Source organism: Chrysemys picta, chromosome 18 (genome assembly GCF_011386835.1).
Source record: "Chrysemys picta bellii isolate R12L10 chromosome 18, ASM1138683v2, whole genome shotgun sequence".
Classification (NCBI taxonomy): Eukaryota; Metazoa; Chordata; order Testudines; family Emydidae; genus Chrysemys; species Chrysemys picta.
In genome coordinates, this window is record NC_088808.1 from 25,358,370 (window position 1) to 25,602,162 (window position 243,793).

At 45.6% G+C, this 243,793-nt stretch overlaps 1 protein-coding gene and 1 long non-coding RNA gene across 2 annotated transcripts; one reads left to right on the forward strand and one right to left on the reverse strand.

The window, feature by feature from the left end:
* Positions 1-53,103: 53,103 nt before the first annotated feature.
* On the reverse strand, positions 53,104-90,419 carry LOC135976532 (uncharacterized). The gene is made up of 3 exons (XR_010593730.1): positions 90,193-90,419; positions 60,224-60,403; positions 53,104-53,557 (listed from the first exon to the last, which is right to left on the reverse strand). It is a non-coding gene; the product is annotated as an uncharacterized LOC135976532 (long non-coding RNA).
* Positions 90,420-90,434: 15 nt separating this feature from the next.
* Positions 90,435-221,801, forward strand: LMX1B (LIM homeobox transcription factor 1 beta). The gene is made up of 8 exons (XM_005279432.4): positions 90,435-91,063; positions 91,621-91,807; positions 202,831-203,063; positions 209,573-209,751; positions 210,431-210,508; positions 210,981-211,047; positions 213,462-213,623; positions 215,521-221,801. The coding sequence occupies exons 1-8, from the start codon at positions 90,925-90,927 to the stop codon at positions 215,676-215,678; spliced, it is 1,203 nt and encodes a 400-aa protein (XP_005279489.1). The 5' UTR covers positions 90,435-90,924; the 3' UTR covers positions 215,679-221,801.
* The last annotated feature ends 21,992 nt before the right edge of the window (positions 221,802-243,793 follow it).

The following is a 243,793-nucleotide window of genomic DNA, read 5'->3' on the forward strand; positions in this document are numbered from 1 at the left end:
AGAGGTAGCATTCATTATTGGTGCAGCTCTACAGGACAGTGGGGCATTTCTTTAGGTGCTTTACAGTTAATATTAAAAGAGTTTTAGATCCAAGATCTGACCAGTGTAAGCTGAGAAAAACTTGCCTGGTAAAGTTTGGTTCTTTATGCTCAAAATGTGACCAGATAAAGTTTAAGGGGAATATTCAAGGGGAAAGGGGTATGCGCAGAAGGCAAGTTTTACTACCCAGCTCTCCCTGCCCGCTCACTTTGGCTTTTCCTATTTGAAAGTTGCATAAGCCGCATCCGGCTGAACTAAGCTTGGCACAGGCACTGGGAAGGGGAGAGAGGCACCCGTTGGAAAGCTCCCACCCCCCCGAGGAATGGGGGCCAGCAGCCTAAGCAAAGCCCACAAGAAGGATTTAGCTGTGGATTCAGCAGTCCAGCATCTCTGTGACACTTCCCCTCCTGCCATGCATCACTTGGGTGTATAATCATGTGTGGATGTACTTTAGCATGGCTATATTTATAACAGCTGATAAGTAGTAACTGCTAGAAATAGGTCTGTGTGTGCGCCAGTGAGGAGGGGGCATGTTGTGATAAATTGACCCTAAGCTAAATTGTTTGTCTCTGATTTTAAAGAGTAAACGATTGGGTCTTGGGGCAGTGGTGCAATGGCTGTTTGTGTGTCACCATAACTTGGGGGGGGGTGTTAGTTTTGTAATTTTTTAAGGTGGCAATTTATTTACTTCACTGCTGCTTCCTAGAGGGCTTTCTGACATGCCCTTCGTTTTAATCCTAATCTGTGTCATTGACTAAATGTACCTAGAGACTCAGAACCAAACAGAACCTGAAATATCTGTCAGAGTTTTAAGAAGTGTCATTGTTTTTCTCGGTTTCCTCAGCCTCTGCCCCTTCTGGCTTCAGCCAGGTCTGGAAGCAGAAAAAGTGAAATACAGCTAGTGAGGCTCTTGTGAAATCTCACTGCATGGAAAGCAAGGCATACTGCAAAACCCCTGCAGCAGTCTGACCTTAAGAGCTACTGATCTACCCACCCATGGCTTTCCTAACATGCTTACCCCTGTGGTACCTTAGATCCAGCCTGGTTCATCTAACAGACTCAGGATACTTCACTTCAGGCAAACCTCCAGCTCGCTTGAGGTTCTCCATCACTAGTGCAGTGCTGCGCTGCAGATGGCTGGGGGTATAGGATCATCCCTGGTGCTAGGAGAGCCATTGTTAGCTCATCAGAAGAAAAACTGCAAAAGATTAAAAATAGACACTGAACAGAGATTCCCCTTCTCTCGGAGTGGGTCTGATGTTCAGTGCTCATAGCGTACAGCTCCTGGCACCACATGCATTGCCACAAATATCACTGAAGCTTTGGGGTTGCTTTGCTAAATCATTTGGCACTGAGACCTAACACACAGCTTTCCCTAGACAGCCTGGCTCCTTGGGATCTGGATAGCCAGTACTCCAGCTGGAACCCAACCCAGCCATAACTTCACAGTCCCTTCCTTTTGCAGGTTTAAATCAGACATGGGCCATTCCTGGGGCTGAGATGTGTGAGGGGAGGAGAGGATTTCATTGTCTTTCAGGAAGGATGGGTTTCTATGAGTTTTCTTTGTAAGTTGCCTGAGAAAACCATCCTGGGATGCATGAAAGCATTTGGGGCTTCTCATGTCAGTAGAAATCAGGAAGGGGATGATTCTATTCTATTCTAGAGAGATTCTGACACCTACAGTCTTGCAAATCTGCTTGATCTCCATGGCTCATGTTTGTGGATTGGATGCGGCTACAAATTTTGTATCCACGCAGGGCTCTACTTATGCCAGGCTCGTCACTGTAGTATCTGAGCACTCTGCAGTCATGCATGAAGTGATGGGACCAGCATGTGTGTTGTGTTTGGTCTCTCATCATCTCCCTGGGCGGGTAAGGGGGGGGGGGGGGAGTGTTTGCAGTAGAGAGTTTTGCTCAGGAATTATTTTATAATAATTTATACATGCATGTTGCTATGTGTTTGTGTTAGAGAAGGCAGGGCAAAGAACTGTGCCTTGCACTTGGTGTGAAAGGATATCTGCACTGTGTAAACACCACAGAGTGAGACAAATTGTGCTGGGTGCCCCGGGGGGGATAACGAGGAGTCACAGAGTGAAACTAAGCCAGGCAGATCCACAGGCATAGGGTCATAGGCCGGAAGGGACCTCACGAGGTATCTTGTCCAGTCCCCAGCGCTCCTGACAGGACTAAATATTCTCTGGACCATCCCTGGCAGGGGTTTGTCCAACCTGCTCCTAACAATCCCCAATGATGAAGATTCCACAACCATGGTTTTTGTAGAGGGAAATCATGCCTCACCAAACTACTAGAATTCTTTGAGGGGGTCAACAAGCATGTGGACAGGGGAGATCCAGTGGACGTAGTGTACTTAGATTTTCAGAAAGCCTTTGACAAGGTCCCTCACCAAAGGCTCTTAAGCAAAGTAAACTGTCATGGGATAAGAGGGAAGGTGCTCTTGTGGACTGGTAACTGGTTAAAAGATAGGCAACAAAGGGTAGCTATAAATGGTCAGTTTTCAGAATGAAGAGAGGTAAATAGTGGTGTCCCCAGGGGTCTGTACGGACCCAATCCTATTCAACATATTCATAAGTGATCCGGAAAAAGGGGTAAATAGTGAGGTGGCAAAATTTGCAGATGATACAAAATTACTAAAGATAGTTAAGACCCAGGCAGACTGCAAAGAGCTAAAAAAATCTCTCAAAACTGGGTGACTGGGCAACAAAATGGCAGATAAAATTCAATGTTGATAAATGAAATGAAAAGTAATGCACATTGGAAAATATAATCCATACTATACATATAGAATGATGGGGTCTAAATTAACCACTCAAGAAAGAGATTTTGGAGTCATCGTGGATAGTTCTCTGAAAAAATCCACTCAGTGTGCAGCGGCAGTCAAAAAAGTGAACAGAATGTTGGGAATAATTAAGAAAGGACAGAAAATATCATATTGCCTCTATATAAATCCATGGTACACCCACATCTTGAATACTGTGTGCAGATGTGGTTGCCCCATCTCAAAAAAGATATATTGGAATTGGAAAAGGTTCAGAAAAGGGCAACAAAAATGATTAGGGGTATGGAATGGCTTCCGTATGAGGAGAGATTAATAAGACTGGGATTTTTCAGCTTGGAAAAGAGATGACTAATGGGGGATATGATTGAGGTCTATGAAATCATGACTGGTATGAAGTAAATAAGGAAGTTATTTACTCCTCATAACAGAAGAACTAGGTGTCACCAAATGAAATTAATAGGCAGCTGGTTTAAAACAAACAAAAGAAAATATTTTTTCCACACAATGCACAGTCAACCTGTGGAACTCCTTGCCAGAGGATGTTGTGAAGTCCAAGACTATAATAGGGTTCAAAAAAGACTAGATAAGTTCATGGAGGATAGGTCCATCAATGGCTATTAGCCAGGATGGGCAGGGATGGTGTCCCTACCCTCTGTTTGCCAGAAGCTGGGATGGATCACTTGGTGATTTCCTGTTCTGTTCATTCCCTCTGGGGCACCTGGCATTGGCCACTGTCAGAAGACAGGATACTCAGGCTGGGGAAATGGTGGCCTAAGAACAGAGGTGAAAGTCCCATGGTTTGGGACTCTGTTAGAGACCAGTGTGTGTTGGCTGCTGGGTGGAATGGCTGAAGTAGCCGGCCTTTCCCATCTCTAGTGTCCAGAACGCTGAGTTTTCAAACACAAGCTCACTTGCTATTTACATTGAATATTTAAAGCTTCTCTTTCCATCCTAAAACTATAAAAATAAATGGCCCAATATATTCTGTGTTATAAAACCCGAACTGAACTGATCTGTGAGCAGGGCATCTTTTGCCTGGAACCTGGTTTTCTGAGGGCCCTTGAAAACAACAGCATTCGGAGTACACGAGGCCAGACTCGTAGTAGCCCAGGGGACGCTTGTAAGATGAGCACTAGGAGGAAAAGGCTGGCTTCCAAGAGAGGCTTGAACTAGTGTACTTCCCCTCATCTAGTGCCGAGTGGACACCTCACTCGGTGGGTTAATTACCACAGCATGAGCCTTGTTACTTAATTACTGTTACGTTTGTAGCATGTTTCCCAGCATGTTTGTCTGGCTTTGTATCTGAATTCTAGTCAGGTAGTTGGAGTTGGGAACTGGGACTCAGGACTCATGGGTTCTATTTTGACTGCAGATTTTCTGGGTGATCAGGACCAAACCACGTAACTCCTCTGGGCTTGCATTTTGCTCTCACTTAGTTCTCCCCTGTTAATTTCAGAAGAGTTAGGCCTGATTTTCACCTGGGCAAAAGAGCTCCAACTGTGGCCCTTTATGCAATAATAATAATACTGACCAGCAGCACCTCACAGAGGTGTTGTGATGAATGAGCAGTTTCTGTTAGCAAATCACTTTGAGATCCTCGAATGAAAGATGCTGTTGTTCTGCAAATGTTGTGCCATTAAAGGTAAAAAATTTAAAAACCGGAAATGCCGTGTTTTTTCCACCACTTACTGCTTATACATATTGGGGAAACTCCATGTCCTGTCATTGTAACTGTTCTCTCTATGCTTGACTGGGGAACGGACCTGGAAATGCATGGGCATGTGCAGCCCCCTCGGACATCCCTGGGAGTTACACGCACAACTGCCAGGCTAATTGGGCAGCTTGAGGGAACTGATGATGCTCAGCATTAGAGAGGAACCTGGCAGTGTCACAACTAAGGAGGGAGGCAAATTCATTTTCTCTAAAAATGTTGGGGGGGAGGGGGAATATGTAGCTAAATATTTTAGTTTAATTTTTAAAAGAATATACAAACATCTTTATCTTGAAATATCCTTGGCACAAAAAAGAAAACATTCGCTCTTATCAGCTTCTATCATTTAGCATTTTCTTACATATTTATATAACGTTCAGGGGAAAAAAACAGTTTTCTGGACATTAAATAAATGAAACGTGCACATAATTTTGTGGTGGGAGGGAGAGGGGGCATGAGTGCAAATGCAGAAACTATCAAAATATTATTCATACAATTAATGCATTATACAAAATTAAATTATTATTTTAATCTGGGGCTGCCAGCCAGCTAAGAGGCAGAAGACACCTCTGCTCTAGCCAAGGGTCTGGCACAAAGAAGTGTGTAGTGCACGTTGGGGTGGAAAGATGGCCTGTAGGTCCCCTGTGCCTTCTCCCAGTCCTGCATATGTTGTGTACAGGGCCAGCCCCCGGCCAGGTTAGAGCAGCCCTCAGGCTGATCTAGCTGAGACCAGCGGCTAACAGCCCCAAGGGGTTGGTGCCACATCGGAGCATCCTCCAGCCACGCCTGCTATGCTGGCCCCAGGGTGGGGGACGCCATAGGAGCCAGTGTATGGTTCTTTGCCACTGGAGGATCCCCGTTCCACTGAAGTGATCACCTCAGAACTGTATACACCAGCTGAAGGCCAGAATCTGCTAATATGGCACAAAGCAACCGTGGCCATCTCGCAGCATCTATCTCCAGAGCAACACTCATCTGAAGCTCACAGACAAGGAAAACAAGATACTTTACACATTCCCACTTGTCTCTCAGGTTCCAAAGCTCAGAATATACTGAAAACACATGGCAAAATATGGCTGTACCTCCCACGGGACTGTTCTGAGCTATACAAGGGGTATACTGTGACTAGCCTTCTCTAATGCAAACACAGACTTGGAAAGACTTCCTAATACAAAACATTAAAATACGCCTGATTTGGGAAGCTGTGGGTTGGCCTCCTCAATCCCAAAAGACAAGGCTGTTTGTAACCCAAGTCTGAGTGACGTCCGTTTGCAGACAAAAACAGAACCAATTTCCCATATGAAGACGCGTTCTCTCTTTTAGTAGTGTATCGATAAACTGCAGCACAATCAGTATAATTTCATACTGGCATGCGCCTTAGAACTGTGACTTGCTGCAAAACTCAAACTATGGATTCATTAAGAAGACACCACCCAGAATAAATCCAGAAGGATTAAAGTAGCAATTCTGCACTATTCTGTTAGAATGTACCATGCCACATATTGCATTTGGCTGTGTGCATGCTGGTTAGGTCACGGAAACCTTATAGTGCATGAAAGCATTTCAACTAACTGAAAACAACACTAGATACAGGCATATTTTTATATTCAAGGAACTATTTTGGAAAGTGGAATTTTGTGATTTAAAAAAAATTCAGGAGTCCATATATAGTTTTTGTCATAACACCAAAAGGGAGCTAGTGCAATCTTTGTCAAATTAGAAACAGGCTTGAGTATTAGTCTTTACGCTGATGGTACTCAGGTATTAATCCATTAAAGTAATCAAAAGAGCTTAAATAAGAATCTGAAGGCTGCAATATATATGTCACTGAACAAGCTGTAAAACTTCCTGAAAAGGTGATTTCAAAGCCATATTGCCCAAGGTTGGCAAATTGCATATTTAATTATTTTGTCAGTCCCTCTTTCTACTCTAATCTTTTGGTAAAATACCTTTAGACATATGAAATCAGTTAAGATAATTAGGGTATGATGGAATTAGGTGTTACTTGATTTTTAAGAAAGATACTATCCTCTGCCTTGGTATAAAATGTGTACAGAGCCCAAAAGCTAGCCTGTATTGTAATGTTTTCTTTTCTATAAAGATCAAAGGTCTTTAGCCCCTTTCAAGATGTCTGCAGAATTTGTTTCCTAATTATACCACATTTACTTACTTGTGTGCTGGGACATCACAGTTAACTCTTTGATTGTAAAGATGATATTGGACCTTCATCCAGATGACTGCTGGCCAGCAAAACCCTTGCATCTCTAAATTATTTTTTTAGATTACCCTGGCAACTCTAATTCTACTATTTTGACACGGTGTTTGCTTTATTTTTAATACCCAAATCCTCTCCAGAAACAATTTGTTTTTCCTCAATACGAGTTTATACTTTCATTACTACCTTTTACAAGTTTACATATTCTTCATGAACAAGAGTGAACCAATCAGGCTTTGATTTGCCCGGGAGTTGGAATTGTTCTGACCTGATTGTTATGCTCTTTCCATGAGGTGGTGCCTGAGTTTCTATAAAAGATTTGGAATTAGAATTTTTTGGCTCACTTCACTGACTTTATTTTTCCCCAGCAAGAGAGATATAAAAGTGTGACAGGCCACCCCAGCAATGTGAAAGCAGGCTGGACGGTTTGCAGTTTCTGTTGTGAAGTTACAAAAATCAATTTGATTAGAATAGCATGAAATCTATAAAATAAAAAGCTAAAACATTCATAGGAAAAGTCTAATATGAAACATTTTTAAACAATGTGTTTTATTTAGTTTTTATCCATTTCCTTTCTCATATTCTTTTGAACTTTTTTGAATCTTCTCATATGTTTCCTAATTACATTTGCCTTTATGATTCCCGTCTCAATATTTTTTCCCTTCTACTAAGAGTCTTTCAACATGAAACATAAAAACACCATGCCCAGCCTTTTTGAGAGAATATTTGGAAAAAGTCAATATAATTGAGAAATCACAAGTGCCCACAAAACAGTGGAAAACGAAGCTAATACGTAGATAAAATAAGTGAGTTTATTTAAGATTTTCTCCTTTCTGGCAGCTCCAGAAACCTGAAAGAGGCTGTTAATACCTTCTCTTTATTTCAAGATTCTCATTCCTACTATTTAACCTCTTTAAAACGCTACTGACTTAAACTGACAGGAAATACAAATTACTCTGTTTGGACCGGATCCTCCAGGCCCTAGAATTATTAACTGGTGTTAGCAGGCATTCGGCACATAGAGGACTGGCAGGATTGGTCCCTCCATGGAAAACAAAAATTGAATTAATGTTTCTTTTCCCCCCCTTTTCTCCCCTGGAGGGTGAGTACGCTTTGGCATAACAAACATTTCTCTTGGTAGCAGATAGAATGTGTTCCAGGCTGAATATTTTTCAGAAATCTTGAGAAAAATTACCTGCTGGCAAGGATAAGGCAGACCCTCCTTGCATCTAGTGAAGCAGCACTCCTAGGAGTCTGCACCACAAGATGTGACAGAAAACTGCGAATAATGGTAGCCCCTTATTACTATTGGCCAAGATTTCCAAAAGTGACTGGTGATTTTGGTGTCTACGCTGGCGCTCCGCACTTTGAGAGTCAGGCCCTTCTAAGGGGTCTGAAGTTGAGCACTGAAAATCACCAGTCATTTATATCTTGGCTTTTATTTAGACCACCCGACTCTCTTGCTAGGTAAAATTCAGCTCTGGTGGCATCTCCATGCAGGAATGGATATCTCGGGGACTGGGGTTTGTCCATTTGGGATCTTGAAGGATCCCGAAGCACTGACCGACTGTGCATTTGTACGTGCAGCCATTCCTTCCCCCACGGCCACCACTAACACATACTGTGCTGCACCATGCGGCAGGAGAGAAACTTTGTCTGCCTGTGGCACCTTGTCATTACCCAGGCCGTAAGCTCTTTGGTGCAGAAACTGTCTCTTTACTTCAGGTCTGTACAGTGTCTGGTGGAAAGGGGCCCTGACTGGGATCTGGAGACATGGCTGTTTTACACATTCATAATCCCGCGGCTATTGATCTGTTTTCCAAGAAAAATGCAACCTGCTACTGCTTACTGACAAGTTTAAAATAATCCCCACCCTTTCTCGTAGCCAGTCCTAATGGTGCATTCAGGATCTCACAGAGCTTCTCACCAACCAGATCTCATCCAATTTAGAGACAAACTAAAAATTGAATGGATTTTACTGAAATATCTGGGAAAGGCAAGAATATCTCCTGTCACTGTTTATATTCTCCAGCTTCCTTCTGAGAGGATGCCAGGGTGGACAAAAATCAAGGATTTTTTAAATTAAAAAACATTAAATTTTATAGTTTAAATTGTTTTTCTATTTAAATGATGTTTTCCTTTTTAAAAATAAAACTATTTAATAATAAGTTTGAAAGAATGACAACTAATATAAGGCCTAAACTTACAATAATCTATTAAAATAATTTAAATTATTTTTTAAAAACAATATCCAAGCAGTAGATGTTTGCTGCCCAAGTTTGAAAGAAACTCAGACCACTGAACTGCTGGAAATCCTTGAATAGGCATCTGGAACCAGAGTTTGTTCAAGAGTTAACCCAGCTTTTGAGAGCAGTAGTCAGAGATAATATTTTCATTTCAGTTTATTCAAGTAGTTCAGTTCAATGATTAGTTCATTCAGAGTTGAGAAACCGATAGGAATTTGAAAAAGCAAGAAAGCAGGTTTTCCTCTTCTAATCTATGAATAAAAACGAGGTGTGAGGATGAGATCTATTATTTCTAAAACTTTGAAGGATACAGTGACCAGAAACAATCACAATAATTCTCTAACTATATTTACATAGTTTACATTTACTTCCAATGTTAATAAGCTGGTTAATTTTAAATGCAAAATATATTTTGATAAATTTTCTTTTTTCCCTTATTATATCCAGCACATATAAGGAAGTTTTATTTAACCAATAAACAATTTTAGAATCCTGGTTTTTTGCTTTTTAATTAAATTTCAATTTCTATCTAAATGTAGCTTAACACAAATGATGAGTAAAATTAATCAGCGTCTAGTAAATAAGAAAAGCATTATTCACCATTTTCTAACATACTAAAAATGTAAAAATGAAGAATCTGAATCAATTTAAGTTATGGTACATAACTGCTTAAATAAACGTGCACTGGTATCACATACCCTCCCGGTTACCAAAGAGCAGTAGCAAATGTTGTGGAAAGGCTGTATCTAGTTGCTAAATAACCTGTTTTAATGGTTACCAAGCAATGAGAATCCACCTTTCTTTAGAAAAATAACTAAAAAGTACAAATGCAAAAGAAGATTAAAATCTATCATTTATATCAAGGTTTCCTGTTGCTGATTTAAATCACGATTAAAATTGGTGTTTTAAATCACCTTCAATCCACCCTGGAGGGATTCAACGCATTGCAACACACGTTGCTGCTTCCCTTGGTCTGGCTGAATCAGACCTTCCTAACTGACTGCATACTCGGTCTTCGTGAGGACATGGTACACGGTGACAGTGCTGATCAGTCACTTTCCCGTCACATCTTTCATCCCGCAGAACATCAGAGTCTTTTGCCCTGAAGTGATGTTTTCTCTCTACAATTTGTAGCGGCTTCTGACATTGACTCACATGCAAATAAATAAATCCAGGGGATTTCTAATGTCCTCCTCACACAACAGACTCAGGTGAAACCTCAAAATCAAAGGCCTCCACATAGCAACCGACATGGAGCTCTGGGTAAGAACCAGGGCTGAGCTGACTCTCCAGGGAGTTATCACATTACTGATGCTTAGAGCATCACATGACCGCAGCACTAGTGTCATTCCCCGCTGCTCATAGGGGCAGATGATTGCGCTTGGATATCCGCCAAGAATGTGTGTTGTTGTCTATCCTGTGATGCCTTGTAGCTAACTTGCCATGCAATGCTGTCCGCCTTCAGCTCCAGTTTTGTTGTTGGTGGTTTTTTGGTAGGGGCTGGGTGTTAAAGTTAGAGGGAGCAAGGAGAAGTGCATCTCACCTGCCTCTACTGAGACCACAGAGACATTTCCCCCGCCCCCCCGGCAGGAAGAAGCAGCTCCCCTTCCTTGTTGGCTGATGCAGTGAGAGTTCCCCTTCCTGTTTCAATCTATTTTGGCTCCTGGTAAAAGCCCAAGATTCATGTCCTGATTGGCCTGTGAGCGCTGGCCTGGGGCAGTATCCATCAGACATGGAGTCCTCCTTGAGAAGCGAGGACATCTGCTGTTTGTAATACTCTCTTTAGTCCAAGGCCCTCAGTGTAGCCTCATGCTATGTTCTCGTCCTTTTACTTCTCTGGTTTGAATGTTCCATGAAGACACAACTTCTAATTCCTTCCCACCCACTATCATCATTTTGTCTTTCCCCAGACCACTTCCACCTCCTCTTCGCCCCAAGCCCTTTATCAGCAGAGCTCAACTGCTGTCAAGGAGTTTCACGGCCCCCCAAAAATAATTATGGTGGGAGTGTCTACAACTGGATTGCCATGGCTGCATCCTGGGGTCACATCAATATGTGATGACATCACATGGTGGCATAATAATATCACCATATTCAGTGCATTCGCCATCATAAAGCAGTGAAAGGAGTGCTCTCTCTCTCTCTCTCTCTGGTTATTTTGGGTTCTGCTGCTCCACATCAATCCATCCTGACTGCTCATAGGGGGGGCGGGACTGGTGGCTGTTTTTGTTCTTCTGGATGTCAGGTGCCAGCAATTTAGTACATATACTTAATACTCACATGTACCAGGCAGTGGATCTAGCCCTCCTGTGACTGGTGCTCATAACACTCTGAGCCCTGATGGCACCAAATAGCTACACACAGCCAATTGCCCCTGCTTTACATTGTCCAACACACTTATCCCAAGCAGCCTTCTCCAGAACCTGATTCATTGTGTGTAGGTGACCCTTGAATTAGGAATTGCTTCCTGCTGTTCTGAACTTCAACTAACCATAAGAAGTCCCTATTGTCTGATCTCAAGCTATTGTAAAAAAACCAAATGTCTTCCACATTTCCCTTTATACGTGTGAATACCAATGTCCCAACTGCCTGGTGTCCTGCTGTTCCTTATAGTCACATCTCAGCGATTTGTTCCCTGGTCTGGTATTCTTCATCATCTCACGTAACTAGCATAGCACCTACTCCTACGCTGAACCTCTTCCTGCTCCTGGTGGCCTGTGCAACTTTTTCTGCTGGTCCTTTGGAGATGCCTTGCAAATGACAATGCATCTTAGTCTCATTCCAGGAGAGTGGAATGCCACAAGTGAGTAAAATTACCACAATCTCCCAGTCTCTTAGGCCCTGATTCAGCAAAGCACTTTAGCATGTGCCCAATTCCTTTTGCCTTCAACAGGATTAATCATGAGCGCAAGTAAAGCATGTGCTTAGGTGTATTGCTGGAATGGAGACTTAATTATCTTTACCCTAACAATTATTTTTCCATTCTTTGCCCAGCATTGAAGTTAACTATTGTTTCCCTTTCATTTTCTCTTTTACTCATTTCAATTGGTGTTTGCTTTAGGAATCCAGCATTCTTCTCCCTATTTTCCATCTTACCCTTGGCCTCAGCTCTTTGCACAGACACATAGTGGCTGGTGTTCAATCTTGTCTCTAACATTTGTTATTTATTCAGACAAGACTTCAAATTTGTCTTGTTTCATTATTCTCAGTTTGGGAGTGGTTTTCTCCATAGCACTGAATATATTTTTCCATTTAATCAGTGATTAATTATTCAGCTTCTGCTCTTCAGAAGCTCTGCGTCAGTTTGGTATGTCTGTTTGCTATTCTTCTTTTCTTTGCAAAGCTTTCGGTTTCAGCAATGTTGGCTTTTTAACTTCATGTTGCACTATCCCACATATTGGCCCAATTCAGTAGAGCATCAAAAGAACTCAAGTGTATCCTTAAAGTTAAACACGTGCCTAAATGCTTTCCTGAATCGAGGCCTTCTTCTGTCCAACCAAGACATGTCCATAAAAATTTCAAATGTAATTTTGATTAAGAAGCCTATGTCACTTTTCACGGAACAATCAGAACGTTCTACGGTCCTTGTTTTGTATATGGGTAAAAGTTTCAACAATGCCCTGCACACGTTCTGAAGAAACTGAGGTATGCAGGAGCCCAAGTCCCACTTGAGTCAAGGGGGTTTCCTAAGTCTCTTTTGAAAATGGGACTTGGGCTCCTGAGACTCAGTGCTTTTGAAAACATTTATCCGATGTCTTATTGAAGGACATGTCCAATTGCTTCATTTTTGTTTCATTTGCCTGCTTTTCACAAACTGTATTTGGTGCCGGATGCTAAATGGGGTGTTGATGGATTTTTGATGAAGGAATTTCATGTGGTCTCTTCTTGAAAAATTTCTGTGTGAGCTACCAAAAATCCCCAGGCTTATATCTGAATTCCATCTGTAACTCTACCCTTTTGTCCATAGTTTGTGTAGCCTAGTAAACAAATATTCATGGAGAAAAGAATGGGTCTTGACAATAGAACTGTCATTACAACTGCCTGTCCCCAACAGCTGGACTTTCATGTTCAGGTAAAATATATAGAATATTTAATTTTGCAGACTAACTTGTCTGCACTCAGGATTTCCTGGACAGCAATGGTTAATATTAACTAGCTAATCTTTAGAAACATTTCCCCCTGGAAACATCTCCCACTTTCCCATACCTAGTGGGCATAATTCTCTGCTTCTTGACATTGTTAACATTCCAGTAGCAGTAGATTGAGAAGACACCAGTAAAGGGATTGTGGAGCAACAATGAGAGAGTTTTAATATATGCACATAGAATTAATTCTGGTGCTAGGTTGGAATTCTACTGACATGCAGTGTTCTTATTCCTCCAATTACCATGATGAGCCAGAGAGTACCTCCTTTTAAAACACACTTTTGAGAGAAAACCATACAGAATCGTTCTTCTTTGTATAAATAATTACAAAACTTAGGTATATAGCAAAAACTTTTTCAAAATGAGGAAGTTTAAAAAGAAATCTACTGCCTTTAAAACTGTCATTTGTACTATTAGGCTCGTAATTATTTAAAGTAAACTTTAACATTTATGTCTATTAAATTTAACTTAATTGAATAAATGAATAGGAGACATTTAAGGTTAGGAAAAATAATTGTTTATAAAACATACATTAATTCCATGAACATTCTTAGAAGTTCACACTTTTTTTTTATTTTGTAATAAGGAGGAAAGAATCATGCATTTTTCCCCATGCTTTAAGGCATTTTATAATTGGAATTTATGCCATAACTTAGTTTGTACAGTTATAAGTATATTTAAAGATATGTTAAATTCATCAAGCATTCACTTGTTAAGCTGGTTAAATATAATTATAAATATTCAAGCATTTACCTTGTGACTAGGTGCAGCAGACACCCTTTAAGGTGAGACTCAATGATCTTCGTATGCTGAGCTGAGAAGAAGCCCATGGAGGATTAGGGTGTGTTAAGTCTCTCTTCAGACAGGTGCACAAACACTTCCCCCTTGTAGGTGCTACCTGCTCTTTACTGGACATTTATTACAAGTCAATGCAATTTCACAAAGCACCTGCATGCAATAAAAACCTATTACATGTGTGAGGCCTTAAGGAAATTAACAGTTCCTCCCTAGGGATGCATATTTTGTTAAGATGTTTATTACAGATGAAGTGGTCCTGGGGTAAAACATTAACAAGTTGTAGAGTGATAAAAGGAATTTTATCATTTCTCAGTGACATAAATAGGAAGAAACATTTAACTAAATCTATAAAATTCCTGTTTCCTAATGAATTTGCTTTAACTATTTATTAACTGGATCAACTGCCTGAGGCCACATTTGTTTGTTTGTTTTCAAAAAGCGAAATAATTCTATGACCAAAATCTGCTACCAGAAATAAATCAAGAAAGAACAGTTTGCACAGAGTAAGAAACATCAATAGTCTATTGTGAGATTAAGGAAAGCACAGCTCTAAAAGTCACTTTGCTGTTGTCATATTGACTTAAGCATTAGATGTAAATTTCACCTTCTGTATTAAATTATAATAATAATGTAATAATATACTGAGCTCTGAGCATCATATTTTGTGCCATAGTCCAGCAATTTATTTTTGGTTAGGATTACAAAAGCATATTATTTTTTTAACACCAGATTAACCAAGTTTGTCTGTGCTCCATTATTAGAGATGAAAGCATAGAGTACTGCCTTTGGACTAAGAATGCTGAATCTAATTGAATTATATGAATGTAGTTAAATGTCTACTTCAGAAAGGCTAGATTCACTTTCAAGATTAGTTACTTCAAGAGTTAATGGGCTATTTAAACAACATAGTCCAAGAGCCAAACACAGGTGGGCTGTGTTAATAACTTTATTTAAACCGCTTTTCCCCTTTGAGAGGCACAAGCCATCCATTAATGCATTCATTAGGGTTTATGGCATAGTTCTGCTTTTTTCCTAATGACACTATCCAGACTCAAACTTGCTCAACTAATTTAGCCCAGCTGCCCTTTGCCTCTCAGCAACAGGTCTCTTGTTCTTCAGTCATACATGCTAAAGTGTCACAGTGATTAGTTTTTGTTGCATTGCTACTCTTTGCAATATTGTTTTGTGTATTCTTTGCATCTGAGCCCATCTTTCCTTTGGGTATTTTCCATATGGCTCTGGGGAAATGCCCCACCGGGCAGCCATTGGAAAAGGCAGCACAGCGTAAGAGCTAAAACCAAATTCCCGACAGTGCTTGCATTCCGATTTGATTGAACATAACAGTTTATTACTTTCCTCTAACTAAAGAAGCTAACAAGATTTAATATCCAGTTCTGCTGCAAGTATTTGTAACAGTTCCTTGCTGTTGCCACACCTTCACCAGTTCCCTGACTTTTTAAAGTGTGCTAAACTGAGTCCAAAGATGTTTGTCCCCAATGACGTTAGCGTTGTAAAATATATAATTGGGGACTGAAGTGCTCACTTCCACCAGTAGCTAAAACACAGGTAACCTGTGTCTGTTTAGTAACTAATTCCCCAGGTACTAATGAACATCACAATGAATAAGAATGACCAATGTGTCACTCTCAGATTAACAGCCAGGAATTGCATGTACAGAGTATAGACTCAGCCCTGTCAGCTGCTGAAATTTGCTCAGTTTATTTGGGGACTTGTTATCAGGTTAGGGTTTGCAGGTCTAATATTCCTGGGATTTGGCTTTCAGGCAACTTGTCTCCAATCTGAAATAGCCTTAACTTGCTCAGACCTCAAGCAATGCTGCGACCTCCATTCTGTTTACTGCAGCTGCTGTTCCACTAAGAGCATATGCCCACTAGTGTGTATTAAAACCTGGCAGAGGTAACTGTCCCAGGGGATGGCATTGGGTGAATTCTGATTGGTGTTTGATAAAATATGTACGATGTTCCCCAAGTTGGCTCTAGTGTTCTTTTTCACCTGAATTTAGAAAGAGAAATCTAATAGTTGATACAAGTATGCAATACACTGTAGGTATAAAACATGGTCTTATTTCTATGGAGGTGAACGATATAAATAAAGAACCACTACTGCTCTACTCTGCCAAGGTCTCTCTATTGAGGCACTTCCGTTTCTAGTGTTAGATTGTAAACTCAGTGGGGCGGCAGATGTCATTTTATTAATCTGTAAAGCACCATGCGCCCACTGGTACTGTACAAGCAATAACAGTAATGGGTGCTGCCTATTGCATTGCTTTGGGAGAGACAGAAGTATCCCCTTCCGGCAGGTGTCATCTCGCTATTGCGCGCTGTCTCTGGCACCTCGGACGGAGACAGGGGCAGCGTGGCTTGTTAGTAGCATGGCAGTCCAGGCTTGGAGGTGACTGGGGTTCAACCAGCAAGACAAAAATTGTGCTGACTGGCTATGGGGAAATGGAAGGGGTGCAGTGTTTTCTTAGGGCCCATCTGGCATCTTTATGCTGCTGCTCCGAGCAGGGAGCCAATATTTGGAACCTGGCAGAGCTGTTTCCACTGGGATGGGGAATCGACAATACGAGTCAGGTCTGTTCGTGGTGTCACCTTGTTTATTTACAAGAAACGTACACCCAGTCCTGCTTCCCTGAACACACCGGAACAAACAGCGGGCAACTCCTTGCTCAGAAATCCCCGGGGCTGCCGTGCCAAAGAGCGCTGTGCCCAGGATGCATTCTCCCTCTGCTTCCTGTAAGGGTACTGCTCACACCCCTCACGGCTTCCTGCCTCCAACACACGCAGCAGCTTCTCAGTCCTCACAGCTCAGCTCTGATCTGCCATGAACAGTGCAGAGCCTTGGGCGTGGCCTCCATGGTCTGCAGTGGCCTTTGCTACGTACAGGGGCTAAATTGCTCCTTCCACTGGGCCTGAAAGAGTGCTTGGCCCCAGTGGCTGTAGCGAGGTCTGTGATTATCTTTGGACTCCCCCGAGGGCAGTCATCAGCACCTTTCTGTGTAACACTATAGTCTGTATATGCAGGACCAACCCTGATGATTGACTGCTGATGGAGAACTCTCGGTGCATAGCAGAACTCACTGGACTTCCTACACCAGCTGCCCCCAGTCTGCAGTGGAAGGGGTCATGCCCGGCATTCGGGGGCAGTCTGTGGGTGGAAAGAAGGCCTGATGGAGCCAAGCTCTGATATACCTGGTCCTCTACGGGCATAAAGTCCATCCTTTATATCCATGGCATAGACAAAAGCAGGGCCCTGTGGGGCCAGGCAGCTGCGGATCAGGGAGCCACAAACAGTTCCCTGTAGCCGCCACTTCCTACTACATCTCCATGCAGCTCAGGGCCAAAGAGATCTGTTAAAGTGTGAGTCCATGATGACTGGTGACTATGGAACAGTGGAACTTCATCCACCCTGCTCTCTGTATGTATCAGAGCCAGGGCTACTGACATCACTGATAAAGTAACTGGTTTGTTGGGGGAGGGTCTGCTTTTTATTGTTATTGGCCAAAACCACAATGGGGCAAGGATCCAGCTTCCATTCTCAGTCCTGCAGCTCCTGCCACTTTGGCAGAGGGGGGTGAATTCCGTTCTGCCTTGTGCATCGGTAACAGAATTGTTAATGATGCTGTGACTGTGTTCTCTATTGCTGGTGCTGCTGGAGCCAGAGCCAGGGTGAACTTGTAGAGACGGCAGGTAGAAAATCATGTGTTACTTGTCAATGGAGCAGATTTGATCTGGACAATAAACACAGAACCACTTTTCAGATTAGAACTGCCCTCTTGATGTGGAATAGTCTCCCAAAGGAAATGGGGGAATTTCACTACACAGGACACTGAAAAATAGACTGGCCAAAGCCCTGGACCTTTTGTGGGCAGGGGGACAGAGTGGGTGGAGTAGGTACAAATGGCTTAATGCTCTAACTTCCAGGCGGTGTCTTGTATATGCTGATGATGATTTGTACTGCAGCAGTGCCTAGGGGCCCGTGCCCGTTATGCTAGATGCTGTATTATACTAACTGAACTGCACTGGTGTTCGAGGAGCAGAGCCCCTGCCTTGCTGAGCTCACAGTCTTATGCAATATAAAACCCGCGTAACAACGGAGTGCATGGAAGGAGGAGTGTAACACTCAACCTCTCAGGGCTGCATGGGCCAGCCCTGTGCCCAACAGAGTGGTTCTAAAGCACGTGAACAAGTATTTCAAGACAGCTGGCGGGTTCCTGCGTGAGCTCTGGGGAGCTCAGGACCAGGGGCGGCTCTGTGTATTTTGCTGCCCCAAGCACGGCAGTCAGGCGGCTTTTGGTGGCATGCCTGCGGGAGGTCCGCTGGTAACGCGGATTCGGCGGCATGGCTGTGGGAGGTCTGACAGTCCCGCGCCTTCGACGTACCCGCCGCTGAATTGCCGCTGAAGCCGTGGGACCAGCGGACCTCCCGCAGGCATGCCGCCGAAGGCAGCCTGACTGCCGCCCTCACGGTGACTGGCACGCCGCCCCCCGTGGCTTGCGACCCCTGGCACGCGCTTGGTGCACTGGTGCCTGGAGCCGCCCCTGCTCGGGGCAGGGCTGCATAGGTGAGCAGGGTTGCAGGGATGTGAGGACAGGGCCTGTTCAGTTCTCTTGCATGTTCTGAGGGTGAGCACAGCCCCCTAGTGTCAGCACCGTGCTCAGACTCTGTGACCTCCCCTCCCAGTGGCAGGAGCTGCAGGCCTCATTCCATTCCCCCATCCTCCCCTCTCTGCCTGTGCCCCCCGCATGCACCACACGCAGTCAGAGCCACAACAATGGCTGTGACGCTGGGTTTGAACACTGCTGCATGGCTTCAGCTCCTTCTCCTGGAACAAGAAACGTTCCTTGGCAGCACTGAGCTGCAGTTTTGGCAGATTTTCTTTAAGCTTCTGCTCTGTGCCCCTCCCAGCTGAATGGGGGGCTCCAGGCCTGGCTGTTTGGTTGAACAGAAAAGCCTGAGGCAGTGAGGTGGGCTGGCCAGGACATTCCCCTTCTAGCTGACAGCTGGCTACAGAGCCCGTCTCTGGGATGATGGGAGTTGTCTGAGAGCCGGCAGCATGTGCACTGCAGATCCCTTGTCCCAGTGTGTCCAGCTCAGACAGGGGGTCATAAGGTTGTAGCCACAGAATGGGCCTGTGAGGGGGTGTCCACCCCACACTAGACTTGAAGGGGTTTAGGGGACCAGGTGGGCCAATTAACTCCAGAGGCTGCACCTGGAGGCGGAGCCAGGGAACAGGTATTAATGAAATGAGGCTCAGCAGGACTGGAACGGGAGGGGCCTGAAGACAGCCCAGGAGCTGAGAGCAGCTGTGGGCTGCAGGGAAGCAGTCTGCAGTCGCTCCCTGGGCTTTTGGAGGGAGTTTGGGCCGGCAAAGCCAGAGAAGGGAGAGCCGCAAGGTAGGAGAGGCTCAGGGGAAAGGCAGCAAGGGATGAAGTAGTGCAGCCTTTCGCTGCTGAGGAGAGGGCCCCTGGCTGGCACCTGGAGTAGAGGGGGGCTGGGGCCCCCTGCCAACTCTCCACTGTGGAAGTGGCACAGACGAGGCAGTGGAGAGCCAACTGCCTGGGACAGTTTGCCTTGAAGCTTTTGATCCCCAGGAAGGGAAGGACCATAGTGACCGGGCCAGAGGGCCGAGTCACGAACAGGCACTGCAGCTCCTGGAGCGAGAGGGGCCGCAGGGTGAGAGAGGAAGATGAGTGGAGAGACCCCCAGAGGAGGGTGCAGCACCTGGAGAGAGCTAATCCCAGAGCGCCCAGGAGGAAGCCCTTCTAGCGGTGAGTGGATCCTGTGACAGGGCCACAGAACTGAAGAAAGGAAACAGATGAGGATGGATTCCTCCAAGCGGCGCAGGCTGCGGGAGCCAGAGCTGCGGTAGGTCTGGCCATGGAGTCGGGGGTGCAAATGCCTGTGTCTCCGTGGGGAGGAGCAGCATAGGCATCCATTCACATCTGGCGTTACTGCCACTCATTCTAAAGGCCGGTGTGGGAAACGACGGCCCAAAGAGAGGAGTGCAGCCTCCTCCGAGCTCTTGGCTCGACCCACGCTGATCCCAGCCCCTCACAGAGTGAGGTTTCTACATGGCAGACAGAGGGACATGCAGCTGATGGAAGGGAGGTCTTTGCAGAGCCGGGAAAGGCAGAAAGTGTGACATGCGTTCGGAACAGGGTTGCCAAGTGTCCGGTTTTCGTCTGGAACACTTGGTCGAAAAGGGACCCTGGTGGCTTCAGTCAGCACCGCTGACCAGGCCATTAAAAGTCTGGTTGGCACGGGGCTGGTAGGCTCCCTACCCGGCTGCGTGAGGCTCCCTGGAAGTGGCAACATGTCTGGCTCCTAGGCACAGGGGTGGCCAGGGGAGCTCCGTGCGCTGCCCCCATCCCGATCGCCAGCTCCACAGCTCCCATTGGTCGGCAACCACGGCCAATGGGAGCTGCGGGGGCGGTGCCTGCAGGCGGGGACAGCACACAGAGCCTCCCACACCTCCATCTAAGAGCCGAGGGACATGTCATCACTTCAGGGAGCCACCTGAGGTAAGCGCCTTCCGGAGCCTGCTCCCAGCACCCCCTCCCACATCCCAACCCCCTGCCCCAGCCCAGAGCCCCTCCCGCACCCAAACTCCTTCCTGGAGCTTGTATCCCAGCACCCCCTCCCATCCTCCAACACCCTGCCCCAGCTCGGAACCCCCTCCTGCATCCTGAACCCCTCGACCCAGCCCTGAGTCCCCTCCTGCACCCCAAACATCATCCCTGGCCCCACCCCAGAGCCGGCACCCCCAGCCGGAGCCCTCGCCCCCTCCCACACCCCAACCCCCTGCTCCAGCCCAGTGAAAATGAATGAGTGAGTGTGGGGGAGAGCAAGTGATGGGGGGGGGAATGGAGTGAGTAGGGACGGGGCCTCAGAGAAGGGGCAGGGCTTCCGGGGCAGGGTCAGGGCAAGGGTGTTCGGTTTTGTGCGATTAGAAAGTTGGCAGCCCTAGTTCAGAAGTCCCATCAGGGTGCGCTCTTTTCTGGAAGATGGCAGGCACGAGGTTCCAGGCAGCCAGGGGCTGTCTGTTGTATTAAATGCAAAGTACATGACTCAGTGTCTTCCTTGCTCCTTGTCCATCTCAAGAGATGCAGAAATGTTTTACTGGGAAGTGGAGATGCTCCAGGACTGAAATACCACAACGAGCCTGGCAAGCTCCAGGTGTATGGGCAATCCAGTTCTTCTGGAACCCCCAAAATGCTGTGTATATGATGGGTGAGCGGGCGCGTGTGCATGCGTGTGTGGGAGAGAGAGATCCTTACCAACTTCTAATGATGCTCCCAATCCATTCATAAATGGCTTCCTAGCACACCTCACTTATCTGTGATCAGCAACATTACCTCCTCGCCGCTGCTGCTGTTCGCCAGTGAAATGGTCTGAAATGGCTCTAAGCTGCAAATAAATAGTCCCTACTGGTCTGTAGCAGACGTGCCTGCGTATCTCTTCGTACCAGGCATGGGACTGTGATATTGTCACCGCTGACTACGTTTCCCGTTTAAGCAGCGAAACACATGCCAGGAAGTAGGGGCCAGATTCTTACAGGTGTTTGGGTGCCAGTGAGATCTGCCTAGGCACCTGGCTCCCACTGAAATCCAGTGAGAAGGGGACCCCTCAGCCAGCCTGGCCCGCTCTTGCCTTATGCTCTCACTGCACACAGGCAGGCAGGAGGTGGGAACTGGCTCCTGCAGCAATGCTCATGCGAAGTGACTCTCGAGGACTGTCGGGTCCAGGGTGCAGGGGCCTGGCCACCGAAGATGCTCACAGCAAAGGCTGGTGACAATGAGCCTGTGACCAAAGCGACCCCACATCCGCCCTTCAGTCAGGGAGGATTTCCAGTTAGGCAGCACCGGTGTTCTAGGGGCGCCTTACCTCTCTAAAACTGTGTGCAACACGGAGGTCAGCTGTGGGCGGGGGGGCTGAAGATGCTGTGCCTAGGGGCATGTAAGGTGCAAATGCGGCCCTGCCTTCAGGCATCCTCCTTGGCTCTAATCCACACAGGGCTTTTCCACTGGCCCCTGAGCCCAAAGGCCATGCAGTGCAAGGACTACCCCAGGTGGCACGGTGGCTGCACAGCAGAAGCAGCACGGGAATGGAATGGACAAGCCCATGCATGTATTACCTTTGGCAAGTAATCAAAATGACCTAATTGGTAACACAGTATTTGCCTTTGAGTCCCTCCCGTTGCTGGTTCCTCAGCTAGTCCGTCCCATTTCTCCTCTGAGGCACCCTGCAGCCCAGCCCTGCAGCAGCTGGTCAGAGCTGTCATCTGCAGGCTCTTCCGCCCCTGTACAATGTGTCTGGCAGGGCTCTGCCCAGGTCACAAAGCCACTTCCACGACTGGCTGTCTGGGGGGCAGTCTCGGCCGGAAGGTGAGTGTGGGTGAATGTGCCCAGGAGAATGGCAGCCCACCCAGTCAGTGTGTGGGAAGCTCGTTTTGCCAGTACACCTGTCTTGTGGAGAGAAGGTCTCAGGACTGTTGTCTGTCTGGCACCTTTCCCCACCATTAACTCTCATACAAGAGAAGAGCGAAATTGGCTCTCCATTTGTCACTCCAGGGTGCTTTGTAAAGTACCCGTTGTGCTGTTTTACACCTGGACACTGGTGTAAAATAAAGCTCTGGATACATGCAGAATTGCACCTGAATGACTGAGGAGCAGAAGTCTCCTTGTGTCTCAGTGGGAGGTGTGCCCCTGAATCACACAGGTTCCTCTGAGAAACCCTCCCAGACACATCCTTATTCACAGCTCCTAGACACCTCTCGCTTCCCACCAGTTAGCCTGCACTGGTGGCAAGGGGGCCATCATGGAACCCTGCAAAACCCTAAAGCCATCCCATAAATTGTGTACTGATTCCTAACATGATATACTGTGACACTCTGGGCTGATAACACAGATCTTACAGTTCATTAGAGGATTTCTTCTGAGGCCATAAAAGCAATGGAGGGGAAAAGAGAGAGGCAGGGCTCAAACATGCATAAATCTCCCTAACTACTGCTCGTATATCACAACCTGTAAACCTGCTGGAGAAGGAGATTGTACCTTAAACCTCAACAGAATAAAACATTTTCCATACATCTTCATTTTTGGGTGGTCTTAATTTTGTCTTTGATTTATCATGATTTTGCTTCTAGTTTGGAAAATAATTCTGTGCTGCATACATCTTACTTATAATTACATCCCGTGTGCTGTCCTGCGGACCCGTATGTATATTAGTGTCCTTATGTCCTTACAGATTTTGAATTTTAAAAGGAAAAATATTGCATAAGCAGCTGTTCACTGCTCCCTTTAAATTCCTACAGTAAGGCTGGAGCTGCTGTTTTCTGCTCTAGTTTTTATTTGTTTGCACTATCACATCACATAAACTAAGATGCACAGTACTACAGTCATGTAATACAGTCTGAGACGAAAGGGTTTCAGGCATAAATAAATATATGTCCACTAGCAAAAACGAAAGTAATTCCACACATAATTAACTCCTCCAGATTCTCCGTCATAACTTAAGAAAAACGGTAATTGGCAGCCTTGCTGATGAAAATCATACTACAGGTGAAAGGATTCCTTTGTCTTCTACTCCGTAATGCTCTCCTTGCATTGTGAGAGCTGTGTGGGGATGTGCTAATGAAATTAAACGACTGTACTCCCATTTCTATGGTCCTGGCTTCTCAGCATGGGCTGGGACACAGCTGTGCGATTCAGGATCTCATTTTAAAGCAACCACTAGATGTCACAGAAGGCATGTGGCCAAACACTACTCTGCAAAGGACAAACACCCGTCACATTCAGAGGCAACATTCCACAGGCTAGGGAATAGCCAAGTCATGAGACTTTCTTCCTGTGCTTGTAGGGAAGGGGCTTCTTGGGTGGACTTTTCCTTACCGATCCCCACCCCTGAACCTGGCCCATGTGTGTGTAAAGGCATTTGTCACTTCCCCAAGCCAGTGACTGCACTATGGATGGGTTTGGTCACAGAAGGCAGCATGGTCCAGAGTGGTTAGAGATGGGAAGCGTGTTCTCTCCCTGGCTCCATGCACTGTGTGACCTTGTACAGAGTGGTAAGGAGATTTGTCCCTTACTCTCCCCATTAGGGTAGGTGGAGATAATAGAGTGGGTTGGAAAAGTGTCGTGAGGTTTTTTCCCCATGACTGAACGGCTTTAATATTTACTCCCCTTTGTTGGGATTCCGTGCACTACACAGCACTTTCACCCCAGGATCTCTAAGGATCATGCGTTAACAACATTATAATCACAAATAATCTGAATACATTTTCACCAACTGCTTCAGTCCAGGTGCTCTTCTCCGCTTCAGCTCCCCAGGAAATTCCATCCCTTTCCTGCCACTCCACAGCACCTGCTGATGTGATCAGTGATCGCTCTGACACAAGTGCCCCTGGGGTGATGGTGAACATTCTCTAGTGACAGCCCATGATAAGCCAGGAGGGTGTGCAGAGGTGCAGTCCCCTCGGAACTCTGCCCCAAGGCCCTGGGCAGTGCAAAGTGAGAGCAGCAACTCCGCACAGAGAGCCTGTGCACAAGCCCCGCCCCTACTCTCTAGCGATCCCTGTGGCCCCATGCGGCTGGCTCTGGGGACCCCAGTCACAGACACAAGAAGAAGAAAATGCACCGTCTGAGCCTGGTCCGTCCTTCGGTGGCACAACATCACCTAGCAGGGATCCCCCACCTGTGTGATTCTTGAGACTTCTCTGTCTCTGTCTCCAGCCTGGCTCCCCATTCAGCCAAGCTTTGGGCTCCTGCATAACGTACAAAGCCTGCCAGGCCCAAGAAAAGCCTCCTGAAAGAACAACATGGCTCGGTTCCTGCGTGTGGAACATGCCCCTCGAAAGAACCTCCACTTGGAGAGTGACTTCAATGGTTTTCCAACAGCTGCAGGCACGTATCTGAACACCTCTGGGTGATACTTTAGCAACAGGAGCCAGGAACTGGTGCTTTAGTTGTCATCTCAGCAAAAGACAACAATGAATAAGGCCAGTCCGGGCCCAGGCCGAGATGAGAGCAGATCCCCAGTGCTTTAGCATCCAGAGCTTCCTGTCCACGGTGCTATGAATAACTCCATTTAGTGCGAACACTTGGAAACATCCCCCCCTTTTTAAATCTTTGGTGTGAATTGCTTTATTACTTCAAGGGAGCTGGGAACTGAGAATCCTGCTGCTGATCCTGGCTCTGATGCAATTCACCTGAAAGCAATTGCACTACAAATCAGGTTTTGTCACACTGCCCAGGTAATGAGCTTAGCCACGGTCCGGCGAGAGACAGGGCAAGAGGCAGCCCTGTTTCTAGGGGTGGGAGACAATTTATAACTGTCCATGCTAGCTACGTCCTGGGTCTCTTTCTGAGAAAAGACTCGGGCTGCACCCAGGCTGACGACAGGCTCTGAACGGCAGGATAAAAGCACGACGGACGGTGTTAATAGCATCCCAAACAACTGCTGCTGACGCTGGGTTACAAGGGCAGCAACAGGAAAGACAAAAATATTATTCAAAAAGTAGGCGATTGTTTTAGCGCTGGCTACAGCGACAGAGCGGCTCTGCTCAGTAGCTACCATGCACCAGGGGGCTGGCAGGGTGGCCCTGTCGGGACTCCCACACTTCCTCTGTCTTCCATCGCTCAAGACCACAGGCGCCTCCCACCTCCTCCTGATGAGTCTGACCTGCGCAGCCCAATTTCCATCCTGTGCTATTTACAGACCGGCCTGTGAGACCTCGAAAGATGGGAATCACAAACAAACAAATATTGGTTTTACAATAGGGTTCCAGTGTGGTCTAAAGCAGAGAGCTGGGTGTCAGGACTCCTGGGTTCTGTTCCTGACGTAACCAGCTTTGTGAGTGTCTTGGGAGCCCCAGATGAAAGGGGATCAACAAGGTCAAACCATTGTTATTTATTTTAGTTATTTATTGATATTGTATCTGTTAGCATGTTATTGTTTGCTGTATCTATTAGCATCTCTGGGGACGTGTACTGAAGAAGCAACCACATTGGAATCGATATTGGTCCAAATGAGGTTAGTGCTATTGAATAGAACTAATACAAGAGGTGGAGGCTTGTAACCTGGGTCTGGAAATAGTCTGACTTTTCCATCACCCGCACATCTTGTCTAGTGCTCAGTCCTTATTAGACGAGCACACTCCTTATCAGTGAGTGGGCAGCATGTGACAGATGGAGTCTGGGGTGAGACTTGGAAGATTATCAGATGGGTTTGTGTCTTTTTAGCTACATTCTTGCAGAATGAAATTTCAGTGCAACACGTCTCAAGACAAATAGCTCATTATTCTGTCAAGCAGCCTTCCCGAAATCACGTGCAATGTTATCGGTGGTACTGGGGGAGGATGCTGTGCCTGCCTGCACATGTACATGCACCAGCCAGCCTCTGCCCGCACAGCCATGGTTTCATTAGCACGGCTACTCTACATTACTGCTGGCGTCCCCTCGGGGTTGGCTTGTTCTCAAGCGGAGCACACTTGTGGGCCGGAGGGTCCGTGGTGATTGGGGAGGGTTTCCAGCAGCGAGGGGATAGGGTTGGGGAAAGAGTCATTCCGTCAATACTTGGCTTCTGTTTCCTTGACCCTCGCATACACTCCTCTTGCTGCCTGCCTGCTGCAAGGCCTTACCCTCTCCACAGCTGAGAGCGGGGGCTGCTGGGGTACAGCTCCACTGGGGTGGGACATGCCCAACATCCAGTGGGGAAGTGGGAGGGGCGAAGAAGAGAGAGCCCCAGGGGAAGGCGGGGTGAACAGAAACTTGGAAGGAGGCTGACGGAGGGAGCAGGACCTTGTTTTATGTAAAATCACCTGCTGTGCTGAGCTTTCCCCATTATTAAGCCTAGAGCTTAATGCCACTGCATTCCCAGCCTGGCCGGCTAGCTGCTTAGGGCAGCCGGCCCAAATCTTTCTTTGCCCCTGACACCTCTGCTTCATTGCAAAGTAGTTTAAAGCTTAGCAGAGATTGCAGGGTACTCAGGGGTGGAGGTAAAATTAATGCTTGCGGGAGCCTCAATGAAATTAGCCCAAGCAAAGAAACAAAATGAATACAATAAATAAAGTGCACTTTGTCCCCTTTCCCGTCAGCTTTCGGGTAGCACTGGGCCTGTCGCTCTGCTCTCATCTCTGCCTAGCAAACAGAGAGAGCCCCTGTGCTGCACACAGCATTGTATCTGTAGCTGGCATTTTATACTGGTATGTTTGAATTGCAACTGACAATGTGTGCTGCAAACGGCGGCAGGGACAGGCTGCTCCTTTCCTTTCTTGCGTTGGGTATTTATTTCAGCACTAGCTGGTCAGACTGTTTTGACAGTATATTGCAGGAGGGCAGTGAGCGCTGTGCTCGCATCCCTCCATTCTGAAAACACAGAATTGGAAGCCCCAAAAATGAAAGTTAAAACTAACACAAAAATCCAGATCAAACGTAAGTTCAGAAAAAAATGGAAATCCCTCAAGCACGTCAGTCACAAAATGCATAAAGCCCCAGCGCACGGACAGCAAAACCCCCACCACACATTCTGCAGCACCGCTCACTGGAGCATGCGTTTCCAAACTTGCAATGTATGCAACCGAGGACTTAGACACTAACTCCCCCAGTGGCAGCCTTCTACATTCCTAAGGCATCAGACTGCTTGGGCCCCATGTCTGCTCCGTCATCGCTGGGTTCTGTGCAACCATCTTACAGAACCACCTGCTTCTGAGATGTGATTGGAGGTCAAACAGCTATCGACTGGTGTTTAGAAGTCGGTACAAATATTTGTAATGCCACCATCTGACACATTTCAAACTGACCCTGCCCTGTACATGCTCTGTATTAATTTTGGGAACATTTATTAAAATAAAAAGTATGTAATATTAAAGTGCTAGTCATTGCTCTAGGGCATCCCAGTAGGGTCTGATTCGAGGTTTTCCTATTTCCATACCAGAATAGGCAAGTTTTAGGCCTAAACTATTTTACCTCGGGATTGAATTCAAGTAATTTCTTTCCCTATTTCTGTTGCTTCTTCACCTGCAGATACTTGGCAGGGTTTATGCAGATGAATCAATGACACACCGTAATCATTAATACTCTTGATGCTAGTGTAGTGATTGGGCCTACGAATTTATCCCAATTATGAGCTCAACTGTGAAAAGTGAGTGAAAGTTCATCAAGTGTCACAATCTAGAACAACACATGGCGATGGGGAAACGTGCAAAAGCAAAAGAGAAACTAAATCAATCCAACCAAAAAGGCTTCTTGAGCTAACTCAAGGACAGTGATAGGATCATGCCTGGTAAACAAGAACAGTGTGGGACTGAAAATCAGTGAACCAAAACTGGGGTGTCAGAAATCAGGGAGGACAAAATAATGCGGGGATGGGCTCTCTTCTACCCATCACTCCCTTTTAGAGGTCGTAAAAAAAGAGACTTTGGAAGGAAACTCAGCAAAGGGGAAACGCTGGTTTCCGGAACGCTGGCTGAGTGAAAGATGGGAGAAGGGGAAGGCGTGAGCTTCACCAGAATGGCTGCCATCCCCACTGGTTCCTGGGAACTGAGAAACATCCTGACCAGACTGAACCAGAGAAAGGGACCCACTGGCTCCCATTAAATCCCAAACACCGACTGGGATTTGAGACTTTGTCACCCCACCCTCCTACTGTCTCCTTTTCCTTCCTCACCTTAATTTTTTGTTTTCCTATTCTCCCCTGTTGCCTTCTCTCTAAGAAAAGTCTGGTGCAGCCAGGCAAGACTGTATTTTGCAACACTGCTGTCAGCCTTGACCAGAAAGAGGCAGCTAAATGCAATGCCCAAATCAGCCCCACACTGGTACAAGTTTGCCAGGTCTCAGAGTGGCTGATAAGACTGTGTGCTGGGCCTGAGGTTGCAGATGAAAGTTAACATGAGAAACAGAAGCTGCATTTTCTCTTTGCTCGTCTTTTCTCTCCCCTTTTGTGTCTGTTTTATCTCCGTAAGAAATGGGATTGAACTTCAACAACAGCTCCAGCCCATCTCAACGCACTTCTTTGCTCTTCCCCAGGACAGATGTTACCATCTAAGAGACTGTCAGACTGGGGGGTTCTTTCTGAAAGCTTTCTCCAGCTGCAGGGACCCGGAAGATGGGCTATGGTTCAAATGAAAGCCTTGGTTCATACTTTACATTTCAAATGCTTTCACCTTTTTCTTTCCTGCCTTTTCTGTATCTTTAAGAAAAGGTTAAAAGGATTTTTAATGGTGTGTTTGCCATGGCACTAAGCAGGCTGAGGTCGCTAACTGCCACACCCTGGACGTGTTAACAGCTTGGACTATTTGGGCCCCCGGACCCCATCAACATTAATGCAAGAGAACCCATGCATCTGCAGAGCCCATCTGCCGAAGGGGCACTCCTTGGGCCTACAGCCATCTTCAATGTCCCCTGATCAACCAGGGCAGGATGTTGAAATTATAACAGCGTGTGACCCGGGAGCTTTCAGCTGCACCAACAATGAAAGAGTTAATGCAGTAGTTAAAAAGATTTTAACATGGGCCTGAACTGGGGACGACAATCCATTACTCATAACTCTTCAGAAACCTGTTGCCTAATTCTTTGCTCTCTCTCATGATTTACAGAACACTACAAAAAGTAGAAGAAACACTTTGCAGTTGGTTTTTTATTGCACTCTCCAAAGTGAAGAGTTATTATTCAGTGTTCACGCTGGACAAATGTGTTCCAGTGTTTTATGCGTCCTTTTCATCTGATCTGGCCCCATGTCTAGCCTGCCCTCCCACTCCAAGCAAGGAACTTAATGAGTTTCTAAAACTGTCTGCAGCTCAAGCAGCCCGACTGTTGCACCCTTGAGGAGATAAACACTATGAACCTATACAGGTAGAAGGAGCTGCTCTCCATCAAGCTAGCGCAGATTATGAGAGGGTTGGGGGGGGGCAGCCCTGTGCTGTTCCCAGCCGGTTGGTGGGCAGGTTTAGTCGCTATAGGAGGAGCAGGAGGCGCCTGGAACATGTCCAGCATGGTAGCCCTCATCTGTGTCACCATGTTATTGTTGCAATCAAAAATGTAGCAGAAGCTTGGCTCGTGCTGTTTTATTAAAGGAGGCCCACGCACGTGAGAGCTGCCATGCTGGACAGGCGCGTATGGGGCAGCCTCGGAAGGGCACCGTGACATGCCCATGACTCTATTTGATTTTTCCACAAGAGCTCCCGGCTCACTTCAGTGCAGCCTACATGGGCCAACTGCAGAATGTGGCAACTGGCAAGGCGGTTCCTTTTGAGCTGGAGCCAGATAATCCCCGGCTCACACCCCTCAGTGCTGGGGCACTGACGAATCCTCTCAGAATCCCACTTGGTTTGCTGTTCCAGGGAGTAGCTGAGGGTTTTTTTAGAATTCTTTTCTTGTGACTGGTTTCCTAATGAAGACGATTGCAGAGAAAGCGACTGCACCTGCAGGATCTCTCCTACCGTCCTGCCAGCTCCCCTCCCTGTGCCCCCCACCACCGAGGCTCTTTTAGGAGAAGGTATTTTCATAGCAAAGGGCTCATTTATGCAAATGAATAAAATCTGTGCAGTAAGTAATGTCCCGCCGGGCCCATGGACTTCAGTGGTGTCACCCCAGGGTGAGACTGCAGCAAGCCAGTGCTATACCAGGTCCAAGCGTTGTCCAGCGAGTCCCAAACTGCACCATGGCGCACCAGTGGTCGGTGAGCTACTTGTGGGTGGTTCCTGGAGACCTGGCTTCTCCTCTGCAGCTGCGTTTATACAGCAGAAATACGTAGCCATATTTCCTCCCATTGCTGTGCACACCAGCAACGGCTGTAGCTGCCACCGGGAACTGAGGCAATCAGACACTTAAGACAGGCTCCGTAATTTGAAAAGCTTTTGTGAGCCTCTGCTGTAGCTCGGTGGCACTGCTGGCAGAACCCCAACAAGAGCTAATTTTTCATTCTGGACAAGAGAGTTCTGAGGTACGAGCGAGTGCCCGAAGGAAGGCTAGTAAAGTACCCAGGCTTAGCAGCGGTGACGCGTGTATCTGCTGGGTGCAGCGTTAGCCGGTAGGGCAGGCAGCTCCTGCTCAGTGTTTGTCACAGATCAGAAACACTAGCCCTTTGACAGATGCCACGTAGATCTTCATTTCCAAATTCACCCATCTGAGAAACATCTGTGAACTTAGGCTGGCAAATCTCAAGGAATGCTCTGCCAAGTATTCCACTTCCTCTTTTATAGCTTTGTAATCCTTGCTTTGGATTCCTCATTGAAAAAGAAGAGAAGTGTGTGCAACTCTTCAGGAAAGCTGTGTAGATGCAGGAGGAGTTTTTGGAGAAAAGATTCATGGCATGAACAAAAAGCAGCCGTGCCTTTTACAGACAGGCCTCCGTGTTTTAAACAGTTATGAGCATCAGCAAGGAGGGGAAAGCAGATTAAAGAGTTGGAGGTTAAAGGGCTACGTCTTATTAGAAAAGACATAGGCTTCATGTTTTCTCTCTGCTCTTATAAAACAGGGGTTATCCGCTTACATCTCAACAAGGCTCACTCACGTGCAGACAAGTCACAGGGAAAGAAGCGCTTTTCTTAAAGCTGTTTGTATAACAGTCACTGTCGTTTGTCATAAACCACAAAAGGGTGCTCAGGGCTCAATGCAGAGAAGCATTTGACAGTTTGGAGACTTAACTATTCCATGTGTCTCCTTTGAAATTCCACAGGAAACAGGCTTTCTTGCAGGACTTTCAGAACTTCCCCATTTTCAGTGGTGACATAAATACCATGAAAATAGCTCTGGGGTGCTTTGGTGTTTCTGCTTCTGGCCCCAAACCCAGAGGATCATGGAAATTTAAACAGTTACCTTAAGTAGTGGAACCCAGGCCAGCTTGGCTTTTCCTTTTGTTCCTCACTTTAGCTGGCTCAATTTGCCCCTCCCTAATTGTAATACCCAAGAGAAGAACTTCTCGAAGTACAGCCCACAGTCCAGTGCTCAGAGACAGTTCTTTATTAGCTCCACACACGGACGATGGGGAGATCACCAAGCTGTCATCACTTCATCTGCACCCTCAGTAGATCCTGCTATTGGTATTTGGGGGCAAATCAGAATGTAAAATATGTGACAATTATTTCTGCTTTTAAAAAGCAAGAAAGAGTCCTGTGGCACCTTATAGACTAACAGATGTATTGAAGCATAAGCAGAAGCATGTCATGCGTTTGACAAAATGGGTATTCAGCCACGAAAGCTTATATTCCAATACAACTGTTTGTCTATAAGGTGCCACAGGATTCTTCCTTGCTTTTTACAGATCCAGACTAACACAGCTACCCCTCTGATACATTTCTGCTTTTGTTTGCTAGAGAGCAGAGGCAGAAGGTCAGGGTGATGGGGCAAGATGGAAGGAAAGGGCTGGTAGGGGCAGCTGTATCCGATATGCTGTGTTAGTTCTGTTCTAGGTATTGTTCCTATCATCTGACTCCAGCTCAGATGCTCCTCTCACCAGCGTCACACCACTTGAATCCCATTTCTTTCAGTGGCATTTACACCAGTACGAGGTTGGAATTGGACTCCCTGTAGGATAAATGTTTTAGAGGTGCACTCACCAATTCACCAGTGGGGGTATAATGCGCTTTTCGCTAGTTACCCTCCTTTTCCTTTTGTTGTTGTCTCCTTCTGGTTTCCTCCCATGACTAGGTCCCTGGTGCAATCTATCTTTAGGTTCCTAGCTTCCCCACTTGTAGTTTTCCAGCCTACAAGACAGGCCGCATAGTGGAAAATTGTTTTTCCCTGTGGCTTGGCAGAGAGAGATCAATGTTCTCCACAGTGAACATGGCATCTCAGGAGTTGCTGTTGGAAGTGCCAGCCAGTTCCCAAGTTGCGTATCTCATCTGGCAGAACAAGAAGATGGTACACACTGCGGGCACCAAACAGTGGCTGGCTTCAGGGCTGGGAATGGGGACACAGGGCTCTCTCCTGCAGTGACCGTGTAGTGTTCCATATTCATAAGTGATGCACATTCCTTTCCACTCCAGCAGGGAGCCAAACATGTCTGAATCCCATTGTGGGGCTGCTGGGAGCATTCAGAGTAAGAGAGCATTGGCATGTACTTTGGGTCTGATATGAATCTGCCAAGGTGCCATAGGCGAGGGAAGAGAAGATAGTAGGGAGCATGCTTGTCCCGCCATCCTTGAAACACTGAGGAGGGACATGGGCAGGAAACCCAGCACAAGGGAAACATAAAGGCAGGGCAATGAGACAGAAAAACAACATCCGATAATCAGCAATTAACCAAATAGGGTTATCCCCTTCCCCCTGCCTCCTCCTAATTTTAACAAACTTCCCTCCGTCAGCAAGGAATTATAACTCAGGGCAGGAATTCCAGCAACAGGAGAAGCAGCAATTCAGGGAAATGTCAAAATCTTTACTAATCCAATGACCTTTTTCAGACAGCGCCTGGATATTGCATAAAGCAACACTCACATCAGCTGGGGAATGCCTGCGTCCATGGCTCGTGGAGTCAGAGGTCTCTAGGCACGAAGGCTCTCAAGTTCTGACAAATTCTCTGTTATAAACTCCCCCTTGTCTCCAGGTTGCTGGGATCAATCCGGTTAGGCCGGCAAGGCCCTTGGAAGGAATACAGACTCAGTGAGTTGCCAAGTGTACAAACTGCACAGAGAGATTTGAAGGGAACAGAATAATCCAAATCACCAGGCTGACCTAACAGGGGTGGCCACAAGGTGGCCAATATGTGTGCGGAGCTTCCCACAATAGCAAGTGGTGAATAAGGATCACAGGGTAATGTTCACATGCAAAAGCAGCCTGCGTTTGCTGGGCGTTTGGCAGGAGCATTCTGGCTGTGATCCTTCCATTGAGCTGCTGTGCCAGGAGCCACACACTGACTGGAACCTGGATCTGGGCCACTAGCTCAGAGCCAGCAAGTCAACTGCTTTTCCAAAACTGAGTGCAGATGTGCTGCCACAGGCGTATTTAAACCAGCACCTCTTCAGGCAGAAGCGCAAGAGAGTAATGGGAACTTCACGTAGTTCACAGGAGTAGAGCTCCATCTCCTTCCCAGAATCATGGCAGTGTCTGTCTGCTTCCGCTCTGTCCGTCCTAGTCCCACTGCATTGCAATGTCACCGCATCAAACAATAGCCCCATGTCCTGACTAAAATGGCCAAGGGCCTGAGACACCCACAGTTACTAATGACAGTGCGCGTCCCTCCATGTCTGACCTGCTTTAACCCCTGGCACCAGGGATGTGGCAGAGACACTCCTTCTCGGCCACATCTATACTTGGCTACAGAATGACAGACCTTTTATGAAACAGCCCAGAGAGTCAAGACTAGAAAAGGCTGTCATACAAAATATTTCTGCTCAATGTTCCTGAATAGTAATACTAATTTTTATGACAATACAAGTCAATAGCTGATTATTCAGATAGTCAGTATCTACCGCTCAGGTCAGTATAAGATTTTTTACTGAATGCAATAAATCTTGATGTTCACCAACACGAGACCTCTACTATTTCATGCATTCTGAATGTCTTCATCAGAGATCTCTGGAGATCTGTTAATTATAGCCATTAATGTGAAGTGTGTCACAATTTTTTCATTTTGAAACAAAATGTTAAAGGGGAGGTGAAGTTGGGGATCCAGAAAGTTACAGCTTGTACATAAATTCTAGTTTCCATTGAATTCTGTTTGCCCAAGGCTGCCCATGCTTCCATATGCAATGGGCTTGGGAAACGCTGGTTCAGAAATCAGTGGACTTGATCCCTGAAAACTGAAGCCTCTGCTCATGAGTGTAACAATTCAGAGCTCAGTCCTACTAACCCTTAGTCATAGGAGTAATTCTGTTTCATGGGGAAGGAGCCCCATTACTGGACCAGGCTTACTCCCAAGAGTAAAGAGTTTTCAGGATCAGGCCCACAACACAAACTGGGAGGAGAATATTCCCCAGAAACAATTAACAACATTTTGTTTCAAGAGATGGGCTCTTCTCTCTGCCTCTGCACTACCCAGCCTTATGGCAAAGTCCTACAGAATTGAATACAGTTAGTGCTTTTCTGTAGTTTCTTTGAACAACCCTAACAAGGGTAGAGTTTCTTATCATATCCAATAGGGTGGTTTAAAACACCAATAGAAAATGTCTTTTCTAGTAAATTCCACGTGCCTTTCCAAGCTCTCGCGCCCTGATAAATTCCTGTTCTCCCCATTACTGCTACAGGATTGGTCCATAAAGGAGCTTTTCACTCAAAGAAACTGCTCCCTGACAGTGTCTGTTGCTATTCATTCACAAATCCCCAGCTCTCCCACCCATCCAGACCCTCCCCACCCAAATCACTGCCCTGGGCTGGGGCAGCCTCCATCTCAGTCACTGCCTGCACCCCGTTTCACACCATCTTCACTTGCCCTCCTGAGCACAGGCCCCAGTCACACCAGCTCCCTCACGTCACTCCCCAGCCTCGCCGCCACCTTCCTTCTACTTCAGCAAACATGTATGCCCCTGAGATGGAAAGTTGAAAACAGTCCAGTGCATACACAGGAGCCGGCGTGTGCCTGGAAAGTCACTGCTCAGCTAGAACTTACGTTAAAACTACCATAGAAGCAAAACCCCCACCCTTAGGCCTGGCCTACGCTACACATACGTATGTCAGCCTAATTATGTCAGCAGAGGCACTACAGCCTTGTCCCGCCAATGTATGTGCCCTACTACACCGACATAATAACTCCACCTTCACGAGAGGTGTAGGGCTTATGTGGGTGTCGTTAGGGCGACGCGGGGTCTGTGTAGACACGGGGTTACTTACATCGGCTGTTGGCTGTATTGTAAGTTTCAGGGCTCCATGCTGGGCTGTGAAATAGACAAAAAACTCGGGCAGCTAGCACCAGGCTACCCCCAGGCTCCCCACTCCCAGCCGAGCTGCGCCCACCCGGCTCCCCACGCAGGAAGCTGAGAGCCAGGGGGGCAGCTGGGCTCCCGGAGGGGAGCTCCGCGGAGCAGAGAGCCCGCGCTCTCAGCCCCCCACACTGTCCCACTTCAGTCGGTGGAAGTGCTCCTGGGGAGGACGTGCACCACCAACAGAAGGAGGGGAGTGGAGTGGGGACATCAGCCACCGCAGTAATTACCTAACATAGGTCAACTTAAATCCGTAGTGTAGACATGCCCTGCGATAACAGAGTGAGCAGCACCTGCACAGTGCTTGGGGGGCAGCAGCAGCAGCAATCCTGTGCCCTTTCCTGGGTGCCAGGAGCAGCCCTGGGCAATGGGTGCGGATCGGATCAGGGCTGTCAGCAAACTGAATTTACGGGCGCTGGTGTGGCTGAGACAGAGCAAAGGAGCCTTCCGGCCTTCGGGGCAGCCTGGCAGGCAGAGCGCAGCGCTCGGGTGGCAGAGCCCAGTGCGAATGCCTGGAGAGCCCAGCTGTGAGGGGCCTGCGCCCCTCCTTGTTCTGCAGGCTGGCCTTGTGGAGTGGCGTGGCTGTAACGAAACACACTGCAGATCCCAACCGCCAGCAGCGCGCTGCTGCAGCTGCCACAGGGTTAGTCACTGCTGCAAACACAGCCTGAGGCTGCCGGAGAGGGACCCGTGGGCGTGAGGGTGCAGTGTTGAGAGCACAAAGCCAGAGAGCCGTCTGGAAGGACATGGGACAACTGGGCATCTCACCCAGGGCGTAGGAGTTTATAAAACGGGTGAGTCAGAGCTGAGGGGTGGAGCATCTCCCCTATGGGCCCAAGCACCCTAGGGAAATCAGGAATAATGGGTTAGAGTTGCTGTTTCGCTCTCTTCTGGGGTTATTTTCATTGGGATTCCTCTGTGTGTTTGAGATCTGAGATCCAGGCTGCAAGTGAGACTGAGGCCAAAGGGGCAGAGAAGAGACCAGCCCCAAGACTGGAGAATCACCCTGGTGTGATAAAAAGTTCCTTCTCACCCCTACCTGATTTAGGTGCCTAAATGGGAACCGAGCTCTGCCCATTATTGCAAATAAAAAGGGGTTGAAGTCACTTTGGGGCCATCTGCTGGGCTGCAGCTCTAACTGCACCGAGAGCCTGACACGGCCTCACAGAGCAGGAGGGGCTGCACAGCTGACGTCAACATTAACTTCTCATGGGTATGGGGATTGTATAATAGACAAAAATACATCAGAACCAGAGAGTAAATGGGTGAGAAGCAGGTGGACAGGTTATTTAATCCCCCCAAAAAGCGAGACACAGAGCCTGATTCTCCACTTTCTTTCCCGGTGCAAAGCCACAGTCATTCCATTGAAGTGTAAAACTGGCATAAGTGAGGGGCTAATGAGGCCCACCGGGCAGGCACCAGACTCCGGCAAGCTTCTGCTGGCGTGTGTTGTGTTACCAAGCTAGCTGTGGCTGCGGCAGTAACGGCGGCGTGACTGTGGGACACCTGATGGCAGGCTGGGGTGGAGATCCGTGGCCTCAGAGTGTGTGTGGATCTGGGTGAAAAACACACCTGAAAAGTGGCGCTTAATTCTGGGTGAGGCAGATTTTGGGAGCCCAACTTGCGACACCTTGGGCTTGATTTTCAGAAATGCTGAGGCCTGCGTCTTTTCCATCGGCACCGAGCAGTCTGGGTGCTTGGCCCTTCTGAAACTAAAGCCCACCTACCCCAAGTCAGGAGGTGCTTCTGGGACTGTTTGTCCCTCACTGTTAAGAGAATAAGAGGGAGAAAGCTTGGCTCACCTAGGTCCCAATCCTTCGAGCTGGTCTGCGTGGCCAGGCTGAGCCCCCTGCAGCCCCAGGGTCCTCCCCACTGAACCAAGACTTTCTAACATGATTTTTGTACTTTGTGTGGTTTGAGTGTCTTGGAGCATCGGAGCATGAGAGCGAGAGAGAGAGCCCTCGTGTCACATGGCTGTCCCACTGCTCTAGCAATGTGAATGCTGGCACACTTCTGTCTCCCTCGTGCTCATGTCCCTGTTCTCCTTTTCCTTCCTTTGTTCAGATGATGGGTGGATTCTCCTATTCCAGCTGCACTTGGTTTTTTTGTGCTGTCTCCACCCCATTGGAGTTGTGAGTTTCTATCCTACTTAGACCACAGGGCCCCTTCTCACTTGGGAGATCTGAGTTTGGATTGATCATAGGGACAGGGCAGAGTCTATGGATTTTCCACATACAATCTGCAGCAGTAACTCGGGGTGGGGAGGGGTTGGTTTATTTTGGAGGAGGGTAATTTTATTTTTTAGTCTAAAACAAGCCTTTAGAGGAATATTAATAGCCTACAGGCTACCACAATTTTCCCATTTGTGCAAGCAAAAGCATATTGATGGAGATGTGCACAGACACCCCCAGGCCCCTGGGGTTAGAAATCTTTCACAGGAAATTGTTGTTTTCAGACAGTTGAAAGCAGATCTCTTCTATTTTTAAGCAAGTGCAAGGGGAAAAATAGGAGCTGCTCAGGTGTGTTAATATCATTACCTCGGGCTCAGTCTCTGTCTTGGTGGAGCTTTCAATAGCCTAGTCGGAAAGAAAGACTTTATAAAAGACTCAGGAAAGCTGTTTTTAACAAAAAAATCTCCCTTGAAAATAAACCCCAGTAGGTTAATCACACAGTGAGGCTTTCAATTATTTTCGGCAGCCAAAGGTGAGGACATAAAAGAATTCAGCAGTGACACAATTGAAGGCTATGGTCGGGTCCAAAAAGTCCTCATTTTCAGAGACAGCAGCTGCACCTTGGTAATGAGTCCCAGAATGGAGCCATACATGTCTGTGGTTTGGACTTCGGTGTGTTTCGGTGCTGCTAAACTGTAGTCAGCCATCGAGCCAGCCTGGTCCAATCAGCCTGCTAACAGCAATAGCCAGCGTTCCCTTCCTCACTCTCCAGGCTGGGGAGCCTTTCCCCTTGGCTACATCGCCAGAACACGGAGGGAAACCTCACCTAATCTCCTTGACCACATCTGTGCGTCTACTGTGTGTTCTTTTTTTCTTCCTGCCAACAAGGAAGGCAGTGTGTTTTCTTAACATTGGAGGGCATGATTTATAAACAACCATTAATGCTCCTTTTAACCTCTTTTTTCATTGTTTAAATTTCAAATTTTTTGGATGCAAACTCTTTAAATCAGTTCAATATGCTCTGAAGGGCTATGCTAGAATTCAGCCTGAATTACTTCCAAATGGAAACACTTAGAATGCGCACACACACGCACACACACACAGAGCACTTCAGTCATTTCAACGGACTCTCCGCTGTGCATATAGCTTTAAATAATTGAAGTGTTTCCAATATTTATAGATGCTTCTATTTGGTGGTGATTTGGAGTTATGGACATGTTTAGGTCAACTTTCAAATATAGGGTTATTGTGCAGCACATTTTATAAGGGATTCACTCTGGATTTAACTGGAGTTCTTGTGAAGCCATGCACAACTTTTGGAATGGAATTGAAAGCCAGGTTTGGTGAACCTGTTCTCAGTGTTGACAGAACCTGGGCCGCTGGAAGGTTTTGGATGGAAACTCACTGGTTTCACCTGATCCTCACTTTGAGTTTGGAGACTTATTTTAATTTGAAGCTCCAGCCCAAATTCAGAGAGTTCTGAACCCAACCCAAGGTTTGTACAAACTCTCCAGACTGGAAGCACAGAGTATTGGTCCCTGTGGAAGGTGGCAGATAGATTGAAACTAGTCAGAGCAAGAGTATGTTGCATTTTAAGAGGCCCTAACTACTCCTCCTTGAAGTACTTGTGATCTCTCAACGGCTCTGTCCTGCCTGTGCTCCCCCTGGTTTTGCTTCCATATTAAATCACAACATGGCGGTGACATATTGCTTCGGTGTCACATGGCCGCTCAGTGCAGGCTTCAGCTCTGCTTGCAAATGAGAAAAAATCATCAGAAGATAATGGAAAATTTACACCTAAACACTGTAACTGCAAGATTTGCCCTCATGAAGTTTTACTGAAGTGAATGCCTTTTAATCCATCTAATATAAAATTCCATAGGTGTGATTTTTACAGTTGAAAAACTACTGATGTAAGAGAAACAAGGTTTCTTATACAATAGCTGCTTTCTCATGCAATAAATGTGGCTGTCTAGAGCTTTCTTGGCAGAATAGGAGTTTGCTTTCCTTCTGGCCAGCCAGAACTTGGGCTAGATTATTTGGAAGATGCTTGGCTCTCTTTCCCCTTGTCCCTGCAGGGGAGCCTCCCACTCATTTCCAGGGAGAATGACCCTCTTTGTAGGCATGTGAAAAATCTGCTAACTCACTAAGCAACTGCCACCGTTACTGATGAATGACCCACAACATGTAGCCAACGAACCAGCCTATGTCTAAGGAGAGCTGGAGATTCTTTGGGCAGGATGAAAGACTATCCTGCGGTGATGGGTGTGGGATTGACTAGACAGAACAGGAGGGCCCTTCCATCCGTAATAGCTATGCACCCTTCAGTGACATTCTTATACGTGGTCTGTACTGCAGACTGTAAAATCCGGTGCTCAAATAGGTGCAGGGTGAAGGGATGGTAGGCCCCAGACACAGGATCAATAGGCACCCCAAAAGGAATCATGAGTACCGATGACTTTGCTGCTTGTAATCAACTTTTTCCCCTTTTCCTACCAGGAAGAGTGAATGTGTGGGTCTGGCATCCAGAACTCTGATGCCCATTTTGAGCAGTGGGGTTTGAAGTGACGTCTGGCATAACCCCCTATATCAGGCAGGTACTTATACACACACACACACACACACACACACATGTACACACACATTTGTACCAGATGAAAAAAAGTGGTTGAAAGTGACTTTACGTCTTTATTTTTCCCCACTGGAAGAGTGTGACTTTTCCCCACTTTTCCACTGGGCAAAAAGGGGAAGAAAGTTTAAAAATGAGGGGGGGGGAACCTCTGAAAAATTAAAAACAAAAAAGTTTAAAACAATATATTTTCCAAACAATACTAAAATTTCCATTTCATTTAAAAAAACTTCTTTGCACTTTTTTCATCAAAAAATGAAAAAAATTTCAACAAAACAAACAGTTTGTTAAAAACATATTGAAAGAAAACAAATTATCAAACAAAATAAAACACAAAACTACAACTTTTGACCAGCTCTGCCTAACAGATAAGATCAAAGACAGCTGGAAATTGAAACTAGACAAATTCGAACGGGAATAAGGTGCACATTTTAGCAGTGAGGTCAATTAACCATTAGAACAGATTACTGAGGGATGTGATAAATTCTCCATCTCTTGGAATCAATAAATCAAGATCTTTTAAAAATATATGCTGTAGTACAACCACAAGCTATTGAGCTCAATGCAGGGATCAGTCAGAAAAATTCTATGGCCTGTGATATACAAGAGGTCAGACTAGATGATCAAAACAGTCCCTTCTGGCCTTGAAATCTATTAACCTGCACATTTCCATTGTCTTTCTTTTCATTTTTTTCTGCACATTCAAATTTCAACACAAGGAGTTGATTTTGTTATAAAAATGGTGAATTCCTACCTTGGAGTAGTTTCACAAAACATCTTACAAAGCAGTGTGTGTGTGTGTGTGTGTGTGTGTGTGTGTGTGTGTGTGTGTGTGTGTGAGTGTGAGTGTGTGTGATTTTATTACATTTCTCTCTCTCTCTAGTTGTATTTTATCTTTGCTAGTGTGAAGCTGCCGTTGGTAATGGAAATGGTCAGATTTGGTCCTGGGTCAGATTGGGAATGCTGGTGGAAAACATCAGTTTTCAGATCCAAATCCTCACCAAGCAAAAATTCGTGGTTTCACCCAGCACTAATGACAGAGCAGCTGTAGCAGCAAAGGGGAGTCTGGGATGAATAGAAGAACCATTCAGCTTTTCAATTGTAGTTTTAGCAACAATGACCCTTCTGTTCTTATTTATGTGTCAGGTAGTGGCTGGCTAAAATATTAAGTGCCCTCTGCTTCACCTGGACCCTTAGCACCTTTCACGCCTTTCTTTCTTTTCTTTTAACCAACATAGACCTGCAAATGGTTTGTTATTTAATATACAAGACAGACGGAAAAACAACTGCAGCAAGCCCCTTCTTCTCTGAATTGTAACCGATGTATTTAAACATTTGGTTAAGTAATTTCCAAAAAAATTCACCATCTTCTAAAAACAAATATGTACATCCATGCCATTCCCTTTAAAATTATATGATTTCAGTTCCTACCTGTATTTTAATGATGTATTTAGGATTTGGATGTGCTACCTAAAATCCACCAATTCAGAATCAAATAATTAAAAATATTAAAACTCTAGTGCCCCTGAATCCATGCGTTTGGATTCCCAGTCAAAAACTTGACATGAAATGTAACAATGCAACAATCTAAGCAAACAGTATCTCATACTTGACACTGTCAAAAACATTATTTTCTCCAGTAACTTAAGTGTGTGTGTTGTATACCAGCGGTATGTAAAATATGTTTCACCTTTTCTGATTGTGTTTACTAGATATTCTTTCTGATTCTTTTATTTCCCCCCAAAAAGGAAGCTGCGGTTTAGTAGTACAAACATTGTGAGCACGCAAAAGAAATGCCAAAAACATTTAAAACACATGTATGATCCAATGTTAGTTTAGGCTCAATTTGAAACATGTCAATATGCTGCTCAGGGCAGTATTTTACGTCTACTTCTAACCTTCTGCAGTTTTAGTCTTGCACACTAAATTTAATAAAAACCTCATGAAGTTCTCACACTCTGCATTTCCCAAATGCCAAGGAAAAGTGACTTGCAGTCAATCATAGTCAAAAAAGAGGTGTACAGTTCCAGCTTTGCAGATCATCTTATTTCAAACCCAGAGCCCTGCGTTGATACTGGGAAAGGGCATTTCACATGCAAGACAATTACATTGCTTCAGAGCATGAGGACAAGTTTAGTGGGGGCACCTTTGGATTCCATTTTCCTATGGCAAACGAAAAGATTTGCTAAAGCGTCTACTGGAGAGGAGCAAGACCATTCCGACAGCTAGTGTAACACTCGTTTTCCAAAACTACGTTGTAACTGGCATGGGGCATTTCATACCTATGACAGGATGGCCATAGCCCTGAAATGTAACCCTCTAGCAGAGCGTCATGTGGCTGTGAATTGGCCTCTGTGAAATAGAACTGCTGTTCACTGGTTAAACTGCCTCCACATCTTATCTGCTCGTAATAAATATGTAGATAGTGCTGTCCTGTAAGCATGGTGGTGCAGCCATGTCGTCCATCTCTCCCTGGCAGCTGCCATCTGGAGCCATGCCTTAGAGGAAGGGATTCCATTGGCCCATGCCGAAGCTTTGAGCGTTGATAAATTTCTATTTGTTTTACACATTCGTATATTTAAATAAATAAATAAATGCTGTTGCTTTGGTATGACAAAGGCCCATTTGGCTAAAAGCAAAGCTGGAGAAAATGAGCAGATCCCAATTCTGGACAATGTTGCTGGTTTTGAAGCTTGGAAATTCAGTGTTGTCAGTTCTTGTGATATTTTATATTTTTTCTAGAGGCCCCAGCTCCTGGAGTCACGTGAACACCAAAGACTATCAGCTTTCATTTGACAAAGGGTAAATGTCTTGCAGCAATGGCAGGCCTGGCATTCACACATCACCCCCTCGGACCCCAGCATCCCAAAGCAAGTGCACGCCAGTTTCCTGATGGTCAGCTCCTCCCAGCCTCTAGATGGGAACCTGAGTGTGTCAAGGAAGGGGCAGCCCCCAGGGCCGGCTCCAGGCACCAGCCTGGCAAGCAGGTGCTTGGGGCGGCCGCTCCGGAGAGGGGCGGCACGTCCAGGTATTCGGCGGCAATTCGGCGGATGGTCCCTCACTCCCGCTGGGAGCAAAGGACCTCCCGCCGAATTGCCGCCGCAGATCGCGATCGCGGCTTTTTTTTTTTTTTTTTTTTTGGCTGCTTGGGGCGGCCAAAACCATGGAGCCGGCCCTGGCAGCCCCTCAAGTGACCTCCCACTCTGTGTGGGAGAGCCGCTGGCCTGGGGAGGTGGTGCTTTAGGGGGAAGGGGGGAAGAAGTTTCAGGCAAGGAGACCGAAGGGGCTGGAGGGGAGAATGAGCAGGATTTGACCTTATACACAAGCTTACAATGGAAAAAAATATTGGCCTTAAATTTCATGACAATTTTCTTTTCATACTATTGCAGCACGTTGCATCATGCCATACAGCAAGGGCTATTTGATCAGATTTAAAATATGCTTAACACCACCCCCATAAAGCCTACATTCAGGCAACACAGGTTTTGGCCAGCAGTGTTGGACTCAACCCTTTTAGTCTGCGATGTGAAAACTGGCTGTTGTTTTAACACTACGTAATATTTATTCAAAATGCATTCGTTGTCCAATTGTGAGAGCATTGACAAATATGCTGCATGAAAACATCCAGTTTAAACACCCATTAAAAGCATCATAAGGAATAATAACAACTTCTGGCTGGACATAAGAAGATGCATGCCGCAGAAGATTCATGTAGAAAAAGTATGCACATGTAAATCATCAACAGCAGACTCATGCCCAAAACACTGTCTCCTGCTCCAGCAGGTAGTTCATTAAGATATCCTGGGGTTTGGGCACAACTTCTTCCGTCCTCTTGTGTCCCTGGGGAATCTGCAAACTACCCAAGCAGCAAAGGACACTGAGGAAGAATGCCATGATCTAACATACAGACTAGACATATTGAGGAAAGTACAGAGGAAAGAGAAGCTGGATTGCCCAGAGCTCTGTGTGTGTGTGTGTGTGTGTGTGTGTGTGGCTATACTAACCTAGTGCAAAGCACTCGGCCTCACATTCTACTTCTACTTCTGGGACCCCCCCTTCAGAGCCCCAGACTAGGAACCTCACAAGGCCTGGGCTGGTTTAGACACAGTCTGGGGAGGCCAGGATGCAGAACTCAATCAAACTTACTGATGGTGCTTCTCGTTTTTCGTATGTTGTGATCCTAATCTTTTGAAAAGAAGGATGTAGCAAGACCAGAGCTTCAGGATTCATAGGGCAGGGCAACGGATGAAAGAAAACCGAACCCAAACCTACCTCTGGAAAGCAAACCAGAATCTTTTTTTTTTTTTTTAAGTTTGAGAGTATTTGCTAGAGTTGCATTGACACAGAGCCCTCCTTTGGATTCTGTGCTGTGGAAGCCTGGCACCTCCTGCAGGGGCCGCTGCCTGCCCACTCTCTCAGCCTGTGTAGACAGAGTTGGCACAGACGGCAGCAGAGTGTGCCACCTGCCTCTCAATTACAGCCTTTCCTGGGGGACTGGCCAGTCTATTTGTTGTGAGTGTGACTGTGTCGAGCCAGCCGGACTGCATTTTCCTACAACTTCATCACCTCAGTCTCCTCCCCCCTGGGCTGACGTTCACAGAGAGAGGAACATCCTGCATTTGGTCAGAAATTGCTAAATACTGAAATATCCCTGGGCGCTGTTCATGGCACATTGCCAGCCTGGCCAAATTAGTCTCAGCTACGATCTCATGATCTCTGGGGAACAGTCTGTACCTTCTGCGCCTTTATCCAGACCAAATTGGCCGTCCTCATGAGGTTCGTGCTTGACTAAGTTATAAGTAACCAAACAGCAGAGATTCATACACAGGACCCCAGCTAAGCCTGCTTTCTTTCCTAAAGCCTGTTCTGTACGACAGAAACATTTAAAAATAATCTAATTATCATGCAAAATAATTCAACCTTCTCCCTCTCTTGCTCTGCATGTTAAATAATTCCTGTATGGCTCAGTTCTAGGGCCCTGACATTAAAGAGTGCAGTACCTTGCTTCATGACTAGCCTTACAGAAAACAGCTCAGTGTGAGTATGGGGGTGGAATTGGGCACATGATATTTATCCATTTCACCTTTTCTTTCTGGTGCCCTTGGTGTCACATGAATGTTCTCTCTGTAGATATGGAACTATTAGTTAGTTAATGGGGAAAATGGGAGGAGATGGCACTCAAGAATATGTAGCTTAGGTCCTGAGTTTTGTAGGACCAAGACACCTTGTTGCTATATGCACGGCACATGGCTTCCTCCACATCAGCCCTTAACACCGGGCATAGCCACGTTCAGTTGGGACAAATGAGCTTCTACTGAGCTGTTCAGGTACCTTGCCAGCATCTAGGTAATGTCTTATGACAAACGCACACAGGTCAAGGCTCAGGTGCAAGAAGGGGGCTGAAGACTTTGGTTGATGCAGATTCCAAGTTAATTCACAAAGTTCTAAGAAATATGAAGATTCCCCCTCTCCACCCCCTACCCCACCCCAAGAACAGTTTTCAGTGCTTTGACATTTCCCTGCCCCATGGCTAAGGCTGGGGCTTGAGTCTCCCCTTAAGGCCCCTTTATGTTACTCTGGCAGTGTCAAAAGGTCTTAAGATGGGTGGAAGCAGCCCCCTGAGAGCAGCTGCTCTACAAAGTGGTCTCCTCAGCCAGTGCAGAGCTGAGGTCAGGGCTCCATGCTGACCCTGCCCCCAGCCCCTGCTGTAGGGATGGATGCGGGTATGGCTGGAGAGCTCTGCACTCCTGCTATTCTCTGTTTCCTAGGGCCTGGCTGCAGGGTCCCAGGATGCCGAAGTGCCACATGCCACATTTAGCAGAGTAACCGGGAGGCAGGTGCTGTGGGCATCTCACAGTCTTTGCTTTCATGACAAGAAAAATGAGTATCCCTTTTTTTCCCCTTTTTTTGCCATGTTGCACAGCCAGGACATTTGTGTCATTTCATCGATTGTCTACATGGTGGAAATGCCCAGAGAGGAAAATAAATGGCTTTAAAGGTGCATGATGTCTTGGAAGTGTGCAGCGTGCTTTGGTCTCTGGGGAGTAACTTGCTTTCCCACTTTGAACCAGCACTTCTGATAGATTCCTGTATGTCTCCAAGCTATTTGCTCATCATTTACAGCACCCACTTCAAGCCTGAAATGAGGTTACTAATGTTTTCTAATATTTTTTATTAACCGCCTCCGCCATCTTGTAATTTAAAGCACCTGTCTATTTAAATTCTCCTTCTGACCTACTAAATAACCCTGCATGATACATACAATGAAACTAATGGCTTTTGGATGGTGTTGTTGAAAACTGACTTATGAAAAATGAGTTGAATGAGCCATACTGCAGGAAATCCTTTTCAGACCCATTGGAACATGGAGCTGGGACAGCGTTCTGCTTCCACACAGAGGACTGAATTCTGAAACAATTATCACTCACTTTGCACTTAAAAAATGAGGAACTTCTTGTGATTTTTCAGCATCATTGGGGCCACCATGGACCCCCTTCCTGGCATTCTGTGAATAACGGCAGGGGCTTTGCATTCCACAGGTGCACAGGGAGGCTAAAAGCACTTGCCCCGAGTACAGAGTTATGTGAAGAGACTTTCCACCACTCTGGGCATCACTTACTCTTATTCTTACAAAAATATTCGGCTCCGTTTCTCTGAGGATGAATGGTTAGATTTTTCCAGCAGAAGCAGCTTTGCATTTTTGCCTTAATTATTCCTTTACTTCCTCCGAGCCTGAACATACATGTCTGGAAAGGTAACAAGGGGACCCAGCAAATGTGGGTGGGAGGGGAAGCAATTACACATATCTGTGGTTTTGCAGCATATTTTGCAAAGGAGTCTCTGGTGGATACCTAAGGCAGAGAAAACCCATTGGGACTTGCCTCCAAACCCCATTAAAGACTATTCAAGTGATTTAATTATAAACCACTTAAGGCGACTCAGCCAATCAAATGAGACAAGGACTGTGTATGTGAATCTATACAGTGATACTTGCTGCGTGAATAGCATGTATCTAGATGCAGAGACCGTAGAAACCACCAGCATCAGGGGTTCTCAAACTTCACTGCACCCCGACCCCTTTCTGACAACAAAAATTACTTCACGACCCCCCCAGAGGGGGGACCGAAGCCTGAGCCTGCCCAAGCCGCCCTGCCCCGGGTGTGGGGGCCAACGCCTGAGCCCCATGCTCTGGGCAGGGGGTCAAAGCTGAAGCTCAAGGGCTTCAGCCCCAGGCAGGGGGCTTGCAACCTGAACCCTCGGGTTTGGCTTCAGCCCCATGCGGTAGAGCTCAGGCTTCAGCCCCAGGCCCCAACAAGTCTAAGGCAGCCCTGGCGACCCATTCAAAGGGGGTTGGGACCCACTTTGGGGTCCCAAGCCACAGTTTGAGAACCCCTGGATCAGACCAATGGTCCAAACTAGGCCGGTCTCTCAACTTTCTTTCTATATGAGATAAAGACTGAGCCGTCTATCCAGAGCAGTCCGGATAACATTGATACTGAGAATTGTCTGCAGCATGTCAATTGTTCAGAGCACTCGGCTAAATCAGTCACCTTCACAGCGCCCAGAGCCATTGTGTCAGAGCAGGAGTTCCTGGCTCCTAGTCCCAGGGCTAGTTCATTTCAACATGCTGCCACACAAGAGACAGAAGCCATGGAAACAACCCTCTCCACTCCCGCTGTGTGTTACCAAGCCCTGTGAGTGTTAACACTGCTGCAGCGACTCCCAGGGCAGGCCAAGGACTGCAAACAGGGCTTGCAGCACAGCACAGCAGGCTGGGCTAGTGGTGACAGCATTGCCTGTGAGCAGTGAAAGAGGCAGAGTTCCTACTTACAGCTGGACAGGAGTCCTCACAATCAAAGAAAAATTAGCAAATATCTTGTAACCAAGTTGCGGTAACCCCGGACTTCACAGCTGTCATTATGCTGCAGTCCCAGTGCACCTGGAATTCCCCAGTGACCGCAGAGAGCACGCTGCGCCTGCCACTCAAAAGGCACAAGCCTCAGCAGTAGCTGGTCATAGTACAGGTCACATGACACACCATAGAGCAATTCTGATTTTAGTCAGTAGGTAGCAGTGACGTGTGCTCATGCATCCAAAACTAACCAATTTATCCCATTTTCTGTTACTTCAGCATTATATAAACAATAGGGCTGGTAGAATTTTTTGTGCAGAAAGTTTTCCTGTAAAAATATACAGTTTGTGTTGAAACCAAACTTTTTTGAGGGAAAAATGTCAATTCTGATTAGATTCTTTTTGTCTCATTTTAACTTTGTGTCATTTCAGTTCAAAACTTCCTGTGGGAAAACTAAATTTTTCAAATGAAAAATTTCTAACAATTTTTTTTTGGTCAGAATTTCCCTCAAAAAAAAACAAAAACTTGGTTTTCCACCCAACTACTAGTAATAATTGATGCTTTTGAGCTAGGACAGCCCAGAAAAGCTTAACAAGTGGGGGTTTCAAAAGCAGGGCCGGCTCCAGGGTTTTGGCCGCCCCAAGCAGCCACACACACAAAAAAAAAAAAAAAAAAAAGCCGCGATCGCGATCTGCGGCGGCAATTCGGCAGGAGGTCCTTCGCTCCGAGCAGGAGTGAGGGACTGTCAGCCGAATTGCCGCCGAATACCTGGACGTGCCGCCCCCTGTCCGGAGCGGCCGCCCCAAGCACCAGCTTGCCAAGCTGGTGCCTGGAGCCGGCCCTGTTCAAAAGTGCCTGAGAGACTTAGGCCTGGTCTACACTAACCCCCCAATTGGAACTAAGGTACGCAACTTCAGCTACCTGAATAATATAGCTGAAGTCGACCTACCTTAGTTCGAACTTACCGCAGTCCAGACGCAGCAGGCAGGCTCCCCCGTCGACTCCGCATACTCCTCGCGCCGAGCAGGATTACCGGAGTCGACGGGGAGCACTTCTGGGTTCAATTTATCGCGTCCAGACAAGACGCGATAAATCAAACCCAGAAGTTCGATTGCCTGCCACCGAACCAGCACATAAGTATAGACAAGCCCTTAGAAGCACAAGTCTGATTCTCTTAGTTTATTCTTTCATGGGAAACATTTCACAATTATTTACAAAGTTCAATACCTGTCAGAACGTTTTATTTGAAAACAATTATCATGTGTCATATGTTGCACCAGGTCATCTAAACCACGGATAGTAGCTACCACATACATATCCACGTCAGAAATACAAGAGGGCAATTTTGCAGCAGAAGCTCAGTAAGGCAAAGAGTGGGAAGGGTTGGTGGGACTTTCAGACATTTGTGTTCTCTACAGTGGGATGTGGGAGGAACTAACAATCCATTTCTTCAAATGCTGAGGAGATTTAGTAAGAGAAGGCCCTGGAATCCTGCCCTCCCTCTTCTTTCACCTCACCAGTCAGAGTGAATTTAATTTTCCTGCTTGGTCACTTGTTTTTGACACCATCTACCCCCCTCGCCACCCCACCACTATCCACTCTTCCCTCTGAGGCTCTCCAAGAAACCCTCTTCCCGTTTTAATTACCGCAACAGCAGCAGGCCCAGCAGCATGACAGAGCCAGTTGATTTCCCAGAGCCCTGTCCATACTTCCCTCTGCCAAGCCCTTTACTTTCAAAACCAGGGGCACCTCTCGGGGGAGGGCATGAGGAGCCATCGTCACCCTGCCCAAGGACTCTCATGGTTCTATGTTCTTCTTACCTTCAGCTCAGCAGCCACGTCTCCCACACCATGACATCTCTCCACAAAGCCACACCCCCTCTGAAAGCTGTGCAGGGATGAGCACGCTCGAGGGCAATGGGTGACCAATCCCTAGGCTGCCCCAAAGAATAGCAATTCAACCTCAAAGAGACCCTCAGCCTAGCCAGACAAAAACATGATATTAATGATGGTCAGCTGATGAACAGAGATGCGCTTCATTTCTGATTCCCACTCCCATAGCAATCAGCTGGGCCACTGAGGTTATAACACAAGCCTTGAATGGCATTGCTAAGGCGAAAACAGGCAGCAAGTCGAGCAGGGGCAGGGATTTGAGGGGGTTGGTGTCTGCGTAAAGGTGGAGAGAATTGTGTAAAAACTAAAGAATCTGCTACTTCAATGGTGCTCATTTGAGAAAGCAATGGGGGAGGGGCGCTGAGAGGGAGCCCTGAGCCCTGGGGAAGGTGCAGGGTTTGATTTGTACTGAAAGAGGTGCCGGGGCTCAAGCAACATTTTTACTCTCATAAGCGGTACGGCAAGCCCAGCTCTGAACTGTCAGGCCCAGCGGTGCCGGGGCTCTGAACCGACAGGCCCGGAGGTGCCGGGCTTTGAACTGCCAGGGCCGGAGGTGCCAGGGCTTGGAACTGCCAGGCCTGGAGGTGCCGGGCTCTGAATTGCCGGTGCCTGGCTCTGAACCGCCAGGGCCGGAGGTGCCGGGCTCTGAACTGCCAGGCCCAGACGTGCCGAACTGCTGAGCCCAGAGGTGCCGAACTGCCAATCCCAGAGGTGCCAGGCTCAGCCCTGGCAAAAGCCTGGCACAAACTAAGCCCTGGGAGGGTGACAGAATCTCCACTTGAAAGGACAATGCCCTGTTTGCTCAGCACAGCAGTCTGAATATCGCAGGGCCAGCTGCATCCCCCACCTTGTATAAACTGTGAAATGTATTTGCAAGTAAAGGTTTTCATTCAGACTGATGCTTTCACGCCTACTGCTAGCAACTGCCAACTCACAGGAAGATGCCCTCCTTTGTGTCCCCAGCAGTGCAGGAGCCCAGCGGAAGTGGCTGTAAATGCCATCTCTAGCCTGCTTCAGTGCTGTGCATTACGAGATACACCGTACAGACATCCAAATTGTTTTGAACCAAGCCCTGTGTTTCTTGTTGCATCGTATGATGCCAGGGTCAAATCTGTGCAGTATGCCTATGCCATGGATTGTGTACATACAGCAGGTTTGGTAATGGTGTATCCTATGGAATAATCTGTAATGATGCATCATTGTGGGTAGCAGATAGTATCCTTTACCCTTGGATTAGCCCCCGCAGTTTGCTCAGGGACAGGATCTGGCAGAGAGTCAGAATCTAATACCAGTACAAGGTCTGCAACAGCTCGGGAAAGTAAGACTTAGCCAACCAGTTTGAAATGGTGGAAGGGGTGAGATAATAGATATATAAACAGGATTTAGTGTCTAAAATTCCAGTATTACCTATAGTTATAGGTCTATCAGAGTTTATTTTATATACTGTGCTTAGAGCTCTGTAGCATTATTGCACCGCCATTCCTTTTTATGAATAATTATTGTATTAAATGTAACATTAAATATACAGAAATAGTGAATCGAGTATTATAGGCATTAAGCTGAGTATGTGCAATGCACTGAACAACGGCGTGTGCAATACATTGTCTAAGAAAATAAATAGCAAATGAGGGGCTCGGGGTGAAATCATAAAATGCAAAGGAATACAAAATATTTAATACAGACAAGTAGAATAAATCCCCATAGTCGAAAATGGAGCATACAGCCAGCAAGGAATACATGGGACAGGGCTTGATAAAGTTTTCTTAAGTTTTAAATTAGATCTTTGAATTCCTGAACGCACAATTCCTGAAGCAGCAGACCCATGACATATCTGACAAGCCCGGGGTTTCCCAGGTCAGCGATGCTTTCCATTCTTTGGGAATTAGAGATGGGCCCATCCAAATACCTCCAAGAGTTGATAGAGTGTAGACTGCGACCTAGACTCTAATGAAGCCTAATGGATGTAGGGTGACCAGATCACCAAAGACAAATATCGGGACGCGGGGGGGGTGACGTGGGGGGGGGCGTGGCGGGGGGCGGGGCCAAAAAAAAAAAAAAAAAAAACTTCCTCCGCAAGTGCTGGAGGGAGGCCCGGGAGACTCAGGGGAAGCGCGGGGCCGGGGTGAGTAAGAGTCCGGCCTGGTCCCGAGCAGGCAGGACTCAGTCGGGTGGTAAGGAGAGGAGGGGGGCGGCCCGCGGGGCCAGGCGGCAGCTGTTGTTGTCCCCCCGGGCAGCGGGACTCGGGAGCAGCCGCTGCTGCAGCTCCCACTGCCGCGGGGGAGGAAGCGGCCATGGCGCTCGGCGGCTGCAGCTCTGGCGCCCCCGAACCCCCCGAGCCGGGGCCTGCTGCGGGGACCCAGCAGCGCGTACGCTGCGCCCAGCCCCTGGCCAGCGTCTGGGCTGCCCAGCTGGTGCTATCCCGCGGCGGCCCCGGAGTGGGGGCAGCAGGCCCCAGCCCCCCCGTCCCGCAGGGGAACGAACGGGGCTGGGCTGCCGATGCCTCCGCCCCGGGGCCACCGCGCGATAGCACCAGCTGGGCAGCCCAGACGTGCCTAGCCAGGGGCTGGGCCCAGCGTACGCGCTGCTGCAGGCCCCGGCTCGGGGGGTTCGGGGGCGCCAGAGCCGCCGAGCGCCATGGCCGCTTCCTCCCCCGTCGCCTGGCCCCGCGGGTCGCCCCCCTCCTCTCCCAACCACCCGAGTCCTGCCTGCACTGGGCCAGGCCGGACTGTTACTCACCCCGGCCCCGCGCTTCCCCTGCGTCTCCCGGGCCTCCCTCCAGCGCTTGCGGAGGGAGGGGGAATGGTGAGCCCGGGGAAGAGGCGGGGATTCGGGGAGGGAGCCAATCGGGGGAGGAGGGGGCGGAGTCGGGGCAGGGGGGGGGGCGCGAGCACTTCCGGGCTCGAGGCTCGGGGCATTTCCTTGTTTGTCCGGTTGTCCCGACCACATGTCGGTCGGGACGCGGGACAAACAAGGAAATATCGGGACGGTCCCGATAAAATCGGGACGTCTGGTCACCCTAAATGGATGCCTTTGTTCCCTCTGGTTTGTACGAGACCAGCTGCTCCAAGTGGCCTTGGATTCTAGAGAAGTTTAACAGTTTCTGTCCTGTGATCTCCAGCAAAGACAAGCATCTTGGGCAGCTCTGGTGGGCCATATGTTGTGTTCACATGGTGCCGGAGGTACTGCTGGCCTGCAGGGGGGTGGGGGGGAGAGGAGTACATCCACACATCAATAAAGAGATCAAAAAGCAACTGCAATTCAGCATTATGCATGAAAAGACACCTCTTTTGATTGGCAATCAGGCCTTTGCTAACTGTGCAAATGGGAAAGGCCTGCCTTAAGGCTCTGAGATATGTCACATATCCAGAGAGAGGAAGGAAAAAATAGTTGAAGAGTCAGGTAAGGATGCATGCTCAGTATTGGAGGCTGCAGATTAAAAAAGCAACTAGTAGCAAAGCAAAATGACTGACACCACTTAAAAGGGCAAGAGAAGTGGAATGGCTAGACACATCATACTCTAAATAAGAAACACATGGGAAATGTTGATCAGAGAATGCTGGCACACAGCTGAGGTCTCTGAAAAAGAAAAAAAAAAGAGGAAACAGAAAACAAGATGGGAAGATAACATTTCAAAGCAAGCATTAAATGGGTAGCAGTTCCAGCTAATAGAGACCTGTCACAGTTTTTCCCAGTAGCACATAGAGAATTGCTGATGATCATTAACACCTTTTGCTGGGGATCCCAGGACAGAAACCTTTAATCCCCTCCAGAATTTATTATCAGCAAATGCAATTCTATGAATTTCTATTTCTCTCCAGAAATTGTTCTATAAAGTTAGTAAAAACAAGTGAAGCCTTAACTGCAACAACAACAAAAAACTATTATTAATTATTTAGATTTTTAAATAATAAATACTTGGGATTTAATAATATGATATTCATTAAAGCAGCCACCAGAACCACAGGGACCTCAAGTACATCAGCTTCCTTCTTATCTGTTTCTCTGGTTTTTTTCCCCACACCACCTTTGCTTCCTATGAGTAGCAGCCACCATGGACCTTTGGCACAACAGTCAGCAATGAGGAATGAGGACTGAGACCCAGTTCCTGGCTCCCCAGTCTGCTGTGCAATTTCTTAGAAAATCTCTCTTTAAAACGCAAATTCTTTTTAACAATGAAGGTGGATGCAGTTTTTTTCAGCAACATGGTGCCTCATTCCTGCCTGTCGCTCTCTGTAGAGCTCTGCTGAACATGCTGCATTGTCTCCATTGTCTCTGGAGTGAAGCTGGGTGCCACTGCAGGGATCTGTTTTCATTGGGCTGGAATGTCAGCGCACCTGCTACAGAGAAGAAAACCCTGGAGTTCATTGGCTGCAAGGGCAGATTTGTACAGTGCCCTCGATCAGCCTTCAACTACCTGAAGGGGGGTTCCAAAGAGGATGGATCTAGACTGTTCTCAGTGGTGGCAGATGACAGAACAAGGAGCAATGGTCTCAAGTTGCAGTGGGGGAGGTTTAGGTTGGCTATTAGGAAAAACTATTTCACTAGGAGGGTGGTGAAGCACTGGAATGGGTTACCTAGGGAGGTGGTGGAATCTCCTTCCTTAGAGGTTTTTAAGGTCAGGCTTGACAAAGCCCTGGCTGGGATGATTTAGTTGGGGATTGGTCTGGCTTTGAGCAGGGGATAGGACTAGATGACCTCCTGAGGTCCCTTCCAACCCTGATATTCTATGATTCTATGATTACTCCTCAGGTGTGTTGGTTCTTCACGTCTGCCTATTTGGTGAAAATGAGCAGCAGCATCCGTTCTATCCGAGAGCACGGTCTGGGCCAGATGCTCAGCACATCTCAGGGATGGGGCAACACATGATGCTTTCAAGGGGAGCAGGAGCAGGTGCCAGCTTTATGCCACCTGGCATATACTTCAAAGGCCATTTAAGCCAATTTTCTACCCTGTTGGCACTGCCAGAGCAAGGCCAAAGACATGGAAGAGAGACCAGAATGTGGCCCACAATCTTTCCAGCAGGTTCTCTGCCTCCACACTTCCTGTTTGACTTGAGAACTCAGTTCCCTACATCCTTTGAGGTTCTGCAGTCACTAGCCCCAAAGAGGGTGTAAAAGGCTTTGACACCTGTGCCTACTCATCGCAGGTTCTGGAAGTCTCTCACTGCTCTTGCCAGCTCTGCTCTGCCTCCCCAGATCCTGCAGGAAATGGTCACCAAGTGAACAGTGTGTGTGTCAGCTGAACTGAAATTTGGTTTGGGTTTTGCAAAACTTTAGAGGCTGTGACTTGGTTTCATAACATGAGAGGTGGAATTTGGAGGTAGGGTTCTTGTGTAGACCTGCCACTTTTGGCCTTTGCTTTCGGTACGTACAAAACAGAGACAGGACCAACAAGCAATCAAGGCTCCAGACACCAACCAGTGGGAGACGTGGTTCAGTTGCTCCTGATGGCGTTGTGTGTGAAGTGGTGTGCAACACCAGGGGCCGACACAGACTCTCCCCGCGGAGCTGGAATATGTAGCCCCAGGAGTTGCAGCGCTGCAGGGAGCTAGCTCGGAACAGCAGCGTGTGTTTGCTCCAGCCACTCGCTAAGAGGCCCCTTTGTACGGCAGGCGTCTCACTGGGAGAGAAGAGCAGCAGGTACAATAATAGGTGGCTGTAGACAGGCCACGGTCATAGGAATCCGAGACATCATCTCAACAGGGCCACCCGGGGGAGGGGGGGCAAGTGGGGCAATTTGCCCCGGGCCCCACAGGGGCCCCCACAAGAATATAGTATTCTATAGTATTGCAACTTTTTTTTATGGAAGGGGCCCCCAAAATTGCTTTGCCCCAGACCCCCTGAATCCTCTGGGCAGCCCTGCATCTCAATGAGACGTTGGCCATGAATGGGACATTCCTATCATGGAGACATTAGAAACCAGGTGCATTTCTTTCTGGTATCAGGTGATGGCTGCTGCCCATGGCTCCCATCTGGGAGGGCAAACATCAGGCCTGGTCTCCCCTGGGCCTGCTCCATATTGGGCCTGCTGCTGACATCCATGTATAGCAGGAGATGCGCCATTGAAGCCACCAAGTCACACAGGGAGCGTGAGAGGAGAGTTGGGCTCCTTGTCTCTGGCACCCCAGCACCACTCTCGCCTGGAGAGATCTGCTGGCCCAGGAGTCTGGCAATGGCTCTATTAACTCAGAGCGGGTTTTCTCCTAGGGCTCTGGAAGCTCTAAAACCAGCATCATAACTGCTGTGTGGAGGAAAAGTCACAAATCTGAACCCCTGCACTAGCGAGATGAAAATGACTACAGTGGGTACGATTAAAAAGGAAACATTGACTGCAGAACAGCATGAGCCCCCCGCTGCACTCTGCATTCCAAATGCAGGAAATGTCACTGCGAAGTCAGTACCATGGGGCAGGGCTCATTCACTTGCTTAATGGCACTCCCTGTACCTCAAATTCTGTAAATTAATTATTCATGACTTATACAATGCTTTACAGTGAGACGTGGCTGCATTCTAAATGTAAAAGCAATCCACCTACATTTTTTAATCAGTCTTTGTTATGAATGGCGGATGCTTGAAGCTGAAGCAAAAATCATCATCAGCAGCTATATTTATTGGCTAAAATATTGCTGTATCCAAGCTTAAGAAATATCAAACACATCTGCCAGCGGCTAGAATGATAAGAAAGGAGAAATCTAACCAGTGGAAAATACATCATGTTTACCACAAGTTTAAAACAAAGAATCAGCAGCCATGACAGGATTAAATCGAGGACACCATTATTCCATTAAATGATCTTTAGATGAATGCTGTGTCTCTGAGGAGGGTATAAGACAAAATGGAAGGCTTGCTGTGTGGATGCTTTTCTTCCCGTGCACGTCAATTTGTTGCCTCTGTTATTCGATAGCAGTGTATAAATCTTACTCATTTCATTCCAGATAAAGGGAGACAACATCATAGGACCTGTGTATCTTTGCATGGGATATTGAGAACTGGACTCCTCATTTTCTGTAAATAAATGGTCAAATAGACAGGAATCTTCTCAAGCTTCAGGACTGGGAGAATATTTTAATGCATGTTCCAATCGGACAAGTGTGAGAGAGAGCCCACATGAGCCTTCCGCCTGCTCGGCAGCTTGTAACTAGGGTGGGGCTGGGAGAAGATGATTTGGGGCCAGGTGCTGCCATCTTTATTCATCCTGAGAACAACATCGCCCCATGAGTAGCCCAACGTGGGGGCAGGGAGGGGGCAGAATACATAATGTGAGTAAGGGAGACACAATTGGGCCCTTTACATTTTGGAAATTAAAAGCATTCTAGGCTATTTGTTACAGACTTACAAGCACTAACTCATGAATTGGGACACCAACAGGGCCGGCTCCAGGCACCAGCTTGGCAAGCAGGTGCTTGGGGCGGCCGCTCCGGAGAGGGGCGGCAGGTCCAGCTATTCAGCGGCAATTCGGCGGATGGTCCCTCACTCCCGCTCAGAGCGAAGGACCTCCCGCCGAATTGCCGCCACAGATCACGATCGCGGCTTTTTTTTTTTTTTGTGGCTGCTTGGGGCGGCCAAATCCCTGGATCTGGCCCTGGACACCAAGGTGATTTCCCGCAGCTATTTAAGTTTAGGAAGATAAAATTTCGGCTAACTTGTTCACTTGATTGGTGAGCACTAACTCTGGAATCCCATTTCACCCCCAGATAGCTGGGGATTAGGAAGTGCTCTCACTCCCACTTCACCCGAGGGTGAACAGGCGCAGCGCCGTCCTACAGCGTTGGAACAGCTGTTTTGAGGTAATTTCAACATATCTTATGCTTCGAACTCAACAAGCCAAACCCCCCATAAAGCAGACAGCAAGCACGTTAGTCTCTTTATTTCCTATCACAGCTATTTATGTGACATATTATAAAAGCCAATTTGTTAACCTTACTCGGTACTGGGTTTGCATTGGTTAAAGACTGTCTTTCTGTGAACCGTGTGCCTAAAGGGAACATTGAATAAAAAAAAGTGTTTAAAAAAAGTGTATGAATGATAGAAAAATCCCATTTTACAACCGGAAGGTTGCAGATTATTATCTGGGTCTGTTTTCACTTGATTTCTCACACTGCAGATTTACTTGGTTACAATGAAATATTGGGGTAAAATAGTTCTGGGGTGGGTATGTGTAAAGTGTTGATAGATTTTACAAGTCACAGACCCATTTTCATACACACAGGGAATTTTAATATCTATTGATGTTTCAATGTTACATTTAACTATATAATAAATGTAGCCAAAGCCAAATTCCAACGCCTTCCGTGAAGCAAACTATGAAGCAGAGAGCAATGTGAGTAGTGAACCCAATTGGATAAAATCAGAAACAACCCAAAATTTCACACACAATTTGAATAAAAATAAACGTTTGTGGAGGTTAGAAAGTTCTTCATTCCCACGAGCCTGAGCACATCCTGGTGTCAGACAGAACCAGCAGCTCCAATGCCGTGAGGACAACTGCTCTTGTGCTATTTCTGAGAGGACTGAACCCAGGAAGTGGTGGGAATCTAAAGACAGGGCCTGTTCCCAGGAGAGTTCTAGCCTCGTTTCTACAGGGGTATATGTTTAGATAAGCTTTGGATGAGCATCTGTATTTTGATACGTGCAGATATGGATCTTTATAGATAGCTGTTAGAGTGAAAGCTGGTAGCAACCTCTTACAGAACACTTTCCATTATAAAAGATTATTACAACCTTTATTTGAGAAGCTCTAAGCTTGGCCTTGGCAGGAAGTAATTTTGCTGTACAGTTGTCCAGTGGTATGCAATACAACAGCAACGTTCCTCTCAAGCTCTCTTCTTCATATTTCAGGACATCTTGAATCTGTCTCTTGTAGTTACCTCCCTATATTAGGTCATTTGAGATCTAGGACCTGATTCTCCACTGTCTCACACCTGGTTTGAGCATTTGCATCAGTGCATAGTGAATGCAAAATGCTCGCATTCTGGACTGACACTCACTGTGCTGTTCTGGCAGGTTTTAAACTCATTGTGCTCAGGTGTAAATGAGGACAAAGGTGCGAGACCAGCCCTTAGTTCTAAGTAGTTGCCTGTGGCTGTGAAGATGGGATTGTGAAGAGATCACAAGTCAGGGAGTTACTATTCACTCAAAAAGCTACAACCCAGTGAAATTACCTGGATAGTTTTGCAGATTTCAAACATCAAAGACTTTTATTCTTTTCTATCTCTCTAGGTATTTATTTGGCCTCCCTCTCCACAAGAGCTGAGCACCTCACAATCACTAATGGATTTTGCTGGGTTTGTCTTGTTTCCTGCACCCCAAAGAAGTTCTGCCCAGAGATTAAACGTCTCCTTTCTGGGAAACGGTTTGGTCAGTATAAAAGCATTTTAAAACCTGCATTTTTATGAAGTTTTTATTAGTTGCAGAGCCTGAGAGATGGGCACTAAATAGAATATTGGTCAACAAAGGTATCTATTTAAAAAAAACAGGTTGACTCTGATTAAATGCAAATACTGAATTGAGCTTCATTTCCTCCTGAATCCAAGGTGTCCTTCCCCAAGGCAATACCTTCAGGACTGACCCCTCAGCTTCCCTCCCATCCTATTTAACAACAAGACCTGACTAGGAGACAGAAGGGGAAAACTCGCCTTCTAGGGTGATAAACAAGCCTCTGTGCTCGTATTCCCTATAAACACTATTTCAGCTGATCTCCCCAATGCTGTTCATACACTGAGAGAGAGAAATAAACAGCCAGGCACAGAAACAGACTTTTGCCAACTGCAAAGAGATTAAATTGGCAGAAAAAGAAATTATATTTTCCAGTTTCACAGCAGGTTTTACCAACAATGGAAACTATGAAAATTACTCACTCGGAAATGTCTAACGCTTTTTTTCTGGAATGTGCCCATTGTCCAAGGTACAAGCAGAGATGCCGAATGGTGTCAGTGCTCTGGGCATACATGGCCTGGGGAGCAGTGTCTTCCACCCAGTTCCCTCTCTGTTTGGAGAGTGGCACTTTGCACAGAACCATAGTGTAGACAATGTATAAACTGTTGAGAAAGAAGAAAATCACTTTGGGCTGAGAGCTTTGTCTGAACTTTGTCCTTTTCTCAAGCAAAGGAAAATATTATTTCACCCTTTAAAGAACCACACATAATAAGAGGCGAAATGTCAAGACCAATGTTGATATAAACCCCCAAGGAAAACAAACATCCATGTGGCTTCTCCAAAAGGTCTCACTCCTCACCCCTCTTCCCTAGTTTAAACAGATTTAGTAAGTGAGGAGGAATGGGAGGGAGGGGGGCTTCTCCAGGGGTCAATTCTAAAGGTCCTCTGTAAAGGCCCAATCTGGTACATAGTCTTCAAGAGGATGCTCAGCACCTAGCAGGATTGATCCTTCTGGGGTGGCAAAACCTCAGACTTTCATGATGAAAGCTCTGTGAATAAGATGCAGGCATCTTGGCCTCACATGACAGACGTTTACAGGCCCCTGTTTTCCAGGGTCATGTCATATTGTATCCCTACACCAGAGGTTTACACAAAATGCCACGTACTGCTCACACTTCGGAGAGGATTTCACTTGCCTGACTGCAGTAAAATGGCTTAAAACAGTACATGTGAGAACCATGTGGTCAGAAGAGCAGAAAGACACATTGAAAATGGAGATGTTATATTGTCTTTCTTACGGTATTTGTGGGTCTTTGGAAGAGTTGCATGGGGTATAGTCACACAAGACTTGGTAACTCCCCCATTGTCTTTCATATGAGGCATACAGCTAAATCCTAGGCAACTCTGAAGAGATGGGGTGATGCATTTTTATGTAACAATGTACCTGTGTTAAGTGGCTGTGTATACTATTCGTATGCCAACAAAAACAAGAAACATATACCCAAGGTCTGGCTGGATCTGGAATAGTTAGCATGTGCCTCTATCCGCCGCCAAGAGGAGACTAGCCCACAACCGGTGCTGTCTGCACAGTACCCTTTGGGGCAGGGCGAGGGCTGGCAGCAGCACAGTCCAGTCTCTCCCTGGGGGTGAGAACAGCAGTTGTGCCTGGCAATGCCTAGAACCCGGCCACTTCCCACCCGCGCACATCCACACTGGGGACAGGCACAGCCAGCTATACTGCCCCTGTTCTGTGTCTCGGCCCTTCCTTATTTTCCTCTCCTCCTTCCCCCAGAGCTCTGTGCCCCTTGTGTTGAGTGACTGGGTTGGCTGTGCTTTGTGCCCCTTGTGTTGAGTGACTGGGTTGGCTGTGCTTTGTGCCCCTTGTGTTGAGTGACTGGGTTGGCTGTGCTTTGTGCCCCTTGTGTTGAGTGACTGGGTTGGCTGTGCTTTGGACCACTGGTCAGACTGCGAAGTGTATGGTGGGCTTTAAATGCCATTCATTTCATTCTTGGTGGTGGAGCTGATCCGGGGGCACCCAGAACTCTTTAGCAGTCGGCCCTGAAAAATAAAAGCCCTGATTACTCTGATTTCACTAGACAGCACAGATACAACAATTTCCACCTACAGCAACAATAATCACCACATTATGCAGCACAAAAGTACAAAAATGAATAATTAAAAAATACAGGCTGGCTCTGGGAGAGACCCTGTTATTATGTGCATCAGAAACAGGATAAATCACAAGTAATTCAGAAGCCACATTCCCAGGTTCACTCATAACCATCTTGGTATTTGGAGTCCCATTGGGAGCCATAAACGACATAGAGTCCACATTATAAAAATAAACATGAAGTTAAGTGGCAAGGATTCATTTACACCCAAAGGGGAAACACTTCACTGTTTACAGTATTGGTTTAATACAAACATAGCAAGTTTCACCTTCAAATACATCCCCAATTCTAGGGGAAGGGGATGCTTGGGGAAGAGGGTACTGGGTAACCCTACTTATTGTCAAAGCTGCAAGTCCCACTAAAGAGCATGTTGTCCTAGACAAGGTCCTGACATGCTTGAGCTCTGGAAGAGCCATGACAAATCCCTTAAATTTAGTCTCCAAAAATCATGAGATTTTAAACAGTAAAATTTGTGGTCTTTTTATTTGTCTTCTGCGTTTTGAGCCCTTGGGGTATCATATGTTCACGCTTTTCTCTGAAAGCATAAGAGCTAGAAACTTGCTTTCTTAAAACAATGAAAGCTGAGATTCTCACATCATCACCTGCCTCCAGGAGCTGGGCCTTTTAGTAAAGCCCCAAGTATCAGGAGATTGGTGATCAAATCTCAAGGCCTGGCAAGGCGGCCCCAGTGAGTCAGAAAGAGGAAGGGCTGAATAAAGACGGAGCAAGGACTTCAGCCTCAGGCATTGTCATTTTGCCTTTTACCTTATATTTGACTTTCTCCTTTTCCCTTAGCGAAAATAAAACCAGAATGTCTCGAAGAATCCCAGATCAACAGTCAAAGTGATGATTCCAAAAGAGGTATTATTAAATATTGCTAGTCAAAATGCACAATTATTAACAATGTGATTCATTTGGGGCGGGGAAGAGTGAATAGACCTTGGTTGCAAAATTGGATTCTTAGCAAAATGCAGGGCAGGCTCAGGGGTGATTGGCTGGGATCAGAGTCCCAGCACTCATGAAAACAAAACTGAGTGCAGCACTTTATTCACCCCGAGACAGCGCCAACATGCCTTTCTCCGACGAAACACCCACTGACTTCAATCTCTTCAACTCAATGGGAGTTTTGCCTGAATGAGGGCTACAAGATTCATCCCCTGTACGTGCTCTCAAGTATCCCTGTCTAAATCAAAATCTTAACTGCATCTTTATTCTGATCACAGGCTCCGTTTCAGTTAGTTCTCTAAACAAATGTTATTTGGACATGTGGTGTCATGGGAGGATATTGCAATGGCTCCAAAATGCTTTTCACCAATAAGAAACTAGCATTTCACTGAATCATGCTATCCTGTAATTCAGTTTGTTCTCAGGAAGCAAAAACTCCATGGGGGAACATGCCCAGGCAATGGTATGCATTGTTTTAACCTGTGGAAAACAGGTTAAAATTAAAATCAGTGGCACTTCCAGCATCTCTGGCATGAATCTTTAATTGTGTATAATCACAGTGCAATCTGTTGTAATATCAATAGATGGAGCTAGGTGAGAAAGGAAAGGTATGGAGGGAATCGTTTCTCCCATGGCACAGATTTAACTCTTGATTTGACCTGATTAAGGACAGATCCCCGATTTAGCTCCTGAGGCTTTGAAAATAACAGAAGGAAATAGCAATATGCAGCCCTGCTGGAATTGGACCCAGTGGGAAAACAATGACAGTTGATCTCATGGAAAAGTCAAGAGTTGGAGCCAGTTCAGACTTCAGAGCAAACTAGGAGCACAGGGATTGGGTGCAGGGGAGGGGAAGTCTGACCAGGGAGGTTGGGAAGACAGCTACAGGGAGAGAAGGCTTCAACACTGAACCTTCAACCCCCTCCCCCGCACCCCAGGATGATTCCCAAAGGGACGTGGTTTTGTCCTTGGCAGTGCAATAAGGATGTTCCCTTTGATATGACAGCCCGGTGCAATGCACCAGGGACTGGTGAGATTGGTGCCATCACTCATGATCAAAATGCATCACTGGTGATAATGCCAACCTGGTGGTTGCAACAGCACATTCACGGAGGGTGAAATTCACCCCTACTCAAAGGACCGGCAGAGGCCGCCTAAGTATCATCTAAGCTCTACGGCTTAATATGCAAACTTTGCTAAGTATCTATCCATACCTTACAAACTGAGGATGATGGGCACTAAAGCAGCAATGATAACAAATAATTAATTGATAATAATTAGTTGCTTATTTATTTATTTGTGGAGAAATGACAGTTTGCTCAGCACCGCACAAAACATGTGCTATTGTTTATTATTTGTATTACAGTTGTGCCTAGGAGCCCTAGCTGTGGACAAAGCCCCAGTGTGCTAGGCGCTGTACAAACACAGAACCAAAAGACAGCCCGGACCCAAAGAGTTTACATTCTAAGTACATTTTCTGTCCCAAAGACCCTACAATCTTGGGACCTTATCCTGAAAATATTGACTCTGCTCACATGGGTACGGTTGTTCACATGCATACATGTTTGCAGGATTGGACACGTATACAATTTCTGTGCATAGCATTTAACAGGCAGATAGATAGATAGATAGATAGATAGATAGATAGATAGATAGATGGGGTGTATGGGGATAGATAGATAGATAGATGGGGTGTATGGGGATAGATAGATAGGTTTATGCTATATTGTGTGATGTCTAGTAACCTGATCCAGCCAGGGGTCTGTAATGTAATTACAAGTAACTGTGATGGCTCTGGTGCTATTGTTTATTATTTGTATTACAGTTGTGCCTAGGAGCCCTAGCTGTGGACAAAGCCCCAGTGTGCTAGGCGCTGTACAAACACAGAACCAAAAGACAGCCCGGACCCAAAGAGTTTACATTCTAAGTACATGGGTTTACCCTTTTTTGCTATTTCTCTCTGTTTCAGTATCATGGCCCAGTTTAGTAGGGTTATGGAGGGGAAACAAATATACTTGACAGCAAAATCAGGGAGTAAGTCCCTGTTTCTCCATCTCATACAATCCAATGTTATCTCACCTTTCACTTACTGATCTATGCTGACTACACAGCAGACCTCAAAAGCTCTGGAGAGTCAGGCCAGGTGAGTACGAGGGTGATGGAGCAAAAGCTCCTGTTTTCTTTGCTGGCCTAAGTGAGAGGAATTTGTGCCAGATTCCTCTCTTTGAGTCATAAGTGAGCAATTCCAAACCAGCAAGGCGGGGGGGTGGGGAGGAGTGCTGTGTTACTGGAGGTGCCATACTTAAGATGAGAAATAAAACCAAGGTCCTGACTACTGATGAGCATGATAAAGACGCTATGCCAGTTTTTGCATAATAGCAGAGTGATACGATCTAAGTTAGAATGATAACAGTCAGCCAAGATAACACTCTACCTAAATTCTCCTTCCAGTTTCAATTCCATACAACATTCTTCATTTCATGCCCTAAATTGCTTTGTATTGTAGTTATAAGCTATTGAACAGTTGCTGTAATACCCCAGAAGTGCTGCATTTCAGTGGTGGGTGAAGAGCTTTGGGGTCTCTTGCAATCAGGGCCGCCCAGAGGATTCAGGGGGCCTGGGGCCTTCGGTGGCGGGGGTCCTTCCGCTCTGGGTCTTCTGAGCACTTCGGCAGCGGGTCCGGGAGCGAGTGAAGGACCTGCCGTCGAACTGCCGCCAAAGACCAGGAGCGGAAGAAGCCCTTGCCGCCGAATTGCTGCCAAAGACCCGGAGCGGAAGAAGCTCCGGGTCTTTGGCAGTGGGTCCTTCACTCGCTCTGGGTGTGTTCGGCGGCACTGAAGGACCTGCCAAAAACTCTCTTGGGAGCCCCTGAAAACTCTTGTTGGGGCCCCTGTGGGGCCCGGAGCCTGGAGGCCCCCCCCCATCTGGGCGGCCCTGTTTGCAATGAAAGGTATTAGAGAAAGGTGAGATTATTTTTGTTGTTTTATTATTGGGATCAGAAATGCAAACTCTCACAGAAATCTCTATGCATATACAAGAAAATAACCTGACATGATCCCAAGCTTCTTCTTCTGTGTGTTTGTTTTGGGTCTGTGACACACATGAAACACCTCAGTGTCACTCCCCGGCGCTTGGACTTTTGAGAGCAAAGTTGTGGAGCTTGGGAGTTCTGTCGCCCAAGTTCCACACAAGACACTTATGCCACTGGGGTACCAGCAATGGTTCAAAGCAATTATGAAAGAAATCCAAAAGATCTAACCTAATGCATCATCTAATTAATGAAGTGTTAAAACAGAAATTAGGGGTCATATTCTTCAATCAGTTACACACATAAAGGGCTTTCAAGGCTGTGTGGAGAGCAGAATTTGACTCTTTAAGAGTTTCCCATTCTTTGCAGATTAATTTAAATGGGGTGGCAGCATGGATTGCTTCACAGCAGAATAACTGAGCAAATGCAGCTCATTATTTTGGTTTCACTCCAGTCTTGTCAGTTTCCTCTCTGCTGGAAGTAGGAGTTCTTTACTGGGACTAATGTTGTGATGTAAAAAGAGTAAGAAATATCTGGTCACACAAATATGCAAAAATCTGGGATGTATTTCAGTTCTCTAAAAATATCCAGAGGGCAAATAACAAAAGGACAGAGAGCTTCCAGTTTTCAAAAAACAAACAAACAAACAAACAAACAAAACACATTTTTTCACAATCTATAACTACAAACCAGTTATGCCTTCAACTCTAAAATGTAGCATTCAATAAAAACCCCTGGCAAACAAAATAGTAATTTACAGTTGTAGTTATCTAAATGTTCTATACTTAACATTTTAAATACTAAATTCTCATAAACACTGTTGTCAGGTTGATTTGATTCCAACTCTATTGTTATTATTATTTCTCAACATAAATTTGACTTTTAAATTTATTCCCTTTGTTATTTGGTTGTTTAATTTAGTTTTGATTTGTTTTAAAAGATAAACAGAAAAGGCACATTCATTCTATCCAGCAGGCTTTGGCCAAAACAAATGCACATCAAATACGCTATTTAAACAGAAACACTCATAAAGTTTTAACATTCACCAAATAATTACAGGACAGGGCTAAAGTCCAACTCTGTCTGGAGTCCAAAGGTTTGACGTATATTTAAGATAGAGATCAAATAGAATGTGCATTGGCATCTAATATCACCAAGTCTCCTACCCTCAGTGATGCATCTACTTTTTCAAGGCCAATAAATTTTAATGCACTTGTGGATTTATATCCAAATCACATAAAATGCTCTGCCATAGTCTATTCTAAATGTTCTAATACAGGTTTTATGATCAAAATTTGGTCTCTTTGTTCTTCCAACATACATTTTAACACAAGGGCAAAGTAACTAAATGAATTAAGATGCATTTTTAAACATAATTGTAGCTTTCTGTCAAATATAGAAGAAATTTTCTCTCTCATTATTTGTAAATGGATTCTGCTCCTTTAATTAAATCTGCCCAAAGGTTATGGCAAGCAGTTTAGATCCCAGATTTGATCTGTCTGTAAAGAGCTCTAATCTGAGTCTGAATGGTGTCTGGATTTCAGCTCTCTATCTGTGTCTTCATTATTTAACACCCATTTCCCATTGGTTAGGTGGTCTTGGAGTCCAGCAGTGACGCAACTGATGTCTTTTCACACATTTTCTCATCTCTACCAATCAGATGTGGTGCTTTTCTCCCATGAGAACTTTAGTCCTACAGGCTGTTTAGCAACATTCAATGCAGATGGAAGATTAGCAGACTAAGAGACAGGGCGCCCATCTTGGCACTCAGAGCCTCTGTGGCCCTGGATGAGTGACTTGTCCCCCTATCTCTGCCTCACTGTCCATGGGCTTATACTTGGCTTCCTGCCTCATAGCAGCATTATGAAGGCTAGTGTAGTTTGGGTTAGTCCATGGCATTTGGCCATACACCTGAGCACTGGGTGGTAAGGCCTGCATCAGACCAGGGAGAGCTCAAGGATGAGACTACGCCTCCGGATTACAGGGGATTGGCTGGTCCTGCTCCCGTCTCTGTGCCCTGCCAGCTCTAGGGGCTGGTGTGAGAGAGGGCAGGCAGCTTGCATCCTCTGAGGGTGCCCTGAGGGAATAGCCCAGGCACTTCCCATGTGCAATTGTCCCTGGCCCTTAGAGGAGAGTCTGCAAGTGGAGCTGGGGGGGAAGTCTCTGCCTACCTGCACTAGAGCCAGTACCAACTTGGCCCTTAATATTTGCATTTGAGACATGCTCTGAGAGGGCTAATCATTAATGACAGCCCTGCCTGGCTTGGGTGCTGGTGGGGGGTTCTTCAGGTCTGGAGACTTCAGCAGGGTCCATGTTTTGTTTTTGTTCTGTACAGCACCATGCGCACACTTAGTGCTCAGCACAGAAGGGCAGGGGGATGTCTCCTAGGCCAGCCACCCAGCCCAGACCAATAGTTAGTTTCATAGATTCATAGCTTCCAGGGCCAGACGGGACCATTGTGATAATCTAGTGTGACCTCCTGTAGAACACAGGCTGGAGAACTGCTCAAGAACCATTCCCAGAGCAGAGCTTTCAGAAAAATATCCCATCTTCATTTAAAAACTGAATCCACCACAACCCTTGGTAAATTATTCCAGTGGTTAATTACTCTGTGTCAAAAATGTATCCCTTATTTCCAGTCTGAATCTATCCAGCTTCCTCTTCCCGCCATTGGATGGAGTTATACCTTCCTCTGCTAGACTGAATGGCCCATTATTAAACATTTGTTCCCCATATAGATACTTATAGCCTGTAATCAAGTCACCCCTTAACCTTCTCTTTGGTAAAATAAATAGATTGTACTCTTTGAGTCTACAAGACATCTTTTCTAATTCTTTAATCATTCTTATGTCTCTTCTCTGAACCCTCTCCAATTTAAAAACATCCCTCTTGAATTGTGGACCAGCAGCTGTTGTGCCAATGCCAAACACAGAGGTAAAACAACCTCTCTATTCCTACTTGAGATTCCCCTGTTCAGGCATCCCAGGATCACATTAGCTCTTTTGGCCACAGTGTCACCTGGGGAGCTCATGTTCAGCAGATTATCCGAGACCCCCAAATCTTTTTTGCAAAGTCCTTGCTTCCCAGGAGAGAGTCCCCCTCCTCTAAGCATAGCCTACATTCTTTGTTCCCAGATGTATACATCTACATTTAGCCATATTAAAATGCATATTGTTTGTTTGTGACCAGTTTGCCAAATGATACAACTGCTCTGAATCAATGACCTGTCCTTTTCATTATTTACCACTCTCCCAATTTCTGTGTTATTTGCTTTGATTTTATGTTTTTTTTCCAGGTCATTGATAAAGATGTTAAATAGTGTAGAGCCAAGAACAATTCCCTGTAGGACCCGATTGGAAACAGAGCTGCACGATGAAGATTTCCCATTTACAGTTACATTACAGTTAGCCAGTTTTTAATCCATTTAATATGTGATATGTACATTTTTATATCTCTAGTTTTTAATCAAAATTTCATGTTGTACCAAGTCAAACACTTTTCAGAAGCTTAAATATATTACGTCAACACTATTAACTTTATCAGCCAAACTTGTAATCTCATTAAAAAAGATATCAAGTTAGTTTGACAGGATCTATTTTCCACTGCCCCATATTTATTTGTATTAATTACAGTACCCTCCTCTAGTTCATTAGTAATCAAGGCCTGTGTCAGTTACTCCGTTATCTTACTCAAGATTGATGTCAGGCTGAAAGGCCTATAATTACCCAGGTCAGACCCATTTACCCTTTTAAAAACTGGCACAACTTTAGCTTTCTTCCAGTCTTCTAGAACTTCCCCAGTGCTCCAAGACTTACTGAAAATCATTATTAATGGTTCATGTAACTCCTCAGGCAGCTCATTTAAAACTCTTGGATGCAAGTTATCTGGATCTGTTTATTTTTAAATTTCTGTCTTTAGTAGCTTCTGTTTAATATCTTTCAGAGATACTGGTGGAAAGAGTATTATCATCACCATGTAATGAGACTATATCATCTGTTTTTCCCCAAATATAGAACAGAAATATTTATTGAACATCTCTGCCTTTTCTGCATTATTATTGACAATTCTACCATTTCCATCTAGTAATGAATCCACACCATTGTTGGGATTCTTATTCTTCCTGATACATTAAAAAAACTCCTTCTAACTATTCCTTTATATGCTGGCCAGCCATTTTTATATACATATATATAAGGTCTGTCAATTAATCACAGTTAACTCAAAAAAATTAATTGCAATTAAAAAAATTAATCGTGATTAATCGCAGTTTTAATCACACTGTTAAACAATAGAACACCAATTTAAATTTATTAGATATTTTGGATGTTTTTCTACCATTTCATATATATTGTATTCTGTGCTGTAATTGAAATCAAAGTATATATTATTTTTGATTACAAATATTTGCATTGTAAAAATGATAAACAAAATAAATAGTACTTTTCAATTCACCTCATACAAGTACGGTAGTGCAATCTCTTTGTCGTAAAAGTGCAACTTACAAATGTAGATTTTTTTTGTTACATAACTGCACTCAAAAACAAAACAATGTAAAACTTCAGAGCTTACAAGTCCACTCAGTCCTACTTCTTGTTCAGCCATTCGCTAAGACAAACAAGTTTGTTTACATTTATAGGAGATAATGCTGCCCTCTTCTTATTTACAATGTCACCAGACAGTGAGAACAGGGCAACAGGCATTTGCATGGCACTTTTGTAGCTGGCATTGCAAGGTATTTACGTGCCAGATATGCTAAACATTCATATGCCCCTTCATGCTTCGGCCACCATTCCAGAGGACATGCTTCCATGCTGATGACACTTGTTTAAAAAAAAGAATGTGTTAATTACATTAGTGACTGAACGCCTTGGGGGGAAATTGTATGTCCCCTGCTCTGCTTTACCCACTGTCTGCCATATATTTCATGTTAGAGCAGTCTCGGATGATGACTCAGTACATGTTGTTCATTATAAGAACACTTTCACAAAATGCAAAGAAGGTACCAATATGAGACTTCTAAAGCTAGCTACAGCACTCAACCCAAGGTTTAAGAATCTGAAGTGCCTTTCAAAATCTGAGACGGACAAGGTGTGGAGAATGCTTCCAGAAGTCTTAAAAGAGCAACATTCAGATGCGGCAACTACAGAACCCGAACCACCAAAAAAGAAAATCAACCTTCTGCTGGTGGCATGTGACTCAGATAATGAAAATGAACATGCGTCAGTCCACACTGCTTTGGATTGTTATTGAGCAGAACCCATCATCAGCATGGAAGCATGTCCTCTGGAATGGTGGCTGAAGCATGAAGGGGCATACGAATGTTTAGCATATCTGGCACGTAAATATCTTGCAATGCCAGCTACAACAGTGCCATGCGAATGCCTGTTCTCACGTTCAGGTGACATTGTAAACAAGAAGCAGGCAGCATTATCTCCTGAAAATGTAAACAAATTTGTTTGTCTGAGTGGTTGGCTGAACAAGAAGTAGGACTGAGTGGACTTGTAGGCTCTAAAATTGTACATTGTTTTATTTTTGAATGCAGGTGGGTTTTTTTACATAATTCTACCTTTGTAAGTTCAACTTTCATGATAAAGAGATTACACGAATTAAAAAAATACTATTTATTTTGTTTTTTTACAGTGCAAATACTTGTAATCAAATAGAATACAAAGTGTACAGTGCTCACTTTATATTTATGTGTTGTAATTGAAATCAATATAGTTGAAAATGTAGAAAACATCCAAAAATATTGAAATAAATGATATTTTATTATTAACAGTGTGATTCATCACCATTAATTTGTGAGAGAGAGAAAGAGAGAGACCGACCGACCATCACTTCCTCTGTATGCCAGGTTGGTTTGTTTAACCAGCACAGCCTTCGTCCTCTTCTTACTGGCGGCTGGACAAGGTCAGGTCATTGACCAGTGTGAGGCTGGAACAGCACTACAATGCCAGGTCTCCACCTCCAGTAATATCAGTTACCAAGTTACCAACTTCTACAACTTCATCACGAATCTCATGATAGTTTGGTGTTTTCCTTAACGCTCCAGCTCCTGAAGGCACATTAAGGCCTGAAAATATCAACTTTCAGTTTTTAATAGGAAAGACTTTTCTAGGCCTCCTGGTTACAGAGAAAAGCTCAAACACATGACCTGAGTGCACCCTCAACACCTCAAAAATCAGAAGAAAATGACAAAGAATCCCAAATTTATTGTTAAGCATTCATGATTTTTTAGCCAATCTCATGATATTTTGGGGGAAGACTCATTAATATTTAACACTTGGAGTTGGCAGTAGAGAATTTAATAGAACTTTTTCCATTTCAATCAAAGCAGGCTTTGCCTTTTAAGTGTTCCCGTCTCCACCTGCTGGCAAAGTGAAGCTAATCTATTGGCCTTGGCTGGAATAGGAGAATTTAGTGAAACCAAGTTCCCTCTGGGGTATTTTTCCTCCAAATTCAGGGCCCGCCCTTGTGTTACGTGCACACTCTATATCCCCACTAGGCACTCTGGGTGCACAGGGAATGCAGCATTGCACCCAGCAATGTATTTATTGGCAGATGCTCCCTTTTAAAATGGTTTATTTTTACCATACTGAAATCACTGTAGTAATACAGCCTTTTTTTAAAAAAAATTGACTCCTCTATCATTTTAAAATATATAAACAACTTTTAAATTGTTTTCCCTGGGCACTGGCAGGATTAGAACTGCAATTCCAAAGGTGAAAGGCCTGTAATTAATCCAGTGTGCCAATCAAATCCCATCAGTTAAACATATTTCATTAATATTTGTTTTTGTAATGTTAAGCCACATTATAAACATTTTAATAGTTCACATCTGTCTCTCATTGAACAATTGTAATTGAAATTAAAACTCTAGTTTTTCCAAGGTAATTGTATTTTAGAAATGCATATTCTTGCCAGAGGATGAACAACATTTTCAGCCGTATAGCCCTAAAACTGCAGAAGACTCCTCTTAACCAGAAATTAAAACAGCACCTCGTGTCCTGCCCCTGATGGGAGAGAGTCAAACACTGTTCTGAGACTCCCCTTGGGACTGAGGATGAGAGATTCTGAATGTAAAATTACAAGGAGAGGCATAGAGTGTTTGTCTGTCTGTTCTAAGGTAATGAATCCATATGAATTGTACATTATTTATATTGCTTGCAAATGTTCAGAAACTCTTTTGATTTTTCCTTAAATCAACAGTGGCTATCGTGACAAGGGGGATGCTGCAGGATTTAACAAGGTAGTATGACAGTTGTGCAACATTTTCCTTTTTTCACTTTGAAATGTAAATATACAAAATTTGACAGAGGTTTCTTCAGAGCTGTATCCTTTCCTAATTTTAACAGCTACATTTTGATATTTTGTTGGTAAAATATTTCAATAATTAAGCACCATCTTTTCTAAGCCTTTTAGGTAACAGCCACTGCTTGCCAAAAAGGCCAAGAGAAAGAATTCCAACACCAACACAAAAAAGAACTAAAAATCAGGTTCTATCCAATGTCCAAATGTAGCTAGAACTCAAATCACAGAGACTTTGGCTTTCCAGGTGCCAGCTATGAAGCTCCTTCACACTAGTCCTATTGGGTTTTGGCTAGAAATAACTAAACCCTAATATATACATGGTCATAAATTCTGTGTGACCCATAATCCTATTTACTCTACTGCTTTCACTGCTCTAGACAATAGATTAGGAGATCCCCCTTGAACACATTTCAGCACCCTTCAAGGTAAACTTCTGGAATCCTGTCATGTGAGGAAAAAACAAATCACTGTAAACACATAAACATAACCAGTCTTACTCTACATTGCTGTCGTGAATATACTTATTTATAGAGCTCCGTAAATACACAGGATGTTTTTATGTGTTTTCAACACACATAAAGACCAAGTCCCTGCTTTGGGCCAACACATACAGCAAAGAGTGGAGGTGTCATCTGTTCCGAAGTCACTCTAGAAAGGGGCTGGAAAGAGGAGAGAGGGCTTATGAACATGCTTAGTGAGGCTGCTCCAAGCATAGAGACTGTGCTGAAAGGTGATGCAGAGCTGCAGCTGGGAGGAGCCCAAAGAAGCAGCACAAGGAGGCAGGGGAAAGCAGTGCTCTTCGAAAGTGATATAAATGTGTGAAAGCCCATCGAGCTGGGGGTTTTACTTTGACTTTCAAAAAGAGCATTATCTATTAATTGAAGCTGTTTCAAAGATTCCAAAGCCAGAAGAAAATAAAAACAGCCACACTGGGTCTGACCGATGGTCCATCCTGTCTCCAACAGTGGCCAGTACCAGATGCTTCAGAGAAAGTGAACAGAACAGAATAGTAGGGTAGTTTCAAGTGACCAATCCCGTTATCCAGCCCAGCTTCCAGCAGTTGACGGTTTAGGCACACCAAGAACATGGGGTTGCATCCCTGATCATCTGGCTAATAGCCATTGATGGACCTATCCTCCAGAAGGGACCAGTCTGACAATCTTGTCTGAACTCCTATATAACAAAGGCCACAGATATTTCCACAATAATCCCTAGAGCAGACCCTTTAGAAAAGCATCCACTCGATCTAAAAATTGTCAGTGATGGAGAATCCACCATGACTGCTGGTAAATTGCTCCAATGGTTAATTATCCTCACTGTCACAGAGTTATGCCCTATTTCCAGTCTGAATCTGTCTAGCTTCAACTTCCAGCTATTGGATTATGTAATACCTTTTGCTGCTAGATTGAAGAGCCCATTATTAAATATTTACAGGGCCCAGGAGCATGGAAGTATTTCTAGCTACCTGAGAAGGTGCCAAGTTTGGTAAAGTATATTACTGGGAAGACTAGATGGGGATTGGTGGATCATCAACCATCTGGCCCTGATTTGGGAAAATACTTCGGCATGGGCTTAAGTGCTTCTCTATTAGCAAATCATTTAAACATAGGCTTAAGTGATTTGCTGAACAAGGATGCTTTCCTGAATGGATGAATTTAAGAGAACAGCTCTATGAAGGAAGAAACTCTGCCCCATATGCAATAACTGAATTCGCTGGAAAACTAGACTCCCTGGAAGTGCAGGTTGACATCAGGTGATCTATTACAGCCAAAATCAGTATTGGAAATGCCCATACTTATGAATTTACGGTTAAGACCTGATAGAGCTGATTTTTAAAAGGCAGATTCTGCTTGTGCAACCCAGTTGCATGAAGATTTTTACTTTCTCATTTGTGTATATAGGTGACAGCAAACTTGTCCAAATGTGCAGGAAAAGTCTATCATCTGTGCAGAAAAGTGAAATTTTTGTCACCTATGCTTGCAGGTGATATTGCTCACAAGATGATGTGTAACTGGCTGTTCGGAGAGCCCATCAAAAATTTCTAGAAAAGCCCCTGTAGTCTGTCTGACGTTTTCAATGCCCTTACCCACAGAATGGTTTCATGCACCACAAAGGTGCTAAATGGGACTGCTGATTCAATTGTGCAACATTTATCAAATGGCCTCAATTTTTATAGTAGATTCCACTCCCCACCCCACCCCCATTTTCTAGACACATTAAGGTAAACATTGCAGGAAATGTCCCCGGAAAGACTGTGCCTAAGTACCATGAGAAAGTGGTTTAAAGTAGAAAAGACCAGACAGGCTCTAACACCATCTTTTGCTGCCCCCCCCCCCCGCCCCATGCCCAGTTATTGCAAATGTTATGGTTTTCTATGGAGACCCAGTATGTACCACAGCTTCAATGAGGGACTGAGTGTGAATGTCACAGCTTTAGAGAGCACACAGCAGAGCGCAGACATGATTTCATTCAGATCAAAGGGAGGTGCTGAAATAATTAGAGATGAGTCAAACTAATTTGAGTTAAAAAGAGTCAGCTAGGTTAATCTGTCATTGTCCAAATGAGGCTGACACTGAAAGCATTATTGTTCCTGATAACCTTTGAGCCCCTGAGCTCAGAATTCTTTCCGGAAGAGGCCTTTAGCCAGGACTGCTCAGGAACCAGGCCCCCACAGCAGTATTTACATACATTTACTTCTCTACAAAGGTGACTAGAAACAGCCTTGGACATATTGATGGTGAAGGAGAGTGACTGAGTTCTCTACTCAGGGCTAGTGGTTGTCTACAGTGGGATAGGACCATGTTGCAACACCAAATAATTAGGAGCACTCTGGCCAAATAAAGTGTGGATCTGGTGTTCACGGATCAAACCCTTATGCCCCATAAAGAACTCCTGGGGTTGAGTCTGGTCTTGCCAGCATCCAGCAGGCAAGATAAAACACTGACACATGAGAAGGCAGAGGAAAAGAAAAGCTGCCAGAACAAAACACATTTTCTTTCTATTATGGCCAGAGGCTTCGTGCTCATCTTTCCAGCGCTGGGCTGGCACCAGGTGAGATCAGGCCATGGTGTTGGATCACATCATAGGAGGATCCTCCATGGCAAACTGTCAGGCAGTCTCTGTGTTAGGAAATTTGCAAATGAAACCTATGATCAAAATGGAACTGACCCTGGGGGAGGGAGAGGACTGTGAAGGGGCCAAGGGCAGGAGGGGGTGAAATAAGCCCTCACCAGCACAAGATGTCCCTGAGGCCTTTGACAGGCCAAAGTTTCAGTCCTCCTGTTTCCTTTTCTTTCAGACTCTTTAGCCCTGTTTTGCTTGAACATGATGTTACCTTCTGTGCTGCACGTGTGCACCTCTAGGCCGCCTGTGCTTAGTCCTGAAGCAAATACTTCCACTTCTGCATTCTTTAATGACAGCGCAATAAGGACTAATGCAAAGCAGAACGGAGCTGCTCTGCTCGGCAGGTTCGCAGCTCGCTCTCACGTGTATAATTATATCGAGACTCCTGATATTTCTGGCCAAGGTTTCCCCCATTCTATATGATCGTTTCTCATTTGCATGCAGGATCAGCGAGCGCCTGGGCAGGACAGAACCATTCTCCACTCCCAGGCTCAGCGCCAGGTTACTGTCCCCTGCACCTAGTGCCCCTGTCACAGCGCCTGCCCCGGGCAGCCCGCTCAAGCCTGGCTCCTAGCCGGGGTCGCTCCGTGGTCAGCGGCAGGAGCCGAGGCCTGGGAGCGGCTGCAGTTACCCCAGTGCAGCCCAGGTCCGTCTCACTGATGGCAGCCGAGTTCGGCCAGGGGGGAGCGGGCGGGAGCATGCAGGGCCCGACTCCCGAGGCAGCTGGACAGGCTCTGGCTCTGGCCGGGCAGTATCGGGCTGGGGGACCTGGACAGGGGCCTGGGGGGAGCAGCTCTGCCCCTGAGCTCCTGGCAGCCTTTGCTCTGCAGCTCTCGCCGCCCCCGGGAAGCTGAGGTGCCCTGGCACCGGGTGAGGACCGAGGCGCAGCCCGGCTAGCCCAGGGCCATGCAGAGCAGGGACTCGCCCACAGCCCCATGGGCCATCCCGCGTCGGTGGGAGGCCCGAGAGGCCGCCCGCGGCTGGAGCCAGGCCCGGGAGAGGGGAAAGCCCCCTGCGCCCCTGCAGCGAGGAGCCTGGCTCCAGTGACCCCCGGCCCGACACCCCACGGGCTGCGCCCCAGCCGGGACCGCTCCCTGGCCAACCAGGCCGGCTAGACTGTTTCCCCACCCGCGATGGCGAGAGGCCGCTGTGCGCCCTGCCCCGGGCAGCCCCCTCGCGTATCCAGCCCCGGCCAGCGGCCGCCGGGGAGAGGCGCAGAGCCCGTCCGGGGCGTGGGATGGGCAGGGCGCGGCGAGCTCCCCAGCCCGCTGGGCTCCCCGTCCTCCAACGCAGAGACCCCCGGCGTCCCGAGCGGGGCAGGCCCTGATCGCCCGCTGGAAACGAGCCTGTCCGAGCAGCCGGGGAGGGGCAGGCGGCGGCCAGCTCGAGCCGGGGCTGGGCGGGACCGCGCTCCCGCCTGCAGAGGCGCGGGGAGGCGTGAGACGCCGCCCGGAGAGCGCGGAGCTCGCCCGGCGCTCGCCCGGCAGCCCGTGGGCTCGGGTCCCCGCCGAGGCTCGGACCACGCCGGCTGCTCTGTTCGTGGTAAAACGCGATTGCAAAGCCGGAGACAAGGCCAGTCCCGCCGCTCAGCGAGGTGTCCTCGGCAGGTAGCCACGGCAAAGGAGGTGCGAACCCGTCCGGTCGATAGAAACCCAACCAAACCGTCTGGGCCCCGGACCGGGCTCGCCTGGCGGAGGGTTTGCTCAGTTCCGACAGTGAACTGCAGCCCCCGAAGGGAAGGGTGCGGAGGTCGGTGTTTCAATGCGGCCCGCCCTGTAAAGCGGCGCCCGCTGACTTGTGTTTTACAGAAACAATTTATCGGGAGCGGGATTTAAATTAGCAAATCTAAAGGGATCAGGAAACCCCTTAGACTGGAGCCTTTGAACCCGGGACACCCCAGGCCCGCTGCCCCGAGACGCTGGGGGCACCCACCGGCCTGGCTGCGGCTGCCCCGGGCTGGGTGTGAAACAGGACAAACACGTCGGTGCTGCTCACAGCCACTGCCCCTGACGGCGCGGAGGGGATCGAGACAATCATTAAGAAAAAGTTCGTGCTCCCCTCTCCAGGCTGGGATAAGGAACCCTCCAGATTTAAAGCACCGGGGCCGGGGGGCTTATTTTAAAACCAGCCGCAAAAAAAGCCTGGGAAAAAAACATTCGTTTGCTTGTGAAGGTATTTCGCTTTATTCGCGCCCATATCGCGTTTATTCTGCGGCTTCTATTAACATTAACCAAACCAGCCCCGCGATGTAACTTTCTCACTCTCCTGCAGAAGGAAAACTAAACAAGGAGGCGCTTTTTGAACTCCCGAGAGGAACCGGGCCCTTTCTAAAAACTCCGAGCCACGGCCGTGTTGGGGGTCAGTATTTTACACCGCAGGAGCAGACACACACACACGATCGCTGGGATTTGATAGCCTGGTTGTAGCCCCAAAACCAGCCGGCTTGCAGTTTGACGCTCCGTTTCTAGGCTATGGAGGTTCTGCTAATAGCGATATTTCCGCTTGTAACAAACATCTAAAGGAACAATAACGATAAATAAATAAGAATGAACCCGCCGGACTGAGACATCAACAAACCGACAATCCCCCCGCGCGGATCACCCCTTGCTGTTGCATTTCTGCCTAAAAGCGAACCCGAACTGCAGGGGCCAGTGGTTTTCTTTTAACTGGCGGAAGGAAATTGGGGTAAATGTTTTTTCCTCTGAATTACAGCAGGCCCGACCTGCGGAGAGCCGCCCCAAGAGTTAGCCCCAAACACCAACACGCGCAAGATTTGGCTCCTTAAGGTGCGATTCGAATTGTTCTGTTTTGTTTTAATGCCTTTTCCTTTCGTCTAACTATGAACGAAGCGCCGCTTTGGGGCGGCCATTGGTAGGCCAAACCCGGCTAAGCAGCCGACTCCGATCACGGCCGTAAGGCTGTAAGAACTGATCATTTCTCAGCCAAACGAATAGTTTGGCCCTGCAAGGGCGGGCTTTTGCTCCTGGTCTTTGCGCGCTGCACGCGACTTTTCTCTTGTTTGCGCTGGCCCAGCCCGGACTCCTTGTGCCCCGGTTTGCTCCGGTTCGCTCGCCCCTGCCCCAGACACTCTTTAGGGAAAGGGGAGCCGCCTGGCAGGTCCCCGTCACTGCGGCTGGGCAGAGACACCCCCCGCCTCCTCCCCCAGTGTCCAGTCTGCTCAGCCCCGACCGCGGCGTCTTCGGGCGGCGTGTGCCCCCAGCCCTGTTCTCCGGCCAGGCTCGGGCCTTGCCCGGCCTAAGCGCGGGATTGCTTCAGCAGGTGCGGTGCCCGTGGCACGGCTCCGCTCGCGTTTGGAAATGAGGCCGAAGAACCGAGCCAGCCAGGCCTCTCCCTCCCGGCGCTGCCCGGCGGCCCATGGCCCGAGCTGGAAATGCAGCGGGGCGCCGGGCCAGGACGCGCGTGTGCCGGTAACTCGGGTATCGTCACATCGCGCTGGCCGGTTCTCCCGGGCCGCCTCGGGCAGGGCCTGGCCACCACACACCGGTTCCTGCTCCATCACCCTCTCCGCGTCGCCGCTGGCCTGCGGATCTCCCTGCCGGGCGCTTGCTGGGTGACCCGTGGTCGTGCCCCGGGAGGCCCTGCCGGTTCCGTACCGCGCTGCGCTCCAGGCTACCCGGGCTCGCCACTGAGCAAACCTCGCCCAGAGAAAAACGCGCCATGAAGGCCGTTTAAAAGCGTTGCACAAACCAAGTAAACCTCCCAACAGCTCCGCTCTGGGAGGCTGGGCTGAGGCCGAGCGCGGAGCTCTGCACATTTGTTTGCTAATTATTGTCCTCGACTCTGCGCGTCCCGAAGGCCGGCTCGGGTAAGTAGGGCCCGCCGGCTCGAGGGAAGCGTTCGCCGACGGACTAGTCGTAGGGATCAGGGTGCCCGGCCGGTCGGCTCTGGCAGGGCGGAGGCCAGCAGGGTTTCTGCGATTCCAGCTCCTGGTGCGAGTTTGCAAGGAGCTAAACGCGCCGAGGGCCGCGCAGGATTGTTTTCTTAACTCGCCTGTTGCACGTTAGATTCGAAGCGAACTTTTTTTTTTCTTACCTCCGAGGCTTGAAAATAAAATAAAAATGAAGTAAAATAATGATCAGGAAACCTAAAAATCTCTCTCCCGATAAAATAATTTATTCGCGTGCATAGTTCTGCGCCTCTGCTGACAACTGACCTTGGGCCAGTGGTGAAATTAACTGCAATCGGCTGCAGTGGTCTGTGTGCTGTGGTGTCTCACGTGTAAACGAAAACAAAATGCAACAATTGTTTTTCTTAAAATCGGGGCTAAACTCGAAACGATTTTTCTTCGTGCCGGCTGCACGGGGCCAGCCCAGGGGGCAGGAAGAGAATTCAACGACCGAAAAGTCACCCGAGGCGCACAGCAGACACGCCTCTGCTCCAGGACAGTCCGGATCTCTAGCAAGGGGGAAATGTTTCGTTTACATTTCAGTTGCCAGGTTTGGTGAGAATACTCGATTAGTGCCGGTTAGTGCTTGTCTGCATCACGGCAGTGCCGAAACGTGCGCACGGTCACTGCTCTGACAAATAGCAACGGAGTTCCAGCGCCTCTGCGTCCGAGAGATACTTCGTGCAGAAAGTGACCGATCGAGATTAAATGTGGTGCAAAGGGGGAGTCTCCAGCTTTGTGTCACGCGTGAAATGAGCTCGGCGGAGTGCGCAGCCTGTGCTGCTGTGGGAGACGGGTTACGCTGGGCCGCCAGGTCTTATCCACGGGGCTCCACGGCCCACATCCCCATCCGCTCCCGTTTCCTTCATCCCTGCACCCCTCTCCTCCCTCCCCATCCCCCTTCCTCCATCCCTGCACACCCCCTTCCTCCTCCCTACCCCACCGCCGTCCCCATCCCCCTTCCTTCATCCCTGCACACCCCCTTCCTCCTCCCTACCCCACCGCCATCCCTCCCCATCCTTCATCCCTACACCCCCTCCTCCCTACCCCACCGCCATCCCTCCCCATCCCCCTTCCTCCATCCCTGCACACACCCCTCCTCCTCCCTACCCCACCGCCGTCCCCATCCCCCTTCCTTCATCCCTGCACACCCCCTTCCTCCTCCCTACCCCACCGCTATCCCTCCCCATCCTTCATCCCTACACCCCCTCCTCCCTACCCCACCGCCATCCCTCCCCATCCCCCTTCCTCCATCCCTGCACACACCCCTCCTCCTCCCTACCCCACCGCCATCCCCCTTCCTCCATCCCTGCACACCCCCTTCCTCCTCCCTACCCCACCGCCATCCCTCCCCATCCTTCATCCCTACCCCACCGCCATCCCTCCCCATGCCCCTTCTTCCATCCCTGCACACCCCCCTCTTCCTCCCTACCCCACCGCCATCCCCCTCTCCTTCCTTCATCCCTACACCTCCCTACCCCACCGCCATCCCTCCCCATCCCCCTTCCTCCATCCCTGCACACACCCCTCCTCCTCCCTACCCCACCGCCATCCCCCTCTCCTTCCTTCATCCCTACACCCCCTCCTCCCTACCCCACCGCCATCCCCCTCCCTTCATCCCTACACTCCCTCCCCCACCGCCATCCCCTCCCCATCCCCCTTCCTTCATCCCTACACTCCCTCCCCCACCGCCATCCCTCCCCATCCCCCTTCCTCCGGGGCCCCACTTCAGCCACCTGCACTGCCCCAGCGGTGCCCGGTGGGGCCGGATGTCCGGGGCGAAGGCAAAGGGGTGGGACTGGCTGAGCTAAGGCCCTAGCTAGAGCCGCGTGGCCAGAACCAGGGGCGGGTGGGCGCTGGGCATCTGCTGCCGAGGGTTCCGGGCTCGGCGCTTTGCCTTCTGCCCTAATCTAACCAGCGCAGCCTTTATATCCGGCTGTTGCACATGGTTGCTGAGCCCCAGAGGAGGGTCCAGAGGAAGAAAGAGGCCTTTTTCCTGCAGCCAATGTCCTAGCTCAGTGGCGCTCAACCTCGCCCCACTACTGCCCTTTCCGGGCTCTGGTTTGTCTTGCAGACTCCAGGTTTCACCTCACTTGAAAACGACTTGCTTCCAAAATCAGACAAAACCATTCGGAAGTGTCACTGCCGCACCGGTCTGGGGAAATTGCTGACTCGTTTTGTCTGTGTGAAATTGTAGTTTGTCCTGACTTCGCTAGCGCTCTTATGTAGCCCGCTGTAAAACGAGGCAAATCCCTAGAGGCGATGATGTATCCCCGGAAGACCTCTGCGTGCCCCTGGTTGAGAACCACTGTTCTCGCCTGTCCTTCCCTCGATTCATTAATTCGTCTGGAGGCAGAGCTGGGCAGAGGAGCCAGGTGAGGTAAAGCGGAATGAGGTAAAATTACCTCAATGGTTGAGAGACAGAAAACAAAGCGTAGGAATAAAGGATCGATCTCATCATGGCAAAAGGCGAGCAGCTCTGGGGTCTGGCACTTCCCTACTGGACCCTGCCTTGCTTCACAGCTTTCCCGGGTGTCTGGGAAAGAGGGTGAATAGTGAGGGGGCAACACCTGCAGCTGTCACAGAATGTCCCTTTCGCGGAGCTCTCGCCCTGGTGCGATTCACGATGGCGGGCGGGATTCGGAGCGGACACGCGCAGCGCAAGGCCCCCACTGGACAGATGAATTTGAATGAATCCTACAAGGTTTCTGTGAACTCGCTCCGGAGAAGCCCCTGGATGTCGCGGGGGAAAGCGCAACGCCAACAGCAGCTCACTGGACAGCGGGGGCCAGAACAAAGGTTAGGGTGTAAAAGGGGTGAGACAGGAAAGCAGCACTGAACACACGACAACAGCATTGTACGAGTCAATGGTATTTCGCACCCCCCTCCCCCGGGATGTTGTGAGCAGTTATGGCTACGCCCTCTCAATACACAGAGCAGAAACAGGAGGGTTGCCGGGATTGGGAACAAACACGCCCTGGTGCAGACCTGGGTTAGAAATTCATTAGGGGACACTGGAAAAAATAGGACTGACTAGAGAGGGGAGAGCTAAGCGGGGAAACCAAACATGATCTCGAAAAGGTCAGGGCTCTGCTGTCCTTTCTCATCACACAAGAACAAGGGGGACAGCCAATGAAAATAAGAAGGGATATTTTAAAAACTGATTAAAGGAAGGGCTTTTTGAAACAACGCACACTTCGTTAGCCAGTGGAACTCCTTGCCACCACAAGCCACTGAAGCCCAGGCTTTAGAAGGATTTAGCAGAGAATTCGTTTATAGCCCCTACATGTTTTATCCCATCGAATATAACAGGTTCTCCTTAGCCGCGTACGTGACTGTCGTGCTTAGGGCAAAAGGCGTCGCAGCCTGGGCCTAGGGAGGAACTAGGGGCAGGCGATTCATTATCTGCTCTCGAAGGGGTCCTGGCCGCTGGCGGAGGTGGGATTTGGCCAGCAGAGCAGCGGGTCCCTGTTTTCCTAGTGGAGCTCGGTTGTGAGGCGTGCGCCCCTCTGGCGATGCCCAGCCCACAAGTGCGGCAGGTCACTGGTGTCCGGCTGCCCCTGGGGAGGTGGCGGGGCCAAGCCGCGCCCCGCCGCGCCCTCTGTGCGCACCGGCCTTGCGGCGCTCGGCGGAGCGATGGGGGGTGATCCCAGCCCAAACGGGCGGCGCCCCGCTGCCCTGCGGCTCCCCGGCGCGGTCCGGGTGCCTGCCGGGCGCTGGCCCGAAAGCAGCTCCTCTCCGGGGAGGCGATGCTGCGCTCAGGAGAATCAGCAGCTCTAACAAGCAAACGGCGCGGCGCAGCTTGTGCCTTTAATGCCAGCAATGGAGTCGTTCCTCCCGCCCCCCGGACAGCGACACAGCCCGGCGCAGCCGGGGCGCCCGGGAGTCACTCGGCGCCGCCCCGGGGTTTCTGGCGCTCCCCCGGGAAGCTCCGACGGGCCTGGCGAGGCTGCGTTCCTGCCCTGGAGCGGCTGCGGTCCCGCGGGAAGCGCGCACAGAGATAGCATCGCTGCGGTGTGTCAACGCGCCCCCGCCTTAATTAAAACACTGTCTGTCGAGCGCTCGCCCGCGCGGCCTGGTTTCATGCGGCAGTGCCCGGCCTTGGCCTCGGCGTGTCCCTTGGGCCCGCTTCTCTTCCCGTTCAAACCAGTGGGAGTTTCGCCATTAGCTTTAGGCCTGATCCCAGCCAAGACTTCGCTGGTCTTTGAACTAGTTCCTCTGGTGGGGGAGGATTGGCATGTAGCGTGCCAGCTCCTCTGGCATGGATCTGGTCCTTGACTGGCACTGGCAGACTTCCCCTCCCCTGCAGAGCCATGGCCAGGGGCCAGGGCTGGAATTATCCAGTAACGGACCAGGAGTGTTTGTAGCCTGGTTGTGAGCTCCTGGTCACGCTGCCTCCCCAGGAAACCAGCACCGCTGGGATGCGAACGATGTCCCGTCCGAGGGGGGCAGATCCTCTGGCGGTATAAGCTGGTGGAGCGCCATAGCCTACTGAGAGGATTCAAGGGTTTGGCTGCTGGCTCTCTGCATAGGGAGAGTTTCCTGGGGCCTAGCCTGGCGCCTCCCTCGCGCCTGACCCCAACTTCAGCAAGCTCTGCCTGAGAAAGGCCCGGGGGTTCGCCTGCCCTCGATATAATACCAGGTGTCTTGTAACTCCCGGGGAAGGGGGTGCCTGATGGGGTGCCCGGGCTGCACCTCAGGGGCTGCCCTGTGCCCTTTGGCCTGGCCAGGACCCACTGGGCCAGCGCACGGAGGGTGGGGCAGTCCTGGTCAGACCTGGTGCTGGCAGAGAGGCAGGACGGGCAGGAGGGAGCAGGACAGAATCATAGAATATCAGGGTTGGAAGGGACCTCAGGAGGTCATCTAGTCCAACCCCCTGCTCAAAGCAGGACCAATCCCCAACTAAATCATCCCAGCCAGGGCTTTGTCAAGCCGGGCCTTAAAAACCTCTAAGGAAGGAGATTCCACCACCTCCCTCGGTAACCCACTGCAGTGCTTCACCACCGTCCTAGGGAAATAAAACAAGGAAGAATGGTTTTAAGCTGTAGTGGGGAAGGTTTAGGTTGGATACTAGGAAACACTGTCCTCTGCTCCCCTAGGACCCATCACATGGCCGCTCCATCCCCCAACTCGCAGGAGCCGGGGCCGGTGGGGTTTGCGGCTACCGGGCGGGGATTGCGGGGCAGGCGCCAGGGGCGGCTCCGGCCCCCAGCCCCTCTAATTAGCCAAACGCCGTGTCCCCGGAGACAGGGGCCGCTGCCAACCCCTGCCCTCGGCTCTAACCCTGCGCGGTGTCCGGGCCCGGGCCCGGGCTCGCTGCGAACGGGCGCTGCTCGGCCGGACCCAGGCCCTCGTTTTGTTCACAACCATCATTTGCGTAGAGGAGCGAGTGACTCTAGGGCTCGGGCATTGGTAACGGCAGCTTCGCGGCTTGTTTACACGTGTCCCTCAGTCGGAGGGAAACCGGGGCCGGCGGATTATTCGTTGCCAATGACGGAGCTCGTTTCGGGTCAGAATTTACCGCAGCAGATTTTAATTGGTAGGAAACGTAACCCTGAAGATCCCTATTTACTCGGCAAACCGTTTCACACCTTTCAGCTACGGCTGTCCCGGCCCGGCGAGGTGTGAGTGGGCACCTATGGCCCATGGCCCGGTTTCTTCTGCTTGATTGGGTGACAGCTGTTTTCTCTGTGCTCGTTTGTAAAATGTAGTCGTCTGTGGCCTGAGCACTGTGTCGTGCAGCAGTGGGCTCGGTTCCGCCTGGGTAGGGGCAGTGTCGGAGAGCCGGGCGGTGAGAATTAGTCACCGCAAGGTGCACGAAAGGGAGCTGGAAGGAAGGTTGCAGCCTGGGAGAAGATCGCGGGATTGGGGCTGTCGAGGCGCTGCTGGGCTTTACAGCGCCGGGGAAATTTGGAGCAATGTCCAGTGAAAAGGGAATGAAAATATCCCCAAGCGCCATTGTTAACAGGAGCTGGGGGAGGGTCCGACTCACGTCTGGGGAGTGAAGGGAGCTTGTCTCTGGTCTCTCATGGGACTTGTCCGCTTGCACGGGGCCGGGTGGCCTCCCAGGAGAAATGCTCCGCAGTCCGCAGGGTGCAGAGCGGAGCAGGGGCGGACACAGAGGTTTGGATCAGGGCCCCCGTCAGAAAGCCCGGGGGAGCCGTAGCAACACCTGGTCTGGTGCCGGGTCAGAGGCTTTCTCGGTTTCCTCAAAAATCCCCTTTTCTTAAGGGTTTCATAACTCAAGGAGGAGGGACAGCCCCGTCGGTCGGGTCCCGGGCACTGGCGGGAGGGATTTCCGACGTGTCTGCCGGAGTGCTAGACGGAGTCTTACCGCGTTTACACGTAGGCGGCTGGCCGCCAGGGCTCCGGCAGTTCGCTTTGTGTGAGGGTTTTCCCAGGCAGCGCCGCTCCCGGTTCCCTGTCACTGTTCCGTGTGAATTACTGAAGCGTCTGCGGGGAGAAAGTGGGAGCCCAAACTCTGTATCTTCCTTTCTCCAGCGCAGACAATGGGGTGTGGACGCCGAGCAAAGGGGGGAGCTGGGGTGGGTCCACGGGGCTGACACGAACCCTCGCAATCCGTATCGGGTCGGGCTGCGCGAGCAGCGGTCTCGGCCAGGGGACAGCAAGGAGCACTGAAGGAAGCTATTGGACAGGGAAATGAAATAGGACGAAAAGTTAAAGTAACTGGACGGGTCCGATGGAGCCGGACAGCGCCGACGTGCGCTGCCCGGCCCCAGGCCCTGGGGGGCGGAGGCGGGAGGAGCTCGGCCCAGCGGAGCCCCTGGTTCTGCCCAGTTCAGGACGGAGCCGTGGCGTTGCTAATGCTGCAGTTAGTGCCCTGGCGAGCTCGGTCTCTGCTCCCTTCGGCACTTGCCTCTGCCTCGGAAAGGCCGGAAGGACCTGCAGCGCCGCAGCAGCACCTAACGACAGCCGGTTAAATCAGCCCGCGGCTGCCCACCCCGCCCGCCAGGCTCCGAGTGGAAATGCGGAGTCACCCCAGATACCAGCGAGCCCGGCCCCAGAACCAGGTGAAGGCTCCACAGCCAGGCCTATCCCGCAGCCGGCCAGCAGAGGGCAGAGTGCACACAAGTCAGACCACACCGGGGCCCAGAGAGTTAGACAACTACAATGGCAACAACCAGAGCGGAGACTAATGGCGCACACACACACACACACACACAGCAGAGACTACCAACACACACACACACACACACACACACACACACAGCAGATACTAATAACACACACATACATACACACGCACACACAGCAGAGACTAATAACACACACACACACACACAGAAGAGACTAATGGCACACACACACAGCAGATACTAATGGCACACACACACACACAGCAGTGACTAATAACACACACACACACACACACACACAGCAGGAAGCTCATAGTAGACCCAAAGCAAGAAACTAATGGCACAAACAGAGAGGTGGAAGCTAATGTACACAGAGAGAGAGCGAGAGCAGGAAGCTAATGTGTACACACACACACACACACAGCAGGAGGCTCATGGCGTATACACAACACACAGAGATGTAAGAGGCTAATGGCGCACCCACACCTCACACAGACACACGCGTGCAGAAGGCTCATGGCGCACCCACCTATGCACAAGTTTCACTCGCCACGAAGGCTCCCGCGGCACAGGCCGGGTCGGTAACACGGGCCCAGCCCAGTCTCACTCTTTCTTGTCTTAGCGGCCTCGGGAATGATGCTCCGAATTGTGTATTTCTCGCCCAACTCCCAGCAGAGCGGCGAGCCCTGCCCGGTCCCTACACACAGCGGCTTGGGCCAGGCTTCCTTTGGTTTTAGTTCGATGATGGATTTTTGTGTTTTAATGGTTTGATTTTAGTTACAGACTTTGAATAAACCGCCTTCGAATCCAGGCGGGCGGCCGAGCAGAACACGGCCTGTGTAATACTCACACGCGGGGAGACGGTAACAATTACAGAATTTGGTCTGATTTCTGTCGGAAAAGTGACCCTGACCGGAGCCGGAATTAACTGGACGGCTGCGAGCCGGACCGGGGAGGTTCCCCTTTCCCTCTGACCTCTCCCGCCGCCCAGTTGGGGAGTTTTAATTCGAAGTTAGGGGAACTCCTGAGTGAGGCGAGACCGGCTTTAGTTTTCCTCGCCATTGTAGGAGATAATTGTGGCTGGAGTCGGGCGAGCAGCCCCCGGCAGGATGGGAACCGTAAACAATTAATGCCAACGAGAGGCTCTTTCTGCGCGGCCGGGCTCTGAAATCCAAGCAGCGTCCAGAGTTAAATAACCCAGGATTAGCTGCAGCGGGTTTCAGCGTTAAATTGTCCAAGCCAAAACCCAACGAGCCTGTTCCCAAACCCCAAAGACTGAGCTAAACCATAATCGTGCATTCCGGCGCGAAACCGGGGTGCGAAGGGCTTTGCCTGCAGAGCCCCAAACGGAGCAGCCAGTGGCCGCCCTTAACACTTGTCCTGCTCACTAAATACCGGCATGTTGGGAACCCGACAGACCAGCGCTCGGCTCCTTCCCTCGCCGCCACCGCCACCCCCAGCACGGGAACAAACCCATCGAATTCTCGCCGCCGGGCCCGGCTGGGCCCGGCTCGCACCGGGGAGGGGAGGGGGTCGCTTGCCGCGCAAAGCAAGGGGGGCTGGGGCGGCAGCCGACCCTGACACCCGCACGACGCCGCAGCATTATTTTGTCTTGTATTGTTTGCGCGTTTCCCGTTCAAACAGTGGCCACACGCCCGTGATTCAGAGCAGCCCGGTGTCCAGCCGGGCCCGGCGCAGCACGGGCCGCGCTCCCTGGTGCCGACGCTGCCCCGGGGAGCCGGCACTGCGGGGCCGTGCGGCCGCGATCGGCCATTCCCAACGGGAGGAAATAAAGACCCGAAAATATCCGCCGGCCGCGCCAAGCACGGCTCGCGGGGAAGGTGTAAGCGCGCCCGAATCGCCCCCTGGATTCGCCGGGCTCCCCGGCGGGGAAGGGCCGCAGGGAACTAACGCCTCTCCCCTGCCCTAGTGACTCCGCTCCCCACGAACGCGCAGGGCACCCCGCAGCTCCCCGGCCCCGAGGTGACTAGCTCCGCCTGCGGCCCGTCGCCAGGCCCTCGGGCCTCCTGCCCCGGCCCAGCTGCATTAGCCCGGGACCCTGAATCCCTCTGAAGCCAGGCAGCGCAGGGCCGAGCCTCAGCCGGTGCCGGCTGGGCTAAGGCCACGGGAGGGGCGCAGAGCCCTGGTCCCCAGCAGCCCAGCCCAGCGCTCCGTCGGCTGCAGAGGGACGCACTCGGGTTCCTCTCCAAAGGTGGCCCAGGCGAGCAGGAGCCCGGCTCGCCGCGCAGGCCAGGCCATGCGGGATCTGCTGGCATTTCAGCTGGCAGCCCGGGCCGGGGGACGCAGGTTCCCGGGCACGGGGCTCTGGGGTCGATCGGGGTCAGCCCGGCGTCCGACTTTGGCGCGGGGAGAGCCGCGCGGGAGCTGTGTCTGTGTCTCCTGCCAGGCCCCCAGCCCGGCTCTGCCCGCAGCCAGCCGCGCAGCCACCGCTCCTAAGCGGGCTGCCGTCCGGGTTGCGCTCCGGCAGGGTCCGCGGGGAGGTGAGGCTCTCTGCCAGCGCCTCTCGGCCGGGCCCGTCGCCAAGGGACCGCGGCTCAGGTGCCAGGACAGTGCAGGGAGCAGCCAGCGCCAGCCCGCGCGGCTCTGATGGGGGCAGGCCCCGCTGTTAACACCTCCCCAGCCAGCGTCCCCCCCCAGGCACAGCTGCTCCCCACACGCGTGCCAGCCCCGGGGGAGAGCCGGGGGCGTGGGCCCCTGGCCGGGCTGCGGAGGGCTGAGACAGGCCCGGGGTCCCGGACACGAGTGGGGGGAGAGGCTCCTGCAGCCGGTGCCTCTGGGACACGCGCGCTCGGGCTGCCCGTGGGGCAAACCCAAGCACAGTCACAAGCCGCGAGGCGCAGCTACATACCCCAGGACAGGCGGGAGAGCCCGGGGCGCGCTGCCCGCGCGGGGCCGCTAACTCGAGTGGGACGCTCCAGGCAGCTCTGGTCACTCTGCCCCCGGGGGGGTGGGAAGTCGCAGGGCCACTATCCCCGGCCGAGGCGCTCCCGAGAGCGCAGTCCCGGAGTGACGCGGCCCCGGACCTAGCCACCCCGAGCCCGCGCACCTGGGCGCCCGCGGGGGGCTGCGGGGGCTCGCTCCCAGACGGCACTATTTGACGTCGAGGAGACGGATCACCTCGGCGCAGCGATATCAGGAGCGCCAATGGAGTTCAAATGTCAGCAAGTTTGAGGAGGGGTGAGGCGGCTGCACGGGTGGGTGTGTTCCTCCGCCGCAGCCCCGCTCTAAACGGAGCGGCTCCTCGGGACGCGGCTGGGCACAGTGACTGGGGAGCGCCCGGGGAGCCCGGCCGCCTCTGCCCTGGATCTCCCGCGGCGCCCGCCGGCCCCTGCCCCGGGGAGGGCCCCGCCCCGGCCCGCCGGCAGGTGACCCCCGGCCGCCGGCTGGAGCAGGACCTGACCCGATGGGCAGCAGCCTCCGCTCCGGCCCTTGCCCCGCGTCTCCGCCCGGGAACGCGCCGCGTGTCCCCCAGACCAACCTGCGCGGCTCCCGCCTCCCCGCTGCAGCGTGTCCCGCACCCCGGCCCGCCCCGGCGCTCCGCGCGCCCGGCCCCGCCGCCTGACGCCTGCCCGGGCCGCCCATGGATGTCGCCGCCGGCCCCGAGTCCCTGGAACGCTGCTTCGGCCGGGGCCCGCCGGACCGCGCCGAGATGCTGGACGGCATCAAAATGGAAGATCACCCGCTGCGCTCGGGCGCTGCCACCTTGGGCGTGTTGCTGGGTGAGTCGGGCTGTGCCCAGAGCCGGGCGCCCTGCCGGGCTGCCCGCCGCCGGAGCCGGGCTGGAGACGCAGCTGCGGGGCGCTGGGAACAGCCTCTCCCCCCGCACGGGCGGGCGCGGGGCTTCACTCGCTGGCTGTGGCGGGAGGCTAGTTTGTAAATGACCGAAAACAAATTATTGCTTCAAAGCGAATGCGGAGCGGAGCGCGGATTGCCGGGCCCTGCCGCCCGGGGGCTGCGACTCGCCGCACGCACTTTGCAGGCTGTGCGGTGACCCCGCGTTATGTGTTTGCAACTTCCCGGGGCGGGTTTGGGTGGAGAAGCGAGCAGGGAAGCGGGGCCGCGAGCCGAGCCTGCCCGGCGCAAACGAAATCGCGTCGATTTAAGTTCGCTTCGCGCTGCTGTTTCAGGGGAGCTGGTCCTGGGGAAGGGGGGATCCCGGACCCACGGGCCGAGCTGCGGCAGCGCCCCGCTTGGCAGAGCCCGTGCTGGGGCGCAGCTGGGGCGTTTCGGGGGCCATCTCCGCATGCCGCTCACATCCCTCTTTGCTGTTTCCTAGGGTCAGAGTGTCAGAACCAGGCGGTTTGCGAGGGCTGCCAGCGGCCGATCTCAGACCGTTTTCTGATGAGAGTGAACGAATCTTCCTGGCACGAAGAGTGTTTGCAGTGTGCAGTGTGTCAACAAGCCCTCACCACCAGCTGCTACTTCCGGGATCGAAAACTGTACTGCAAACAGGACTACCAACAGTAAGGCACCCTTCTCCCTTGCCCCGCACGCCTGCCGCCCGGGTCCCGTGCTCGCCGGGCCATATGCGCCTGCCGGGCCTTGCACTGGGCAGAGGGGACGGAACAGGCTGCCCAGGGTCCCCGGGAGCCTCTCACCGAGTTCTGCCGCCTTGTTGGGAAACGCCAAAAAGTTTTCAAACGAAAACCAGAAAAAGCCTCTAATGGTGCGGTGATCCGAGAGCGCCCAGCCACGGACCGCGCGCCCGGACCCCAGAGCGATTGGTTACGGGTTCAAATGGCCAGGCTAGAAATGGGGGTTACGAGCCACGGATAAGAAGTTAAATAGTCCGCTGCCATTTAGCAACGGGAGTTTGTATCGGGTGGTTTTACAAATGTTAAATAACACCTCGGTTGGTGTCCGAGTGACAAGGGGGTTATTTAGCAAGCGCCCCAGCTAAATTCGAGCTCAACTCGTTTGAAATTTGTGCCGGTAATTCGTAGCGTTTTTATTGAAATGCGCCGCGGGTAAATAATTCTAGGATTTAAAACAGAAATGCCCTTTCAGTAGAACATTTCCCGCACGGCAGTTTTAGGTATTTGGAAGAATTTAATCTTGGTTCTAAAATCAGTTTGTTCCAAACATTATTAACAAAACTCGAAATCAATCGGACCACGGGCCGCTGAAGTTGGGAAGGTGCAAAACGCCCGGGAGAGCCCGGGGCACGGGGCTTGCTCTGGGAGCGGTGTCATCTCGGGGAGGCGTTTAACAAACGGGATTTGTAGTTGGATTTTTAACGCAGGAATTAAACCCGAGTACTCGGGCTGTTGGGTGAAGTTAGTTGGATTTTTAACTGGCCTTTTGTTGCGAGATAACGAAAAATCGTTCCTGAGAAACCGTGCGAAGTATCAGCAGCCCCGTGTTGTCATTAGAGAAAAACAAGCAAACTCCGGGGAAGGCTGCATGGGCAGAGCCGGCGCTGAGTGCTGGGGGCCGCCGAGCGAGCCCGTCGGTGCAGCGAGACCCCAGCGTGTTTGCTCACCTGGCTAAAGGGACAGAAAGCGGCTGGTCTCCAGCCCTGCCTCCCTGGACGTTACCGGGGGAATCGTCCCGGTGCCCCCGGCCGCCCAGCACAACCCCCCGAGGCACCGCAGCGACGGATCGGTCAAACACACAGACCCCAGGGCAGGTTCCTGCCAAGCTCCCACCTGCTGCGCTCCGCCCGGTCCGGGGCCGGTCCCCGCTAGCGCGGGAATGAGCAGGGGACGGGCCGGTGTTCACGGCCCCCAGCTCGACCCGACTCCTGCCCGGGCTCGGTAGGCCTGGCTCCCGCCTGCCGGCCGGGGCTTCGCCCCTCTGGGCCGGGCCACGGAGCGGGCGGGCGGGCTGCAGGGTCCCCCGGGGACAGCGCTAGGCCCCAGGCCGACCCTTCGTAGCGCCCGGTGCGGCGGCTCAACCCGGGCGCAGCTGGGCCGGGCTCGGGTCACTGCCGCTGTCTGGGCGCTCGCTCGCCCCGCAGCGTGTGGGCCCTGCCCGCGGGGCGGTCCTGCCAGCCTCCCGCAAAGGCCGCCGCCGAGCCCCCGATGTGCTGCGGACAGGGCACAGGGGGACTCGGCCCCTCGGAGCCAGTCCCGGCCGCCCCAGCCGCCTCCGTGCACCCGCTCCCGCCTCCCGAGAGACTTGACTTTATTGATACTTTTATTCCCCAAATGTCGGGCTTTGTATGAACCCGCCCGTTCCAGCAGCGATGCCCTTCTGCCACGCAGAGCTCCTGCCCCGCTTAGCTGTTTGGCCGCCCCTGCAAAAGCCCACTTCATGCTTGTCACTAAAATTTAGGGTCCTTTTTGTGTCGGGAGGGGGGTGAACATGGGCACTTCAATCACTAGGACATAATATGGCTCTGCTAGAAGTCTGGCAACAAACAAAGAACAACAACTATTGGTTTGCATCAACTTTTGTCAGGCATTCAGCAGGCTTCCAGAAAGGGCCTGAAGTGGCTTAGTGGCAACAATGTGCATTTCATAGCTACAGCATGAAAATCCATCTCCATGGAAACGAGTAGTAAATGCTAACATGCCATGCTGAGTATAAATATTGTTGGGTTCTAACTCTTGTAGGAATGGCCTAGAGAGATGTCCCCCTAGTTAGGAGTTACAATAGAATGTGTAATTTCATACTGCAGCCTTAACCGATGTGTTATTAAAGAAGCTTCAACAGACCCAGATACTGCTATATGAAAAACCATAGTTGCCTACGCGTTTTCTTACTGAACTGCACGGATTCGTTTTGGGGGTTTTGGTTTTAACAAGTATTAATATTTTCACATATTCCCGTTTGTAACAGTTACAGAGAATTTAGTTTTAATAGGTATGTCAGATCCATGAAACATCTGACTGTATAAATAAACAAGATACTTCTCAAGATTTTTTTTAAATTAAGAAACGCTCCATTGCATACCCACACAAAATTCTTTGAAATGTAAAAGTGTTAGGAACAGCATGCAGGAGATGATTCCCTTTGCAGTCTGTAAAATAACAGAGTTTCGCAAAAAGACAATATCTTAGAAAACAAAACAATGGACTGTCCCTTTGTGAAAAAAATTCTTTGTTAGAATAGAAATAAATCCTCTTTAGAATTTTAGATATTATCAAAGGCTTCTAATTGTATAGGGGGAAATGGGGTGTCCAGGCTGACTAGCAATAAAAAGATATCAACATGTTAGCCTTTGTTGAATCACAGCACCTAGTGTGACATTACATGGTAACCTGCTGTGTGTGCCCCCAAGGACTGACAGCAGAAGTAGTTAATAGTAAAGAGAGGTGGGGGAAGACATGGTAAATCAAAATTATTTTCCCCTGAAATTGTATTAAATTTGAAAGATAAAGCATGTGAAACTAAACTGATATTGTTTCCATTCTTCCTCTGGCAGCTGTGTTTTAGGCTATTGGAAATCTTCTCTTATTAGTAATTCTTGTTAATTAAAGTATAAAAATAACTACACACTCCTCCTTAGTCATGTGGTGTGTGTACAAGTTTTATCAGCAAGAGTGTAGAGGGTTGCGTTGCCCATATGTAGTGAAGCTGTGAGTGAGTTGTACCGTCATCTCAAATGCAAACTGCTACAAACCTTTACATCCCGCCAGAACGTGTCATGATGTATATGCACATGTTATTAAGAGATGCTTTTTTAAAAAAAAAATTACAGCTTGAGGGATATGAAGAATAGTATCAGTAAAGTCAGATGTTTGTGTTACCTTAAATCCCATGTACATACATGGCTCAGAGAAAAAAAGAGAGACTTCCAAAATTTTCTTAATCACTAAAAGTTACTGAAAATAGCTTTTCTGTATGTAGTAATGTAATTGAAAGACCAGATTTCTCCAGAACTCCCAGGACTATAATCAAGTGCTATGTGTATCTTTGGAAAACTCGGGTCTCTTCTTTCCAAAGAAAGCAAGCTTCTGCAGGGTCAGATATCAGACCTTAAACCTTCCACAGGGTCAGGAATTATTATTGCCTGTCCTCTGTAATTTGGGGTTTGTGGGGGAAAGGAGAAAACATTTTTTTTTTTGGTGGGTTGATTTTCTCTTTTTAAAATAAAAATGGTGTCTGTTTGCAGCTGTACTTGGATTTGAAATGTTAGAATAAATACTGAGGGAGATGGATTAGTGGCCAGGGTGCAGAATGAAGTGGTCAAAGGTGCATGATAAATGCAATGTATTACATGAATATCTCCACTACATCACCGGGCTGCATGTCTGTGACTTTGTGTATTTCAGCATCTTGGTCATATGTTCAATTCTATAAATATTTACACGAAGTGGATAGTACAGACTGATCTTTTGATTTTGACATTAAATATTTAGTAGCTTTTGCAAAAATGTTACATTACTGCTGGGGCAGGAGTGCATTTGATTGCAAGTAGTTTAAGTGAAGACAACGCAGTGCTACAGCAGACACTGAGAGCAGGATCTTGCTAGCCTAACTCAAGCAAAAATGTAGACTTCAATGTGAGCTTTGCCAAAATAAGAGTGACAGGATTGGGCCCAAAGGTGATACTTTGAACTTGGAAAAAATTAGTTATCTTGCTGACATAAAGAAACCCACTGAATGAAAACTTATCAATAATAAAAAACCAAAAACAATGTTTCAGCTTTTGCAGCAGTAAAATCTAGTGCAGGTTATTTGCTCTATTGAAATTACTAATTGTGGTATTTACAGCAGTGTTTTCTGCTACAAAAACATTGGTAATTATAAACAGCATAATGTTTTCCCATTTATGCTCTCCTCCCGTCATTTAATTGTGGTTATATTTTTCTGCTTTGCTGTGATCTAAGTGTTCGGGGTTACATAAATGTTGTCTTATTTCTTGCTGCTTGGTAATGTTCTGTAATTGTACATCCAGTTTTAATCTTTTAAGGTATGGTGGTTGATTTAGCTTAGTTGCTATATATATTCTTTGTAGAATAATGCTTACTCTGATTGTAGCTTTGGAAATAAAGGTAGTGAAGGAATTCATTTAGTCAAGGAATACAGTTGTAAACGGAATTCAGACATAAGAGCAGCCAAACAGCCACATTAGTTAATATTCCATATTTTTCACTAATTGGTTTTGCATTTTGTTTAGGGAAAGAAAGGGAAATATTTAGATTTTTATCAAAAGTACCAAGACATATCAGGCATTGTATTAGCATTCTTATTCAGTCCCGGAAAAGAAACATTGCCGCCTATTTCTGGCATGTATTGATGCTGTTCTAAATCTCTGGGCCTTTCTTTGTCAGTGATTATGCTGATTTTTTTTTTATGTGAAATCAACAAGGGTCAGTGCATGACTAAGAGGCAAAAGAAGTGCAATGGGCTACACTAAATTTTAGCCATTCCGGATTCTGCAAATTCTCTCCGGTGAGTGAGACAGTCAAACTGGTATTTTCTAGTTAAAATATTTTTTAAATTGAAAGCAAAGTAAAGTAGCAAATGTTTCCCATTTTTGAAAATGTTGTTTTATTTTCCAGAGAAAACGTGTATCCTGAGAGCAGTTTGTGATATGTAGACAAAATTCAGGGCACAAGAGGTGACTTGGGCTCTCTGATTCAGCTACACGTAGTAGGGATCCTAACCATTTACTAACAGAAAGGTTCTGTTTGTTTTCAGTTTCACATTCTTTTAATCGGTGCACTCATCAGTACAGATTTTTCAGAATCTGAACAAGCTAAAATTGGGCAGAGCAATGCCATCCCAGTCTATTTCATTTACCTCTTCTGGTAGATTGGCACTACTCCTTGTTAGGTTGTTGTTAAGAAACAGCATAAATGCTGATCAAAGCTCAGAGATCAGGAGCAGTATATGCATATGTCCAGAATATCAGATAATGATTAATTTATGGCATCCATTAAAATGCTAAAAAAGTGTTTTAAATGCTTTGGTACTTTTGCTGAAAATCTAAACATTCCTGTATATCAGATCAATCAGTCACATTAAACATGTTTTGCAAAACTAGTTTTTAATAATACCTCTAAACAATTCCACTCCTAAAGCTGCATGAAACAAAGGCACTAGGCATCCGGAGCTTTTAGGAAATGTTACTGTTATTTCTCCCAATGACGTCACCTGAATAGCCAGAGACCAGGCAGAAAAACCTCAACTTGCTGCTGTGTCAGCAGGAATTCATCCCCATGTAACATGTATAAAAGGTTACAGAGAAGATAATTCCACAGGCTCTGAGAAAGCATGGTACCGGCAGAGCCAACAAGGAGACTAAGTTTTGGTTTAGAGGATATTTTTAGTAAATGTTCTCACAGAAATGGATTTCAACAGGATTTATTAATCTGAGTGGACAATTCTGTTTTTTAAAATATTAATTGAAACTTTTCTGGAGTTTTAAATTAATAATAACAACATAATTATACTCACTTATGGTAGAAAATATTAAGGAAGACCTTTATATAATGTGGGTTATGTACAATTATATGAATTAGGAGTAATTGATAATTTCTAAGGTTTAACTGTTAATTATATAAAGAAGAGTAACCAATACATAGGACATCCATTGTGAAAATATTCTTTGAAATATATTGTTGATATGGATAGTTCATACTCTGTTAAGAGAGCAGGTGATTTTTATTTTTATTTTTTTGGGGGGCCCAAAATTTGAAACAGGTCAAAAATATACATGACATTATTTCAACAATAAATAACATATCATGGTCATGGTAAAATATATGAATACTATTGTATTTTCTCAGATTAACTATGTTATTGGTTTATTTCCATTCCAACTGTGTGACCCGTCCATATTCATCTCTACATTGATCAGCATATAACGATTTATGAAGCTTAAAATGCTTGCTGCCATGGGGACTTGAAATATAGAGGGATAGTTAATAATAATTAAATACTTCTAAATATAGCAGGGGTGAAATGTCCATGAGCAAAATATTTTTTACATTCTACAATTATGATTCAAATTTAAGTGAAGAGTAATTTTCTTTACAAGATATGGTTTTATGAATTTTTGTCTAGGAAGTGTTCGCTTTTCATTGCTTACCGTACCTCATCTCATAACAAGGTGAAGCAAAATATTAGTGTACTTAATATTTGCCCTTCTATTTGAATGAAGTATACAGTATGTTCATTCTGAGCTTAAGCCTGCATTCCTGGCACACTTACCGTGCTTGCAGTGGGAATTTTGAGTATACAAGGAATGAGGATTGGGCCCTCAGTAGGTGTAATGAAATATGGATATATAAATATAAACATTCTCCCTCTCTCTGTGTAATGTGTATAAATGTGCATAGACCCTCTCCCCCCCCCCCCCCCCCCACACACACACAGATATACACCTCTGCTGATTTGCCAAAGAAAGTAATTTTGGGAACCAGTAAAATATTCTTTTATTCTTTAGCATTATCATGCTAAAGGGCAGGCAAGTAGATTTTGCGTCTCAAAATCTTATGGTGTTCAGTTTTCATGACCGTTTTGCAGGGCTTGTAAATGTCTGTATAGCTATCAATAATTTTTCATAATTTTATTAGTGAGTGATTTTGTGCTACTTGGCCTGAATTAGATCATTGTGTAGAGGAAGTAAAGTCACAAGTGGGCTGTCGATTTTAACCCCTAATGAATGACAATAAAAAGCATATAACATTGGCTTCCACTATATAGTTATACCAAACCAAAAGGGGTGTCTGCAAAATAACTACAGATAAACTGTTTCATATACTTACATTTTCCTCCTCTGATTTGTGTGATATATCATGCTATTTATTAAGTAGTATAAAATAAAAAACAGTGAGCAATGAATTATGCGGTAATTTCTAGTAAAAAACAAACCATGTATTTCTTTTGAATGGTGAGGTATAAAGGTTTTCTTGGCATGTTTTTGAGATGACTGCTATACTCTCAAAGCAAAGTTTGACTCCTAATGAAATGACGGTCTCTTCTTCCCTACGAAATATAAAAAGAAGCACACGTTTATTCTGACACAAAGGAAAAGGTTAGTTATGCATAGTGTGAAACCTGACAGCTGAGTTAGCTAGAGGCCGAAGTTGTTTGGGATTTATACTGGTGTAACAGAAAGCAGAAACTACCCTATCTCTGTAGCTGACTTGAAATATCCTAGTTAGCTGCCTACTTATTATAAAATCTTTGTAGGACAGGACTCTGAAACTCTACAATGCTGGTATCAGATGCCTAAACCTATTACTTAAAATGCATTTTTTTAAAAAAGGATAGTATGAGACTCTTATGGGAGCCAGAAGTGGTCTCTGAATTAAGACCTTTTAAAAAATGTAACAGTGAACCATGTAGAAATTGGCTCCCAACAACAGGCGTTATGGCAGCATTGGTAACATTTGGGAAATGAACTCAGGTTTTTCTCTGTGAGAAATTGGGTAAAAATACATTTGACTTGCAACTATCAATATAAGGTAAAGGGTGAGAGAGCACATACTAGGTCTCTGAGCTGAGGGAGCAGAACATAGGAGATAAGAAGGCAGATCACTTAGGTCAGAACTAGCTGACTTTTGGTTTTCAGTAAAAATCTCTGTAGTGTTTCTATTCTGTGTACGAATAGGCAAAATTCTGCTTGCCTTATTCAGGCACATTGTCTCATAATTTCTAGATGCTTCTTTAAATTCAGGATCGGTTTGAGGCAGAAACTTGATAGTATGTTTAGTTTAAAGCTAGCAACCTTGGTTTTGGTTTTTTGTTCCTGGAATTATTTTGGCTAGACTGATATTTCTCAAATGCAATATAGGGTCTGGTTTTGGGGTGTTTTTGGTTTGATTGGCTTTGGTTTGGGTATGTCTGAAATTGCTTAGAGCATTGCACCTTGCCCTGTTGGTGTGACTTAACGCAGTCAAGGAGATTTGGCCCAAGCATTGGCATCAGGAGGTCTTACGATGAGTAAAGATAATTTATGATTGTAAAAATGATGGTGGCAGGGGAATGAGGATGTTTGCTCTCTGGAAGAAATGAACAGGCTGTTTTCAAAACAGATTTGCAAAATAAACACCACTTGCTACTGAATATATTTATATTTTGAAAAATTATTTTTTCTTTTATACAGATACAAAGAAAATTTTGCTTTTTACCTGAGTTACTGTACTTGCAAAACACCTTGTAATTAGAAGGTATTATTTATAGCAAGTTATGCAGTTTAATATACAGTATGTAGATGTAACCCATCTTATAATAAAATATAGTTCATATAGTATGATACTTGCAATATCTTTTCAAGAGATAAAAGATTATTTCCCAAAGAGCTAAGGGTGTATTAGAACAGCCTTGCAAAATTGTAATGGAAATTTACCAACCTCAGTTCAAAACCTACTTGCTTCCCTTTTATCATGATGACTGACAAAATTTAGAGTATGTTACTTACCCATCAAAAATAGCTATTTGCCGTGGGCAAGTGAGTAGACGTTTGCAAGGCTGTATTACAGAAAATTGTTAATATAATTATTCCTAGATTGTTACTTTGTTAGTGTGATTCATTCTTGAACTTGTACAGCGATCTGAGAACAGAACTTGCTGATGGCTAAAAAATAATTTAAGAAAGTAGCAAAACTGAATACCTTAGTTCTTAGGGACTTTTTATAATGCTTTACACTCTGGCATTTCTATCAGAAGCTTCATATATTTATGAAGAATATTTTCTCATCATCAAGGTTATTATACACCCTTTTCCCCCTCACCTAGACAATATCTTTTCCTACAGATTTTGAGACGAAATTGCATGCATGGAACTCCCATAGACTTCAACAGGAGCCATTCGTGTGTATCAAAGGGCAGAATCTGGCTCTTGATTTTACTGTAACAAATGTATTATTTATAATGTACTAGAGCACACATGTACTCTCTGTTAGAGCTAATGGAATTTATATGCATATGTTGAGGACCAGATCCGTCTTGTAAATGACTTCAGTTAAGAAGTTTGCTTGATTAAAGCAAATTGTATGTGTCCTTTAGTATAATCAGGAGCATCACTTACTTTGGATAAGAAAATCTTTCTATAATTGATTCTCTTGATAATGTCTTTGCAATTGTTACATTTGTGGTCGGGATAGTAAATATGCAAATCGGAGGCTGCATCAGGAAACAATAATATTCTTTTAAAGCTTCTCCTACCAGATCTAGAAGTTGCTAATTTATTTTTTCAGACTGACAGAAAACTTTCCTTGTGTTTCTGTTTACTTGCAGCTTGAATACAAATGCACTCCTACTATTTCTGAAGATCAGTGACAAAATATGATTCTTGTGAGTCATATATGGCTGTGAATCGCAACCAGTAATGATAAGGAAGCTGTGACCGGGGATAGCATGTCATTGAAGTAACAAAAGTGTGTCAATGAGAAACATTTGTTCTTTCAGGGCTTGATCCTTCAATGAGAGTTGAGGGTGCTCAGTACCTCCAAGTCAATGGGAGCTGAGGGCACGGAGCCCTTTGCAGGGCTGAGCCCTAAGGCTGCAGCATTGTACCTGCCAAAATTCATTACTGAGAGAAAGGTTATAGTTCTCATTAACGTCCACCCCACAACACAGTTGTTTCCAACCCGCGGGACCCTATCTCTTGACATAATGGCTTGCCTACAGCTAACATTTTATACCACTTGGTACTTTCTATTCCTGCAGCTCCCCGTGGGAGCATAATTTAGCAGATTTTCTGATTCAAACTTTTCCTCAGTGTGTCACAATTTCAATCCATTTCCGGAGAGTTTTTCTGTTTGCTGGAGTTTCCTTTTGGTATTATGTATGTATGATAAGTAATGCATCCTACACCACACAAAGACATAGATTTCTTAGCAAATCAAAATAAAGTACTGTAGGAAATTATGAAATTACAGTGAGTAGCAAAAAAAAAAGAGAGAGAGAAAGAAATGAATACAGAATAGTGAAACTGTTTTGACTCCCACTTTGGGGCAACTCCCAAACTTTGTTATAATGAAGTACAACCATTTCTGATACATACCAGTGTCCCGAGCGACATCCACAAATACTCAAGCTCTTCTGCATACATTTAAATGTAGTAAGTGATCTGTGGTAATCCGTCATTAATTCAGCAGCCGTACCACATTTTGATTGTATGCCCTCAAATCCATGCTGGATCTAGATGGATTCGTGGGGACCCACGGGCATAGGCATAGGGCTTTTGATTTCTATTACTAACGTGTTCATTTGGGGTTATAGCCATCATCTGCTGATTTTTCAGAAATTCTCAGAAGTAATTTTTCTGTTGGCATCATGAGTATTCAGGGCTGCCCAGAGGATTCAGGGGCCTGGGGCAAAGCAATTTCGGGGGGCCCTTCCATAAAAAAAAGTTGCAATACTATAGAATACTATATTCTCATGGGGGCCCCTGCGGGGCCCAGGGCCTGGGGCAAATTGCCCCCCCCACCCCCGGGCGGACCTGTGAGTATTGCATTTGCATCTCTGCATGTGAGAAAACATTTGGTTTTCAGAGATGGTAATAATCATGCAGTGTATAGTCTGTCTGTGCTGGTTTGCACATACAAATGGGCTTGCAATCAAATATCTATTTGCAATCATTTTAGAGAGCAGTCTTCAGGTTGTTGGTGTGCGTTCTGAGCTGTGCGTTCCCCCTGAGGTTAGTGGCACATTCCGTATATGGTAATCATCAGCATATGAAAACACTGGCTGTTTAGAGCCATTTGTGCTACCAGTTCATTGGGCCAAGTTAGGGTCTGACTGAGCCTGTAAATCCTTATTCACATGACTCCTGTGAGTAGTGCCGCTGAAGCCAGTTTCTCTGGTATGCAGTGGCTTGCAGTATCATGCAAGGTCTATTTACATACAGGATATAAATGCCTAGAGAGAAGTGAGTGGGGCTGCTAGGGGCATAAAGGATTGGATTCTTTGTAAGGTAAAACACCTGATATTAATTACAACTTTAACCTTGTGAGCCATGCTCTGCCCTCCGCGTTGGCACAGAGCTTCCTCAGAAGACAAGAGAAGTTCCCCATGGGGAGTATGATCCTGCGGGCTGCTCTGCTTGTGTTGAAGACAATGGAAGTTTTGCCATTGACTTCAATAGGGAAAACAGGATCAGGCCCCATATGGGTATGCGAATACTAGCAATTTAGGCTGTAAAGCTTCTTTTTTCATTCCTATTGTTTCTCATTTTGTCTGCCTGTAGTTTGCTTCCAAACAGTGTTATCTGCTGTGTGCCCAGGCTCATGGCTAAAGCACAGGGAGGGGGGATCAGGAAACATGGATCTGTCCCCAGCTCTGCCACTGACTGTATGGCCCTGAGCAAGACACTTCATCTCGGTGTGCCTAGTTCTGTGGAGATACAGTGGGAATGCGGATCATTGGGACCCATCTCACAGTGGGGTTCACTGAGTCTTAGTTTGTTAATGTTTCTAAAACATTACAGTCGCCCTGATGGTGAGCACCAGATAAAACCTAGAGAGAGAGAGATGAAGCCCTCTGGGTGCAAGTTCCCTCTGCGCACAGGGTCAGCACAAAGCCAGTGCCCCACTTAACTCCCACTTAAGCCATGATAAGTGAGACTTAAGTATTGCATTGGTCTTGTGTTGGTTCACTTTGGAGATCTTTTGCTAGAAGGCTCTATAGAAACACAAGGTGCATATTATGATGATGCTGATGATTATTATACATCAGATTCTCTTAATTTTATTTAACAATGTCCCTTTAGGTCCCAGATGATCAGCACTCAAGAAAATAAATGCTGCTTGCTTTTTGTCAATGATTTATTTTTGATTTTCAGATTTTAGTTTTCCAGGTGTGTAGTTTCTAACAGTGGTGAAAGATGATTAAGGCTCAATAAAAGCCAATCAACCAACACAACAGAACAGAACAAACAAAGCAAATAACTATACCCCAAACACCTGAAAAGGGGGAAGTGCCAGAGATTCCAGGAAATCCACTGAGGACTTTGCTGTCGATTCTACAGGGAAGATGCTTAGATTCTGCTGTGCTGGGTGGCAGTATGAAACCCTGACAGCTAGGGGGATGGCACGAACAGCATGGATGGGCTGATATTGTAGGTGCACATCTAAAGGAAAGAAAGGTTGGGCCTAATTCTCCTCTCTCGCCACTGTACAATGCCAGTGACTGCAATGGCGTTTCAGTGGTATAAATTGCTCCATTGTGGGCTTGGTTTTCACTGTGCCCAGGTTGGCAGGGTCCAGTTAGACTGGCAGGATTCTCAGCCTTCTGCAGGGAAGCAACTTTAACTTACGCCACTGAGGTAGTGTCCCGCGGGAGCTTGACGCCGGGGAGAACTGGGTATGACGGACCCTCGCTCCTCCGGGCCCTTTCCCTCCTTGAGGCCAGAAGAGGGGTTCAGGCTCCTTGGCCAGCTTTACCCAGCAGGGCCCTGGCTGCTGCCCCTTCACCTGCAGCGAGAACTCAGTGGACTGGAGACTCCAGTCCTACAGCTCCACGTCCCCGCTTAGAACAAGCCTGTTGCTGAGTAGATGGCAAACAATGACGAAATGTGGGTGGCACGAGCCGAATCCATTGCTGCGTTATCGGTAAAGCCAAGCTCCTGTCTATTTGGATCTCTGGGACGAGGCAGAAACAGTTGCCCTGGGTTTTATTTTCATAAAGTGTGTTTCTCCCTGAGGTCTAGAAAGGAACTGCCTCTGTATTACTAGGTATCGCTTTGCCCCCAGGGGCTGGTTCTTTCTTTTTCTTCTAAAGATTCACTTTCTTCTAATCCAAACACTTGGAGGTATTGTAATGTCTGGAGACCGTCTTGCTTTTATTTATACACATATATAAGAAATGACTTAGCTGATGATTTCATTTATCACCATTTGCCTGGGCTGTAAGAGAAGTGCCCACACATTTTCCTTTGAAAATTACAAATGTGTGACAGTAACAGTGTTATGGCCACATGCTCTCCAACCATGAGTATTTATTTTTGCATTTATGTGACCATGGGTATTTGCACCGTTTTTACAATGTCCTACATCTGCATCTCAGTTGGTGAGTGTCTGGTCTTGCATGGATGCAGCAGTGCCGTGGTGTTGGACATGGAAGCTGGGATGAGCTGGGATTAGTGCCAGTTATGAAATGATGCAAAGTTAGAAATAAAATTAAACTTTTTTTCTGAGAGAAAATTGGCTAGAGAGAGGTGCACAGACAGAGAACTTGAAGTGCTCTGCTGATATCATTACTTACTCCTCATGTAGACCATTTATGTAAATCTGCAAGCCCCTGTGTTTGTGGCAGGTAACAATTAGTGCTGTCAGCTCATGTGCCAAGGATTTATGCATCGTATGTGATACATGTAGAGATAAATGTAATTATTTCATTGGTAATAATAGGAAACTCCCCTTATGGAATGACTTAAAGAACTGTTAAGGACAGTGAGTCTCTAATCATTATGCCATGCCTGGCTCCTTGTTGCAGACCCATACCCTACTGTGCCATGCAAGAGCTACAAGAGGGTTATCGTTTGGGGGGCAGGAACACAACATTACGGTTGCACAGTTACGACTGAGTCATGCAGTGAGGGGTGATGGTGAAATGGATTTGGCTGCTGGCCAGGGACCTCTTAACTCCTGAATGGATATTGTGGGATCCTAGGGAAATCCCACAGAACTTGATGCATATTCCTCCCATGTCAGCATGGTCCCATAAGAGTCCATCATCTGTGACTGGGCCAGTTCCCCAGGGGATTTTGGGCGTGTGGAGTAAATTAACATTGATGTAGCCCACATTAATTTACTTGGGAAAGTCCCCAGAGATTCCAGGGGGATGTCCTGGAGAGTAGACTTTACCCATTTCTGCCTTCTCCCAGCCCAGCTATCTCCCTCCAGACTGATAAAGGGGGTCAGCAGGATTAGTGCGTGGTGCGAGTCTGTCTCAAGCAGCGATCTGCCCCTGTAGATTGTAGCCCAAATGAGCGGGGTTTCTGCTGCATTCATTCCCTCTGAAGGAAATACCAGGGCGATGGAGTGCATAGACATTTAAGAAAATACTTCATGTATCTAGTCTGATGACACTTACTAGTATTTAGCTGCTGAACTCACTGAGCTGCTATTTACTTTACAACCTAGCTGTAAGACAAGCCCAAAGTCAGCAAATTCTCTTTATTTCATACCCATCTTAAGAATCCTGGTTGTTGAGGGTAATTGAAGCCTGCTACATTTGTGGCTTTCTCTCCCCCCCCCCCCCAAACTTAAAAAATCAGCTCATATTTTGGCATTGGTTTGTCAGAGTGCACAGCGGATACATTCAATGACATGAGCTACAACATGCAATTTGTTGGATGCCACAATTAAACCTCAGGTTTTTTCACTCAGCCATTTAAAAGCCAGTTGCAAGTTGTCACTCAAGCAAGAATACATATAAACAAGGGCAATGCATAGCCCCAATTCCTAACAATGTGATTTTCATCACCCTACCCGTCTTTGGGGAGTCTTCAGCTTCCATCTGGAAGTTCCTTCAACCCTTTCCAGCTACAGCTCTTGAAATAACTAGAACAGAGAGAAAACCAAAATGACATTGAGTTTATTGCCATTTCAGAGAGAAAAAAGTGTTTGAAAAAGTTGATTCAGGAAGCCAGGGGAAGTTAAGTGGGAGACATTTGCCATTTCATCAGTTGGTTGGTGATAGCCATTCATGTCATAAATGGCTTGTGTCATTTGATGCCAAAAATAACACAATTTTCCTCCCCAAAGGCCTATAGGGTTTTTTGGCAATAAATGTTTATTTGTTAATAATATACTTTAAACAGCCCTGTCTTGACCTCAAGTCTCCAAAAGAATCTATCTTCTCTCAGAAAAATCCTACAAAGTTTGTGTAATTTTTCTGGGAATGTGTAATTGATGGGGCAGTGAAGGGTAGTGTGTTTGCTTTAACTACTGCAGCTGCGTGGATTAACTGTTTATAAGGGCCTACTGTGCTTTGAATGGCTACTTTCTTAGATTTCAAACGCTGGTTGACAGCACTTCCTAATGGTTTCATGGATTTGCTTAGGTTTGAACAGTAAAAATAAATTTCTGTATTAGGTCTTCCATTGTTCTTTCCTCCTCGCTCCTGCACTGAGATCCTTTAAACGTTGATTTACAGTAATGACATTTCATTGATTAGCGTGCTAAGTGCAGCAACTTGAATGGAGGATGGACAATATAATCACTTTAAATAGCTGATTTGGATCTCTCTCCTAAAAACCCTTGTCCCAAATCTTACATGGATTTCAGTGGGAATTTTGAGTGTGCAGGGAACAGTCTGTTTTCAAATGGTTTTCAACCTACTTTTTCAATTTACTAATTGAAAACTGTAATCTAACACAAAACTACAGATTTGAAACCTTTTTCTGCTGACTTTGTGCCATTAGAGTGTTGCCAAAAAAATCAGATATTGTGCAAAGATACACAAGAGATGGAAGAGAAGAAAAGTACTTTTATAATTAAAGTAACATCATTGGTATTTTTCTCTAGAAGAAGTGCAGAAATAATATTTAATTTGAAATATATTACAATGCCTTAAAGTTGCCTTTGAGTTAGATTTCTTCTGTTTTGGCATTGATGGAATGTTAGTGAATGTGATTAGCAATCTAAAGATTTCTTCCCCTCCAGTTTATTGGCTACTAGTGGCTTGGTTAATGTTACGTGATAATTTTCAGCAGTTTTGTTCTAACATCAGCCAGCCTGCTCCTCCCATTTGTGTTAAAAAGCAAAGAACTAAGACATTTGCTGGAAATTTTTGTTAGTCCTTAAAACAATCAGGGAAAGGACAGTACAAGATTCTATAATGCAAACTGCAGCTTTTTGAATAAATGATGTAGGATTTTTTTTAATCTGTGAGCATATGTGAATTCATTTGAGAATTGAACTAACTTCTCAAGCCATTTCAGATTATTATTTTATACTCCAGGAGAAAGTTCAGTCAATCGTGCATTTAGGTAAAATGAGACTGTTGTATGTATGAAATGAATGGAATTCACTTTCTCTTTAGCCCTTCACATATGAAATGTTTAAATTATCTGGATAATTTGCATACTTGTGCAACTCCCTTAAAAAATCATTCTCTTTCAATAACAATAATAGTGTATTGAGAATATCAGTCTGCATGTAATTAATCAGGACTTTTCTATGATCTCACTTTTTATTTCAGGAACCATAATTTCTAGTTTGGGCCCTGATCCTGCAAACACTTCTGCATGTGCTTAACTTTACTCCTGTGAGAAGGTCCCTTCAATGGGACTGTTTGCATGGGTAATGTTACTCACATGTACAAGTGGTTACAGGACTGAGTGCAAATGCCAGTCTACCTTCCAGAGAAATTTTCTGCAATAATCGGAGCATTTGTAACCTGTATGACTCTTCTCTGCAAGATTAGTTTGAGTGATGAAGGCTTAACTTTTCTATACATCCATTTTAGTTTCCTAGAGACCCCTCTTGCTTTTCAGTTTAGGGGAGGATGAATCAGTCCAGTTAATATAAGAATACAAACTTCATCCTGATATTGAAAATCTTCAGATAAGTTTCAAAATGATTTGAAATCTTCATGCATTTCTGCACTTTCTGATTCCCATTGAAAGATCGATCCGGAGGAAATAGATCAGCATATTGAGGTCCGCTAATAATATTGGCCTGATCCTGTATAGGGCTGAGGGCCCCCAGTTCCTGTTAACATCACAGAATTGGAGGTTATTCAGCATCTCACAGGGCCCAACCCTGTCTGCTGCTGTCCCTTGTATTGGCCTTGCTAATGTTTAACTATCAGCTGAGAAAGTTACAAAGACAGCTGCACACAGCATACCATGGTGTAACACAGGCACACAGCACACAACATAACAGTGTAGCTCTGTGTGCACGCACACTACAATCAGTTCTTACTAAACACATTTACATTTTGTGCACCATATAACTCATGAACCCAGTAGGTGCAGAGACATGGGGGACAGAGAAGATGGCCACTGGAGCTGGGCTCAAATGGACTCTCTGAATGTGGGTTTGCTACTGGCCCCAGGCAGCTGTGGCACCAAGCTAACACCAGGGACTTGGGAAGGGAGTGTCCTAGGCATTATCTGGGGTAGTATGGGCAGCTCTCCCCCAACAGCCAGCAGCATATCCCTGCCCAAGATAACAGTCCCATGTGGGGGCGGGAGGTTGTCCAGGAGAAGCAATACTGGAACCGGACCCTTTACATCATGACTGTGTGTGTGCCTGTAGGGACTGGGGTGGAACACGCTGCCTGCTCCCGCTTCCCTCAGCAGACTCCACGTGTCTCATCCCTCAGGCTTCCTCCCAGGCCTGGGAGATCTCCCCGCGGTAAGAGCTGCAATGCTCACACTCTGTCTTTGATGACACGAGAGCTGCGTCTTCACTGTAACCCTTCCCTACCCCCGCCCAGGATCCATTTACTAGGCCCCTGAGACACACAGAGGGTCTGATCTTCCTCTGACTCCCACTTGTGAACCCCGCTCGACCCCAGGAGAGTTACTCCTGATTTGCGCGAGAGGCTCTGCTGGCGTTTCTGCTGATTCACAGCAGGGCGTGAGAGTGGCAAAGCTGGACCGAAGTATCTGCTGCCCTTTTGTGAAGCAGAAAAGTACCTGAAAGTAGCTGACAGCAAAGTAGTCAAATGTGAAAGGTTAATATTGGATTGATCCTTTAGCAGGAAATTAAAACTCGTCCTTCTGCTCATTGTTTAGACGCTTCCATTTCTTCCTTCGCTGGTCTTGCTGTTGAACCCCCTGGCATAGCACCCAACTTCCTCCTCTGCAGAACCCTTCACACCCACAATAGGGACTGGGCTTTATGCTATTTCCTGGTGTGAAAAGGGGCCTCAGCGTGGATATTTATCAGCTAGTTTGTATCTTTGTGCCGGCTGCACTCTTGTAATAGCCAACATTAACCAAGTTAAATGGCCACGTGAACAGGAGGAAGAGAGGAAAAGCAAAGGGGCAATTAAATGTAACTTTTCATCATGAAAAGGATTTCGCTGGTTTATCTTCTAATAAGATTATGTCACTAACACAAGTACCTAGAAAACCCTTGATTGACAGGCTCCTGTACTTTTATCAGGCAGTGTGACACTAAACCTCAGGGCCTTTTGTTCGATAGAGTGAGCTAACGGAAACTTGCCATCCTAATCCCCTTATTCATGTCAAGCACAGAAAAGAAGTCCTGCTCAGATGGCACCTTACAACAGAGTCACCTCCACCCCCTAGTAGCTGGATGAACATGGGACATCTTCTGCTTTGTGCAGTATTTGTGCCCTGTTGTCTGGTGTATGCACATTCCTGATCATTGTATGCTGTAATTTCCACATCCCTTTGATGTATCTTATTTTGTGTCCCTGGGAAATAACTTGTATTGACTATGATGTTCAAGCCAGTGGGAGTTGTACAGTTACTGCAGCGCATATCCCAGAATGGTGTGGAAGTATCAATTTATTCATTTCTTAAAGTTTTCTTTCTTTAGAGAAAACAGGCTTTAAAAACAGAGGCTTCCCTCTGTTCCATGCATGTTAGAACCATGTAGCGAGAGGCTGCATTGTACTGCCTTAAATCCCCCATCCAGAAAAGGATTCCATGAGTGGAAATCAGAGCAAATGATCTTTTCAGCAGCATAGACTCCGAGAGAATTGCAGAACGTTACTGTTGTTTACAGTAATTATTAATGGGTTTATCATTTAAAAATCTCAGTGCAGAGTTTATCACTTAACGCTAAAAGAGCAGATACCTATAGAATTTACTCCGAGTGTCATGGAAGTCAACAATTCATCCCAATAGTTGGTATTATAGTTTCATAGCTCCAGTCTTTTCTCAGTAGAGGGAATTCCTTTGTGCGTATCCCTGTGGTAACCTATTTCAACTAGCGGTTCCCTGTGGTGCTTTATTTACTTGTCCAACTGTTTGGAAGTCTGTTAGTCTAAAGATCAGATGCACTGAAACAAATCTTATTACTTTAACCAGCCCTGCAAATTCTTCTTTCTCCATTTTTATTGACTTCTCTTCAGCTAGAACTAATACACATGCAGCAGGTGGGCGAATATGTCTCTCAAAGTTTAGCCTCTCAGATTTAACGTGAGCAACTATAAATCTTTTTGTTTTTCTTGGAAAATGTGGGAAACCACAGGTATTTGAAAAGTTGCTTCTCAGTAGGTTTGCATAATTTATGCTGGTTGTCCTGGGCTGCTTTTTTTTTTTTTTTTTTTGTTAAGGAAATCAGGAAAATATTAAAAATTCTGCATTTGGGAGGATTTACTTATTTAATTTTTCCTTTTTGTTTTAAATTTTTTAAGTGATAATCGGAAAGGGAGGGAGCTTTGAGGTTTGGATTTTTTTCTGTTTCTTTCAATCCAGCATCCTCCCCGTACAAACAGAGGCTGAAATTTAATAAAAAGAATTTGCTAAAAGCACTAACCAACACTCCTGCTTTGGAGGGTGCTTTTATTTTCTGCTCTTTGGTTTTAGGCCAACTCCTGTTAATTTTTAGGAAGAAAAATCAGTTGGCAATCAGTATTTAAGAAACTGTTTGATTATGAAAGATGTTTGGAAATCTGTAAATGACAAAGAAACCATCAGATTTTGTAGCAAAGTCCCAGGATAATACAAGGTAAGGGCTGTAATCAATATTCTGCCATGTCAGAGATTTAAAAAAACAGCAAGAGGCTGTGAATATTTCAGCAAAAATTCACTCTGGACAACAATCAGAGAAACACTGTTAGTCCCATTAATCTGTGGGGTTTAACATTTGAAACTTCTGGGCTCTATACCATTCCCCTTCATGCCTAAAAGGCAGTAACTCATTTTTAAAAAGGACCACAAGCAGGATGTCACATAGTAAAAACTAACAGGTCTGTTTTATTAGAAACTAGATGATGCAGTATGTTCTGCATCTATCAAAGGCAACCAAACCTTATACTCAGGGGAATGTCATGAACCTTTACACAGCAGCATGTCAGATACTCTTGACATGTTCTGCCCCTCTCTGAACAAGAGGGTCAATAAACAAGAGAAACAACAATCCACTTACAGTGAACTTGGTGTGGTGTCTTCTGCTTTCGGAGTACTTGATACTAACTTGTACTTCTTGAAAGAAAAATAACCTTTGGCTGGACCAAAAAAAAAAAAAAAAAACGTTGGGGATTAAATTTCAGAGCCTCCCAGCCTCTGTCCCAACCCCCCACCAAAAGTTGAAATGATTTGTGTTCAAGGGTCTGTGACCCACGGAGGCATCTAGCAACAGAGAAAGGAAACATTTGGAGTTCAGAGGGACAGTGGGTATAGATGACCAGCGTAAGACAATGCAGATGTTTCAGATCATGAGTTCTCTGGCAATGACAGGAAAATGCCCTCCAAAGACCTGCTGAGTTGGCTCTCATCTTGGTTGGGTGGTTTTGTTTTGGTAAGTCTCCCCCCTCCCCCCTCCTTAAATATAGTGATACCAGGTCCTGGTTTTTAAGTTTTTAGGATTTATCAGGAGGAATCCATCTTATTTGCTGGATTTGAGAAGTAAAGTGAGCTTTTAAAATCCTCTTGCCATGTCTCCTATGAAATACACCCAACTGGTGGCTGTAATGATGTAGATGGGCTGATCCTGTTTCCACTGGAGTCAATGGCAAAACTCCCATTGTGTGTGCCTGATCCTGCCTCATAGTTCAGCCGGGGGCATTGCTGCTAGAAGGTTCTAATCTAGCCCCGTTTAAAAAGGATGGGGCACTGTTCCTAGCATGGAGGGGGACCCAGTGGAAAGAAGTGTCTTTCTGCCTGTATTTGAGATAAAACTGCCATTTAGAAAATGCTTCTCAGGTTTGAAATTTTTTTCTTCTTCCTCATGATGAAATGGAAACCATGCCAATGAAATGTCCCAGGGAAAGAGGGTAACAATTGCTACTCTGCAGTGAAAGAGCCCAGCTAATGTTTTACAAATACATTCATAACACAAGGCTATTTTTATTTACTTTATTTATGGGATCTCCTTTATTGCAGCCCTCTGTCCAGCTTTGGGGGAGAGGACAGGCGGGTACAACATGGTCATCTGCAAAGTTCTTTCACCTTGCTGGCAAAACTCCAATCAGCAAGGTCACAGGCCAGTTTGGCACGCCAGGGCTCCAGCGGGAGTGTGAGGAGCCAGTGAGGGTGTGAACTGCAGCTCAACTTTCAGAAAGCTGAATTGTTCCAGGTAAAAGTCTCTCCACATGCAGTGCTTCATCGAAGTCCGTGAGGGTCTGCTTGTGACCTGGCTCCAGGATCCGCCCCAGGAGAAATAGGAGGTTGCCCTGTTATTTGTAGGCCGTGTTTGGGTGGGGGACAAGGCAGAGGAGCATCCTTTTCCTCTTTCAGCTGGCAGCCGTGAGAGGGGAGGGTAGAACTGACAGCTGTGCGCTCACCCTGCACGGGCAATGCTCCTGGCCGGAACAGAGGAGCCTGTCTGTCTTTCCCTCCCTAGCCCGGTGACCAAGTTTACAAACCTTTATACCTAAGAGAGAACAAAAGAAACAAGACCCCTGATTCCCCAGAGAAACTGATCCATATTATTCAAAACTCATTGGGCCTTGCCATGCTTTCCCCTGCCCTCATAGTCTGTCACATTATGAAGCACATGGTGCATTTGAGATGTAAACTCCTCAGTACAACCCCCCTAATAACTAGGCTGTCCTGCAATAAAAACAAGTGCTAACCCACCAAACCCCCAGATCCCTAGTGGTTTGTTCCTGGGTTTTCACACCAAATGGCATGTTTGACTTTTGCAGCCCTGCAACTGCTATATTGGCAATAATCTAGTCCTGCCACAATGCTCCGCTTTGCCAATGTTTAATTCACGTTGGGGGCTCTCTCTCTGAAATGATCCCTGCTTTGACGCTGTGATCGGTATTCATATGAGGGAGGTAGACCCTCACTTGTAGCAACTGAGATGTGTTGAGCAAAACAATCAGCTAGAACAAAGAGCCGTTTGTTCCACAGCGAATTCTGCCATTTCCACAGCAGAAATTGCCAGGCGTTTCCCAGCACCAGCCAAGCCTCCAGGGCACAACCCTACAGGAAAGATGAGGTTCTTTAGCCACTGGGCGCATTGGAGATGGTGCGCAGCGTTTGACAGCAGCTGTGACACCCTCCCGGCTGCCATGCTGGTGGGGTGCTAGGCTGATCTAGTTCTTGTGCTGAGAGCAAAGCTTGCTGTTGTTCCAATCACAGGGTGCGAGGGCCCCCCCTTCACCTACACAGGCCTGAGCACGGCCTTGATTTATTTCAGTGGGGGTGGAGAGGGTTTGCTCAGCTCTAGCCATGACCACTCACGTGACCAGTTTGGAAAAACACTTCCTCTTCCACCTCCCATCCTTTCCCTTTTGTCTGTTAGACAGAGAGAGAAACTGCATTTGTAAAGCGGATGGATTCCAGTGCAAGGAAAGGAGGCCATTGGGAGAAAGGGTGTGAGAGACCGCGCAGTATCCTAAACAGCGGAGCTGTTAAATACATGGGACAGCTCTGCATGCCACACTAGCCCCTCACCGGGTCTGGTGCTAAAGAAGCACCTGCTTTGTGCTCCTCTGTTTGGCAAGTGTGGAAACCGCATTCAGAACCAAAGTAATAAATCTTGGTGGGGTTGGAAAGCTCTGGGGGGGGGGGCACCTCTCCCCGGTTTGGGCCTGGGCTACAGCCGCTGACAAAGCCCCCACAGACAAGATTTTAAAAACGGACAGCAAAGCGGCACAGGCTGCCGATGGGATGAACAGGAAAGCAAATTCAGATCCTGAATTTATCTAGGTTAAATCTTAAGACCAATAATGGTGCATATTATAGGGCAGGGGTTGGCAACCTTTCAGAAGTGGTGTGCCGAGTCTTCATTTTTCACTCTGAGTTAAGGTTTCACTTGCCAGTCATACATTTTAATGTTTTTAGAATGTCTCTTTCTATAAGTTTATAATATATAACTAAACTATTGTTGTATGTAAAGTAAATAAAGTTTTTAAAACGTTTAAGAAGCGTCATTTAAAATTAAATTAAAATGCAGAGCCCCCCCAGACCGGTGGCCAGGACCCGGGCAGTGTGAGTGCCACTAAAAATCAGCTCGCGTGCCGCAGGTTGCCTACCCCGTTATAGGGTCTCTTTTAGTGATGTGGGTGGGAATTGGGTATCGGTTATTCCCTTCTCCTGCGCATGAGCCAGCAACGCCGCCATCCCCTCTCAGAGCTCCAGGGCATTCTGCCAGGCTCAGAGTTGGTGGTGGAAGAATCGTTTTGTGATGAAGCAGTTACAGCTGACACCCAGGAGCCAGGCATCTCACAAGAGCAACCTGCCTCATTGCATTAGCCACCGTCATCGTTCTTGTCAGTTGCGTGAGCTCCTTCTCCAGAAGACTAGCACCTCCGTGCTCTCAGCAAGGGAGTTCCAAGGCACAGGACCAGCAGAGGTGGGCTTAGCAGCTTACATGGCTGGTCAGCCCAGCACCTTGCCCAGGCAGCATGTTACAACATTTCATAATTTGACATTATTTCAGTCGGGTTTCCCTGAATGCTAGGAGGAAAAGTCCCCAGCCATCTGCAGAGTGACCGGGTGAGGTGACAGGCTAGGTTGTGCCGCTGGAATTGGATTTTGCAGGACTGCAGAATTCAGGAGGAGCAGGCCTGTCCCGTGCAGCTCTGAGACTCGCCCCTGAGCTGGGCAGAGGGGGGAATGATTGGTTCCAGGGACTGTAAATGCCAGCCCGGCTCTTCCCTGCAGCTCACTGGAAAGGCAAGGGTGTCTCAGTTCCTGAGTGAGTTGCACAATTATAAAATAAGGGGCTGTGTAATTACAGCAGCCAGCTCGCTCCTCTTGCTGTGCAAACATCGCACTTCAGAGTAATACACCTCAGGTGACACCCGGGGCCAGATCCTGCCCTTGGTTGTGCTTTGCAGCCCCACTCACTCCACTAAGGGCACGGTGTGGCCAGTAGCCTTCTCACATACAGCATTTGCTCTTTGGGTGCAACCTTTTCTGAATGCCACTTCTGCCCCGCCAAGAGTGGCATCAAGCAGTCCTCCAGCCTGGCATTTCTGCACCGTTGAATTTAATTTGGTTGTCTCCCACCATCTCTTCCCAGAGTCTTGCAGAGAAGCGTTAGAATCTTCTAACAGTGACAAATGTCGTCTTTTTTAAAAATAAGAACAGGAGTACTTGTGGCACCTTAGAGACTAACAAATTTATTAGAGCATAAGCTTTCGTGGGCTAAAGCCCACTTCTTCGGATGCTGTAGTCCACGAAAGCTTATGCTCTAATAAATTTGTTAGTCTCTAAGGTGCCACAAGTTCTCCTGTTCTTCTTTTTGCGGATACAGACTAACACGGCTGCTACTCTGAAACCTTTTTTAAAAATGTGTCAATTTACAAACTGCTTGTCCAATTAGCTTCCCGTTTTGATAGAAAATTTCTCCTTCCCTCCCTTGTGATCAAGTTATTCTCTGAGCTCTGGCTCTGCTAGGAAAAGGGCTAGAAAATCGCTTTTCAACCCTCCACTGATGGGGTGCCCAGCTTTTAAGCCCATAATTGCTAATGAGCTATTCTGATATTACTATTTAAAATGCTAACTTTTGACGTGAGCTTTGGCCCTGTGTACTAGCTTTAAACTAGATGAGTCCCGTAAGCTTTCTCTCTCACTTTACAGCTTTCATTGGTTGGTTGGTTTGTTTTAATACCAGAAAGAGTCAAAAAAAAGTTAGAAGACCATGTGGTTTCTGGTGAACACCTCTATCTTTAAGACGTCATAATTAAGAAAACCTATGTCTGATTTACTTCTATTTTGGTAAATAATTCTACCTCCACCTCCGATTTTGTCTGTCGTTGTTAGAACCCAACATGGGGCTCACAATGGTAACTGAGCTGTGGCCAGACATCAATCAGCCTCTGGATAGTTATGGTTGGAAGGAAGAGCATTCAAAAGAAACAAGCTGGGTAACTCTATGCTGGAAGATTTGCTTTAACCTTTTTAAAGCAAAGTTTTTCAATGACAATTATGTTTAGAAACAAATGATCCCAGTTTTCCATTTCTGGGCTGTTCTGTTTGACGCCAAGCTGCAGTCTGGGTTCCCTGGGTACGGTCCGTGCAATGTTCCACTGGGACTCTGAGACCTGAGGGAAACGAACTCGCTACTTCTAAAATGCTGCTGAGTTAGCAGCAACGCTCCTACATGGCCTCCGAGTACCATCTCTGGCAATCAGCTGATTCTTTAGGTTGTATGCAAATTAAAAACGCATCTGCCTTCCATATGTCCCAGATACACTGCTTACATGTGTTTTTTGGATGTATTATCTTAATCATACTTATTGGCCAATCCAAAAAAAATTGGAAGTTTAAAATGTTTTCAGATTCATAATAATATAAAACTAACAGCTACAAAGCAAATGAGCCATGTGCCTCAGTCCAGTTGTAGTGTGCAATTATGATGTGCATTTAGCGGTTCTATTTCTCAAATGGAGTGAAATCTGTAGACAACAACTCCTATCTCCGGTATTTTTCTCTAACAGAGATCTAAAGAAAAATTAATTACACTTCTTTGACTGATTGTTATTCTGCTGAAGTATGGTTCTAATCCTTATTAACATTCTCTAAAGTCATGCATGAAATATGACTTTTGCACCACACTCTGTGGCATATGTTTTCTCTTTCCAGTGTATTTTTCAAACTATCTTCAACCCTCACTGCTGTTCATTATTTTAAGATAGGTTTAAAGTTTGCCACAGTCTCAAAACTGATCCAGTGCAGAGCATTGCAAGGAAAAAAATGACACATCATTCTGGTCATGAACACAAATTGCTTCTGATTATTTAGCTTTGAATGTTCTCCCCATACTGTTTTTATTAAAAGTCCCAGTATATTTACTCTTGATAGTGTCTTCAATTAAGTTAAAAAGGGTCCCTTTTCTATAGCAGTATGTAAAGAAAATAGTTGTTACAACCACAAAATTACCGTAAAAACCTGGTTCTAGTAAAATACTACTTCAGTTCAACAACCACAGCACGAAGTTTGCTGTTTTCTTGTAAACTTTCCAACCCTTAGATAAACAGACTCGGTATCTTCACAAAGGAAGAAGCATCCTCTCTTTGTCTGAGGATGGTTTTACAGCCCTCTGCAAAATACAAGCTCCCTTAACAAGAAATTCCGTTTTTAAACCTTGTTAATTATGATCTGAAATTTAATTTCTTGACCCTTTGGTTGCACTGAACTTCACTGCATGAAAAATGTTGATAACAAATTGATAAGTATCTTTGGGAGAGCTCTTCAGTTCTGAACGTTTGCTTCCTTATGAGCATAGTTAATTGAAATTTGCAATACTCGGAAGGAAAGTCATTAAAGGATACTGTGACTTCAGCGAACAGATTGGCGGGAATGTTTTAATTTTCCTTTTAAGGACGAATCCTGTAGGAAATGCTGTGAGTTTACAAGTTTTGGAAGTTTCTCTTCTGCTCTTTTCAAAATAACTAATTCCTCTTTTGAAAATATTGTCTACAGAAGGTGTGATGTCAGAGGTTTGTATAGTACAAGGGCATGACTGGATCTAACGTGTCTGGAATTCAGGAGATTCCAACTTTCCACAAATTACTTAAACTCCTTGGGGAAAGCCCACAAGCTCCTCAGTCATTTTCCAGTTCAAAGAGGTTTTTACCTGATGCTTAGGAGTCAAAATGCTGACCAGGGTTGTTTTTTGGCTACTATATTTCTTTGTAGGAGTCTTTGTTTCCATCAGTCCGTGAGCTCAGAAACAGCAACCACAAGGAAGGCACTTGCAGAAACAGAATGGTAAAAATCAAAGAAAGAAGCAGGGCCATGGACCAGGCTTGTCGAAAAACAAGTTAATCCCCTTTTTTAAAAAATCATAAAACCAGGCAGGATACTAATATATTTGTAACGCTGTAGCCATTCTTCAGCTAGCAGCAATTACAAAGTGTCCCTGAATGAATATTTCACATGGCAGAAGCTATAAAGCTGTTTGTACTTTGAAGGCAATGGGGTATGGAGTGAAGGACTGTTTGAAACATGTCACTTTGAACTGCGATTGAGGGTCCCATGGAGTTGACCACCTCCATCTCCTCCCATGTTCCCTCAGAAATCTGGTTCCAGTCTGCAAGCCCTGGAGCCAGTTTGAGAGTCTGGTCGAGTGGCCCCACTGTGAGATGTCAGGCTGATAAGTGAAAGTAGAGACTTACTAGTGAAGATCAAGAGTTAACTGCTTGAACTGAATCTCTTAATATGTGGCAGTAGTTCAGTATGATAACAAAGGGGGTTTCCTGCCTGGAGAGACAGATGCTGCCTTTTCAGAGAGCTGCCTTACATTTGAAGTCCCAGCATATGCTCTAATGAAGGCCATTCTGAGGCTTCAGTAGATTGAATCGCAGAGAAATTCAGAGGGGCAAAAAAACCCAAGTTGCATTTGCAGGATCTTTATGAACTAATGTTTTATGTAACCCACAAATAGCAAAGCTATCAGTGAGAGAGGGAAGTTTTATAGCACTCTTTCTGTTCCGAATCAGAGCAGTCTTGTGGTTTAAGGTTTAGTAAAATTCCTTGCAAGATGACCAGATAGGTAACGATCCTGGCAGAGCTGAGAAGGGGACATTGTGGAAATACTGTAATTGTTCATGGAAAATATTTAGACTTCACTACTGTCTGAAAGCTTTGATGATGTTATTGCTATTAGCATGTGTATATGGGTATAGTGCTAGGTACTGTACCAATGTAGAGAAAATGAGGGACTCTCTGCTCCAAATAATTTGTGTATTTACCTTCAGATTATTGAGAGTTTTGATGTGAACTAATGGACATAATTCTCTGCAATGTTGCCCCTTCTCTGTGTGTGTGTGTCTCTGTCTCTCTCTGTTCCTCTGGAAAAGAAGGCAACTTTGGAATGAGAGAGAGAGACCAAGCAATCAAGGTGTTCAGACAACACAGTGATGGGAAAAGAGTAAAACTGTACACTGCATGTTCTGAGCAGAGAAGACGGGGGAGTGGAAAACATTTCTCATGGCTTTTCACTTTAATTGTGTTTTCATGATGCTTTTGCATTTTCTTGCTCTAGACGTCCAGTGGTTTTACTAGAACAAGCACTTGCAAAAGGCAATTTTTAAATTTTAATCCTAGAATATTAATCAAAAGCAAATGACAAATTGTGCATTCAGGTCTCATCATTTCAGTTCCAGCTGTGCTGGTTAGTGACACAAGTTATTCAATCAGGGAATGGACACAGTGCTTTGTCACTCTCGTAGTTGTGAGTTAGAATAAACGAATATTTACAGGGAGATGCTGGGGAGTAATTCTGATAGGGAAACAGATTTTATGAAGACATTTGTGACTAATTTAAATAATAAATTGAGAACCCATGACCAGCTCCTGGGCACTTTGTAACAGAAGGGGAGATGAAATTTGTCAAATAAATGATTTGTCTTGAGTGATGTGCTCAGTGACAGGCTTGACGAGAGCAGAGTGCACATTTCTCAGTTGGTTTTAATTTGGGTGCCAACAGTAGGTAGCAGTGCTATGCTGGCAGGCAGTTAAAAGCTAATATATGGAGATATACCTATCTCATAGAACTGGAAGGTCATGGAGTCCAGTCCCCTGCCTTCACAAGCAGGACACAGTGATTTTGCCCCAGGTGGCCCCCTCAAGGATTGAGCTCACAACCCTGGGTTTAGCAGGCTAATGCTCAAACCACTGAGCTATTCCTCCCCCCTTATGTGGATTGGAATAAATTAGAGCTTAAAATGCCAGGTTTTTCCTAAGTAACGGCTTAAAAATATTTTGCTTCTTGTTTTGAATTTGGGTCACCTAATGCTGGGAGTTTATACAGGTTAGATTCATACTTTTAAATTTCATGGCCAAATTTTTCTCTGACATCTCCAGTAATTCCACTGAAGCCATGTAAAGCCCATGTAAAGTTTGTGCAGCTTTATCTAACCTAGGCCTTTCAGAAGGAAGCTGCTAGAAGAGCGTGAACTCTTCAAACTCATGATAAAAGTGGTGTTATTAAGGATAAATACAGAGCAGCATTTAATAACTATAATTAACATATGCAGTTGTTTTAAAGGAATAGGAACAGGCAGTGTGTCCCATTTTGAGGGAAAAAAAGAGCTTTTAACTTGATTTATCTGAAGAACTTTGTCCTGTACGTTTACTTATTTGAAAGGGGGAATTCAAAACCTCAGGGCCATTTCATGCTCGGGCTGAACACGACATCAGAACAGGCCTGATGCATGCAGCCAGTACATGTTGCTAAGTGTCCTGTTATGAGTAATGGAGCTAAACTGTCATGTGAGCTATGAGCTCGGGCTGTGGGCTGTGTCCATGCATCCATCCATCTTTCCCGAGAGAGGAAGACCGGGACAGAGATGTGCTCATTGATCTGTCTGTTTCACAGACTTTCACCTTCCTGTAGTGCAAATTCCAGGCTGCTTTTCTGTGACAGACAGAAATGCTGACACATCAGTATTGTTGTTTTAATCAGGTATTAATGATAAAATATTTTATTCTGGATAATGGGATTTGTCATCATACCGTGATGAAGTGAAAGTAAATGCTGTTGCTTCTGAAAGTGAAACTCATTTCTAGTAACTCCAGCCAGGTATTTGACTCTCCTAGTTTGTACTTACTGGTCTGTCTTTGGTATTCTGTACAGCAAGAGGACTGTACTGCTGCCTGGTACTCGGCCTCCAGAGCTCTTCACACCTTGGGCACGAGCATCTGTATAGGAGGCATTTAGCCAAATGTACCATTTAGTGCAGGCTTCAAATAATGGGAAAACATCCTTATGATCTCGTACAGTGCCAGCACACGTCACATGCATCTGCACGGTCTGTAGAAGGGCATGAGGAAGCTGGAGCATATCCTCACTGTGGCATCCTGAAAGAGCCCTGCAAGATGGCTGGTCCTAATGCAGTTGCTCCTTCTGTTTTGCCAGGAGAAAACACCGCTTTGACACGCTGCTGGGCGTGTGCCAAGTGATGGACAAGCTCTAGAGAGCCATCAGGCTGAGGAGAAAACCCAGTCCCCTGCCCCAGGAAACGGGACCGAGGTGCTGGATGTCACTTGCGGTTACAATGTACTCAGTTGCTCTGGAGCATTGAACAGGGAATCCTGCAAACCAATCAATATTGGCATTGTGTGTCCTGTGGCCATCTGATCCTTTGCCCTAAGAGTTTCTTTGGCACTATTAGAAAATTGTAAGGGGATGTCATGTATTAGTGGAGAGATCTTTGGTGGTACAGTTTTGCTACCTCATCTTTCCGTTCAGCAATCTGCAAACCCTGCTGAAGGAGAAGCATCCCTTCCTATCCCTTCAGTTGATAGGTTGTGGCAGAGAGTGGCTCACACAAGCTCTGAAAGGTGAGTGCACCAAAAAGAACTCGTTGCAGTGCAGTTTATAGTGACGTTGACTGCTGGACAGATAGAATGTGCTGTGTGTTTGTGTCAGTCATTTCATGCTCTTGGGTCTGTTAAGCACACAGAATAGGAAAGTATCCAATGAGATAATCCATCCCTTACCTGTTCTGGTTTTATAGCAGTGAGAGGAGAATCAGGCCTTTACACTTTTAGGATTAAGTCATCCTCAGATAGCAACTGGACTCCACCGAAATCTTTTCGAAGCCATGGCCATGTGATACAATGCAAAGACTGCAGGAAAAATGCAATCTTCAAAGATCCCTATCTTCGTTCTTTCTAATGCAGCAGTGTCCCCATAGCACTAGGTACATTGCATCAAACAGGCATGAATTTCAGGAAGACTTGCTGTCTATCTGCAGTCCTTACATGGCATGTTACCTGGGTCTCTGGGCACCTCACAACACCCTGCTGAGGTAAGGCAGTGCTGTTATCCCTGCTGGGCGATGCGGATCTGAGGCACAGAGAGGTTAACCAAGGTCACGCAGGGAGTGTGTGGCAGAGCAGGGAATTGAATCCAGGGCTCCTAAGCCCTAAGCTGGTCTCTTAACCACTGGACCATCCCTCTCTTCCTGCTTCCACTTAGCCAGGGGGGATGAAGACAAGCCCTTTCCTTCCCCCTCCTCTCCAATGCTCTTGCTCCTCACATCCTCCAGCAGCCCAGCCAAGCTTAGCTTCATGCCAGCTGCAAATCCCTCTGCAGGCTCCACAAATAAGGTTGCTTCGTGCACACTTTGTTCAGGGAGCCTCTCTGCTACGTGCAGCTGCTGGGAACACAAAGGAACCTCTGGGTCTTGGTTTACCAGCAGCGCTTGCTGGGTCTAAAGACGGTTATCTTCTGACACATGAGCCTTCAGGTGCCCACCAAGAGGCCCCTGGCAAGGGCAGCCCCAAGAGGAAAGAGATTTCATCATTCTGCGTCAAATGCATGGGTGCTGAGATAGAGACCCTAGGAACAGGCTCTGCAGGAGGAAGTGGAAGCCTCATTCTTGTGTGTCTGCCTCACATCTTCTCCATAACAGAGCTGTCTGCTGTGTTGTATCTCGCACACTGAAATACTTCTGCCTGCCCTCTACTGAAGGTACAGGAAAGCCACCTGACTCATTAAGAGGGGGAGATATCTGGGGCGGAAAGAGAGCAAAACCAGACGTGGCTTAGGCTATGCAGAACCAAATGGTTGGAGTTCGTTGCAAACCCAGGGTTTGGTTTTTGGCCCGTCTCTAATCTCAGGCTGGTGCACTCAGAGATGCAGAGAGCAGAACTTGGGAGCAGAAGAGGATGCAGAAGCTTTCTTCTCCTGCAGTCAGTTCCCAGTAGCATGGCAGCTGAGCTGTTAATTCCTGGGCAGGCCCTGCAGGAACAGGTCGGGGATGTCTCTGAGCAGGGGGAGTGTGTTGAGGACTTCATACTGTCATCATTTCATAGTCTGGTTCTTGGTTTACATTTAATAGCAAATGTATTTACAGCTTAACTGCCCATGCTGCGAAGTGTGTTTGAGCCTGACTTGGCCCAACTTCTGTGAGCATCACCCCGGGCATAAGGCAGGTGCAACCACTGTTCTCCCAAGGGCCCTGGGACCGGCCAGCACAGCTCCCAGTGGCATAGCAGGGTTGCTTGGGGATATGCTGAGCCAGTGACTCCCTGGACACTGACACTGGCAGGACTTTTGTGGAGTCCTTGTGGCAAATTAAAGCTTCCTCCTGCAGCAGAAACACCATCTGTGCTTCCCTTTGGTAACTCTGCACTGGGCACTGCAGCCTCCAGCAGCGGTAGGAAGGGGAGTGCATTTTGCTTGAGCACGTGCATGTATGTGTGCATGCGCACACACACACACACACACACACACACACATGTGTGCATGCGCACACACACACACACACAGAGTGGGGGATGAATACCTCTGAGAAGATAGAACTTAGTTACCTAAAAGCGAGGCTCTGCTTAACTTGCGATATTGTGGATTCTGTAGTATTCGGCTTCCACCACAATTTTGACAGTAGAAGCCCTGGCTGCCCTGGAAGCTGAGAGTCAGAGTCCCCGATCTCGGCCCTGGGCTCTCTGCTCTCTGCCCCAGGTGGCTGACAGCGGAAAATCGCAGAAAAGTATTAATGGGCTTTATTCCCGTGAAGAATAAGATCCGTTATTACTTCTCTACAATTTTCCATGGCTTGTCCACAACTCAGCCACAATTTTTTGACAATCATCCCACAATTCAAGCAGGACCTTACCTATAAGGGAAAAGTTCCAGACTGAGTGTGCTGAGCGTCACCCCTTGCAGCTGTTTATGTTGCCGTGTCCTGCTTCTTTTCATGACCCATCTCTGCTGGGGCTGGATCGTCTGTAAGAGAGAGAGAAGACTCCTTTAAAGCCCAGCCAACACCCAGCACACTGTCCTCAGGGCAAGTTGGCACCTGATCCTTGTCCTGAGTCAGCATTTCCCTGGGAAGGCTTCCATGGGCACAGTGTCTGACAGGTGTTGCCAGTGTGCTGCATGGGGATGAAAGGAACCGTGTACACGGGTGTGAACCTGCAGGGCTGAGTGCAGAGGGATGCTGGCCTGGGTTCGCGCACTCCGAGCGCTTGGCCATAGAGGCTGAACGTCAGGCAGTTCATGACAATCTCTCTCTTGCCTACAGAAACTGTTGAGCGAATTCGTATCACTGCTTTTACGTTCTGGCATGTCCAGAGCACACGAGGCACTGCCCTGACCCATGGAAGGAGGTCACAGCTGAGAAGACAAGAGCATGCAGAAAGGGAGACAATCCCAATAGCTACACTTATATAACCGTGTGTGCTTTTGAATATTCATTTAGACATCTGCTGCCTTTGTGATGCCCTGGCTGCACACGCCCTGTCCTGGTGTAAGTTAAAGTGGTGCAGCCCTCGCTAGTGTGGACGCAGTTATTCCTGTATAAAGATGTTCACACCAGTTTAGCTCACTACTGTTCGGGAAGGGGAATAAATTGTACGAGTATAAAGCTCTTTTATAGAGATGTAACTGTACCCGCATTAACCATTGTACCAATAGAATCCTACTGGTATAAAATCATACCCTAACCCAGGGGCTCTCACAACACAACTCTTGCTGGTGGCTGCTCTGCCAAAGTTTCCTAAAATACTTAATTAACTTTAGGAAAAACAAATAAATAGGCGTGTATACACCTCCAAATCACTGTAATTGATTTATGGAGGGTTTTTTTTTTTCAGACTCAATAATAAAAATAATTTACAGTTGTATTTTAGTGACCCTGGCTCCCACTGCCCCCCAGCCCCACCCTATAGCCAGGCTCCCTTCCATGGCCTCGCAGTCCAGGCTCACCCCACTCCTTGCCTCTTGACCATGGAGCCCAGTAAGGCTGGCCCTGCTGAAGCCCAGAGCCAGAGTCCCACAGCTGGAGATGGGAGGAGGCAGCTGGAGCCCTGCCAGCCGGGGGGCTGAAACCCAGAGCCCGGAGCCCTGCAGCTGAAGCTGGGAGGGGTGGGGTGGAGGGCTGAAGCACACCGCCGGCGAACCAGGGGGGAGCGGGGCAGAAGCCTGCCCCTGGAGCCCCTGGGTGCAGTAGGGAGGGGCTGCTGCTTTGCCACCTCCCCCATCTCTGCACAAGAGGCTGTCGTGGCTGCCGGAAAAACCCCTGGTGGCTGCATGTGGCCACGGTGGCAGCATTTGAGAAACACTGCCCTACCCAACATAGTTATACCAGTCCCTGTGTGAGAACAGCCCCACCTGTCTGTCCCGGACAGCATAGATAGCCAGGAACACACTGTACAGGCTGCATCCAGCCTTTACAAATGGTTCTCAGGTTGGCATTTGTGCATGGTTAGAATAGGCTCCCGTTTGAACGGGATTCTCCCCCCTTTCTAAATCTCCGTCCCTTTTTCAGACTTGCTCCTGGACTCTTGTGCCATCTGCACAGAGTTTGAGGGGGTGATGCACATTTCTCATGCCACTACAGTTCTGGTTAAATGGTGTAAAAAATCTAAGATACTGTATGCAAGTTCTCAGGTTGGGGGCACTAAAGTACAAATTCAGACTGCTCTGGTATCAAAATCATTAGCAAAATGCAAAGTTGTGACTCAGCCTAATGTAATCTCACTATTCATTGCCCGGTCAGTGGAGTGTTTTACCAGAGGGTAGCATAAGCATCTTTTAAACTAAGTATTCATTCAAGGTGGAAATAAACTGAACTGAAAATGACTGAGGAGTGAGCAATGAGCAGTCCCCATAGGCCGGATCACAGTAGGAGAAAACACTTAAAGTTTCTTTAGTGCTTGCAGGTTCAAAAGTCATGGCTGGATTCAATTAGCCTGGGAGAGTCTCCGTGATAAACAATTCCTGTGGTCTTGAAGCAAAGGGGCTAGCTGCATGCAGCCGCTCTAACTACTTGGGCTCACCCTTTTCCCTTTGCGTTGGGAGGAACTGTCTCTCTGAGTGAAGGCTCGCCACAGTGTGTACACGAACTCTGCCGAGTGAAAGGAAAATACAAATAGATATTCTTTCTGGTTAATGCATTTTTGGTTAGAAAATTCCCCAGAGCATCAGTTTAAAATAGACATGATGTTAGTGCAATTCCTTATTTTCTTTGATAAGGAACTGGAACATGTGGGTCTGTGTGTGCCTGTATCTGTGTGGTTGTGTGTGCAGCCTTGTGGATAATGTGCACGTGGGGGTGAGGATGGGTGTTGCCGAAGGACCTGGCCTACCCACAGCCAGCGCAGAACCAGACAGGTGAAAGGCTATTGGCTGCCACATTTTGTGTGGTGCCCTCCCTTGGGCATACCATCCTCTGGAATCCTACTTCCAAGAATGCTGCCACAATCCATCACCATGGTTCAGTTCGGTAATAACCACCCGAGTCCAAGAGAGGAGGAAGGACCCAGGCTATGTGTGTGAAATGGAGGCCCATTCTCCGCTCCCTGAGCACCCCCATGTTTCGCTGTTTCTCCCACTGACAAAGCGCATTGTCTCAGTACTCCTGAGAAAGGTGCAGAAGCCCCAGGGTGGATCATTTTGTAGTGCTTTCAGTTTGTCAATCAGACCCTGTTTTGGTAAGAAAAATGCCTTTTTATGCTACACCTTTTGCATGTAGATAGTGACTATAAAAGGTGGCATTTCAAAGCCTGAGGACACCATGAGTGATATTTAAGAGGATTCCTCTTCTTAAATGATGTGGGGCCAGCACCTCACCTACCTGATAGCTGCCCTGTGTGTTACTCCAGGCTTCAGGATTGGTCTCAGAGCTGCTTCTTTCCAGGCCAGCTGGGCCCATGGTAACTTGATGAACCTTTAGCCTTTGTGTTTGCATTTTATTTTCACATGGGTCAGTGCATTCAGAAAATAATTTTCCCAATATCAGCTATCCCACTAGCATTTCTTCATCCAGCAAGTTCTAAAAGAAACTCCCCCATTCGGAGCCCCCGCAAACAATCATTTCTTGTGATGAACATGTTTTGCTGGCATTAATTCACCTTTGCAGCTTTGTAGTTTTAAATGCTCTAAATGAAATCTTAATAGTGAAGTCCAACAAACGACTCCTATTACACATCCAGCTATCTAGTTGGCTATAAAACGTGTCTAGAAATCCAACTGTTTTGCATGTAGAGTCATAAGTCGTGAAGGTTGTTGAAATATCTCATCTTCAGGATCTCAGTTATCCTTCTGCATGCTTATCTAATGCTGAAGATTTATGTTCACATGCTTAGGGATAGGTTGCAGAGTATCTGTACAGTAATTGTAGAACACCAGATGCTTCCAGTATATACAACTCTTTTATTTATAGCAAAACTTATTAACACTGATAAGCTTCCTTTTGCAGCACATAAAGGAAATACTAACATCTCCCCAGAATGTGTCCAGCTCAATGGAGCCCACTCAAACAAATGTGAGTGAAAGATATGAAGCTTTGAGAAATATGTTTTCTATGCAACAAAACAAACTGTGTAGGAGAGTTCAGTGAACCCTCTTAGATCATGTATAGTATTGTACCTCTAGCATATGAAAAGTTATTTTTATCATGAGAGTTTCCATACAGGCCCTGATTTAACTCTTTACGGTGAAGTTCATTTTAATGCATGTCTCTGTGAGTACTCAAACCCCACTTAACACAGAGATGTAGGCCCTGCAGAAATCTTGCATTTTGAGGGGAAAGCAGATGTGGCGCTCTCCAGGCACAAATTTGCAAGGCCCCATCATCTACTTCAGCTTATGAAACCTTTTCATAAATACATCTCCGTACCGGCACCAGCAGTGGCTAGTGACTAATCAGAATCTAGAATTTCCAAATGCCATTTTTTGATGTTGCTGCAGTTAACAAAGCAGGGGCTACACGTACATGTGAGGAGGTGCATGAGGAACCACTAATCTGTCATTGAAATGTCGACTCTTCAAATAATTGTGGCTGTGCCATCCGCTGGTCGGGAGCAGCAAAAGAAGGTTGGGCAGCTTCATTCAAAATGTTTGTTCAGCAGACTTTGTCCTTCTCCCTCCACCTTCTGTGGCAGCCTCAGTGACACGCCTGCATGTGCCGTCTTTGCCAAAGCTAATGCTCCCCTGCATGTGGATCTGGCAATGTGACCCGCACCTTGTCATACTTATTGCTTAGATATGTTACTGTAATGAAGCAGTCTCTAGAACAACAGCACTTGGATGGATTGCTAACGATTATACACGCTCAGGAGGAACTGTTATAATAACATACAGTCATTTACAATGGAAACATCACACGTCTGACGTCAGTGGTTAATTGATTATTAAACCAACAAACCCTGAAACAAATCAACCTTGAAAAATAAACAGTAAATGTAAATCAATACACTTAAAAACAGAACAAGAACCCTGCCCCAGGCAGAATTTTGACTGCCCAAAAGGAGACGAGTCAGAGACTCCATGAGATCTGCTAGCGACTTCGCTATCATCGTGGAGTTTCCATGGAAGCTAGCGATGAGCAGCGGTCGAAAACCCATAGATAGATTATAGTAATTTTTCCATCAGCGTGCCCGTATTTCTTCTGTTAGCTCTTAATTTTTGAGAGGAAATGAGCAACATGCAAATATATCTATATTGAGCAGGCACCTAAAGTGTCCTGCATTTTCCAATTGATACAGTATTTTTCACTTCTGTCCTTCTAAAGGGCTGCTATGTTTCACCCCAGAGATAGCTGAATTTCAGGGGTGATCCTCACATATATTCTAGTGTCTTTAATTATCTTTCATCTCAAAGAATCCCAAACTGCCTTATAAACAATGAATATTGTGTATTATTATTTCATTGATTTATTACTGTGCCCATGATCTGTCGCAGCCATCTCAATCAACACATCTACCAGAGACAGCATCGCTCCTACATATATCGGTGTCTAGCACAGTAACCCAGATGCACTCCTTGGGCATTGGGCTCTCAGACTAGCTTAGACAGGCTAAGTTGTTACAAAGGACTGCTAGAGTTGTGTTATTCATACTCTTGATGATCACGAAGGGTTTCTAACAAATAATTACCTCTAAAAATAATATTTACAATTAAGAATTCTGCCTTGGCATTAGAAATCTAACCATTTTGATTCATTCTCCCTCGTTGTTTTCCATAAAGCACTGGCACTGGGGTTATCTAAAGGAAAACTGGAGCTCAATGTTGACCTCTTTAAATATTTGTCTTGCACTTCTCCTTTTAGAATGTGTCGCCTTCCTTAGCGATCCCAGATAACACTGAACTGCAGTGGTTGGTGACACTGGATCTTTGTTGGTGTGAGAACCAGATAACCCTACAGAGCAAACACAATGGTAGTTCAGTAAAAGCAAAGAGCCTTTATTCAGTGCAGTTCTGAGCAGCATGTCTTGCATGGAACCATTTAGGAACTTTTCTGTGGAAACAAACTTGCATACATTTTATAGTTCAGCACAATTCCTAAAGTGCTGGAGGGGTTCAGCCGTAGTCATGGAGAAAAGAACACCTGTTCTCTCCCTGCTAGTCAATGCTGGGATAGACATCAGCATCAGATAACCTGCTATAATCAATGGCTGTCTTGTGCCATTTGTGTCCAGTATGTTAAGGGAAGGAAGGACCTCTTCTGTGCCACAATCCATCATCACTTGAGCAGCCAGGCATTCTGTACAGGAGCCTTTTCCCATAGATCTACTTTATGAAGCAAGAGAACATGCACACAAAGATGTTGGCCCTGTTTCTGCTCTCAATGAAACATGCACAATCCATATGTGTCCAGAGCAGAATTCACTCACAGCTTCTGCTTCCTCTTGAAAGAAATTTGCATTTCAAGATGGGCCTCTCTCCAGCTCAACTTCTGATCTGCAGTGAAGTCAGAATTCCAGGCTGTTTCTATGGCAGTGACTGTGATGTCATAGATGCAGAATAATGACTTCACTACAACAGCAGGTGGGTTGGCAGGGGAAGAACTCTGGGCTAACCTGGAAGCGTTATGACAACAAGCAGCGTATGAAAAATTGTTCAATGTAGGACTTGGCTTCTGTGTACAGAGGGCAAAGGCCTTGCAGCTGTGGCACTGACCTGGAACTCAGGATACCTGGATTCTAGTCCCACCTCTGCCACAGAAGCCCAGTCTGACCTTGGGCAAAGCACTTACTCTCTTCCCTCCTCTCCTGGACCAGTGGCAGCCACTCCTAAAGAGTCAAATTGTGCTCCATGCCATATGCAGCTCTTCCCTGCAGGGTAACACCTCATCTCTAGGATGCAGCTGAGCTCAGTTCATGGGGAGAACAGAGGCTGGGTTTGAGCAGTGCCACAGGAACGGCCTCATTTGCACTGGCCTGGAAGGGGCTGATCATCACAGAAGGAAACGAGATCTGCAGTTGTAGCCAGCAAAAAATTGGCCAAAAATCAACAGAAGCATGAAATCATAAATGAGGTTTATTTTGGCATTATCGGGCCTGTCTTCATCGCACTGGTTCTGGTTACAGCAGCAGTTCTCAACCAGGAGTCCAAGGCCCCCTGCGGGGCTGCGTGCAGATTTCAAGGGGTCTGCCATGCAGGGCTGGCATTAGACTCCCTGGGGCCCAGGACAGAAAGCGAAGCCCCACCATCGGGGCTGAAGCCAAAGCCTGAGCAATTTAGCTTCACGGAGCCCCCTGTGGTGTGGGGTCCAGGGCAATTGCCCCGCTTGCTACTTCCTAACGCCTACCCTGGCTTTGATATGCAGAAATCCAGTTGTTGTGGCACAGGGAGGCTGTGGTATTTTGATAGCCTAGTGGGGGGGTTCAGAAAGAAAAAGGTTGAGAACCCCTGGATTACAGGATCCATTTGCGAGCCTAGATTTAGTTTTTCTCAGTGTGATTTTAAGAGAATTCCTTCTTCTGCTAAACACTAAGTAATATTTATCTGTGCCCGTGCTCGGAAGGGCAGGGAAGCAGAGCATGCCAGAGAGGAGGAACTATTGCCTTATTACAGGAACTAGCTCTGTGTGAACCCAGCAGCCATGAGGTGGCAGAGTGGGTTTAAACTCAGCTGTTTTGGAATCACCACTGACTAATGTTTGAAACCTCAGTGTTCACTTTTACCTGATGTTCAGTTTATCTCCGCTTCACTTGCTTTTTAAACCTGACATTCTTTGCTGTTTTCAGCTTTATATACTTCCCTTGGCCACCCAAACTGTAACCCACTTTGACTGTTTCAAATATTTCCCCCTTAACTTCCATCTGCACAGGTGAAAGATGAATTTGGCTGTTTAAAGCACATTCAGCAATATCTTACACTAGAGATTCCCTGAGCTGATGACAAGGACATTGATTTTAAGGAACCATGGAGCAAATCCATTTCCAATGTAACTGCTAGTGACTTAGTGGTGCATACTCGGGCTGAACTTGGCTCGTGTTTTTTCCTAAAAGCTCTAGCAGCTGCATTGATGGTGCAAAGGACAGCACAGATCGCTGTTTCCACCAATATAGGTTGTTGGCTCAGTCTTCCTGAAACAATGTAATGTAAACTCTTACCAGTAGGGCCAGCTCCAGGCACCAGCCTGGCAAGCAGGTGCTTGGGGCGGCCGATCCGGAGAGGGGCGGCATGGCCAGGTATTGGGCGGCAATTCGGCGGATGGTCCCTCACTCCCGCTTAGAGCGAAGGACCTCCCGCCGAATTGCGGCCGCAGATCCTGATCGCGGTTTTTTTTGGGGGGGCTGCTTGGGGCAGCCCCTACTTACAAAAAGAGCTGATTAGGGAAAAGCATAACACTGGTGCTTTATGTTCTCCCCATCCAGCATTCACACACTCACAATTCACAGTGAAAATAAAGCCTGAACTGTGATATATTTATTCAGATTCAAAAGTTTAAAATAAAACCACAACCTTGTAACTAAGCAAACAAATTCAGATCAATGTTCTTTGTGGCATAAGGACTGATTCTGTACTTCTTCCTCACGCTAAACTTCCATTGACTTGAGTCTGCAGAACTCCAAAGGGAACTTTGTCTAAAATCAGGCCCAAAACACAAGCAATGAAAAAAAATCACTGGGCTTAATTTTGTGATCTTCAATCAAGCAAGATTTCCACTGACTTCAGTGCAAGTGCTATTCAGTTAAGACCCACACAGAATTCAGCCCACTTACAGGAATCTGACTTGCAATGTACAGATGAGAGTCTACAATGAAGTTATTGTATGTTGTGGATTGTGCAAGCCCTGTATTTAAGATGACTTGGCGTGTCAGTGTTGAGTTGTGGTGAGTCCTTAAATCATATGTATATGTGATACAAGGACTAGTACCGGGGGCTTTGTTGATATGATTATAGCATGCTGCTCTGCTCACTTAGTTCATTTCACATCTGCCTCCGGAGCAACCTCAGGAGGAGTTTCCTTTGATTATTTTCCCTCACAACAGCCAACACAGTTTAAATAAAACAGGCTATGCATAATTAAAGGTGTCATTGCTTTCTCACTCAAAATAGTAGAAGGGCAGTGGACATAATTTCCTACTTAGCACTTAAAGGCTGCTCTTATTAACTATTACTATGATTAGTGTTTACTAACCTCATTTTCATACTGGCATGCTGTCTGCAAGCCCTAAAGCCATTCTGTGTCTAATGTAACGCACGCAGCACAGCAGGGTATGCACCAGGTCTAAAGAGAGGGTGTAGACGGCATACAGAAATGCATGGGGTGCAATAGGGATGCACAGTGCCTAAAGAGGCTATATAGAAATACAGGAGGAGGTTCCTCTGACCCCGGGACAGTTCTAGGAGAGACATGCAGGGAAGCTAAGCCCATCTCGCTGCCCAGCGTGTGCAGCCTCCCGCATCGTTCCCCATCCAGGTTTTCCCAGGTTGGGCCATTCACCTGCTTGAAACTCTTTAAACGCAAGAGTAACGGAAAGCATCTGGAGTGATTTCCTCCTTTCAAGAGAGCGCTTTGGACCCAGTGCATTGTGGGCATTGTGCTGTCATCACACCCCAACACAATCATGTTGGAACCATGCTCATGTGGTGGACAGCTGTGGTTCCTGGACAATGCACTGGTTCCAGGGTAGGAGGTGCCCACATTCAGAGCTAGCCTTGTATCTCCTTCCACAGGGGGAGAGGTTGTTAGCACTGCCCCCAACCCTGGCTTGCATGCTGCACAAGTCTGGTGTGTGCTTATTTCATTAGCATAACAGAATCTGCACCTCCTGGTTTATTCCCCTGAGAACTGGAGGCATGAATATAGAGATCACGCCCTGCTACTGACCGTACTTTTGCCATTAAAGAGTGAAATCATGAAGAATCCTATGTCCGGGCTTGTGCTGATTCCAGAGAGAAGCAGCAGATACAGTCTGATGTCAGGCAGCCACACGCCCCGTCACAGACTCCAGGCCCTGGCAGCAGCAGATGTTTGCACTGTAACCCTGAGATTACTCAGTGTCAGGCCCCAAATGATCAGCTCATCCACGGTCAATTTAGAAAGTTAAAAGATCTGACAATGACAGGGTTCGTCCTCTCACTATTCATAGGAATTAGCACCAAACTGCCAATGAAGCAGTGGACTGCTAGGGCTTGTCTGAACCTAGCCGGACAAGGCAGGCATTGAGTGGAGATTACTGATTGTATCCCTCCTGTGGTCTTGCCACCCTTAAAATAAAAATAAATTAATGGAGATATCCTATCTCCTAGAGCTGGAAGGGACCTTGAAAGGTCATTGAGTCCAGCCCCCTGCCTTCACTCTTAGGACCAAGTACTGATTTTGCCCCAGATCCCTAAGTGGCCCCCTCAAAGATTGAACTCACAACCCTGGGTTTAGCAGGCCAATGCTCAAACCACTGAGCTATCCCTCCCCCCTTATCCCAGCCTCCTAGCACCTTGCTCTGCCCTTTTGTCTCTCTTCCAACTTTTGCATCCTACATAATGCTAGACGGGGAGCAGTCTGGTTGGGCAGGGCCTGTCTGCAGAACTCAACACAACGGAGGCTAATAATAATTGCCCCTGGTGTATGGTCATTTGTACACATGCTCATCTGTTGAAATAGTTCAGCTGTCACAGGGAAATAGACACCCATACTGGCAGCATGTGCCCCGATGGGTGGAGCTACCTCTCACCATCAAATCTTTAAAAAACCCACCTCGCTAATAACAAACCAGCAGGTAATACCCCTGGTTGGCCAGACTTAGCTGGCTGTACCAGATTCCAGGCCGGGTCAGAACATTTCCCTCAAAACATGAAGGAGAAGAAATTCACAGAAATGCTTGCTCCAGATCTACCCTCCATATCCCTGCTCACTCGTCCCCAGGAGAGTCACGCTGTCTTGTCCGCTGTGTAGGTGCAGATGGCATCAGATGGCAGAGATGGCAGTTCTGTCCCATCCCTCACCCTTCTTTCATAGTGGGCTCTGACCTGACGTCCCCTCCTTTTGACAGTTGCTGAGTGGCCCCTGTGTGAATTGACTGGGGTGGGTCTCAGTTGATGCTATCTGGCCACCTTTGGGGCAGTCTCAGCAGAGGCTGTTTTGGCTGCGGAAACTGAACTTCCCTGTTAGTGGTAGAGCTGGTCTCCAGGGCCAAGCTGGGGCACTTGGACAGGGAGGGGACGATGCAGAGAAGAGCCTCGGCTATATCTGGTCTGATGGCTTTCAGGCCCTCACCTTTCTCAAAGGCTAAATTCTTTCAAGACATTCTTATGCAGAGTCTCTGCTGGCTCTGCGATTGCTCTGGAGTAGAGTGGCATTGGGAGGCTTTTCAGTCCTCAACACCCGATGTGAAAACAGAACCGGAACCAGAGCGAACAGGAGTCTTGGGGCCTTTGAGTAGCTGTGAAATGAGGCAGGTTGAAATGGTGAACAAATGAGAGGGCAGCCACTTAGCATCACATTTCTAACTTTGTCCAACCCAAATTAAAAGGAAAGCAGCAAACCTTGGCTGCCACTAAGTCACAACCTCGGCTCATTCCATGGGCTGTTAAATATCGGATAAACCTCTGGTTAACTTTAGCCAGGGCCAGTGACAAGGGGCTTATTGCCATTGTAAATTGTAGGTAACAGTTTAATAGTTGTAATACCTGGAATGCTCGTTTTAATCGTGTCTGGGGTGGTGCAGAGCAGGAAAAGCATCTGGATCTGCAGTGGCTGAAGTAGAAAGTTGTTTTTCTGTTTACCATATGCCCCTTTGCCTGTCAGAATGCTGTCCGAGTGTGTTGCGTGTGCACGCTGTGTATGTGCCGTTAGTGGGTGAGTGTGCAGTCTGGGTGTGAACGTGGCTTGTTAAGGTTACATGGAGCTGTTCACCAGAGATTCAGAACCCGTCTTGTTCTCGCTGGGAAAGCTCCACATGGCTTGGGAGGTTCCAGAATCCCATTGCTACTGAGCTAGGGGCTGGCTTCCGACATGGAACTCAGGCCAGGCCAGCTGTGTCTAACTGCTGCAGCCTAACATGTGTCGAGCCGATGTGTGTGTAACTTACCCCTGCTCACGGTCTGAGAGCCGCCAGGTCAGACTCCTACTTGGGGTGTAAGTAGGTCTAGGAGTGGCTAAGGGTCTGTCTGCGCTGCGGTGAAAAACCCTTGGCTGGCCCATGCCAGCTGACTCGGGCTGCGGGGCTGTTTAACTGTGGTGTGACCATTCAGGCTCTGGCTCTAGGACCCTGCAAGGTGGGAGGGTCCCAGAACATCAACCCCGCAGTTCAACAGCTCCCTAGCCCGAGCTCTCGAGTCTGAGTCGGCCGGCATGGCCAGCTGCGGGTGTCTCGCTGCAGTATGGTAAGGGAGTGTGGATGTGGCTGCCCTGTCTCTGAGTTTGCTTCTCATTCTGGGGGTGGGGGGGGCCTTACGCAAAAAGCACTTTTTAGAGGCAGGAAACGTTCCCGTTAACCTGTGAATAATGGCCAGGTAATAAATGGGGCTTTGCAGAGCTCAGCATGGCAGGTCTGTTGTTTCTCTCTGTGAGACCAGCCCTGGGATGGATGGGGAGGGGAAGGGAGAAGGGGAGTGGATTTCGTATCCTGAGTGAGAAGAGAAACTAGGGGCTTTCCGCCACTGGGCTGGGCTATGCCTTAGTCTCTGTCCTGAGCATGTGGCGCTGCATTCCCCCGGGGTAGTCCTGTGCTGCCTCGAGCCTCACACACCCTGAAGCACCATGTCTGCCCTGCGTCCCTCTGGCTGTGGGGTGTGAGTGGAGGAGTGAGTTATTGCAGGTCTGGAGACGGGGCAGCTCACTATTACTCTGTCCCTGGCCGTCGCTGCCCCTTTCCAGTTCTCTAATCCCATTCCCTGCCCACCTCCCGTGCGCGCACACCCACAACACAGAGCTCCGAGCGTACCAGAAACGTACAAAATGGGGCAAAGAAAAAACAGTCCATTCTTGACGTTGTAACAAAGGGCACCTACAGTTTTTACAAATAATTTGCCTCTTGATTTCCCACCCCAGTTCCCCGGGGTCTCCTCTCTGCCTGCAGCTTTCCAAGGGTGCACTGTCCCATCCGCCATGTGGATGTTCTTGTGCCTCCAACAGCCTGTTGTGTTTTAGGATCAGGAAGCTCAAACCTGGATTCTCTGCCCCATTTCTTAGGTAATGAAGCTGTCTGTGTGCATAACCCGCTGGCAGGGCTGAACGTGCATGGCAGGATGCTGGTAGGTGTGCATTGTTCGTTAAGATGGAAGATGGAAGCTAAGACTCATTTCTGGTATTTACCCAGAGGAGGAGGCCAAAGTGTTTGATGTTTTGGGATGCAGGAGACTATGCACCCAGGGGCCATTCCTTACTGCATAACCCATCCTTTGGGGGGGGAGGGGAACCAATACATTCATTTAAAGAAGAAAACCCAGAACCAAGTTCAGAGTCCAACGCCACGTGAAATGCTTCACAAGCCTGTCGATAGTCCACCTGGAAACTGGATGTTTTGGAAGGAGAAGTGGCAGTGGATGTTTTGCTGCATACGGCAGCTCTTTTTAAGATTTAGCAAAAGAAGTCTCCTTGCTCTGTTCAGTTTGATCCCAGCCAGTCACCAGGGTTCAGTTTGGCAGGTTGTCTCCTCCCTGCATCAAAGGGAATGGGAGTATAAATGCTTGTGATAACAAGAAAGTGTTCACTCTCTTGGCCAATGTACAGTAGGGAAAAAAAGACCATGAGTGATCTCACCCTCTGCTGGGGTCTGGAGAGCTCAATCCAGGCTCCAGACTTGCCATTTATTCGGGCTAAAAAATAACTATTTTCTTCTCATTATAAAGTTGGGTTCCGTTCCAGTTAGACTTCCAGACAAAGGGGCAGAGGTGAGCAGTTGTTTCTTTTAAGTACTGGCTCTTGCACAATGATTTCACTTCATTGTAATGTTACAGGATAAAAACTACAGTCACCCAAAGGTAGTGAGGCACCGCTCCTGGAGCCCTCTCTGTCCTCTCCCAGTGTGGTGCGTCAAGACCCGCGATCGTAGGACATTCAATACTTCTGCCAGTCAGCCCAGCCACAGGTTCTTTCCAACTAAGCAGTGCTGGGGGATTAAGTTAATTCAGTGACAAGCAGTGTCAGGGGCTCTCTCTAACCTAGCAGAACCATCCCCCACATTCCCGAACATGGTTACTGCGCCTAAACTGCATCAAGCCCTACAGTTGTGCTGAAACTCCCATGAAGTAGAACTGACTCATAAGAAAAAGATTCCTGGCCTCTGTAAATAGGAACTGATTTTCTCAGCAGCTCTGATTTGTGGTGTTGAACACACGTTCAGTGGCACACCATTTATATCCACAGATACCTGCACAATTGCTTGTGAAGAGCAGCAGGGTGTGAAGCCTACGCTCAGTGTGCAGCCACCCTGCTTTGTGCTACCCCAGCTCTCCAGCTCACAAAAGAAAAAATAACTGAGATTTGTCTTGTCGTGAGCTGACAGTATAGCCAAGTGATTGCCAGTCCAATTTGGCAGTTTTTAATCATTTTATCTCTGTTCTCTGCTCTCCGGGGAGACAGTCAGTGTTTAGCAGTCTGCTCAGAAAGACCTTGGGGCTAGTTTCAGCGGCAGTGGCTCAGAGCTCCGATTATTAGCTCTGCTCTTAGGAGCACACTCAGATCTTTCCCAAGGGAGTGGTGTGAAAAATTAACACAGGCTTAGAGCAGCAGTGCAGCAGCAAGCTATGTAACTGTAATTACTCCATTGATATTCCTCACACAATAACACTGTCATCAGTCATTTACATACACTTTTTCTCCATGAAGAGGGAATGGCTGCTTATAACCCTATTGGGTGCTTCCCGAGCATGCATTATACATTGTGTTTGCTCTAATTTCAGACTCAGGCCTCTAGGAACAGGGAAGGGAGATGTGCAAAGACTTTTGTTTCTTCCAGAGTAGCAATAAGTATGATGCTCTCTCCAGAAGGGGCACATGAGCAGGCTAGAGAGTGCTGATGAGCTGACAGAGGAGGAGTTTCTCTGATTTAAAATGTTCATTGTAACTTTAAAAGAGATGTCATTATGTTTATAAATAAATGTATCTGGTTATCGAAACCTTATTTGCAGACTTGATTCCTTGTGCTTTGCAAGGCCTTATCCATTAATGGTAAATACAATTAGCAGAGTATTCTCCTGATTGCAGTAATGAGGACACAGTAGGGTCATTTGCTTTTGTGACAAGGAGCTGCTTTCCAAAATTCCTGTTTTAAAGCACTGAAAATAAAGGCTCAGACTCGTCCTTTGTGTATCTAACTGCACGGATTTTTCTGGATGCTCAGGCACTCAGCCTGTCACCGGATTGAGTCACTTTTGAACTAAGGAAGTGCCTGCTGCCTTCTTCAGACAGCCCTTCTAACACCACTCCTTCCCCAGGAACAATCATCTGCTAAGTCAAAGGCCTTCTCTCTTCCTGACAGCGGAGAGCCATGGGCAGGAGAAAGAGAGGAGGTTTATAAAATTCCCATTTAGCACTTTCCTCTGAGCCTCCCAAAGACTCCTGTCTCCTCTAGGTCTGTAAACGATGTAGGACGGGGACTGTCTCTCTTTTTAAGCATCGATGTGCAATCCCCCATCCACCCAGAAGCCACATTCTGATCACAATATGCAGCTTTTCAGTGCGGTTTCCAAAATCAGCACACAGCGTGCATACACAACGATGAGCAGTTCAACTAGTTTAACATCGCTAGTCCCTTTCCTTCATCAGTAGTATGTGCTGTTACATACCTCCTGTCATCTCACTGAGGCAGAAGAATGGCCCTATGAGATTCTGTAGTGCTGAAAATTCAACCAAGTGGGGCCTGGTTAGGGAAGGAGAAGTGCACATCCTCACAGGCGAAGAGTTAAACTTCACTGGAAATCATACTTTAATTATCTAATTAAAGACTTTGGAGTCACATATTCCTGGGGCCAAGGCTAATACCACATGCAGAACAATAATAATCCTGTTTGAGCTCCAGCATGTTTATTGATGAAGTTCGTACCTGACAGGCGGTGGCCATCTCCTGCCTTTGCTCCTCTGCCACTCTGCACTACACAGGCCTGCAGGGCAAAGCATCATTTATTGCTGTCACAGTAGAAATTCTAAGCACTGCAGCAGGAAGCATCTAGTGGGGGCGGGGGGTGCATGATAGTCAAATTTCAGTTGCTGAATATTTAATGAAGCCTGCCGTGTTTATTTGGTTAGCCTGTCGATTTTTATCGTTCTGTCAATAGCTTCTCATATGTGGCATGGTGATGATCTTTAGCAGCCTGTCCCCTGGGAACCCAAGCGCTAAATGCAATTATGGATTTTATACTGCAATGTGTTTGATATTTCCACTGATCTAATTTGCAGTCTGGTAGTTTATTGTTTGGCATTTTAATGGTGTTCAAATGCTATGGAAAATTTGATTTCTCTTTATAATTCTCCCTAACATCATTAATGCTGGTAGCAGAATGGCATATATTTTAGAAGGCCAAATGTATAGGAAAATCATTTTTTAATATGAACCAAAATACCTTGAATTTTAACTAACAGGAAGTTTGTGTTCTTTTTTTAATACTTCCCCTTTGTCGTTTTCCATTAAACATTAAAATTACTGTTGGGGAAATGGTAACACAAATCCTGGATCTTGCCAAACCAAATGCAAACAAAATATTTCTTCTGCTGTATAGAATACCAAGACTCCAGGGATTCAAAACTGGGGTCATGTATAAGAAAAGTCTTATTTGCCTTTTCTTCCCCATTCTGTTGCAGGCCACTGTTACTTGATAATTACTTCAATGTATATTTTCTTCTGTGACATTATTGGCAGAGATCCTGAGCAGCCACCTCACCAGATCATCCATTACTCTTTGGAAAAAATACATTTCTGCAGAATATTTAGGTTTTCAGTGTTGGCACAGACAGCAGACACATGGGGGTTCCACAGGACTGGCTCGGATAATTAAGCATGGGTGTTATTTTACACATCTACACCACTTTTATTGTGCAGTAACTCCTGGGTTACAGGAGTCCTCTGCAAAGGTAAAATAAATCCTTTAATTAACCACCTAGTCAGAAACAATTTAACTTCCTCAATCTATCTCTTAACTACATTAGCCCCAGATTTATGTAGAACAGCATTGTGTAATCATGATCTATTTACATTAAGGAGAATATGCCCTTCATTAACATGAGTGTACTGAGACAAGGAAACACAAGTCTGTTTTATTGGGTATCATCCATGGCTTTTAATGTTTTTATTGAATGTCTCCTGAATGTATCCTCCTGGTAAGCAATGCAGGAGATTGCCAACAGAACGGCAATTTCACAAATACAGGTAGCTTCAAATTTCCCTATTCATTGCTTCCCCCTAAGCAGTGATATTTTAATGACAACAGCGTTAAACAGAAACCTTACCCTCACTGAAGCCCAGTAAAAGTCAAACTCTGTAATGACATGTTGGCAAGCAAAGATTCCACTTCTTTGAATGCTGAAGAATTTGTTTCCATCTTTCAACAGAGGTGTGAACACAGGGCCAGTCAGTGTAATAAATCTTACAAAATGCCAGAAATGGTGCGCATTCTTCGTGGTTTATGTGTTCAGGAACCTTAAATAGGTTCAAGAGGGTTTCCTTGTCTAATGTAACCAAGTAGAAAAGCTGACAAAAATAAGAAGTCATAAAGGAAATGACAATAGGTGCTAAAATCCCCAGTGGATGAATAAGAAACAATAGAGCAGTAGACTTGGTGCTTCAGCTCTACCTTCAACAGTTACACTCCTTGTCTTTACAATTAGTTTTCTGGACACACACGCATTCTGCACATTCTCAAAGCATCTCCAGTGTCTAATGTGATGCTCCAAACCTCCTAGAACCAGGGCCGGCGCAACCCATTAGGCAACCTAGGTGGTCGCCTAGGGCACTACAATTTGGGGGGCGGCGACCGCGGCGGTATTTCGGCGGCGGGACCTTCCGCTGCCTAGGGCGGCAGAAAAGCTGGCGGCACTCCTGCCTAGAACAGCAACAAACACGGCCTGTGCTTATCTGGGCATCACAAACTTTTATACTGCTCCAGGACAAAATAAGAAAGTGTTGCTCAAAAAGATCCTCCCTGACTTGGCAGATGGAGAGCACGGTGATGAAAGTCTGGGGGGTAATATTGTAACTACTGCATGGCATTTCTGTCCATGGAGCCAGTGCCTTATCAATTCTCTCTTCATCTCTGTTTAATATTCCGGTATATAAACATTCTGTTCAAATACTCCCCGGCTGGGGCTCAGTCTGACAGGCTCTTAGGAAGGCTGCAGGCCTGGTAAGATACGCCTCCAGAAATCAGTGAGCTAGGCAGGAAATCCAGTGGGGTGAAAGTCACCCTTGTGCAGAGGGCTTACGGGGGATGTAATGGGCAAGAGGCTTCATGCTTTGCGCGGAGGTGACTTTCCCCTTTGGAAAACAGGCTCTCAGAAGGGTTCTGTCAGTCCTGAAAATAGGAGGGAACAGGTTGTCTCTTGGCATCTCTGCTTTGGTCCCAGCTGGAACCTGGAAGAGAAGCACCAAGCAAAATGTGTTATTTAAAGGACCAATCAGATTTATTTGACCCTTGAAGAAGTCCCATTCGCTTTGAGTTTGGCTGCAAAGTTCCTGATTGTTCCTATTTTATCTGTTCTGATCCACTCAGCCCCTACTCCCTAGCTCATGAGGGAAGCTCACGTAGCAACTGTTATCTGGCTGCTTTAGGGCCTGATTTAAAGCTCATCAATGAGAACAGCCTGCCCCTTTGTCCGTTTGTGTCATGGCTGCAGTGTTAGCTGCCTTCCTTGGATCCTCCACAGGCAAACCTGCAGCTGAAGGCAACCAACCTCAGTCGTGCTCAGCAGGCCTTGGGGGGTGTTCGGGTGGGGTGAGGACTTGCACGTCGGCCCTGTGTTTGGATCCTGTTTGATTACTACTAGCAGATCCAAGCAGATCCATGTGTTGTCTGGAACTAGATCAGATCCCAAAGTGACCTTCTCGTTTCACAGGATTTCTCTGACTTTAAAATGCTCTACGAGACCTCGGCTCACATTTAGTCAGGAAGCAGGTGTAGCTGCCATCGGGCTGGGTCACAGCCTAGATCTCCACTGAACTGAGAGCCTGCAGTCTGTAGTTCAGCCCAAAATAACCTTTTCCACTGAGTTCAGTACTGAACATAGGAGATTATAACAAACACCCATCATAGTATTGTGTTCCCAACGCTACTGCAGTCATGAGACACTTTCCTGCGTTGAAAGTACTGCAGCATTAGTGGTGGTGTGCCCAGCACTGTCGGCAGGAGAGCTATCGCCACTCGTGGAGGTGGTTTTATGATGTTGACAGGAGAGCTCTCTCCCATCGGCATAGAGCGGCTACATGAGCGATCTTACAGCGGCGCAGCTGCATCGGTACAGCCGTGCCACTGTAAGCTCGCCTGAGTCAATTTAAACTTCAGGGTCTCACAGATTCCCCTGCCATCCAGCAGAAATATCACAAATCGGGGGAGAATTAAGCCCTACCCTATGAGGAAGCCAGACACACACTTCTTTGCTGATATGTGGGTTTGCAGGAGTTAAGGCAAACACCCTTTGTAAAAACTTTCCCGAAACCTAGTTAGCAGGCATTAAGGAAGCCACCAAGTTCTAGAGGGAAGCAGGCTAATAACATAAGGTCTGAACCTCCTAGTGATCTGTTAGCAGATGATAGATGAATGTGCATCTCACTCAGCAGTGCCACCAGCCTTGCTCCATTCTTGAATATCTGTTAAGGTGTTAAGTGGACGACCGCAATCAGCAGTGAAATAAGATCTGTGTAATCTGATGTTCCACTTAGAAAAGAAAACAAAATTCCTACCACCTAATATGAGACTACACCAGTCCCCACAAGAAGTGCTTTCAAGGAGCACTAGGTGTGTGATAAAATCTTGACAGCTCATTATCATTTATAATTTAGAGATGGGTGTCGAGCGGGAACCACAAACAGCCTGCAACAGCATTTCCAGGGACTTTTATTTGTGGTTGTTCCCAGTGAATAGACTCAAATAATAATGATAATAGTGACAATTAATAATGCCAAGCTCTGATATGCTGCTTTGCATTCATTGCAGTTTGTTCTTGCGCTCAGATCTTCACTTACTGGTGAGGAGAGCCTGCCTGCAAACACTCCACCGATCTCTGGTTCTGTGCATCGGGGAAATGGTTTTGGTGAATTCAGTGTAGTACGAAGCTATTCTGTGTGAGAATGAGTAGGGGAGAATTTGGTCTCTACAGTCCCCGGGGCTGCAGAATGTTGTGGGGACCCTGATGGAAGCAAGCAATGGCGTGACCATTAGAGGACGTGCCCATCTAAATGAACAGCTGGGACAGGCCAACCCAGAAATAGCATTGCACATTGCTGCCTTTTCACCTGTCCCCATCTGATTGCGTTCATCCAGGTCGATGGGAGTACAGAGGCTTAGCAAGTTGTAACAGAATGCACTGCACGGTTTGAAGAGAAGGCAGAAGTCAGCACTATAATCTAGGGTTTCCAGTGCTGGATGTAGAGGGCCAGGAACGCAGAGCTGGGGGATTAATGACGTATCTGGATGAACTAGAAATGCTTTTACAGCTCAACCCTGACATTAAAGGGCCAGCTGGCATCTGATTGCATTGGGACAGCAGGATTTGGCCCCTCTGATTTTGTTGGCCCTGTTTCCATTAAGCTGGTGTTTTCATCACGTCTTCACGTAGGGCAGGGGAGTACAGCCCTTTGCTAGCATTGTAGGCGGTCAGCATTTTCTTAGCTCATAACCCAACTCCTCTGCCTCCCCCTAGCACCAGAGCAGTGACTAAATCTGTCCCCATCTTGCTCATTCCTCAGATTAACACTTTTATGCAGGGTCAGCAGTTCAAGGAATTATGAATCATCCCGGGCAGGAAGTGGCACCAGTTACCAAGTCCCTGCTACATGGCTCCACCCCACAGTCACCACACGCTGCTCTGGAAGCCTCTTACCCAGAGGCTGACTTGTCCCCTGTCTCTGTGGTATCTGAGCATCTGGAGAAAGCTAGTAGATGTCCCCTCTGAGCCACCCGGGAGCAAGGAGGTATTGTCACCCCGGTATCGATGGAGATCTGTGGCACAGACAGGGGAAATGATTGGCCTATGGTCACATGAGAAGTCTGTGACAGAAATGAGAACTGAACTGAGTTGCTGTGAGCCTTAGCATCGGACAATACATGCATGTACAGCCCCCATGAACTGCTGGGACAGGAGCATTGAGAGCAGATACATTCCCAGGAGTAAGGCTGCCTCATTTCACACATCTAACACAAAGGGGGGGACCAGGGACCGAGAACCATTGTTGTCTGCCTCTTTCGTTCACAAGGAATAAATTTTGTGGCTATGCCTGCAGGATGAGCCAGGCTCCAGAAAGGGTCCTTCTCTCTGTCTAGATCAGGGGTAGGCAACCTATGGCACGCGTGCCGAAGGCGGCACGTGAGCTGATTTTCAGTGGCACTCACACTGCCCGTGTTCTGGCCACCGGTATGGGGTGCTCTGCATTTTAATTTAATTTTAAATGAAGCTTCTTAAACATTTTAAAAACCTTATTTACTTTACATACAACAATAATTTAGTTATATATTATATACTTATAGAAAGAGACCTTCTAAAAACGTTAAAATGTATTACTGGAACGCGAAACCTTAACTTAGAGTGAAGAAATGAAGACTCGGCACACCACTTCTGAAAGGTTGCCGACTCCTGGTCTAGATCCTTGCCAGTGTGCTGTGTGGGGAATGGGGAAATCCCTCCCTGACGCCAGATCCAGTGAGATGAATCAGAATAATCACAAATCCAGAGTCCCTCCATAGGCCAAGCTAGGGCTGAAGTCTGCCTGAGTCCGATCAGCCCGGGGACCCCTTTGGCACCACAGACAAAGGGTATTTTTATGAAAAGTTCATTTAGTTTGATCTATGAAATTGAATGTAATAGCCAAGAAAAAAATATTCCAGTGACAAATGTATCACAATCATTATTAATAAAAGCCAGGACATTTTGACACTCTCTATAACAAATGTGAGCTTGCTTTGTTCCAGACTCTCCTTAAAATAGTTGGGTTTTTACTCTCCCAGCATGGGCTCACTGTGATTTTAGGATTATAATTGTAAATATGAAGGAGAGATTGCCAGGAAAGAATTCCATACAGCAATTTCTAAAGCCCTGCGTACAGTCTCGCTGAACCAGGCGTCTAAGCCAAAGAATGCCACTTGTACCAACCAGCAAAAACTCATACACTGATGATAATAGTGCCTGGTTCCTGCAGACAGAGGCTTTGGAGATAAAAGAGCCCAATGATCACACAATCCTGCTGTCCTGGCTCCAGGCTGCAGCTGTGACTGCAAATACCCAGAAATGGCTTCACTACTGCTTTCACACCAAACGCAGGAGGCTGTTCTCTACAGCGCTCTTGCCTGCCTTGTCCCACAAGGCACAATGTCCTCCCCTCAAACAGCCACGCCGCCAGCCCTCAGTCCCGCACCAGGAGCAGCACCTGGGAGAAGAGGAGCTGGCTGAAGCAGAACCCAGGTGAGGCTGAGGTATTGCCAGCAGGAAGGGAGTCCACTTCCCAGAACTTGTCTCCTGCATGGCATGCCCTGCAATCCTGGGAATCCATAGGGAAGGCCCAGGTTTACTGGGTTCTGCCTCACCTGGGGGGCGGGATGAACTAGATGACCTCTCCAGGTCCCTTCCAGCCTGTAATACATGTGGGCCAGATTCTCCTTTACACCAGGGTCAATAAAAAGTGACTCCGATGAAGGCAGGGGTGCTCCTCCACGTTTATGCTTGCAGGAGAGATGAGGATCTGGCCAGTTGTGTCAAATTCTTCGGTACAGTACAGATCAATCGCATTTCCCACACTCCCCAGTGCTGCCAGCTGACATTACATTGTTCAATGCGGTCACGTGGGCCTGAGGTGAATTGTTTTGTACAAGACACCAATGCTACTTCATAGGAACGATTTGGTTCTCTTCCAGGCTCTTACAGACGTGGCCATTTCTACACCCGTTGTGCAATGATAGAGGATAGCAATTAGAGCAAGGGAGGACAAGAATCAAAGATGAAATTCCCTGTGGCAGAACTTTCCCTATCTGAGTGCATGGCCCTCAAGCTGTACGGCTCCTACCAGCGTGGGCACTGCCAGCAACTCACCCTTCCTTTGGTGTAACACAGTGAAATTTGGGGATCTAAATGAAGTTGAAAATACTGATTATGATACACAGATAAAGCGCCATGTTCTAACAGGCAGTTTGGGATTGTAACGTTATGAAACTGCTCTGGAATCAGCTTGCTGGTTATTAGCATATGACCAAATAACTGAAGTATGAAAAAAAATAGTCTGATAGATATTTTCAGCAGTTGCCCATATTTCTGCTTTCATCTTTTATTTTTTTAGCTAGCGAGAACAATAGCTATCTGTCTTTCTATCTAAGAAATAGATATATACAGCTTAGATAGGACATACTGATGATTTATAAAGTCCTGTTCAACTTTGCATAGAATGGATCGTGAGATAATTTTCAAAACACAAATGAATGGTTTTTTAGTCAGAAAGATGTGAGGATCCCACCGCAGCCTTGCTTGGTGGTGCCGGGGGGGTAGCAGAGTTTGCTCTGTTGGGACCCTGTGGCATAGAGATGACTGTGATTCAAGTCTTGCGCCCCGGTGATGCAGAAGAGAAAGTTTGATCCATCGGCAGCACAGTGATCAACAAAGATTCATATTCTTTTGTCATAAGTACGTAGAAACAGCAACCTGAATCCCTGGTGCAGTGCTCCAGCCAATGTACCATAGCTAGGAAGGGACACCTCTTTTGTCATATTAGCAAGTTTACATTGGGTCATTGGGCTTTATTTTATTAGCAGTCTCCTTCCCTAATATGATACTGAAAAGCATGGCTGAAAAGAGTCTATGTTCCCTTTCAGGTAGCATCATACAATTTACTGTGCAAGTGCTTAATGCACTAGAAAATTGCCGATGGAGTAAAACAGAGCCCCTGGAAAAATTAGCTGAAGCCTGTTATACCTTTCTGGGTCCTTTTTGACCCTGTTCACAGGAGCAGAACTTCTTAGATAGCAACAGGACAGCGTGATCAGAGAGGGAGGCTTGTCTGGATTTGTACCACAGAGGCCCCCTTTTTTGCCATGACCCTTTGTGGTGAGAGAGGAGCCCAAAAAAACTTTTTCAAGCCACCTCTGGGCCTTGGTCCCTGGGCAAAAGGCTGTTTCAGGGGAATCCTCTCCCTTGTGAGAATCTAAGGCCCCAAAATATCAGTGTCCCCTAGCAGATGTGCGGATACCCCAGGTCTGTGGTAGCTCCCAGAGATCTGGGCTCCGAGGGCGGAACCCATCACTACTTTTAACTACACTCCAACCGTCCACAGCGCAACTGGGCACTCTGGAGTTTTCAGGCTCAAACACACGTGGTTTCCAGATGGGGCCGAACATGGCTCAAAGGAAAGATCAAGACATTTGGAAAAGGAATATGGTGCCGTTTGTAATTAAGCAGAAATACACAGTTGTGTCAGCAGGTTGCTGGCCCTCGTATAGCTTGGCGAAGGACTCTGAATGTGAATTAAATGGAGATAAATTCTTCCTGTGCATAGAACCCTCTGAAATTATGACATGAAACCTGAAAAACCTGCTGATGTGGAGTCTGCAAATGCAATGTTTGCCAAACTGCAAACTGAAAATGATATAAAACCTTCTGCAGTTTAGTGGAGAGAAAAATTATTGACAATAGGTCCCCACGCTGGTGTGGCTAATTAGTTGAGATTGATGAGTATGTGCAATTGTGAAGCTACTGGACTACAGCTTCAAGTGGCGTGTCAGGCAATAAAAAAATGACATTATGAAAATAGCAGGGTTGGGACACTGTGTACTTAAAAGAAAAAACAATACATAGCCAAAAATGTGTTCCTTAAATGCCCACTAGCCACTAATGGTACAGGCTGGGGACTCTGTATAAGAAGAATCACTTGAGGAAATCTTCTTAAGGTACTTCGTATTGGAAAAGGAAAGTTCACCGAGACATGCCAGCCCTTGTCAGCAGGCTGGGCGTGATAGCCATAGACACTTAGATGCCACGGTGATTAGATAGATAAACTGTACAAGCGTGAATACATGGCTAAACGCAGGGAATCGTTAGGAGATTTCCAGGCAAGCTGGTAGCTGAGAGACAGTAGCTTTTATAGAGAGGTGAGTCTGATTCTCATGCCTGTTGTGGCAGTGCAAAGGGGCCTTTGCGTGAGGGTAAAGCACATTTAAGTCTAGTGTGGCCCTTTTGCGCTGGATCCCTTGGCCAGCGTGGGGCCAAGGGGCTTTAGTGTAACTGAGAGTTTGGGCTCCACCAGAGCGAGGGGAAGCCTGTTCTTGTGCTGAAAGGCCCCAGCCCCACTCCAGTTTCTCTGCAGCCTGTGAATCTCCCTAATTTCGGGCCTAGCCAGCAGAAATATTGGAATTCTTTAGTGCTGGATGAGTGAGTCCAAGTGATTCATTTCTTCACTCCAAAGCATAATTCTAAGCAGCTTCTTTTTAACTGAGGATCAAAGTCCCCAAATGAAAATGTGGGGAACTCGATACTTCTCCACAAGCCTGATAGTCATGGACAATATACATTTGTAACTGAAACCTTTTGGGGTTTGCGTAATACAATCTCCTTTCTGTAACCCCCACCCTTTTCTCAGTCCTCATGACCCTGCTGCAGCTAAGGGACCGGACAGTAGAAAAACATGTCAAGCATGAAAAGCAGCAACTTGAGGGCAAACATGACCCCTCAACTGCTAGTTACAGAACTTCTGAAAGTACGTCAAGCAAGCAGAGTCAGCTAAAAAGGGAGGCCAGGGACACCTCATGTTGTGCAAGATGGGAGGTTAGGGCTTTGCTCTTTAGAACTAAAGTGTTTTGTTTTAATCATGGGGAGAGCTGCTGGCTCGACACTGTGTGAAATGGATTTAGAAATCCTGAGGAAGGAGGAATTTCTCAAAACAGTAAGGAAAACAAAAGTCAGCAACAGGGAAGAACTGGACAGCATTTTTACAACAGGAAATGTGGAGGATCCTGAAAAGAGAAAATTAATTACACTGGGAGTTTGATCCTGTTAGCTGTTATTGTTGACACCTCATCATTTCTAAACGGAGATGCCGCTAAAGCAATTGTTTCACTTGACATTGCTTTGGGTCATCTTTGTCTTACAAAGAGCAAATACAGCATCAAACAAGCACTTAAGCCAGTATAACAAAAATGGAGCATTTCACGAGCAAACTGTTCACTTTGGGAATCTACATAATCAGCCGCAATATGTCTTCTGCGTAGAATGTGTGCTTTGATTGCACCAAATATTTTGCTGTATTTTACTTTTGAAGGTAGAATAAAGGTTTTGTTTTGTGCACTGGAAAATGCTAGCTATACCTATTTTAAACACAAGTGTAATGTTTTATAGCCCATAGAGGGATAATTACAAAGTACAGAATCACAGATTTCATAGCAGATTTTCCCAGGGGTACAGTTAGGAAAACAGTATGTGTCATGTAGCCAATTTAGATAATGATTCTGATAAAGATAAACTGAATTGTTTATTATAAGTAATTGGGTCTACAAAGGCCTAAATGACACAGATGAGTGCACTGACTTAGAAACACAGGAAACAATATTCAGCCTCTGACTGTATGTGCTAGCTTGTCTTTGCAAACACTAATGCTTCCCTCAGAGTTCAGTACATGGAGTGCATTTGACATGTTATTAATGCCAAATTTAGCCTTTTTAATGCTGTAAGAGTCTCAGGAACATCTGTGATTAAAAACAATGCGAAGGTTTTTCATTGCTGAGATTCCAAGGTGATGACTTTTGTGAGTTTCCATGCAGGAAAAGAATCATTCTTATGTGAGCAATCAACTGATCAGGAACAAAGTGTCTCATTCACAGGTCTGGCAGCTGAGCAGGAGGAGACACCTGAAAGCCAGAAAATGCAGAAGAAAAAAACACCAGCCATTTTTACTACTAAGGAAGTCCTAGGGCACATTCATAGCTGAACCATAAAGAAACTGGCTTGTAAATACAGCGTCACTTTACCACAGGCATGAGATTACTTGTTGAGTAGATTATCTCTCTTGAGATAAAACAAAATCCTTCAGACTCGAGTGGAGTATCTTGTCTAGCCTATTAGTATATGACAAGATGCAGTTTGGGCCTAGTAAGCCTCTATCAATCACAAGATGAAGTAAAGCCCTAATTATCATTTAATTGCTGCCTTCAGCTTGAGCTGCCCTTCTTCACAGCTCTCTGCATCCATTTGAGATTAGGTTGCACTAAAATGAGAACCTTAAAGGGCCAGGCAAAGGTGTGAAATTCCCTGGGTAACTAAATTAATGACAGTGTGTTCTTGCTGCTGGGGAGTTTTCTGTTCTCTATGAAGACAGAATGAGTGAGGGCAAAGGGAAATAACGGGGAATTGGTAACAATAGCTCTTAGCCATTTGTTCACTAAAAAGAATGACACAGAACATGCTGCTTTGGTCAAACTCGAGGGGAACAAAGAAAATACAACTCGTCTACATTTGATTTTATGCTAATATTTGTGGGTTATTTTGTTTAATAAGAAAATGCTGTAATACTTACCCAGCATAAGCAGATTACTAAAATAACTTTTATTAACCATATTTGTCTTTTCTTTGTTATTTTTCTGGGACATTTTGACACCATGTGGGTTTGGGTTTTTTAACATAGCTCCGTGTTTATATTTAATTCTAGACATTCGATGTGCCAGGTGTATTTTTTTAAGCAAATTGCAGCAGCAGAACTCTTTTTGTCATTATGAATTTCTATCTAGGCAACAACACTGACATTGATCCTTGAGATGCCTTTCTATACTGTATAACTTCCAAATATCAAATCCATTATCTGGGATAATTATTGGCCATTGGCACCTGATGTGGAGAGTTTTATTAATAGAGCCTAGATATTGTGGCGATCGGTACTTCAGAAATGCACAGCTAACTTAAGAGGGACTGCTTGTCTTCCCTATTTTAAAGAATAGATAAATAAAATGAGTCTCTTGGTTTTTAAAAGTGAGCCCCTGAAAACTTGTATTGGCTGGAGTAGAGGCACAGTTTGTACTGGCCACTTAACCATCTTCAGATAAAGAACAAAATTACCACCATCATTTTACCAGTCTGCCTGGCAGACAAATGCTCTTCTCCTTCATGCTGTAGATATTACAGCACGTGTACACAGTGCCATATAATGGGTGAAATGTGCCAATCTCTAACAGGTCCATGTCCCAGGGGGAGATACAATACAGCAGGAAACCTGTATTGAAGAGAGTGGAACTCAAAGGGTTAAATATTGAACTGTTAATAAGATTTGTTGGTAGGCTCTATAAAGGCAAAGTTAAAAAAGGTCTGTTGAATTATCTAGTATCAAATCTTATCCAATCATATTTAAAATAAAAACATGATCCTGATACGTTCTAGTGTCACTTCCTAACAGTAACATTTTAGCCAATGCAATGTACATACATTTAGCCATCTAGAGTTGAGGGGTTCACAGCCATCCACAGCCCGTCTGAACCCCCACCCCACCCCTGTTGTTCCATGATGTGTATGTCCTTACGAGCCTATTGGTGCTGCTCTTTAATTAGGGATCATAGACAGAACTCTGTTGACTCCTGGAGAGAGGCAGAAACTAGGACTCGAGGTCTCCCCAAGATCAGTGCCAAACTATAGCATGCAGGGCATTTCTTTTCTCTCCACGTTTTAGTTAGGAGGCATTTTCAGATGAGCACAATCTAACAGCAATGAGGTCATTGTGCAAGGTCTGTGCGGGACAGCAGTAAATATGAGTAAAAATCAGCAGTGTCCTATACAACAAAGGACAGGGAAGAACAATGTCTTGACTGCTATCTAAGTAGCCGTGTAAACTCCGGTACAGCAGTTATAGATTGGGAAATGGTTGTTTTCCCAATAACTAGCTTTGGATTCTACATTAACATGCACACTGATCAAATACCTCTCCTAGAATCCACGGCAGGCCACATATTTTAAGCATTAGGAAACCTGGATACCAGGCAGATGAATTCACACATGACAGTCTGTGCCGGAGATCAGGTAGCCCCATGGTTGGAGCATATGCACAGGGAACCTAACTAGCAAATATTACAGATGTTCTGAGGGTAAAATTGCTGCACTTTCCAAGGAGTGTGGTGTTAAAGCAAGGTGACTGGCTTGATCTCGTTTAAAAAATAGCAAAGCAGGAAAAGGAAGCTTCCCTTTAGAAACAAAACACGCTTGGAGTTCGACAAGTGCAGAGAGCTGTGGTGATGGCTGGAGTCTCCCTGACACGAGGTAACAAAGAAAGAATCCTCATCAGTTTTATCTGGACGTACATTTTATAATCCAGTTAGGGGGAAGCTAACTGTTAAAGGCAAGAAAGTGCACATCGCAGTTCTTGCTATCTGCCAGAATCTTCAGGAAAGACTTTGATTTTTGGAATGTTTTAACTCAACAAAGCACCTGGCGAATGGATCTTTTAACATATTTCACAAATACCGAGAGTGCTTCTGTGCTGAGACCCTGTATAGCAGGATTTCAGCCAACAACAATTTGTACAACCAAGTTATAAATCTTTGAAAATACAGGTTCACAATAGGCGAGCTGATGCTGGTTTAACCCTAGCCCTGCAGAGTCATATTAGACTGTTTGCTTAGTTCTACAGTAACTGATCTAAAACTGTGATACATTTATTTCTCCATAGCTATTGCTATGCAATATTTGCTTACAAATTATAGCACGTTCCATCATAGGATCTAAAGGATTTGACCAATAGTAGCATATCAAGCACATCTGCATACCCCTGCACATGTTCAGGTAAAATATTATTTATTCCCATTTTACAGGTGGAGAAACAGAAGCACAGAGAAGTTGAGAGACTGCCCCAGAGGAGTGGCAGTTCTGGTAGGAGAATGCAGGTCTCCTGACTCCCAGTTCTGTGCTTAGACCCTCCTTATCCTAAAGGTGTTCTGGGGAAGCACAAACTGTCTGGAAACTCAGAGTGCAGGGAGTTTTCAGGAAACCCCAGTGTCTGCAAATGCAGTATTGACAGGCATATGAGTTCAAAAATCATGAGTTATGCTCCTAAAAATCATGAGATTGATCATTGTTTTTAAATATAATGATGTTTAAGGCAATGTGGATTCTTTTTAGTTGCCTTCTGGTCTCTGAACTTTAGGCTGTACACATGTCATGTGTTCAGGCTTTTCTCTGTACCCATGAGGACAAACATTTACTTTAAAAAAAAATAAATCCTGTGGTTCTTGTGCAGTCCGTGGACTCCAGCAGCAAGGAATTTCAGAAAAATGCCAAATATCACAATGATGAAATCGTGAGAGATGCCTACGTTGAAATGCCCAGGAAGTTTGAGAGGCTCAAACAAAAACAAATTCAGAAAGTGGCTGAAGAACAGGACATTTCAGAGGAATTTCTGCAAACGGTCAGGATGAAAAGCGTCCTCTTCCCACCTAACAGATCTCTCTATCGTCTCCATGATGGGGTGCGCAAGGGAAGCTAATCAGAGTATCACCACTCGGGGACAAACATGGCTACAACAATACTGCAAATGACTATGGAAGATAGGGGGAGGGATAGCTCAGTGGTTTGAGCATTGGCCTGCTAAACCTATGGTTGTGAGTTCAGTCCTTGAGGGGGCCACTTGGGGCAAAATCAGTACTTGGTCCTGCTAGTGAAGGCAGGGGGCTGGACTCAATGACCTTTCAAGGTCCCTTCCAGTTCTAGGAGATGGGATATCTCCATTAATTATATACCTCATTTTGCCATTTAAAATGGAAACTTCACAATAGGATGGGACCAACATGGCTACAACAACTCTGCAGGAAACACATTATTACTTACCTTCTAATTGGTCATGTAGGATTCTGCTTGCTCCAAATTCTCCTTGAACCTAATGATCAGGTGGCAGATTTTCATACATCACCTGCAGATTGTGTGCTGCTTTACAACGTATTACTGTGCTCTGATGATCAGTACATTGGCAGTGTCACCCGAGGTTGGCAAGAATCAAAATCTCTACAATGTGTTTATGGTTTTAAGGCTTCCGACTACAGCTGTAATTCACTGCAGAAAATTTTAATCCAAATTAACTAAGTGTTACCCCAACAAAGCTTCAGACCTTGCATCCACTGACCATTGTGAACTGTGAAGGCCTATGGGCAGCCCAGTGCCTGCCCACCTGGTGGAGTGACCCCCCTGCCATTTCCACAAGCCCTATTCAGCCTCCTCCTACCAGGAGTTGGGCTGTCCACCTCGCATACTGGAACCATTAACCCCCTTAACTCTCAAGCCCAGCCTGGCACTGTGGGACACTGGGACAAGACACCCACCATCCTTTTACAAGGATCCTCCGCACCCAACAATGAAACAAACAAGCCCTTCCTAAACTGCCTGTCCTCTGGTTCAAGACTCCATAACAGCCAATACCGGTGCCCTTGGTCATTAGCAACAGCGCAGCATCTGGGGTGCCTTCTGTAGCCCTGCCTACAAATCTCATGTGGGACCCAGGGAAAGGAGAACTGCCCTGGCAGCTTGGCCAGAGTTCCTTCCCTGCTTTGATGTGGTGATTGGCCTAGTACTGTGCATGCCAGTATGCTCCACCAGGCTTTCCCGCTGCCCTGGCTTCTCCAGAACACAGGGACTGCAAATATAGCCAGAGCCTGTGAGGGCCGAGCCCAAGGGGGTCTGCATGGGAAAGAGCCCCAAGGAAGGGAGGTGTCCTTCCTCCCTGACCATCCCCCCATTCATGGGCCAATCCTCCAGTGGGCTGGGGTGGTTTAAATCCATGAGTTGTGAGTTACTCCAAGCCGCCGGATCCTCTGCTTGCTCGAAGGCAGTGACCCACCAAGGACTGGGATGGGAGGCAGTGAAGGAGGGAGCACATCACTCCAGTGCCCCTGTGTTTGCCTCTGGGGCATTGGGAATCTAGAACTAGTGAAATCAAAGCCATGAGCCTGTGTGTGCCCGTCTCCCTACGACACCCAGCTCTCACTGTCATTCACCAGGAACTGCTGACCACTTGGCTGGCTCAAGCAATTCAGTGCAGCAATGAAACAGTCACTGTGAGCATGTCCTTAAATTAGGATGGAAAATTAACCAGTGTGAATACATGTGCAGCAGATAATGCTGAGCTCTGTTACACAAGCCATTGCACTGGAAGCTGGCAGCTGGATGAGAACTCGCACCGGGTAAATGAGCTCTCTTCACAGCGTCAGGCTTAGCTCAATGGGTCATGATTTCTCTTGATCTCATGTGGTCTTCTGCAAAGTAACTTCAGTCCTGGCCGCACTAGCTTTGACCCTCCTGGGTTTCATTGCTAAATATGCCTTCACTCTGATGTGATGGGCTGGGGGCCATCCAGGTGCCGCAGGCAGAGGTACAGTATTAGCCAGCACAAGGGCTCAGCAAGAGCACCCTACCAGAGAGAATGTTTTGGGAGGAGAGGCCCAAAAGGTCCTCATGAAGAGGGCTATTTGTCTCTTCAGTGGGAGCACGTCTGAAAGACTTCTGTAGGCCTTGGGACATGCCCAGGTTTTGGCTGGGCAGATGGGAGGGATGTTGGGGTCTTGGAGACAAAGTTTCACAGATTTTACAGTAGAAAGCTGTTTTATTAAAATGGTGAATTGTTACCCACTATATTTACAAATGATTGTTAATGCCTCCTTCTCCACCCCCGCAAATCCTCCCGTTTGTGTGCAGGAAAACCTGTGACATTTTGCATGTGGGCTAGCATTATGACTGTTTTGTTGTGTTCGTATTGAGCTACTGTCCCAGGGCCTCACTTCGAGTCAAGGCCCCGTTGTGCTAGGCCCTGTACAAACACACTGGAAGGCTGACTTCAGTGGGACTCGCAGGGGTCTGCGCGTGCTGAATCAGGGCTAATTTAGCACCTAATGGGCTAATTTGAGAGGGGGAGAGTCTTTTCCTTTCATAAACTCATAACCATCCCCTTCTGCATATGCTCCAGAAATCAACCTGAGTTCCCCAAGGTCAAAAGAATTCAGACAAAACCCGAATTGCTGATTTACAAAACAGAAGCTAATTTTTCAGAGTGAAAATTCTGTACCAAATATTTACTGGCATTGAAGGGACCATTAATAGGGGCGGGGGGGGAGACAGGGCGTGACCTTAATACTGCAAATAGCAAGCTTCCAAGACAAGAGTATAGCAATTCTTAAAGAATTTGAGTAGCACATTGTTCTTTATTATGAATATATATTGGGTGTCATACGCCCTTATTATTAATTCACAAGATTTTTTTATCTTTAAAAAAGCCATTTCATTTTAATAACCCATGTTACTGTTCCATTCAAGGAAAACCTTAAAGTAGATTGAAAAACAACAAAGAAAGAAAGTGCTAAGATACTGGTACATCAGAGATACAGTTCTGGGGTAAAGCAGCGGTTGTGGCATATACACACAAGCTGTAATCACCAGTGATACATAGGATGGTTTAGGGGATAGTATTTGAAGGAGAATTCATTATAACAACACCTATTAAAATAAAAAAGGCGCTATGCCAAGTACTTCTGCATTTCAGATGTAGCGTTCTAGGTCATGAAGCCTGAGAACCCCTGGGGAAAAGAACAAGCAGTAGCAAAGCAGGACTGTTCAAGTCAGGGACTCACAAGCCAAAATCTACACTCAGGTATGCACATGTAGTTCCTGACTCTCATGGGTGCCAGATATGCTTTTGTGAGGGCAGAATTAGATGAGAGAGGGGGTGGCTTTGTTTTTTGTGTGCTGTTCTTGAGTAAAGAAGATTTATTTGCTACTCCTGGCATTTGCCATCCGCATCCCAACCCCCAAGGTGTGGTGACTCAGTGGTTCAGGCACTCAGCTGCAATCTTGAAAGTCATGGGCTTGAGTCTTGCTTGATCTCATACTGAAAGGCCACTTCTACTTCACCCAGATGCAAAACAGGAAGTAGATCCATTGGGTCAGGGCTGTTAAAGGCGGACAGATGCAATGCTGGCTACGTCACTTCCTCGTGTACTGTTGCCTCTGAAACTGACGTGCCATAACAGTACCAATCTGATGAGCCATTGGTTCAGGGGAACTTTGACTTTGAATGATTCTTGCAACCCCAGCAGATGAGATCGGAAGAGTTGGGATCACTTATTTTTTAGGAATTCTGATGGAAATTTTTCGTAACTCACAGAGTTCTTTCATTTCATTGGGGATTACGTCTTTCACTCCGAGCCTGATTTGCTTCCAACAACAGCAATAATTGCCCATACTTTTACTCAAAAAATAATAAATAGACCATAATGGTGAGTAGAGAGTTTACATTCCCAATGGAAAGAATACATCTGTTAAGATGAGTTTCATTAAAACGTTAACTGAAACAGACGGGTGAATTTTAAAATTGATTCCATCTTTACCCAGCATATTCAGAGCTCAATTGAAGACTGCCGTTATGAAGCATTCTTTATTTAAGATAAACAAAAAACATGGTATAAAGGAGGCCTTCTCTCCCTCCCTCCCTCTCTCTCTTTCTCTCTCTCTCTCTCTGGGTCAGTATCTCAACCTCTTGATTAGATTTGGGATCTACTAATTAGATATAATTCATTATCTGCAAAAATGAGATCAGAAATCAAGAGCTGCTTTTCAAAATAAGGCGATCTTTCCCCTCATCCATCATGGCTATAAGTAACCAATTTAAAGTCAGACGAATGCATAACCAGCATTATTACCTTGTCATAACTAGTTAGGGAGAAAGACCTGGAATAAGCTGGCATTATAAATGGTTTTTATCACATTATTTTGCAGTTATTTGTCAGCCACTTTGCTTAAGATAAATGCAGAACAAATAATCAAATTATAAAACTAAATAATGGAAAAGATTTTGTGTTAATTGCAAAAGCAAGTCTCCATATTATAGAGCAGTGTTTACAGATTTTCTTTTTTTGAAAATATTTTCAGATATTGGATTCAAAGAACTTGTAGGGCAGGATATAAGAAATTGGGACCCAATCCTCCTGCAGCCTTTACTCACAAAAGTACACCCATTGCAGCCCATGGAAGCTATTCATGTGATTAAGGACCACTTACTTACACAAGTAACAGTTGAAAGATTGGTCTTTAAATCACCATAACTTTTTTAATCCTACTTTTTTGTTTTGCATCTTGTTTTTATATGTGGTTTTCATTAGCTGTGAGTTCTAATTACAGTAAATAATAGTTAATTTCTCCATTAAAACATGTAGAAATGATTTAAAAGTCTTAGCCAGCTGTGCTGGGTATCAATCTGATATATGCTGTAACTGGTGGAAGGAAAATTTACAGTACAGGGTAGGAAATAGAACTTTCTTTGATTTCAGAATGTTCATCCATCCACGGCTGATTTCCCTGGTGTGGATATGTACTCCAAAAGTTGGATTCACATGCTGTCCCAGCTTGGATATGGGGAAGTACACAATTGAAATTAAACAGTGGCCAGGAGTTGAGTATGGGTTCAGCGTCATGGAATTATTGTCATTAATAGCTATGTCTGTACTCGCTTTTTTTTTTTTTTTTTTTTTTTTAATTTCTTACCAGTAATAGCAGCAGTGAAAGCACTCCAGTACACAACATGATAGTAGTTTAATGCCCTGGGTGAAATCCTAACTCCTGTGAAGTCAATGGGACCTTTGCTGATGACTTTATTGTGGCCTGGAGTTCGTGATACGTTACATAGACCTTCTCTGAGTGTGGAAACTGTAAGGGTCAGATTCTGCTTCCAGTGACACCAGCATGAATCTGGAATAACTCCCTCAGAGTTAATCTTAATTAACACTGTGAGTTACTGCAGATTTACAGCAGTCACTGAGAACTGAATGAAGCCATGAATTCTTAAACTCTATTTTATTTAACATTTGTAACCACTCTTAATAACTTCCCCAGAAACTCCAAAACATCCCAAAGCAGGAGCCCAACCTTTCAGGGGATTGGACCCAAAGAGAGTGAGGCCTTTGTCTCCAGAAATTATTGTTATGTTTTGTTAGAAAAAACTAAGTATAGCTCTGGCTACAAATGTTTTTTTAATTAAAATATATAGTTCTGATGAAGAAAAGTACCTTTTCTGGCATATAAGAAAGAAAAAGTCATTTGACCATGCTGCAATAGTGGATTGCACACACAAATTGGAATGTTTGCTGAGGAGATTAATTACTATTCAAAATTCCAGATTTTAAAAAAATTATGGATGGGGGGAGGAGGATTCTGCGTTGGCCATGACAGTTAGACCAATGTGATTTCAGCTGCTGGAGTGTAGCAAGTGGGAAATCATTATCATATTATTTGCTTTACACCAAACTCTCCTCCAAAAATACATTTTTACACATTTGAATGACCTTCCCTGGTTCTGCTTTAATTTGACATTGCCTTGAGTGACATGTAGGTGCACCCTTTCATGGAGAAAAATCATTTAAAAGTTCCTCAGCTGAGACTCTCTGTTGTTTTGTTTTTCATTAAGCTGCAGCTGATTAAAAGTGTAAACACAGTTGCCGTTTAAAGTGTAGTGGAGCAAGATTCAAAGCAATTGCAGAGGACAAGCCATTATGACTTGCACATTTCTTCCCTCAAAGCCTGAATTATTGCTTGCCAGGGCAGGGAGGTTTTTTCTAGCTTTTCAAACCTAAATGAAAATTTCATGTCTTTTGTCAGCAAGCGACTGCCACCAGCTCGCTTGTAGAGAAGGTTGTTGTATTTTTAAGTGCTGCAGTGGGGTGGAAGTCTGGAAATGGACAAAGGCAGTGATTCCAATCAAACTCTTACTTTACGATGCTGTTTTAGCATTTGCGCCCTTGATGCTGTTGTTGGATTAACTTTGTGTTTCAAAACAAATCATTTTTGAAAGACAAAAAAAAAAAGTTTCCACTGAATTTTGCATTCAGGATTCGTTTAAAGGGTTTATCAAATACCAGGTTCGAAACAAACTTTCTCTTTCCTTGTTAATACAGTTTAGGTGGCTGAAGAGTGAAAAGGCTTGACAAACTGTTAGCATTAATATACTGAGCGTAATGAACACCAACCATACAGCACATGGTGCTTGTCTGCTTATTGGTGAATTTAACTCACTTTAATTGCAGTGTTTCTTACGTGATGGAAATGTTGCCCTCAGAGGAACCGTTTGGGTGAGGAATAATGTATTTGTGTAAAATAATAAAAAAACCAGACTAGCAGATAATCTGCTGTAGTAAATTATGGTTTAATAATTATTATCTAGATGGTGTTTGGCTTAGGGTTAAAGCAGAGGCACTTCTGGAAAATAGGATAAAAGCTTGCCTGAAGCACAGCCGTCGGGACTCTCTTTTGCAAGTGATACTGGTGGCAAGACATTCACTAGAGCACCTGGGAATAAATTGAGTCTGCTGGGAGGAGAAAGTATCCGCCCTAAGGGCATGTCAATGAAATAGAAGGTGACAATAAGCCTGAGGCCTGTTTTGACCATATCACATGGGTCTCTTGATTCTATTGAAGGTACAACCTGCCCTCTTAGCAAATCTGACACCTGGGAGGTTTTCTATGCAAGTGGGAGGTGTAAGACCTTTCCCCTCTAGCACAGAGCTGGTGCCGTAGGCAGTGGGACACTGGTGGTGTTAGGACCTCCCTTATGTCTATCGTTTGTACTCTGAACATTGAATATCATCCTCATTATTCATCCTAGCACACTAGAAACAGCTGGTCTTCAAGGGAAATTACCTAATGAATCAACAATAAGGCTATTGTGTAGGCGTGACATTTCTGATAATAAATTAATGCTTTCAAGAGATTGACCACACTTGTCTGGGTCTGTAAGTTACAAATTCAGCTGCAGCTCCCTGTGCTGTTTTACATAACTGAGAACTGAAAACCTTGGAGTTTCACAGAAAATAGTCCCCCCAATTTCTAAATCTACATCACAGAAATTCCCTCTTCTTTTACTAGGAATAATCCAGGCTAGGTATTTCTGACTGGGGCTTGGAAATGATTTTCATTTGCTTTTGTTTGAATCAATAGTCTTTGTTGTGTCATATTTATCTTTGAATTAAATGTGGAATTTAAATATTTTTATATTGGAAAATGTAAACAGGCTATAAATGCAAGGGTTACATTTTTATTTCATTTAAATGAATTATGCATTTTTATATTTCATGTATGCCTTCACTTGAAGGATTAATTTTTCAGAAACATTTTCATGGCATGGAAAAACAACTAGATAATCTATTCCTAACTTTCCAAAATTATCTGGACATGCCTTATTTATTTAAAAATGCTTGGCCCATGTGAAATATGCTTCCAAGATTTTTATTTTAAAACATGCTTCTCTTTGCATTTGCAGGTGTTACTTGCCTTTTGCTGTGTGCACATGGACATATATGGTTAGTTAGCAGTTCAAAAAAGTGACTCTTTGCTTCCTCTGAACTGAATGCAAATGATAGTGAAATACAGGCATAATATCTGCTGCAAATGCTGTGTTTTATCTCTATGGAATTCTGTGGAACCAGTTCCTTAAGTTTTAATACTATGAGTCTTTTCATAACCATCCAACAAGTAAAAAGGACAGCATTTTTGTTTTTTGCCAGATTTCTTGGGGCAAAATGCATACTTGCAGGATATGAATAAAGTAGGCTAAGGTAATCCAAGCTGGGAAGGAAGTCTGTATTCTTATGCAAGTAGTCGTGGAAGTTAAAAATGAGATCTAAGGCAGAGAATACATGTTTGAGCAAGTATTTTGAATATAAAGAACAGCTACTATAATAATATTTGTTTCTTTTCTTCTGCTAATGGTTCCTTCATTATATAAATGTCTAGAGGATGTTGCTCCTCTGCCTGCTGATAGAGATCGTGTTCTCAGGGGCTGCAATGTATCACGTTAAGAGTCTATATTAGATGGTTCACACCACCAAACCAGCATCAGCAGAGATGATTTTTGTTTGAACAATTCACCTGCTGCCTTAGTTTGATTGGTTGCAGTGCCGGCTCTGAGCAGTGTCTCGGGCTGTGGAAAGCAGTGTGGTTTTGAGAAGCCAGGAGCTGTTTTCTCCAGCCCCCAAGCAGTCCAGAATTACCCGCAGAAAGGTGATTGGCTGTCAAACAAGGTAGCCATGCAGGCTGCATCTGGCCCTTTCAGCCTGGGACCAAGGAACCAGTTTGGATACAGTAAGAACCACCCTGAACTACTTCTGAGTGCCCAAAGCTCGGTCTCATTTCAGTAACATTTTCAGGCACGTGTGTGCGCACACGCACACACACTGACATTAGGAACTGGAAGTGGAACCACCAAACAGCTATAAAAGAAGCTGTCCGTGTGGTATTTTTGACCAAAGTATTAGCAACCCCACAACAAGCCTGTTCTTGCAAAAGTCCCCCCGCCTCCCCCCCCCAAGCTGTAGCTGGGTTTGAATGAGCTTTGGAGACGCGTCTGGCAGGAGTGTTGTCTAGTGGTTACAAGCAGGAGGAGAAGGTGGGAGATCTGGACTTTGTTCCCAGCTTTCCCATTGGTTCTGTGACCTTGAGCAGGTCACATTTTCACTAACTTTTGGCCCCTCGCTTTTATTGGTGCCAGGGCCGGCTCCAGGCACCAGCTTGTCAAGCAAGTGCTTGGGGCGGCCAAAACCCTGGAGCTGGCCCTGATTGGTGCATGACTTGAGACACCTGGGACTTGATTTGGAGAAGTGCTGAGCGTCCAGCCATCAGAGCTGAGCACAGCAACACTGGAAACCAGGCCCCAGGCGTCCCCAGAATGGAGGCACCCAGAATTAGTGGACACTTGAAAATTTTAGGCCTTTACTTCTCTGTGCTGTAGTTTCTAAATCTGTAAAATGGGACGAATTATTGACTCACCTCACAGGAGTGTTGTGAGCTGAATCAACAGTGCTGTGAGATCTTCCCATGGAAAAGGGTTAAACAGGACAAGGTATAATTGTTACAACATCAGACCCTTCTGCAAACTTCGAGAACATAAATTTCCAAACCTTTGGCAGTCTGCATCTCTAGGGGGAAAGGGGTTATTTGTTGGTTTTGTCTAGTGATATGTTTGTTTTTATAAAGTCAGTTGGTTTTTCGCCTTCCTCTGCAGCGTGGGGCACGGGTCACTTGCTGGAGGATTCTCTGCACCTTGAGGTCTTTAAACCACGATATGAGGACTTCAGTAACTCAGACATAGGTCAGGGGTTTGTTACAGGAGTGGGTGGGTGAGATTCTGTGGCCTGCGTTGTGCAGGAGGTCAGACTAGATGATCATAATGGTCCCTTCTGACCTTAAAGTCTATGAGTCTATGAGACAGAAGGGGAATCCTGCTGGCAGGAAAGAAACTGTCGCTTGGTGTCAGAGAACTTTTCGATTACCACCCAGCATCTCAGTGAGAACTGAGTGAAAAACAGCCTCCCCTGCTGGACAGTGTCCTGGGCCAGGCTTATCTGGGGCATGGCATAGAGACAGTATTGGTCAGTCTGGTGGTTGGCCTCCTCCTGCCCATAGACAAGGAGCTGTCCAGCCGTTCTTGTTCTGCTGGCCTCTCTGAAGCATGGGATTCCGCTGATCAGCCTCCAAGAGGCTGCTGGGCTCAGCAGGTGTTAACACCCTGGAATGGCCCAGCCCCTCCACTCAGACTCCGCCCTGAGGGTGGTGATGGGCCCCTCACCCTGGCCTGTCCTATGCCAAGGCTCGGTCCCCGCCCCCCCCCCCCCCCCCCATGTTGTTCAGGGTCTGTAGGAAGCATCTGGAGTGCTGGTGATCAGCACAGGCTGCATGGCCAGCAGTGTGGAGAGGATGTTAAGGGCTCCACATCTCCCTTGCATACGGTGCAAACACCAGGTTCTGCTCAGAGAGGGGCTGTGTGCCAGGGAATACCCGGAGGAGAGGCCAGATTGATCATGTAGGCTGAGGGAAACCTTCCTATGGGTTGAGTCAAAACCTCGTTCAGGCTGATATGTGAACTTGCCCTTCGGTGCTTACTTTGTGCCAGGCTGAGCCGCAGCACCGCTGGGCTGGCTGCCTCAGTTATGAACGTAAAAAAACTGCTTGAGCGCCAGCCCCTCTTTCCTTACAGATGAAGCCCTGGCCTCACCTAGAACCAGGCCTAGCCCAGCCTGCCTCGGCCCTAGCACACGTGGGTCGGGGGTTCAGCTGGGTAGTGTGTGACGGGTCTGGGGGAGGTTGGGATGGGGGAGAGAACAGACAAGCATGGAGCAAGAGGCTGAGGCCAAAAGCAACAAGGCCAAGGAGCAGCCTGTGCGCACAGTGACCCTGGCAAGCACTAGAGAGGGAGATGTGGGTCTATGTTCTTGGCTCCTCTGGTGTCTGAAGCAGGGCGTGAGCCCTACAGAAGGAAGTGCTGGAACGCAGGGCCGTGGGAGGTCCCAGGAGGGAGCAGAGGGGAGCAGCAGGGCAGTGGGGGAAGCTGGGGGGAAGATAAGGGCAGTGGCCGAGCTGGGCAAGGCTCTAGGAAGCAGGGGGCAACTCCCACCAGAGCCATCCCATCCCTGCCTCCCCCTATCCATGCCCAGCTCCCGCTTCCCACAGGGGGCTCAGCTGTCCAGGCAGCCCCACTACCCAGCTCCTGACATCACCTGACTCCAGCTCCACCCTGGGTTTCAGGTGGTTCCACCCCTCCTGCCCCCCCTTCCCTACCTGGTCCCAACTGCAGCTTCCCCAGCTCCCTCCATGCTCCCCTGCCGCTGAGCACCCTGGCACCAGCACCTGCTGGCTCAGGGGACAATACATCCAGGGAGGAAAGAGCTGCCTGACCCAGGACTGGTGCCATTCTGTTGCCCCCAAAAGTGCTGGAACGGCATTCCCGAGCGTTCCCGCATGACCTGAGCGCCAGTTTGGAGAAGCAGGACTTTGTACATTCCTTGTAAAGAAGCAAGATTGCATCAATGAGAAAACCAGACTCCATCAATTTCTTCTTCCAGCCAGAACATCCCAAGGGCCCTGAAATTTGACTAGCTGCTCGGGTCGAAAAGAGGCAACAATACATTACATTGATTGTTCTTTCTATCTGTATGTATGGCTATGGGAGTCCCGGTGCCCTAGATCACAGCTGTGAGAGGAGGGAAACTACCTTCACAGGTTTCCAGGGAGAAAATAATACGTTTTGGCCAGAGCAAAAAGCCATGTTTGTTTGCACGGTGCGTAAGAACTACTCCCTGCATGGAGGCTGTGAGGGGATAGCACAGGGAGCTGAATTCACATCCAGAGCCTTTCATCGGGGTTTACCGGTTTGCATGCTGTGGGGTGAGCAAAAGCTGCTCCTGCTGTGTGTCATGCTGCATACAGAATGAGCTGCTGATCTGCCCAGAGCTCCTTGTCACTCCGTGGCCCGCGTCTGGCACCCTCAGCAGGGAGACTCAGCGCTGAGCGGGTGGCTGGAGCTCCACACCCCCTCGCTGGTGGGGGAGTGTCCTGGCAGGACAGGGTGGGAGATCATAGCAGACGCTTGCTCAGCCTGCCCCGATCAGCAGTGGGCATTGGTTCCCAGGCTGGCTGGCTGCAACGTCTGGGCAATTCATTGTCCCTGCAAAACAAGTTGGATTGGCTGGGTGCTTCTGAGCAGTCAGGGGAGCCTGCTGCCATCCTTCGTCTTCTCTCTTCAGGACCTTGCTAGGGGACAGGAGGCTCTGTGTATCTCTACACTTCACCTGGCTAAAGAAGGAGCCCAGAGCGGGTGAGACGCCTTTAGCTGTATTCTTCCTCAAGCACGGTTAGCCTGTGCCGGTGTGGAGCCTTCCCATCCAACACTCCCCAAAATCCCACTTGCCAGCAAATTAGATCATTAATTATAAATTCCACTATCAGCCCTGTGGGACTAATCATCCGTTCTGTAAACAAAGGCACAACAGTGCGAGAAAAACTCCAGGAGCCTTTATGGAGTGCTGTGACCTTTGAATGTAGAAGATATTGGTATTAATTGGTTGGTTAGTTGTTGAGTGTGCAGATGGTGACTGCTCAGCTCACTGCCTGAGCAGCTGGTAACTCATAGGTACATCCTGTTTATAAAGCAGTATCTGAAACCTGGGCCCGGTAACTCCTAGGCCAAAGGTGGAGGTGTTCACAAGAGAGAATCCTGTCGCCTTTAAAGCATGGTCTGTGGTTATTCCTGACATAACTGTAACGGCCCATGTCCTCATACCCCCATCCCTGCACCCCCTTGATCATCAATCCCTCTGCTCCGCCAGCTCCCCAATTACATGTCAAGAGCCGCACTGCATCCCCTACTCCGAAACCCTGGGTAGCTCCCTGTTGCTCCTTGGCCTTAGCAGGAGGCCTCGTCCCCACTCCCCTGATCTGAACACTTCAAATGCATTTAATACCTGGCGCTGGGTGCACGGCCAGAGGAGGGGTTAGGAGCAGTAGCGGCTTGTTTATTTTGAACATAGAGATGAAGCTAATTAGAGGGGGAGGGGTTTATAATTACCAGAGCACAGATTTGCATAATCATTTTGATTATTGAAAACAGCCATATAGTGATTTTCCCAATACCTGCCTTCCGATTGGCTAATAATGGCCCTTAAGCCAATCAGAGCACAGGGATTTGCATGTACTCAGAGAGCCTAGAATGGAATGATAGCTGAACTGCCTCCTGGTGGTCCCTGGCTGAAGTGGCGCCGTTCCAGTATAATTCGTTATAATTTAATGAATTATAAATGAAATGAAATTTTCTTGTCCTGCTTTCAACTTTTTCTCCAGATTCATAGAGAGACGTGGTGGGGGAGGGAATATCTTTTACTGGACCAAATTCTGTTGGAGAGAGACCAGTTTTGGCGCTTACACCGAGCTCTTCCTCAGGACCCGACACTGCACACATCTCCCGATTCCTGTTTCTGGGCTCCCAGCCTGGGAGGCCAAAGCTCTTTCCTGTGTCCGGTAACAGAGATTCAGGTGAAATAAACCAAGATTTTCTAACTCTGTGTCACGCTGTCATTTCACCCTCCCAGGCTGATTCCCTGATAAAGAGGTGATGTGTTTGGGAGCATAGAGAAGCAGCAGCAGTTCCGTCTCCAAAGTCCGGCTTCAAGGCATAAGGTCTATTGAGTTTCCATGGTGATGGCCACAAATTCCTCACCAGCTCTTCAAAGTGAAAAACATATTTGTTTTGCTAGCGCAACTTTGTAGCACAAAAGCTTTCTCGCTTTCTCTTTTTTTTTTTCTTTTTTCTACATAACACCTGCTAATCTGCACTTGGTCCCTTTGAAGCCCCCTGCTGATCAGAAATTCAAATACTTTTTGCATGCTAATCTCCCTAGTAATCTGAAGTCTTTGCGTCTTTCATGTTCTGTCCATTAAAAACAGTTTTCTTTATCAGTCACCAGAGAAGGTGGCCCTGTTTGCTCTCCATGAGAGGATGAGCTGATGGGGAAATTGCACCGTCGACTGCTTGGGCACTCAGCTCTCAAGCTGTAGTACGGACTGGCCAAAGCTATCCACGCAAAGTGTTTTAACCATTTGCTCAGGCACCGCAAGAGGATTTAATCTTACAGCAAAAAGCGTCTTGCTTTCATTAGCTCCTTCGGGAACTTATCGCTCTGTGCATGGCTGCTCATTGCTTGTACAGATCGTGTGCACAGCATTACACGCTCAGGCTGAGCTGGGAACACAATGCCTCAGCCTCAGCACGTCACATTCTGTTTTATTGTTTTACATTTCTACTCAACCTGAAACAAGTGTGGCTGAGAAAGCCAATGAATGACTGTTTGCTACAGTCCTTTTCTGGCTGCCTGCTGGATAACGGTGCTAGGAATGTGGGCTGGCTTTGACGTGCTCGGTGCTAAGCACCCATAACTCACTGCTGTCGAGGGCACTCAGCACTGAAGAAGACTGGCCCTGTATGTTTCAGAGGCACTGAAACTCCATTGCAGCGCACACACACGCATCAGTCCAGAAACCCGAACATTCGGGGCAAACCCGGCCTGCAATTACTCATGAGAGTTCCTTTCCCAAATAAATGGCAAGACAGGTCAGTACGTTATGGTGGCTTCCTACCTTACCATGAGCCCTACAGGAAGTATAGCTACCGCAGGAGGGACCCCTTCTGTCATCAGGTAGAGCTGTGCAGTCAGCCTCTGGAGCACAAGGTATGGCAGAGAGGTAACTGCAGACAGCTCTGGGGTGGGGCACAGCAGTTGTTTAACACTCTGCACCCAGACCAGCAAGCAAGTGAGAAAATCCGACAGAGCCTCTTGTCCAGGTCTTCTCATATGTGTCTTGGCTGCTGTGCTTCCCTTGCGCAGCCATGGATCTACCAACCCTGTTCCACCCTCCCCTGGGCTTGCTGTCTTTATTCATCCCAAGGGGGTAACCAAACCCTGCCTTGCCAGTGCAGCTGTACCGGGCTGTCTCTGCCAGGACCATGGATGAAGAGGGCAAGATTCGCTCTAGGCAAGGAAGAGCAACGTAACCAGCTGAAAACTCAGGATTATTGTAGGAAGGCAGTGTATAGCCTTCTGGTTTGGAATTTGGCCAGGGTCATTGGAGTGGCCGGATATTTTCTCTGATGCAGCCAGTCACTTATTGCCAAGGTCTGCTGAGCTATCTGAACTAAGAGTGGAGATTCCCATTTTATTTATCACTGCAGCTGAATAACCATTTCCTTTTATTGTAACTGAAGCCCTCGACGCTGAACCAGTTCCTGCTACGTCTCAGCTCTGAGGGAAGCCTAGCGATGAATCTTCCCCCGCTGCTCGGATGTGTACGTGCTCCATTGCTGCACAACAGCCGTTCATGCAGACGGCATCTCTGGCCTTTACTCGTTCCTTCCGCGTGTTCTGCAGCCATCCTCGTTCACCTTCAGCAGACGCGGGCTATCCTCTTCCATTGCACTAGCCCAGGCCAGAAATCCAGTGGTAAAGTCTTGATGTGTTAATTTAAGAAAAAAACAATCCACTCCATGTTTTCTGTCTAACCCCATTTCTATTTAAGATGTTTTCCTCTCCGAATGACTACAGCTGCATGATAATAGTATAACGTTCATGCCTGGCTTTCCTTGTCTTTTGACCCATAATATGCCACCCATTTTAAAGCTGAACTCCCCAGGTGAATACAATGGGAGCTCTCTAAAAAAAGCAATGGCCTTTGATTTTTCTCTATTTACAGCCAATTAAGGCCCGAGCCTGTGAGGTAATTAGCGACCCCCATTCCCTTTTGGTCCCGGTTGGAGTTGAGGTTGCTCACAGGATCGGGCCCGTGCCCTGGCCCATTCTTGAGTATGAGCCGTAAGGCCAAACTCGCCTCGCTTTTTTTATTCAGACTCATTTTGAGCAGCGGCTCAGACTGGAGATTTGCAGAGTAAATAGTCTCAACAATAATCTCAGCCTGATTCCAACTAATTAAATCCTGTACAAACATCCCTCTCTGGGCCAATATAGTGAAAGACAACGAAAACACAGAAACCAGACAGAGCTTTCCTCCAGATTTTGCCCGGCCCTTTAATCCTGTATCTTTTGAAAGATAGTAACGTCCTTAAGATGAGGGGGTCAGCCTTCTTGCCCTCAGCATCAAGCAGTGGAATTTTTCAATAATGAACAGCTGGGTCACCAGCGACACAAAAGCTGCTGTAATATCCTGTAGGCTTACAGGGCACAACAGAAATCCCAAAGCAAATCATGATGTACACAGAATGGGACCATCCTTTTCTATTAAGGAGGCCACTTCAAACCAGCCTCAACTCCACCTTTTCTCCAGCTTTTCGGAGGTGGGATTATCCCCTGCGTATATTTAATCACACATTGGGGGATGGATTTGATTGCCTTTTTAGAGCTGGAGTAAGTTAAAGAACCTAGCCTGGCGCACAGAGAAGAAGAGGCATTCTTAGCTGAGAGATATTTACAAACAAACATTTAGATCAGGAGGCGTTTTAACATTGCTGCAGATACTGAACATAGGCTCTATGCAGTCAAGTGAAATGCATAGGGTTATAGCTTTATAAACTGTAGGTCCAGACAGAGCAAGTGCCGGGATATTTTTTAAGCTTTTAGCCTTTTTCTTTCTTTTTGTTTTCCATGGAATAGATGACATTCTTCAGGAGAAGACGGATGAATTGCCCTAAATGCCCATTAAGGCAAAAAAGTAAATCAGGGTAACAAAACAAAAAACTAACAAATGATAAAAACGTTTTTATGTATTACAAAAGTCAATGTACGATGTACGTGAGATAAGTTAGAGATTCCTGATTAAAAGCAGTTTGTGTCAAGGAAGTTACCACTTGCAACATGGAGAACATCTGACAGTGATTAAATGGAGCTAGCTATTAGATTTTTCCTAAAGAAACAATAGTTAAACATATCTCCACAAGTATGAAACACTTTATGTACTGTATCTGGTACACCTCATTTAAATTGACTTAGATGGAACAGACACACTAAGCCTAACTAGTAGGTTATTAAGAATATAAACCTGGTGCCCAAGAATTTACAATCAGTTATATGGGAGGTATCCTGACTTTCCTCCTTTTCCCAGTGCTTTCATTTACTAAGCATGTGCTGTAAAGATGTCACATTTGCAGCAGGGGACAAGTTTCGGATGTTTCTTACAAACAGTTTTAAGTTACATTGCTGTGGCAAATGTCTCTGTCGGTAAATACAGCATACACACAGCACTGGAGCCTCTAGAGAATAGTTTGGGAAAGTACAGATACATGTATGCTTTAGATAGAACCATCTTCATTTATTTATAGACTTTAATACATTTTGATAGAAAAAAATTAACAGAAAAGTTGTTTTCTACAAGATGATGAACAGTTTAAAAAGTTTTCAGCTCTGCTAAACCACTTAAAGGTTTGGAAAAATATGTCTTAAATTAAACATATCATACTTTTAATACTAGTGGTTAGCAAAGAAGATTTGGAAATTCATCCAGCTTGAAGTATACAGTAGTTGCAAATCAATGAAGTGTTGCAACTAATAATCATCATTTAATATGGGTCCCCTGAAAGTATCTTTTAATGTCATTGGCTTACAGATCAAGAAACATGTTTAGACAGTTGTTACAGAGCTCTATTTACACTGGCATGCCCTAATTCACATAAAGAGCAAGGAAAGAACAGGCGAGTCAGAAAATCTTCAGCATTTCAATATGATTTTAATTATGATTTTTCCTGTTATTTTGTGAGATGAGTGGGCAGAATTTCTAATGCTCCACTGCTTTTAGCTCAGTCAATATGACATTTTTGGAATGCACAAATCATACAGTTGTGTCTATATCATTTTGCACATACTAGTCACATGTAAAGGTTTCTAAAAGGATGCCACTTCCATTAAAAACTGAGGGAGACCCATTTTCTAGTCTGCCTCTTGCATCATTACATCCATCACCAGGTCTCTGCAGTGGTCAACGGAAGATTCACTCAGGGTTATTCCAAAGGTTCCAAATGAGAAATGTGCTGAGGGCCTGCTGCTAGTAGGTGGGAGCTTACGCAATCAGTGTCCCAAGGGATTTGGACACTCCATGTATTGTATTCATATAACAGCATTATGAAATTAAAAAAAAATGAGAATGAACTATTCATGCAAAGCTCTTCTCCCTTTTATGTAACTCGCTGACAGACACAAAATTAACTTGAAAATGTTACTTAGAAAAACAGCAAGAAAGAAATATGTTGCAGGGAAAAGACTTGAGAGCAGGGGAAAGATTTTGCTACTCTTTTGTCCTGTTCAGCTGTGCAGAATTATTTGCTAGGTTAAAAACTATGAGCTGGGTTGCTTCCAAGTAGAAGCCTGCATCATACACAAAACTCGCCAGAATTTGTTCTTTTTATGGGAATCATAGATTCAGTGGAGTCAAGTGAAGGGACTCGTGAGGGTCACTTAGAGAAGCCACTGCGTCATGGGTATGTATCATGGGGTGATACTTAATGGGTGTTCTATATGAAAGGACAGCTTGAAAGGTAGTTGTTTTCTCATGGCTGGCTTTGTTTGGAGGAAGGAGCTCTTGGTTAAGAGTCACCTCTTGGCAAAGCTTCAAGCCGTAATCATTCCAATTAGGTGATAGTTTTGAATGACCTGCTCTGTGAAATGTCAAACACTGAAACGTGGTTAGGGGCCAAGGGAACCAAAGTGCTGAGCCATGCTGCCCTCGGATCCATGGAAGAACTGGGCATTTTTATCCTCTCTGGAAGATTGTGATGAAAGCCTGATTATTTAGCACAGCGTTTGTTGGCTCTCAGCTTAGCCTGCTTTGGGCAGCTTCCAGGGTGGCCTGGTTGAGGGTCAGAGTGAGAGGTGCCGCTAGCCATTGGCATAGCTGTGTGAGGACATTAACCAAGCAGCTACCTGCTGGACTGTTGGTTTACCCGTGAGCGCTACATGTTTTTTCAAACATAAAAGTCACAGTCATGTCTTCCCACTCTTGGTTTCACATGCTAGGCACTTGGCTGGTGTTGTTATTCATTGTTATTATGGCTGTGCCTAGGGATGAACCCAGATCAAGCCCTGTTGTACTAGTCACTGTATAAACACAGCATGGTGGGCAATCTCTGCCCGGAAGAGGTTACAGTCTAAATAGAAAGGACAGATGAAGGGTTGGGGAAACAAACAAGCAGAGTGAGCAGCGTGATGTCAGCAAATGTCACATTAATTCCGCTCTGTGTGTGTGTATTAGCTGAGAAAAACTAAACAGAAAGAGAAGGGATGACAGCGGGAGCACTGAAGGAAGGGAGTTGGGAGACAGGGCAGGGGAGGATAGAAGAGGGCATGAGGAGTAGGTGTGGAGTGGGATGTGTCTTCTGCACAGTGCTAATCAGGAAGAAATTTAAAAAAAATACACCCATGCCCTTGCATCTCTCTAGAATTTGGCATATAATCCATCTGTATGGAGACAACAGAGAAATGGCTTCTGTTAGCTTTTAGAAGCCAGAAATTGTTTGGATTCATGGCAAAGTCATAACTATTAATATAGCCACACTCGCTGGCAATGGAGTCATGGGCAAGTGCTCAGTAAAACCCATCCAATTCCAGCCCTTGGGGCCCAATCTCACTCTCATTGAAGGCTGTTGGCAGAAAGTCATGTAATACTGGAAGTTTCATACCAGTGCGTTAGGCCTGCTGTGGGATCAGGTAAAATGATCGTGACTGGAGTTAGACCATTGGTTTTTACACACCCTTGTTGTAAAAAGGAAACTGCAGCTCCCATGTGGGGAAAATTACACTCCTGTATGGCGTAAACAATACACACCTTTGACGTCATAGAGAGGAGCTCAAAAAAGTGTGATGTGGGGTTTTTCTCCGCATTGGCTGCTGGAGTGTGTCCATGTGAACACGGGTGTAGATGTATGTGTAAAGTGCACAATCAAACACTCCATGGAAAAACACAGCCCACAGCCCCGTTGATAACCTGATATGTGACTTCTTTTTATCCCCCCTTATTCATTTACCCTTTCTGGATGGGCTAAGTCCTTGCCTCATCCTCACTCAGAGATGTGAGCTGATGATGTTCAAACTCACTCACTTTGCGGAGTTTGGCACTACTGGTGATTCTATGACAGTAATGCCACATAAACTCATCTAAACATCCTCCCTGGACTTGCAAATCTCTAGGGTTCTCTTCCACTATCTCCTCTGTTCTGGCTCCCTATGGCCCAGTGTGATACTCCTGTCCCCCCTTAAATCTTGGGTGCAGTTAGCAAGGCTGCCTGGAGCTCCTGCAGAGTTCTAACACCTGGCTCCGAGCAGGGGGGATTGACAAAACAATCCTGCATCCCTCCACTACCTCTGGACTTGTGCACTTCTCCCCTCAGGGCACCCTGCACTGCTTGCACTGCAAGAACTCAAACTGCCTTCACTACATAGAGAAACATGTCGGGAGTGACCACGCCAGCCGCTGGCCTGGCTACACCCTGCCCATCCCCTTTTACACATTGCCAAAACCATTCGGCAGAAAGTCACTTCAGCATCTTTTAGTATTTTAGTGGTTCCTTTCCTGCTATTTGGTAAATGGTTAACCGACATAGGGTACTAGGAACCTAGGACTGGCAGGGACATCTGGGGTCATCGAGTCCAGCCCCCTACTGATATCAGATCACATCATCCTGTTCATAAATTTATCAAGCTCCATTTTAAAACTGAGATTGTTTGCCCCCCACTGTTCCTATTGGAAGGCTGATCCAGAACCTCACGCCTCTGATGGAGTTATTTACTCAGGAACAGAACCTCACTGTCCTTTGGAACGACATGGGGCCCATTATTAACTGGCTTTTTGAACACTTCCAAAAGCCTGCAGAACACAGAGATTTAGGGCCTGATTCTGATCTTGCTTGAACTGGTTTTAGTCCATTGTGACTCCCAGGGAGGTATTCCTGATTTACACCTGCATAGGATCAGAATCAGGCTCTTCCCTTATTAAACTTGGTCCTATGTAGCAAGTTTCCTGCCAGAATTCACCTCATCCTATTGCTTCCCTGTATGTATTATCCAATTTAATGTTGTTGCTGATGGATTTGTTGGCACCTTTCATGCTTTCATGCAAGGGCATAAAGACTCTCTTCTTATTGCCTTTTAAATACATTAGGAGCAAGAGAAAGACAAAGGGAAGCGTAGGTACGTAGTGGGGAAGCAGAGCTAGTAATTGATGACATCAAGAAGACTGAGGTGTTTAATGCCTATTTTGCTTGAGTCTTCACTGAAAAGGTTAATGGTGACCAGAAACTCCACACCATTAATATTAACAACAAGGGGGAAGCTATATCGGAACTGTTAGCAATTACCTTTGAGAACTCCTGGAGGATGGGTGAGGTGCCAGAGGACTGGAGAGGAGCTAACATAGAACCTGTCTTTAAGAAGGGAAACAAAGAGAACCCAGGGAATTATAGACCATTCAGCCTGACTTCGGTACCTGGAAAGACACGGAACAAATTATTAAACAATCAGTTTGTAAGCACTTGGGGGTTAATAGGAATAGTCAGCCAGGATTTGTCATGAACAAATCATGCCAAACCAACCAAATGTCCTTCTTTGCCAGGGTTACTGGCTTAGTGCATGGGACAGAAGCAGTAGATGTGACATATCTTGATTGTTACCAAGGCTTGACAAAGTCCAACATGAAGTACGCTAGGGAAGTGTGGTCTAGATGCATGGGTGCACAACCAGTTGAAAGACTATACTTAAAGAATAGCAATCAATGGTTCACTGTCAAACTCGGAGGGGTTATATAGTGGGGACCCGCAGGGGTCAGTCCTGGTTCCGGTACTATTCAATATTTTCATTAATGATTTGGATAGTGGGGAGAGTATGATTATAAAATTTGCATCTGACACCAAGCTGGAAGGGAATGCAAGCACTTTGGAGGACAAATTCAAAATTCTAAACAACCCTGACAAATTAGATAATTGGTCTGAAAGCAACCAGATGAAATTCAATAAAGACAAGTGCAAAGTGCTTCTCTTAGGAAGGAAAAATCAAATGCATAACTAGAAAATGAGGAATAACTGGCTAGATGATAGTACTGCTGAAAAGGATCTGGGAGTTATAATGGACCAGAAATTGAATATGAGTCAACAATGTGATGCAGTTGTGAAAAACGCTGATATCATTTTGCGGTTATTAGCAGAAGTATCGTATGTAAGACATGGTAGGTAATTGTCCCGCTCTGCTCAGCACCAGTGAGGCCTCAGCTGGAGTCCTGTGTCCTGTTCGGGTTCCATGCTTTAGGAGAGATGTGGATAAATAGGAAAGAGTCCAGAGGAGAGTGACCAAAATGATAAAAGCTTAGAACACCTGATCTATGGATAAAGGTTAAAATAACTGGAGGTGTTTAATTTTCAGAAAAGAAGACTTGGGAAGGGGGGGAACCTGTTTACAGCCTTCAAATTTGTTAAGAGCTGTTATAAAGAGGACTGTGATCAATTGTTCTCCATGTCCACTGAAGGAAGAACAAGATGTAATCGGTGCAATCTTCAGCAAGGGAGAGTTAGGTTAGATAGATAAAGGGAAGAACTTTATAAGAGTAGTTGAGCCCTGGAACAGGCTTCCAAGGGAGGTTTCTAAGGACAGATGGGGTCTAGGCTTGTTTGGTCCTGCCTCAGCACAGGGGGCTGGGCTGAACATGATGACTTCTCGTGGTCCCTTCCAGCCCATCATTTCTATGTTTTTATGATTATTCTCTTTGACTCTCAGACTTTTTTTGACAATTCTCGTTGAGTTTTTGTTCCGAAAGGCCCCCTGTGACTCTGTACATACTGTACTTATTCACTGCACTTCTCTTGGACAGCCCACAAAGCTCCTGGTGAGGTGAATGACAGCTGCACATGTGCCTCAAGGAGTGTGTATGCCCCCTCAGCATCTCTCCCAAGCCCTGCCTTGGAATGATGCTGGTCTTGTCTCTGCTATTTCACTGGCAACTAAATTTGCAAAATCTTTCCTCACTGGTTCATCCAGTTCCCCCAGAATTTGCAAATAGAAATGCATGGGAAAGTGTCTTAAAACAGGCTGAAGTTTTAGGTGTTCAGTTGGCCTTTCTTCCCACTTGGAGGTATGGCCCACAAGCTGAGGAATGGCAAGAGATGTGCTCCTAGCACAGCTGCGCCACACGGCTTTCTCGCGGACAGTTTCCTCTAAATGAAATCTGAGGTTTTAATCCATTCTCGTGAATTCAATCTCAGGTGAAACTGCCATTGCTGCTACCAGCAAATACAGATTTTCATAGTGGAAAAGCTCGGTTTCCATGTCAAATAAATCACACATTTCCTCACGTCGACCCCCCCCAGAGAAGTCTGCCTGTTACTGGCAAAGCATCATGTAGGCCAAGGGGTTTGTGTTGGTGGCCAGGAGAGCAAAGGGTGAGAGGCACAGTAGTGCTGCAGCAGAGGGATCCCTGCAACTCAACCTGCAGCTGCACCTACCTCAATCAAGTCAACTCTCCAGTATCATGAAATCTTCAGGCTGACTTGTCATCAAGCAAATAATCTGCAAGGCACTAATCGATGTTTGCTCAACTAATCCTGCCTCACCTCCACTCAGGATGGCTCACACCGCCCCAGGGCCCTAGTTACAGCCACTCCCCTTAGACTCAGAGGACGCGATGAACCAGTGACTGAAGCAAATGTGTGAATGTTGGGGCTCAGAGTGAAAGAGAATGACTAGAAATGAACACAGAGCTCACTCAAAGCCCACCCTGACCAGTCTGTCTCCTTAGTGCTGTCGAGTCGCCTATCGCCTATCTCCATGTTTCATTTTCTCCTGCTGCAGAACTCTAGTAAAGCCCATTCGTATCTAGAACATGTTCTTAGTATTTATTATATTTGATTTCAGTAGCTCCAACAATGTGCTAGGTGCTTTCCAGTCTCCAAACAACCCCGTCCCTGGAGAGCTTGTGCTGTGTATCACATTTACACCAAACTGGAAATCCACGTGTTGCTTTTTTTGTTTTTCTCTCATTGTTCATCCATTATAACCAGCTCCATTGTAAGATAATGGAGGGGGTGCGCTTTCAACAAAAATCCCCGTTTGTACTGTTCTTTACCAAAAAGAAACCATCTTACTCTTACTTTGCCAGTGCAAAACACACACTGCTGCAGAGGAGATAGTAAACAAAAGCACTGGCTTGAAAAGAAAAGTGGAAGCTGCCAGTGGTGATCGGATGACAGATATTTTTGTTAGGAAATAATACCTTTCTCCGATTTCCTGAGGGTTGAATACAAAGCATAAAACAAGGGATGGTGATGAAATCCAAAAGAATTACCTGTGTGTGTTCTGCTGGAACAGAATAAACAAGTGCCTATCTGCAGTCCAGGTACACAGGCACTATTTGGACAGCTGTATTGTCCATTGAAAGGTGCTGCTTGATAGTAGTTTGAGGATAGTAATTCTGGTTTGCTACGAGGTTCACATAAAATTGTATGTCTCTATAGAGATACCTGCATTAATCAACCCCACACGGCCTGGAGTTTAGATTTCAGGATGCATACCAACCATTAATATAAAACACACTCCAGTGAGAATTCCCTGAAAAAGCTGCACTTGCCAGAGCAATAATAGCAAAAGGTCACCTTGGATCAAATTTGCAAAAGGTCAGGCGCTGGTGGCGATATCAGCCTATGCACACAAGCAATCACAGAGCCAAAAGTTGGTAGATTTGTTGTGCTCACATCTACCCCAGTACCTGAACCAATTGGGGATATACTTAAAAAGTTTCTTCCATTCTGACAGATTATGTGATGTGAGAGGGATTATCCACACAACAGGAAATGTCTCTGGGAGTGGTAAAAACGGTCAGAATGGAAGACACATTTTAAATGCACCCATTGAACTGGGCAGGCTCCGTATTTGGTGTTCTCCGGCTGCCTTACTAAGAATGCACCATTGAAAATCACTACTGTATTGCAAGCACAACCTTCTAGCATAGGCTTGTATGTTTCATGTGCCACAGCATTATATATGTAATGGGACATGGAGCCTTTCAGCTCCAACTCGCTAGTTTGAATCCAGTAGGAGTGGAATATTGTCTGATTGCTGTTAAGCAGTCTGCATTAAATGGATGGGAGGTCTCAGTTTACTAATAGTGGTTTATTTTACATTCCTAAAACACATTGTCAAATTACCTCTCTGAAACTCAGAATCTTACATATTGCTGTGCTTTTCTCTCCGCCCCTTGAGCCCCAACACAGGCTGACAAACTTCAAGCACAAAGAAAAAGCGGAGTCATAAGTAAACATTGTTTCACCGGCTATTCTCAACAGACATTCTGAAAACTTCCCAGTTTATTCTCAAAAGTGTAGCTTTCTGGTTTCAAGAAAAGATGCTTCTAGAGATGTTTGCCAATCACTGAAAGAGGCTGAGCGTGGCTCATCCTTTAGGGATATGAGGCATATAGCAATCAGTCCTAGGGACATCAGTGGAAGAACCTGCGCAGAGTGAAGCCAGCATAATCTGATGGTCCTATATAAAAAACTCCTGCTATTAGAATAGTTTTCAACTTGTAATATTTCAGTGGGTCAGATTCTGCTCTGAGTTACACTCGCAGCAGTGTAAATTGAGAGTAACTCCAGTGCCGGTAGTACAGTTACTACAGATTTAGACTGGTATACAGGATTCTATTGTTGTTATTTAGCTGTGTTCTGGCACTGCCCAGAGGCCCCAGTAAAGCCCCACTGAGCTGGTCACTGTGCTGGTTATACCCCCTAGAGAGTTTACTGAGAGCTGAGAATGCAGATGATGCATTCTCTGGGAAAAGACACACGAATTGTCATTTTAAAACATAGTTTATTTTGGAAAATAAAAACTCAGGGCGAGATTCTCCCCTGGGATGCCTGTGAGAGGCTTCAGTGAGAGCCCCAGGCACTCATCCATGTGCAGAATCCGGCCCAACTCTGATCCCGTTCCCTAACATGTCCAGTGTAAGCCTTACAATATAAAGATAAAATGTAAAACAGACACTGACAGGGATTACAATTACTGCTTAAACCGGGGCAGATTTTTACCTTGTGCATGGGAGCATTTGCTACAGCGTATTATCAGACTCCAACAGCTGCACAGTGACCAGCTCTTCTGACAATGTCCTTTTTCCTTTTTCTGGACACATTTGGCACCCCTGAAAGTGAGAGATCAACAGCTCCAGCCAGAGCCAAGCAGACTGCGCAGACGGTTCACTCTCCTACCCGTGTTTTAGACACGGAAGATAAAATGTGGGACTCAGAAAGTGGTATCCAAATATTTAACACAAACCATTCTGCGCTGTGCCCCTTTTTAGGCTGTCAGCAATATCCAGTAAATTTTCCCAGAGAATCACTGATGTCTGCAGCCTGGATTCAGTGTTACTCTTTCCTAACCCTCTTGTTGTGCTCAAGATTTACCTTTGCCTTTGGGACAGCCTGGTGTTGCTAAGCGAGAAGAATAGTTGTCTTTCTGGCATGTTTGGGATACTCGTGCTGGCATTCAGGCTGCTAGGCAGACACTTCAAATAAGTGTCAGAGGCTGAAATGCCAACCAGAGCTGCTAAGTCTGGCATTTAGTTAATTTTCTTGTACAAAATGCAGTCGGGGTTCCAAGGAGCAGTCACCAAACATTAAGTTCTGGGGGTTAGAAGAATGAAAGAGGAATTCTTTGTTTGAGCAGCCGTTTCTCTAAACATCTCAGAGAGCTGTAATCGAGCCAGAGGCTTATAATGGAGGCCCAGGAGAAAGCATCATAGAGTTGAAATGAACCCACTTCACTACAGGTGTCAGGCTCAAGAGAAAGAGAAACTGGAGCAGAGTCTTAGAACTATGGCCCCAGCTAAGCCCCTGGCACTAGCACAGTTTCAGTAGCCGGCCTCTTTGGCAGCCAGTTGGTTCCACGTAAATAACGTTGAGTCCTCACGTTCTAGGAAGTGGGATCTTGTGTTCATGGGATTCTTTTCCAGGCTGAATTCTGTCTGTGCCAATGGTGAGCAAACGCTGCAAACAACGTAAACGCAACTGTTGTCATTGAACATGCATCATCAAATGGCCTCTCCAAGGCCCTGATGCTTTAGGCGCATGATTAACTTTAAGCATATCAGTGGTCTTGTTGGTTTTCATGGGAATAATTCATATGCTCAACATTAAGCATGTGTTAATATCTGCATGCTGGGGGCCCAGATAAATAGTTTGGTACGCTGTGCAGGATGAATCGAGATACAGAGGGCTTGCTTCTTATATTCCTATTGACACAGATCAGTTAGGCCGTATCAAGTTTAAAAGTATTTTAGCCACAATATTGATGTATTCAGGCTATGAGACGTCTAATTATAATGTAGGGTTCCTTTAAAGGGTTAATGTGGGATCTTTTTAATTGTCAAAAGAGTTTCAGGCTATTAGTGTTGGCATATTCTTCAATAATCTGTTTTATTTTTACCTGCTGGGAGCTTAATTAAAAAACAAAGAGGCTCAATTTAAAGCCCATTACTATGCTAATTTTGTAAGAACTGGGCGGTGATTAAGAAGCTTTAAAAAGAGGAGTTTAGTTTGCTCTAGGGAACGGGTTGGAGGCAGGTTTTATTTCGTTTCATTAGCTAGCTACAATTATTTATAAACTAAATGGAAATGATGATATTAAAGAGTAATGAAAAAAACAGCATCCATGTATTATTGAGCAGCGGAACTTTTTTTAATTTAGCATTGAAATGTGCAGGGCCTTTATTATTGCAACTCGCAGTTAACGCAGCTAAATGCAGTTGTTAAATATAAGACTCCTTTTAAATATGCCCATAAATACAGAGCTTCTCCTATGGATCATTGGAATAAGTTTATAAAGACATCAATGTGACAATAAAGATGAACCACTGGCTCTTTTTTACAAAGATTTTATGAGGTTTTATGCAGGAAAATGCCTTAACACAGAATAAATTACAAGAAAGTATTGTATACTGTATGCATTTCTGTGTATGTTATACACACACACACACACACACCAATTTTCTATTATATTTTGTCTCTCATACAAACCATAACCCAAAATACCATACAGAAATAAATGTTGTAAGACAATATCTGTTCTAACGCACACAGAAAGCAGATGTAGAAGAATGTACATTCCAAGGCAAACAACAGAAAGAGAAAGACACTAAGAGGCACAGGAAAGGGATACAAATATCTTTGAAGATGAGATTTGTTAAACTGTTGGGTAAGGGTGAGATGGAGAGATACCAGTGACATTGTATTCTAGCCCCGCCCAGCCCCAGTCCTCAGCCCCACTCACCAATCTCCTCCCCTTAGCTTCAGCCCTTTTCTGCTTTTACCCTCTTCTCCTCTTCTCCTCTTCCTCCCCACCTTTCCCTCCCATCTTCCACCCCACCCCGTTCTTTTACGTGGCTTCTTGCACCTCCTGTCCTTTCGAGGAGACTGTTAGCTTGAAATCCACTAGTGAAACTCTGAACAGGGATTGTATGTGGAGATTTCGATTCAGCACTGGCTCAGAGGGAGGGGTGCAGGGTTGCCCCCACTTCTCACCACTGACTGCTGTGTCTCATTGCTTAAATTGTGTGCCTGAAATCTCAGCTCAGTCCTGGGGAGTCAGTGGGAGAGTTTTGCATGCATAAAGACTGAATCAGGACTCTGGACTGGGTTTAGTGTTCAGTTCCATACGAGATACACTGTGTTTAGACAGTTATTAATGCTCTAGTGACCGCTAAGCAATGTGTAACAACACTCTAAACACGATGCTTTGCAGAATCTATTTGATGCCTGGCCCTTTAAAACTAAGAAGCTGTTTAAAAGCTTTGGGACTCAACAATCAGCACAAAGAGAGGGGAAAAGATTTCTTTCACTAGTACCTCAGTGTCAGGTGTTGCTTGTCAGCCTGCAGGCACTGGGGCTGGGGTTAATCATTGCTGGGCCAGGGCATGGGCCTCAGTCAGCAAGTTACAATACAGAAGCCCTGCAAGGTCCATTGTCCTCATCACCCAGGTGCCTGTGCCGGACTGTGTCCTGCAGCCTGTTCCCAAGGACAGTGGCCAACATATTGGCTGTCCCACCTGAAGGGCTTCCGTCTCTTCCCTTTGCAGTGGTGCTGAACAGGTTTTGTAGTGGGGGTGCTGCAGGTGGAAATCACGTACTTGGGTTGTTACTGTTACCTCAAGCCAGAGGGTGCAGCAGCACCTCCAGCACCTCTGCCCCTTTACAGACTCCTGCTGACAGCAAGATCTGTTCAGCTTCAGCTAACGAGCAGTTCTTGTCGCAATGTTACCGTTTCCGTAATCCAGTAAGGACAGTCATTATATCTGTCATGATCACCATTACAGTGACGAGGCCCATAGTACCCTCCTCCATGACCTGCTGCACATGGACTGATGGAGCTCCATGAGGGATGTCTGTGCAAGGCTAACTGACCAGTGAGCAGATGTTTACATTTACGACCATATCATTACGCACTAGGGCCGCAGCCGGGGGCAGGATGGGAATTCTGCGGTGAAGACTCTGGCAAAGTGAGAACGGAACCAGATCACCAGAGTCCCTGTGTTACCTTCAATTAGAGACTCCCCTTGATTTCAGTGGGTTTTGGATCAAGCCGTTAGTGTCTCCAGGCCTCAGTTCCCCAGCTGTCAAACAGAGATCACAGTATTCCTTCCTCCCAGCCTCTCTCTGCCTCGTCTCTTTGACTGCAGGCCTCCTGCGCCACGGCTGCCTCTCACTGGCTGTGTGTCTCACCCTATGGGCCTTGATCATCACAGGGCTGCACTGGGAAAAGACACTTTTTTCACACTCAGGTCACTTAAACATGTGGCAGCCAAATTTACCAGCCTTCCCCCCACACATCACTTTGGGTTGGGAACAGGCATGTGAGAAATGTCAGAGCATGTCCTGCCCCAATAACTGCAAATGCCTCCTCTCTAGTTGCCCCAACACCCACGTCGCCCCCTTCAACCATTCAGATTGTCCCCATCCCTCTGACCACATCTCCCTCCCCCATGTCTGCATCCTTTGACCATCTCTCTCCTCTCCACCACACTGAGTTCAAACTACATGCAAGAGCTCTGTGTAATTCTACCAGCTGATCTGATCGGCCCATGTCTCTTAGACCCCTGTCCTGCCCTTCCTGTTTCATCAGTGCTGGCAGCTTCAGCACACACACAGTGCCCATTCCTCGCATAATAAACGGCTGCATTTTCTTCCATCTCGCCTGCTGCAGAGACCCTGGCCTCTCCTCGGGCCCTGGCTTCTGAGATACCTTCAAGGAATTTGCTGACTAATCTATTCTATCATTATTTCTCCTCTGAGCGAACCCCTCCTTTTTGTGGAGGGAGGTGGTTGAATGCTAGGAGAGAGGGTGTAGGATGCTGGAATCAATGCTGGAAACTGATGTGAGCAGAGACAATGGGGCTGAATTATGGAAGGATGGGGGAAGAGGTGTATTCATCATGTTTAACCTTAGAAAGCCATGTAACTTGCAAGCTGCATGCTTAGCACCTGACCACTTTTCCTTTCAACCCCCTTCTATCTTCTGCAGGGCCAGCTATAGGCACCAGCAAACCAAGCACGTGCTTGGGGCGGCACAATTTCAGGGGCGGCATTTTTTTTATTATTATTTTTTTTGCTTCGGCAGTTGCACTCCCAGTGTTTTTTTTTTATTTATTTTTTTGCTTGAGGCGGCAAAAAACCTAGAGCCGGCCCTGATCTTCTGTACATTCTTTGGGGGAGGGGCTGCATTTTGTGTGTGTTTAGAAAGTTCACGGCATATGGTGGGTGCCATTGCCAGCTAAAGAAATAAGATAAAAAACAGTAATAAAAACAAATGTAACAATAAGTTCAGAAATGCAAAACGCCATGCCAAAGGAGACGTGTTCCCTTGCTTAGGCCCCAATCCTGCTCTCGGTTGTTCTGACATAAAACTAGAGTAAGACCACTAAGGGCAATAAAGCAAAGTTTGCTCCTTAAAAAGTAGGTTTGCTAAGAAAATGGGACCTATTCACTTTTAGCCAAGGATGGCTGGTCACTTGCAGTTCCATTTTCAAGGGTGCCTGTTATCAGGACAAAGAACAGTCAGGAATTATGTGGCATTTTCTGTGGTTTATTGACAGACTTTTTTTTTTTCTTCCTACTTCTTGCAGATCTCTGGTGTAAGATTGTTTAAAACATCAGAGACATTTTTCAAGTCGACTGTTGCTGAAAGATAATAAAATTGCTGCTGGTTCTCTACTTTATTTGTTTTCAAAACTATTTTCTTTCCTCTGTCCCATCTTTTAAATTCTGTTATTGACCTAGACTCATCAGGCCAAAATCCTCCCTGGGAATCCCTCTAACCTAAGTGGGAATTACGCCCAGTAAAGTTATTTTTCATTAAAGAAATGAATTATGACCAAGTTTAATACAGAAGTTAGAACTGCTTAAAGCCTCCAGCACATCTGTGACTCAAATGTCTGAAGAAAGCAGCAGGACAAGCACTATCAAAGTCTTGTGTGCTGATCTGGAGTATGTAATGATGTAAGGCATCCTTTACCCGTTCCGGCTCTGTTAAAACAAAATAGCGCACATGGCTTCCAAACTCATGTCAGGCTCCAGACCTCATGCTACAGTTCTACCTTACTCCAGCTAGGATGAGTCTAACCGCAGAGGTGCCTGGTGGGATAAAGGTCATATGGCAAAGAAGCTTCTAAACTGTTTTTGGTTCTAAAAGGCAAATGGGGCTACCCAGGAGCCCTGAGGTCTTTTAAATGTCCCCTGGCCTTCTTCTGACCCTGCATACACCTTACATTCTTCCTTTAATGATTGACACTCAGTGGGTAGGTGCCTCGAGGCACATCGAAGTTGTAGCTGCTTCTTCATCAAAGTGACTGTTTACAGCTGGTTTGAGTTGGATGCCAATAAACAGGATTCTTTTTGTCTCAAAATAAAAAGCAGCTTAAGTCCCTAATGATAAGGATTTTGTGCTTTGTAGAGCAAAAATTCAGCGAGGTTGAGACAGCCAGGCCCTCAGCTTAGCAAGTCAGAGGACTTTATACTTCCAGCTAAATCGCTTTTATCTCCTCAAGTGACTGGGCTATAGATTCTTATCATTGTGGCAGAAGTGATGAGGGTAACATCTTTAGTTGGAAATCATTGGCAACATGTGGTGAAAGCTTAAGATGTTGTCACACTTTAACTTGGTCCTAATCTGTTCAAAGGCAGTTCAGACTTTCTAACTGCACCAGCAGGTAGACAGAGTCAAAGACCATCAGGGCAAAATAGCTCATGCCATTCTTCGGAGAGTTTATGACTTTCATAAAAGTGGTACAAAGAAACTGCAGCAGTAACTGTTATTGTCTAAATGAAGAGCTTATGTTCACCCAACCATATTTCATTAACTTGTACCTTCCAAGCTTCTACATTTCCTGCCTTGTTTGTGCAGTGCTGGAAGCAATGGTAAATGTTTTAATGCCTATTCTAAGTGAAATGAGAACAAGAGAAACGTACAAATTATCCATCCTCATACCTTTGACTTTTTAGTAGCATTTGGCCAACTGACTTACACGTATGAGCATGTACAATTAGCAGGTAGCACACACAGGCCATACGTGTCTGAGAAACCGGGATCACACGTCCCCAGAATTTCTGACTAATACAATGTGTGTTATGAATTGTGAAATACTATGTTGATGTGGGATCCAAAAATGAATCATTAGCTTCCAACAGCAAAATGACAAACTGTTGGCAACACTTTAAATGTCACAAGTGGAGATTCTTGAGGAGAATGGTAAAAAATAGATTTGGGATTTGCAATGGAATTGGGCGTTTTTGAAAATCCAGTGATTTGTGAATAAGGGTCCAATCCTGTTCCCATTGATATCAATGGGAGTTTTCCCCTTTACCTTTATTTGGAGCAGAATTAGACACAGATTTTTCTCTCACGTTTATCATTCACAGATGGACTAAGGACTTCAGGTTTCTTGATGAGCAAACTTCTTGCCATTCAGAAGATACATTTATTTTTAAAATAACTCAGACAACTGCTGTGTGTCATGGACTACGAATAAGGGAATCTCAGTCTGAGCAGAATTTATTCTGCCACCTGTTCAGAAAAAAGCATCTAATTTTGGAAATGTTCAATGCAAAACCCAAGAATAGCGTTGGTTCCCCCCACCTTGTGTAGAGAAATCTAAGCAGTCTGAATTGCCATGGCAAAGGAAATTAATGTATTGCCAGAACATGCTGAGGCTATTGCTCTCTCTATAGTTCCTTTTTCAGACTTGTTAGGCATTATTTACCCGCTTCGATCTGCTGAAAGGTTTCACGTAAGATTTTTTAAAAATCTAACTCTCAAAATGTTATTTCTATATGTAAAAAGCTAATCATGTGTTTAGACAAATCTAGCATTATTCTCCCAATTGTGTGAATTAAAGGGCAGAAACCCCCTCCCAGTGCTACTGGCTTTGTGGATGTTTGACTCAATTTTCAAACTTTTCAGCATGTGTGGAAATGTCCTGTGCAATGTATGTGCAAGTGGTGGAAACGCTTAAAACCAATATTGAAGCTGTAGGTGCAGGGCTCTCTGGCTTTGCTATGTGGCCTTGCCTATCAGTAAATCTGTATGTACGGGTGTGAAGAGTCTCGTTTACTAGATCCTAAGTACAAACACAGATGTAGATATGGGATGCCTACAGCTAAGTCTGTAGCTTGTGATCAGCCTTATCTACCTGTATCTCAATAGGCAGAGTTTGGCGATTGACTCAGTTTCCTGTAACTCAATGACTCTGGGTTGTAGAGCAAATGCTGTGATCACCATGGTAGAATAAACACCCTACTGTTGTTACTACCATAAAGATGATGAATCAGACATTCAGATTCTTCAAATAAATCAGCTTTAAAAGGGCTGTGTATTTTCCCTCACTAGTATTAGTACTGTCTTATTAAACAAGCTCATTAACTTTGACTCCTTATTACAGGAATGAATTAGCATTCCGAGATATTAATGGACACATCTGCAGTTGCTCCTGTGTCTTTTCTCTCTCAATATTTTTTTATTCATTTTTCATACAAAAAGAAGAGAAAAGGGGAAAATGTATTTTCCCTTTCCTGCTATATCTAGTAATACCTGATAACGTCTCTTCTCTGATCTCTCTGTTGCAGTCTGTGCATTTTTCTAGTTAGGAGGGAAGGGTTGGAAAGAGAAAGTACATGACATGAGCGGAAGAAACAGAAGCTGCTTTCATACATTAAAAGTCAGACTGATAGACAAGGATTCGCAGCAGAATATAGCAGAGCCCTTTGTAAGACAAACAACAAGTTTTCATGCTCAGATGGAGATTCTTGGGTTAAATTGCTATCTTTGAGTTCTGAACTTGGAAAGGTATTAAAGTGGAATTAAACCTTTACACAATCCAGCTCTTGTGTCATTCAGGATTTTTTTTAGGTCTGTTTAATTGTACATAGCAGCAGGGTTCTGAGTGACTGGTGCTCTAAAGAAATAAGGGGTAGGGTTAAGTCTGCAGCCCACAGCTCTCGGCTAATCCTTCTTGTTCCTTGAAGAAGGATTTACTTTTGCTGCCAGCTTGTGAAAGACTTTCCTGGTCCACAAGAGATTGTTGTGGCTTTCCTGGGGAGGTGCGGTTGCTATAGCAGGGAGTCACGCCTGGCTATTCTCTCAAACCATACTGAGAATGGGCCAAAAAAGAGCCGAAGAAGAGTAAAACTGGGGATTAGAAAGTGGAACAATGGGAGACAGGAAGATAGGAGTGGGAACAAATAGGAATTACAGCACCAAAAATAATGCAAAGTGACAAAAAGAGGAAATAGAAAAATAATAGCTGACAGTCTGGCTGAAAAGAGAAACTACTACAAAAGAACAATTTATTTTCAACTGACAAAGAAAATAACAGGGCATTTGGGAAATAAGACACAGTCTTGTGTCTTAACATTATTTTTGTTCTTATTGGACTGCAAGCACATACTGCAAATATACAATATCTACCCATCTCTGCCATGATCTGTCTATTCCAAACTAAAACAGCAGGGTTTGGTTTTTTGTTTTTGTTTCTAAGGCATATTGCTCGTGGAGTTCCATCTCTGCAGATTAGATCACGGGTAATTCTGGAATTTCCATACACAAGCATTGCTGTTTGGATCATTATTAAAAGAAAAGTGCCAACTCTACACTCTGTTACATTTCTTGAATGATTCCCAGAGTAGTAACTGCTGTTAAGAAAATGCCATCAGTGCTCTCATTTGTTTTCTTTGTTGCTTACAGGACAAATCCTGCAGTCGTTATCCACGCAAAGCGCTTTAGCTTTGCCTAGGCAGGGACTGTGGAGCCAATCCTGCAGGAGGCTGTGAGGCAGTAAGAGGCCTCCAGTCCCAGCATTGACTGGGCTCAGCAGCTTTGGAGAATTACCCCCTGAGTGAAGACAGTGAGATTTCACCCCTCTAGGATTTGCCCTAGATGATACTTTCTTCTTCTAAAAACCCTTCCCATGCAAATCAAATGGGGAAAAGTTGCACAAAAATTTGAACTTTTCCAAGTGAGTGAAGAGAAGCAGAAAGTCTCAGTCAAGTTAAAGAGCTTGCCGAACAACAACAAATTAAGAAAAGTTTCTTAAAAATAATAATAAAAAAGTCATCTCTGCCTCTCACAGCAAATCTCTCTGAATGCCTGTCCGGCACCCTACTGTTTTATATATAGGGGATGCAAAGCGATATAGCAGATGAAACATTTTGTTTATAAAGTGTCTGTGGTTTGTTTTATTTCACATGTTTTTGCAATATAGATAACAGATTACACCATGGAGCTTTCACTGCCTTGTGCAATAATGATACTACAAAGCCTTTGTAGGGGTATTAATAATAGATTGTGTTGATGAGTTTGGAGAAGCTGGCAATAGACCCCCCACTGCAAAGACATTAACACCACAGGACTAAGGTATCTTTTCCTTGCAAATCAGTTGCTAAATTGGCTGTGCTGATGGGTTTGGGCACAAGCTCTTGTACAGCATCCCTGCAGTAGGCACAGGAAGTTATTTTGTTTTATACTGGCATATACCATTTTTTCTTTTTAATGTTTATAGTTGAGAGGAAAGGACCTGTATAAATTCTTTCCTTAAGTCATTCTTGCCAGCCAAGAAATAATTTATCATTTAAATCTAAATTGCATTGATGGGTGAGTTTTTCTTTACAACTGAAGGCCAAAGCACTGAATCATGAACATATAATTTCTCTGCTTCTCTTTCATACCATGGGATCTAGGGCCCTTATAGTGAATTTCCATATAAAAGTGTATTAGCAGAGAAATTAGCCATGTTGTTAGCAATGGAAATTCACAGGAAATTGTAGTTTCGGAATGCCATGTAGTGTATCAGAGTGATAAGCCTTCTAGTCAGACTCATTAATATTCAATACTTTGGAGGCAAAACAAGCCTTATGTGCAAAGACTGGCTTGTGATGTAATGCACCAAATTCTGCTCAGGGTGTTAGCCATGTAACCCTGTAATCAGTGGCATTGCACAGGAGGAAAGGGAGGGTGAATGGGGTGTTTCGGGGGGGGGGGGGGGTGTAAATCCTCCGTACTCTGCAGAGTTCCTGCAGAAACGCAGACTGCCCATTGTGCACTGTGCTTTCATGGCACCTTGATATGTTTTGGAGTAATACAAAAGGGATAACACCACATGTCTGTGTCTCAAGTATTTTTTTGAATCCATGGACAAAATAATGCTATTTCAGAAAGATTTACACTGCCTGAAAGTATAGTTCTAAAAAATCATCACATCTTGTTAATCCATTAAGCTTTTTAATTGCAGCCATGACTTTATGAATTCAATTGGTGCTCTTAACTTTTATAACACTTTCCACGCTCCAGAACAGATTAGGAGAAAATTGCAGCCATAATCTGTACAGTGCAATTGCCGTGCTATAAAGAGGAATGGGAGTAGCTTGGAAGAGCAATTGGATTCCCAAAGGTGGAGCACAGTGGAGCAATATCAGTGACTTTGTAAATGAAAAATTGTTTTAATTCTGTTCTAGCAGCAATAATTTGATTGTTCATAAATTTTTCCATCAAGTGTTGTAAGGAAAAGATGTCATAAAATAAAGCTGTGTGACAGTGATAGAAGACAGCAGAACAAAGTGGTCAATTAGGGTGTGAAAATTAAAAAGAGAAAATTTTTTTTCCCATTTGCCATGTTCTGCTTGAAGCAAGACGCTCCAAAGCACTTTACATTTCCCTGTTACGTAGAGCTGTGGAAAATATCATGAATTAAAAAGGTTTCAGAGTAGCAGCCGTGTTAGTCTGTATCCGCAAAAAGAAGAACAGGAGTACTTGTGGCACCTTAGAGACTAACAAATTTATTAGAGCATAAGCTTTCGTGGACTACAGCTCTAATAAATTTGTTAGTCTCTAAGGTGCCACAAGTACTCCTGTTCTTCTTTTTATGAATTAAAAAGTTAGATCTGTGATTCAGCATGTGAGTCCTGGTGAAAGCACTGAAACTATTTACAGGTTTAAAATTATGCATGTGCATAAGTACTTTGATAGTGATGCAAGTCAGTTTCCATATATCATATATCATAAGATCCCATGTTCTGAGAGAGTATCTGTATTCGGGGAGCGGAGTCATTGGGTGAACTCATGACTCCATTAAAGTCAATGGCAAACAAAACTCCCATTTACTTCAGTGGGGCCAGGATTTCACCCATCATGTGACATCATGCTACCTTTTATTATTATTTTATATAGCCTTTTCCATTAGGTGGCATTGCCAAGCAAATAATAAGGACCTTAAGACAACACAAATAAGATATTCACTGAAGTGTTGGTGAGAAAAAGAACACCAGATTACTGTTAAGATGTGCTACAAACAATTACTCAGATTTACACTTCAAATTCATACTGGAACATAGAATCATAGAACTGGAAGGGACTTCAAGAAGTCATCTAGTCCAATCTTCTGCACTCATGCCAGGACTAATTATCTAGACCATTCCTGACAGGTGTTTGTCTAACCTGCTCTTAAAAATCTCCAGTGATGGAGATTCCACAACCTCCGTGGTCAATTTATTCCAGTGCTTAACCACCTTGACAGTTAGGAAGTTTTTCCTAATGTCCAGCCTAAGCCTCCCTTACTGCAATTTAAGCCCATTGCTTCTTGTCCTGACCTCAGAGGTTAAGAAAAACAATTTTTCTTCCTCCTCCTTATAACAACCTTTTAGATCCTTGAAAACTGTTATCATGTTCCCTCTCAGTCTTCTCTTTTCCAGACTAAACAAACCCAATTTTTTCAGTCTTCCCTCATAGGTCATGTTTTCTAGACCTTTAATCATTTTTGTTGCTCTTCTCTGGACTCTCTCCAATTTGCCCACATCTTTCCTGAAATGTAGCACCCAGAACTGGACACAAAAGTCCAGTTGAGGCCTACTCAGTGCGGAGGAGAGCGGAAGAATTACTTCTCGTGCTTTACAACACTCCTGGTAATACATCCCAGAATGATGTTTCCTTTTTTTGCAACAGCGTTATGCTGTTGACTCATATTTAGCTTGTGATCCACTATGACCCCCAGATCCCTTTCTGCATTATTTCTTCCTAGGCAGTCATTTCCCATTTTGTATGTGTGCAACTGATTTTTTCTTCCTAAATGGAGTATTGTGCATTTGTCCTTATTGAATTTAATCCTATTTACTTTAGACCATTTCTCCAGTTTGTCCAGATCATTTTGAATTTTAATCCTGTCCTCCAAAGCACTTGCAACCCCTTTCAGCTTGGTATCATCCACAGACTTTATAAGTGTACTCTCTATGCCATTATGATGAAGATATTGAACAGAACTGAACCCAGAACTGATCCCTGTGGGACCCCACTCGTTATGCCCTTCCAGCATGACTGTGAGCCACTGATGATTGCTCTCTGGGAATGGTTTACCAATCAGTTTTGCACCCACCTAATAGTAGCTCCATCTAGGTTGCATTTCCCTAGTTTATTTATGAGAAGGTCATGTGGGACAGTATCAAAAACTTTACTAAAATCAAGATATATCACGTCTACTGCTTCCCCCCATCCACAAGGCTTGTTACCCTGTCAAAGAAAGCTATCAGGTTGGTTGACACCATTTGTTATTAATAAATCCATGCTGACTGTTACTTATCACCTTATGGGGAGGGATAGCTCAGTGGTTTGAGCATTGGCCTGCTAAACCCAGGGTTCTGAGCTCAATCTTTGAGGGGGCCATTTAGGGAACTGGGGTAAAAATGTCTGTCTGGGGATTGGTCCTGCTTTGAGCAGGAGGTTGGACTAGATGATCTCCTGAGGTCCCTTCCACCCCTGATATTCTGTGATTCTATTATCTGCTAGGTGTTTGCAAATTGATTGCTTAATTATTTGCTCCATTATCTTTCTGGGCACAGAAGTTAAGCTGACTGGTCTGTAATTCCCTAGGTTGTCCTTATTTCCTTTTTTATAGATGGGCACTCTATTTGCCCTTTTCCAGTCTTCTGGAATCTCTCCTATCTTCCATGACTCTTCAAAGATAATTGCTAATGGCTCAGATATCTCCTCTGTCAGCTCCTTGAGTATTCTAGGATGCTTTTCATCAGGCCCTGGTGACTTGAAGACATCTTATTTGTCCAAGTAATTTTTAACTTGTTCTTTCCCTATTTTAGCCTCTTCTGATCCCACCTCATTTTCACTGGCATTCACTATGTTAGACATCCAATCACCACCAACCTTCTTGGTGAAAACCGAAACAAAGAAGTCATTGAGCACCTCTGCCATTTCCACGTTTTCTGTTATTATTCCCCCCCCGCCCCCGGCCCCATTGAGTAACAGCCCTATCCTGTCATTGGTCTTCCTCTTGCTTCTAATGTAGTTGTAGAATGTTTTCTTGTTACCCTTTATGTCTCTAGTTAGTTTGATCTCATTTTGTGCCTTGGCCTTTCTAATTTTGTCCCTACATGCTTGTGTTATATGTTTATATTCATCCTTTGTAATCTGACCTAGTTTCCACTTTTTGTAGTACTCTTCTTTGAGTTTCAGATCATTGAAGATCTCCTGGTTAAGCCAGGGTGGTCTCTTGCCATACTTCCTATCTTTCCTTCGCAGTGGGATAGTTTCCTCTTGTGCACTTAATAATGTGTCTTTGAAAAACTGCCAACTGTCTTCTATTGTTTTTCCCCTTAGACTTGCTTCCCCTGGGATCTTACCTACCAACTCCCTGAGTTTGCTAAAGTCTGCCTTCTTGAAACCCAATGCCTTTATTTTGCTGTTCTCCCTCCTACCATTCCTTAGAATCATGATAACTTTCATACAAGTTGCCTTCCACTTTCAAATTCTCAACCAGTTCATAGCTTTTAATGTTAGTGTTCATCTACAAGTGGTAGTATTACCTACAATGATAACTAAGGGGGTGGGTTAGCAAATGCTCTTTTCAAATTTTTGCTATATAAAAAGATGAATTTTTGTTAGCCTCTTTCAGAAGGGTTACTTTTTCATAAACTTTTAATTTTTATGCAGACTTTATTGGTTCTTCAAGAAAGTGAAATGGCTTAGTTTTACTGAAACTTCAACTATGAAATTGCCTTCAGAAAAATAAGTAATTATTTTTTTCTGAAGGGAAATTTGAAATATTCCAATATTTCTTAAAATGAATTGTTAATTTTTTCCCAAGCCATAAACTGAAACATTTCAGTTTTGCTTTGGCACAGTGGGGATATTTTGAATATTTGAATTTAATGTAACCAAGCAACAGCCTTTCCTTTTCTATATGCAGCCATAATCCAGAGGACACAACATTTTTTTGAAGTTCTGCTGAACCATATGTGGTGTTTCCGCCATTCTAAGCTGCATATAATGTGCGGCTGAAGTATGAGTAATAGAGCTGTATTATGAAATATCATTAGACATTTAGTTTCTCTCTTAATAAAATTCAGTTGTTGTGAAAAGCCTATCCTACTTCAGTTCTGACACATTTTGTACCATATGATATGAATACCAAGTACATGCTCGGTTGGCATGGATGTATACCCATGATTTCAATGACATACAAAAATCATTGTCAGTATACCAAAGTGTCAGAGTTAAAGGTTATTTACAATATTTACCAAAACCAGTGACAATAATCTTTGCATAATTATTACATAAACAAAAGCTTAGATATCTGTTACATTTTTTTCTAACAGAGAATGTCAGAACAACATAGAAAGGAGAAAGGAGAAAATGATTTAAAGTCTCTGATAGTCAGACAGCAGCATCTGTCATCTAGCGTACATCAAATATCTTAATACCTTCCTATTTATTGCTTCACTGCAGAAGTCATGTAAAAAAAACAAATTGACTATTTTTATAACTCTGTCCTGTTTAAAAAACCTCTTGAACCACACTTAATTTGAACAGCAAATTTTACACTGCACATTGAGATCTCTCAGCTCATAATAAATTAGTTATAATAAAACTATTAAAATCTATTTGCCCACAAACAGAAGGAAATTAAGGGCTCTGGTGAAGCAACAGAAAGGTAAAGGGCAGGTTGTTAGGACGTTATAAGAGTAAACAGCAGAACAGTGATTCTCAGGAGCCGAGCAGGGTCAAATTTAAAGCAAGATAACTACGCTAGAGATAATAAATCAGTTGTACATATTAAACACCAGATGGTTCTGCCCTATGCAGGAAAGCACAATGGATCATATAACTGTGCCTGTGTTTGTAAGGATTACTGAATCAGCCTGACTTCACAGGGATATCCTAACATATAAAATCTTAATGGCCATTTCCGCTGGTGAACATTTTCATCTACTGTTTAAAGATAGGACCACATGTCTCAGACATTTCGTTGTCCCCAGAATGTATATTCCATTAATTTGATAAGTGCAGCCATTTTCAAATGCAGAGTGTATTTTGCTTTCTAATACTGTAAGGTTGTTTCACAGCGATTATTACCAATACTCAAATGAACAAAACAGTCTATTGTTCCAAGCTTTAGGTCAGCTAAATCCCCTAAGTGTTTCAGGCATAGATGCAAACACACTTACAAAAAACCCAAAACTATTGAGTTGTCTTTCCGAATTGTCCAGGCAACAGAACTTATTTATAAAACTCTTGCAATCATTGATTCAAAACAAGGTTTTCTTGTTCTGCTTTTCTCTTTTGTCTTCTTTGAACAATTTTCTTTGGAATGTTTTCGTTGTGCTTAGGAGTCAGAGATTTCCTGGGGCTTCTAATGAAGGCATTTGATTCCCACTCTCTGCATACTTTAACAAGTCCAAGGATTTTGAGGTTTGATGTTAACTTGAGAGAGCTGGAGATAATCAGCAACGGGGGTAAAAAGTCAGTTATGCAAATTATTTGTAAAATGTATGACAAGGCAAAAGAACCATTTCTCCAAATGCGGTTAGTGTGGGGCATAGTCTTTGTCTCAGCTCAGAACATCCACATGTCGCTCCTCAAATTTATTGCTTTGATTGAAACCTGTATAGGGTGATCTGTAAAGTATTCCTGCTATCCTAGGCTTCTCAACAGGTTTATTACCATTCGTTTATAAAACGAGCAGTCTAATGAGCAGTGTTTTAGATCAGAGATATCAAAGTCTGGTCATTTGTCAAGATTAGTTTCCTGTTGTGAGACTGCCATGTGCAAAAAACATACATAACCCTGGGTTACTCTCTGGGAGTTGAAAAACCTATAAGTACTCTATCTGATAAATGTAATGAAATTTTCATAATCCCAGAATTAAATGTGATTCACTGCAGTTTGTGTGCATAGATTGCAAAACACGCCTCACAGGTTGAGAATGTCTGAGCGTTGGTGATGGCATTTTTTATATTTCCAAGGGTAAATGTAAGGGAAGGTGTGACATCCACACAGTAATATGAAACAGAAATACAAATCTAATGTAATTGGTAAATTGAATGAATTAGTATTATATTAATCTGTCTGTGACTCATTACAATGAAAAGACCACCAGTGATAATGTTACTACAGAAACACTGCCTCTCTGGGTACAGCAAGTTACCTGTAAATAACATTGACTATTTTACATTTACATTATAAAGCACTCTGCACCCTGAAGAATATCAAACCACTTCACAAGGCATGGAAACACAGAAGGTGGCAGTCAGGTGAACAATGCACTGCAAGTACAACGGGGGGGGGGGCAAGGGAAACTCGATCATTTCTATGTACACATTTAGGAAGAATGAAGGTTATTTTATACATGTTCTTATTTACAGTTCACAAACTACAGAGCAAGGGAGCTCTGGAGCCTAAGTGTGTTATTGAGATGCTTTTTTGTACATCAAGTTACATTATTGTTTCTGCTTCCACTGGGTGGTGGTAGATTTCATGTCTTTCTAGTGAGTCGATTTCCCATTGGGAGAGAAATTAGTGGCACTACTTGGGGTATTATCTAGTGTGATTTGTTTGTTTACAAAACATGGACCAGTCCTGTTAGCCTGGAACACAAAGGGCCAAAACTACACACCGACTAGTCCAATGGCAAAACCACAGCTAAGACTCACCAGCTCAAGCCCTGTCAGCAAGGAAAACTCCCTTCTCTGTCCCACTGGGCTCAGTCCCTGTGCCTTTAGCACATGCGATCACATCCCCTTTTCCTGCTCGTGTCCAGCACTTTTCACCTGGAATCCCCTTAGCCCAGAATTACCATCTTAGCGTTTTATCACAGGATGCTCAGGGACTGTTCTGCAACAAGGAGAGGTTTGGCTCAGACAAGTTTGACTAGATTTAGGCTACGTCTACACTACGGGGGGATCGATTTCAGATACGCAAATTCAGCTACGGGAATAGCGTAGCTGAATTCAACGTATCTGATCCGACTTACCCCGCTGTGAGGACGGCGGGAAATCGACTGCCGCGGCTCCCCCATTGACGGCGCTTACTCCTACCTAGGCTGGTGGAATAAGCGCGTCGATTCGGGGATTGATTATCGCGTCCCGACGAGACGCGATAAATCGATCCCCGAGAGATCGATTTCTACCCGCTGATCCGGGTGGGTAGTGAAGACAAGCCCTCAGTGTCTGCTGTAGCCAGCTCCTCTGCTAGTCAGACAAGAAGAGTGTCCCTATCCCCTCAGAGACTGTCTGGGTGCCATTGTTGTAACCTGCCTTCATGGGATCTCTTGGGCCAGGCCCTTTGTGTTTATACTGAAGCTGTCCATAGAAAGGGTTAGAATGCATCAATAATTCACAACATGTTTAATTAACAGCACAGCCGTCTCACGGAGTTTCATTCTGTATTATCAGAGTTGCAGGAGCAGCAAGGAGACTTTTTTAAGGATCCTCCTCCCTGGAGTTACAGGACTGTGGCCACTGTCTAAAATACCTTTTAAAGATCACTTTAAACAACAGCGTTGATTTGAAATGCAAATGAAGTCAGGAAGGTTGAGACTGCAGAGACTGCAATTTCCCCCTTGAGAATCTGTTCTATCTACAGCCTGTGGGAGGCTGTTCCCACCTGTTGGGCTGGTCCCATCCCTGCTTGTATCCATCCACCTGAGTTGTACTGAGGTGAACACAGGTTCACTGTCACAGTGGTGTGAATGAACGGATGCCAGTGAGAGGAGTTTTATGCCTTCACCCCAGACTTGGTAATCTTCAGCTTGTTCCATCACAACAACTCTTCAGGCAAAAGATACAAGCTTAATTAAACTGAGCCAAACGGGTTTAAACAGTTAAATAGAAATGACTTTTTAAAGCGGTTAGAACTGTTTGCTCCTTGTCTTTTAATTAAGGCTGTCAAGCGATTAAAAAAATTAATCACGATTAATCGCACTGTTAATAATAGAATACCATTTATTTAAATATTTTTGGATGTTTTCTACATTTTCAAATATATTGATTTCAATTACAACACAGAATACAAAGTGTACAGTGCTCACTTTATATTTATTTTTATTACAAATATTTGCACTGTAAAAAACTAAAGAAATAGTATTTTTCAATTCACCTAATACAAGTACTGTGGTTCAATGTCTTTATCATGAAAGTTGAACTTACAAACGTAGGATTATGTACAAGAAAACCCTTCATTCAAAAATAAAATAATGTAAAATTTTAGAGCCTGCAAGTCCACTCAGTCCTACTTCTTGTTCAGCCAGTCACCCAGACAAACAAGTTTGGTTACAATTTTCAGGAGATAATGCTGCCCGCTTCTTGTTTACAGTGTCACCTGAAAGTGAGAACAGGCGTTCACATGGCACTGTTGTAGCCGGTGTTGCAAAATATTTATGTGCCAGATGCGCTAAAGATTCATATGTCTCTTCATGCTTCAACCATGCTGATGACGGGTTCTGCTCGATAACAATCCAGAGTCAGATGCCACCAGCTGAAGTTTGATTTTCTTTTTTGGTGGTTCAGGTTCTGTAGTTTCCACATTGGAGCGTTGCTATTTTAAGACTTCTGAAAGCATGCTCCACACCTCGTCCCTCTCAGATTTTGGAAGGCACTTCAGATTCTTAAACCTTGGGTCAAGTGCTGTGGCTGTGTTTAGAAATCTCACACTGATACCTTCTTTGCGTTTTGTCAAATCGGCAGTTTAAAGTGTTCTTAAAAAGAACATGTGCTGGGTCATCATCCGAGTCTGCTATAACATGAAATATATGGCAGAATGCGGTAAAACAGAACAGGAGACATATAATTCTCCCCCAAGGAGTTCAGTCACAAATTTAATTAACACGTTATTTTTTTAAAAAGCATCATCAGCATGGAAGCATGTCCTCTGGAATGGTGGCCGAAGCATGAAGGGGCATACGAATGTTTAGCATATCTGGCACGTAAATACCTTGCAATGCCGGTACAAAAGTGCCATGTGAACGCCTGTTCTCACTTTCAGGTGCTGTAATTAAGAAGCAGGCAGCAGTATCTCCCATAAATGTACACAGAGTTGTTTGTCTTAGCAATTGGCGAAACAAGAAGTAGGACTGAGTGGACTTGTAGTCTAAAGTTTTACATTGTTTTGTTTATGAGTACAGTTATGTAACAAAAAAATCTACATTTGTAAGTTACACTTTTACAATAAAGAGATTGCACTACAGTACTTGTATGAGATGAAAAATACTATTTATTTTATCATATTTACAGTGCAAATATTTGTAATTAAAAATAATAATATAGAGTGAGCACTGTACACTTTGTTCTGTGTTGTAATTGAAAACAATATATTTGAAAATGTAGAAAAACATCCAAAACTATTTAATAAATTTCAATTGGTATTCTCTATTGTTTAACAGGGCACTTAATCACAATTAAATTTTTTTTGAGTTAATCGCATGAGTTAACTGCGATTAATCGACAGCCCTGCTTTTAATCCTTTTAGCTATTTTATTACGCATGTGCACCAAATATTTCCGTTTTAGGGACTGACCAGCTAACGCCTTTTTATACTTTTGTTAAGTCAACCAATACAAATGTATGGTCAGATTTTCTCCCTCTGTTAATAGTTTGCATCTACCAGCAAAAATAGCTGTCGGAAAATCCAATGCACTGTAGGAAATGAAATGGCCTTATTTTCTGGAGGTGTCCCAGAGTCTCCTGGGGCATCAGATTCCATTTAATAGGCTTGGTTCATTATGGATCCAAAGAGGAGCTTGTTGGCTGGTTTGTGAGGCATGTACAATATACAGGCATGTGAAATTTCTCTCCCACCTGCCCATACACTCCGCCCACCTTTTCACTAAAGAAGTAGTAGCTGCCATTTTGCTGTATTTCCTCAGCTGAGACAAAATGAAGGCCTATGAGGTACATATCTAGCAGCCACAGTAGGACATGCACCCTGTAATGGAGTCCATTTGCCTGTGAACCAAAAGGTGGTCATTTTGAAAAACAAAGAGAAAAAAACCACAGGACATATTTTTCTTTTCCCTGTAAGCAGAGCAGAGCATGTCTACTATACAAATACCTATGTGCTTCTCATTGCCTTGGAAACATGGATATATTACAAGACCTTACCTTGCATTTCTATGTATTGCCATGAAAAGATGCTAAAATCTAGACGCACCGAGCACACTATATGCTACAGGAAATTAATTAATCACTCACCTTTATTTGAAACGGCGCCTTTCATGCAAGCTCACTGGGGGAGCTTCCCAACTGCCATTAGAGAATCAAAATAAAACTAAATGAAATGATTCAAGCGTCACTTTCGAAAATGAACAATTGCTGAGAGTGGGGGAGTTCTGAGAGTTTCATGAACTGTAGTGAGTGTTCTGGAGTCTGTGATTATGGCAATGGTTTAGCGGGTCATATGCTGTGTACCTCTGGAGGAGCCAGAGGGGGTTTCACATCCTTCCAAAAGGTAAACTACCTTCTCTGAAACAGGTTAGTCTGGAAATGACTCAACAGCCCCAGGAACACTCGTGTTCTTCCACATATCTTGCCCAGACAATAATGCCCCTCCTTCCACATACTAAGGATCCCTTTCTTGTTTCAATGCTCATTTGTTATCCTCCACAGCAATAATTATACTAGGACAGTATAGTTACAAAATCACTATTGGGTTAAGTATCAGAAAATTAGTTTGGGTAGCCTAAGGTTTGACTCAAATCTTTCTCCAAAAGTTGAACTGAACTGCATTTGTTTAGAGCTTTCAGAGAGATTAAGTAACTTTTTTTTGTTCACTTTTTCTCTTGTGCCTCTGGAACTCTTGGGTTCATCCCCTGATGGAGGAACAACAACATTTTGAGACAGAGGCTGCTCTTTGGGTCTTTCCAACCCGACCAAACCACAGGTGCCCTGGAAATCTCATGAGGAAACTAGAGCTCAGGAGACTTCTAGACCAAAGGGTTCAGAATTCCAATAAGTTGGGTCCCGCCGGAGGTACTGAGGTTCACCGGTCGCTAATGTGCTAAGCCGTGTGGCAGGCTGATCTGCAGTACAATTAAAATCTGAACCTATTTTTCCTGTTGAAATAAATACGGTGCACGTTCTGACATTTCCCCTTCCCCCCTTTCCTTCTCACAGGCTATTTGCTGCTAAGTGCAGTGGCTGCATGGAAAAGATCGCCCCAACAGAATTTGTGATGAGAGCCTTGGAATGTGTTTACCACTTAAGCTGCTTCAGTTGCTGTGTCTGTGAACGACAGCTGAGGAAAGGAGATGAATTTGTTCTGAAGGAAGGACAATTGCTCTGCAAAAGTGACTATGAAAAAGAAAAGGACTTGCTGAGCTCAGTGAGCCCCGATGACTCAGACTCAGGTGAGCTCTTCTTGCACCTGTTCCAATTGATAGTTATGAACGGGCAAAGTGGGATGGAAAAGTCAGAGCCATCCTGAACCCTAGATTCACAGGCAGTGGAAGAAGAGGTCACAGGGCCCAGTCATTCAGTCTGATTTTGAAGACCACCCATAGGTGCCCTTTCTTTCAGACTCCATTGTGCTGGTGCCTTGACCCCTTTGCCCTTGGGCACTGCCCGTTAGGAGCTATCCCCAAATATCTAGTCTAGATCTTTCCTTCCTTAGCTTCAGGCCATTGCTCGTTGTCCTACCATCTTAGTAGAGGACAAGAATAATTTACAAGATGCTGAGATCCAAATAAGGTATTGCCCCAAAGCCTAATGTTGTCAATGGGAGTCTTTCCATCCATTTATCATCATACACCCATATTTCCTACCTGAGTATAGACAACTTGCTGTACATGTACATACATACAGGGTGTGTTATACATGCAGTATGGCGTGAGGAATACACAGAGCTGGCTTGCAAAATAGACTTAAAGAAGTGATGTAATTTCCCTGAGTTCTCTGAGATAAGTGTCTCTCTGCCAGTCGCAAGTGGGAATGCTAAGAACAGGCACAAATGCAATATTGAAATATCAGGGACTTGAAGGAAACTGAACGCTGAGCATGGCATTCCAATTGTGAAATTTGTGTTGCACTGGCAAAAGCAGTGGCTTCGTGTCCGCAAGGTCAGTGGCTCTCCAACTTTCCAAATGACTGTATCCCTCTCAGGGCTTTGATTTGTCTTGCGTACCGCAATTTACACCTCACTTTAAAACTATTTGTTTACAAAATCAGACATACAAATACAAAAGTGTCACAGCCACACTGTTACTGAAACATTGCTTATGTTCTCATTTTTACCATGTAATTATAAAATAAATAATTGGAATATAAATACTGTATTTACATGTCAGTGTGTAGTACATAGAGCAGTATAAACCAGTCATTGTCTGTATGAAATTTGAGTTTGTCCTGACTTCGCTAGTGCTTTTTATGTAGCCTGTTGTAAAACTAGGCAAAAATCTAGATGAGCTGATGTACCCCCTGGAAGACCCCTGCGTAGCCCTGGTTGAGAACCACTGTGCTAGTGCAGTCTGAGTAGTTCGCTCTGACACTAAGGAAGTCCTGCAGCAGGTCCAGGCAGGACGGAGGGGTTAACTTAAAAGATACAAAAAAATAATCCAGACTGGGCATTTTGCCACCAAATATTGCCACCTAGAGTCATAACATTTAATTTAGTAACTTCTGTCACACAGAGCTCACTCACCATGCAGACACTTCCAGAAGCTGCACTTCCTGCCAGTTTTAAACACGAGTTACAGGAAAAATAGCATTTACTTGTCTTCCTTTTTATAAAAAAAATTCCTGAGAATTATTCCAACACTCCTGGGTGGGTAACTGTCACAGGTCAGTTTTTACCAAAGCAGCAGTACTTGAATTGGAATAAAATGAGTGATCCTGTACCCCATCCTGCTCTGCAGAGCGATGGTGCCCACCCTGCAAAAAGAGAGATTCAGGTGTCTCAGTTTCTTCTCATCAGTTCATTGATGTTAAGGCCAGAAGGGACCTTGATGATCACCTGTTCTGAGCTCCTGCATAGCCCAGGGCAGAGAACTTCCCCCTGTAATTCCTTCGAGTGAGGGAACCCTCCTTCCCGGCTACACAAGTGACTGTTCTCAAGCCCAGCATTTTGTTGCTGGGCTGATTAGCCCACCTTTTACAAAGACATTTCTATTCTCTCAACTCTGCTTCTGGTATTCCACTAGCAGCAGTGAAATGGGGTAGGTGACATAACGGCCTGGCCTCACCCCCCAAAAACTCGAGCCCTGCCACGAGTAACCGACAAACAACCAAATCTGCACAGAGCATGTTATAATTTTACGAAATCGGGCCTGAGCCCTCTGATGTGGATGTTTGTGATTCAGTGTCCCAATACTTGGGAAATATTCATGCCTTTGACCCCCCCATACTATGAGACTCTGTTCTACTTCCCACAACTACCTCTGGGGAACCCCTTCCATTTCTGCCTCCCCTTTAGTGGTCCTCTGGAAGAAAAAGCCCAGTGGCTTTCAATGCACAGTCCCCTTGTGATGTCTTTGAGAGCAGCCGATTGGCCTGGCCCCTGCATCTTGAACTACGGTGGGGAGAAGCCCACCCCCCATCAAATTCCCAGGAAAGATTTTCTAGGGAATGAGTACCCTGCCTTCCCTCCATTCTGAGCTGGGGGACCAGCACCAGACAGTGAGGTGAGTGAGTTAATATGTCATGCTTTGATCCCCACTCAAGCGTTTGCAGCTCTGGTCTCAGCAGAGATCAGGCTCCAAGCCCACTAGCGTTTGCAATTCCAGAAGGCATGGGATTCCTCTTTGCCTTATCCATTCATCATAATTTGAAAATCCTGCATTGCTGATGTGCCATGTCTGGCTCCCAGGCTCGAGACACGTACAAATCATTGCTAGTAGGCATTGGAACCACTTATCTATTTCTGAGAAAATGTCTAAGAAAAACAGCGATAATCATTCCATTAAATGTACAAGCAACATGGATATTTGCTTCAGTTTTATGGGGAAAATATATTACTCTCAGTCTAACTCGGAGCAGTTTTTAGCCTTGATCTTTGCTTTGGGATCCACATCCTCCACGTTGTTAAAATTTTGTATTTCCATGTCAGGAATGTAGCGAGGCAAAGGACACACCTCAGCAGGATGTGCAGCTCTCAAGCCATTTCTAGAGCTGGGTTTTATTTAGTGCCAGACCATATTTGTAGGCCCTCAGACTCCTCATTCCATAAACCTCAATGTGCAGGTTTCTGGTTCCTAGCAAATATGGCCACTAAAATGTATTGATCTAATGTATGTGGGTCCCCTACTGCTTTTCAGATAGGATGTTCTCTCTATGTGAAACTCATTCAGGAATACTCAGGCCTTACTCAGACAAATTCCCATTACACGTACACACGTGTTTCTGTCTTCATCCACTTTCTGCCAAACAACAGCATTGTGGATGGGTCTCTCCTGTTCTCCCATGCTACGTGTTAGCATCACAGCACACAGGCAGTGGTTGCCAGCTGTCAGCTGGCTTCATTTGACATTTACTTCTGACACTGATGCACACATCCTCCCCAGCCAGAGTCCCCTTGTGTGTCATGATCAAATCAGCAAGGCCCAGGAGGTATCAGGGAAGCATAATGATGTGCATTTGAGTTCAGCTTTACTTGCCCACGATACACACAGTAGCATCTCCAGCAGATGAAAAGCATTTTTTTCATTGACAAAGAACCCCAAACCCCAGCCCACTCCATCCCCACAAAATGAGTGTCACAAGACATTTTTCCTTCCATTGTTTAAAACAGTGAAAGCCCAATGCTCCCCATTCCCTCTGTGAGTGCAAATGATTTCACACAGCTCTGGATGAGTGCACCTTCTTCTCCAATCAAATATCCACGGGCCTCAAAAATAACTCTTCAATGAGCAACATGAACCTTCCCAAACCTTCCCATAGAAACAGCAATCTGGAAAGTTAATGACGCCACAGTTATTGAAATGACAGAACTACTCTTTAATCGTTATACAAAAGGCGCCTCTTAAACTGAAATACATGGTAGGTGCATGTGAATCAGCTCCTAAAACGAATTAAAAGTCTAACTTGTTAATTCCCCAAATACGATATTTGAACGTATCAAAATTATAGTTTCTTAATTTTAAAGATCTACAGAATAGTATATTAATGTTTTCTGAATGAAAATAAGTGGTCTAGTGAAATTCATATAAAATAGACCTATTTGAATGATAAATTTTGGCCACAGATATTGATGTGGACACATAAGTTATTTCAATGAGGACAAAAATATGCACTTACTCATAAACCTTTGGCATGGGAGTTGGGATTTCTCACTACTAACCACTAATGCACACTACAAATATATTTATGCTATAAATGCACATACACAGAGTCTAATATATACTTATATGGACCCATGCCTACACACACTCATAGAGGCTCATGCACAGGCCACACATAAAAGCATAGAATCATAGGACTGGAAGGGCCCTTGAGAGGTCATCTCGTCCAGTCCCCTGCACTCAAGGCAGGACTAAGTATTATCTGGACCATCCCTGGCAAGTGTTTGTCCAACCTGCTCTTAAAAATCTCCAATGATGGAGATTCCACAACTTACGTAGGCAATTTATTCCAATGCTTAACTACCCTGACAGTTAGGAAGTTTTTCCTAATGTCCAACCTAAACTGCCCTTGCTGCAATTTAAGCCCATTGCTTCTTGTCCTGTCCTCAGAGGTTAAGAAAAACAATTTTTCTCCCTCCTCCTTGTAACAATTTTTTACGTACTTGAAAACTGTTATCATGTCCCGCCCTTAGTCTTCTCTTTCCAGACTAAACAAACCCAGTTTTTTCAATCTTCCCTCATAGGTCATGTTTTCTAGACCTTTAATCATTTTTGTTGCTCTTCTCTGGACTCTCTCCAATTTGTCCACATCTTTCCTGAAATGTGGCGCCCAGAACTCGACACAATACTCCAGTTGAGGCCTAATCAGCGCAGAGTAGAGTGGAAGAATTACTTCTCATGTCTTGCTTTACAATACTCCTGCTAATACATCCCAGAATTATGTTAGCTTTTTTTGCAACAGCGTTATGCTGTTGACTCATATTTAGCTTGTGGTCCATTATGACCCCCAGATCCCTTTCTGCAGTATTCCTTCCTAGGCAGTCATTTCTCATTTGGTATGTGTGCAACTGATTTTTTCTTCCTAAATGGAGTATTTTGCATTTGTCCTTATTGAATTTCATCCTATTTATTTCAGACCATTTCTCCAGTTTGTCCAGATCATTTTGAATTTTAACCCCATCCTCTAAAGCATTTGCAACCCTTCCCAGCTTGGTATCATCCGCAAACTTTATAAGTGTACTCTCTATGCCATTATCTAAATTATTGATGATGATATTGAACAGAACAGAACCCAGAACTGATCCTTTCAGGACCCCACTCGTTACATCCTTCCAGCATGACTGTGAACTGTGTGAACCACTGATAGCTACTCTCTGGGAATGGTTTTCCAACCAGTTATGCACCCACCTTATAGTAGCTCCATCTAGGTTGCATTTCCCTAGTTTGTTTATCAGAAGGTCATGTGGGACAGTATCAAAAGCTTTACTAAAGTCAAGATATATCACGTCTGCCACTTCCCTCCTATCCATAAGACTTGTTACCCTGTCAAAGAAAGCTATCAGGTTTAGGGTGACCAGATGTCACGATTTTATAGGGACAGTCCTGATTTTGGGGTCTTTTTCTTATATAGGCTCCTATTATCCCCCACGCCCTGTCCCGATTTTTCATATTTGCTGTCTGGTCACCCTAATCAGGTTTGTTTGACACGATTTGTTCTTGACAAATCTATGCTGACTGTTACTTATCACCTTACTATCTAGATGTTTGCAAATTGATTGCTTAATTATTTGCTCCATTATCTTTCTGGGCAAAGAAGTTAAGCTGACTGGTCTGTAATTCCCTGGGTTGTCCTTATTTCCCTTTTTATAGATGGGCACTGTTTTTGCCCTTTTCCAGTTTTCTGGAATCTCTCCCGTCTTCCATGACTTTTCAAAGATAATCGCTAATGGCTCAGATATCTCCTCTGTCAGCTCCTTGAGTATTCTAGGATGCATTTCATCAGGCCCTGGTGACTTGAAGACATCTAACTAATTTTTAACTTGTTTTTTCCCTATTTTAGCCTCTTCTGATCCTACCTTATTTTCACTGGCATTCACTATGTTAGACGTCCAATCACCACCAACCTTCTTGGTGAAAACCAAAACAAAGAAGCCATTAAGCACCTCTGCCATTTCCACATTTTCTGTTACTATTTTTCCCCCCTCATTGAGTAAGGGGTCTACACTGTCCTTGGTCTTCCTCTTGCTTCTAATGTATTTGTAGATGTGTAGTGCACTGAGAGAGATTATTGAGGTTTTCCATAATATGCAGAAATGCAGAAACAAGTAATATGTTAAAAGTTACCTCTGGGGCTGCAAAAATATTAAAAAAACAACCAATTTTAAACTATATAGATTTGATTAAAAGAACTTTTAGATTTTTAATAACATTTATAATTAAAATTTCTTTCTTTTGTAACCTTAGAGGTAACCACAGTTTTTAAAGTCATACAATGTACAGCATAGAATAATCAACAGGGCCTGATTCTGCAAATGTTTAAGGACACTCACATGAGTAGTCCCATTGACTTCAGTTTCATACTTAAGTGCTTGCTGGATTTTGGCCTGGCGTTTATGCACAAGGTCCCGTTTAACATGATATCATCCGACTTAGGGTTAATGTTAAGTTTTAAAACAAATGAAGGGTAATAGCTGAGTTCATTATCTTAAGGGGGTGTATTGTTACTCCATGAATATATCCTTTCAAAAGTCCTATTCTCTTAGCAAACCAAAGAGAATGTTCTGATAGTTTTCGTTTCTTGACAGTTAAAAGTGATGATGAGGATGGAGATGTTAAACCAACCAAAGGACAAGCAAACCAAGGAAAAGGGAGTGATGATGGAAAAGACCCAAGGAGACCCAAACGACCAAGGACAATACTTACAACGCAGCAGAGAAGAGCATTCAAAGCATCCTTTGAAGTGTCTTCAAAGCCATGTAGGAAGGTAGGCTCTTCAGCAGAGACCCGCAAGCAATCTGGTTTTCTGCTGGTAGCCCACAGAACACAATACCAAACTCTGTGGAAAACCCTTACACAAGGGAAATATTTGGTTGCTCAAAAATTTGCTAATAAAATATGAACTGATCATTTACCATTAGAGTCTCAGGAATCATGTGGCCCCTCCAAAACTGAAGAAGTCACTTTTCCAAGGAGATGAGTGCACATCCCCATTCCTGTAGTTATTGTTCCAGCCCTGGCTTTACAAAATGTAACCAGGATGTTCAGTCATTTATAGCAGATAGGACTGTGGAAAAAACTATTTGCATCACTGGTAAAACTGGTGGAAAATCACCTCTTTGTGAAAGGCAACATACTTTGCCGTTTCTGCTCCATTTTTTTTTTTTTTTTGCTGTCTGAAGTGTGTCTTCACTGTGAAAAAGTGACATTTATCTGCATCTATAGAAAATGTGTCACTTGGGATAAGTGTGATGTGTCTCAGGGTTGCCATTTGCCTTTATTCGTGGTGACAAATTGTGTTTATTGGCCAAAATATCAAAATTTTATTCTTAGCCAAATTTACAAATCAGTGTTTCACAGGTTAAAAAAAAATAATGACATGATCTCTCTCCTGACCCACCTACTTAGGTGTAAGTTAATTCTTCTTTAAACATTTCCTCCTGTAGGTCCGAGAAACACTAGCAGCTGAAACAGGACTCAGTGTGCGAGTTGTCCAGGTCTGGTTTCAGAACCAAAGAGCAAAGGTAAGTTATTTGTCCAAATCTCAAAAGTAAAGCCTGAAGCACGTGTACAGTATTCCCAGCAGCAATGGCACATGCACAGCTCTTCCCTTTCACTAAAAGGTCTACGTCACTGAGATAACCAGGCAGGAATTAGGTTTTATAAAACCGTTTTGTGACATGTGGGCTCCTCACAAGTGCATATTTCTGCATGTACTGCACAGACTATGTTCATGTAGGAAGGCCTATTTCCAGACATCTGCACCTAGAGTAAATGGTCCAAGCAATGCTAGATAAGGACTAGTTTGTATATGCAAATATGGAACTGCAAACCCAAATTTATATGCTCAGGAATGACAGTTGAGCCCCTAGTGGGGTGTACGGGAATATACACACTCTGTATTGATAGGTTTGACATTTGCACAGAGTTTTGTAACTAAACCAGCTCTTTCCATTCAAATCCATGAGATTATCCTGTGTTTCCTGTTTTATTCAGATGAAGAAACTAGCACGGAGGCATCAGCAGCAGCAGGAGCAGCAAAATTCTCAGCGACTAGGGCAAGGTAAAGCCATGTTTGTGATGGAAGCAGGGAGAAGGGAAGGGGCTTTGTGGGTTTATCATAGCATGTGTGGGAGGGAGCATACAGCCATGTGTTCGTCCATACAGAGGACATGGCTTTCTATTGTGCACACAGTGACCTATACGCACAGAGAGAGGTTCTGTTCACACCGGCCAGGCCCTCCGGTTACACCTGTGTCTATCATTGGGCCAAACCCCCTGGGTCCCTACTCAGGTCCCTGCCATCCCCTCCCTGTGGTCAAACCTGCAGGGGGATAGGGGTTTAGGGGAGTCCCCATTTGTGGATCCCTCAAACCACTTTTCCCCTGCCATAGAAAAGGGTGCTGTGGCCACTCTGAATCTGAGGGATCCACAGGTCATTTGTGAGGAGCAGGACCATCCCTACCATACGCAAAGTACGCAGCTGCGTAGGGCACCAGGAAACTTGGGGCACCACATTGCCTGGTGCCCTGCGCAGGTGCGTGCTGCTCCATCCCTTGCCCCACCTCTTCCCCAGCCCCCCCCCCCGCCCCTGCCCCAGCCCCACCTCTTCCCGCCCCTGCTCCGCCCCAGCCCTGCCCCCACTCCACACCTCCCCCAAATCCCCCACCCTGCCCCGCCTCTTCCCGCTCCTGCCCCACGCCCACTCCACCCCTTCCCCAAAGCCCCAGCCCTGCTCTGCCCCAGCCCCACCTCTTCCCCCCCCGCTCCACTCCAGCCCTGCCCCCACTCCACACCTCCCCCAAATCCCCCACCCTGCCCCGCCTCTTCCCGCTCCTGCCCCACGCCCACTCCACCCCTTCCCCAAAGCCCCCGCCCTGCTCTGCCCCAGCCCCACCTCTTCCCCCCCCTGAGGACTGCAGCAGGGCCAGGCCTGCACTCACCGGCGGCGGGAAGTGCAGGGACCCGACCCCAGCCACGCCACTGGTGAGTGCTGGGGGGTGGTTCCCCCCTACCCCCCAAGCCAGCCCCCCCTTCCGGGGTCTCCCCTACCCCATGGGGGAGGGGGCCGCATCGGGCCCCAGAATAGCTAGGGACGGCCCTGGGAGGAGGCCCAGTGTCTGTGCAGTGGCCCAGTGTTAGGTGGCCCCTTAGCAGCAGCAGCGAAGTGCACCGATGCGAATACTGTACAGTCTGGAGATGCTGATGGGAACGGAAAGGGGACGCTGTTTGGCCCCCCCGCCTACTTCTGAGCCATTCCAGTCTCCACATTCTTCCTAGCTACTCTGAAACTTGCTCTCTTTGGATTCTCAGCAGCCTATACTCTGAGCTGCTCACTAGTATAATGAAATGCACGGCGTTCATTCCTCTCGAGCACTTTTTCACAATTACTGGTTATTTGCACTGCTGTGACGTGACAGGCAGCATCAGGGCTCCATTGTGCTGGGCACTGGGCACTTCTCTGCCCCAAAATGCATACAGTGTAATTGGAGAGAAGACACAACAAGTGATGGAAGATTGAGCAGGAAGTCTAATCATTCTACATCAGCCTCATCAGAGTCAGGGCCAGGGGGTTGGGAGGCACCTCTGATTCCAGGGAGACATTTGCAGCATTCGTTCTGCCGTCCTGTTCCAGGAGCTAGGAACCTCTGAGCAAGAGATGAAAAAAGATGCCTTTCTGATTGTACCAGATCCCTGTCGTTAAGGGTCCAAGTTTTCACTTGATCTGCATCCACAATCAAGACCAGATTTTCCAAGGAGCTGGTTGGGAAACCTGGCCACTGACTTTGCTGCCTAAATGAGAGTTGAGCTGTTTTGGAAATCTGGCTCTAACTGACCCGCAGGATAAATGCTCCCCTTAACACTGGGATTTCCTACTGGCTGAGTTGCAGCTGAGTATGTGGTAGTTGGGTAGCAGCGATTTGCTGAATGCCTAACTCTGCCTTTGTGAGACAGTGTCCTGGTCTCTCACATTCACCCCCCAGGAGGCAGGTATTTCCAAGCACTGCTGGTTTCTGAACTCTGGGCACAAACAGAATAACTTGGCCATCTCACTGGTGCTCTGGGCTTTCCTGTAGTTCCTTTAAAATCTAACTGAAATGGGTCAGGGCTATTCAATTCTCTCCCACAAAGTGGGATTGAGCTGCTGATTTTTCCCAGGAAGAGTGATGCTGCAGTAGAAGGACCTGGAGAGCTGGACAGTGTGACAAAACCACAGACCTCTGGAGGACACATGGTTTCTAGCAAATGGTGATCACTTACTACACTGTCTTTGACTCCTCACGCACTGACCCCGCGGGGAGCCCGGGGCTGGTTGGTCCTAAGAGTGTTTTCACTATAGTAAAAGTTTTAGTAATTCCATCTCACTAGTGGCCTTACATTCCAGTGTAGCACAGAGTGGGCAGTAAGCAGGGTATAAACCCCATGTGTTCGGCTTCATGGCTAAACTGTGAATGGATTCCGCTGTTTGTTTTGCAGAAGTAATGTCCAACCGAATGGAAGGAATGATGACATCTTACACACCACTTGCACCACCACAGCAGCAGATTGTAGCAATGGATCAAAGCAGTTATGGCACGGACCCATTCCAGCAAGGTCTTACCCCTCCACAGATGCCAGGAGACCACATGAACCCCTATGGTAAGGCTCTCCACGTACCGGGAGCAGCACTTATCTGTATGGCAGTTCAGACTGCAAAGGTTCAGCCTAGTGATTTATTTTTTCAATATTTTTTCTGCGATTTGTGCTAGAGCATATATTGAACCAGCATAGTTTTTATTTTTATTTATTTATATGCACAAAAAATGGGTAGGAGAAAACCTGTTCCAGGCTCTAGGCACCCTTAACAAATATTTCAAAATACAGTTCTTAGCAATTACTAATCCAGCAACGTTACATCTCCCCCCACCCCCAACGGAGTCAGCCAAGAGTGACCAAACAGAAAATAAACAGCACCAGAACCCCCCTCCGCCCACCCTCACAGTCCTTCTCTTTCCCCCAAAGCTCAGAAAAAAGCAGGCATTTTGCAGCATGCTCCCAGGGCCGCCCAGAGGGAGGGGGCAAGTGGGGCAATTTGCCCCAGGCCCCACAGGGGCCCCCACAAGAATATAGTATTCTATAGTATTGCAACTTTTTTTTAATGGAAGGGGCCCCCGAAATTGCTTTGCCCCAGGCCCCCTGAATCCTCTGGGTGGCCCTGCATGCTCCAACAGAGGGAATGAATCTTGTGGTCCCCAAATGCAAAAATTACCATCTCCATAAACTCCCTCAAATGGTATGCTCTGACTTGTTAAAGAGCAGCTCTTGTATTGCTGCGAGATGTGCCAGGACAGAATATTCCCTCCCGGACTTATATGATACTTTCTGACCTAAGATAATTACTGGCTTCTACCCATTTCCCACACACCACATCACATGGCCAGGTGTAACCAAATGGCACCTTTTACATGGTACTGCTAATGCTACACGAATGTAAAAAGCGTCATGGCTGTTACAGGACTATTACAGTCTTGGATTTAAATATGATTTAAGAGGATTTTTCAAACTGTGATAGTGACCTTGTAGCCCAACATGGCTCAGTTACGTCACTTTAACTTCTATGAAGTATGGGCACATTGGTATTGAGATGGATACACAGCTCTCTCGGTAACACTCACTGGAGTGACGTGCATGCAGCAGGAGGAAAGCAGACTCTGCTGTGTGCAGTTGTGTTTGTTGCAGAGAGGTGCATGCACACTGGGCAGTTTGGTAAATGAAACAGAGGAGTCTGAATTTCAAGTGTATTTCATAAAGAAACTTGAAGCCCAAAGGAACTTTGGAGGAGTCGGGTTTGGTGGCTAACATTTTGCTTGGCTCGCTCAATGAATCCCCACTAGAGAAATGGTCTGTGCCTCAAATCAAACACAAAGAAATACAATGCAACCATTTCAATTGAGTGCCACTGGAGCACTTTCTGGTGCCCTCCCAGGTGGTCAGTTGACATTTAAGCCTCGAAAGGAGATAAAAGGCAGTATTGTCTCTGTTCCAAAACAAAACTCCATTGCATTTGCAGATATGACTTTTACTACATTGTGTCTGGGTGAGGAACATTTTTTCCCAAAGAGCCGTTTCCCATTGTCAGCATTGGGGCCTGGTCCTGCATTAATTGACTACCCAACATTTCTGTTGTGGAATGCAAGGTCCCAGCTCGTTAGGAGCATGTGATCCTCCCTGCTCTCTGTTGGTTGTCTGCTCATGTCAATTAGAGAAGAATTTTTTATGTGCTGGAGACAGTAGCGTAAAGGAAGTGCTTGCAGATTTCCTCCTTCTGTGCAGCATCAAAGCCATCGAAACACCTAGAATTTGATCTCCAGTCCCTGTTTAAAGAGCAGAGCCTTGCAGAAAAGTTATTTTATATTAGCTTAGCAAAAGAAAACAAAATGTATTAGCTTTTACTTTCACTTGTAAAAGACATTGTGCCTCCGAGTGCCTGAGAATCCTGAGTCTGTATTTCTCTCTCTGCACAGAACCAAGCTTAATTTGTACATTTTGTTTGCAGGAAACGACTCCATTTTTCATGATATCGACAGTGATACCTCTTTGACTAGCTTGAGCGACTGTTTCCTTGCCTCCTCAGAAGTTAACTCCATGCAGGCTAGAGTAGGAAACCCCATTGACAGGCTGTACTCTATGCAGAGCTCATATTTCGCCTCATGAAAATAATAATAATAAAGAAAACAAATAGCTGGTGTATCTTTAGCAAGTGACTTTTTGCAGAGCAGACTCTACAGCCATATGTTGCCCAGCTCTTCCTTCACAGTGACTCCTGCCGCCTCTGGACTGCCACGAGCATTTTTAGGAGGACCATATATTACATCAATCAATCAACCCACCAACCCCCCTCCCCCACTCACACATAGACATCCTCAGTTATCCAGCTTGGACCAGGCCACGAGAAAAGCATGGGACGAATGGAACACCCAGCTCTCCAGCAGCCCTGGGTTTGGTTTGAGCTCCGCATTGTAAAGGAAATGACTGTGTGAACAGCTAGACCTTTTTCCTTCTTTCTTTCTTCCTTTCATTTGGATATTTAAACTTTTTTTTAAAAGCCACTGAGACTGACATCAGTCGACCATATGACGAATAAATCAAAGAAACTGGAGACTCCTCCCCTTTCTTATTGCATGACTCATGCTATGTTGTGGATAAATTGCCATTTGAACTGTGAGACGTTAATGTAAATGTGACGTTCAACATTTGTTTCCTTTCTACACTTTTTCTACATAACCCTCAATCTGCTCCTTAGTTTATAGCCCTTATACTGTATGATACTTAGAAAAACTGGTTAACAAGAAGCCTTGTGGCGAAGCCAGTGATTTCATAATTGAAAAAGGTCTATGACCCTGGAGAGAAGCTGCATGTTAGGGACAGATGCATTTAGATTAGTATTAATCTTGAATAATTAAAACAAAAGGTGCTTACACGACACAGAGCTTTATTTAATTTTTAATGTGTGAGAATAAACATTTACTTTTATTTGTAAGTAATTTAGTGCCAACTTTCAAGCTTAGACTGTGATTGGCAACCACGTGTTGTTCATTCTGTTCTGTTTATTTAGGTTTTGCATGAGACATAAATGTGCTACACTCCATTGTCCATCTGGAACAATTAAGGCCTCCTTTAATTAATTTTCTTCCTTTGTCAAGGAAAGCGCAGGATCTAAACTCCTAGCCCAGACCCTGAGACGTGTCCTTGACATGTGCACCAAGTGACAAAGAACCCAGAGAGCATGAGGCTGTGGCACGAGCCTGAGTCTGATCTCACTGATGCAAGTTTCACACTGATGTGACTCTGTTGCCTCCAGTGGTTACTCCAGACCTACACTAGCAAAATGGGAGGAGACCCGGGCTCATTATGCAGAGATAAAGAGGACTGTCTCAACAGCCCTTGCTGAAGTTTGAGCAGCCATTATAGATTTTTGTAGGGCATAAAACATGATAAATAATAATATTCTAGTTATAAATATTGCCTGCAGACAATAATTATCAGGTGGAGAGCCAGACAAATATGGCCATGTCTCGTAACGGAGAAGACTTAGTGAGGAACAATTTGGCAAGGTAATAGAAGTAATGATAGGGTGTGTTCAAAAATGAATAAAGATGGGTGAGGAGGGAAAAGTTAGGTATGTCAGGCCCATGCTTAAATAAATGTGTTCAAAACACTGACCATACCAGTGAAAACCAAGTTCAACGTGCTGGTTAATTTAACTCCTGGCGTGTGACGCATGGTGCAGGCTCAGGGGCTGCAGTCACACATAAGACGCAGTGCACTATGCAAAAATTCTTAAGCACTCAGAGGTGTATGGCATATAGCCATGAGGCCCTCCATGCCACTTTGATGGGCCACAGGCAGCCAAAAAGTAACAGACTCCACAGCCTCGTTACATTCGGGGCAGCGTATGTATGTTCCAGTTTCCTGGGATAGTAGCACTGCCTGCTCAGGATAGGGCCCGGCTGTCATGGGAGCTGCCCATGAAAAGTTAAGCACCCTTTTCTGAACCAGAAAGGGCTACTTCTTGCTTCCCAAAGGGGTGAATACCAAGTAGGGCAAGAAAGAGCTGAGTCAGCCAAAAAAGGACCTGCATTGCTCTGTGGTAAATGGTATAACTCATCTGGGACACAGATTTAAAACAAAAGAGGGCAAGAGAGCACTTTTTACATCACAGGTGATTATTAACTCTCCCCACTTCACTAAACATGGGGAAAACAGAGCCACATCCCATCCAGGGGTGGCAAAGCAAACAAAGGTGTTCATTCCAAACAAGCATGGGTGGAGCTCAGAAACCATTTTACGCCTTTCTTAAAACCCAGCTTCCATGGCCAGGAGAAACACAAGCATTTGCACCTTGGTGAGGTGAGGAAAGGCTCCATTGGGAAAGGAAGTCTTCATATCATGCAGGAGAGATGGCACGGCTGGAGGTCTCCCCTCCGCTCTGCTGCCCACAGCACAGTGTCCCAAGTCAGGCAGAAGGGCCCTCTCGCTTAAACACACAGACAACCCCCTGGGTGGCTCCATTCTTTCTAGTCCACTCCAGCCCCGGATGTTCTGGGCTAACAAAGCTCAAGCCATCTCCTTGCTACTGCATGTAGCTCTCCTACCTTGAACAGGAAGTAGCCCAAATTGCAACCTGCCAGTCTCACAGCAGTCACAGGTCAATCACAACTGCATGCATTCTGCAGAGTCCCTTTTTATCTCCTGGGGCGGGGGGAAGGAGCGGCTTTACCAGTTAAAGCAGGGCTTGTGAGCCAATTGGGAGGAAAAGGCTTGACTACCTTTGTTCTAACCCAGGCATCACCAATTTTTCCCCTTACGCTGTACCAAAAAACACCCCTGCTCACACTAGCTGGTATCTGTAAAGAACTCAGGTGACCTGGATATTTCCATTGCATTAGGAGCCAGAATTTGAGCATTTCTCATGTGGTACATTGGAAACATTTGTAACTACCCACCTCACAGGATTAATCCAACCCCCAGCAAATATCGCTTTTCTCAGAGCAGGAGTGTCTTCACAAGCTCCAGCCTCTGATGTTTATGGCATCTATACACCATCACAGGATCCGACCAGTCAGACCTCCTCTTTTACCAGTGCAGAATCAAAGGCCATAATTAGTGAATGTTGAGACTTGTCTGAGCACTGTAATGTGCCCCACAGTCTGGAGACTCCCCTGCTCCATGTCTACCTCTGGTTCTGGGCTGGATGTTGAAAAAAATCCACTTCCAAGAAAGGAATCAGCAAGCCCGCTTTGGAGCTCAAGTATCGATAACCCTTCTGCTGCTCTTGGGATGGTCCTATACCACCTCGGCATGTATTGCAATGTAGGTATAAATATACTCTCGGCTGTGCCTTTGGTGTGTTGTATGGCAATGCTTAGCCATGTGTTCCCCCATATTATGCTCTAGTTGGTGCCAAGTGCATTGTACATGCGATCTCTTGGCCAACATGACTAACTATATTTCCAGTGCCAGGGTGCATTGAAGCCAATCAAGAGGGGGATGCACTTTTAAAAGCATGGCCAGTCACTTGGAGCAGGCCAGTGATATCTGGCAAAGGCCAAAGTTCATTAAAGCAAAATAAATGTCACTCTTATTTGTAGTACGGATTATCCCACAGGAGCGTGATCATTGTGGTTTTAACCCGGGACCTGCAGTAAAATATTATAAAGCAACCTCTGACCTTTTTGATTTCTGGTTTACTCTTGTATTGTCAAGGGAAATGTCACTGATCAGGTGAAAGTAAAATGTGTAATGGGCCATACAGCAATAATATCTTACACTGAGTCACATTGATAAATTCTTGCCCAAAACTCTTAGCATCTGGCAGTTTCACAGAAACCACAAATAGTGATTGTACATATGGGAGTTTGAAGGGTAGAGGTCATGACAGCAGTTTATTACATGTACCTTACAGTGATAATTCTCTCTAGCAATTTAACCTCTCTCTCGTATAAATACATCAAGTGAGCTCTTCATAGCATTTCAATCATGCTGTTTTGGCTAAAGAAGGAATACTTAGGCTAAAGCAGTGACAAGATGCAATTAACTAAAAGAAGATTGATTAGGTTTGTGTTCACGCAATAATATTTAATGAAAGGTTATCATAATGTGAACATGCTAAATGATAGCTTCCTCAGAAGTCTGTATTGTGCAAATGATCAATTCTGTGCCCAAAAGTGATGCTAGCATACTGCAATATTTTCCTGCATCTGATGCGGTAACTAATTGATGCAGTATTTAGCCCCTGTACTCACAGACCAGCACACACTTTTAACCTAGTAACTAGCGTGTTTCCATTTCATAGTGTCACTGCCAATGGAAGAATTCCCCCACAACGTGCAGCTCATCTCAGGCCTATACTAACCACAGTCTCAGTATGATGCTGAGGAGAGGGACTTACTTTCCAAATAATTGGCTTTATGGTGTTAAATGTGTTTCATGCCCACCAAGTAGGAGATAATTATGGTGCTGTCAGTAAAATAATTTTTGTTTGCCATCCAGGGCTGGCTCCAGGGTTTTTGCCGCCCCAAGCGGCGGGTGGGGGGGGGAAGCCGCAATCGGCGGCACTTCGGTGGCAGCTCCACTGTGCCGCTTTCTTCTTTGGCGGCAGGTCCTTCCCTCTGAGAGGGACCGAGGGACCCGCTGTTGAAATGCCGCCAAAGAGCCCGACCTGCCGCCCCTTCCCCTTGGCCGCCCCAAGCACCTGCTTACTACGCTGGTGCCTGGAGCCGGCCCTGTTGCCATCTCTAAGCTGAAACATGTCCCACAAATCTTGATCTTTTTTCTTCTTCAAATGCTTTGTCACCAAATGTGTCTGCATTCTAAAGCCCACTTGCTGCTAGCCATGCACAAGGAGTGAGCTGCAGCATGAACGTGTTTCACTCTGCTCAGTGTGACTATTGCCAGCCTCAGGAGAGGGGTTCTCTGAGAAGGCCAGTGCCTGTCTGTCAGCAGCAACGTGTCCACTCTGCAGCACAGTCACTGGTTAGGGAAGCACCTTCAGCCTGGTAACGCCTTGCAGAGTGGTTGATGTAATTCCACATCCCTTTCCCTACCCGGGGCAGGATTCCTCTTCACCTTTTCTAATGATCAACGATATTTCAAGCCACATCCCTCATTCCGCCCAGAGACTCACGGTCTCTCTGCTCCTGACGGCCAGATGGTCCATTCAATTTGTGACATCACCAGAATTGCCATGGTGATGTCACACTAACTCAATAAGACTCCACTACAGGACCCAGGAGAAAGAGACGCTTCATCCAACCACAAGGGTTGGTCACAAGAGCAAAAGGAAAGAGAGGACACATTAGAGATCCCATCACAGCCACAGTACTTGGAGCCAGTTCCAGGTACACAATGTTACAAAGTTCCCATGTGCTTTACATCTCTAGAGCCTGAAGCATTTGGGAGGTGTGTTAATGAGCAGCTGTCATTGTGTGTCTAAGTCCCCACTTTAGTGTGCCCTCCTCTCCTAGCACAGTGCCGCTGTGTGGCACAGAGGGCACGAATAGCACATCCACTGCAACTTGAATTCAGAGCAAGTTAAGTACTTAACCTGCCATTCAGCAAGGTACTTCAATACAGGCTTAACTTTAAGCAAGTTCTGAAATCCTGTTGGCTTCAACGGGACTCAAGCATGTGTAAGTGCTTTGCTGAATGCAGGGGGATGACTCCATGTTTAACTCCCTTGCTGAATAACTTGGTAACTGCTAAGGATAAGCACAGAATCATAGATTGATTTCCTGATTCTACTGCAGGCTTCCTAACGGTACAGCTTGGCTGCTCTTAGGTCTGCACAATGTTGTTTCATTTAGCAGTGACTGTGAAGGGACTTCCAGCTATTTTGCAGTGGGAACTCTGTTTTTAAGTGGACACCCTTTTTTAGCTGTGTATGGCTGTATTACTTGTATATTTATATATTCTGTATTTATGTTACCAAAATGTAGTATTTTGTAGCTGTCTGTTACAATTTGTTTAACTTGTACAAAATATGCATATGCTCCCTCATACTTAACCACCTGCCTTTCACAGTAGCTTCCTGCCCCTTGCTCTCTGTGTTGGTAACACGCCACCAGAATGTGTGTAGATTGGATCTTTTTTATTTAATTACTTGTCATTGTTAAATTATTTATTAGTGTTTTTTAAATTTCATTTCACTGCATTTTTTTCCTGCCACTGTCACCTGGCAGCTAAGGTATATGAGATTCTTATACATTGCGTTTCTGCCCACAAAAAAAAAGAGATTACATTTCAGTATATTTGTAAATAAAAGCAACCTGTAAACAAGCCAGCCATCTCCTCAGTGTGCAGTTTGTGTCTCTTTCGTTGCAGTCGATGTGTGCGCAGCATGCACTGTGTGAGTATGTGTGGTGGACAGGGGCACTGTGTGCTCATGTGGGAATTCATGGGGAACTCGCCACCCTTGGCGTAGCATTTGACTCGTACTCTGAGTGAATGTAGCACTGTGGAATGTCAGGCACAGCCTGCGTGTCCACGTCCTCCATTTATCCTTGATGCAAATACAGCACAGGCAATGCTAGGGCAAGCTTTCCTCACGCTGCCCTCCGCCATCATTTGCAGAGCCCACCTGTTGCCGCAGGAAGGGAATGCTCCCTCCATGGATCCTGGTTCTCAGGCTCTCGGGTGGGACTGCCCTGGGATGGAGGCACGTGGTGTGGCCGCATCCATTAGGTAACCAGACTGAGCCAACTAATATCCTTGGCATGCGTCCACTGCAACAATGGGGCCTTTTAACACAAACATCCTGGGCAAGGGTGGGATCCAGCTGTCACTTCTGGTGTCTATGCCCCAAGCGCTGGACATCACTCAGAAGTCGTTGGTTTTTCTGATGAACGTATGGGAGAGAGGGGAAGGTGGGAGCCCAGCTGGCTGGAGAAGAGGGATTCATTCTGCCCCCTAACGAGAGAAGGAAAAGTTCTATCTTACTGTCCTGGTAGCAGCACAGCGAGGATCCCTCGTGCCTCCCGCAGTCAGGTACATCCAGCCTCTCCACAGGATGGGGGCGCCCAGCTCTGGTGCAGCCGCAGCTTTAGCTCCTGAGCTCTCCCAGGCAGACGTGCAACATGCGCACTGGGGGCACCGCGCTCACATGGGCCCGACAGAACTAACCGATGGGGCCCAGGGAGAGACGGCCTGGCCAGGCTCCACACAGCAGCACGGCAGCTCTGAACGGGTTTCCAAATATATGCATATGGCCATAAAACAATCAGATTAGATAGATAGATTGATCAATAGATCGATAGATCATGAATCTAATCTATTGATCTATCTATCTGAGTGAGTAAGGTTTGGTTTGCTCACATCTAATTCTCAGTTGCTGATCTCTGGGATGCGGAGGCACCATTTCTTTCATTCTCCATGCACTTTAAGATACAGCTTCAATGTCTTTCTTTCATTTGTATAACTAGGGGGGATGTCATTTGAGGGTTGTGAAGCCTTCCCCACTTCAGCTTGGAAATCGTGAATACTTTGCCAGACCCTCTAGTTCTGAGGTAACTAAATATTAATACAATAACATTACATGATCAAACAGTTAATGATTTCCCCCCGAATATTTCTACCCATATAGGTGCCCATATAGCTGCTACACTTTGTCCTGCTTTCCCTCCATCTGTATAACTCCCTCTAATGGAGGGCAGAGTTATGCTGAGAACTCAGCAAATTTACCTTTATTGCTCTGAGTCAAATATCTTTTTTCCTTTTGCTGTTTGGCTCCAAATTGCATCATCTCCTCCCTCAATGCTTGCTATTGGTGGAATGTCATTGAGGAAAAATGAATTGCCATTAGCAATTGGTTTCACCCAAGTCAGAACTAGCTGCTCAAATATTCATGCTTTGTGAGCATCCAATATTTATGAAGGAGAAATACAGTCGCCCTCAGCGGTTTCTGAATCTTCCCAAAAAGATACGTAAAAGAGATTAGCAAAAGGGAAAAAAATGATGATTAATATATTTGGGGCTTGGCGTTCTGCATTGTTTGTGTTGTGTTTTCTCTTTAGTGTCAGTGCGACAGAATGAAGCCTGATTTATATGACACAGCTGTAGCAAACAAAAGGAGAGGACAGCAGGGAAATGGCTGGAGGTAAAAATGCCGGTGCAAAGGGCTAAAGGCCTGCACCTGGGTCCTGCTTCCCATGCTGCCGACCCCCCTCAGAGCACCTTGGACAATCAGATTATCTTCTGGACAGAGGAGTTCAAATGGCCCTTCAAAAGATTTGTCTTAATAATTGCCGCCTTATCTTAACTCCTCTTTTTTTATCAGCCAAACCGCTGCTGCGAGGCAGATCCTGGGGATAAGGTGCTGTCACTCTTCATTATTATTACCTCTTATAATGAAAACACATTTGTTCCTCTTTCTGTAGACTTGGAAAGGGTGTCGCCTAATGAACATCTGCTGTTTTATCGATATTTTTAATAAAGTAAAAGTAAAGTGATAGGGATAGGTCCTACTGTCTACAAATAACCATACAGTAAACGCTGCTAAATAAATAGCATTGCTGCATCTCATTCATTTGTACTCAACTGTAACCAATTGTTCTAGCGAGAATGAATCACATTTTTACATTTACAGAAAATTCTTCCTTCCTTGATATTGAATTTTTCAGTTATCCCCACAATGTGCTGGTTTCTCATCCATGCGGGAACACAGTAATTATCACTAGTACCAGCAGGTAAATTGTGAAATGAGAACAATGACAAACAATGTACATTTTTTCTTTTACACACCAGAAAACAAAACAATTCTGTTTGAAATCCCATTAGTGAATTTGGATCATGATACTTATCAGACAAAAGCCACAACAATTACTTAATTGCCAAACTTTTCTGTCACATTTTCAGAGCTAATTTTGAACTATTTGCTCCAGATGGAGACCAGTCCCTAATTGTTCATAATGGGGAAAGTGAGGATGCTGCATTGAGAAAGAATTCCATAATTTCTCTCTTTCTCTCGCTTATCCCTGTCCGCATGAATCCACACCCCGGCCTGATCCACCCCCACTGCAGTCAACTGAAAGATTCCCATTGACTTCAGTGGGACTTGGAGCTGAGCCTCAAACACCAATATCCCAGTCACTAAAGAAATAGCACCTGGTCCGTGTGTATCATTCACTGTAACCTTACTCTGGCCTAACCTTCAGCTTCACTATTGCACGGTGTGACGGGGACTGTGTAAGACGTTTCCTAAGACATTGTGGAGCCCACTGTACATGTTCAGAGCCACAGGTCAGCAGCCATGAGAAGAAAGACAATAACATGCAGGCGGAAGTCATAGCATTGAGGTAATCTGCTCAGGTACCGCACCTGCTATGGCTGACCTAGCGCCCCCTACAAGGAGGCAGGATGGTATCATGAAGGGACGACAATGACGAATAGGCCTCACTAGAGAGATGAAAAGTCTCATCCCAACCACAACTACTATTCCGAGCCGTAATCCCAGGGTGCGATGAGGGTGTTGTTAGAAGCTGTTGGGGAGATTCCCCAGGTCTCCGATTCTCCTCTCTCACTGGTTTTACACTGGGCAAGTTTACACAACAGCACTAGGTCACTGCAGCTGCACCAATGCAGCTGGGCCGCTGTAGCATGTCTGGTGAAGATGCGCTAGGCCGACAGAGCGCGTTCTCCAGTCGGCATAATGACTCCAGCTCAATGAGGAGCTGAAGCTATGTTGGCAGGAGAGCATCTCCCACCAATATAGCACCAATGTGGACAGTGCAAAACTTGTGTCGTTCGGGGGGGGGGGCTTTTTCACACTCCAAGCAATGTAAGTTAGCGTGACTTAAGCAGTACGGCATAAATAATAACAAACGAGTTGCTAGTAACCAGGCCAAGGTGGAGTTACTATCTGCCATTGTCAGATAGAGCACTAGGACGAAGGGGGCTTGAACTTTTTCTAGACAGATCAGAGAACTCAAATGGAAAGCAGCTTCACTTGCCCATCCACTCTGAGAAACCAACAGAAAATCAGAACATTTTACAGACATTAATTAATTAAACCTCATCCCAACCCTGCGAGGGAGAATAGCATATTTATATCTCTCCACCAGGGGCTCACCATACTGTGGGGGTCCAAATTCCAAATGCAGTGTTTGCTCCTCTCACGCCAGCGATTGAACGCTTGTTGTGAGAGCGTGTGTGTCTCTCGTTGTTCCCGTTCACTCCGCTGTCCCAGTGGAAGAGATGCTCTCATGTCCTATAGTAACTGAAAGGACATTGCAGCCGCTCAGTCCCACCAAAAGATGGAAATGGAATCAGAGTGCCCAGAAAACTCCCATTGCACCATCCTGCCACTTTGCCAAGGACTCATGCTCTAATGAGGCACATGAAGCCAACTCTCATCCTGCCAGAAGCACAGTGTCAGGAGAGCCCCAGGGGACCCAGGCTTTCCCTCTCCTGGCCACGCTCAAGACAGCAGTGAGGTGGCTCCATGGCCAGGGACCTTCTGCCTGCACAGGAGGTAACAGACTGGGGCATCCACATCCCCGCCCAACAGAGAAGCACTGCCAGAGTCCTGGGGCTGTGGGGTAGGGAGGGGCCTGCTGGCACTTTCCTGAGCCCCGTACACTGGGTGGAGCAGGAGCAGGGGAGGGGAGGGGCAGGGCGGCAGCTCGGCACCCAGCAGCCCCAAGTCTGGGAATTTACCCTCCCCCTTTACACGCAAACCTCCTCTCCCTGCACACATGTGAGCATGTGGGCCATGCTGTCTAATGCTTTTCCAAGGAGAGCATTTCACAACAGCAGCCTGTATAATTATCATGAGGAACATGGTGTATGAAACACATTTTTCTTTTATACACCCATTTTGTAATTACCATAGACCCATCCTACCCCCCGGGGGGGGGGGGAGGTGCGGGCGTGTGCATGTGCACGTGCATGTGTGTGTACGTGCACGCGTGTTGTGCGATTATTAACTACACTCCTATGGCAGCTACAGACAGCAAGCTCACTTTCACATCCTCCAAATCCTCCTTTGCTATTACATTACCAGTGCTATTCACTCAGGTTTGCTTTTTTTGTTTCATTGTTTAATTTGTTGCAAGTAACTTGGCCTCCCGCACATCAGGATGAGTAATTGCTGATCTGATTATCCAGCAGTATACACGGTGTGTGACATATTCCCTCACACCTGGGCTGTCAGATTGCTGTTGATAAGGTGCTGATAGGTAGGGCATGAAAGACCCCTGGTGAATGGCAGACATTCTCTTAATCTTCTCTTCACTGCAAGGCATTGGACTAAAACCTTGTGCTCTAGGCCTGACCAGAGAAGTCAGATAACAAGGCTCCCTTTGGCTGCAGCCTTTCCTACAGGATGCAGCAATGGGATCCTGGTGAGGGAGATCCCTAAGGCTAAAGAGGGAAAAGGCCCTGAGCACTCTTCACTTGGCCATGGGTAGCAGAACGAGGCAGCCGCCAGGGGCCACACCAAGCATTGAGTCGTCCTAATGCAGCTTCCTATGAGTGCAATCCAGACACCTGAATCAGATCTCTTCCTGCACTGTCCCTCTAGATTTTCTGTATCACTGGATTTAACAAGGGAGCCTGAATCGACATCCTGGCCATGCTCCATCTACCTGATCTGTCTCAGTTTCCTGAGGCTGGATTAAGGAGGGGCCTTCACATTTATATTTAGGCACCTAAATATATTTGAGGATATGAGCCTAACTCTCATTGATTCCAGTGGGCGTTACGTGCTTAAATAGCAGAATCACTGCCTTGGCGATCCCCTACATTTCCTCCCTCCTTTTGTTATTCTGCAACATTTAGCAAACAGTATCACTTTCAGGATCTCAGTTCACTCCCACTCTGACCCTGATTATTTCGTGTGCTGGAATTCTTGCAGTTACATGTCTTATTCTGGAGAATATTGCCATCTTCATTTTCTCTCTGCACCTTTCTCTTACTCATTAATGCACCATTAGTTAATGTTTGCTAAGTGCTTTGAAGATGAAAAGTGCTAAACAGGTACGAAGACTCATTATTCTGGTTATTAGAAAGGTAAGAGCAGTCTAGGACTCGCCTATGCCAGCATTTAATTATGCTGGTGCACTTTCGATAAACAGAGTCTGCGTCTGAAGCTGAGCCTAGCCAGACACACTGTAATTTTCAATCTCTCCAATGATGCAATCAACAATAAATACTCTGCACCACAGCACAGACAGGCCCAAGGGCTTCCGGTTCCTGGCTATCTGCATTTGAACTGAATTTCCATGAACCTAACCGATTTTGGTGGAATTTATCACAGAAATTGCCCATTTTGCTTGTTTCTTAATCTTCTGCAACTTTTTAGAGGCCTTTCAAGCTTCAGAAGATTCCTGCAAGACAACTGGACCATGCATAAGAAAGAACAGGCTTTTGAAATCTAATCTTCTCCAGCTCAAAATAGAGAGGTAGTGCTGTGCTGTTGACAGTGGGTCTCTGAAGACTTTCAATATACTTTTTATTCCATAGCTCTGGCACCACATAGGAAATTAATTCAGCGACAATATTTTCATTAGATTATAACCCAAGTTCTCAATCTTAGGCACATTTGTATGCTTGTAATACATTCTAATTACTTGTAAAGAATAAGTCTGTGTGCTGGTTGGTTTATTGAATATATTAAGTTAATGAATAAATAAATTTGTCTCCATGCTGGGAATGCCACTCGACGTCAAAGCTTGCCGCAGAAGGAGGGAACCAGAAACAAGTTTCATTTGCAGTATTGGTAAATGATATTGTTAGTATTGTAGGTGGATTTGCTGCCCCTCCTATGAGTGATGAGTGAGAAAATCACCCCATTTCTGGCTAACAGCAGATCGACTGTAAGTGTGCATTATGGCTTTTTGAAGTTAAGTAGGAGTATCTCTCTCTGCACCCCACAACCCCCACACAGATCCCAGGAATGCGCCCTCCCTGGGGAACTGCCTGCTGTTCTGCTCTTCTACGCTGCACAAAGGATGCACAGCAGAAGGCACCACCAGCAGATAACATGCATCTAAATTCCCACTCCTGGGGAAAAGCCTCTGAATTTTGGACCATGGAACATTTTTTGCTTTCTCCTTAGGGGCTTTTTTTCTCTTTGAGAGAGAGAGAGAATGTCTGTCAGTTTTCATTACAAAATGCTGAATCTCTGAATGAATTTCTGCCTGGGACAAGACCAATAGAACTCCCTGTTTTGCTCAAAGGATGGAAATGAATCATTTTTGCGGTGAAATACTGAGTTTTATCAGTGGAGTTAATAGGATTCCCTCCTCCATCAAATAAACACACTCAGCAAGTGAAAGGCAAGAGTTTCAGACCCATCCAGCTGCGATTGCTCAAAGAGTTAGTCCAATAGTGGCTTGTACAAGCACAGAGTTAGAAGGGACCGCAAGGGTTGGATTCCTATACTAGGATTCCCTTTTCTGAAATAAGTCTCTTTTCTGATCCATAAGGGAGAGTACAGGTCTTAGCATGCACTGATAATGACACAGTGTTCTGGCCTAATCGCCATCCACTGCCCTGGAGCACTGGACAGATGGGTGCTTGAGGTCACTGGGAATGGCTGCTAGAACTCTTTCTGCACTACCCCATTGCCCCCAAGGGCTGAGGCCTCTGATGAGGCCTCCTCTAAATTCCCAAAAGCTGCTTCAATGTCCCTTCCTGCTTGTGTCATTGCTGAGTGAAGATGAGGACAATAACACAGTAGATTTTACATGAGAATAATCCCTCCAGTGACCCCCTACTGAGAGAAGGCACATGTGACGTGAGCAATACAGACCCATGGTTCTACCCTACTGGAGTCTCAAGGGAGCCCTAGGGGAAAAGGCTCAATACTGTACTCACTGCCTACAGAGAGGTGCCAGGCAAGGGACCGACACTGCGACTGAGGTGCAAGGAGGAATGGAAGTCCCTTTCCCAGCCCACTATGAAGGTCCACCATGGAAATAAAATAAGTGAAAGCAGAGGAAGTGGCTGTCTGTGGGGTAAAGGACAGCTGTTCTATGTGCGATGCCTCATTAAAGAACAGTTCATCTGTACAACGTACATAACCCCTGCCAAGCTGCCAAGCGATACCCTGAGTGCTCAGCTGCGTAGCTGCTGGTAGCAGAGAGGAAAGCTGCCTGTGGGCTACTTTCACTTACACGCCCCATTCTTTTAAGGCTTTGGAATATTTGGGAAAGGAGAATCTGCAGAACTTGTTTGTTTGCATCAGCTCATGCCCTGTTTTCAAGTTTCTCAACCACCCTTTTGGAGCATGTGACCTGGGCCCTTCCTCTTCCACATCCCTGGCAATGTGCTCAGCATGTGCACCAAACCCTCAGGCGCAGGAGCCAGGAACCGTGTCAGGAGAGTGAAAACCTGCATGTGATGGGAGCTGGCGCTGGAGCAGGGTTTGGCTTTGACACTCTGCAGTCTCAAAGCGTTGTGCAAAGCAGTGAGTTAGATACTGGCACTGCAGTGGTGAGGCAGGCAAGCCCACGGATGCCAATAGGGCTATGGAGGCTGGTGTAGCCAACAGCAGACTTTGGCGCCTAATCTTTCAGTTTTATCAAAAGGTTACTGGAAAAGTGGCCAGGCGCCACAGGGCTTTGGCTGCTATACAAAACAGATGAAAAAAGAAATAGCTGTCTGCCTCCTGTTAGAGAAATGCCGGTGTACATGCTCAATTCCTGTTTGGCCTCCATTTAGGTCAAGCACTGAGACAGTCCTCATAAGAGTTTGCAATGAGCTCAGTGTGTCTACTGGCAGCACCCCTCCTGTTGGACTTTTCAGCAGCCTTTGGACACTGCTGCATCACTGGAGAGGTTTGTCAAGAAGTTGTATAAATCTCACCTTTCTCACCACTTACAAATATACTTTTCCTGGATCCAGATACTTTAAAGATAGCCCATGACTTTTTCTTTCCTTGCCATTAGTACTTGTGGTCTTCTGGACCACGTGTAGACTGATGTTGACATTTTAGTCTTTGTGGGTTTCTGGATATATCTCTCTCAATGTGGTCTGATGATTCAAGCGACATCAAGCTGATTTCTTCACACTTCTCAGGGATGACTTGCAAGTTGGAATTATTATTTGTTGGTCCCCTGAACACCAGATCTAGTCCCATCTTTGATATTTCTCTTCAAAGCTGCTTTCCAGTCAGCCTCCCCTTAAGGATCTTAGTCTGCAAGTTACATCATTTTTTTAACTTTACAAAACATACTAATTATGACACCAGGTTTTCTTCTAGAGACTTTTTAATGATATACTGTATTATCAACAAATATAAAGATCTCACTTTCATAGATAAAGGAAGAGCTTTTCAAAAGCACATATAGGTGTTGGACAGCTAACACTCCTTTTGGGTCTTGAAAACCACCTCTAAACTCCTAAGAGTTCACACTATTTTAAAATAAATTATTTCTTTACAAATATCTGGCCATATTCTTCAACCAGTTCTCACACTGAATAGCACCTTGTAGTATAGCCACATTCACTTCAATGGAGCTACTCAGAGAATAAGAAATTACACCATGTGGTTATTGTATTAATTAAGATGACATACATGGACCCAAAGGTGTTAACATGACCCAGTCCTGTCCAACATTACACAATATTAAACAAGGTCTGGGGTTTGGTATACACAGACCTCGGCCTGCTTAGTACCATGGCAAAAATGCCATTAAAAATCCTTTAAACCTTTTTCATAAAAATATAGAAAAAAAGAGGGAAAACACATAAAGCATTTGAAACGTACAGTAGTGAGTAAGGATTTCATTTTAGCCGCATCCCTTGTTCCGTTAGCTGTATAGTCTTTAAGGAAAAACCCCCTGTTTGACAGTCTTTTAGATGGTGTCAAAGATGGTAATTGTCTTTTTTTGGGAAAAGAGGAAAAGTTAGTGGAGATGGGCAGAAGCTGTTGTTGCTATTTTAAAGTCTGACCCTGTTTCCTAGAAGACAAAACAAGACAAACATACAAAAAAGGGGAAAACAGAGAACTGCAAAGATAGAAAATGCAGCTTCTGTCTCTGGTATTGACTCTTACTTGCAACTTCAGAGGCCCAGCACATGGTCTTATCAGCCACTCCAAGACCTGGCACACTTGGCCCAGCACCGGGCTGCTTAGGGCATTGCGGTTAGCTGCCATTCTGGTCGCAAGCTTACAGCATTGTTGCAAAACATACAGTCTTAGCCAGCTCAGCCACACTCTTCTTATATAGAACGGAACAAGAGAGAATAGGAAAAAGAAAAAGAAGGTGGGGAAGGAAAAGGAGACCTTAGGAGGATGGGTGAAAGTCGTGAAATCGCTTGAAAGTCTCACATCCCAGCTGGTGTTCGGGTAGAGCCGTGGAGATGACTATGTCATCTCGCGCTCTCGCTCTGGTCCGGTCTGGTCAGAACATCTGTCAGGATTCCAGTGAAGAAGGTCCCGGATCCCAGGAAACAGTGGGGGTGGCAGCCATGCTGGTGAAGCTCACTCCTTCCCCTTCTCCCATCTTTCACTCAGCCCACATCCTAGTAACCAGCTTTTCCCCCAGAGTTACTTTTTGAGGGCCCCAAAAGTAGAATGATGGGTGGAATAGCCCATCTCCTCATTATTTTGTCTACCAGTTAGGCCTAATTTCCAGTTCCACACTTTTCTTGTTTACCAGGCATGAGCTTGACATAGTCGTTGAGTTGTATCAGTAGGTCTTTTTATTTCACACTAAGTCTATCTTTCTGTCTCCCTTTTTCACCTTTTCCCATCGACATTTATTATTATAGGTTATTCAGACACTTTATTAACTTTCATTCACTTTTCACAGTTGAGCTTACAACTAAAATAAATTTGTAGGACAAATTATCACAACACTAATGGCATCAGAATCTGACTCACAGATAAAAAATGTCAAGAATTTGCTACTACTACTACTACTAATGATGATGCAAAAATATATAATAGCTACCTCAACTAGCAATCAAACAGAAATTTCCAAAAGTGGACAATAGTAGCTACAAATCTGGAAGATACACGTAAATTAATTTACATCATCACCAAAAATATCTGATTATACCCATTAGTTTTTACCTAGTAAGCCTAGGCTGATAATTATGCTAAAGAAGTAACATCAAAGTAACAAAACAATATTTTATATAATTCATCATTACCATAACTGGTCAAGGTAACTCTTTTATATAGCTGACTGGAAAACAAAATTTTCATTTCATTTTCATTCGGACATTTGAAAATTTGTTTAAATTCCAAATCAGAACCAAAGGAACAAAATTCTTGTGGAACAAAAATTCTGAAAAAATGTGATTCAGAGACAATGAAATGTTTGATTTCGATAATGTCAAGCCATTTAATTTCAATACAGTAAAATGTTTTGTTTTGATTTTCTCACTTTGATTCACTTAATTTTGAGTGTTAATATAAAATAAATTCAACATTATCAAACAAAACATTTTACCTTATCAAAACAAAGAGAATAAAAATGATTAATTTCAACTTTCCCATTGAAAATTTTGTTGAAATCAACACATTGCCATGAAATGCTTCAATTTCAATGAAACTTCAGTTCTTATGAAAAAAAATTGTTGACATTTTTTTTACTAGCTCCAAGGATTGATGAGCAAAGATAGAGTAATTTTGTTTTGGAAGAAAGCTTCATCGCTTCTTTTGAGTTGCCTCCGTCAAACTAGGGCTTATCAGTACCATATTTCCCCCAAAATACCTTATATTTTGCTGAATTAAAGACAGAACCAGATCCTTATCCTCGGCAAAATGGAAGACTGGATGTATTATATGGTTTTTAACTAAAAGTGTTAAATAAGAGCTAAGGTTTGCTGGTATATTTAGCTCCTAATGATGATGTAATTATTACACAGAAATGATGGCCCCTAAAAATAAAATGTACAAAAATATATTGTATAAGTTGTATAACCACCTTACAGGCTAATCAACGTTTTCATCACCCCCTTTTCCCAATGCCATGGTTGGCCAGGGCTGAGGTTGTGAGCAGATTCCATCCATATTTTGAGCTGTCATTTGAGCCCTTTGGGGGGAGGAGGGGAGTTTACACACCATATTATACCACTGTCTCCTTAGATGTCCCTGGCCTCTTTCACCACGCACTCCACAGCGAACAGTTCTAGGTAACTGGTATGGGTCATTCTAGCGACCTGGCCAACTCACTGTTGTTGGTTCCTTTGATGACTGCAGTCACACACTCCACCTTAAGTCTTCTGTGGAAGTCGTCATTTCTTAGTCTAGCTAGCCTTGTCATGCCTAGGACACAGCACAGGCACCTCATTTCAAATGTTTGCAGCTTTTGCTCCGGCTGCTTTGTCAGTACCCGTGTTTCACAACCACAAAGGAATGTGGGTACATTGAGCCAAATTAAGCACTGTATATAATCACATTTTAGTTGTAATGGACACAGATTTAAGGTTCCAAACATTCTGTTGGCAATATCCACTTGTCAATGTCATCTTCACACTGGTTGTCATATGTCATGAAGGAACCCAAGTAGAAGAAACGAGCTATTTGTTTGATGTCTACACTGTTAATGACTAGTTTAACCTGTTTCTTGAGTTTTGATGTTACCATTAATTTAATCTTTTGTTCACTCACTTTTAATCCCCGTTCTCTGGCTGCTGTGTACAGGTTAGTTGCTGCTGCTCGGTTGTATTCCTCTGTAGCATGATCATTTTCAAGGTGACTGATAATGTGCCCTGATATCCTGCAGACTCCATCAATGATACTAGTTTTCCAAGTATAGAGCAAAGATGGTTTTTAAGTATAGAGCAAAAAATATTGGACTGAATATGTAACCCTGTTTGACTCACCGGTGATCTGACAGAGTGGTTAATGGCACCTCCAAATCTTGTGTATGTATTCTTAGGATGGCCACATCAGCTACATGTTAACTATATTCAGGGTAATAGAGAACTCTCATATGCTATCCCTGAGACCCTGCAGGGAGGTAAACTCTGCAGCAACTTTCTAAGAACTAGTCTCTCTGAGCTCCATGGCAGGATGGATCAGAAAGGTCATTTATAGTCACCACAGTTCAGGGGGGAAATTATTTTTAGACAAGCTGCCAAAGGGTAGAGCTGATGGTTTCAATCAGGTAGAAAGGGAGGAACAATGTTTAATGAATGAAAAGGACTCTTGTTTGAAGAAAGTTCACATTTAATGGACAGATGGAGTGTAAGAGAAAAAATAAACATGGGTTAAACATGGAATAACATTTTATCTGCCTGAATTTGGAATGGCCATGACTTTTAAGTTTAAGCATAAGCACAGTCTTAAATATCTGAAAATTGATCAGTTTTGCATCTGAGAATCAGGATACACGTCTCGCTACATTAGGGGATTTTCTGCTATTCCTTTCTCAGATGGGTTATTGCTGGTAATAGCACAGAAAGCAACATGACTCTAATACCTGCAATTCAGGCATGTGCCTGCTCACACGTGAAGAGCAGTGCCAGGATGGGTTGGTCATTATCTATCCTTACTGAAGAGGAGACAGAGTTGACTAGCACAGCCATATCCTTGCCAGATGCAGGGAACTTCCAGGCAAACTCTCCAGCTTGACTGCTGGCAGCAGGGCTGACAAGATTCTGGCTTCGAGTAGGGCAAAGAACAGTTGATTATAAATGTAGAAAATATGGAGTAATCACTATAATAAAAATGGGCCAGTCCAACTTACTTAGGGTAAAATATACACAGTGTCTACATGGTGGGAAGCCAGTTTCTGTGTAAGGCACATTTAAAAACTGTCCCAAGTGCTCCACTCATGGGATAGCCAAGAAATAGCATGACCTAGGATACTCAGCATCTTCCAGGAAACAAATGTGGTGCAAGGACAAGCCAGAAACTTTGGGCAAAGGCCAGTGCAGATTCAGACTGACAGAGTTCACTACGTCCATACAGGGAGGAAAACGCCCAACGTTTTTTTCAGATGCACAAGTTACACTCTCTGCGCCAGGAAGTTTAACCTGCGGACTGGCACTGACATGGCAGATAACCCGTGCACACACTGATCTTGGCAGCATTTCAGGAGTAAGATTTTCACAAGGATTAACTGTTCTGGAACAATTTCTCCAATGTACTAGGCACAAATATTCTTTTCTTCTCAATCAGACATGCAAGTCTTCTTGTTCGGCCTCTACTTTCTTGTACAAACACTGTGGCCAATGAAAGGAAAATCCCACTCTCCAGTTATGTTTAGCTTCCCTAGCGAACTCTCAGTTGGTTTCCAAGGGTGCTGATGGAGTGCAGGATCACACACCACACTCGTTCCCCACAAAGACTCCAGTACTGACAGCTCTTCTGCTTCGCCAGCCGTGTCTTTGGGGCAGAAGTTCACTTTCCTCCCCTTTACCATGGAAGGATCCAGCATGAGTCTTTCACTGTATTGCCCAGGGGCAAGAGGTACGTACATGTGTGTCTGGCTGCTGAGGGCCAGACACTGACATTTGCAGAGTGCTCCATCCAGTAGCTAGTGGCTAGCCAGCTGAGCTAGCCCCAGGCAATACTAAGAGAGGCAGGCTAACTGGACCCAGGCAAATCGCTGCCCTCATGGTGTGTTTTAGCCTGTCTCTCATTAAAATCTTCTTCAGTGTGGTTACTTGTGGCATCTCCCATTTCTAATAAGCACAGGGACTCTCTCTCTCCAGTCCCATTCCATGTGCTCTGCACCTTCACCTTCACTGCTGATAGCAGCTAATACCATATGCAGAGAGGTGGAAATTCTTTTAGGTTTTAGAAGCGGCAGAAGCAGGAGCATCGACAGGAAAATCTGCTACATTTCCGACTCTTTGGCCTTCTCTGAGGGATGCTAATGGCAGTTTACATGCTTAGCCCCCAGCTGCTGCCTACAGCACTCCTGTAACTTTCTGCATTCAAACAATGGCAGTGGATGGGGGGGAGAGGATAGGACCAGATAGCAAGTGTGAAAAATCGGGACGGGGGCGGGGGGGGCGGGGAGGGGGGGTATTAGGAGCCTATATAAGAAAAAGCCCCAAATATCGGGAGTGTCCATATAAAATCGGTCACCCTAGGAGAGGCGGCCTAATGATTCAGCTTGTGGGTGTCTCTAAATCCTGACTCTTTTGGGCAGGGTCATATGAGCTCCAAAGTCCTGAAAAGCTGGTTTTGCCCAGAAAGGATGCCTTTGGGGATTGGGCAGGAAATCTGCTCAATGAACAGGAACATAGGAATCGCCAGACTGGATTGGAACCAGGGTCCAACTAGTACAGTGTCCTGTCTCCAACTGGGGCCAGCACCAACTGCTTCTGAGGCAAGTGCAAGAAACCTTATAACTGAGCATTATGAAATAATCTATCCATAGGGGAAGGTTCTTTCTAATCCCATCCGTTAGGGACTGGTTTAAGCCTTGAAGCCTGAGGGTTTAAATCCCTTTTTTTTAATCCTATCTAATGTAACAGGATGTTCTTGATTTGCATATAAAATTATATTCTTCTTTGAACTCGGCTAAACTCTTGCCTCAGCGATGTCTTGTTGCAGGAAGTCTCACTGGGTTCATTATGGGTTGTATACAAATTGTCAGATTTAAATTTGTCTTTCAATTGCACTGAATGTCCCCTTCTTCTTGTATTGTGGGAAAGAATACATAGGAGTGGCTGAGTGATCTTCTCCATCCATTCATTATTTTATATGCTTCTATCATGGCCCTCAGTACTTGTCTCCTCTCTAACCAGTCCGAGTCTTTTCAATCTCCCCTCATAAGGAAGTATTTCAAAGCATTTATTTTCAACAGCCACCCCTGCAGCCCTCCCATTTCCACAATATATTCCTTGAGATAGAGTGTCCAGAATGTAACATGGTGTTTGAGGGGCATAAGCACCCCATTACTTTCTATAATTGCATAACAATAATTTCAGTTTTACTTTTCCATATTCTTTATGCATCCTAACATCTGGTTTTGTTTTTGACTTGTCTCTATGCATTGAACTGAGATTTTAATTGAGCTGTATAAAGTGATGCCCTGATCTTTTTCTATAAGGATAACATTTAATTTTGAGTCCAGTAAGGTATGTGAGTAGGCATGAATGAGACATCCCCTCCAGTGTCCATTACTTTGCATGTGTCAACCATGAATTCCACTTGCCCCTGTGCTACCCATTCACCAGGCTTGGTTAGGGTCCCTCCGGAGCACCTCACAGTTTCTTTAGTCATAACTGACCTAAATTATTTTGTATCTTCTGCAGATTTGGTCATTTGATCCCCTATTCCAGATGATTAATGAATACACTAAACACCAATCCTAACACAAAGCCATGTGGCATCTTTTGCCATGATGAAAATCAACAATTTGTTCTTATTCTGTTTTCTGCCCAATTTCTGATCCATGACAACACATTGTTTCTTAACCCAGATTACTTAGATTACTTAATAGCTTCTTGTGTGTTACACTGATAAAGGCTTGGGATGGTCAGAATAAAGATGAACAGGTGGATAATTTATCTACTATTTTGCTGAAACACTTAAATGATTCTAGTAGTGTAAAGTGGCACAATTTTCCTTTGTACACTAACATATCAGGTTAATCTAGTGGTTTTATAACTCTGCCTTTAATAACCTTTAGTTTGGAAAGAAGCGGAACAAGAAGGGCCATGATAAAAATATATAGAAAAATGAATGGTCTGGAGAAGGTAGATCAAGAACTTCTGTTCTCCCTGTCTCTTAACACAAGAACAAGGGACCACTCAACTGAACAGAGAAGTGGCAAACTGAAAACTGATAAAAGAAAATACATTTTCTTAAAACATGTAATTAGACGGTGGAACTCATTGCCACATGATGTTGTTGACATTTTCATGGATGACAAGAATATCCAGAATTATAATAGTTAATGCTAATGAAGAAATTGAGACGGAGATAACCCCTAATAGTTAAGAGATTGGTTTAAACTCCAAAGTAGGAGGTTTTAAGATGAAACGTTCATGGAGACAGAATATCAAACATCTTATACTGCAGGGTTTCTTATACCCTCCCATGTTGCATCTGGTGCTGACCACTCTAAGACACAGGATACTGGACTAGATGGACCTCAGGTCTGATCCTGTCTTGCAGTCCCTACATTCCTATCATTTCAGCCAATTGACCTTCTCTGGAAGGGAGGCTCAGTGGCCTGCAATTCCCCGGCACACACATAGCACTGTTTTTGAAGATATGTACAACATTTGCTCATCTCCAGGCCTCTGTCTTACTGGTGAGGACTGTTCCCTAATGAGAACCGCAGTGCTCAAACATCTGGGAAGATGCTGATAAAAGCTATAATACCAAAGTCCTGTTCCTGCCAATGCCATTGTTCTACTTGCTAGTGCCTCTGAAATACGGCTGCCAACAGCAATGCCTAGGACACTGCCTCCTCCTGGAGCGCTTGCAAGAAGTCCACTTGCTTTGGTTTGTACTCAGGACTCCAGGCCAGAAAAAGACGGGGCATGTCATCAGAGTGACCATTGAGTTCCAAAGCGCTGAAACTCCACTGCCCCATGCTGCCTTCCCAGAGGACTGAGCAGACATCATGTATTTATACCAGTAATTAGCTGGTGGTAGCTCCGACTTTGGGCCCAGCCCACTCCAATGGGGCCCCTTTAAGACACCAACATGTAACAAAAAGACAGCCTCTGCCGAGTCTGACATGCTGTATCGTCAGTGGCACAGTCTGTGATGCACGGCTCCTTGGTGAACAACTCACACTCGAGTTTTCACACGAAGGGCCTGGTTTTCCAGAGGCATCAGCCTGGTCTCTAATCTGAAGCTCAGAAATTGTCACTTGCAGATGCAAACACATGCATTTCTACAGCTGACTCCCTGATTTGGGAGTGAAAGTTCAGAGACCAGTTTTGAGTATAGCTCATGATATCTCACAAAGCCAAACAACGGGCATGGCTCACATGAGACCTTCCTTGAAGAAGAAACACAAGGGCCCAATCCTGCAACACTTCCTCAGGTAGAGTTCAGTGGGACCATGCATGTGAGCGGCTGTTACTCTGCGAGTTAAATTCTCTGCTAAGTCTGGGCAGACTAGTGGCATGTAAGTGATGCACAGGATTTGGGCTGGCCCCTCATGCCAGAGTGAATATGAGTGAGGGGCACCGAATCAGGCTCAGAGTATGTTTTCATTTCTAGTACTGCTGACAAATTCATTTACCTGTGAGAGATTGAGCATCCAAGTACAAAAGTGTTGTTTTATTTGTTTTCTAATAAGGAACCCTAGAAGAATGCTTGACTTGTACAAGGAAACATGCAGGAGTGGAAAGGTGCATAGCTCAGCTGCAGGCTCTGATATAATTATTAGCAATATTAATAGCAAAAACTTCCAATTAAAATAGTTTTCAAATGATTTAATAAGTTATGGCTAGATAGCAATTTGTTCTTTAGCAGCTTGTAATAAAGTATTGTATAAAATCCACTAGCAATAAAGTCGTACCATGTGATGCTGCAGACAAGTGTAAATTTTTCCCCCTTCAAAGAGTATATGTAGCTTTTAAATACAGGTTTTTAAGTTGCTATAAAAAAATCTATAAAACACCATATTATTTAATAAATGATTGTAAAGTTTTTTTTATATATGGAACTTTAATATAGAATGTTACCAAGGCATTAATTACATATTGTTGTCTGTGATCCAGCTTACAAATTAAACATGATAAAGTGTCCGAAAACCACTTGCCATGTGGCAAACAAACAGAATACAACACGCAGGTAAAGGGCTCAGCCACAGGAATGCTTTGAGTCTAAAAATATTATGTTCCTTTTAATCAGCAAAATGAAGCTTTGAAATGTGGCACTTAATTCTGGTCACAATGAAACCCAACTTGGATTTTTGCTTGTGCGGAGAAAATATTTTCCTTTCTTCTAATATGGGCAAACTTCCCCCCTCCATCCCCCCCCCCCCCCGCAACTTTGGTGAAACCTGGAATAGTTTTCAATGAAGTCTTAGTTATTTGTGAATTTAATGGCAGACCAGGGAGTGCTGTACACTAGTCAGAGAGAGAAAATGAGAGAGAGAGGCAAAGAGGATTGCTTTTAAAAAATCAATTTGTTGTGGATATCAGTGTGAATACAAATTAAAACAACAAAAAGAGCAAAGTAGTCCAAAAATTAAAGCAAAGACAGTTGTCACACAGAGATAGAAAACATAATGTAATGCCCCAGGGAAGTGACTACAAATAAATTCTCAGGCACTTGGAAAGCTAGTGCAGGGAAGAGTTGGCCTTATTCTTAGCTCTTCTCATTGTTGGTTCCCTGTCTGAATAATCAGTCAAGGACCAAGTGACCAGGTGTTGGGCATATGAGTCTAAGACATCCCAGAGTTTTGCAGCCCCTCCACTCATTGCAGTTCATTAAGGGTTCACATTTCTGCAGCTATTACAATTCTGGCCGCTCTGCGTAAAGCTTGTAATGTCATGGAATGTAATGCTCCCCTTGACCCAGGAAGGCACAGAATGGGACTACAGGCTGGGATCGTCAAAGGGATGTGAGACGTGAGAGTCCATTCACTAGGGTTTGGCACCTGACTCCTTTAGGACCCTCTGGAAATCCCAGCCAGAGCCAGATGATGCCCCCCTCCCCCCATTTCTGTGCTGTGTTCAGTGATTTGTGATGTAAGGGCACTCCCACCATCCATCTCGGGTGTTACCCAGAGAGTCACAGCCCCGGTCAGACACCATCTTTTTCATCTTATGAGTGGTAAGATGAGCTCAGAAAAGATTTTGGTGGTGAGGCAAGTGATGAAATTCTGCAGTGTTTGATTTCATCAGGCTGGAGTTGTTTTGATGCCTGACATATTTAATTGCCACATACTGTTAGATGAGCATCTTCTGGGGAGGGAGCAAGCACAGATAGCAGACCCTAACTCTAGGAATAATTCATTTGCCATCAGACGAGTTATGAATGTAGTATTTCAAATTAGTTAATGGCCTACGAGCCACCCAGACCGTAACTATTCGATGGCAAATCATTTAAACTGTATCTATTAGAGAAGTGAGAACAACTATTTCCCAGAAGTTTGATTAATTTGTTTAAGGGAAAACGACTTCCCTTTCCATGTGAAATGCAGCCCTTGGAGATGGCTATCAGCCTCTGCTACTCCTGCACTGAAGGAGTCAATATCACGTGATTAGCGCATCGGGACAAGGGAACCATTAGAATTCAGGAGCTGACCATTTCTCTTCCAGACAGGAACTGTATGTATTATGCTGCCTGGGTTTCCTACTCTGTGGGTTAGCAGAAAGGAACACGTGTTAGTCTGGCCCACAGCACAGAGGACTGTGCCATAAACATGCAGTGCAGACAGGAACACAGATCATTTTAAAGGCAAGAAGAACAGGAGTACTTGTGGCACCTTAGAGACTAACACATTTATTAGAGCATAAGCTTTCGTGGATTACAGCCCACTTCTGTAGTCCACGAAAGCTTATGCTCTGATAAATTTGTTAGTCTCTAAGGTGCCACAAGTACTCCTGTTCTTTTTGCGGATACAGACTAACACGGCTGCTACTCTGAAACCTGTCATTATTTAAAGGCAAGGTGCAGTATGGCTGAGAGGCCAGTTGTGTTGTCTGACAGATCGCACAAGAGGTAATTGCTGCCAGGGCTGGTGGGTTGTGGGACAGCTGTGGCAACAACGTGCTCAAAGTGGAGGGGCATGCGTACTTCACCTTGCTTTGCAGTGCCCTTGCTCTCGTGTCTGTTGGGCTCGCTGTGCTAGGGAAGTAGCCAGTTCAGGTGGGAGCACCTCACACGTCTCTGTGGCTCTACCTCTGCCTGATATTGGTGGGGCTGAGCGCTTCTGAAAAGAGCTGCCGGCCACCCTCCTCTGCTGTAGAATGGGTTACTACAGAAAGGTCACTCGGAGAATGCAGGAGTAAAGGGGAAAATATCTCTGGCTACGGTGTCTACCACTAACCGTAATGCACCGCGACAGGAGTATCTGGGGAAGCAGTGGGCTCCAAGAGTTCATCCCCTCCTGGGAAATAAAGAGAGAAGCTATTTTCTGAGCAGTGCAGTTTGTCCATCTGAACCTGGGGCAGACCTGGCTACTCTGGCTTCACCCTGCAGCAGGCCAGGATGAAATCACCCAGACTCTGAATCTCCTGCACTGGAGCGATTTGTGCTGTCTAAGCACGTGGGGTTTCCGTGGTTTGTGAATAAAATTCAGTGTGACAAAGAGCTCCCAGTGGCCTCAGCCCAGCCTTGTGTAATAGGCTCTCCCCGTGGGCAGACAAAGATCTCCCATCCAAAATGTTTCTCCTCCTGGTTCCCTTTTTGTCACTGTGTGTCTGTCTCTCTAACCGGGCCAGAATGTTCCCTCTTCGCATCTCCGAGCAATGCAAACAGGAGAGCACAAAGGCGGGTAAGACCCTCAGTGGAGAGAGAGAGAGGCTACATACAAATCGTTGGGCTGACCAAATTACAGCCCCAACAGCCTGAAACATAACAAACATTGTTTTTCTATTCTCCAGGATGCACCAGCTGAGCCCAGCTGAGCGGCAAGGGGCGGGGGTGGGGGGATCAGCTGTGGGCCTGATCCCATCTGCATCAAACCATCTTTGTTACATGCAACAAAGAGAAGAAGAAAGGACTTTTGTCTTTTAGTGCAAGACCAAGCAACCTGCATCTAACTGGCCAGGGCAACAATGAACCGGATGGGATTCATCTGTTGTTTGGCACTTGAGATCACGCCGCAGTGTTGAAATAATGGGCGGTGCCTTGTTTTTGTTATGACTCAGTCTCGCTTTGGCTTTGTCTGTGCCAGACCTCACAGCCGAGAAGAGCCGCTGGCATGGTTAGATCTTGCTGAGAGATGGCTACGGAATAAAGATAGAGAAAGGGTGTGAAAAAAATTGCAGTGACAGGCTGGAGTGGGGACTGAGGTCTCTTTCCTGGGGAACTGGAAAATACAAAGAGCCTGGGGGCTCTGCACTGGCACTTACCAGCACCTTTCTGAGACTCCCATGCCCACTGTAGAAATCCCCTTCCTGCAAATCAACCATAGAGGCCCGCTATGCTAAGTTTCAGCTTGGAGCGAGGTTTATGGCTGAGCTTTCTCGCTTTGAAAACAGAGCATAACATTAGAATAGAAATACAAAAGCCTTAACCGTAGCCATGTGAACATTGTGCCACAAGAGCAAAAGCTTCCTACCCATACAGCAGGGGAAGAATGCATTCCATTCAGGGGTTCAAAGGCTCCTGTCGGAGTGAGGCATGCTACCGTACACCCTTTCCTGATGCTAATCCTATTCTGCTGGAGATCAAGTCATTTTTGTGTGAGTATTTTTCCTTGGCTACAGAAAAAAGA

Coding starts and splice junctions, on each gene's coding strand:
- LMX1B (XM_005279432.4), top strand. CDS start 90,925: ATGGATGTCGCCGCCGGCCCCGAGTCCCTGGAACGCTGCTTCGGCCGG. Junction 91,064..91,620: donor CACCTTGGGCGTGTTGCTGG/GTGAGTCGGGCT, acceptor GCTGTTTCCTAG/GGTCAGAGTGTCAGAACCAG. Junction 91,808..202,830: donor TGCAAACAGGACTACCAACA/GTAAGGCACCCT, acceptor TCCTTCTCACAG/GCTATTTGCTGCTAAGTGCA.